This window comes from Melozone crissalis, unplaced genomic scaffold (assembly GCF_028551555.1).
Source record: "Melozone crissalis strain CALT ecotype California unplaced genomic scaffold, PUWL_Pcris_2 ptg000129l_1, whole genome shotgun sequence".
NCBI classification, from domain to species: Eukaryota; Metazoa; Chordata; class Aves; order Passeriformes; family Passerellidae; genus Melozone; species Melozone crissalis.
The window spans coordinates 489,024-709,593 of NW_026535903.1; the positions used below are offsets into that span (position 1 = coordinate 489,024).

General features: G+C 57.9%; 6 protein-coding genes across 15 annotated transcripts in view; 3 read left to right on the forward strand and 3 right to left on the reverse strand.

The window, feature by feature from the left end:
• The window catches only part of CEP131 (centrosomal protein 131), a 12,276-nt gene extending 7,807 nt beyond the window's left edge, over positions 1-4,469 (forward strand). For 4 of the 6 annotated variants that reach the window (XM_054293070.1, XM_054293069.1, XM_054293066.1 and 1 more), the window contains 11 exons: positions 852-881; positions 1,283-1,385; positions 1,606-1,807; positions 2,049-2,156; positions 2,268-2,385; positions 2,509-2,583; positions 2,667-2,809; positions 3,092-3,269; positions 3,358-3,500; positions 4,160-4,220; positions 4,305-4,469. In XM_054293070.1, coding sequence (XP_054149045.1) covers positions 852-881; positions 1,283-1,385; positions 1,606-1,807; positions 2,049-2,156; positions 2,268-2,385; positions 2,509-2,583; positions 2,667-2,809; positions 3,092-3,269; positions 3,358-3,500; positions 4,160-4,220; positions 4,305-4,373 — 1,230 coding nt within the window. In that variant the 3' untranslated portion in view covers positions 4,374-4,469. The remainder of the gene's footprint in view (positions 1-851; positions 882-1,282; positions 1,386-1,605; positions 1,808-2,048; positions 2,157-2,267; positions 2,386-2,508; positions 2,584-2,666; positions 2,810-3,091; positions 3,270-3,357; positions 3,501-4,159; positions 4,221-4,304) is intronic. The other 2 variants (XM_054293068.1, XM_054293071.1) reach the window with 1 other exon arrangement.
• Positions 4,470-8,383: 3,914 nt separating this feature from the next.
• Positions 8,384-27,512, forward strand: AATK (apoptosis associated tyrosine kinase). Its single transcript, XM_054293061.1, has 14 exons — positions 8,384-8,490; positions 17,917-18,050; positions 19,132-19,273; positions 20,091-20,170; positions 20,279-20,397; positions 20,966-21,053; positions 21,128-21,261; positions 21,852-21,936; positions 22,571-22,692; positions 22,860-23,009; positions 23,089-26,167; positions 26,286-26,454; positions 26,645-26,863; positions 27,014-27,512. Exons 1-14 carry the CDS (start codon positions 8,406-8,408, stop codon positions 27,040-27,042), a joined length of 4,635 nt encoding a protein of 1,544 aa, XP_054149036.1. The 5' UTR covers positions 8,384-8,405; the 3' UTR covers positions 27,043-27,512.
• Positions 27,513-30,379: 2,867 nt separating this feature from the next.
• Positions 30,380-71,774, reverse strand: BAIAP2 (BAR/IMD domain containing adaptor protein 2). Of its 4 annotated transcripts, XM_054293076.1 has the most exons (15): positions 71,668-71,774; positions 64,065-64,140; positions 61,736-61,822; positions 51,962-52,023; positions 51,708-51,779; positions 51,178-51,315; positions 40,714-40,866; positions 39,043-39,270; positions 37,984-38,185; positions 37,181-37,382; positions 37,032-37,100; positions 36,702-36,864; positions 36,394-36,492; positions 35,038-35,072; positions 30,380-30,914 (listed from the first exon to the last, which is right to left on the reverse strand). In XM_054293076.1, exons 1-15 carry the CDS (start codon positions 71,737-71,739, stop codon positions 30,845-30,847), a joined length of 1,728 nt encoding a protein of 575 aa, XP_054149051.1. In that variant the 5' UTR covers positions 71,740-71,774; the 3' UTR covers positions 30,380-30,844. The 4 variants fall into 4 exon arrangements, with proteins under 4 accessions (XP_054149051.1, XP_054149052.1, XP_054149049.1 ...); XM_054293077.1 differs by lacking the exon at positions 36,394-36,492; XM_054293074.1 differs by lacking the exons at positions 30,380-30,914; positions 36,394-36,492 and adding an exon at positions 33,395-34,601 and having other exon boundaries at positions 37,984-38,065.
• A 12,623-nt stretch (positions 71,775-84,397) lies between these two features.
• On the reverse strand, positions 84,398-89,033 carry CHMP6 (charged multivesicular body protein 6). Its single transcript, XM_054293083.1, has 8 exons — positions 88,950-89,033; positions 88,424-88,533; positions 87,765-87,852; positions 86,666-86,752; positions 86,514-86,579; positions 86,337-86,417; positions 86,003-86,057; positions 84,398-84,791 (listed from the first exon to the last, which is right to left on the reverse strand). Exons 1-8 carry the CDS (start codon positions 89,010-89,012, stop codon positions 84,739-84,741), a joined length of 603 nt encoding a protein of 200 aa, XP_054149058.1. The 5' UTR covers positions 89,013-89,033; the 3' UTR covers positions 84,398-84,738.
• A 2,314-nt stretch (positions 89,034-91,347) lies between these two features.
• Positions 91,348-196,271, reverse strand: RPTOR (regulatory associated protein of MTOR complex 1). 2 transcript variants are annotated; one of them, XM_054293062.1, is made up of 36 exons: positions 196,013-196,271; positions 184,671-184,773; positions 182,673-182,755; positions 167,318-167,476; positions 164,331-164,477; positions 162,014-162,189; positions 157,636-157,695; positions 154,765-154,865; positions 153,730-153,874; positions 146,556-146,631; positions 144,852-144,953; positions 140,553-140,636; positions 139,523-139,633; positions 137,809-137,883; positions 137,298-137,363; positions 136,546-136,737; positions 135,015-135,155; positions 133,632-133,749; positions 131,956-132,096; positions 131,187-131,345; positions 125,538-125,656; positions 125,175-125,243; positions 121,679-121,782; positions 120,734-120,908; positions 119,846-119,956; positions 114,961-115,066; positions 112,755-112,869; positions 112,223-112,347; positions 110,471-110,575; positions 107,420-107,467; positions 99,368-99,474; positions 97,233-97,360; positions 96,545-96,631; positions 94,361-94,477; positions 94,002-94,131; positions 91,348-92,666 (listed from the first exon to the last, which is right to left on the reverse strand). In XM_054293062.1, exons 1-36 carry the CDS (start codon positions 196,172-196,174, stop codon positions 92,598-92,600), a joined length of 4,116 nt encoding a protein of 1,371 aa, XP_054149037.1. In that variant the 5' UTR covers positions 196,175-196,271; the 3' UTR covers positions 91,348-92,597. The 2 variants fall into 2 exon arrangements, with proteins under 2 accessions (XP_054149037.1, XP_054149038.1); XM_054293063.1 differs by lacking the exon at positions 125,175-125,243.
• A 10,980-nt stretch (positions 196,272-207,251) lies between these two features.
• On the forward strand, positions 207,252-209,853 carry NPTX1 (neuronal pentraxin 1). The gene is made up of 5 exons (XM_054293079.1): positions 207,252-207,702; positions 208,051-208,258; positions 208,686-208,930; positions 209,027-209,206; positions 209,283-209,853. The coding sequence occupies exons 1-5, from the start codon at positions 207,274-207,276 to the stop codon at positions 209,502-209,504; spliced, it is 1,284 nt and encodes a 427-aa protein (XP_054149054.1). The 5' UTR covers positions 207,252-207,273; the 3' UTR covers positions 209,505-209,853.
• Positions 209,854-220,570: the final 10,717 nt, after the last annotated feature.

The following is a 220,570-nucleotide window of genomic DNA, read 5'->3' on the forward strand; positions in this document are numbered from 1 at the left end:
TGGGCGGACATATGTGTGCTGATTTTGCTCAAATGGGGCCTCTGCCCGGAGCAGGACAGTCTCTGCCACCTTGGTGGGACCTGGACACTCCAAGGAGCTCTTCCCTGTGCACAGAAGGTCCCTGTCACCACAGAGCTTTGTCCTGGCTCCCCACAAGGCTCCTGTCCTCTGCTGCCCAAGGGCAGGAGCATGGCACTGACCAAGGGACAGTGTGAGCTCCCAGGCTCTGCTTGGAGAGACCCTTCCCACACACCTGGCACAGGTTGCTCCATCCCTGGAAGTGTCCAAGGCCAGGCTGGACATGACTTGGAGCAGCCTGGGATAGTGGAGGGTGTCCCTGCCCATGGCAGGCGTTGGAACTGGATGAGCTGTAAGGTCCTTTCCAACCCAAACCATTCTGTGATTCCATGATCCCGCTGAAGGCAGAGCTGTCCCAGGCTGGGGGTGCCCAGAGTGCAGTGCTGGCACAAACCCTATGCCATGGAGCAATTTTGCTTCTCCTGCAGATGGAGACAGCTCAGCTTGCCCTGTGCCAGGCCTGGCAGGAGGGCAGCACCACTGGGCTCATCCCTGCTCTGCCATCCCAGTCCCTGCTTGTCCTTGACCTTGGAGCTGAGCTCATGCCTGAACAGACCACGGGGGTCCCTTGGTCTCTGGAGCAGGCTCCAACCACACAAGCTCCTCCTGGCCAGTCCTTGGCTTGTCCCTGTCCCTTGTGCTGTCTCCCCTCACCCCCATGGACTCCTGCCCAGCTCTGCCCTGCCCGTGGCTCCCACAGACGCGGCTCTGTGGATTTGCCTGTCTCCCACCATTCCCCTTCTCTCTCCATCCCCTCCTTTCTTTCTCCCCAGGTCTGGCGCACTTTGGGCCCCTTTTGTGAGGTAAATGTGGTCTTTGCTCTCTTTCGTGCCTTGCCCTCTGCTCTCGTGCCCTGGCCTGCTCTGGCCCTGCTCCAGCCCCTGCCAGCGGGTTTTCCATGGCAGGGAGAGGGAAGGCTGGAGAGGAAAGCACCAGCACACAGGGACAGATGGGCTGCCCTGCATGCAGGGACCCTGGGCAGCCCCCAGTTCCCCTTCCCTCTCTGTTGGTGCTCTCATGTCTTGGCAGTGAGCATTTCCCAAGGGGATGGAGGAGAAGGCACTGGGAGAGTGTGTGGCCACTTCTCTGGGCTGGAAGAACACACCTGGCCAGGGCTGTGCAGCTCCACAGCTTCCCAACAGCCCAGCTCCCAGGGCTTTTCTCTCCCAGCTTCTCTGAGCTTTTCCCATTTGCCTCCAAACAGGAGATTAAGAAGCTGAAGGAACTCATGAGCGCAACTGAGAAAGTCCGGCGGGAGAAGTGGATTGAGGAGAAAACCAAAAAGATCAAAGAAATCACCGTGAAAGGTATGGGCAGGTTCCCTCAGCAGCAGCTGGAGCCAGGGCAGTGCCAGGGTGGTGCAGGAGAGGTTGGGGAGAGCTCCTTGGTGCGGGCACTGTTTGCTCCCTATTTTGGTGGAGCCGATCACCCCTCTGTGCTCATGCCCCGTTCCTGGCAGCCCCTTGAGCCGGCTGAGGGTACCTGTGGGATCCAGCCCGAGCCATGCCCATCCTTCCCCCGTGCCAGGGCTGGAGCCGGAGATCCAGAAGCTGCTGGCCAAGCACCGTGAGGACATCCGGCAGCTGAAGCTGCTGCACGAGGCCGAGCTGCTGCAGTCGGACGAGCGGGCGGCGCTGCACTACGGGCGGCAGGCGCAGGAGCTGCGGGGGCTGCTCGAGAGGGAGAAGGAGGAGCAGAGCCAGCGGGAGCGCGAGCGGGCCCGCCAGAGGTGGGTCACCCCGGGTTCAGCGCTGCTTTGGGGCTCTCACATCTGGGGTGCTGTCCAGCACCAGGCTGCTGCTGGGATTATTGTTATATCCCATTATTTGCAGCTCCATGGGGAGCGGCCCTTTTCTCTCCAGCAGCCTCAAGTGGGCGATGCTGCTGAGCTGGGAGCATCCTCTGGCGTTGTGAAGAGGCCGAGTGCTCGAAGGCACGTCCTGCAGTGTGTGTGTGTGTGTGTCCCACAGGTGTGAGCAGCAGCTGGAGCAGGAGGAGCAGGCGCTGGAGCTGCAGCGGCGCCGCCTCTATGCCGAGGTGGCCGAGGAGAAGGAGCGGCTGAGCCAGCAAGCAGCCAGGTGGGCAGCCTGGGGGGCTGGGGGCAGCCCTGAGCTTGGGGCCAGGCTCCCTGGGCAGGATTTCCATGGCAAGAGGGGCTGGTGTGGATGCTGGGAGCTGTGTCTGTGCAGGCAGCGGGCAGAGGCGGAGGAGCTGCGGCGGCAGCTGGAGGCCAACAGCTCAGCCCTGACCCGGGCACTGCGGGACGAGTACGCCAAGGAGAAGGAGGAGCAGGAGAGGCGGCACCAGGTCTGGTCACCTCCAGCCCTTTGGGTGCTGGCACCACCAAGCCTTGGACCCCACAGGGGCAGCCCCAGCAGCTACTCCCAGCTACTCCCAGGGCTGAGCTGTTGTTTTCCCTTCTCCTCACAGGCAGAGCTGAAGGTGCTGAAGGAGCAGCTGGAGCTGGAGAAGCAGGCCTGGGAGGCCAACTACGTGAAGAAGGAGGTAATGGCAAGAGCTGTCCTCCAGAGGTGCCACCCATGGGCTCTAAGAGGAATTTGAGGGCACGTTTGCTGTCTCCATTGCAGGAAGCCTGGCTGCTGTCCCGGGAGCGGGAGCTGCGGGAGGAGATGAGGAAGGAGAGGGACAAAGAGATCGAGCTGGTGATCCAGCGCCTGGAGGCCGACACCTCCTTGGCCAAGGAGGAGTGCGAGAGGGCAGCGGAGAGCAGGTGAGGGGAAAGGGAGGAGGGAGCTCCCAGGTCCTCCAGAGGCTGGTCCCTTCTCCCTGTCCCCTGGGCATCTCTCCAGTGAGCTCTGGAGCAGTGTTAGTGCAGGAAGGAGCAGCTCACAGGGACAGAGTTTACCTCTCACCTGAGGAAACAGCCCCGGGTCTCTTGTGGGGCAGCTCTGCCCTTGCTGCTGTGTCCTGATCCCTCCTGCAGCAGGAGTGGGGCTGGGATGAACCAGGCAGCAGCAGGATGAGCCAGGCTGCCCGTCCTTCCTGCCCACAGGATCAAGAGGATCCGGGACAAGTACGAGGTGGAGCTGCAGGAGCTGGAGCACTCGGAGAGGAAGCTGCAGGAGCGCTGCAACGAGCTCAAGGGGCGGCTGGCCGAGCTGGAGGGGGAGAGCACGCGGCTGCAGGGGCTGCTGAAGCACAAGGAGCAGGAGCTGGAGGAGATGCGCAAGGTGAGCCAGGAGCACGGCCAGGACCCTGCCTGGGTGAGTGGGAGCAGCTGTCCCAGGGCACAGGGGTCTGACTGAGGGGATCTGGCAGGAATTTGCAGACAGGCTGGTGGGGATGGAGGAGGAGAACGCGCGGCTGAAGGCAGAGATGGCGGAGCTGAGGGCCCGGCAGCACCTGGAGCTGGACAGGCTGCTGAGGGAGAAGGACCAGGAGCTGGAGGAGGTGCACAGGAGGTGAGGAGCCCAGGTGGGGTGCAGGAGCTCAGCGCTGCATCCTTGGGAACACTTCCCAAGCTTCCAGCCCTGTCCAGGCAAACCAGGCAGAAGCCAGTTGTCTGAACTGGGTGCTGCTCAGGCACCCTGAATCCTCTGTCCCTTGTCACCGCTGGCCTGCTCTGTGCCATCGTGTCCCCAGGGCTGCTCCTCTGCCTGCATGGAGGACATGAGTGCCAGGAGAGGCCAGTGGAGCACAGCTCTGTGTGCAGGAGCCCTGGCCAGCATCACTGTCACCTCCTGGGGGCTCTCTGTGGCTCACACATGATACCTGTGACTGCAGCCATGTGATTTTCTCCAGAGGGGCAGAGCCCAGGGTTAGGGCACAGAGCCCAGGGTCAGGGCACAGCCACAGAGACTGCTGGGACATCCCCAAAATGCTGTGATAATTAAACCTCAGGAAGCTAATGTGCCTTTTTTCCTGTAGACAAGTCAGTCCACACTACAGAGTGGAATAAAGGTGCTGCCAGTGTGTGATGGCACCTGGAGCCCAGCTGTGGCTGGGGGAGAGGGGCTGAGCTCCCAGGGCTGAGCTCCCAGGGCTGCAGTCCCCCCTGGGGCAGGGCCAGCCCCGTGTTTGGCACTCACCGGGGGATGCTCAGCCCCTGTATCCATATCAGGGTGAAGGCGGCGGTGCTGAGGAAGGAGGAGAGCATGAGCAGCCTGCGCAAGCAGTACGAGGTGAGTGAGGGCTCCTGGCCCTGGCCTGGCTGTGGCTGGGCGGGCACGGCGAGCTCCCTGTGCCCTGTGCTGTGCCCTGTGCAGGCGGCCGTGCAGAGAGCCAGCCTGCTGGAATCGCTGCTGCAGCGGCAGCGGGAGCTGGCAGCCGAGTGACAGTGACACCCTGCGGGCAGGGAGCGGGGCCGGGCCGGGCTCGGGCCCTCCCCTCCCTCCTCCCCTCTTCTCCACAGCCCGATCCCAGTGCCCTGGCCGTGCTGGGACACTCGGTGGCCTTTGGATTGTTGGGAGTTTTGTTGTGATAATAAATCTCTGCTGGTTTCTACAGCTGTTTCTATACTTGTGCACATCAGTGCCAGGGTACGAGTGGCTCTTCCACGAGGTCTGTGTCCACTCCCACCTTCCCAACCCCATTCCTGCATCCCTCCCTTTGCTCTGGGGGTGCCCAGCACCCCAGTCTATGCCTTGGGTCCTAAACTGAACTGTCCAGTAGGATGCAGGGCAGGATGTGATCCCACAGCCTCTGCCACCTGCAGATTCCTCCACACCCCCTGACCGGGCCGGGAAATGCCTGGGCTGGGCCGGTGGCATCTGTTTCCTCTCGGCCGGGCTGTGCAGCCGCTCTGGGCCCGCCCCCGGGCCGGCAGATGTTTTCTCAGCATTCCCTCCCTGGTGTTTCGCACCCGTCCTGGTGCTCCGTGCGCCGGGGCAGGGACACAGAGGGTGCCGGGGTCCTGCCCGGCGGAGCCGTGGCCGTGCCGGTCCCTGTTCCCCTCTCCCCGCTGTGCCAGGCCGGATAGCTCATCCCAGTGTGCCGGGAAGGGCCGGGCACGGCGCTTGTTCCGCTCGTGTTCCATTTCCAAGGAGTTTCCTGAGCGCCGCTTCCGAGCCCGGCCCTGCCCAGCCCGAGCCGGCGGCTCCGGGAACCGGCGGTGGGAGAAGGGGGCTCAGCCCACCCACAGCCCGGCCAGGGGTGCTGTGCCCGTGCCCAGCCCCGTGGCACCGGTGTCGCACCCCGGGCATCGCCGCTGTGGGCCGGACACCGACCCACTGTGCCCGGGGTGTGCCCGGCCCCGCTCCCGCCGCTCCCGGGGCTTCCGGCATCGTCCCGGCCCCTCCCCGCCATCGCCCGGGCTAATTTCTAGGCCAGTGCCCGGTTCAGGCATGAATAAATCAGCGCCGTTGCATAACGGGGATGCGGATTTTCCCCGGCTGGCTGCCCGTGCCTCCGCCCGCGCCCCCCGCCCGCAGCCCGGGGGTCCCGCGGGACCGGCACCAGCGTGTCCCTGTCCCCGTCCTTGTCCCCATCCCCGTCCCTGTCGAGCCGCTCGGCCACGCTGCGGGCTCTGCCAACGCCCCCGGTGAAGGAGGAGCCCCCCGTGCCCCGGGATCAGCGGCGAGCGGATCCCGGTGGCCCGGAGGGAGCTCAGGAGCAGCACCGGGGGCTTTTGGCAGCCGAGCGGCAATCGCGGCTCAATCTGGTGTCTGCCCGGCAGGGGATTAGCTGCGGCCCCAGACAAATCAGCCGGGAAGCCGGAGCGAGTGGCAGGATCCGAGCAGGGTAATCTCCCCTCGGCAAGGATCTGTAATCTCCCCGGCTAATTGGGGCGGCGGCAGCGGCGCTGCCCTGGCCGGGCGGGGATGTCGGGGGAGCGGAGCCACCCTGAGCCTCTGCCGGGGCTGGACCTGGGCATGGACCGGAGCCACCCTGAGCCTCTGCCGGGGCTGGACCGGAGCCACCCTGAGCCTCTGCCGGGGATGGACCGGAGCCACCCTGTGCCTCTGCCGGGGCTGAGCCAGCGCTGCCACAGCCCCGATCTCAGAGCTGCACCTGTGAGGGGCTCCCTGAGCTGTGGGCCTCGATTCTCCTGTGGGTTTTTCCCTTTTACAACCAGGCTGGAAATCTGGTGGGAAGCAGGACAAGTGGCAGGGGCACAGGGCAGGTGGTGGGTTTGGGTGGCCATGAGAGTTCAATCCTCCTCCTGGCTGTGTCACACGGGGCTATGGGGGTGGCACGGAGGGTATGGGGCAGGGGGTGAGTGCTTGGTGTCCCAGCTGAGCTGGGGATTCCAGCTCTTCCCAAGGAGGGCAGGGTGGCACAGCAGGGCTGGGCAGGCACACACTCCTTTCCCACCCATCCCTATCCCAGTGTCATCCCCAGTCCATCTCTGTCCTTGTCTTCTTTCCTATCTTATCCTCAATTCCATCCCCTCCATCCTAATTCTCATCCTCATCCTCATTTTCCTCCCCATCCCACCCCCTCCCAGACACAGGAGGGAAGGGACACTGGGCACTGGGGCTGCCACCCCAACACACCATTGGGTGAATTTATCCCCTCTCACTCACCAAAACCCCCCTGCCTGTTCCCAGTGCCAGGGAGGCCTCCGCTCGTCCTTGTCCCACCCACCCTGGGACCAGCTGAGTGTGCTGGGGGTGGCTGGGCCTGCTGGGTGCCCAGTGTGGGTGGATGCCTGCTGTGGGTGCCCAGTGTGAGTGGATGGGTGCCCTGTGTGGGTTCAGCACAGCCGCCCACCCCATCCCACCTGGCTGTGACTCAGCCAGTGCCAGCTCAGCCACACAGGGAATGGGGCTGGCCCTGAAAACCACCCCAGGGGCAAGTGGCCACCCGCTCGCACGGGACCATGGCTGTCCAGAGGGCACCAATGGCACCAAAGCCCCGAGAGACTCCAAATGCTTCTGCACCAGGTGAATGTGGCTGTACCAGGTCAGTGCCACCTTTGTTCAGCTGCTCTGAGGCCCAGGAAGGCTCATGATGGAGCTCAGGGTGTCCCACATGTGGGTCAAGGCCATTTGCACATCCAGAAAGGACCAGGGACCCAGTGGGGGGGGGACAATGGGAATAATGGGGTGCCCATGAGCTGCACCCCAGCGGGGGTCTCCAAAATGAGTGATGGGGCATCAGCCTGCTAACCCTGGCAGGAGGACTGGGGCGTCCTGTGGGACAGAGCTGCTCCAGAGCAGAGAAATGTGGAGGCAGGGGAGAAGGGAGAAACTGGCTCCAACGTGTTTATTCTCCCAGCAGCCGGTAATTTTTCCAGGCCTGTATCTATTTGTGGCAACGTGACATGTGCAGCGTGGTGCTGTTCTGTGCAGGCTTGAAGGCTTGTAAAAAATTAATCGTGTACGCAAAATTCGGCTTTAAATATTCAAACTGGCGGTGGGGATGTATGAGCCCCGTGCTCGGAGCTGAGCCCAGCCAGGGCTGGGACAAGGGGGTGTCCAGGAATGGGATGGGACAGGATGGGACAGGATGGGACAGGATGGGACAGGACGGTCCTGCCATGGCCTGAAGGAAAGCCCAGCCTGGTTCCCAGTGGAACCCTAGTTCCCACTCCTACCACCCAGTGGGTTTGGTGACCAGTGGCACCCAGAGCTTTGCCAGGGCCCGGCTGGGAGCTGCCCAGGGGTGTGGGTGAAGCCGTGGGATGTTCCCTGCCCAGGAATTGGGGCTGTTGGTGTTTGGAGCACCCCGTGTTTGGGGGGCACGCTCCCACGTGCCGGGGCTGTAGTGCTGAGCACACGAGGCCGAGCCATGGCCCCACATGGGGCAGCCCCCAGCCCAGGGGGGACCCCAAACCAAGGAGCTGCCTGGGGCTGCTGGGGGGCTCTGCAGGGTGGGGCTGTGCTGGGCTGCAGGGGCAGGGATGGGGTGCAGGGGGTTGAGGGGCTGGCTGGGAGCAGAGCTGCCCATCCCGTCCCTGTTCCCCATCCCTGGTCGCGGGAAGCCGGCGGTGCCCGGGATGGGTCAGCGCCAGGGCAGTTCCTCACTTGAGGGGTGCCAGCCCCGTTCCCGGGGGATCCTGCGATCCTGTCTCTGCTCAGGGGGTCCCGCTCCCGCTCCCGGGGAGCCGCTGCCCCTCGGGGGTCCCGTCCCCGTCCGGGGGTCCCCCATCCCTCCCGGCGGGACCGCGCGGGGGCGGCGGCGGCTCATCCCGGGGGGGAGGACGCGGGTCCCGGTGCGGTCCCGGGGCTGCGGCTCCGCCACCTGCCGCCCCCGCCCGCCCGGTCCCGCCGCTCGGCGGCGGCGCGGCCCCTCCCCGGGGCACGGGGCGCGGGGCCGCGGGGCCGCCATGGAGGAGGAGCCGCCGCCGCCGCCGCCGCCGCCGCCGTGCCCAGCGCGGGGCCAGCGGCAGCCGGCGGCCGTGGGGCTCCCGCCGCCGCCGCGCCATGGGCCGCTTCCCCGCCGCCGCCGCTGCCATGGCGGCCGCCTTCCTCAGCCCCAGCCTCGCCTTCAGCTCCCACTTCGACCCCGGTAAGTGCCGCAGCCCCGGGGCGGCCGGACCCGCGCCCCGAGCCTCCCCCGGTGCTCCGCCGTGTGCCCGGCTCGGCCCCGCGCCGCTGCCCTCCCGGTGCACCGGGAACGGCATCCCCGCGCCGCGCTGCACCGCCAGCGGAGCATCCCCGCGCCCTCATCGCCGGGAATGTCACTGTGCGGGCTCTGACAGCCGGAGCCGAGCCGGTGTGGCCGTGTGACATCCGGGATGGCGGTGGGACACCCCGGTGTGGCGGTGGGACATCCTGGTGTGGCCATGTTACATCCCAATGTGGCGGGGGGACACCCCGGTGTGACAGTCGGACATCCCTGTGTGGCGGGGGGACACCTCTGTGTGGCCGTGTGACACCCTGGTGTGGCCGTGTGACATCCCGGTGTGGCGGGTGTCCCCCGGTGTGGCGGGTGTCCCCCGGTGTGGCGGTGCGGTGGGGTCGCTGCCGCAGCCGGGCGGCATTTTGTTCGGCGGGCTGGAGCGCGGAGGAATCCCGGGGCTGCGCTGCCTCTGAAGGCATCTCCGGGCTTGGAACGGAATAATAACAACAGGGAGGATGGTGATGGTGAGAGGGAGGAAGACGGAGCCGGGGCTGAGCCCCGCGGCGCCGGGAGCGGGGGCTGAGGGTCCCCGCGGGGCTCGGGGGGTGCCGGGGCTCGGGGGGCAGCGGCGTTTCGGGGCGCTGCCGTTATGTAAGCGCCGTGTTCCGGCCGCGGCGCAGCTGCAGGAAGATGCTGCAGCCGCGGAGCAGCGCGGGGCTGGCGACTGCGGTGCTGTTCGGGGCTGCGGCCGCCGCAGCCGCCCCTCGCCGCCGCCCCCGCCGCCGCCCCGTGTGCTCCCGGCGCGGGGCTGGCACCGCGCGGGCACCGGGACCCCGAGCGGGAGCGTCCGGCGGGCGCTCGGCTCCGGCCCTTTGTTCGCCCGCCCGGGACACCGCGGGTCGGTGCCGGGCGAGGGCGGCGGAGCGGTGCCCGTGCCGGGCGCGGTGCTGCCCGAGGCTCCGCTGTCGGTGCCGGCTCCCGCATCCCTCCCCGCCGCCTTCCCGCTCCCTCCTTCCTCCGCCGCTCCGCGCACGGTCGGGATCCGTGGGGGGATTTGGAAATGAGCCGCCCCAGGACTCCCCGAGCGGGGACTTTGTCCCCAGCCGCTCGTTATTTGCCTCTGAAATCTCATTATTTCCATCCAAACTGCGGCAGTGCCGGCACGGAGCCTTTTGCCGGGCTCTCCTCTCCTTCTGGAGATTTTGCTCTGGTTTTTGGTGCGGCCCCGCTCCACTCGAATCCTGCCGGTTTGGTTTCAAAAAGGTTTGGTTTCAAAAGCTCCATCCCTGTTTGCATCGCTGCTGTGCTGTGCTGCCGGGCCCAGGGCTCGGCGCTGCCGTGCAGCTGCCACCCACCCGCACCGCGAGAGGAATTAAAGGGGGAACAAACCACATTCTGCATTTCACGGCTTTGTGGATTTGCTCCATGTGGCAGCAGCTCCTGCCCGTGTGCCAGCCTGGCTCCCTGGGGGTGCCTCGTGCCAGCGAGGGGCTGGGGGCAGCAGTTTGTGGGGTGCCTTGGCACCTCAGCTGGGGCAGGACAGGAGAGGCCCGGGGGCTCTGGAGCTGCTGAGGGAGCATCTCCTTCCTCCTGGTCCTGCATTCCCTGGACATGCACGGTTGGAGGCTGGGCCATGGGTGGCCTGGTGGCACGGGACAGTGGCAGCAGTGTCACCTGGGGTGGAGGTGCCACAGGATGTGCCAGCGCGGCTGCTCCTGTGCCAGCCTCACCTGCTGGATTTGGCTTGTCCCAACATCTGTGTCAGGGATGTCAGCATCAGCTCTGCCAGGGATTCATTCCCTTCCAGACTCTGGGGGCTCTGGGGGCTCTGGGGGCTCTGGGGGCTCTGGGGGCTCTGGGGGCTCTGGGGGAGGGTCCCAGCCCTGCAGCCTTGTGGTTCCCATCTCTGTTCACCCATTCCCAGGCCAGGCCTGGAGATGCTCCTGCACGGAGCACTGGAGCCACCAGTGGGGCACAGCCCAGCCCTGCCTGCCCCAGCGTGTCCCCCACATCTCCCGGGCTTCCAGGGGGAATGGGTGCCCACTCCCTGCCCTGGGGAGTTGAGGAAAAGGGAGGGCAGGAGCTCCCCCCAGCCCTGTGGTTTTGGGTCCACCTGGCACCTGCTGCCATGCGGCGACACTCGGTGCCAGCAGCATGGTGAGTGTTGGTGCTCGTGTCCGGTGCCTCCGGCTGCTCCTGGCACAAGGATGGGAAAGGACCTGGGGGACCATGGTGGCAAAGGGGACACAGCAGGCAGAAGGACCCTGGCAACCCAAACCAGGGCCAGGCATGCTCTGGCACCCACCGGGCCATACAGGGGAAGGTGCTGTTGGGACTGGACACACCGAGGGGATTTGGGGCAGGGCAGCAGCAGCTTCTCGGCTGGGAGGTGGCAGTGGTGGCAGCACCGTGCCCAATGTCCTGTCTTGCCACATGCTTCCCACTGGGGGATGGCACTCCGGGCTGGAGGGCAGCAGGAGCTGGGCACACAGCCAGGAGGTGACTCCCAGTGCCCACAGGGATGCCGGGGGCAGGCGGAGTGGGGTGGCATGTGGCAAACCCCCTGTCCTGGCACAGGGAATGGCACCGGCACAGCACAACAGGGCAGCCAGGCCCCACCTGGCTCGGTGAGAGGACAGGGCCAGGATCCCGTTCCCTGCGGGTGCCACTTTGCTCCCCTTTCTCCCCTCCCTCCCTCCTGCCCCACGCACACGGGCGGGCTCTCTGGAACGCTGGCACCCATCGCTGTCAGGGCCAATTAGCAGAAATTAATACGCCGGGGTTGAAAGGGCCCCGGGGGCAGCGGGGCTGTGACTCACGGGCTCCCTGCCCGGCTGGCACTCCCAGCCCTGCCGGGACACCCTGTGCCAGGCCAGCCCGTGGCTCTGCCCTCCCTGGCACCATCCCCCCGGCCATGGCAGGGCTGCGGTGCCCCCGAGCCGAGCCCTGGCACCCCGGGGGCAGCAGCGCGTGTGGGGCAGCGGTGGCACTGCCAGCCTGGTGCCGGGGGGGGTTCACACCCATCCGGGCTCTGTGTTCAGTGCTCGGTGCCCGTAGCCAGGCAGCATCCTCGGTGTGACGTCACCTCCTCGCCATCCCACCGCTGGGCTGGAAAATCCCAGATTTGGGTCAGAGGGGCACTCGGGCTGCTCCGGTGCCATGGCTGAGCCTGCTCCCACCCTGTGCTGCTGCACCGATCCGGCAAGTGAACCGGGCCGGGGGCACTGCCAGGGTGGTGGCATGGAGGGATCCAGGGGTGGTGGCACGGAGGGATCCAGGGGTGGTGGCATGGAGGGATCCAGGGGTGGTGGCACTGTGGGATCCAGGGATGGTGGCACGGAGGGATCCAGGGGTGGTGGCACAGTAGCATGGTGAGATCCAGGGATGGCGGCATGGAGGGATCCAGGGATGGTGGCACGGAGGGATCCAGGGATGGTGGCACTGTGGGATCCAGGGATGGTGGCATGGAGGGATCCAGGGGTGGTGGCACTGTGGGATCCAGGGATGGTGGCACAGAGGGATCCAGGGATGGTGGCATAGTGGCATGGTGGGATGCAGGGATGGTGGCATAGTGGCATGGTGGGATCCAGGGGTGATGGGATGCAGGATAATGGCCCTGGCCATGCACTGCTGCCACTCCAGGGCTCCAGATGTTCTCCTGCCCCAGCAAGTGGCCCCTCAATCCCCAGTGGGAATTTGCTCCCAGAGGGACCCCACGGGGCCATGTCACAGGGCTGGAGGGTGACAGGGCTGGCCCGAGAGGAGCTGCTCAGTGCTGACTCAGCGTGCCCACTGGCAGGAAAATCAATGTCCTGGGGGCATTAATCTCCCTGAGAGCCCGGGAAGCACCATCAGAGCACGGCACAGCCATCTCAGGGCTGCCACTGCCATCGTTGGCATCGGCCAAGCTCCGAGGGCCGGCCCAGGCCCTGATGACCAGGGACACTGAGGGGACACGGAGCACGCTGGGATGCTCCAGAGCTGGCACCGGGCTCCTGGTGGAGCTCAGGACGGGCCAAGGGACAGTGAGTACGTGGGGATCGTGGGTTCGGGAGGGCTGAGCACTGGAGGAATGGGAATTTCCCAGGAGTTCCGGCAGAGCCGCTGTCCCACAGCCCAGACTGTTGGGGGGATCCTGTTCCCTACCCCTTCCCCTGTGCCAGCCGTGCCCACGTCCTCCCTGCAGCCCGGTGCCAGCAGCGGGGTTAGCGCCGTTTGTTTTAATTACTGGAGCGAAGGAAAATTCCAGTGTGGGCAAACGCTGCAAGTGGAACAGCTCTGCCCTGGCTGGCAGGGCACCCACCAGCTGCCAGGCTCCTGCCCCAGCTGTGCCAGGGTGTCCTGCTGCCCGGCCACCATAGCAGCCACCGTTTTCACCTTTCCAAAATAGCTCAGTGGTTGTCGGCTACCCACCCTCTGCCATCCCTGTGGGGAAGGAGGGATTTTCCACCGCCCTGCTCTGTGTGTTCCCGTGCCTGACGGTGATTTGGGCACCACGGACTGACCCGAGGGTGGACGTGGGGCAGGGAGGTGCCAGGCCCTGCCCAGCTCCGTGTCCTGAGCATCCTCGATGCCGAGCCCCGCTCAGGGTTGGGCAGTGGGGTCTGGGCCATGCTGGGGGGCAGAGCCAGACCCCGAGCCCGGGCTCCTTCCAGTGCCAGGGGACACCCTCACCCCGCGGCCTCCCCCTGCTCGGGCCGTGCTCGGGAGCCGGAGCTGCTCGTTTCATAACGAGCGTTTGGGATATAAATAGGGCGCCCCTCTCGCGCTGCCGCTCCCGCTGTTACGTAAAGGCCCCGGGCTCTGCGAGCCTCGGTGGGCCGGGGCCATGTGCCCGGTACTGCCCCCGGTACTGCCCCGGTACTGCCCTGGCACTGCCCTGGTACTACCCCGGTATTGCCCCGGTACTGCCCCGGTACTGCCCCTGGTACTGCCCCCGGTACTGCCCCGGTACTGCCCTGGCACTGCCCCGGTACTGCCCCGGTACTGCCCCGGTACTGCCCTGGTACTACCCCGGTATTGCCCCGGTACTGCCCCGGTACTGCCCCGGTACTGCCCCTGGTACTGCTCCTGGTACTGCCCCGGTACTGCCCTGGCACTGCCCCGGTACTGCCCTGGCACTGCCCTGGTACTACCCCGGTATTGCCCCGGTACTGCCCCGGTACTGCCCCTGGTACTGCCCCCGGTACTGCCCCGGTACTGCCCTGGCACTGCCCCGGTACTGCCCCGGTACTGCCCCGGCACTGCCCCTGGTACTGCCCCTGGCACGGGGATCCCGGGCTCCATGGTGTGGGATGGGCTGCACAGCGCTCACTGAGAACAAGCTCAGTTTAAATAATCAATTTGAGCTTGCTCTGCATGCCTTTTATAATACTCTTTTTTTATTTCAATATATTATTATAATACTAATAATTCTATAATCCGTATAGACTATATAATTATATATAGAAATACAATATATGTGTAATTCCATGTATAATTCTATATACAATTCCATACACAATTATAATATCCTATATAATAATAATAATATATTATTACTATATATTATTATTATAGACATTATTATTACCATATATTATTATTATAGTATTATTAGAATTACATTATAATAATTATATTATTATAATAATATTAGTATTATTTTCTGTGGAAGCAGAGGGAATTGTTGGCTCTGCATCAGGGCAGGCTTTGATGGAGGAACTTGATTTTTTGTCCCTAATCAGGCTGACACGCGTGGAGTGTGCGCAGCAACGCCAGAGCCCGGCCTGTCCCTAGCACAATCCTTGTTTTTATTTCGTTGCTTCAGGAAACGATGGATGATTTTCTGTTATTTTCCACCTATTTATTTTTTGCTGCTGTTTCAGGCCTAGATGGTAAAACCAGAATGAAAGGGCAGAATCAATCCTTTTGGTGAAATACGCCACGCTAAGAGATACAGAAGGAGAAGGGATTAGCCAGGCGTGCCTGGAATTCACAATTAACTGATCTATTAATCACCAGAGAGGCTGCTCCAGTGGCTCTGGCTCTTCCTGGTGGGAAAAGGTCTCCAGCAATGGGATGAAGGGTGCTGCTCCCTGCTCCTGCTTTTGGTGAGGGGATGCCTGGATCCTGCAGCAGCCCAGCGGAGCAGGCTCTGGGTACCACTGAGGGGTGCCAGGATCCCGAGGGATCCCAGGGGAGGATGCTGTGGGTGCCAGCTCCGTGCCAGGCTCCTGGCTGGCACCGTGGCTACTGCCAGCCCCGTGGCTGCTCCCATGGCAGGGGCTTCCAGGCTCAGGGGCACAGCTCAGGGTGGTTCCTGCGGGTGCCTCAGTTTCCCCCGGAGCTGCTCAGCCCCCAGGCCCAGCCCGTGCTCACACCCCAAAGGGCAGCGGGGATGTGCAGAGCGTGTCCTGTGGGCTGTGAAATTGCTTCCCTGGAAGCTGCCCATGGGCACGGGGATTAGTGAGTGATGCCAGGGAGAGTGGATGGGGCTGGGATGGGAGCGAGCAGCCCGTGGCCAGAGGGGCTGAGGGACGTGAGTGTTTGATCCTGCCCAAATCCCAATCCTGCCCCAGTCCTGCCCTGCTCCCTGCCTGAATCCCACCCCAATCCTGCCCGAGTCCTGCCCTGCTCCCTGTCCAAATCCTGCCCCAATCTTGCCCAAATCCTGCCCCAATCTTGCCTTGCTTCCTACCCATACCCTGCCCTTCTCCCTGCCCAAACCCAACCCTGCCCAGCAGGATCTGGCATCTTTCCAGCCTGGAATCCGCGGTGGGCAGCCAGAGGGAAGGGGGGATGTATGGCCCATGCTCCCAAGGCGCCAGAGCATCCATCCCTGGATGAGCCAGCGAGCCCTTCCAGGGCAGCTGGGAACCGCCAGTGGGGAAACTGAGGCACAGCGGTAGGTGCTGCAGCGGGGCCCCGGTGGGAGCGGGGTCGGGGGGTGCCGTGCCCGGAGTCCGGGGCAGTGCCGTGCCCGGCCCGGAGCCCCGAGCTGCCGCCGGCCCTGCGGGAGCCCCGGCTCGGCCCTTCCGCACACGTCAGCCCCGCTGGCCGGGCGGGCTCCGCCGGCAGGGCCGGGATCGCCGGGCGGCCGCAGCATCGCCCCCGGCCGCCGGAGGAGCGGGGCCCGGCCGGGCCGTGAGTCAGCAGCGGCGGCGGGAGGGACACCCCGGGCTCGGCCCGGCCCCGCTCGGAGCCGCGACCTGCGCTGGGTGGGCGATGCAACAGGCGGGGAACGGCGCGGGCGGGGCTGTGCCGGCCGCGGGTGCGCCGTGCCTTCCGTGGGGTGGGAGGGCGGCTGCTGCACCTCAACGCACCTCACTGCACCCTGCTGCACCCCGCTGTAGCTCACTGCATCCCAATGTACCCTGCTGCATCCCACTGCACCCCATTGTAGCTCACTGCATCCCAACGCACCCCGCTGAATCCCACTGCACCCTACTGCACCCCACTGCATCCCATTGTACCCCGCTGCACCCTGCTACATCCCACTGCATCCCATTACACCCTGCTGCACCCCATTGCATCCCACTGCACCCCACAGCACCTCACTGCATCCCATTGTACCCTGCTGCACCTCACTGCACCCCACTGCACCCCATTGCATCCCATTACATCCCGTTACACCCCACTGCACCTCACGGCATCCAGCATCCCCCCCTTTCCCTGTGTCCCTTCTGCTCCCGTTTGCCAGGGCTGGGGGTGAGGCTGGGCAGGTGTCCCTGGAGCTGTGGCCTGTCTGCTGCCACCAGCCCCAGCAGCCCCCAGCAGCCCCCAGCAGCCCCAGCAGTCCCCAGCTGTCCCCAGCTGTCCCCTGCCGTGGGGCTGGCCCGGTGAGGGTGGGTGATCCCTGGCTCTGGGGTCGCTGGGTGAGGGGCTGTGAGTGACCCCGCAGTTCTGGGGGATGCACAGAGCACCCCTGTGGTGAGGAAGGCCAGGGCAGGGCATGGCTTTGGTGCCAGGGAACCTCACTCCTGCTGGCAGAGTGGGAGGCAGAGCCTGGCAATGGAGGGCGGGACGTGCTGGGGGCCCTGGTTTCTCTTGAGGGTCCTGGGGTACTTCAGGCTGCACTCACTGTGCCCCAGTGTCCCTGGTGTCCCTGCTGTCCTGGTGTCCCTCGTGTCCTGGTGCTCCCTGCACTCCAGCAGCTGCTGCTGCAGGCGCACCTGACCTGGATCTGGGATAATTTGCCATCTGAGATGATGCCACACTTCCCATCGCCGTTGCTGTGGGTACAGGGAGGGAGGGTGCCAGTGGGCCATGGCAGTGGTGGTGCCGCTGCCCGGTCTGGGCTGGTCACGGCTCCCAGGTCTCTGGCTGTGCAGGTGGGGAAACTGAGGCAGGCCCAGCTGGATCTCCCTGGCCTGTTGTGCTCTCTGGGAACCTCCAGTTCCCGAGCTCGGGCAGCCCAGCTGACGGTGCCCTCGGACGGGCTCCCGTCCCCGTGCTCTGCTCCCGTTGCCGTTCAAAGGCTCTTTTCAGTGAGTCATTTTCTCTCTCGCTGTCCCACTATCCAGGGAAAATGGTGACGTTGGCGGCACAAAGTGTGTTCACCATGGAAACCAGCTGGAAGGGGGGGCACGCCGCCCCCCGCTCCTCCCAGGTTCGGCTCTGCATCCCGAGCCTCAGAAGATGGCTCTGGAGCTCCTTCCCTGCTCCCTGGCATGGCTGGGCCGTGCCAAGGCCTGTGGGGCCATGCCGGGAGCCAGGGTGCCCTGTGCCCACCCTGCGTGGCGCCGGGCAGTGCCTGGGGGCAGCGGGTGCTGCTGGTGCCCATGAGGGCAGCAGATCCTTCCCCAGCCCTGGTGCCCTTCAGGCGCCAGTCTCAAGGACACAGGGGAGCCCGAGCTGGAGCTGTGGAGCAGGGCAGCGTGGCCAGGGCACAGGGACAGGGACACTCCGTGGGCCACATGCTGGAGCCACGTGTGTGCCACGAGCATCCCCGGCAGGGGCTTGGTGACCAGGGAGGGAGCATGGCACCAGCGGGGTCTGTGCCAGGCTCCTGGCTGGGCACAGGGCACTGTCCCAGCCGGGTACCACGGGGCTCTGGGGGTCTCTGCTGGCAGTGCCACGACCTTCCGGCTGCTCCCACCACAAGGGCGCCGGTTGTTTGGGCAGGCTCCGGACAGAATAGTAATGTGGCAGCTGCAGCTGGCAGCGGGGCCTGCTGGGGATGGGCAGCTGTGACACGGCCACCTCCGCTGCTACCGTGTGCCCTGCCACCCCACGGGACACCGCACAGCTGGAGTGGGGGGGCAGGTGCTGGGATTTGGGGTGTGCTGGTGCCCAGAGGGTGCAGTGCCCAGCCAGTGCAGCCGTGTCCCTTCCCCATGCCCTGTGACCCCTCCCTGGTACCCCAGCCCTGACCACCTCGTGTCCCCACAGACGGCACCCCCCTTAGTGAGCTCTCCTGGTCCTCCTCGCTGGCTGTTGTGGCCGTTTCCTTCTCGGGGCTCTTCACCTTCATCTTCCTCATGTTGGCCTGTCTGTGCTGCAAGAAGGGGGACATTGGCTTCAAGGTGAGCTGAGGGGCCGGGAGGGGTTCCAGGCCGGGGTGGGGGGCTCTAACCAGGGACCCAGCGAGGGATGGAGGTGTCTGGAGGCTCCTGGTGCAGAATTCTCCACGCCAGTGGATGTGTCCTGGCTCAGGAGAGCAGCGCTTGGAGGGAGGGGTTCAGCACACTGGGGTTGGATCCTGGATCCCAGCCCCACAGAGCGTGGGTCTGTGGGATTCAGCATCCTTGGGGTCACATACTGGATCCCAGCTTTACAGAGCGTGGGTCTGTGGGATTCAGCATCCTTGGGGTCACATCCTGGATCCCAGCTTTACAGAGCGTGGGTCTGTGGGATTCAGCATCCTTGGGGTCACACCCTGGATCCCAGCCCCACAGAGCGTGGGTCTGTGGGACTCAGCATCCTTGGGGTCACATCCTGGATCCCAGCTTTACAGAGCGTGGATCTGTGGGATTCAGGACCCTTGGGGTGGCACCCTGACCCATCCGTGCTCCCGGCCAGGCCACGCACGGTTAAGGGCCCGGTCCCACCCGCACGCCCCCGAGGGTGGGAGGCACCGTGACCTCACAGGCACAGAATGTGCCGAGAAAACGCTTTTTCCCTAATTGCTGGGATTTTTGTGGAGGCTTGAGGCGCCCGCGGCGGGAGGGGGTCAGGCCGGGGGGGACACGCCGGGTGTTGTGCACCGTCCCACACCGCCGGAGCACCTCGGCGTGCCGGGGGGGGACAGCGACCCCCCGGTGCCCCCGCACTCGTATTTATGTGCGAGCGGCCGCGCCGTGTGCCACGCGCATGGCCCGCGGTGGCGCATGGCACACGGCGCGGGGCTGGCAGCGCCATGAGGCACGGCCTGGCACGGAGAGATGCTCACCGTGTCCTACCTGCTGGCCCGGGCGGCCTTTGGGAGCCGGGGGCTGCCGGGGCGGCACAGACAGGTAACGGGACGGGCGGGGGGCAGGGCTGTGTGCAGGGAGGGGGGATTTAATGAGCCTGCCGGGGCAGAGGGGTGTGCGGGCACTAGAGCAGTGGGCAGCCCACGGGGCATTGTCTCTGCTCGGTGTGTCACCCCCCTGCACCCCGAACCAGGAGTTTGAGAACGCCGAGGGGGACGACTACGTGACAGAGCTGTCGGCGCAGGGCTCGCCTGCCCCCCAGCATGGCCCCGAGGTCTACGTGCTGCCCCTCACCAAGGTGTCCCTGCCCATGGCCAAGCAGCCGGGCCGCTCAGGTAAGGCAGGCCGGGGCAGGAGCCCTGTATGCCGTGGTTGGGGTCTCTCGTCACTGGGCACGGGTGACGTGGGGATGCTGGGTGTCCCCTGCGGTGGAGGGACAGCTCCAGCAGAGCCCTGGCAAGGGACAGGCAGCCGGGATCCCTGGGGAGCACTGCAGGTCCCCCTGTGCGAGGGTCCCTTGTCCCTCTGGTGTGTCCCAGCCCAGGGGAGCCGCACAGGGTGGGACAGGACACGGCCACCCTGAGCGGTGACATCCACGAGCCCTGGCCCATGTAAACAAGGCCCTGAGTGGGAGAGGAATGTGGGGGGCGCCTGGCTGTGCCCCCTCCCACCCCGTGTCACTCCCTGCCCAAAGAATGGCCGCAGAGGGGAGGGCAGGACGGACCAACAATGGCCCCATTGCTGCCTGCCCTTGGCACGGGCTCCCGAGGGGCCGGGCTGTGCCGGGGGGCTGGGAAGGGGCTAAATGCCAGCGCTGTGCGGGCTCAGCTCTGCACACCCTGCGGAGGAGAGGGGCAGGGAGCAGCTCTGCTGCCATCCCGCCCGGGCACACTGACAGCCCACATCCCCTGGTCGTGGGAGGATGCCTGGGGACGAGCATGCCTGGGATGCAGGATTCCCGGGGAGGGATGCTCCGGGGCATCCTGGGGTGGCACCGGGTGGCACGGTGAGGACAGCAGGGCCCGGCTGGGACTGGTGGGGAGCACAGGCAGGGGGCCAGGGGGATGTGGGGGCAGGGGGCCAGGGGGATGTGCAGGCAGGGGGATGTGCGGGCAGGGGGACACGCGGGCAGCTGGATGGGCTCTGTTACAGTGCAGCTCCTCAAGTCGGCGGACCTGGGGCGGCAGAGCCTGCTGTACCTGAAGGAGATCGGCCATGGCTGGTTCGGCAAGGTGAGCCCAGGGACCCCCGGACCCCCCACCCCAGTGGGACACGGGACCCCGGCTGTGCCAGGGGGGTCTGGGGTGTGGATGGAGGGATGAGCCTGTCCCTCACCCCAGGTGTTCCTGGGGGAGGTGAACTCGGGCATCAGCAGCACCCAGGTGGTGGTGAAGGAGCTGAAGGCGAGTGCCAGCGTGCAGGACCAGATGCAGTTCCTGGAAGAAGCGCAGCCCTACAGGTACCTCTGGGGTCACTCCACAGTGCTGGGAGCGGGGATGCTGTGGCACGGGGGCAGATCCACCCCGTGCCACCTTCAGCTGCCAGGCAGAGCCGTGGCTGCCCCTTGCTCCGTGGGGCCACAGCCATCCATGGGGCAGCAGTGAGGTCATGGGCAGAGCTCATGGGGCCAAGGGGGGGGGCACAGAGCTGCTCCTGCCCCAGCACAGCTGAACAAATGTCCCTTTGTGACACATCCCGGGCGCTGGGACGTGCTGGTACCCGCTCCCAGCAGCCCCTGTGGTGCAGGCAGGACGATGGCTCCTGGGGCACTGCTGCCATGCCCCTGGCACAGGAAGGGCGATGGGCACTGCTGCCATTCGCCTGGCACAGGAAGGGCGATGGGCACTGCTGCCATGCCCCTGGCACAGGAAGGGCAGTGGGCACTGCTGCCATGCCCCTGGCACAGGAAGGGCAGTGGGCACTGCTGCCATCCCCCTGGCACAGGAAGGGCGATGGGCACTGCTGCCATGCCCCTGGCACAGGAAGGGCAGTGGCGCACAAACCCCCCCGTTGCTGTGCCCACGCAGAGCCCTCCAGCACACCAACCTGCTGCAGTGCCTGGCCCAGTGCGCCGAGGTCACGCCGTACCTGCTGGTGATGGAGTTCTGCCCGCTGGTGAGTCCCTGTGCCCGCTGCCCGCGGTGCCCCCGGGTGCCAGGCACGGGGGGTGACAGTGGCACTGCCCGCAGGGTGACCTGAAGGGGTACCTGCGGAGCTGCCGGGGGGCCGAGGCCATGACCCCGGACCTGCTGACCCTGCAGAGGATGGCGTGTGAGGTGGCCTGCGGTGTGCTGCACCTGCACAGGAACAACTACATCCACAGGTACGCCGGGCTGCCTGCTGGGGAGCAGGGAGGGTCTGCACGGGGGTCCCAAGGTGCCAGCGCTCCTGCCCCACCGCTGCTCCTCCTGCCCAACAATATCCTGGTGCTGAGTGAGTTGCACACGGAGACTCCAGCATCAGTGATTTTGTTGAGGAGGGGGCGCGCTGCCGTCAGGGGCCACCGGAGCGTCCCCAGCCGAGCCTGGCTCTGCAGGTGGGTCCCCACGAGGGTGCTGGAGCTGTGGGAGGGGGACGCGGGGCTCCCAGCTGTGCTGGAGAGGGACTCCCTTCGGGCAGCCCAGCCTCGGTGGTCCTGTCTGTGCCCGCCCAGTGCCGGAGCAGCCGCCCGGCTGCCCGGCCCCGTGCCAGGGCTCACGTTGCCCGGGAACAGGCGCCTTCTGCTTGGCTCGGCGTGTGACGGATGGACGGACGGACAGCCGCGCAGGCATTCCTGCCGTGCACTGAGAGCCGCGTTAGGGCACGCCCGGAGCGGGCGGGACCGGCCCCGCCGCCGCTCGGCCGCCCCAGCCGGGTCCCGGTGGTGCCCGCCGAGCTCTCGGGGCCGGTGACAGCTCCGGCTTTGCTTGGCAGCGACCTGGCCCTGCGGAACTGCCTCCTGACCGCCGACCTCACCGTGAAGATCGGGGACTACGGGCTCTCGCACTGCAAGTACAAAGTAAGGCTGGTTGGAGGGAGGAGGGGGCTGGGGCTGGGATCCCCCCCTGTACCCACCCTGGCACAGACCCGATGAGCTTTACCCCCCCACCCCACACATCCCCTTGCCCAGCGGTGTCGGGGCACCCCTGTGTTTGCGGGGGGCAGGGGGGTTCAGATCACCCTGAGAGGGACCCTTAGTGCCACCCGGTGTGCCCTGGCACCCTCCCAGTGGGCTGGCCCAGACGTGCCCCTCTGCCAGGCACAGGACCCTGCAGGCAGCTGCAGGGTGGGGTTGTCCATTTGTGTCTCTGCCCTGCTCCAGTTTGCCCACAGCTCCTGCAGAGCTGGGATTGCCGAACTGGGGGTCTGGAGGGGCTCAGGTGGGGGAGCAGAGGGGGCGAGGAGGGGAGGCAACAGGGGACAGTAGGTGCCAGGAGCAGAGCAGGACAGGCTGGGGGCAGCGTGGGGGAACAAGGGGCACAAGGGGCAGTGTGGGGGAACAAGGGGCACGGGGGGCAGAGTGGGGGGACAAGGAGCACGGGGGGCAGCAGTGAAAGCTGGGGAGGCAGGGGAGGGAGGGGGTGGCAGCGTGGCCGGTCCCTGACGCCATGGATTGACGTTCTCTTCTCGTACTGACCCTGCACACTTGGCAGGACGACTACTTCGTGACGGCCGACCAGCTGTGGGTGCCGCTGCGCTGGATCGCGCCCGAGCTCATCGATGAGGTGCACGGCAACCTGCTCGTGGTGGACCAGACCAAGGCCAGCAACGTCTGGTGAGCGGCTCTGGGGGGCTCGGGGGGCTGCAGCCTCATCTCTGGGGTGCATGGGGGTGGTTTTGGGGCTCTGCAGCCTCACGGGGTGCGTCGGGGTGGTTTTGGGGCTGGCAGAGGGGGTGGGATGGGGCTCTCCCTGCAGCCCCAGCACGGTGCCATGCCCGCAGGTCGCTGGGCGTCACCATCTGGGAGCTGTTTGAGTTGGGCGGCCAGCCCTACGACCACTACTCCGACCGCCAAGTGCTGGCCTACGCCATCAAGGAGCAGCAGCTGAAGCTGCCCAAGCCCCAGCTGAAGCTGTCGCTGTCGGAGCGCTGGTGAGGAGCCCGAGGTGCCCCTTCCCCTGCCCCGCGGCACGGGCGGGGGCCGGGCTGACGCTGCCGCTCCCCACGGCAGGTACGAGGTGATGCAGTTCTGCTGGCTGCAGCCCGAGCAGCGCCCCACGGCCGAGGAGGTGCACCTGCTGCTGTCCTACCTGTGCGCCAAGGGCGCCACGGAGGCCGAGGAGGACTTCGAGAAGCGCTGGAATTCCATGAAGCCCAACGGCAGCGCCAGCGGCAGCCACCACGGCCCCGAGCTCTCGTCCTTCCCGCTGCTGGAGCAGTTCTCGGCCGACGGCTTCCCCTCGGACGGGGACGACATCCTCACCGTCATGGAGACCAGCCACGGCCTCAACTTCGAGTACAAGTGGGAGCACACCAAGACCGAGCACTTCCAGGCCCCGCTGGGGTCCCTGAGCCCCAGCAGCGCCGCCCGCTACCACGACCTCTATTACCCGGCCACCACGGCGGGGCTCAGCCTGGGGGTGTCCCCGTCCTGCTACGAGTGCAAGGCGTCGGGCTGCCCCGGGGTGCCGGCGCCCGGCGTGGTGCCCATCCTGGGCGCGCACAGCCCCTCTCTGGGCAGCGAGTACTACATCCGCATCGAGGGCCCCGGCGAGGGCAGCGCCGAGCTGGACTACGCCATGTGCACCTACAGCCCGGCGGGCGAGCGGGGCGGCCCGCGGGGCCCGGCCTGCTGGAGAGCGCAGGGCGGCCGCGGCGGCGGCGCCTACGACTCGGACTCGGGCAGCCCCACGGTGTCCCTGAGCATGGAGCCGCTGCTGGGCCACGCTCCCGCGGCCGAGGGCTCCTGGGAGTGCGCAGAGTACTACCCGTACCCGTGCCCCGGGCCGGAGCCGCGGGGATACGAGCCGTCCCCCAGCCGCGGGGCCGAGGGGTACCTGCTGGAGGAGGAGCCCCCCCAGCCGGGCGGCCAGGACTGGCCCGTGCCCGCCTTCCAGCCCGGTGCGTTTGCCGACCCGCTGGGCGTCTCGCCGTCGGGGAACTGCGCCTACAGCCCGCCGGGGTACGGGGGCACGGCGGGCCCGAGCGGGGCCCCTCCGGACTGCGTGGCGCTGGAGCTGGGCGAGGAGAGCCCCCCCAGCGCCCCCGAGGCGGCCGGTGCCAGCCCCTCGCCTCGGCGGCACCCGTGGGCCTCCAACAGCTCCTCCAACAACAACATCGGCGGCGGCAGCCCCCGCGAGCCCCCGGCCGGCGACAGCTGGTGCTACCGCCGCATGATCACCTTCCGCGGGCTCATGGCCAAGCCGCTGGGCACGGTGCCCCGCGGGCAGCCCCAGCTCGGGGGGTCCCCGCCGGGACGCGACTTCCTCCGCCCGCGGCAGGATCAGCCCCCCGCCATGGCCGGCGGCTCCTCCTCCCCGTGCCGCTCGCCCTCCCCGCGGCGGCAGGCCTGGCACGGCCGTGACTCATCACCCTGCGGCCCCGCGCAGCCCGGCACGCTGGCGGAGAGCCCCGCCGCGCCCTGGGGCCCCGCCGCGGCCCCGCCACCTGCGCCGGGGGCCCCGCGCGATGCCCGCCCTGAGGAGAGCCCGGCCGGGGGAAGCCCTGCCCGCAGCCCGCCGCCCCCCGCCGCCGCCGCCGCGGGCCCGGGCGAGGCCGCCCCCCCCCCGGCTGGCACGGCCGCCCCGAGCCCCGGCCCCCCCGGGCAGCCCGGCGCGGACGGCGCCCAGCCCGCAGCGGAGCCCGCCCCGGCGCCCGCCGAGGCCGTGGCCGAGAGCGGCGCCTGTGCCGCCGGCGACGCCGACCGGACGCCCGACAAGACCTTCTCGAGCAGCAGCTTCCCCAGCGCGGACGAGGGCAGCGACGAGGACACGGCCGAGCTGACCTCCGGCGTCTTCACCGACTTCTCCGGGGAGTACACGGAGCGGGCGGAGGCGGCCCCGGCGCTCAGGTCCCTGCAGAAGCAGGTGGGCACGCCGGACTCGCTGGAGTCGCTGGACATCCCCTCCACCGGCAGCTCCTGCGAGGTGCTCAGCCCCGGCGCCTTCGTGCCCGCCGGCCAGGCCCGCGCCCTCGACAGCGGCTACGACACCGAGAACAACGAGTCCCCCGAGTTCGTGCTCAAGGAGCCCCACGAGCCCCGAGAGCCCGAGGCCTTCGGCCAGCTGGGGAAGCCGCCCCCGGGGCTGCCGGGGGCCGAGGGCGAGGCTGCGGCCCCCGAGACGCGGCTGCCCAGCGGCCCGGGGCCCGAGGTGCCCGGCCTGGCCGAGAAGAGCCCGTACCGCGACTCTGCCTATTTCTCCGACTGCGACGCCGAGGCCGAGCGCGGCCACAAGGACGAGGGGGACAGCGATGGCTCCCGCACCCCGGAGGCGGAGGAGGGTCCCCGCTCCCCTTTGCAGGACACGGGGCGAGGAGAGGACCCGCTGCACCCGCCGGGGGCACCCGGCAGCCCCCCGGCCGCGCCTGGCGTCGCGGTGGCGGTGCCCACGCCGGCGGCCGTGGCTTTGGAGGGGGACTGGGTGGCCGCAGGGGCCGGGAGCTCCCCGGAGCAGGTGCCTGGCACCGAGCAGAGCCCCGCTGGCACGGGGCTGGTGCCGGGCAGCCCCCCGCGCCCCGACACAGACACCTGTCCCCCGGGCTCCGTGACCCCCAAGACTTTCCTCTTGACCCCGGTGCCTGTGAGCCCTGGGGAGCCATCAGCGGTTGGAGGGACCTGCGTGTCCGAGGGCGTCCCTGGACTTGGGGGGGCCACAGTGGGGGACAAACAGACTGTGACCCCCGCGCTGGGGCCTGGGGAGCGGGGGCTGCCCCTGGAGGGGCCCGGGGTGGGCGATGCGCCGGGGGGACCCAGCACGCTGCTCCCCGGGGCAGAATCACCGCCCGGTCTCTCCCCGGCCCCGGCTGCCCCCGAGCGCCGAGAGGAGCCAGAGGAGGAGGAGGAGGACACGGAAGACAGCGACGAGTCGGATGAGGAGCTGCGCTGCTACAACATCCAGGAGCAGAGCGAGGAGAGCGAGGAGGAGCCGGCGGCCGTGCCCATCGTGGTGGCCGAGAGCCAGAGCGGCCGGAACCTGCGCAGCCTCCTCAAGATGCCCAGCCTGCTGTCCGAGTCCTTCTGCGAGGACCTGGAGCGCAAGAAAAAGGCCGTCTCCTTCTACGACGATGTGACCATCTACCTCTTCGACCAGGTGGGTGCCCTGGGGACAGAGCCACGTGCTGGGCACGGCTCCGTGCCATTTTGGTGGTGGGAGCCATCCCCAGCCGAGCCCCCAGTGATGTTCCTCCCTGCTGTTTCCCCATCCTCAGGAAAGCCCCACGCGGGAGCTGGCTGAGCAGAGCTTCCCGGAGCCCACCCTGCCTTCGGGGCAGCCCCCCTCGCCTTCGGGGCAGCCCCCTGCCAGTGGCAGCCCCCCCAGCCCCACGGACAGGCTCGGGGCCTCCGACGACTCTTCGGACGGCAACGCCTCGGAAGAGAGTGAGAGACCAGGAGCTCATGGGGCTGGTGATGGTGGGGTGGTGAGAGGGCAGCAGTTACGGGATCATGGGGAGGCAGTTATAGGGTCATGGGGACAGCGGTTATGGGATGATGGAGGGACGTTTATGGGGCATGGGGTTAGAGGTTATGGGGCTCACGGTAGGCTCAGCCCCCTCACTTTGTGTCCCAGGCGGTGGCTTCGAGTGGGACGACGACTTCCCGCTGATGCCAGTGAAGCAGTCCCTGGTGGCCTCGCTGCCGGGGACGCCGGCGGAGCCCCCCGCGGCCGTGGTGCCGCCGCAGAAACAGGTGCTGCCCATCCAGTTCTCCCGGTTCACGGTGTCACCTGCCCCGGTGTCCCGGTTCTCCATCACCCACGTCTCCGACTCGGACATGGACTCCATAGGAGGTGAGTCCCCCTCGGGATGCTGCTCCGTGGGTACCCAGAGCAGCCGTGCCCCAGTGCCATCCACACTGTGAGCCCTGTCCCTGCACCCTGCAGGGCCGGATGTCCCACGGGGGTCCGGGACCCTCTCACGGCTCTCTCTGCTCGTTGCAGGCAGCAGCGAAGACGGTGACCGGGAGTGAGCCGGCCGGGACGCAGTCGGCATTGCCCTGGCACCGGGGCGGCGCGGGGGCCGCCCGTGGGCTCCCAGACCCCGCTGGGCGGTTCGGTTTTTAGGCAGATTTTGTCACAAGGAACTCGTTTGCTGCTTCGAGTGGGAGCGGGGCCGGCGCGGCCCCCGCGGGGCCTGGCGGTGGGTGACGGTGACGCCGAGCGCGCGCGCGGGCGGCTGTGAGCGTGCGTGTAAAATAGACACTTATATATATATATATATACATATATATATATAAATTATAGCGTTCCGAGGGTAGTGCCCTGACCTTGCTAACATTTGCCCAGTGTCCTCCCCAGTGAAGTTCCCCCTTGGCTTCTTGCCCACGTGTGCTCCCCGAGGCAGTTTGTCCCCCACACCCCTTCTCCCCCGGGCCGTCCCCTCCCTGTGCCCCGTGCTCAGTCTTGCACCTTGTGGCAGCTTGGCTGTCCCACGGCTGCCCCACGGCTGCCCCAGAGGCACCCCACGGCATTCCTGACCGAGGGCCGCTGGCTGCTGCCACTCTGGATGTCACTCCCCGTGCCAGGGGTGCCACCGGCTGCCCAGAGCGACCCCCATGATTTGGAGCTCCCCTCCCTTGGTTTGCGGGGATCAGTCCCAGCTGGGGACCCTGAGGACTGCTGGGACCCTTGCCCATTGTAGTGAGGAGCAACACCTGGAGGGCTGGTTGTGGAGGGAGTGTCCCCCACCGGGACCCGCCAACCCGGCTATTTTTGTATTTAAACAAAATTATTAAAAACCCCTAACCCCAACCCCACCCCAAAACCAAAACTTGCTGTTGACTGAACCCACATTGACGCGATTTTAAGTTATTGCTGCCAAAGAGACTTATTGGGGAGGGGGGGAGGGGGGCGCGCTCGTGGTTCTTTGTTCTGTTTCGGGTTTTTTGTTTGTTCGTTTCTTTCTTTGTTTTGGTTTTTTTTTTTTTTTTTATTCATTCGAGGCTTAGGATAATTGTGCAATTCCAGCTTCCGGAAGGAAATAGAAGTAAGCGGAGCTGAGCGAAACCTTGAATTCAGGGCTGGTTCCTTTTGGGGTCTATAGACCAAACCCTGAGGTGAGAAATGTCCCCCCGAGCCCCTGCCCCTGTCCTGGCTCCTGTGTAGGGGGATGAGGGCACACGGGTGTCCCCGTGCAGGGACACTGCACACGCAGCACCCATGTGGGATGGGGCTGGTGCCAGGGGCTCCATGCCACAGGGTGGTCCCACCCTGGGCTGGACACAGCTCTGGCACCCGCGGGATGTGCCCATCCCCAGCCTGGCACCGGTGCTGGCAGAGGTGTCCCATCCCCACCCACCCTTCTCCCACCGTCTCCCATGGCCAGCCCAGCTGTGTCCCAGCTGGAGTGCCCTCGGTGCTCAGGAGGCTCCTGTGGGGGTCAGGGGCTGTTCCCCAGCCCAGGACCCTGGGGGACCCCAATTCAGCCCCAGGGTGACCATGCCACCCCATACCCCCACTAAGCAATGAGTGCTCATTTAAGTGTTTTATTTAAGCCCCCACCTGGCCTGTCACCCCGTCACCCAAATTCTCCCAAGCTTTTTCCTCATCCTTTCCAGCAGGAGCCCACCCCCTTCCCTGACCAGGGTGCAGCACCCAGAGCTGCTCCCCACGCAGGACTGGGGTGCTCCTGGGATTCCCTTCCCTCAGCACCTACCCCTGAACCCCATTCCCTGCACCCCCCAGCCCTGGGGGGTTTGCCCAGCCCCTGGCACCCAGGGGTGCTGGCCCAGCCCCACCCCACACCCCGGGTTTGGTCTATGGCGCCGCAGGTCCAGGATGAGGACAGAGCTGTGGCTTGGGTAACTTTTTTAATAGAAAGGCTCTTCTTACATGGTCTATTTTCTCAATACGGGTCATAATTGCTGTATTTTTTATCAGTGCTGATTTCCATACAGCTCCTAGCATGTGTGTCAAATCTCATCGGGCCAATAATAAAGTTTTTAAAATATCTTAAGCCGTTTCCTGCCCCGATCATTGCCCAGCACCCAGGATGGAGCCAGCTCGGGCGGGTCCCAGCCGCGCTCCAGGGCCAGGCAGGAGCCTCTGGCCAGGGAAACGCTGCAGGAGGGAGGGCTGGGGGAGGCCGAATTGCTCATAAATTACGTTTTCTCATAAAAAATCATTTCAGGTTACGTCTTGCAGGTGCCACCGAGCCAGGAGGTGCAGCGAAGCCCCCGGGGGCTGGCTGGAGCCAGGGGGGCAGCTTGGGGGGCCCGGGGGACAGCCCCTGGCACGGGGGTGGAAGAGGACACCGCAGTGGGACCCCAGGCCTGTCCCCACCCCGGGCTGTGGCCACCAGCCCTCTCCCACCCACTGCCCCAGCCCTTTCCCTCACCCTGCCCCTGTGCCCCCCACCCATCTGCTCCAGCCCTGGGAGAGGAAGAGGAGGCACATCATGGAGCTGGGAGCCCTCGTGCAGAGCTGGAGCCTGGGCAGTCACGGGTGAAGCTGTTTTCCTGCAGTGGAGCCGGAAAATCCATCAGAGGGGACACGGGAGAGATGGATGAGCCACCACGTCCGACTGGGACCGAGCCCCCGGGCTGGGGATGCTCTGTGCCCTGCCCAGTGCCCAGCCAAGCGGGCACTGCCCGGGCTGTGGGCACCGGGACATGCTGCACCAGTGATCAGAAAGTGCAAAAGGAGAAATACAACGGAAAAAGCAAAAACTCTGTTGGGGTTCCAGCCCTCCCCCATGAGAGACACAGCTCCTGCCTGGAAACCTCTCCTCCCTGTCTGTGGAGCAAGGATGTGACCCTGGTCACTCAGGAGCTGCGGGAAGGGCTGTGGGAGCCACCTCGCTCGTGGGCACCCCCAGCAGTAAGCTCAGCAAGTGTGTGTGTATATATTGATATATATTTATCTCTATCTATCTCTCTCTCTCATGCAGCCCTAGGAATAGAGGAAGAGCAAAGAGCCAAGCAAGAGGTCCGGATGGGAGCTCCCGTCTGCAGGGAGAGCAGGGGCACCCCAAGGAGCTCCCGTCTGCAGGGAGAGCAGGGGCACCCCAAGGCTCGCTCCCACACTGCCCTGCCTCCACCAGTGGTTTTTTCCTAGCTTATATTTTACAGCAGTACCGTAAATCCCTGCAGCACCCCGAGCCCTGGCACGGCAGGAGCTCTGGGAGCGGAGCTGGCACCCCCTGCCCTGTCCCAGCCCGGGGCATGGCGTGGGCACCGGGGTCTGGTGGGAGCCTGGGAGCTGCCTGTGCCACCCTCAGTGCCTTGGCTTGCCCGGGGTGTCCTGCCTGGCCTGGGACTGTCCCCATGTCCTGCCTGGCCTGGGGGGTGTCCCCATGTCCTGCCTGCCTGGCCTGGGAGTGTCCCAGTGTCCCGTCTGGCCTGGGGGTCCCTCTCATCTGGGCACGGGGACCGTGCCCTCTCTGCCTGGCTGCCCCCTGGAGCACTGTGAGCCAACCATGGAGAGTTGCTCTCCATCTGAGCCCCTTTCCCCACCCACAGCAAGCTGCTGCTGGGCCTGGGAGGCCCCCCAGCTCTGGGACACGCTGCCCTGACTCCGGGAAATGCCACCACACTCAGCACAGGCAGGGGACAGGTGACACGGCGGCGCTGTGACCCCCTGCCACCGAGGGAGTCTAGAGAAGAGAGAACTAGGGCACTAGCTTGAGCCTTTGGCTTTCAAAGCAGCAGGATTAATAAGTTCCGCCTAGGAATGGAGTCCTGGGAAGCTGGACATGCAGCAGCGAGGAGGAGGAGGATGAGGAAGATGAGGATGAGGAGGTGGCGGGTGCCACGCGGTGCCAGCGCTCCCGGATCAGCTGATGAGCGGGGCCGAGCGGTCGTTTGTCACCGTTGGCTTCAGCTGGACGTTGGCAAAGGGGTTCCTGTGGAGGAAGAGGAAGAGGAAGGAAGAGTTAACAGGGTGTGTGTGGAGGCCTGGAGAGCACAGGGCACCGGCACAGCGAGCGAGAGTGGCGAGAGCCCGGGACCAGCAGCGTTTGGGGAGGTTTAAACTGGAAAAGCTCTGCCTTGTGGAGCCCCCAGCCCAGCTGCCCCACTCCTGAGCTGCCCCCAAACTCTGCTCCTGTCCCAGCTAAGCCGTGGTGGGTCAGAGACGAGCCGAGCCCAGCTGCAGGGGGATGTTCTCCTACCTGGCTAGCCTACCAGCCTAAAGCAGGAGATGCCAGGGGTGCCAGGGCTGATGAAGCTGCTGCAGCCTCCTCCAGGGCTGGACTCCAGCAGTTCCCACAGGTGGAGCACTGTGGCATCACCCAGGCCTGGACAGGGGGTTATGGCTTCACTCCTGGCCAGGGCAGAGCTGGCAGCTGGCAGAGCCCTTGTGCTGCCTCTGGGGAAGTTAATGTCCAAGAGGAAGAGTGTGGGAGACTAAGGACAGCTGGATGAGCTTGTCAGAGTGCAGGGCCCAGCCTGGCTGACCTTGGGTTTCACCTACCTGGGGCGTCCCCAGCACCCTCCTGCTGCCATCGTCACCTGGCCAGGACAGGGTGCAAGATTCCCTTGGCACGGGGATCATCCTTACCCCTTCTCCAGGAGGTCCCCTCTGTCCTCTCCCTGCAGGAGTTCATTCCCAGGGGGTGTGGGCAGCTCTGGGGGTCCCTCTGGCTGCCTGGGGAGCCACCAAGCACCCCCTGCCCTCCCTGCAGCCCCTCTGTCTCGCGTGCCCACTGGCCCCAGCCCTCCCCAGGAGCCACACAATCCTCCTGTCCCCAGTGGGAGCAATGGCCACAGCCCCCCATGCCAGCTCCCACAGCTGGGCCTCAGCTGGTCACTCACTGTGGGGGCACAGCCCTGCTACCCCTGACGTGGGTTCAGGTAAAGTGCTGTGGTTACCATGTGCACCTGCACTGAGCAGCTTTGGGATGTCCCCAGAAGCTCTGGGATGTCCCCAGCAATCTCCCAGAGCAGAAGGAAGATGCTGGGACCTGCACCCCCTCTGGGACAGGGTCTCACTGTCAGCCCCAGGCCCCATCTCTGCCATCCCTCACCTCTCCACGTTCGCTTTTTCTTTCCTTAAAAGATAAATGACTTTTGCTTAAAAATAGGGTAATTAATTTCACACCTAATTAATGCAGCTGCTTAGATCACTTTCCCTCCCAAGATGCCAAAATAGATTCTCAGGACTGGAGGGAGAGGAAAAGTTGCTTTGATGAGTCACCCGGGGCTCATTTAACTCCTTCTGTACTGGCAGAGAAGAGCCACCGGGATGGAGCCCGCAGCTCCAGGGAAAGCAGCTCATGGATCAAAGAGAAACGGGCGAGGAGCTCTCCAGGCTCTGCAGCGCCAGCGAGGAGCAGGGTCTGGACTCCTGGGGAGGCTCCTGCATCCCATCCCCGGGGCCAGCACCACGAGGCTCCTGGGATGAATCTACAACAAAAAGAGCTGCTCAAAAAACCTGCGGTCAGTGCGGGCAGGGCCGGGCCGGCGCACACCTACAACCAAAGAGCCGGTTACGGGCAGAGGGGGCAGAGCGGCTCAGCATCCCGGCAAGCGCAGCCACGGCAGCGGGGCGAGCAGCACAGGCAGCCGGGGAGCCCCGGCGCTCGGGGACAAGCGGCGGCGACGCGGGCAGGGGACGGCGAGGCGCGAAGCAGAGCGGTGGCACCGTGCCCGCGCGGCCCCGCGGCCTCACCCGCTGCCCAGCGCACCCAGGGCTCGGCCCCGCGACACCGTCACTTACTAACGACGGGCAGGGCCACCTCAAAACCTGGCCACTTCAACATCGGGGCTGCAAGGGAAACAGAAGGCAGGTTGGAGCACGCCGGGACGCTCGATGGGAACACAAGGTCGTGGTTAAGGAGAGACTTAAGGCCACGAGCCGGCCCGAGAGCCCGCCGGCCACCCCGCACGCAGCGCCGGCAGGCAGAGGAAACAGGAGGAAAAAAGAAGAAAAAGGAGGAAAAGTGGTGTTTATTGAGTCGCTGGTGCTGTGAGGAGGGGAAGGAAGGGCACGGCCAGCCGGGAGCTGTGGGAGTGCAGCGGCCGGGCACGGCGGGGGCTGCGGAAGGGAGGGGGCGGCTTCCTTCCCCTTGTGCCGGCCACTGCTGCTTTCCCAGCGCTGGGAAAACACAGCCGGAGCCCGGGCATGCGGGAGCAGGGGCAGCATCACCCCTCGGATGCTCAGCGAGGAGCAGCAGGGGCAGCATCACTCCTCGGATGCTCAGCGAGGAGGAGCTGGTCCTAAAGCAGCTGTCGCTGCTCAGCGAAGCTGTTTAGTGCAGCGTCCCCGGGGACGGAGCAGGGAACAAAAACACGGCCTGGGAATGCCTGGGAATGCGCGGAGGGCGATGCAGGCAGTGAGGGCAGCACGCAGGCACGGCAGCCGAAAAAGACACCGAGGCCCAGCTCAATGCAATAAATAAAACTTTTATTCAAACAATAACTCAGTACAGGGCACAATTCTCTCTGGCTTTTAAAAAAAGGTTTTTCAGCACTTTACAATCTCCACACAGGCTTTGCTAGGCTGGGTTTGTGTTTTATGTGGTTTTTTTTTTTTTCCCCCTCTACAGTCAGTCATTCACTGTGAAATATCCTGGGTTAAAAATCCTTAGCAAAATTCGGACATCGATGCAGGAGGGGCTCAGAACAGTGTGCCCGGAGGCGAGGAGATAACCCAAAAACTGGTCCGGGGTGGGGGGGGGGGTCGGGGGTCTATTGCCAGCAATGTCCCAGTAAACAGGCAATGTCAGAGGTCTTAAAAATCACATCAGAAAAAAGCGTGAACAGCTTTGCAGTGGAGACGGCCACGGGCACTGGGAGGGCTACGGCCGGGCGAGTGCGGAGCGGGACCCCCAGGGTGGGCTGGGAGCCCCCCGGGCACTGCCGGGGCTGCCTCGCTCCAGCCTGGCTTTGGGCAGCCCCCGGAGCCCCAGCCTTAGCGTGAGGTAACAATACCTTGCTACAAAAAATATATATATATATATTTATAAAACAACCAGGAGTAACCCTTGGGGGGGTGCCCGCGGGCGGCGGGACCCCAGCCCAGAAGCAGCCCTTTGCCCGGGGCGGGAGCGCTGTGCCATCCGCTTCTCCCGAGGGACGGAAGCGGATCGGGCCCGGGGAAGGCGCGGGGACACTGCCCCCCCCCCCAGGAACGGCATCCCGGGCGCGGGCATCCCGGATGCTCAGTAACAGTACGGACACCAGAGGCCATGCATATGTGATCCAGTCTGGGAGTTTGGTCCAGGCTCGTGCGGGGCGGCCGGCGCGGCCCCTGGGGGGACAGTGCATCGCTAACATCACACGGGAGGACAAACACCGGGTCCCACTAAGTGACAACTGCGCCCGGGCTGCGAGCACAGACCTGGCGGCAGTTTCTGCTCCAAAAAGGCTTCAGAAACAAGGGCACTGTGAACACCGGGGAGGGGTGAGAAGCACCATGGTTTCCTTGAAGATCACAAGAGTTTCAAATCCAAAAGAAGTAGAGAAAGAGAAACGAAAGGGAAGGAAAAAAAAAGGGGGGGGAAAAAAGAAGCAGAAAGCTCTTCCAAGCAGCAAGGGGCCGCCGCGAGCCCAGGTGTCCTCACACCGTTGATACCAAACTGCCACTGCCGCTGCGGAACAAAGCACAGAGATGCCAGAGTGGCCGCGGGGCAGCACCGAGCTCGGGCACCGCGGGCAGGGCGGGACCCTGCACGGCCACGGGCTCCACCCGGCCCCGGGAGCCGGACGGGGCAGCTCCGAGGCTCAGGGGATGGATGGATGGATGGATGGATGGATGGATGGATGGATGGAGAAGGTGCCGGGGAAAGGCCCAGGAGCGCGGGCTCTCCCCTATCCAGGCGTGAGGTTGGGAGACGCGACTCTGGAGGAGCACAGCTTGGGGACACCAGGCTGGCCCTGGGACCTGCCCTCCCTGGGTCCCCCCATCTCACAGATGAGAGCCGGCCCCATCCCAGTCCCCGGGGAGCCCATGCAGGGACCCCTGTGGGGACACAGCCTGTAACACCAAGAGCTCGCAGGGAATGTGACAGCAAGGCGACATCTTACCTGTTGACGGACCTCGTCCCGTAGTCATCGAGACCCTGTGGGGAGGAGAGGAGGGAGCACAGTGAGGGATGTGTGGGCTGTTTGCTCAGGTGCCACCGGAGGCTCACACGGACAAACCAAAGTGCATCAGGACCCAGGGCCGAGAGCTGATGCATTTGGAGAGGAGAAGGAGGTATGGAGATGATTGGAGTGGGATTCAGACAGCAGGGAGTGAAGTTCCACCACTCCCTGTCGGATTTATCTGGCCAGACATGGAAAAGCGACTGCTGGGAGAGCCCTGCTCTGCTCTGCCCAGCCCCTGTGAGGAACAGAGCTCTGGCTGCTGCTGACACTGTTGGGAAGGGGCTGCACGACTGAGACACCAGTGAAATGTTCTGTGGAAAGAGGGGTTGCCTGTATTCACTCCCACCAGAAACCCACAGGGTTTTGGACCATTTTCTCCTTTAGCCGGTGCTGAGCAGGCTGTGCGGGGAGGGACTGAGGGGCAGCTGGGGATCAGAACATCCCTCCAGGAGATCCCTCCTTGAGCAAGGGCCTGCCCTGGGATACGACTGCAGCAGCTCTGCTCTCCATGACAAACGTGGAGAAAGCTCCAGGAAAGAGGGAGAGTCCCTGGCCTCTGAGCTGGCCATGCACCAGCAACCAGAGACCCACATTCCCACCTTCCCAGGAATGCTCCCAGTCCCAAAACACCAACCCCAGCAGCAAATCCTGCTGGAAAACCCCAGCAAAACAGCAAGAAGTGGGGCTGTGCTTCCAGCCCACTCCCTGCAGAGAAGAGCAGATCCCAGCTGACCTGCCCTGTGCTAGGGTTGGTTCTGACGGCCCTTCTCTCTCCCTCCTCATCCTCTCCCCTCTGCCAGCACGTGATGCCAGCGTGGCTCATCCCACTGTGCTCATTGTGGTGGGAGAGCTGCCCTACACCATCAGCTCCTGGCTTAAACCGATCCCATCTGCTGTGCATCCTCCCTGGCTTGTTATCCAAGAAGCCCTGGGCTTGCTTTGGGCACTCTGGAATCCTGTCCAGGGTCTGCCCCAGTGTCCCCACGGGACTGTCACCGGCTTGATGTGGCACATGCCAGAGAAAACACCTCCAGCTGCCTGTGAGCAGCCTGTTTCTGGTGGGAGACTCCATGGCGTCGGCAAGTGTTGTCCTTTGGGGGTTTACGGGGCCATTTTGTGCCACTGCCCCCCGTGCCTTGCCCGTTCCTCCCCATCCACGGGCTCCCTGCATCCCTTCAGCCCATGCAGAGGAGCTCGGCGGGGGCAGGTCCAGGCAAGGCACGCGGATCACCAGGCACAAAGCAGCCAAACTTCCATAAATCCCAAGGGAAACATTGCAAGCGTCGGACTTACAGCTGTCGACCTAGTGTAAGGCTTGTAGTGAGCGGAGGGTGCTTGGCAGAGGCCACTGGCATAGTCTTTAATTGCACACCCATAGGGCATTAGGTAGTCCTAAAACAACGAACAGAGGTTGGAGAGCTGCCCTGGCACCCCCAGGCATCCCGGGGCCGGGCACGCTCCCGCTCATCCCATCCCATCCCGAGGGACAGGGAGCTGAGACCCCCGGCCAGAGCAGCAGGGACAGTGCCCAGGGGTCTGTCCAGCATCCCCCAGTGCTCCAAAGCCCCCCAGAGTGGGAGAAGGTGGAGGGAGAGGCTCACCTGGGAGAAGGCGGGCACGGCCACGCTGTAGGGCCGCTGCTTGAAGGTGTTGCTGCCCTGTGCTGGGAAGGCCTGCGAGGCCATGCCATAGTCTGGCGGTGGGATGGAGATGTCATCCTTGTCCAGCAGGTTGCCAGTGCTGCTGCTCTTCCCTTGCTGCAGGCTGGGGGGCCCAGAGCAGAGGCGTCAGCTCCGTGCAGGGACCCCCAGGCCACCCATCCGCTCATGGCATCCACCCAGAGCCAGCGACCACCCCACCGTGCTGTTATTCCTAAGGAATTCCTAACTCCCACCCCAGGGACACCCTGTCACCCCACACAATGCTCCTACCTGGTGTGCACCCGCTCGCTGCCATCGTTGTCAAGGACCCGTGTGTAGGAGAAAGGAAACCAGCCCCTCCTGAAAGGCAAAGGGGGGATGAAGCCAAACCCAGGTGTGTCCCAGACGCAGCTGCTCCCCAGGCCGCCCAGCCCACTCACATTTTGGTTTTCTCGCTCTCTCCGTAGTGCCAGCCGTCGCGGGCCTCGGGCACCAGCAGGGTGATGAGGTCTCCCTCCTTGAAGCTCAGGAGGGTGCTGTTATCCCCGGCAGCGTGCGAGAAAATCGCCTGCACCCTCGTCCGGCCGTTCCTCTCGAGCCCGGCGGCCATGGAGCTGGAGCGTGGCAGGGTCTTGTTTTCAGCTGGGGGGACAGACACCAGTGGGTGCCCCGAGTCCTGCACCCCCTCATCCCCAGGCACAGGACAGGTCCCCAGCCCTCCTTGCTCCAGCCCAGGCTGTGGTTGTACTACAGCCCTCGGTGTCACTCACACCTTCCCCCTCACCCAGCAGGATCAGGCTCCCAGCATCACCCACCAGCCATGGCAAAGGGAGCAGCAGGCTCCCTGTGCCACATTCCACAAGGTTTTCCTTCTGGAAATCCTGTGAAACGCCAGGGCAGAGCCCAGCTCCAGCATCTCCTTTCCCTGTGCCACATTCCACGAGATTTTCCTTCTGGGAATCCTGTGAAACGCCAGGGCAGAGCCCAGCTCCAGCATCTCCTTTCCCTGTGCCACATTCCACAAAAATTCCTTCTGGAAATCCTGTGAAACCCCAGGGCAGAGCCCAGCTCCAGCATCTCCTAATGACATATCAGGAGGCACGAGCAGCACTTGACACCAAAGGGACGCTGTGGTCACTGTCCCCCACCAGCAGCACCCCCAAAACCATCCCCAAGCAGCCCCCTGTGGGCACTGGGTGCAGCAGGGGCAGCTCCAGGGCCCCTGGCGTGGCTGGGGCCTCACCTGAGGCGTAGCTGTTTTTCGGTGCCACGTTTTTGCGAACTGGGAGTGTATTGGAGTAAGAGTCACTCAGCTGCTTCTGAGGCTGGGGAGGAGATAAAGATTTGGGCTGTGCTGGCTTCATCTCAGACCAGTGGTTGTACCCGTCGCTGTCAGAGCCCGAGACTCCGTTCATCACCGGCAGGGCCTCCTGTGCCGACATGCGCTGCGAGACAGGAGGGGAGGGGGACACGGAGGCTTCATTAGGGCATCCTGCAGCTCCAGGAACATCCCACTGCAGCTCCAGGGACATCCCTGCAGCTCCAGGAACATCCCTGCAGCTCAGGGACATCCCTGCAGCTCCAGGAACATCCCACTGCAGCTTCAGAACATCCCTGCAGCTCTGGGAATATCCCACTGCAGCTCCAGGGCAATCCCAGAACATCCCTGCCATTCCCCAGTGGGACACAGCTCCAGGCACAGAGGCAAATCAGAGCTTTGTCCTGCTGGGTTTAGTCCCAGCCAAACCAAACTGCTCTGGGGGGAGCAGTGGGGTCTCCTCTGTGGTATCTTACTGCTCTGAGCTCCCTTAACCTGACAATTCCCTGCTGAGCTCTGTGCTCAGCTCGTGTCCTCACATCAGTGGGACACCCTCTTCTGAAGGGTCCTTCATCCCAAGGCTCATTCCAGACCTTTCTCCTCCAGTTATATTTGGGTACTTGGGTTCAGTCCCACAGCTTGGGGACCAGTCTGGACAGGCAGGTCCAGCTCCTGGGTTCCCCAAAGGTGCCTGGGAGCCCCTGCTCTGCCAGAGCTCAGTGGGATGGGGTGGGACAGGCAGGTCCAGCACCTGGGATCTCTGCTCTCCCAGAACTCATGACTCTGGTGGGATGGGGTGGGACAGGCTGCCCGTGCCCAGGCCAGGCTCCTCCCCACACCCCAGGATGGCCCAGAGCTGCCATCGCTGCCACCAGTGCCAGCCCATCCAAGGACAACTTGCCGAGGACAGCGGTGACACCGGCCCGGGCTCGTCCCTCCGCCTTTGCTCAAAGGGCAGGGCAGCTCCAGCACAGGGATACTTACTCCTACAAAAGGTGCCAGCTCCGGGGGGACAGGGAGAGGTTTGGCACCAGGGATGGGATCAGAGATGATGAGGTTGGACTTGGATGTGGACAGAGGGCTGGGCATGATGGTGCCATTGCTGCTGGCAGCCATCTGCTGCATCAGCTGGATGGCGCGCTCCGGGATCTTGTTGGGGTCCGAGCAGGACTGCTGCCACAGCGGCAGCTTCTGCGTCAGCATCTCCTTCCCCTGCAAGAGCAAACCAGGTGTGAGGGCACGGGGGTGCAGCTGCTGTGCCCCCCTCCCCTGGGCAGCACCACAGGCAGCCAGGGCTGAGCTGGGACTGATCAATGGCTCTGTGCATGGCACAGGGGAGGTAACACCCAGAGACACCCTGCTCCAGGCTCTGACGGCACCAGAGCCAGGCAGGAATCATGAAAAATGGCAATGAGGGAAGGGAAAGGTAAGCCAATCTCTGCCCATCAAGATATCCTGTGTGCAGCATCTCCAGGCTGCAGGGAGCTGGGCCCCACGTGGAGCAGAGAAATAAATAAAATAAATAAAACCAGGCTGAAAGCCTGGCAGGGCACAGCCCGTGCTCCAGGCTGTCCCCACGTCCCCAGGGATGAGCTGCTTCCTTGGGGGGCTCAGCCCCAGCAGCCTGCAGGCCCCTGTGCTGCATCCAGCCCCACTGCTCCCTGCCTGCAGCACCATGCTCCAAGGGGCAAACACATGGAGCCAAGCTTGTCCTTATCCACCCAGAATGTACCAGCACAGCCCCCTGTGTGACCCAGAGGGGGAACATGTCCCAGCCCCCTCAAGGGCACTCCCAAGGGTGACCCGATGTCTCTGCTCTGCCTCACCTGGAGACACAATGTGGCTCTGCATATCAAAATCCCCCTCTAAATCCAATTTCAAAGTCGCTGCATATTTCCCCAACACCAGCCAGCAGGTCCAGCCTCATGACCCTGTGGAGCACCCTGCAGGAGCCAGGGGCAGCAGCAGGATGGAGTTTTGAGCAGGACACACACCACGCTCTGGACAAGCCACCAGCAAAGTCCCCCCTGCAAAATCAGCCTGTGGGTGCTGCTGCAGCAGGGTTTGGTTGGTTCCTGCTGACCACCAGCCCTGGGGGGGCTTTTCCTGCACTCTGCCCGCCAATCCAAGCGTGGATCCGCGCTGTGGATGTGCCAGGACAGAGCTGACTAATGCCAGCTCCCTCTCCCGCTCCAGTGCCAAGCGTGGTGGTGACAGATGGCTGCTGTGAGCCACGCAGGGCGGCGCTGGGGAACAACCAGAAGGGAGCACGAGGCTGCGGGAGCAGCACCAGATCCTGGGGGGATCCTGTGCACACCCATGCAGCTGCTGCAGCTCCCCAGGCGGGCAGGGGCAGCTCCAGCCCTGCTGCAGGGGGCAGCCTGGGCAGCAGGGATGTGGGGTCACCATGGGCAAGAGGGATTTGGGGAGGATCTTCCCTGGAGTCACCTGCTGGTCACCACCCCCTCGGTTCCTGAGTATTTCCCTGTGTGTGTGTCTGTGCGTCTGTCCCTGTGTGTCTGTCCCTGTGTGTGTGTGGGGCTGCACCAGCTGTGGTTTTTGGGATCTCAGGCTGTTCTATGGGGTACAGCTCGAGCTGAGAGTACCCACCCCGTGCCAGGGCAGCCAGGCAGGCTCAGGGGGTGCCACACTCACCTTGGCATGGTAGGTGATGGCGCTCTTGGCCACCGCACACTGCTTCTCCACCAGGAAGCAGAAGCGTCGCCTCTCCTCCGTCAGAGCTGTCTTGTAGCCATCAGACACGTAGTTCTCCAGCTCCCCTTGCTTGTTGCTGATGGCCTCGATGTACTGCAGGAGAGAGAGAGGAGGGAAGGGGCTGCAGGCAGTGCCACGGGGCAGGAGGTGCTGCAGAGAGGGGCGGGAGGGGCCCTGGCATGGGACAGGGACAGACACAGGGACAGGGACAGGCACAGGGACACACACACACACAGGGACAGGCACAGGGACACACACACAGACACACACAGGGACAGGGACAGACACAGGGACACACACACACACAGGGACAGCCACAGGGACACACACACACAGAGGGACAGGCACAGGGACACACACACACACACAGGGACAGGGACAGACACAGGGACACACACACACAGAGGGACAGACACAGGGACACACACACACACAGGGACAGGCACAGGGACACACACACACACACAGGGACAGGGACAGACACAGGGACACACACACACACAGGGACAGGCACAGGGACACACACACAGACACACACAGGGACAGGGACAGCCACAGGGACACACACACACAGGGACAGGCACAGGGACACACACACACAGAGGGACAGGCACAGGGACACACACACACACAGGGACAGGCACAGGGACACACACACACACACAGGGACAGGGACAGACACAGGGACACACACACACACAGGGACACACACAGGGACACACACACAGACACACACAGGGACAGGGACAGCCACAGGGACACACACACACAGGGACAGGCACAGGGAGAGGGACAGACACAGGGACACACACACACACAGGGACAGGCACAGGGACACACACACACACACAGGGACAGGGACAGACACAGGGACACACACACACACAGGGACACACACAGGGACACACACACAGACACACACAGGGACAGGGACAGCCACAGGGACACACACGTGTGCCTGCACACCCCCCAGCCCCTTACTCACGGCACCCCCACGCGGAGCTGACTCAGCCGTGGGTGCCCGGCACGAGCTGTACCCGCAGCCCCCGCTCAGCGCCGGGCACGGGGGCGCTGCCAGGGCTGCCCTGGCACCCGGCAGGGGCTGCCACAGCCCCCGGCTCAGCCTGGCACAAACCAGGGCAGGTCCTGGCCTGCTATGGCAGCTATGGCATCGCCCGAGATGTGCTGGGTCCCTGCCTGCTGCTGAGGATGGCACAAGGACCCTGGCACACACAGGGATGGCACAGGGACCCTGCCAAACACAGGGGTGGCACAGGGACCCTGCCACACACAGGGGTGCCAAGGGAACCCTGCCACACACAGGGATGGCACGTTGACCCTGCCACACACAGGGGTGCAGGGGATGGCACGGGGACCCTGCCACACACAGGGCCACCAGTGCCTGTGAACCTGCCAGCAGTGCCTTCAGCCTGCATTTACCACAGGGACACAGCGGTGCTGCTGGGCAGTGCCCCACGCTGGCACAGGACGCCCTGGTGCCACCCCTGGGCTGGCAGACACGGTGGCCCTGCCAGGCTGGCACAGCTGGAGGCTCCTCTGCTGCCTCCTGCTCTCCCGATGTGATGGTGCCAGGCCGGCTGTGCCACGCTGGGCTCCGCCAGCACCACACCTGGCACGGCAGCAGCAGCACACAGGGGAACCGCCAGCTGCCTTGCCCTGTGTGATGGAAAGGTGGCACAGGGCACTCCAGGGGCAGCACCAGCCTCACTGAACACACGAGGTGCCCCCAGCTCCCTGACCTGGCCACTCTGCCCTCCCTCCATCCCTGTGGATGCTCCCAGCTGCCACCTGCCAGGGGAGAGCTCTGAGAGCAGCACCTGGTGCCCATCACTGTCACACACTGTGACACCTCCCTGCCACCACCCCTGCCCTGGGACAGTGGCACCGCGACACGTGAAAGCCACAACACCCCCAGCCCGGGCAGGGCTGGACCTGCTGCAGGCAGCCCAAGCTTCTCTGAGCTGGGAATTAAACTGGAAATTCAGGGCCCAGAGCAGCTCTGCTGCCACTTCACGGCTATCAGTTATTTTTAGCGTGCTACAATATTTATTAAGAGATGCACAAAATGGAGCAAACCAACAAAAGCAGCAAGATTCGGTGACATGCCAGACTTCAAAGGGGGATTATTCTGGGGCTGGACCTGCTCGTGGCTCCCAGCCTGCTCTGAGCACCCCTGAGAGCAAAACCCGGTGCAGGGCTCGTGCCAGGGCCAGCAGCTTTTGGGTCTCCCCACACTGCACCAACCCGGCCGAGGGAAAGAGCACCAGTGAGAAATGGATTAAAAACCCGCTTTGCAACCAACAACCCCCTTTCACAGAGAATTTTTCCCTCCAAAATGAGGAAATCCAGGGCGAACGCCCGTGGCCATGAGGAGGAATGAGCGGAGGGAGCTGAGCACACACTGGGCACACACAGGGGGAAGGGATGGAGGGCTGGGCATCACCCCAAAGCAGAGGCACGGGGCATGGCACTGGGAATGCCAGGCTCTGCCAGCACAGAGGCACAGGAGGAGGCAGCAGCAGCCTGGGCACACAGAGGAGGAGGAGGAGGAGGAGGAGGCGCTGGGGAAGGCTCCTGCAGCAGCGGGCTCAGGACGGCAGCAGCCGCCTCCTCCCGGGTATTATTAGCCTGGAACAGCACAGGGACAGAGCCCAGAGCAGCAGCCTGGCACTGGTGATGGGAGCTGGGGAGTGCCAGCCCCGGTGCCAGCCCGCAGAGCCCCCAGCCCCAGTGCCAGCCCCAGTGCCAGCCCGCAGAGCCCCCAGCCCCAGTGCCAGTCCCGGTGCCAGCCTGCAGAGCCCCCAGCCCCAGTGCCAGCCCCAGTGCCAGCCCGCAGAGCCCCCAGCCCCAGTGCCAGTCCCGGTGCCAGCCGCAGAGCCCCCAGCCCCAGTGCCAGCCCCGGTGCCAGCCGCAGAGCCCCCAGCCCCAGTGCCAGCCCGCAGAGCCCCCAGCCCCAGTGCCAGTCCCGGTGCCAGCCGCAGAGCCCCCAGCCCCTCCAGCTCAGCCCTGCTGTGCCTGGGACTGACCAAGCCCTGCTGCCCCCACTCACCCACACCATGGGCAGCCCCACAAGAGGTTCTGCCCCAGGGGAAGGGCAGGAGAGCTCCCCGTCCTGCACAGCCCCATTTCTGGGAGGAAAGCACAGCCCTGACAGCACCCGAAATGGCAGGAGCGCACACAGACCCTGATCGCCGTTAATTAATTAATTTAATTTTCCCCCACCATCCTGCCTAATTTACTAACTGGGCCAGCAAGGAGGAGAAGGTGAGGAGTGAGGAGAGCTCGGCTGCAGCTCATTTGGCTCAGGCTCCCTGCAGGACCCCCGTGCCTGGGCCAGGCTCCAGCCCAGACACCACACACAGAACAGGGAGGGACAAACCCTGATCCTGGCAGCGTGAGGGCTCCAGCAGCACTGAAACCCACAGGCCCCAGCCTTATTTCCACCCCAGGCTGGTTCTGCAGGGCTGCTGCTGACTGCTGAGCCTGTCTCAGCCCGTCGGAACACGCCGCTCCGCAGAGCCCACGCTCCAAACCGGGTGCTCAGAGCTTTATATACCTCATGGAAATGTGCTCTGTGCCATTGATTTACCCACAGCCTGGTTTTACACGCTGTTCCAGCACAAAATGGCGAGCCACGCTCCCTGCTCACGGGGTGCTTTCAGTTTGGGTTCGCTCAGAGTGACAGTGGGATTGCAGATAACGCCCAGGAAGGCAGATTTAAATCAAAATCCTGTTAAATGTGCCAGATGCACGGGGGGAAGAGTAACACACAAAGCACAGCGTGAGATCTCAGGGCTGCGCTCCAAGGAGAGGCTCTGCCTGGCCCAGGAGTGAGGCTTCACTGCAGCCAGGTGCCCACAGGACCCCAGGGCAGGACGGAGACCTGTTCTCATCTCCATTCCCCAGAAATGGGGAAATCTCAGCCACCCCTCGCTGAACCACAGCCAAACACAGCCTGGCATAGCATCCCTGATCCCTGAAAGGGCTGGGGGAAGGGGCTTCCCCGCCAGGCTCAGCAGCTTCTCCACTGACAAGCACAAAGCACTGCAAACTGAGACCTTGACTGATTGAGGTTGTCAGCTCCAAACTCAAACACGTTAAGGATCATCTAAATAAAATCCCCGGTTTGAAGGAGGAGAGAGAAACCCCGCTTGCGATGCGAGCAGGGCTGGTGGCTGTGCCCAAAGCCAGAGCGCACCCCAGAGCCACCCAGGAGCTCTGAAAACCTTTTCTGGGTTTCTAGGTTGGAGAGGCCTCAAATAACTCCCCCGTGCCGCGGCCCCCCTCCCGCAAACACTTCCAATGCAGCGGGAGCCGCTGACCTAATTAGCAGTGTCAGCACGTGGGGCACAGCCCTGGGCACTGGGAGCCTGCCAGGACGTGCCACGGGGCCAGGCTGGCACAGCCAGGGCTCCTGGGCACCCCTGGCACAGAGGGGCTCAGCCAGGGACCCCCATGGTGGGCACAGGAGCGGGGATGGAGCCACAGAGGGCAGTGACAGTGCCAAAGCCATCCCTGCCATAGTGGGCAGTGACTGTCCCAAAGCCATCCTGCCATAGTGGGCAGTGACTGTCCCAAAGCCATCCTGCCATGGAGGGCAGCGCCAAAGCCACCCTGCCATGGTGAGCAGTGGCAAAGCCAAACCCATTCCTGCCATGGAAGGCAGTGCCAGTGCCACCCTGCACAGAAAGGCAGGGAGGGCACAGAAAGGCAGGGAGGGCACACAAAAAGGCAGAGAGGGCACAGAGCCCTGCCAGGGAGGACACTCAGCCCTGCCACCTCCCCAAGGCCAGCACGGTGACAGCTCAGTGATGGAGATCAAGGAGCAGTGAGAAATGCTGAGCCCTGAGCTGCAGGAGCTGCAGGAGCACACAGTGCTGTCAGTGCAGGTGCAGCAGCTCCAGCCCAGCCTGGCTGGGAATTGAGTTCAGAGCTCCCATCCCAGCCAGGAACGTGCAGACACGGGGAACACGAGCCAAGGGCTGAGCTCCACACAGAAACCATCACTCCACACCACTCCTGGTGTGTTGGGCACCCACCAGGCTGAGCCAAGCACCAGCCCCAGGACAGGAGGGGACCCTGAGCAGGCAGGAGCTGCCCTGGGGTCACCAGCACAGCCCAGCCCTGAATTTTGGGGCCAGAAAGCCAAGGGGAGCACATGGCAGGCACGATTCCACCCTGCATCAGGAGGGGCTGTGCCCACTGCAGCTCCCATGCCAAGGAAGGGCTGGGCAGGAGCAGTGAGAAAAGAGAAAGGAAAGGTCAGGGAAGGGAGAGGGCGGTGCTGGATCGATGCAGCAGCCTGAAATACCTGGGAGGAGCAAACACAGAGAGAAGGGAGGGTTTGCTTAGGCAGCCACGGGGGAGAAGAGCTAGAAATGGGATAGGGTAAAATAGAAGTTGGGTTGATGAGCAGGGGAAGGGCATCTGAGCAGGCAAAGCTGCTGAAACCCCAGCACACACAGAGGCAAAGTGAGGGATCCTTTTCCTCATTCCCAAAATGAGGAAAACTCACAAATTCCGCAGAGCTTTTCCCCATTCCCAAACTGCTGCTTGTGGGGCAGCTGGCAGGGCCTGGAGCAGCCTCGGGGGTGGCACTGTCCCCTCCTGCAGCCCCCCAGCCCCGTGTGCCACCAGGCAGGCTGGGTGTGTGTCCAGCCAGGGACGGCAGTGCTGGATCCCACTCTGGGGCTCTCCCAGCCTCTTCCACTGCCAGGAACGAGAGCAGAGCTGGGGATGAGCCCTGAGCCAGCCTCTCCCGCGCTGTGGCACATAAAACAACAGCCCCACAGCAGGGAACGGCCACACACAGCCCAAACACATCTCCCTGCCTTCTGTGGGGTACTGACCCTGCAGGAGCCCCCAAAACCACAGCAGAGCCTGCAGGTTTCCCAGGAAGCCCTGATGTGCTCCCCACCACTGAGGGCAGCCCTGATGTGCTCCCCAACATTGAGGGGAGCCCCTGATGTGCTCCCCAACATTGAGGGGAGCCCCTGATGTGCTCCCCATCACTGAGGGCAGCCCTGATGTGCTCCCCAACATTGAGGGCAGCCCTGATGTGCTCCCCACCACTGAGGGCAGCCCTGATGTGCTCCCCACCACTGAGGGCAGCCCTGATGTGCTCCCCAACATTGAGGGCAGCCCTGATGTGCTCCCCACCACTGAGGGCAGCCCTGATGTGCTCCCCACCACTGAGGGCAGCCCTGATGTGCTCCCCAACATTGAGGGCAGCCCTGATGTGCTCCCCACCACTGAGGGCAGCCCTGATGTGCTCCCCATCACTGAGGGCAGCCCTGATGTGCTCCCCACCACCGAGGGCAGCCCTGATGTGCTCCCCAACATTGAGGGCAGCCCTGATGTGCTCCCCAACATTGAGGGGAGCCCTGATGTGCTCCCCACCAGCCTCCCCTGCTCAGCTCCATGGGATCAGAGCTGGCCAGGGCTGCTGATGGATATCCAGGGTGATGGCAAAGGCAGAGCAGGGAGCCAGGGGAGGGAGGCAGCCCCAGAGCTGGGCACGCCAGGCTGCCCCCTCCCCTGGGCAGGGCTGTCTGCCCTGGTTTGTCACATCTGCAGCAGCCCCAGCCCCGCACACACGGGCTGTTACATAAAACCCTGAGAGCAGAGCAGCAGGGGAACGCTGGCTCCATCAGCCTCACCTTTTCTTACCCAAACCCTCCCCCAGTGCAGGGACAGCCTGAGCAGCAGCTCAGTCTGCTCAGATCTGGTGCCAAGGGCTCATGGCACAGCCCTGAGCTGCACAGAACATCCCCTGGCTCCAGGGGCAGCCACAGCTCCTCTGGCACCCTCTGCCAGGGCCTCACCCTGACAGGAATGGGAATTTCTGCCAATATCCCATCCAGCCCTGCCCTCTGGACAGCCATTCCCATGTCCTGTCACTCCAGGCCTTGTCCTAGAGTCCCTGTCTTGGAGCCTCCTTAGATACTGGAAGGGGCTCGGCTCTTCTCTTCTCTTCTCTTCTCTTCTCTTTTCTCTTCTCTTCTCTTTTCTCTTCTCTTTTCTCTTCTCTTCTCTTCTCTTCTCTTCTCTTCTCTTCTCTTCTCTTCTCTTTTCTCTTCTCTGTTCTCCCTCAGCCTCAATCCCAGCCAAACCTGGTCAGGGTCCCCTGGAGCTGCTGAGCTCGGAGTCCTTCCCCATTTGACTTTCACACCAACCTCATAACCTGGTTTGTGCAGACTCTGCCATTCCCAGCTGCCTGACCTACACCTAAAATTATTTCTCCTGATGGGAATACCCAAATGAGGTTTCAATGACAAAAGCTGATAAAACCCCACAGGTTATTCGGCACAGTGGTGTTTAATGTTTAAAACACTCCCATCTGGAGCAGGGCTGGGTGAAGGCAGGGGCTGAGCTCGGCCCCAGTGCCCACCCAGGGTCACCCAGTGCCACCCGGGCCAGGCAGAGCCTTTCAGGACAAACAGCCAGCCCCAGCTCTGCTGTTGAAGCTGAATTACAGCCAGTTTAGCCTCAGCCCCACACAGAAATCCAATTGCTCACAGTGCTAATATGATTTGATAAATACTTTGAACCAACATAACTTCATTGCTGAGCTGCTGATTCAATCCAGGTCCCAAACCCATCATGACCTTGATTTCATGGCCTGATCACAACCAGCCCTTAATGAAATTACAGCACTTGAGCTTCCTTGGCCATTGTTGAATCTTAATATTGTCCTCATTCCTCTTCATCAGAGCTGTGAAGTGAGTGGGGTTGGCTTGTTCTGGTTTTCAGCAGGGTCAAGCCCCATCTCAGTCACTCAGTGAGGAAGATGAGGCACGTGAGGCTCCCAGTCCTCACTCCTGGTGTGGAACAGCAGCTCAGGGCTGATTCCCAAGGAATAAAAGCCTGGTTTAATGTGACACTGAGCAGGAATAACCCTCAATCCCAGCACTGCTGCTGCCCTGGGAGCTGGGACAGCTCCTGCAGCCCTCGGAGCCGGCTCTGAGCTGCTCAGTGAGCCTGGGCTGCAGACCAGGGCTGCAACACTCATTGGGAAAACTCCCCAAAAGCAGCAGGAGACAGGGCCAGGTGATGTGGGACGTGCAGAGCAGCCTGGACCAGCCCTGTGTGGGCAATGAGGGGATGGTGCAGCTCAGGAGCAGCCTCCTGCAAGAACCTGTGAGCATCTCACCCCCTCCAGCCCTGCTCCAAAGCCTCTGCTCCCCGTGTGCAGCCCCTGCTGGACCCCAGGGTTTATTTCTGTTTATAAAGGGGAGCAGCTGAATGGGGCAGGTGAGATGGAACAGCTGAATGGGGCAGGTGAGATGGAACAGCTGAATGGGGCAGGTGAGATGGAGCAGGTGAGATGGAACAGATGAATGGGACAGGTGAGATGGAGCAGGTGAGGATGGAACAGCTGAATGGGACAGGTGAGATGGAGCAGGTGAGGATGGAGCAGCTGAATGGGGCAGGTGAGGATGGAGCAGCTGAGTGGGGCAGGTGAGGATGGAACAGCTGAGTGGGACAGGTGAGATGGAGCAGCTGAGTGGGACAGGTGAGATGGAGCAGGTGAGGATGGAGCAGCTGAATGGGGCAGGTGAGGATGGAGCAGCTGAGTGGGACAGGTGAGATGGAGCAGGTGAGGATGGAGCAGCTGAATGGGGCAGGTGAGGATGGAGCAGCTGAGTGGGACAGGTGAGATGGAGCAGGTGAGGATGGAGCAGCTGAGTGGGACAGGTGAGGATGGAACAGCTGAGTGGGACAGGTGAGATGGAGCAGGTGAGATGTCTGTGCTCCTGCTCTGGGCTCTCTGATCCATCCAGCAGGGTGGGAGCACAGCCCAGGGCTGTTCCCTCAGCCAAAAGCGGGGCCAGGGTGGCCCCAGAGCTGCTCTGACTCTGGCACACATTACATAAAGCCCGGGGTCCCTGCAGGACAGCCCTGGCACTGTCACCACGTGTCCCCTCTCCCCGGCAGGTGGTGACAGGCTGTGGTCACTCCACAGGTGGTGCAGAGGCAGAGAGGAGCCAGCCCTGCTTCCTGCAGCATTAAACATGAATGGAGATGATGACAGAGCACCAGACTCCTGGCTGGCAGCTGCTCCAGCAGCTTCACAGCACCAGCCTCCAGAAGAGCAAGATGTGACTGCTGCCTCCAAGGAGGTGACACTTCCCTCAGCAGCAGCTTCTCCCACGAGGAGAAGGAACCAGGGCATGGGGAGACTGCAGCAGCCCTGGCTGGTGGGGCTGGGCTCCCCTGGCACAGCATCAGCACCCCAAACCCATCAGCACCCCAAACCCATCAGCACAGCATCAGCACCCCAAACCCATCAGCACCCCAAACCATCCCCAGGGGCTGCAGCAGCCCCCAGGACACCACCAGGGCTTGGGAAGGGGCCACAGGGGTGGCTTGGGGCCAGCTCAATACACCTGGCAATGAACCAGTTTGTGCCACTCCCCCAGCACAAACATCACTCTGCCAGAGACTAAATGCCACCAAATGCCCCCAAATTCACCCCCAGGAGCACCCCCAGCGTCCAGGTGCCCCTCAGCAGACCCAGATCTCTGACATGTGAGGAACAGCCGCTGGTGCCAACATCACACACGCCCTGCCCTGGGCACAGGGCCAAACCATTCCTGGCTGCAGGAATTCACCTTCCCTGTCCCAGCACCCCTGGTGCCACCGTGGTTCTGTGCCAGCCTGGGCACCCTGGGGCATCAGGAACCCCTGGGGATCCCAGGATGGGGCCGAGCCCACAGGGAGGAGGGCACAGCGGGCACGGCACAGGGCACAAACGCCTATTCTGGATCCCACGAGTGGCACAGCCCCTGGGCACTGCCAGGAGGTGCCCGGGGTGCCCCTCAGTGAGAGCCAAGCCTGGCTCCCCCTCCGTGGGAGCTGTGCCACCCCCCGTGCCCACCCCCAGCACACATCACACTGCTCTGATTCACCACTGCCACCCCCGCAGGAGGGGGCACGGGCACAGAAAACGCACAGGAAAACACCAGAAACCACCAAAACCACCAGAAAACAACAAAACCCACCCTCCTGGGCACCATGGAGCGGGCACAGCAGGAATTGATGCTCCTGGGGCCATTCCTGGGGTGACAGCAGTGGCACAGGAGGCTGCAGCAGGGGCGGGCAGCTCCAGCCCCACTGTGCCCTGTGCCCATGGGAACAGCCTGTGCCAGGGCTGGCTGCCACCCCCTGCCACCCACACCGTCCCCAGGGCTTTGGCACAGCCCCACCAGCCCCAGGGGTGTCCCCCAGTGTCCCCAACCCTGCCTGCAGCTCCTTGTCCCTCTGGTGTCCCCCAGGTGTCCCCAGCCCTACCTGCAGTTCTCATTGTCCCTCTGGTGTCCCCAGGTGCCCCCAGCCGTACCTGATGTCCCCAGGTGTCCCCAGGTGTGTCCCCAGCCGTACCTGCAGCTCCTTGTCCGAGTATTTCTGGGGGTTCTTGCTGCCCTGGCTCTTCTTGCGCAGCTTCTTCAGCTCAGCCTGGCACTTGTCCAGCGAGTCCCCCTTGCTCCTCTGCTCCGTCTGGTACTTCTTCAGGGCAGCCTGGAACCACAGGGGACACCTCTGAGCCCTGCCAGAGCCAGGGGGGACAGGGACAGAGCCCCAGAGCCCAGGGGACACTGTCCTGGGTGTGTGACAGCAGTGACACCCAGCTGTGAGCAGGGGGACCCCCACAACCATGGGGACACAGGGGACACTGTCCTGGGTGTGGGGACACCAGTGACACCCAGATCTGGGACAGGGGCACCCCCAAAGCCCAGGGGACACACAGGGGACACACAGGGGACACTGTCCTGGGCGTGGTGCCGCCCAGCTGTGGGCAGCGACAGGAGCTGTGGCTCGCCGTGCCACAGGAAGCAGTGCCAGGGCAGCCCCAGGGCAGTGCCAGACTGACGGACACACAGACTGACAGACACACGGACACACAGACTCACACTCAGGTACCGGGAGTCCAGCTCCACCTTCTGCTCCAGCTGCGTCAGGAGCTCGTTGTGGAAGGACTTGAGCTGCAGGAGAGAGGAAACGCACAGGGGTTGCTTGGGGGGCACTGGGGGCACTGGGACAGGGCACAAAGAGGATGCCCAAGCACCGCAGAGCCTCTGGAGCTCAGCAAAGCCGTGCCGGAGGGGCTGGTGGCATCTGGACAAGGCATTTCCCAGTGCCCTGGCACGCCAGGCTGGGCACTCACCATCTCCTCCAGCTGGTTCTGGATCTGCCTGTGCACCTCGGCCATCTGGAACAGCACGTCCCCTGCAAGACAGCACAGGGAGGGCTTGGGGCACCGAGCACAGGGGCACCCAGGGCTGGGGCAGCAGCCAGGAGGGCTCCCAGACACACCTGGGGGTACCCCTGTGCCCACCTGGGGAGCTGCAATGAGCTCACCTGGGACACTGGGACAGACTGACAAACCTTGGGAGGCAGGGGGGAACCAGGAGCAGGACCCCAAATGCAGGGGCAGCCCTTGCCCCCCTGCCCAGCACAGGGACAGGCACAGCCCTGGCACTCAGAGCAGGGCACAGGGCACCGGGCTAAGATCCCCCCTGCACCCACGGGATCCCAGCTCTGTTCTCCAGCCGGGCACTCCCAGCTCTGTCCTGCACCCATGGGATCCCAGCTCTGTTCTCCAGCCGGGCACTCCCAGCTCTGTCCTGCACCCACGGGATCCCAGCTCTGTCCTGCACCCATGGGATCCCAGCTCTGTTCTCCAGCCGGGCACTCCCAGCTCTGTCCTGCACCCATGGGATCCCAGCTCTGTTCTCCAGCCGGGCACTCCCAGCTCTGCCCTGCACCCATGGGATCCCAGCTCTGTTCTCCAGCCGGGCACTCCCAGCTCTGCCCTGCACCCACGGGATCCCAGCTCTGTCCTGCACCCATGGGATCCCAGTTCTGCCCTGCACCCACGGGATCCCAGCTCTGTCCTGCACCCATGGGATCCCAGCTCTGCCCTGCACCCACGGGATCCCAGCTCTGTCCTGCACCCACGGGATCCCAGCTCTGTCCTGCACCCATGGGATCCCAGCTCTGTTCTCCAGCCGGGCACTCCCAGCTCTGTCCTGCACCCATGGGATCCCAGCTCTGTCCTGCACCCACGGGATCCCAGCTCTGTCCTGCACCCATGGGATCCCAGCTCTGTCCTGCACCCACGGGATCCCAGCTCTGTCCTGCACCCATGGGATCCCAGCTCTGTCCTGCACCCACGGGATCCCAGCTCTGTTCTCCAGCCGGGCACTCCCAGCTCTGCCCTGCACCCACGGGATCCCAGCTCTGCCCTGCACCCACGGGATCCCAGCTCTGTTCTCCAGCCGGGCACTCCCAGCTCTGTTCTGTCACTTCCTCTCATTTTCCTGGTTTTCCCCGCGCTGCAGCCCACGCCCAGCGCTGTTCCTGCAGGAAGGGCTGTGTCCTGCCTCGGCAGCAGCCCAGGCACACTCAGAGCATCCCCCAGGAGCAGAGCCAGCACCAGGAGCGCTGTGTGTGGGTCAGAGGGACAGCCCAGCTCTGTCAGCTCCTCTCAGGGCTGCCTCTGTCAGCTTTTCCTCCCAGCAGGGCAGGCTGCAGCTTCCCAGGAGGCTCCCGGCCCCTGTGGGGCTGTTTGTACATGAAGGCAGCATCTCCCTGGGGTGAGGAGTGAGGGGGAGCCTCCTCCAGCACAGCAGGGCCAGCCCCAGCCTGTCCCCAATGCCCCGCAGTGTCCCTGGGCACATGGGCCATGTCCCAGCTGAGTGTCAGCACCGCCAGGAACAACCTCCCTGTGCCCTCCTGCCTGCAGCAATCCCCGCTCTGCACCACGCTCTGCGTCCCAAACCCTTCTGCAAACACTGAAATCCCATCCTGGGCAGGCTCTGCCCCCTCTGCTGCAGTGCCAGGCCCGGCTGTGCCACTGCCTGTGCCAGGGCCGCTGTCCCCTGTGCCCCCTGAGCTGCAGCAGTGCCCAGGGTGCGCCACCAACAAAGGGAGGGGTGCCCAGGGTGCCCCACAAAAGGAACTGCACGCTGCGAGCTGCTTCACAAAACCCTACAGAGCAGGGGAGACTGAACATCTCACCCCAAACCCAGAGCTGCAGGGATGAACTAAAACTGTGACTGAGCAGCAGGATTTGAACTAAACACAGTGCGAATTCCCACACAGCACCTCTGCCACCCCATAACTGCACAAAACCTTACAGACCATGGCAGACTGAACATCTCACCCCAAACCCTGTGACTAAGGGACACCAGGGCAGCTGGGAAGCCTCAAAGAGCCCAAAATCCAACCTTGGACAGGAGCCTGTGGCACTGTGCCAGGCTGAAATTGTGGGGGAGCACCCCAGGGTGGCAGGGCTGGGCTTGGGGCTGTGTCCCAGCCCTGGCAGCAGCAGAGCCACCCACGGCAGGGCCGTTCCCATCAGGGATTTGGGGATTAACCCCTGAACTGCCCTGGGTGCAGGACAGAGCCAGAACTCACATCCTGCAGGGGGGGAACCCAGGGAACCACTCAGGGCACACAGAGAGCCCGGCATGGGGAGGAGTGTCACACACATCTTTTCATTAAAAACCTTTCTTTACGATTTTTCCTTCTGAGAAGCCTCAGAAACAAAACGTAAACAATGGTTATTTGCTACTTTAGAACGCAACAAGTAGATCTGTGATTGGCCTCGTGTAAATGTTTAAAATTAATGGCCAATCACGGCAGAGCTGGCTTTCTCTCTGTCTGAGCCACAGACCTTTGTTGGTTTCTTCTTTTTTATTCTTAGCTTAGCCTTCTGAGGAGAAGTATGTCTATTTTTTGAGTGTAGTTTTAATGCAATATATATCTCAGAACAATAAATCAAGCCTTCTGAAGCATGGAGTCAGACCCTCAGACCCCTGTGAGCACGGCCACAGAGGAGGAGCTGCGCTCAGGCTGACTCACGGTATCACCCTGGAGAGGAAGCACAGCACTGCCGAGGGCCCTGCCCTTCCACACCCACCCACGGCGGGCAAACAGGTTGTTCCACATCCCTGCTGGCACCAGGACAGGCAGCTTTGCCCCTGCACAGGGTGCAGCAGTGGCAGCCCAGCTCCCCATGGTTTGCTCTGCAGCCCTCAGAGACCCAGGGTTATTTTCTGACCCCCCTGTAAAACAGGATGTGGGCCATTTGTAATGGAAACACCAAGGATGCATTAATCACGGAGTAAACTGCTCAGAGACAGAAGGCGGGCAGAGCTGGCTGTCCTGCAAGGGTGGCAGGAGATGGTGCCCAGTGCCAGGGGAACATCTCCCACCAGCAGCAGCAGCACCATGGGGACCCCAGGATCAGGGCCAGGACTTGGGCACGTCCCCCAAACACCAGCCAGCACTGACCCTGCTCACACAGCACCTCAGTGCTGAGGATCTGATGCAGCCAAATTTAAAGCAAAACCCAGCACAGGCGGGGGTGGCACCTGGGGCACGGGGTAAAGGTGGCCTTGGTGACCCTGAGGGCTTTTCCAGCCTGAGCAATCCCTCTGGGAACCCCTGCAGGGTGTTTTAGTGACCCTGAGGGCTCTTCCAGCCCGAGCAATCCCTCTGAGAGCTCCTGCAGGGTGTTTGTGTTCCCCCAGAGCAGCACAGCGTGCCCCAGGCTCAGAGCAGCCCCTTCCAGCCCAGGCCAGGCCCTGAGCTGCAGGATCTGTGTGCAGGGGGAAGGAGACGGCGCGGGGAAACCATCAGCGTGGGGGAACAGTTAGTGTGGGGAAACCATCGGCTTGGGGGAACCATGAGTGTGAGGGAACAACATTCAGCTTGGGGGAACCATCAGCGTGGGGGAACAACCAGCTTGGGGAGACAATGAGAGTTGGGGAACCATCGGCTTGGGGAAACAACAATCAGCTTGGGGGAACAACCAGCTTGGGGAACCGTCAGCATGGGGAAACAATCAGTGTGGGGGAACCATCAGCTTGGGGGAACAACAATCAGTTTGGGGACACAACCAGCGTGAGGAAACCATGAGTGTGGGGGAACAACAATCAGCTTGGGGGAACGAACCATCAGCTTGGGGGAACAGTCAGTGTGGGGGAACCATCGGCTTGGGGAAACAGTCAGTGTGGGGGAACCATCAACGTGGGGGAACAACAATCAGCTTGGGGACACATTCAACGTGTGGGAACAATGAGCTCGGGGAAACAACAATCAGCTTGGGGGAACCAAACAATCAGCTTCTCCTGTGCAGCTGACTCATCCCTTTCCTCCCCACCAGGGTTTCACTTCTGCCAGCCCCAGCACCGGGCCATGTGTTGATAACTCACCAGCCCCGCCTGGCACTGCCCGGGGCGATTTTCCTTTGTTTATAACACACCAGGTAAAGGGAGCAGCAGCACAGCTTCCCAAGGCAGCCTGGCTGGGGCTCCCAGCTCATGGTAACTGGTCCCCATTCCCCATCGGGCTGGGCAGTGGCCACGGAGCCTTCCAGCAGGGAGACAGCACTGGGTGCACCCCTGGGATGTTGTGTGCCCCCCACAGCCCCCCTGGATGGGGCCAGGGCTGGGGCTGTGCCAGGATGCACAGCCCAGTGAGTGCCCAGGAGTGTACTGGTGGCACTGGTTAATTCAGAGCTGTACTGGTGGCACTGGTTAATTCAATGCTGTACTGGTGGCACTGGTTAATTCAGGGCTGTACTGGTTAATTCAGAGCTGTACTGGTGGCACTGGTTAATTCAGGGCTGTACTGGTTAATTCAATGCTGTACTGGTGGCACTGGTTAATTCAGGGCTGTACTGGTTAATTCAGAGCTGTACTGGTGGCACTGGTTGATTCAGGTGCCCCCCAGCATCCCTGCAGGACCCCCCAGTCCAGGCCCAGGCCAGGTGGGGACCCTGGGAGCTGTCACCGTCACAGGGAAGGTGACACCCAGACTCTGCACACCTCTGCCACACGCTGGCAGCCCCAGCCAGGCCGCACGGGCCTCGCAGATGCTCAGTCACAACCCTCCTCCTCCTACCAACACAGGTGGTGAGAGAGAACCAGCCGGGGCTGTCTGCTCCTCATGGCAGGGATGGAGGCAGCAGAAAAACCCCATCAAAGGCAGCAGAAGGCTGGAAAAGCCCTTGCCAAGGCAGCAGAGTTTTTCAGAGGTGTCTCTGCACCCTCATTCCTGCAGCTCCCCTTCCTCCAGCAGCACAAGCTGTCACCCACAAGGTGTCGGGTGCCTTGTTAAGCCCAAATTTAAAGGATCCCCAAAAGGAGCTCCTCTCCAGAGCAGGGACACTGCCACAAACCACAGGAAAATATTTCCTGGAGCTCTGTGTCCCCCTGGGCACTGCCCTGACTGGGTGCCAGTGGGCACCAAACCCAGCCCCAGCAGTCCCTGAGCCCCTTGGGGCCGCAGGGGGACCTTGGGCACCTGTGGGGTCCATCTCCACCCCTGTGCACACCTGTGGGATCCATCTCCACACCTGTGGGATCCATCTCCACCCCTGTGCACACCTGTGGGATCCATCTCCACCCCTGTGCACACCTGTGGGATCCATATCCACACCTGTGGGGTCCATATCCACCCCTGTGCACACCTGTGGGATCCATATCCACACCTGTGGGGTCCATATCCACCCCTGTGCACACCTGTGGGATCCATCTCCACCCCTGTGCACACCTGTGGGATCCATCTCCACCCCATCCACACTCTGCAGGGCAGGGAGCACCTGCCCAAACCATCCCCAAACCCAATTCCAGGTTAATCCCTGCTCCTAGAGGATCTGTGCAGCACAAACCCCCTGAACTGCCAGAGCCGGGAGCCAGGGATGGCCCTGGACCCACGGCAATGTCCCAGAGAGGGCTTGGAGCACCCAGGACAGTGAAGGTGTCCCTGCCATGGCAGGGGTGGGGCTGGATGAGCTGTGAAATCTCACCCAGGCCATTCAGGTGCCACATCCCGATTTTAGGGTGGAAATAAAAAGCCCCGATGTGCCAGGGGCTCCTTTCAGCTGCACAATGGCTCGGTAATCGCTGCCCTTTCACAGCCCGTGTGTCACCCAGGGCAGCTTTACCCTCCCCAGGCACCTCCAGACAGCAATGCTGAGCAAAATGCACCTCCCAAAAGGCACCTCCCAAAATGAACCAAATGCACCCCCCAAAATGCACCCCCAGCCCTGCAGGAGCTGCTCAGCCCCACATCCCGGGGGACACGCTCCAGCTCTGCTCTGCAGCACAACAAAACCCCTCCCCATGACTTCGCCACGGCCCAGTTTTGGAGAAGGACGAAAGAAATGACATTTTGAGCAGCATCCAAGGGAGCCATGAGGAGCTGGGCAAGGGCCAAAGTCACCTGAGGACTCGAGCAGGAGCCGGAGCTGTTGGAAGGGGCTGCAAACCTTCCCTGGGCAGACACAGGCTCCTCATTTCAGATTATCTGGGCAGACACAGGGCTCCTCGTTTCAGATCATCTTCCCCAAAATTATTTTCCCCAAATTATTTATTATTTATAGAATTATTCCCCAATTATTTTCCCTAAAACCACCACATCCAAGGGGCGAAGAACAGCCCAGGGAGCCTCTCAAGGGCACAGAGACCATCCCAAACACCAGGGACCTGCACAGGGCAGAGTGACTTCTGCTGCCCTGGGACAATGACAGCTCCATGCGGTTGGGGACACCCCAAAACTCCAGTTCTGCCCACCCAAAAGCTCAGCCAGCCCCAGCAGACACTGCACCTGGAGCTGAGCCCCCAGAGCCGATTAGAGCTGCAGGGCATTACTGCTGTTCCTGCTGCCACCCTTCCTTTCCCACACAGGATTATCCTGTCTGCACACAGCTCCCAAAATCCCACGGGGAATTCAGGAAATGCCCCGTGCTGGGCAGGAGCTGAGCTCCAGAGGGCTCTGTGTCCCAGGAGGGAAAGCTGCAGGTGTCCCCTGCCCTGGGACAAACCCTGGGCCAGAAGGGACAGCAGGGACGAGCACCCAGCTCAGCAAAGAAAGGGGTTTGCAGGGAAAACAATCACCTCAGCTTTTCCCCATGCAGGAACATGAGCTGCAGTCCTGACAGAGCATCCCAGTCCTGCTGACACCTTCACACAACCACAGGATAATGAGGTTCAAAGAGACCTCTGAGATCACCTGTGCCCTGACACCTCAGCTGGATTACAGCACCCAGTGCCATGGCCAGGCTTTTTTTAAACACATGTGTGAGCACAGAAAGGCAAAAATCCTCAGCATCCAGAGCTCCAACATCTGCAATTTGGGCCACCCCAAATTCAGTCCCCCCCTTCTCCCTCCAGCCCTATCCTTGCCTTTCTGCCTGCTGGATTTTGGCAGAAAAGTGATATTGCACACTTCTAATCAGCTGCACAGCCATAATCTCAGTGCTATCTATCCATTTTAGGAGCCTTTTCCACGGCCTCAGGTCAAAATGCAGTGCTCTCCTGGGAGTCAGAGTGTGGCACAGAATCACAGAATCAATCACACAATCACAGAATAAGGAGGTTGGGAGAGACCTCTAAGATCGAGTCCAACCCATGCCCTAACACCTCACCCAGACTCTAGCACCCAGTGCCATGCCCAGTGTTTATTTCAACACATCCAGAGATGGTGATTCCACCACCTCCCTGGGAAGAGCATTCCAGGGAGGTGGTAGAAATCCATTATTATTCTTTTGGTGAAAAATGTCTTCCTAATATCCAACCTATACCTTCCCTGCCTGAAGCGGCTTTCCCTAAAAACTCATGGAAAAAAATCCCTCTCGGGGAGGGAGCTGGGGACACACCACCAATGGAAGCAGCAATGGAGAGAATTCCTATTTATTGCTCTAAAATGATTTCCCCACATCCCTGGCAGTGCCCAAGGCCAGGCTGGAGCACCTGGGACAGTGGGGGTGTCCCTGCCATGGCAGGGGTGGCACTGGAGGGGCTTTAAGGTCCCTTCCATTGGAAGGAACAATTACGAGGATTCCTATTTTGGAATGGAAGCAGCAATGAAGAGAATTCCTATTTATTGCTCTAAAATGAATTCCCCGTCCCTGGCAGTGCCCAAGGCCAGGCTGGATGGGGCTTGGAGCACCCTGGCCCAGAGCAGCCGCAGCCCTGCTGACACTGCCAGCCCTGCTGGGAGGGAGCTCTGCCCCAGCTGCTCTCAGCTGCACCGAGCTGCAGCCACCAGTGTTATCTGGGCTCTCTCCTGCCCGGGGCAGCTGCCACATCACAGCAAACATCAGCAGCATCAGCAGAGGAACAGCCAGGAGCCTCCCTGGGATGTGCCCAGGCCAGCAGGGGAAGGAGCAGCGATGTGGGAACACCTCACAGCCCAAAATCCTCCAGCCACACACGGGGAGAGGGCACCAAGGACAGCAAAGCCCTGTTCTGGGTGAGGAAGCAGGGCCAGGAGTGCCCAAAGCCAGGTGTGAAGGGTGAGCAGAACACCAAATCCTTGTCCTTGGGTGAAGAAACACGGCCAGAGGTGCCCAAAGCCAGGATGGGGCTGCCCAGGCTCCTGCCCCTGCTCAGGCTGCCCCAAGCAGCACCTCAAAGCAAAATCCTCCAGCCACATACAGGGAGATGGCACCAAGGACACCAAATCCCTGTCCTTGGGTGAGGAAAAAAAGCCAGAAGTGCCCAAATCCAGGTGTGAGCAGACCTGGCACTGCCCAGGCTCCTGCCCCTGCCCTGGCTGCCCCAGGCTCCCTGGCAGGAGAGGAGGGCAGAGCTGGCTGTGCCCAGCCCCAGAGAGCAGCAGGGGCAGCTCCTCCAGGCTCTGCAGCACACAGGGCTCTTTGTTTTATTTATTAAACAGCAGCAGATTGCTGCAGGCAGCTCTAATCCAGCCTCGGTTTCCATAGACACCCTCGGCTTCCCCAGCGCAGTTCCCAGGCAGCAGCAGCGGGGCTGGGGGAGCAGCTCTGACACCAAAGCCGAGCCCAGGGGCTGCTGCAGCCTTCAGAGCCCTTCCAGCTCCAGCTCTGCTAATTGCCTGCCCCGGAGAGACCAGAGAGACGCTTTAATGAGGCTTGGCCAGAGCTGCGGGAGGCAGAGGAGGGGAGGGGGAGGAGGAGGAGGAGGAGGAGGAGGAGGGGCTCACCTGGGACTGCACACACACCAGACCAAGGCCCAGTTCATTCCATGAGAGCCTTAACAAGGTGCAGCATCCCAGGGGGAGCTGGGACAGTCACCTCAGAGCATGGGGGCACCTTGGAGAGTCACCCCAAACCATAGGGGGAGCTGGGAGAGGCACCTCAAAGCATGAGGGGAGCAGGGAGAGTGATCCCAAACTACGGGGGGAGCTGGGAGGGTCCCCTCAAACTGAGGGGGGACCTTGGAGGGTCCCCTCAAACCATGGGCTGAGATGGGAGGGTCAACTTAGACCATGGGGGGACCTGGGAGAGTCACCCCAAAACCATGGGGAGACCTTGGAGGGTCACCCCAAACCATGGGGGGACCTTGGAGGGTCCCCTCAGACCCCTGGAGGGTCCCCCCAGAGCAGGGCAGTAAGGAGGGAGGACACAGGAGGATGCCTGGGCAACAGGGAGGCTGGAAAAGCAGCTGCCCTTTAAAGGATTTCCTGAGCAATGAGGGTGAGAAAGGGGAAGGAGGCAGCAGCAGCCACAGCTCGTGGTGTTTGCCATGGACTGGGCAAACACAAACCCTGGCAGCGGGCACGGGGAGGCTCCAGCAGGGCAGAGCTGCTGCAGGCAGGGCACAGTCCCAGCCCCACAGCACTGGGGGACCCCCAGGACCCCCATGCGTGCCCCTTTTCCTCTCCCCTGCCCTTTCAGAGGGGCAGCTCAGCCCCAGCTCCCCGGCCAAAATCCGCTGCTTCCCCTTCTCCGAATGAGAACAAACCACCACAAAACCGCCCCGAGGCACAGCCCTGACACTCGGGGTACCAGGGGCTTTCCGGGCTGCATTATCAGTAAATCCACAGACACTGAGACACAGCAGGGCCAGCTCCACGCTGAGCTCCGCTCCCCAGCAGCACCAAAGATCGGCTTCACCCCTGGGAATCTCCAGCAATCTCCATTCAGCAGCAAACGGGGACTTACCCAACTCCTTTGATCCTTGGCTTTCACTGGCCAGCTCCCCCATCTTCACCAGAGCATCAAAGTACCCCTTGGCTGCATATGTCATGCCTAAAAAGCACCAAAAAACGAGGTTATGCTCTCCTTAAAGGCTGTTGGAACTTCTGGGGCACTGAGGAGGCTCTGGACACTAAAATAGGCTAAATTGCCTCCAAGGGCCCAACCCCACGGGGAGGGAGCACACAACAAACAGAGCAAAGGCAGCACAGGGAGCCGCAGCTGTGAGATTACAGGGTAATTCAGGATTTAAAAAGGTGCACGCAGGACTGTGGTGGTTTCCATTGCAGCGCAAGCACGGGGCTGCTGGGAGAACTCACTGCAGAATAATTGAATATCAGAGACTTTCATTACAGCTCAGCCTTGTTTGTTGACATTCCAGCTCCACACTCGACTCTAATCAGATAAGCAGGGGGTTTCCTCTAATCACAGAACGCGCTGTGCAGCCCCAGCTCCAGCTTCCAGCGCTGCCTGGGCTCTGCCCCCTGGGCTCTGCCCTTCCTCCAGCTGCCCCAGCTCAGAGCAGGGCAGGGATGAGCCAGGCCAAGTTAAAAATTACAGGAAGATTCCCTGGCTGCACAGCGGGGATGTGGGAAAGGCACAGAGGCAGTGATCCCAGCGCTCATCCCAGAGTGGTGGGACAGGGCAGCACAAACAGCTCCACCTCCCCCAGGTGGTTAAACATCAGGAGAATCAATAAAAACCACAGTCCCAAGGGTCAGCAGCTCTTCCCCTGTCAGACCTGACTGTGCTGCCAGGAGGGAACCAGCAGGGAAAGGCAGTGCCAAAAACCAGGAACCCCGTTCTGCTGGGATGCCCTGGGATTTGGGGAAAGCTGCTGCCAGGGGAAAGGGGCCCTGAGCCCCTGGAATTTATGGAAAGAGATGCCCTGTGCCCCTGGGATTTCTGTGTCCCTGGAATTTGGGGAAAGAGGGTGCCCTGTTCACCTGGAATGTCTTGAAAGAAGGTGCCCTGTGCCCCTGGAATTTCTGGAAAGAGATGCCCTGTGCCCCTGGGATTTTGGGAAAGCTGTTGCCTGTGGAAAGGGTGCCCTGTGCCCCAGGAATTTCAGGAAAGAGGGTGCCCTGTGCCCCTGGAATATCTGTGCCCCTGGAATTTCTGTGCCCCCGGAATGTCTGGGCATCTGCTGCCTGCGTGGACGTGCCCTGTGCCCCTGGAATTTCTAATTTCTATGCCCCTGGAATTTCTGTGCCCCTGCTGCCTGTGGTGAGGGTGCCCTGTGCCCCCTCGCCGGGGCTCACAGGGCCCTGGGCAGTGGAGCTGGACGGGCACTGCCCCGTCACGCTGGGTGAGCCATTAAACCCCAGCTCAAAGCAGTGCCCAGCTGGCAGGACGCTGTGTCCCGTGTCTGCACCTGGGGACAGGGGGAGGGCTCAAAAACCCTCCTGGGAACGGCCAGGAGCTCACCTGAGCTGGGGGAAAGGGAAGGGAAAGGAAGGGAAGGGAAAGGTGCGCAGGCAGGGAGCAGGATGCTCCCCAAAGGTCAGGTCCCAACCCTGACACTTCAGGCACCAAAAGGATTTTCCCCCCCTGGCTGAAGGTGATGACAGGCTCTGCCCCACGAGCATTTTCACTGGGATTATTCCAAAATAAAACCCAACAGACACGTGCGGCTCTGAAGGGAGCGGAGCCCTCCCTGGAAAAACACAGCTCTGGGTGGAGCAAAGCTTAAAGCTCCTTGAAACCCAGCTGGGGAGGCTGGGCCCAGGCAGTGCACAAAGCCAGTTTAAGTCAAAATAGCCCATTTTGGGGTTTAATCAATTCCTAGCTTCCTTTTGATCACTTAAATCCACACCTCCCTAATGGCTCCCGATAGGATCCCGCATTCCCAATCCAGAGCTGCCATCAACACTTTGGGGCTTTTCCCTTCTCTTCATTCTTCTGGGCAATTTAAACATTTCAACAGCACCTCTTTAAACAGGGCTTAAAACCTCCATTCTCAATACTTTAAACAAACATTTAAAGAACTGTTTGCAGATGTGTTTTGTTATCCTGCTGCCTCCCAGCATTTTTCTGCCTGGAATCCCTCCTGCATCCGTGGCCTTGCACATCACCACCCTCACAGTTCCTTCCCCATGGGAACAAGGAACTTTTCCACAAAAAAAAACCCAAAGATTTTCAACAAAACCCCCAAAGATTTCCAACAAAAACCCCAAAAGATTTTCCACAAAAACCCCAAAATATTTTCCACAAAAAACCCAAAAGATTTTCAACAAAAACCCCAAGATTTTGCAGCTTTCCCCCTCCCCAGCCTGGCAGCCCCAAAGTCACTTACTTGCTAAGGCTTTTTCATAGGTCTTCCCCATAGAAATGAAATTCCTGAGGCTGGGGTTGAACTGCTCCATGATGGTCTGAAGGGGAGAGAACATGGGGTTAGCAGGGGTGATGGTGATGGGTGAGCAGCTCTGTCCTGATAAATACAAAAAGAGAACAACAACAAAAAAATCCTGCCATCTCCCTACTAGAGGCCCCCAGATCCTCCACTGAGGAAGACCATGGTGGTTCTGAGCACAGGAGGGACAGGAACAAGGAACAAGGGGGTTCTGCAGTGCCCCAGCACCAGGTGCTTCCCCAGGAGAGGAAAGTGAATGCCCAACCAGAGAATTACCAGATATATCAAAAATAACCGTAATAACAACTCTTAGTGGCTGTTTGGGGCAGCAGCAGCCTCAGACCAGCCAGGGAGGTGACCCAAGAGCTGGGGATGGTGGCAGGTGATGTCCCAACCCCAGGATGGCCACAGAGAACAGAATCCCAAATGTGCAGCCAGGCTGGGGCAGGGCAGAGCCCCAAGCACCCCCAGAGGTGTGCCAGGGATGGCACCAGGATGGCACCAGGGTCCCTTGGCACTGCCCAGGATGGGGTGAGCATGGGCAGCACTCCCTGAGCTGTGCCAGGGATGGCACCAGGATCCCTTGGCACTGCCCAGGATGGGGTGAGCATGGGCAGCACTCCCTGAGCTGTGCCAGGGATGGCACCAGGATCCCTTGGCACTGCCCAGGATGAGCTGAGCGTGGGCAGCGCAGCCTAAGCTGTGCCAGGGATGGCACCAGGATGGCACCAGGGTCCCTTGGCACTGCCCAGGGTGAGGGTGAGCTCTGCCTGAGCTCTCCTGGCTGGCCCCAGGGCCCTCAGCTCGGATGGGGGAAGGAATAATCGGCTCAGGAGAACAAGGAGGGCTCTGTGTGCGCACAGCCCTGCCTGGCAGGGCCCTCAGCCCACCCCAAAATCCCAGATCCCCATTCCCTCCTGCATCCTCTGCACCCAGCCCAGCCCCAGAGCTGGGCCTGAGCCCCTGCCCCACCTCGGGGACACCCTCCTGCCAAGGTGCCACCAGAAAATGGAGCTCAGAGTGCCCCTGAGGGGGGAGGCACGACGGGCATTGCTGCTGGGAATGGGGGCAATTCCTGCTGGGGCATTGCTGCTGGGAATGGGGGCAATTCCTGCCGGTAATGGGGCAATTCCTGCTGGGGCATTTCTGCTGGGAATGGGAGGCAATTCCTGCTGGGAATGGGGGGCAATTCCTGCCGGGAATGGGGCTCTGCACCCCCAGGCTGCTGGCAGAGCCCCAGCCCAGGCTGGGCAGGGAGGGAAGGCAGGCAGACACTTAGAGGGAATAAGCTGATTAAGCATCTGTCACCTCATCTCAGGCCGCCCCAACACTATAAAGCTCATTTTCTGCCCGAGGCATTTTTATCCCAGTCAGTCCCTGCTGCCTGGGCCTTGCTCCGAAGGCTGAATTGTCTCCCCACAGCTGAATGGTCTCCCCACGAGTGCAGGGCTCAGCCAGAGCCCTTTTGGGGCTCCTGCGGGCAGGATCTGTGTGGGGCACAGCCAGAGGGGTGGCATCACCCCAGTGCTGCTGTTCCAGGGGGAATCCGCTCGTCCTGCCGGGCTGGGATGTGCCCACAGCACCAGCCGCCGCTGCAAAGGGCAGGAGATGATTGACGAGGCTAATGAGGAGCTGCCCCGCTAATTAAGGCTGCAGGCCAACACCAGCGCCCCTGGAAGCCGTTTTGGGGCAGCTCAGAGCACTTTGGTGGATGTGCTGAGCCTGAGAGGAGAGAAACGAACCTGTAGCAACAAGCCAGGCGTTCTCCAGCGTGCAGGAGACAATTGCACAGCAGTTAATTAGCACTGGAGGATTGCTCCATCCTGCCCACATCATGGTTAACTCCAGTCCAAAATGCTCCTGGGCTGTCCCATGGATCAGCCAGAGGCTGGGATCAGCGCCCATGGCAGGGACAGGGACAATCCCCTGCCCACAGCAGGGACGGGGACACAGCCCCAGCCCCACACTCAGGCTCAGCCCGAGCTCTCTGAGGCTGAGCAAGAGTTAAGCAGCAGAAATGTTGGCAGAATTTCTGCAGGGAGGAGATTTTTGGGCGGCTCGCAGGTTCAGAGCAGTGTTTGTGTACGAGGACGTGCACGGGGATATGTAAATAGTGTGATTTTCTCAGCAGTGCCCGTGTAAACACATCGTCCGGAGCATGAAACCCGGGGAATTAATGATGGAGCAGCCTCCCCAGGCAAAGCACCGGCCAAAATCCAGCACAGCTCGCCCAAAGCAGGGGGAATCAAAGCACAGCCCAGCCCTGGCACTGCTCGGGGCAGGTCCTGCTCCCCACGGATCCACAGGAGACGTTTTAAAGCAAGAAATAAAGAGATAAAATCCCCCAGAGGGGCTCGTGGGGCGGCTGAAGGAGCGGGAAGGTGACTCTGAGCTGGCCAAATAAAACCCACCAGCCCCCAGGAGGAAGTTTGCTGAAAGTGAATGTTTTTAAAACATTGTCTGGAGCCTCCAACAAAAACAGCCTGGCAGGATGAGAGCGGTGACAAGGGCTCCTCACCCCAGAGATGAAAGTAAAAATAAAAAACAGCCCTTTGCAAGCCCTGCTCTCTCTCCAGGGTGGGAAGGGAAGGTGACTCCAGAGCCTTCTCACCCTGCTCCAGGTGAGAGGCCTGGCAAGGAGAAACTGGGAAATGAGCAGGTTTGTGCCGTGGGATGGCTCAGCAGCATCACCCCCATGGCAAGGAGGAGCCGTGGGGAATGAACAGGGACAATTTGTGCCATGGGATGGCTCAGCAGCATCACCCTCACACCAGGGATGTGCTGGAGCTGCTCCCCTGCCAGCACAGGGCTCATCCCCTCCCTGGGGGCACCAGGGGCTCTGTCCCCCTCAGGAGAGGTGAATCCAGGCTTGCAGGACACCAGCAGCAAAGCAAATATCCAGTAGCACTGTGGCAATGAAAGCAAATCCCATTCTCCCCAGATTTTTGCCCCCTCAGCAGCACCCACAAGTTGTTTGCCTTCCACGGGCTGCCTGGGCAGAGTTCAGAAAAACACAGACACAAAACCTGGCAGCCAAGGGTTGAAAGGGCTTTGCTTTGTTCCACTGAGCTGAATTCCCCGGGTAATACCACTCAGCTCCCCGGGACTGGCACGGCTTTGTTCAGCTGCCAGAAATGAAACTAATGCAAAGCACAAGGTCTCCAGGACACGGCCCTGCTCCCTGGGCTGGGGGAAGAGGCAGCACAAACAAGGTCCCTTTCTGCCCTCTGAGCACACTCCAGCTGCAGCCAGGATGCTCCAAGCCCTACATTATCCCATGAGGAAAAGTTTAGGATCAGGGGAAAGAGTACAACACCCTGAGCTGGAAGGAGCCCGCAAGGATCACGGAATTCCAGCTCCTCAATCCTGAATTTAAGCTGGAAGTGGCTCAGACAAGTCCTGCTCAACAGCTGAAGGGCAGCATTCCCAAACCATCCCTGGAAGGGCTCCAAAGCCACGTGGATGTGGCACCTGGGGACGTGGCTCCAGCACTGAGGGAATGGTTGGATCTGATGGGCTCAGAGGGGTTTTCCAACATTTTTAAGGATTTTGTGGTTCCCTGCAGGGCTGACCCTGCACAGGGCCCAGCCAGGGATTCCCTGGGTGACCATGAGGATTCCCTGGGTAATCCCCATCCCTGGGTGACCATGATGATTCCCTGGGTGTCACCCATCCCTGGGTGACCATGATGATTCCCTGGGTGTCACCCATCCCTGGGTGACAATGATGATTCCCTGTGTAATCCCCATCCCTGGGTGACACTGAGGATTCCCTGGGTGACCATGAGGAGCAGGCTGGGGGGACAGGACAGCACCAGGGGACTCTCCCTGCCACTGCCACACTGCAGGAACAGCTCAGCCCCCAGGAAGTTTTGTGCCTAAATGGGTCAGCCCCGCTCCAGGAGCACTTTCATCATTTCGCCATCAATATTTAATGCCCAGCAAAGCCCAGTGCTGCCTCCTCCATCACAGCTTGTCCTGCCTGGCACCATCAGGAACAGCCCTGGGGGTTTCAAGAGCCAAGTTTCTGTCAAGAAGGAGCCCAGGGAAAATCAGGGGGGAAAGTCAGGGAAAAATCCAGTCCCCATCTAAAGGCATTGAGTTCCTCCTGGCTGTCATGCCAGAGGACGAGGGCACCCAAGACTCAGGGAAAGAGCTCTGGATGAGCTGTGTTGGGGTCTGGGCTTGAGGAGAGCTGGGATGAGGATCCACAGGGGGCTCAGAGCCCCCAGCACTGTGGGAACACCCTCAGCACCCACCCCTGCAAGGCTGGGCCACCCTCAAGTCCTGCAAGGCTGGCATCTCCCCCAGGAGGGTGCCCAGAGAGGTGGCACGAGGGGCTTTGCCCAGGGGAGCTGTGTGCCCTGTGCCCTGCCCTGCAACACGAGCAGCCACGCTGAAACCTTACCCAGGGCAGGCTCAGCACCACGGGCGTGAGGGCACAGCAGCACCGGGGCATCAGTACCAGGGGAGGGGAGCAGCACCCTGGGGACACCCAGGGGAGCAGCACCCAGCTCCAGCAGTGTGGGACACCCTGGGCAGGCAGGAGCTGCTGCTCCCCAACACCTCACTGCCCGCCTGCCTGCAGGTGTCCCACCTCCAGGGAGGCCAGGAGGGCTCTCCCAGCCTGGCATGGATGGATGGATGGATGGATGGAGCAGCATTCCCAGCTCAGAGCCCTGGCAGTGCCAGTGCCCAGCTCACCACAGAGCCCTGGGGTGCTCCCCACAGATTTCCCAAGGCTGCAGGAAGCCCCAAGGCAGGGAGAACAGGGCATGGATGGAATTTAGGGTGCCACAGGCTGGCTCCTTCCTCGTGTGCCACACTCATCATCCCTGCACTCCAAACACACCAAAGCAGCCACGGTTTCCCTCCTGAGCCCCTTGAGGAGGAATCACTCCCATCCCTCAGGACATGAGGAGAGGCTGTGATGCCACAGTAACATCCATTAGAGCTGATGGGGAGCTAAGGACCCTCAGCAATCCTGTCCACACCTTTCTGGACAATTGATTACGGCTGATGGGGAGCTAAGGACCCTCAGCAATCCTGTCCACACCTTCCTGCACCACAATTCAGCCTGGAGTTGGGGGTGCTGTTAGGCAAACACCTCTTCAAAGGCAGAGCCACTCGCACAGCACCACTGCAAACCCATCTCCCGCACGGAAAAATGGCTTTAAAATGAAATGGAGGTTGGGCTGTAAACGGCAATAATCTCATCTGGCAGGAGGAGACAGATCTGTCTTCGGGGGAAGGAAGATTTGCCAGTCCCCGCTTTCTGCAAAAAGACAATCCCGAGCAGGGGCTGGGCGGGGAGGGAGCTGCCCATCCTCATCCTCACCCCGGGGGCTCGGGGCAGAGCCCGGCCCAGCGGTGCCGCTGTCGGGGCCGTGGCAGTGAATCAGCAGCGCCCAAGGTGGGATCACGTTGGCGGAAGGTGCCAGCAGCCTCCGTCTCCCTCTGTAATTACTCCCCGCGTGTAGGCAGCTGCCTGTAGTGGCAGCATCGGCTCGGGGGCGGCTGACAGCTCCTGCACCAGCTCATTAGCACGCTCACTGCCAGGGCGAGCGCTGCTTCTGCACAACCATGACAATGGGCTGGCTCCCGGCACCGCGCCTCGGGGGAGACGGAGCCGGGCATGGGCACGGGGATGGGCATGGGCGGCTGCTGCTCCTGCCAACCCAAAGCAAACCCGTCGGGATGGGCAGGGGGCACGGCAAGGATCGGGCATCCCGGGACTGGCACCGTGGGATGGGCAGAGGGCACGGGAAGGCTCGGGCAGTGGGCATGGCAAGGATCGGGGTGCCCCAGGATGGGCAGGGGGCACGGCAAGGCTCGGGCACCCAGCCTGGTCCCCGCAGGATGGGGGCTCGGTGGCATCGCCCCCCTCCCTGGGGTTGTCTCCTCCTGCCCATGGAAACGTTCAGGCTCCTGCACAGGCCAAAAAACCACCTGGGGAACGGGGATTGAGGGACTGGGATTGAAGCACCGGGACTGGTTTTGGAGACAGACTCCAAAGCCCAAGGAGGTCCAGAAGACCCCAGCCCCAGGTGGCGCCAGGAGTGGCCGAAGTCCTCAATGGAACCGGGACACGCCAGGCTCCTGCAGGCACCACATGGCGCACACACACATCTCCGGAGGCCAGGAAAGCACTGCTGGCTTCAGAGCGGCCTCTGCCCACCACAGGAACACAACCGGAGCCAGGACCACCCTCCTGCAGCTCCCAGCACCCAGACACTGATTCTGGGGGAACCCACGAGATCTCCAGCAGCTCCATCTCCTGCATGTGGCTGCTCCCACCGGCATCCCGGGGAGCCGAGGAGTTCCCCGGTGATGGAGAGCGCATGGAGAGCCCCAGCCCCGGCTGTTGGCACCCCGGGCACCCCCTGCCCCGGCACAGCCGGGCAGCAGCGGCCCCTCAGCCCCGGATGGGCTCCACACGTGCCGGGACAGACGGACAGCCCTGGGCCGGGCCCGGGGTGACGGTGACCCGCACCCCAACCCTGCCATTATCCCCGCGCTTCGAGGGCTCCACACCTCAAACAACAACTGAGTCACGGCCGGGGCTGCTCCCAGCCCCTGTTTGCCCAGGCGGTGCCAGCAGTGCCAGGGCACAGCGCGGGGTGCCAGCTCTGCCCCAAGGACAGCGGGCACGGGGCATGTCCGGGCACAGCAGCTGCTGCCAGGCTGCGAGGGAGCCCCAGGGACCACAGCAAAACGCCACCAAGATTTCGGGTGCCATAGCTCGGGCCGAACCGCTGTTACACCCCAGAATCTCCAAAACCAACACTTCACAACTTCACCGCCTCGGTACTTTCTGTACTACATTCTTCTTTTTTTTTTTTCTTTTTTTTTCTTTTTTCTTTCCCTGCTCTGTGCTCCCAGGTAACTCAATCCAAGCCCTTAAATCACAGGAAATCGTGCAAGCTTCCCAGTTTAACAAACGACATCCTGCGTTCAACGTTCGGCCACAGCAGTTTGATTACTCCTGCTCTCAGACCCAGCAGAGCACAAACCGCTTCCTTCGGGGGGAACTCGAACCACACAAATTGAATTGTTGCGTTTTCTCAGGACACGGGCAGCAAGCAGAGGGGAAAAACTGAGAATTCCCGAACTCCAGAGGACGGGGAGGGCTCTGGTTTGGGGCAGAGCAGAGCGCCAGGGGCTGCCCCGCTGCGGGGTGATGCGGGGACAGCGCTGCCCACCGGGGCTCGGGCATCCCCACGGGGGTACCGGGGACCGCGGGTGCCCCGGTAAGGCTGAGAGTGCCCGGGTAGGGCCCGGGGGTGCCCGGGGGTACCCGGGGAAGGCTCGGGGTACCCGGGGGTACCCGGGGAAGGCTCGGGGTGCCCGGGGGTACCCGGGGAAGGCTCGGGGTGCCCCAGCGGCCCCGCCGAGCGGTTCCGGGCACATCCCAGGGCCGGCCCCGGCGGCGCCTCCGCCCGCGCTGCCCCCGCGCGTCCCGGGGAGGAGGAACGCGATAATTCAACGATAATTCCAATAACTCGAATGCAGCAAAGCAGGCAGGCGGGCACCTGTTGCGGACTCACCTTGTAGACATTCTCGGTGAGGCGGTGCACCTCCTCGGAGCGGGCCATGCCGGGCGGGCCGGGCAGCACCATGGGCGGCTGCGGGCGGGCGGGGCCGGGCGGGCAGAGCGCGGGCAGAGCGCGGAGCGGCGGCGGCCGAGCCTTTTATCGGCTCCCGGAGCCGTGCCCGCCCCGCGCCGCCCCGGCCAGCCCCGCGGGGAGGAGCCGCGCTGTTCCGGGCCGGGCCGGGCTGGGAGTAACGACGGGAGTACGAGCGGCGCGGGGGAGGGAGGCAGGGAGGGAGGGATGCACCGCGCCGGGCCCAGCGGGCGGGATCACATGCCCGTTCCCCATGCCCATCACCCATGCCCATTCCCCATCCCTATTCCCATTCCCCATCCCCATCCCCATTCTCCATTCCATGCCCGTTCCCCATCCCCATTCTCCATTCCCCGTTCCCCATTCTCATTCCCCATCCTCATTCCCCATTCCCCATTCTCATTCCCTCCCCATTCCCCATCCCCATTCCCCATGCTGCACCCCATTCCGTTCACACTCCATGTCCCTCCTCCACCCCACTGCCCATCCCACACCCCATAACCTACCCTACACTCCTGCCGAGCCTCACCCCACAGCCCACAACCCCACGACCCCACACCATCCCCCTGCTTTACCCCTCCCCGTGGCTCTCGCTGTGCCCCACATCCCTGAGCTGTCCCCCCCTCCATCCGTTGCTGTACCCCCTCTCTGGGGCTGTGCTCCGTCCCCAGCTGAGCCCTGGGCAGGGGATGAGAAGGAAGAGCTGCCCGTGCTTTGTGGGTGAGGAGGGTGCACATTGTGCAGGGAGCCAGGAGAGCAGGGTGGGATGAGCCATCACCACGACTACAGCTGGGGATGCTCAGCCCAAGGGAAACCCGCCCCTGCCTCCCTCCTTGCTGTCCCCAGGCTGTCCCACCACCTGGCCAGCCAGGAGAGCCAGGATTCCCAAGGGAGGCTCCTGCCAGAGCTCCCTCAGGTCCCTGTGGGACACCCAAGCCATGCATCCTGTCCTTCCCATGCCTCGGGCCAACGACAGTGGATTTTGGCCAGGTGCTGAGGGACACCAGGGGCCCTAGAGCCAGTGTCCCCACCCCTGTGCCCTGCTGAGGGACACCAGGGGCAGGCCCGTGCCCTAGGGCCAGTGTCCCCATCCCTGGGCACGGCCGCTCTCCGCAGGGTGAGCGTGGTTAAAGGGAGCCCCAGGGCCAGGCTGTGCCCCTGGGCCGAGCCTTCCTCTCGCTGCTCTCTGCTGTGAGAAGCAGTGAAAGAGTTAAGCTGCTGAGTGCGTTATTTTCCCTCACATCCATCAGTTCCCAGAACAAGGAGCCCAGGTCGATACCTTGGTCCCAAACCTCCCGCGTCTGCTCCCCTTCCCGCTCTCCCTCCCAGCCCTGGCAAGGCCCAGGAGGGGCAGCTGCTCCCTCTGGCTGCCTTTGGGTCCCATTTTGGCTTCTGCCTCGGAGGTTCCACACTCCAGAGCACAGCGAGGAATTTACAGCCCCTCAGAAGGATTTTTCTCACGTTTCTGGAGTGCCCAGTTAACCCTTTCCCGCCGGGGCTGAGGAAAGGGAGCAGCTGTGGCACTGGAGGTGTCCCCAGAGGAATCCCTGGCTGCCTGTGTGGCTGCTGGGACACCACGGTGCCACTTTCCCTCCCATCCCACGTGGCCAGACACAGTCAGCTCCCTCAGCCAGACACCAGCACCTCGCTGGCTCTCCAGTGAAGGATTCAGCATCAAGCAGCCAGGAGTAGAGTGCCTCTCCCTGCATCTCCATCACCTTATTTTTAGTTACGTTATGTAAGTTCTTCGCTACGTCATGGATGTGGGGGGTTCTTGCATCTAATTCCAGTGTGACAGCCCAGCAATTCAAACAAGCTGTTCCTCTGGTGAGGAAGATAAAAGGATTTGTAATTTCTGATAATAAAAGAGGCCTTTTGGGACGGCCCTCAGAGAATCTCTTCCATCTAGGCCTGCTCGCAGACAGCCGCTCCACTTTCTACCCGTGCTCTGCTTCTCCTTATCTCCTGGAATCTGAGTGCTGAAAACCTTTCTCCCTCAGATCCCCCTGGAAGCAGCCAGGGAGTTCATTTCCCCACAGTCAGAGCCACATGGAGCGAATTATCCTTGTCCCTGGCCCTTGCCATGTCCCAGTCCTGGCTGGCAGTGCCCAGGGCTGCCCATGCTGGAGCGGTGCCCAAGCCCACGGTGGCATTGCCACCCTGCAGCACCCTGGGAGCTCTCAGCAGGAAAAACCTGCCTCTGCCTCGTGCCTCAGCCTTTGCTTTGATTGCCTTTGATTTATTTTTTTTAATTTTTTTTTCCTGGTTGCTGCTCGCTGCCTCTCTGTCAGGGTGATTCACTCGGCGGGGCTCGGCGGCAGCTGGAGCGTGCCCAGGGTAACCATGGTGCCAGAGCCCCGTGGGTTACCTGCACCCCCTGCTCCATGTGCCCGTGTGAGGGCGGGCCCATCCCGCACGGGCCGTGGGTGCAGCGTGGGGAGCACCACGGCAGGCTGGGAACAGCAGTGGGACGAGCAGGCAGCAGCGCCGGGGCTGGCAGGGGCCCGTCCGTCCATCCATCTGTCCGTCCGTCCATCCATCTGTCCGTCCGTCCGTCCGTCCATCCATCCATCATCCATCCGTCCGTCCATCCATCCATCCGTCCGTCTGTCCATCCATCCATCCATCCGTCCGTCCATCCATCCGTCCGTCTGTCCATCCATCCATCCGTCCATCCATCCATCCGTCCGTCCCTCCCGGTGGCACCGGCCACCTCCAGCCCCGGGTGGAGCGGGGTTGCTGTGGCAACAATCACTTATGTAATCCACCCCGCTCGGCTGCAGGTGTGGGGAGGAAATTGTGCTATTTTCGAAGTTTCATTAGGTTCCTTCTTAATTACCAGCGTGGCACCGTGCCAGCGCTCCCGGACGGGGCATGTGCCTGGCACAGGGACCGAGGGTGGGGACGGGGCAGCGATGGCCGCGACACTGGTGGCTGTGACAGTGACAACCAGGGCAGTGATGGCCAGGGCAGTGACAACTAACAGCAGTGACGGCCAGGGCAGTGACGGCCAGGACTGTGACAACCGATGGCAGCAGTGGCTGGAGCAGTGATGTCCGAGGGCAGTGACAGCAGCTGCACCAAGGGACAGCTCCCTGTCTGTTCCCAGCCTGGGGACACTGTCCCTGCTCCCAAAATGCCACCCCGGTGCCTGCCAGGGAGGGACACGGCAGGGAGGTGCTGCAGGGCAGCATTACTGCCCAGGGAGGGGAACGTGGCACTGCAGGGTCACCGAGAGCTGCCACATCCTCAGCGACTTGGGAAGCCTCTGGTGACATGGACAGAGGAGAGTGAAGGTGGGCTGGAATCCCTGGGGCATTTGAGAGGGATGTGGCACTGGCCAGCACAGACAGGAGGAAGCAGAGGGGACAGCGCTGACTTTTGTCACAGTCCCCGAGGAAATGCTCGGAGTTTCCCAAGGAAGATCAAGCCCCAGCTGCTCCAGGTGGTCACTGGATTCTCCTGGCACTGCCAGAGCAGGAGAGACCAGGCACGGAACAGGACCAGGATAAAAAGTCATCTCCATCCCCATCCCCATCCCCATCCCCATCCCCATCTCCTCTCCCACTCAGTCCCGCTGGCTCTGGGGCAGCCCCTGGCTCTCTGCTCCCCTTTTCAGGGTGTGCTGAGGGAAGGCTGAGCCCAGCCAGCCCCGGGTGCCCAGCACAGCCCGAGCAGGGCAGGTGTGTGCAGAGTGTCACCGTGCTAATGACATTCCCAGGAAATGCCTGTCCTGTGGCACGGGGCAGATGGCTTCTCCATCGGAGCCCTGACATCACTGCGAGCCCTCCCTGTGCTGTGTCAGGAAGTTTTTATTTCTAGAATAAACCAAACGTGATTTTTCTGACATCTGGGGGTCACTGAGGAGTCAGCCAGGTGGGTTTGAGCCAAACCAGCCCCTGTGAGCACAGGTTGTGTTTTCCCTGAACACCTCCCTCAGTTCTGCCCCCTGCCCTCCTCGGGGGCCCCTCCTCAACCCCAGGCTGTGCCCCCATTCCTTTGGGGCGCCTCATTGAGGAGCTGGACCAGCAAACCCCACACAGCTCCAGGTCCTGGAGCATCCTCCCAAACTCACCTCTCCCACGCAGGGCAGTCATTGCTCACCAGGATTCCAGCAGGTGCCTCCAGCTGACAGGTTTGGGTTAAATATTGGAATAAATTCCGCCCTGTGAAGGTGGGCAGGCCCTGGCACAGCTTTCCCAGAGGAGCTGTGGCTGCCCCATCCCTGGAAGTGCTCCAGGCCAGGTTGGACAGGGCTTGGAGCAGCCTGGGATAGCAGAGTGTCCCATGAGCTTTAAGGTCCCTCCCAGCTGTGTGGGTTTGAAAATCCAGGTGTCTGCTGAGGAGGGCAGGAGCCTCCTGTGAAATGGAAAATGGAAACCCCCTTCTCTGAATTATAATAGTTTCATTTTGAAACTAAGGGGCTCTCAGGCAAAGATGTGGGAGCAGGAACAACAGTTCTGTGCTAGGAAAATTAAAATGTAAATGCAATAGTACAAACAAATACAAAGCACTGATAGAGAGAGAACACAACCTGTGTGTCCCAGCCCCATCCCATGGGGGCTCAGCCCTCCTGCAGTGCCAGCTGTGGCTCTGCTGCAGCAGGGATCCTGCACAAGGGGGGAGTTTTCCTCTGCAGCTCCAGGGCTGCTGCAGATGGGCCTGGGCTCCCTCTGGCCATGCGGGGCAGCAGAAAGCTGCTCCTCTGGCAATGCAGGGGGCAAAGGCTGCTGGGGTGTCCCAAAGCTCAGATTGGATCCAGGTAGGAATGCTTGGCTCCTCCCCTGGGCGGAGCATCTCCCCATGGGATGGTGGGATTGGATCAGCCATGCAGGGACACTCACTGGCCATGGACAGAAGATAATTAGTAATTAATGGCCCATTAACAGAAGATAATTAATGATAAATGGCCATTAACAGAAGAGATCTCCTGGAGGGAGGACTGGCTGTGGAAAAGATAAAGAAAACTGCCCAATTAACAGAAGATAACTGCCCCACCTCTGACAGATGGTGATAGAATTCACACCCAGCTACACCTGAGACCCAGCCCAGCCCATTCCATGATCCTGTCACTGCTGGTGCGGGTGGGAGCTGCTCCCTGAGCCGTCCAATGCTCAGACTCAGGAGAGTCTGGGTTGGAGCTGTCCCTGGGTTGGAGACATCCTGTGTGTGCCAGCAGCCCTCAGCAGTTAAATCCTGCTGAGCAAACCCAGCAAAGCCATTTACTGGGGATTAGCCAAGGATGAGCAATGCAGGCCCTTCTTCTGCAGGCTGGACCCAGCCATCCCAGCTCCCACCTCTGGGGTGGGCTGGGCTGATTGCACCCAGGGGAAACTGAGGCACGGCACAGAACCTGGCCTCTCATCATCGCAGGGCTCCCCTACTCCTGTTGGGAGCAGCAGCTGAGCAGACTCCCAGCAGTGCAAGTGCTGTGCCCAGGGATCTGGGGACAGTTCTGCTCCCTGGTGTGTGTGACACCCGTGTCACTCTGTGCCTCCGAGCACCTGGCCCTGCCCATGGCGGGGGTCAGAGGGACTGGGTGCCACCCCTGGGGCACTGTTGGCAGCCCCAGAGCTGTCCCCCATGGCCGTGGGCTGCAGGCAGCCGGGCAGGGCTGGGACACTCCTGGCGCCAGCAGCGTCCCCCTGGCCGCGGGGACAGCCCTGCCCCGTGTCCCCTGCGTGTCCCCCTGCCCTGGCAGGGCCGGAGCAGCCTCGGCTCTCCCCGGGGAGGGCAGGCTCAGGGAGGAGCCGGAGTGACGGAGGAAACACGGAGTGGGTGGGAGAACAAAGCAGTGTGGATGCTGTGCTGGGCCTGGGAAAATGGAGGGAGGGAATGTTAGATGCAGAGAGGGAATGAGGGGTGCAGGGAGGGAATGAGGGGTGCAGGGAGGGAATGAGGGGTGCAGGGAAGCTCTGGCTGCTGGATGAGGGCAAAGGGCAGCAAGGCTGGCACCGGTCATGCCACATCCCTGCTGCCATCCCTGGGGGCTCCGCAGCACACCCAGCCATGCCATGGCCCTGGGGCTGGGGAGCAGGGCACTGTGCTCTGGGGGAGCCCCAAAACGCACCAGGACCCCCTCACTGCCGGGCTGGGCCCTGTCCCTCCTCACCTGCCCCAGCTCCTGTTCCACGAGTGAGTAATGCTGAATTACCGCGCTAAGGAGCTCTCTGGGGATCCTGCCGAATAGCAGGAATAGTTTATGCGATTTGCATAATTGGTATGATGGGATTTGGCATCACGTTGCTGAGCTCGGAGACGCGTCCGGGGCAGAGCCGAGGTGCTGCTGAGGGCTGTGGGCAAACTGGGGGGCTCTGGGCACCTTGGGGGGCTCTGGGCACCTCTGGGGGCTGCCTCCCCCTGCCCAGCCCTGCCTGGGAAGCACCAGGCAGTCACAGAGAGGTGGCAGAAGGGACAGGTTCAGGTTGCGCTGCCATGCCCTGCCCGTGTCCCCCCTTGTGTCCCTCAAGCTGGCACTGGGCTGGTCACAGCCCCCTCGGGCACGTTTGCTGTCCCACGGGCACCCCTGAGGGCTGTGCCTGCCCATCCCAGCTCGGGGAGCAGCCCAAAGCTGCATCCCAGGCCTGAGGGACACAGTGCCCAATGCCCCAGCTCCTGTTCCAGCCCCAAGGCCAAACCCAGCTCCCTGCTCCTCCTGCCTCAGACACAGCCCAGCCCTGGCACTGCTCTCCTCTCGTTTCCTCTCCTGCTAATTAGTGAGGGAGCCAGGCCTGGAGCAGCCTGGCACGGCTCTGCTGGGCTGCCCCAGTGACAGACACGGGCCGGGGATACAGGCTGGGGACATGGACACAGGCTGGGGACACAGGCTGGGGACACAGGCTGGGGACACGGACACGGGCAGGGGACACAGGCTGGGGACATGGACACAGGCTGGGGACACAGGCTGGGGACACGGACACGGGCCGGGGATACAGGCTGGGGACATGGACACAGGCTGGGGACACAGGCTGGGGACACGGGCTGGGGACATGGACACAGGCTGGGGACACAGGCTGGGGACACAGGCTGGGGACACGGACACGGGCAGGGGACACAGGCTGGGGACATGGACACAGGCTGGGGACACAGGCTGGGGACACGGACACGGGCCGGGGATACAGGCTGGGGACATGGACACAGGCTGGGGACACAGGCTGGGGACACGGGCTGGGGACATGGACACAGGCTGGGGACACAGGCTGGGGACACAGGCTGGGGACACGGACACGGGCAGGGGACACAGGCTGGGGACATGGACACAGGCTGGGGACATGGACACAGGCTGGGGACACAGGCTGGGGACACGGGCTGGGGACACAGGTTGGGGACACGGGCAGGGGACACAGGCTGGGGACACGGGCTGGGGACACAGGCTGGGGACACAGGCTGGGGACACGGACACGGGCAGGGGACACGGGCTGGGGACACGGGCTGGGGACACAGGCTGGGGACACGGACACGGGCAGGGGACACGGGCTGGGGACACGGGCTGGGGACACAGGTTGGGGACACGGACATGGGCAGGGGACACGGGCTGGGGACACGGGCTGGGGACACAGGTTGGGGACACAGGTTGGGGACACGGACACGGGCAGGGGACACAGGCTGGGGACACAGGCTGGGGACACAGGTTGGGGACACGGACACGGGCAGGGGACACGGGCTGGGGACACGGGCTGGGGACACAGGTTGGGGACACAGGCTGGGGACACAGGTTGGGGACACGGGCTGGGGACACGGGCTGGGGACACAGGTTGGGGACACAGGCTGGGGACACGGACACGGGCAGGGGACACAGGCTGGGGACACGGGCTGGGGACACAGGTTGGGGACACAGGCAGGGGACACGGGCTGGGGACACAGGTTGGGGACACAGGCTGGGGACACAGGTTGGGGACACGGACACGGGCAGGGGACACGGGCTGGGGACATGGGCTGGGGACACAGGTTGGGGACACAGGTTGGGGACACGGACACGGGCAGGGGACACAGGCTGGGGACACGGGCTGGGGACACAGGTTGGGGACACGGGCTGGGGACACGGGCTGGGGACACAGGTTGGGGACACAGGTTGGGGACACAGGTTGGGGACACGGACACGGGCAGGGGACACGGGCTGGGGACACGGGCTGGGGACACGGGTTGGGGACACAGGTTGGGGACACCCATCACGTGGCAGCGCTGGCCCTTGGGGACACCCGGCGTGGCCACAGCTTCACCCACGACTTGAGGAGCCACATTCCACAGCAGGGCAGGGCAGGGCAGCAAAAATGGTGACACTGACACGGGGACAATGCCACCTCCCAGTGCCCCTCCCACCCACCGCCAAGGGACCCCCAGGAGGAGGAATTCTGGCTCCTGCATCAGCGCAGGTCCTGCTGAGCCCTGCCAAGGCATTTCAGCTCTGTTCAGGCATTTCAGCCCTGCCAAGGCATTTCAGCCCTGCTCAGGCATCTCAGCTCCAGCCCTGCCGAGGCACCTCAGCCCTGCCAAGCAGTGGCAGCTCCCGTCTGGCACCAGGAGCCAGCAAAGGTCACATTCCCGGCCATGGGGACAGACCTGCTTTGTTCCCAGCGCTGCTCTAATTAGGAAATTACGCTGATTTTTTTTTTTTTTTTTTTTTTTCCCACAGCTGAACTATCAAAACTTGGGCTTGTTCCCTGCCAAAGCCTCCTCTCCTCTGCTGGTGACTCAGCGTGACACCAGGGCACTGGAAACACGGCACAGGGAGAGGGAGGGAGCCAGGGGTGGCACTGCAGGGGTTGGGGGTCTGGGTGCAGAACGCAGCCCCCCAGCAGTGCCCCCACGTGTGGGAAGCACCTGAACCCCACACAGGGCAGGGCAGGCTCAGGGTGTGGGTAATGAAGAGGAGGAGGAGGAGGATGAAAGATCCACGGAACTGTGCCTGGTTCTGAGTCAGGGTTTGCCAGGAGGGTGGGGGACAAGGGACACTGTGAGCTCATTCCCCTGGGTGGGAGCTGGGGGGGGACAGGGAGAGCCCCCAGGGCCTCTGAGCCCCTCGTGCCAAAAACCAGCAGGACCCAGAGGAGAGGATCTGACACCTCTGGGGTTCTCAGCTCTGTTTTGTTTTTCCTTGGGTGTTCCGGGAAACACCAGAGGCAGCAGAGCACGGCAGCCGTGTCAGGGTGCCGCTGTTTTGGGGGGCAGTTCTTTTGGGGGGGTGCAGCTGTTTTGGGGCTGTGCAGCTGTTCTGGGGCTGTGCAGCTGTTCTGGGGTGTGCTGGCAGCGCTGCCATCCAGCTGTGTTGGCATAGAAACTGCCAGGGCTCTGCCACCACCTCCCGTTACACAATTTTACACAACTCCCTCCAAGCCTGGGAAGAGGCTGCTGAGGAGGGGAGGCAGCTCCAGGCCTGTGCCCCGCACCAGGCTCGTGCCAGCTGCCCGTGGGCACACGGAGGGGTGGGGGTGGCTGGGGAGGGCCCAGCACAGCCCCAGGGAGCAGGGCTGGCTGGTGCCCAGCTGGACAGCAGGGAACAGGAGTCTATTTAAAGGCACTGCTGCTTGCATAAGGCTGGCTGGAATTCCTGCCCCATCTCAGACCTCGCTGGGGTGTGGGATGAAGGCTCTGCAGACACGTCCCATGGGATGGGGCAGTGTCCCCATGGATCAGGGACTGTCCCTGAGGGGACAGCAGGGAATGGGCAGCAGCATCTCCCAGCAGAGCTCCTCGTTTCCCCTTCCCCTGCACGGCAATCCCACAGTGCTGGGAATCCCAATCCCACAGCAGTGCTGGGAACGGCACCGAGATCCAGGAGGAGCGGCTGCTCCCGGGAATGCTGCTGGAATTCCCTGGCACTGCCACATTCCCTGTCACTGTCACTGTGCTGTGCCCGCTCTGGGCATTGCCCAGTGGCCAGAACCTCCCCAGAGGGGCCAGGGCCGTGCCAGGGCCGTGCCAGTCCCTGTGCCAGGGCCGTGCCAGGGCTGGGGGCTGCAGGGAGGGCTCAGCCGAGGCAGGAGCTGAGGTCGGTTCCTCCTCTCCAGGGTTTAATTACCCACGAGCAGCGCGGCCCCCACGCTCAACATCTGGCCAAGTCAAACAGCTGGAAGAGCTCTGCGTGCAGCCCCCTGGGGACAGCTGGCTCCCACCCCGCTGCCACGGCTGAGGGGCACGGGCAGCGCTGATCAAACACTCCAAACTCGGCACAGCTGCGTTCCCAGGGCCCGGCTGGGGGGGCTGGGGGCATCCCGAGGCTCCCTGCGGCAGGGGAGATGGAAATGCAGAGTGACGAGGGAGCAGCTGCTGCCCCAGCACGGCCGCAGGCTCAGGGACAGCCCAGGTGGGGCCTCACCTGCACTGGGGGGAGCGTGGGGGGTCCCCAGCCCCTGTGCCCATTGCACACAGGGACAGTCACAGGGGGTCCCATCCCCAGCCCCTGTGCCCACTGCACACAGGGACAGTCACAGGGGGTCCCATCCCCAGCCCCTGTGCCCATTGCAGGGACAGTCACACACAGGGGCAGGGGATGGACGCACAATGCCCTACAGAGGGAGCTGAAATGGGATGGGAGGGAGGCACACGTCCATGTGAGCCCTGAGTCTGGGCACGGAGTGCTCGAGGATCACTCTGACAATTCCACAGTAATTCTTACAAATCCCTAATTTGGCCTTGCTGTAAACCCAGTGCAGAGGCTCTCAAAAATCCCATCCACACCAGGGCTGTGCCAGGACTGTCCCAGCACTGTCACCTCCCAGGGCTATCCAGGCAAACAGGGCCAACCAGGGCCAAACAAACAGGGCCAACCAGGGCCCAACAGGGCCAACCAGGGCTGTCTGTGTCACACACGGAGCCTGCTCCGAAATCCCCTGCCCACATCTCTCCCAGGAGCAGGGAGGAGCGAGGCAGCTCCTGCTCATCCACGACACTCCCTGTGCAAACACGAGGCTGGAGAGGAGTCACTGGAGCCACTGGAGGCAGTTTATTGTCACAGCCCAGCCCGTCCCTTCCTCCAGGAGACCCAGGAGCTGCGGGGACAGCGATTGGCACAGGGAGCTGTGGCCCGTCTGCTCCAAACCCTCCTGCTGGATCACTCAATGGCCTCTCCACTGTGGCAACAAGCAATGGAGGGAGCTGCATTAACCCCTTCAGCACCAGCCCTGCTTCCTCCTCATACCCAGGAGGAGTGCAGCCACCAGGACCCGGCCTGGCCTTGGCACAGCATCCCTGGGAGGGCTGGATCATCTCTCCTGCTGCCGGGACATTCACCAGAGACAAAACCAGAGCAGGGGGATGCAGCACACCCTCCTCAGGCCTCTCCTGTGGCCATGCCAACCCCAGGGAACAGGGATTCCCCAAAGCACCAGCAGTGGAAGTCATGATCCCTGCATGTGAACCAGGGCCACCTTGGACAGCCCAGCACCCGCTGAAGGAGCCCTGGAGGAGCAGAACTGCTCCTGGTGAAGCCAAGGCTCTGGAGGAGCAGAACTGCTCCTGGCAGCAGGGCTCTGCTGAAGCCAAGGCTCTCTCTGCTGGGAATGGGCTGCGTTGCAGCTCAGCCCGGACTGAGCAGAGAACGAACTCCGGCAGCAGAGCAGGACCTGCCCTGCCCTGCCCTGGCAGGGCTGGCTGCGCCCACAGGGCTGGGGTGAGCAGGGACACGGCCCTGGGATGATCCAATGCAGCTCCAGAGGCTCTGCCAGCACCGTGCTGGTGTCAGACCCAGGCCCAGGGACTGGGGGCTGCTATGGAACATTAGTGGGGACACAGCAGTGGGAGTGGGGGGGCTCCAAGGGGACACACGAGGAGGATGAGGATGCCCTGGCCAGCCTGTGGAACACAACAGAGAGAACATGGAGAGCACAGCTCCACCCAGAGCTGCTGCTGGCCCAGTCCCTGGGGTCACTTTTTGTCTAGCACCAGATCCCACAACCCCAATAACAGCCCCACAAAGTCTCCAAGGACCCTCTGGTCCTTCTGCTGTCACAGAAATGCAGATGAAGGGTTGTGGCTTCAAGAACATCATTAATAAAGATCTGCAGTGTCCTGAAGAGCATCTGCAAGCTGGCAGGTGAGCTCGTTCCAAGAGCAGCCAGATCTGCCACCAGCTGGCTGCCAGCAGAGTTCCAGAGCCTTCAGCGTCCCCTGGGTCCTCAGAGGGTTGGGGCTCCCTGCAGGGCTCCCAGGGCACTCTGGAGTGGTGATTCCTGCAGCTCCAGCGTCCACAGCAGCACAAGGAAACGTGTCCAGTCCCCGAGGAACCATCAGCAGGAGCAGCAGAGTCTGTGGATCCATCGCCCATCCTGCCAAAGCTGCACTCTGGCGCTGCAGCAGGGCCCACCAGGGAGGAGTCCTGGCTCCTGACGGCTCCCGGCACTGGCAGGAGCTCCATGCTGGCACCGGGGGAGATTTCTGCCCCCCAGGGCTGCCCAGCTCCGTGCCCAGGGCTGAGCCCTGCCCGGGTCACAGCCGCCGCAGCAGGAGCAGGGCTGAGCACCCAGGCTGGGCCCAAAGCAAAGCCCAGCCTGGGGCTGGTTCTGTGAGAGCCAGGGGGTCCAGCCCAGAGCTCCAGCACTGCCCAGGGGCAGCAGGACAGGGCCGGGGCCAGCCCTGCACAGATGGACACAGGACAGAGCAGGGACAGAGGGACACGGACACCACGCAGGCTCGCGCTCACCCAGCCCACGGCCACTCTGATTTCCTGGGGTTTGGCCACAGCAAAGGCAGACTGACCACCAGAACCAAACCTACAGAGAAAAATTTGGCTTTGGATGATTCAGAGTGGCTGTTTAATCCCGAGACAGCGCAGCTGAGTGAGTCTGGAGTTTAAGTTACAAAAAAAGAAAGCACTAGAAAATAATCTTGATACAAGAGCGATAATCAGCTGAGGTTCCCCACCCCGCGCAGGGAATCCTGCTCCACAATCCGCCCAGCACAGCTGGGATGCTGCCAAGGCATTGCCCGCTCCCAGCACGCTCTGGGAGGGCAAACTGTCCAGGGGAGAGTCTGGAGGGGGATCCCCAGCACTGGGAGTTAAGATGCTGCCACCAGCTCTGCCTTTGGCCTGTTCTCCACGGGTGACACTTCTGCGGAAGGAAAAGAAACTCGTTACAGAGGCAGGGGATGCAGATATCCTGCAGCCATCTCCTGGGGGGGATCCAGGGCTCACAGTCCCCTGTGCACAGCACCTGGGCTGAGAGAAATTGGTTAGAAATAATCCCACATTCCCACGTGCAAATGCCCCTTTTTCACTGCAGACTCTCAGAGCAAGCCCAGCCCAGGGACAGATCCTGGGCAGGAGCAGGAGCAGGGCCAGCCCTGCCCTCAGCCCTGGGCTGTTTTGTTTGGCCTCAGCGCTGACATCTGAGCCCTGTTTAGGAGTAAACAAGCTCCAAGGAAACCAGCCCCATTCCCCTCATGCCAGATTGCTCCTGGGCAGATTCCACAGAGGGGAATGGCTCCTTCCAGCTCCTCTTTGCACCAGCAGGGAGGTCCAGCTCCTGTGAGTGACCTCTCAGGGCTCTGCTGTCCCAGGAGAAGAGTCTTCCCTGAGTTTCAGCTCCTCAGCACAGACACCTGGTGAATCCCAGTGGGCTCCTTCCCTGCCAGGCAGGGCCACCAGGGCCTGTTTGGTGACTTTCTTAGCGAGCTCTCCCATTTCCCAGCTTCGTTCCCACACAAATCCACCCACTGAGGCTTCAGGTTGTTCAGGAACACTCAGGGACCGCCAGCTGCGAGCTCTGTCAATCCTGGAACTGTGGGACCCCAGTGATCCTCATCCAGCTGCTTCCACAGCACTGGGAAGGGAGGTGGGAAGAGCTCCAAGGGAAATGCAGAGTTGTGCAGGGTGAGCCCAGCACCCACAAATACCCTGAGCTGCACGATGGGACCAGCCTGGGGCTGTGGGAGGAAGCCTTGGCTGGCTCAGGGAAGGAAGGATTCCTGATGGAGCTCCTGGTGGAATGAGGTGTCTCAGGGCAGGTGCAGGATGTGACAGGGACAGCAGTGTCACCCAGGGAGCTCCCCAAGGCCATGCCAGATGGTGATGGGACAGGGAGTGCAGCCTGGGGTGCTCCTGCAGTGAGGGCTCAGCTGGGCCTGTCCCACCCCAGGAGCTGCTGTGCCACCCCAGGAGCTGCTGTGCCACCCCAGGAGCTGCTGTGCCACCCCAGGAGCTGCTGTGCCACCCCAGGAGCTGCTGTGCCACCCCAGGAGCTGCTGTCCCCTCCCTTTCCCAACACACTGACACTGCAGGGACAGGAGCACCTGAGGCCACAGCTGTGCAAGGAGAACATACCTGGGATCTTCTCTGGGAGTGGCTCTGAAGGAACTTCTGGGAGCTCCAACTGTTCCTGCAGGGACATTACAGACAATGCGTCACACATGTCACAGCTGTGGGCAAGCAGGGGGGACAATGGCCCACATTCCCCCCAGATCAGCTCTGAGAGTAGCAAAAAGGGGGGACAATGTCCCCATTCCCCCAGACTGAGCTCTGAGAGCAGCAAAAAGGGGGGACAATGGCCCACATTCCCCCCAGACTGAGCTCTGAGAGCAGCAAAAAGGAACTTTAACTGCTGCTAAAAGCAGCTTCCTGGAAACGGGGATTTTAACCACAGAAACATCAACCCCACCTGAGTAATGGCATTTAATTCTTCTAGAATGGCATCTTCATCCTCCTCAGTCAGGCTGCCAGCCAGGAGCTCGTCTATTTGCTGTGGGGACAGGGAGGGACATCAGTGCCAGCCTGGGGGGGCAGTGCCCAGCCCAGCAGCTCTGAGCACAGGCTGCTCCCAGCCCCCTGCACTCACCCTCTGGTACTCCACAGCGTCCTGGGTCTCTCCTATTATCCTCTCCACCTCCTCTATGGACATCACCTGGAGGGCAGAGCCAGAGCGCAGGTGAGGGGGGCCCAGCAGGGGGGCAGCCCCAGCCAGCCCCCCTGAAGTGCCCCAGCCTGTACCTGGTGCATTTTGTTCAGACACTCGTTGCCTATCTTCAGGCCCTCGATGACCTTCATCTCAATCTGGGTGAACTCAATGTCCTGGACCTGCAGTGGGGAGGAGGAAGGGAAGAGGAGCCTGGCACACCTTGGCATGGCATGGCACGGCACAGGCTGCCCTGTGAGCCCTGCAGGGATTAACAGACATGGTGTGATGGTGTTCACAGGGGTTTGGGGACGAGGGAAGAGGATCTGACTCCATGTTTCAGAAGGCTTGATTTATTATTCCATGATATATTAAAACTATACTAAAGGAATAGAAGAAAGGATTTCATCAGAAGGCTGGCTAAGAATAGAAAAAGAAGGAATGATAACAAATGTTTGTGGCTCAGCTCTCTGTCCGAGCCAGCTGACTGTGATTGGCCATTAATTAGAAACAACCACATGAGACCAATCCCAGATGCACCTGTTGCATTCCACAGCAGCAGATAATCAATGTTTGCATTTTGTTCCTGAGCCCTCTCAGCTTCTCAGAAGGAAACATCCCAAGGAAAGGATTTTCCATAAAGGATGTCTGTGACACCACGGGGATGTGCAGCTGGGGACAGAGGTGGCCCTGGCAGAGCTGGGCACTGACTGGGCTCAGGGGGCTCTTCCACCTAAATGATGCCATGGCTGCCACTCTTGGGCACACACAGGCTGCCAGGAGGAATCAGGGGAGCCCTTCCAGCGCTGTCAGTGGCACCAGCAGCAGGAAACACCCACACCAGCAGGTCCAACAGCCCTTGAGGTGATTTCACCGGATTTTCCAGCTGCCAGCCCCAGCTGAGACCTCCCCAAACCCAAACACATGCAGCTCTGAAATGACAGGGCTGACACAAGGCAGGAAGGCCCCAGTGCAGCCATCCCCCCGTGAGTAACGTTCCAGCAATCTCCAAACCTCACATTCAGCAGGGCACCTGCAGTTTTGAACACACCACTCTGTGTCTCCAGGGAAAATCGTGGCTCACATACAATTCTGGAGACATTTGCCCTTGGACAGAGGCTGGACCCCTGCCAGCTGCAATGGAATGGAATTCCAGGGGATCCCCACCCCAGGAGAGCCCCAGGGCAGCCTCACCATCCGCTCCAGGTTGCTGATCTGGTTCTCTGTTTTGTCCAGCAGCTGCTCCTGGTACCGTTTCTTCTTCAGCAGGAGCATGGCCTTCCTGAGGGACACAGAGGGGTGAAGCAACTGGAGCCCAAAGGAGCCCACCACAGCCACCAATCTCGTTCTGGGCTTCTGCCAAAAGGGGACAACCTGTGTGCAGCTCAACTGGGCAGCCTGCACCTGCTCCTGTGAGCAGCAAGGATGAGCAGACTGGGTATGGGGAATAAATCCTGCCCTGGGAGGGTGGGCAGGCCCTGGCACAGGGGCACGGAGCAGCTCCTGGATCCCTGGCAGTGCCCAAGGCCAGGCTGGATGGGGGTGGGAACACCCTGGGACAGTGAAGGTGTCCCTGCCATGGCAGAGTGGCACTGGATGGGGTTTAATGTCCCTGCCATGGCAGAGTGGCACTGGATGGGGTTTAATGTCCCTGCCATGGCAGGGTGGCACGGGATGGGCTTTGAGGTCCCTCCCAACCCAAACCCTTCTGCATCCCAATTCCCCCAGCGCAGCGGGAATGGGAATTAAAATATCGGGAATGGGAATTAATGAAAATATCGGGCATGGGGATAAATGTCCCCTCCCCGGCGGTGGCACTGTCCCCCTGTCCCCCCGCTGTCCCTGTCCCTCACTCTTTCTTGCCGTCCCGGAGCAGCTGCCGGGCCAGCGCCCGCTCCCGCTCCAGGCCCAGGCTCAGCCGCTTCTGGTACTGCCGGAGCTTGTCCCGCTGCTGCTTCAGTTGCTGCGGGACAGACGGACAGGGGACGGACAAGGGGACGGGCAAGGGACGGACAGAGAGACGGGCAAGGGACGGACAGGGGGACAGACAAGGGGACGGACAGAGGGACGGACAAGGGACGGACAGGGGTCACAGCTCAGCCCTGACAGCTCCACGCCCCCTCCAGCAGCGCCGCTCCCCTGCCCGGTCTGTCCCCACCGGGTCAGCGACAGCACCGGGGGTCGCTCAGCCCCAGCCGGGCCGGTCCGGTCCATCCCCGCTCCCCCCGGTCCATCCCCTGCTCTCTGGCACGGCCCAGTCCGGTCAGCCCCCCCGTTCCCCAGCACGGCCCGGTCTGTCCCGCTCTCCCCCCATCCCCCGCTCTCCCCGCTCTCCCCAGCCCGGCCCGGTCCGGTCCATCCCGGCCCATGCCCGCTCACCAGCACGGCCCGGTCCTGCTCCGTGACGCGGCTCCGCCGTTTCCGCCCGAACAGGTTCCCCATGGCCGCTCCTGCCCGGCCCGGCGCGGCCCGGCCCCGACGGCGGCCGCGAGGGGCCCGGCCCCGCACAACGCGCAGCGAGAGCGGCAGCGGCGGGAGCGAACCGCTGGGGGGCGCGCTGGGGACGGGAATACCGGGATGGGAATCAAAATAATATCGGGAATAGGAATTTTAAAAATAATATCGGGAATGGGGATAAAATACCGGGAATGGGGATAATGATATTGGGAATGGGAATTATTAAAATAATCTCGGGAATGGGAATTGTTAAAATAATAGCGGGAATGGGAGTAATGATATCGAGAATGGGAATGAAAATAATATCGGGAATGGGAATTATTAAAATAATATCGGGAATGGGAATTATTAAAATATCGGGAATGGGAATAATTAAAATAATATCGGGAATGGGGGTAAAGATATCGGGAATGGGAATTAAAATAATATCAGGAATGAGAATTATTAAAATAATATCGGGAATGGGAATTAAATATCGGGAGTGGGGATAAAAATATCGGGAATGAGTATAATAATATCAGTAATAATAACAACAACAACAACAATAATAATAATAATATTGGGAATGAGGATAATAATACAGGGAGTGGGATGTAGGGAATAGGATCTAGGGGATGGGAGGTATGGAGGGAGGCTGTAGGGATGGGATTACAGGGATAACACTGATTCATTCCCAAGTGATGGAATTGTTTGGGGCAGAAGAGACCCCGAGCCCATTGAGCCCACGGTGTCCCTGGCAGTGCCAGGATCCACGGATCCCTCGGGCTGCAGCCAGTGCCCAGAGCTGCACTGGCACCCTGGCACTGCCATTGCTGCTGCTGCACCAGGCTGGCACACCCATCTGTCACCAACACACCCCTGGGACAGCCAGACCCCGAGCCCTGCACCCCAAATCCCACCTGGCTCCTCCCGGGCCTCCCCCGGCCCCACAGAAGGATCCTCACACCTGGAAGTGTTTCTGCATTTATTTTTTATTAACCATTTATTTGTCTGTAATCGTTTTTACTCTCACATTACAATCGTGTGGGGGTTTTTATATATTTTTTTTTAAACTTTATTTTTGTAAAATAAATAGAGATAAGTGAACTTTTAAGGTAGGACGCTCTCCAGACCCTTGGTTAAACTCTGTGATCCCATGATTGAATCTCTGCATCAGACCTGTGGAAGCACAGCCCACACACGCTCAGGTAAAAGCCCAAAAATCCCTTAAAATTCCCCGTCCTGGGCGTGGGGCTGCAGCAGAGCCAGGCAGGAGCAGCAGCTCCCGCTGCCAGGAATGTCCTGTTCCTTTCACAAACACACTGATACGAGTTAAAAATCCATTTTTTCTGAAGCTGTGAGTGTTAAGGGTTAGGTGAGATCCCAAACTCCGCTCCCACCCCCGCGGGCAGCCCGGGACGAGGCACAGCTCTGTTAGACCATAATTAACTCTGGGTAACTTACAGGGGGGGGTTAGGTAGTTTTGGGGTTTAAAGCCTTTGATTGGTTATCCTGGGATGTGACCCCTGGCGGGGATGGTGCTGGGGCACCCCAACTGTGCTTGGGGACCTCTCCGGGCAGGGTCCCCTGGGCCTGGGGGCACACAGGGCACACAGGGGCACACAGGGGCACGGTGCCAGGCCAGCAGCAGCACGGGGGGGCACGGGGCAGGCATGGCCAGCGCAGGGACAGAGGGCTCTGAGCCCTTCTCTCAATGCATTCCCCCTGCACAGGGACAGAGGGTTCTGAGCCTTCCATCACTGCATTCCCTCAGCACAGCTGGCAGAAAGTTCTGAGCCTTCCATCACTGCATTCCCTCAGCACAGCTGGCAGTGCAGAAAGTTCTGAGCCTTCCATCACTGCATTCCCCCTGCACAGCTGGCAGAAAGTTCTGAGCCTTCCATCACTGCATTCCCTCAGCACAGCTGGCAGAAAGTTCTGAGCCTTCCATCACTGCATTCCCTCTGCACAGCTGGCAGTGCAGAGGGTTCTGAGCCTTCCATCACTGCATTCCCCCTGCACAGCTGGCAGAAAGTTCTGAGCCCTTCCTTCACTGCATCCTCTCAGCTCACTGACAGAAGGTTCTGAGCCTTCCCTCACTGCATTTCTCCTGCACAGCTGGCAGTTTGCTGGCAGTTCCGAGGGGTTCTGAGCCTTTCCCTCGCTGCATTCCCTCAGTTCACTCACAGAAAATTCTGAGCCCTTCCCTCACTGCATCATCCCCTCTGCACAGCTGGCAGCAAGTTCTGGGCCTTCCCTCATTGTGTCCCCCTCAGTTCACTCACAGAAGGTTCTGAGCCTTCCCTCACTGCGTTCTCTCACCACAGCTGCAGTTCAGAGGGTTCTGAGCCCTGCCCTCACTGCATCCCCTCAGTTCACTGACACAGGGGATCTGAGCCCTTCCCTGACCCTGCTGGAGCCTGCAGCTCCCGTGGCACCGCTGGGGGAACACTGGCAATTCCCTCAGTGAGTTCTGCCCCTCGGGAAGGAAACCTGTCCCCTGGCTGTGCTCTGCCTTCCCACACCATGCCCAGCCCCAGAAGGGATCCCAGGGCACAAAACATTCATTATTCACACGTGGAAGGTGCAGACGTGGAGCAGGCCTTGCCTGGACAGCTGGGACGAGGGAGCTCGGAGCTGCCTTCCTCCTCCTCCTCCTCACCATTCTCCATGCCCAGGTGCTCCCATTCCTGCTCCCACAGGGCCAGGTGAGCCCCAGCCGTGGTGAGCAGCTCCAGGGGCCCAGTCCTGGCCTCTCCTGGTGCCCACAGCCCTGGGGAGCACACAGAGCCCAGGATGGGCACGGTGGCTGTGCAGGTGGCACAGGGACAGTGGCAGCAGAGCCCCAGGTGCCCCCAGCTCCCCACGGGCACCCTGGGCCTGGTGGAAGTTGGTGACACCACTGATGTGCTCCAGGCTCGTCGGGACGTTGCAGATCTTCGCTCCCTTTCTGCCCTCCTCTTCCTCACATGCAGCTTTAGGGTGTGGGACATCCTGCCCTGCTCCTGCCACCTCCCTGAGCCCCCTCCTGCAGGACCCCTGCCTGCCCAGGCCACCAGGCCCCCTCTGTCCTTGCATTCTGTGGGAGCAGGGGCAGGCAGGGAGGAGGAGGAGGAGGAGGAGGCTCATGCTGCCCTGCCTCCCTGGCAGCTCATCCCACGCTGGGGTGGCTGCCCTGGCCCAGCAGTGGGTTTGGCACAGGGCTGGCAGCAGCTGGAGGGTCCTGTGGAGCTGCAGTGAGTCCTGACAGTCCTTGAAGAACCCACACTGCAGCCAAACAAGGAACAGAGACTAAAACGAGACCCTTCTCAAGGGCATTGCCTCATCCGAGTCCTCTGGAGCTCAGGAGCCGTGTTCTGACAGAGCAGCCGACCTCTGGAAACAAAAATAAATGTTCCTTTTCTGTAGCTTTGAGAGGATATAGCTGGGAAACAAAACAAAACCAAACCAGGAGATTGTCTCTTCCCCTTGTCAAACCCATCAGTAGCTAAGTCAGAAGAACAAATGTTCAAGTTATGGGGTGCAGCAGCAGCCAACACGAAACATTCAAGTCGATGATTTCTCTATGTACAGGAGCCCCCCCTGGGGCCGTCATCTGATCCTCTTCTCCACCGAGTACACCGAGATGTAGAAGTCATTGCTGCCGACGGCCAGGTGGGGCTGCGGAGAGACGGACACACGGACACGGTCAGCTGGGACAGACTGACACGGTCACAGCCGGGACAGAGGGACAGACGGACACGGTCAGCTGGGACAGACGGACACGGTCACAGCCGGGACAGAGGGACAGACGGACACGGTCACACCCTGCCCAGAGGGACACGGTCACAGCCGGGACAGAGGGACAGACGGACACGGTCAGCTGGGACAGACGGACACGGTCACAGCCGGGACAGAGGGACAGACGGACACGGTCACAGCTCGCCCGGGCTGGGAGAGCCCGATGGGATCACCCACAGTGACCTGCCCAGGACACCCATCCTGTGCTGGGTGCCACATCCCCACCCTGGGTGTGCTGGGGCACCTGCAGGGACGGGCACTGCAACCTCCCTGGGCAGTGCCAACGATGGCAACCCTCCCTGGGCAGTGCCAATGATCCCCTTTCCATGGGCAGTGCCAACGATGGCAACCCTCCCTGGGCAGTGCCAATGATCCCCTTTCCATGGGCAGTGCCAACGATGCCAACCCTCCCTGGGCAGTGCCAGTGATGCCAACCCTCCCTGGGCATCTCCAATGATCCCAACCCTCCCTGGGCAGTTCCCTGAGCCCCTTTCCTGGTGAAATCCCTCCTGGTGCCCACCCTGAGCTGCCCTGGCCCAGCCTGAGCTGTTCCCTCTGCTCCTGTCCCTGTTCCCTGGAGCAGAGCCCGACCTGGGGCTGTCCCCTCCTGGCAGGAGCTGTGCAGAGCCACAAGGTCCCCCCTGAGCCTCCTTTGCTCCAGGCTGAGCCCCTTCCCAGCTCCCTCAGCCCCTCCTGTGCTCCATTCCCTTCCCAGCTCCCTCCTGTGACCCACTCCAAGGTCCAGGTGTGAGCAGTGCCAGGCACAGGTGACAGTGACCCGGCTGCTCCACAGCTCTGCAGGAGTTATGGGCCCATTTCAGCCACAGGGAGAAATTATGGGCACTGTTAGTTGCCAACTGCCAACATAATTTCTCTAAATGATTGCAAATGTGCTCGTTAGGAGCCGTGGCTGGGCTGAAAATGAGAATTTCCTGCAGTGAGGGGACCTGGCCCCTCCGGACAGGGCTTTGCTTTGCTTGTTTAAAGAGCAAACTGCTCTTCCCTTTACATATTAAATATTTGTGAGCTGATCTGCGGCTTTCTAAAATAACTCTTGTTATTTAAACGGATGTTTTCCCATCCATTCGTTGTTTTCCCAGGTTTTCCAGCTCCCTCAGCCCAGAGCTGCTGGAACCTGCAGGGCTGGGCTGGGACAGCTCCCCTCACCCCAGAGGGGTCCCTGTGCCACCCCCCATGGCAGCAGCAGGTACAGACCCAGTGAGGGTGGAAGGCCAGGCAGCTGATGGCTCCCACTCTCTGGCCCATGAAGCCATCGTAGTACTTGATGTTGTTGATGAGCTCCCCGTTGCCGTTGTAGATGGCAGTGAACTGGTTCATGGAGCCGCTGGAAGGGAAGGGACACAACTGGAGTCACTGGGAGTGCTGGGAGGGGACAAAACTGCTGCTGCAGAACGGCTGAGCTGTGGGCCAGGCCACGTCCCCGACTGGGAGAGCACTGACTGCTGGCCAGAACCACAGTGGGCACCTGGGGCAGGAAAACACAACTCCCTCGCTGTGACCACCCTGGGCTCCCTCAGGGCTCCCCGAGCTGCAGGGCTGGCAGCAGCACTCACCAAGCAAACAGGTTGGCCTGGGGGTGGATGTCCAGCGCCGTGAGCCCCTTGACAATCTGCAGCACCTTCATGGACTCGGGCATGCGGGGGTCGAAGAAACGCACGTCCCCATTGACACTGCAACACACAGGGAGACGGGATGGAACAGGGCCACAGAGACCCAGAGACCCCAGAGACCCCAGAGACCCCAGAGCCAGGATGGGACAGGGCCACAGAGACCCAGAGACCCCAGAGCCAGGATGGGACAGGGCCACAGAGACCCAGAGACCCCAGAGACCCCAGAGCCAGGATGGGACAGGGCCACAGAGACCCAGAGACCCCAGAGCCAGGATGGGACAGGGCCACAGAGACCCCAGAGACCCCAGAGCCAGGATGGGACAGGGCCACAGAGACCCCAGAGACCCCAGAGACCCCAGAGCCAGGATGGGACAGGGCCACAGAGACCCAGAGACCCCAGAGACCCCAGAGCCAGGATGGGACAGGGCCACAGAGACCCAGAGACCCCAGAGACCCCAGAGCCAGGATGGGACAGGGCCACAGAGACCCCAGAGCCCCAGGGAATGCAGCTGTGGGGCTGCCCATGGGCCAAACTCTACATGGGGCACTGGGACAGGGATCAGACAGGGCTGGGTTCCACCAGGGCCAGGATCTGATCCCACCCACGGCACGTTCTGTGCTGAGGGAACAGCTGGGAGTGACCCCAAACTGCTCATCCCAAACTGCAGATCAATCACTGCTGATCAATCACTGCTGATCACACAGCGCTGATCAATCATTGCTAATCCCACACTGCTGATCCCTCACTGCTGATCCCAAATTGCTGATCCCAAATTCCTGATCCCACACTGTTGATCCCACACTGCTGATCCAAAATTCCTGATCCCTCACTGCTGATCCCACAGTGCTGACCCCACACTGATCCCTCGCTGCCTCTCTCAGTCCCGGCCCACTGCTGAGTGTGCCCTCCCTGCCCTGGCACACCCAGCACACCCAGGCCCAAATTCTTGCTGCTTTGCCCAGCAGGAAATTGCCTTGGGCAGCTGCAAGCAGAGGGGATGCGCTGGTGCCTCCCTTCACCCAGAAGTGTCTGGACACCAGGATCTCACCAGGTCCTGCCATTTTTCCCTGGGATTTTGCTGCTAGCTGAAGCAGGGGGAACTGGCAGGAACTGGGAGGAACTGGGAGGAGGCTCAGCCCCACAGCCTGAGCTCCTGTGACCTTTTGGAGCCCAGCATTCCCTCCCAGCTCTGCAGCCCCAGGAGCAGCTCCCAGGCTGGAAGGGCTCTGGGGAGAGGGCACTGCCAGCCCTGGGCACAGGGACTGACCCTGGAGCTGCTGCAGGAGCTTATGGAGAGGGAGATTAAAAACTCCAATATGGGAGCTCGACAAATCTGGCAGCTGCATCACATAATCCCCTGTTTGAAAATCTTAATACATTTTTGCTGGTCCATCCCCCCGCCTCAGGAATGTTCTGAAGCCCAGAAAATTATGTTTTGTTTCCATTTTCTAATCAAGAGAAAGAGGCTCTTTGTGTGCAAACGGCGGCTTTGTGACAATAAATTCTGTTCTGCTGCTCCTTAATGGCCAAATCAGTACCTGCTGCTCTGGCTGCAGTATTTACCAGGCAGCAGGGATGGATTTGGGGAATTGCACAGGAATCCTGCCCAGGAATGTGCCTGTCTCACGCACCATTCACCTCGTTCTCTCCCAGATGTCCCCACGGAGATTTGGCAGTGAAGCCCCCTCACCACAAGATATTCACACCCAGCTCCTGCTCCCTCCCTTCCCCATCACTCCCCTGGCGATTCCAGCTCCTGTTCACCCCCAAACCCCCCCAGCAGAGCCCCACATCCCTCCTGCCTCCCCCCACCCAGTCTGGAGCAGGAGGTGATCGCTGGGGCACGAGTCAGAGCCCAGAGCTTCACCCTGCCAGCTGCTGGGCACCAGGGCCAGAACTGAGGGGAAAATCAGACCGTGAGGGTGGGAAAGAGCCCCAGGAGAAACCAAACTGTGAGTGTGGCAGGAGAAAACCAAACTGTGAGTGTGGAAAAGCAACCCCAGGAGAAAACGAAAAAACCAAACCGTATGGCAAAGAGCCCCAGGAGAAAACCAAGCTGTGAATGTGAGCCCCAGGAGAAACCAAACTGTGAGGGTGGGAAAGAGCCCCAGGAGAGCTCCCTGTACCTGACACTCATGATGTTGCCCTCGGGGTGCTTCTGCAGGTAAGCCTTCACCACCCAGGCTGTGTGCTCACGGTATGTCATGACACGGCTGGGGACAAAGGGACACGTGAGAGGGGAGAGGGAAAAAAGGGGAAAAGGAAAAGGGGAAAGGGAAAGGGAGAAGGAAAAAGAGGAAAGGAAAAAGGGGGAAGGAAAAAGAGGAAAGGAAAAAGAGGAAAGGAAAGGAAAGGAAAGGAAAGGAAAGGAAAGGAAAGGAAAGGAAAGGAAAGGAAAGGAAATTTCAAGGAAAGGAAAAGGGGAAAGGAAAAAGGGGAAAGGAAATTTCAAGGAAAGGAAAGGAAATTTCAAGGAAAGGAAATTTCAAGTAAATGAAACTTCAAGGAAAGGAAATTTCAAGTAAATGAAACTTCAAGTAAATTTCAAGGAAAGGAAACTTCAAGTAAATTTGAAGGAAAGGAAACTTCAAGGAAAGGAAATTTCAAGGAAAGGAAAGGAAATTTCAAGGAAAGGAAATTTCAAGTAAATTTGAAGGAAAGGAAACTTCAAGGAAATTTCAAGGAAAGGAAATTTCAAGTAAAGGAAACTTCAAGGAAAGGAAATTTCAAGGAAAGGAAATTTCAAGGAAAGGAAAAGGAAAGCAGAGGAGCCCAGGGAGGCCCCGGGCCCGGGCAGGAAGGGGTTACCGGTACCATTCGCTCAGGGCCATCCTCCGGTCGAACACTCGGATGGAGCCGTCGCCCAGCCCAGCCACGATCAGCGAGCGGTGCGAGTCACAGGACAGGCTGGTGACACAGCTGTCAGCGCCCGTGGGGATGTCCTGCACAGACAGACACACAGACACACCACGGTGTCGGTCACACAGCTGGGCACGGGGATGCCGTGGGACAGACAAACAGCAAAGCGGCTCTGGGAACTCTCAGGGAGCTGTAAGGATGGGATCACTCGTTAAGTACAAACAATCTGCTGGGGTGATTTTCTGCTTTGTCTCTCTGTTCGTCTCAAGGACGGTGTGTGAGGAAGGTGGTTTTGTTACCAACCAATCAAACAGAATGTGTGGTGTCACTCTATATAAACCACGCGGTTCTCTTGAATAAAGCCTTTGCTCTTTCTACAATCCTGCCTCCTGCCTTCTCCTGTGTGTCAGGAGTGACATGGGCACACTGAGCTTAGGTGACAGGGACAGCTCTGCTGGGAGCACCCACGCTGCCACTTCCCCCCTTTTCACTTCTGGAGGCCAAAGAACTGCTCAGAATAACCCCCGTGCCTGTTGGGAGGGAAAACACTTTGTTAAAACCAGCAAAAAACGCTGAGCAGCACTGAGAAAGCAGGAATGAGAACGATGGAATGGGCTGGGTTGGAAGGGACAGGTTGGGAGGGACCCTAAAGCCCTTCAGCACTGCAAAAGCAGAAATGACAGCGATGGAATGGGCTGGCTTGGGAGGAACCCTAAAGCCCCTCTCACCCCAGCCCTGCCAGGGCACAGCTTCCTCAGCCCAGGCTGCTCCAGGAGCTGCAGGAGCTCATCCCAAACCTCACTCCTGGTTCTGCCTTTGTGCAGGTTCACCCCTGGGGCCGCATCTCCATCCCGGGAGAGGCACCAGGGCCGGGGCTGCTGCAGCCTCTGCGCACCCCCAGCTCCCCCTTTGAAGCAGCAGAAGTGCAAATGAAGCGCTTGTTCCTCCAGAGGTGTGGGTTTGTGTAGTTCAAAGAGGGAGGCGCCTTTATCTGCCTCGATTATCGCTGCTCTTTGTGCTGATTCGCACTTTCCCAGGCACTGAGTCAGGAAGTTCCAATCGCTCCAATTTCAACACCCGATCTTTGCAATTAAAAAAAGAAACAACGTGGTTTTTGTAGACACTTTCGGCGCAATCATTAATCATCATCATTTAAAAGATTTTCGCCTCCTGGATTCTGCCGCTCCCTAATTTGCATAGAGAAAAATAATATGTGAAAGTAATTAAGATGAACAGAGGCTTAATTATCCTGCATCGCAGGGTCAAAGTGTCGCAATTAATGTTCATCCAAGGGTAATTAATTTCGAGAAGCTTTGAAAACTCCACTTCCCTTTCATTGCAGCATGGTGCCTCCGTTCTCACCGACCACCTGCTTCTCCTCGGGGTTTCTGAGAAACTCCCACGTGTGGTGGCTGCCAGGGGCTCTGCAGGGCCTTTCCCCGTTCTGTGGCACGGGGGTGTGTGTGTGTGTGCCTTCACAGAGTGCTACACTACTGCAGTTACCTGTTATGTGAAATCCAACTGCATCCCCGAGGCTGCTTCTGCATCCCAGAGCCTGATTTCACATCCCAGAGGCTGGTTCTGCACCCCAGAGCCCTCCTCTGCACCTGAAATCCCTCCTCTGCATTCCAGAGCCTGATTCTGCATCCCAGAGCCCTTCTCTGCATCCCAGAGCCCTTCTCTGCATCCCAGAGTCTGATTTCACATCCCAAATTCCTCCTCTGCATCCCAGAGCCTGTCTTCACATTCCAGAGCCCTTCTGTGCATCCCAGAGCCCTTCTGTGCATCCCAGAGCCCTTCTCTGCATCCCAGAGCCTGCCCTCACATCCCAGAGCCCTCCTGTGCATTGCAGAGCCTCAGCTTTCCCCAGGCACTGCTGCCCACCCAGAAGAGCAGAGCAGCTTGCAGGAGAGCCCTGACACAGTCCCTGAGCATCTGTGGGGTTTTATCGACCTGGGAACGTGAGCTGGGGCAGGGAAACAGGGAAACAGGGAGGCAGGGGCTCCAGGAGCTCCTCACAGAGCAGCCCCAGGTGCCCACGGCCGGGCCCTGGCAGGGCAGGGCTGCACACGCAGGCAGGTGCGCGTTACCTGCACTTTCATCTCGCGGTCCGTGTCCCAGATGCGGATGATCCTCACGTCCCCAGAGGTCATCAGCAGCCCGGTCTCCTGCTCCCAGTCCACCACCATCCCTGCTCCTGGCACACAGCAAGGCAGGGGCACTCAGTGCCAGCACGGGCACAGCTGCGGCCCTGCAGGGCACCAGGGTGTGCCGGGCACTGCCAGCGCCAGAGGAATGCACAATTGCACACACATAGGCACACACACACAGAATTACACACACACACATACAGAATTACACACACACCTCACACACACACACAGACACAATTACACACACACCACAAAGACACAGACAGACACACAGAGACACAGACACACACACACACCTCACACACGCAGAATTACACACACACACCTCACACACACAGAGACAGAATTACACACACACCACAAAGACACAGACACAGACACACACCTCACACACACACATACACACAGACACACACACCCCCCACACAAAGAATTACACACACACAGAATTACACACACACCCCACACAGAATTACACACACACACACCCCACACAGCTCCAGCTGAGACTCAGTCAGCTGCTCCTGTGTCACAGACATCTTTTTATGAAAATCCTTCCCTTAGGATTTTTTCCTCCTGAGAAGCTGAGAGGCCTCAGGAACAAAATGCTCAGCACCAGGTCCCATTCACACCGCGTCAGAAACACAAACAAAACCCCGGGAGCACCACAGGAGGGAACCAGAGAGGAACTCCAGGACTGGTGCCTGTCTCCAGCCCCTGGGAGGCAGAATTCCTGCCTCACACAACAGCACCGTCCCAGCCTCATACAGAATCATTCCTGTCCCTCAGAGCATCATTCCTGCCTTTCAGAGCAGAATTCTTGCCTCAGAGCATCATTTCTTCTTCTCAGAGCAGCATTCCTGCTTCTCAAAGCAGAATTTCTGTCTCCTGGAGGAGCATTCCAGCTTCTCAGAGCAGAATTCCTGCCTCAGAGCATCATCCCAGTGTCTCAGAACAGCATCCCTGCCCCTCAGAGCAGCCTCCCAGCCTCCCCTCGATGCCAGCCCTGGTCTGTGGTGCTGAGCAGCGTTTCATAAGCACTCAGAGCTGGAGGCAGAGCCCTCTGCAATGCAGGGCTGCAGCTCCTGCCCCAGCACCCTCATGCCTCCATCCCTGTGCCTCACCCCACAGTGAGCTGTTCCACGAGGTACAAACGTGCTTTGTCTGGCTCTGCTGCAGGAACCGTCCCCACAGGACACCAGGCTGCCCCAAGGGGCTCCTTTGTCACCACGGGGCCGCCACCAGTGCCTTGTGCCAGAACATCCAGAGCACAAAGGGAACAGCAGCTCACCCTCTGAACACCCAGCTCTGCTCCAGGTGATGCACTGACCTCGTTCTGCAGCTGCACAGAAACACTGCCCCTGTCTCCTCCCTGAACACCACATCTGGGTGGATTCCTGCTCCTGCCCCTTCCAGGGGGTCACTGATGGATGCTGGCAGGGGGTTATTTACAGACATGAATGGGATGGGGCTGCTGCAAGTGCCTTGAGCTGTTTGATTTTCCAGCATCACTCTCATTACATGGGTATGACAATGGGAAGATGCCAGCAGCTCACATCCCAGGCAGCAGACCAAAAAACTTCATGTTCCAACTCACTTTATAAGCTTCTTGCCCAACCACACAAAGCAAAAGCACATTGACAGCAGTTCTATCAACCACTATAAGCACAGGTACCTTTGGTTAAACAATGCTTGCTTATTTCAAATACAATACCTGCTTGTGAGCCTTAAACACAATGCACAGACCTCCATTATCAAGCTTCAACCTTCCTAATATCTTGCTAGATAAACTTAAAAAAAATAGCTTAGAGAGCTATTCAGACAAGTGCTAATACACAGACCATTTGCCTTTGCTTTTTCTACACCTTAAATAATTTTTCTGCTGACCAATCTCATGGCTGCTGCTTAGCTCTAACCACAGTTCTGCTGTATCTGAGGGCCTGCTTTTTGCAGCTTTCCCCAAAACCCTCTGATTTTCCCTCTAATTTTGTGGATTCCCACAAGTGATGTTCACTGGGAGCCCCTCACCTCACTGCAGGGATCTGGGCTGACCTGGGAGCCTGGGCCTTTATCCCAGCCCCACGGATTGTTCTGGGAGCCTGGGCTTTTATCCCAGCCCCACGGATTGTTCTGGGGGCCTACACCTCTATCCCAGCCCCACGGATTGTTCTGGGAGCCTACACCTCTATCCCAGCCCCATGGATTGTTCTGGAAGCCTACACCTCTATCCCAGCCCCATGGATTGTTCTGGAAGCCTGCACCTCTATCCCAGCCCCACGGATTGTGCTGGAAGCCTACACCTCTATCCCAGCCCCACGGATTGTTCTGAGAGCCTGGGCCTCTATCCCAGCCCCATGGATTGTTCTGGAAGCCTGGGCCTCTATCCCAGCCCCATGGATTGTTCTGGAAGCCTGCACCTCTATCCCAGCCCCAAGGATTGTTCTGGAAGCCTGCACCTCTATCCCAGCCCCACGGATTGTTCTGGGAGCCTACACCTCTATCCCAGCCCCACGGATTGTGCTGGCAGCTGGCAGGGCTGCAGAGGCAGCAGAACAGGCAGTGCTGGGGATGATGAACACCCTGAAGGGTTTGCATTTGTCACCTGCTCAGGGCCCGTGTGACAGCAGAAACGTGGAGCTGAGATGGATCTGGCCATGCCCATCCCTGGGGAGCTGTGGAGCTCCCAGGAAAATTTCCCAGCTTGAGGAAAAGCTTTCCTTGTGAGCAGCACCAGGTCCTGCCCAGCTGTGCTGCCAGGGGCTGCTCTGGGCAGGGGCACAGGGAAGGGGAGCAGAGTTGGCATTTCTGGGTGCAGAATTGCCATTTTTGGGGGCAGAATTGCCATTTTCGGGGGCAGAGCTGCCATCTCTGGTGCCTCTCTCGCTGTGCCTGTCAGGAGTTTGTCCCTGAGGATATCCAGCAAGGAAGGACACACAGATGGGCAGGGAAGGTCTCACTGAGGGAAGAGGCTCCACAGGGATTACACCAAGGTTGCCATGAGAGACAAGCAGATGGAAAGGACAAGGCTGGAATAAAAGGAGGGAGATGATGAAGGAATCCTGGAATGGTTTGGGCTGGAAGGGACCTTTACAACCACCTCAATCCACCTCATACCATGGCACCACTTCCCCAGGGTGCTCCAACCTGGCCTGGGACACTTCAGGGACGGTTCTGGTTATGGTGTGCCTGGAGACCCTGCATTTCCTGCCTTCCTTATTAAAACTTAAACAGTTCAGCTCAGTTTGTGCTCCCTGGAAGAGGCAGGAGCAGGATTTGGATCACCCCAAAGCAAGGATGGAGGTGGTGGGTGCTGGCCTGGGCTGGGGGCTCTGCTCCTGCTGCTCCCCAGTGTGCCCTGGCCAAAAGGGATGAACTGGGAGTGCTGAAGCACAACTCCAGGCTGTGTGAGGAGCAGAAAAGCCCTCGCACAGAAATGTCAGTCACTTGGAAGTGTGTGAGGGGAAGGAAAGCTTCCTCTGACTGTGAAATGTTCCATCCAGAGCTGGCACTCACAGTATGGAGTGGGACAGAAATAGCTGAACTATTTCTATGTACAAGCATGGCAGAGATGATCCAGGATTGGCTCATGTTTCCATGCTCAATTCAGAGCACTTTGGGATGAGGAGGGAACGTGGGATTGAATACTAATGATCATTTCCTTTTTAATTAACAGAGGTCCGACTCCAGGATGCTACAACTGAGCCTGCGGCCCACCCACAGGGCTCTGGCTGCTGGGCTTGGCACCTGAGCTGCTCCTGAGCTCCTCCTGCACCTGAGCACCTGAACTGCTCCTCACTGAGATGCTGCTGTATCCCTGAGCACCTGAGCTGCTCCTCACTGAGCTCCTCCTGCACCTGAGCACCTGAACTGCTCCTCACTGAGCTCCTCCTGCACCTGAGCACCTGAGCTGCTCCTCACTGAGATGCTGCTGTATCCCTGAGCACCTGAACTGCTCCTCACTGAGCTCCTCCTGCACCTGAGCACCTGAGCTGCTCCTCACTGAGATGCTGCTGTATCCCTGAGCACCTGAACTGCTCCTCACTGAGCTCCTCCTGCACCTGAGCACCTGAGCTGCTCCTCACTGAGATGCTCCTGTATCCCTGAGCACCTGAACTGCTCCTCACTGAGCTCCTCCTGCACCTGAGCACCTGAGCTGCTCCTCACTGAGATGCTGCTGTATCCCTGAGCACCTGAGCTGCTCCTCACTGAGCTTCTCCTGCACCTGAGCACCTGAGCTGCTCCTCACTGACATCCTCCTGCACCTGAGCTGCTCCTCACTGAGCTGCTGCTCACTGAGCATCTCCTGCACCTGAGCTGCTCCTCACTGAGATCCTCCTGTATCTGAACACCTGAACTGCTCCTCACTGAGATGCTGCTGTATCCCTGAGCACCTGAGCTGCTCTTCACTGAGATCCTCCTGCACCTGCCCAGCCCCAGATCTGGCTCTGCCTGCCCTGCCACTGTCCCAGCTGCTGAGAGCAGCACACAGGGCAGAGCTGGCACAGGGCAGAGCTGGCACAGCCCTGGCACAGCCCTGGCACAGCCCCTGGCACGGGACAGTGCTGCTGGAATGCTGCTGCTCCCAGCCCTGCACTGCTGCAATGCATCAGCAGCTCAGAGCACAGCTTTCCCCTAAGGGATATTTTGTTCTTAGATAATGAGCAGCAAATCCTCCACAGCTCAGGGAAAGGAGTTTTTAAATGGCTGTGCTGGAGGTGCTGGTGTTTTTTGGTTTGGGTTTTTGTTTGTTTGTTTGTTTGTTTGTTTTTGAGCCTTTTAAAGGCAGTTTTGTATGGCTGAGTTTATCCACACCAGAAGCTGCTCCTGCAGGTAGAACTGCCCTTGGCTGTAAATGCAGGTAGAACTGCCCAAGGATGTAAATGCAGGTAGAACTGCCCATGGCTGTAAATGCAGGTAGAACTGCCCAAGGATGTAAATGCAGGTAGAACTGCCCAAGGATGTAAATGCAGGTAGAACTGCCCAAGGCTGTAAATGCAGGTAGAACTGCCCAAGGATGTAAATGCAGGTAGAACTGCCCATGGCTGTAAATGCAGGTAGAACTGCCCAAGGATGTAAATGCAGGTAGAACTGCCCATGGCTGTAAATGCAGGTAGAACTGCCCATGGCTGTAAATGCAGGTAGAACTGCCCAAGGATGTAAATGCAGGTAGAACTGCCCATGGCTGTAAATGCAGGTAGAACTGCCCAAGGATGTAAATGCAGGTAGAACTGCCCTTGGCTGTAAATGCAGGTAGAACTGCCCAAGGATGTAAATGCAGGTAGAACTGCCCATGGCTGTAAATGCAGGTAGAACTGCCCTTGGCTGTAAATGCAGGTAGAACTGCCCATGGCTGTAAATGCAGGTAGAACTGCCCTTGGCTGTAAATGCAGGTAGAACTGCCCATGGCTGTAAATGCAGGTAGAACTGCCCAAGGATGTAAATGCAGGTAGAACTGCCCATGGCTGTAAATGCAGGTAGAACTGCCCAAGGATGTAAATGCAGGTAGAACTGCCCAAGGATGTAAATGCAGGTAGAACTGCCCATGGCTGTAAATGCAGGTAGAACTGCCCATGGCTGTAAATGCAGGTAGAACTGCCCAAGGATGTAAATGCAGGTAGAACTGCCCAAGGATGTAAATGCAGGTAGAACTGCCCAAGGAGGTAAATGCAGGTAGAACTGCCCAAGGATGTAAATGCAGGTAGAACTGCCCAAGGAGGTAAATGCAGGTAGAGCTGCCCTTGGCTGCTCCTGAAGCCTTCTCCTGAAGACAGAACTGCCCTTGGCTGCTCCCTCAGCATTGTCCCTGAGCCAGGGATGTTTGCCTGGACGGGACAATTCCATGGATAACCTCCAGTACCATGTGGTGAGACCAGCTGCATTCCCAACATCTGCACTGCCCTGAATGCCAGGGAGCGTGGCCAGGCTGCCCTTGGCATTTCAGAGGAGTCAGGAATATCCATGGAACACCACACAAAGCATCCTGGGCTCCGAGTGATCATTTTTAATCGCGGGCCCTCCTGGCTGAGCAGTGAAGCACATCCCTGCTTCAATTTCCAGGAAGCAGTGGGAGGCTTGGATGACCTCACTCCTCATTAATTTCTACAACATCCTCTCAAAAAGTGTCCCCCTCCTCCTGCCAAGGCCTCTGCAGCGAGGGACAGCAGGAGCTGGGATGCTGGGAATTCAATTAAGAGAACACAAACCCCTGGAGCTGCCATTTCTCCAGGGAATTCATTGCCATCAAACAATCTGAGCAGAGCTGTGCCAGCCCTCCCTGCTGGTGGGGGCTCCTGCTGCTCCCTCTGCCCCTTGCTCAAAGGACGAGCCTGAGCCTGATCCTTGACCAGCTCCTGGAGCACAATGGAGCTGTCCCCCTGTCCTTCCTGTCCTTCCTGTCCCTCTGTCCCCCACCCAGCCCGGCCTGGGGCACTTCCAGGGCTGGGGCAGGACCCAAGCATTGCTGATGCTGCCAGGAGAGCACCAATTCCACACACTTTTATTACTTTGCTGCCAGGAGAGCACCAGCTCCACACATTTTCACAGCTCTCCAGAGGGAAGGGGGAATGCTGCGGCTGCCCTTGTCACCAGGAGAAGGATTTCATGGCCCTGCCCTGCCCTGGGCAGGGGCTGCCCTGGCCCTGCAGCAGCTGCATCCATTGCTCTGGGATTCCCTGAACCTGCCCAGGGATTCCTGAACCTGCTCCTGCTCTGGAATTCCCTGCTCCTGCTCCTGCTCCTGCCCAGGGATTCCCTGCAGCCAAGCCCTGCTAATTTTAGCCTTGGCTGGGCGATTCCAGCGCCAGGCACAGCAGCAGCAGCAGCCACACATCAGCCCTGCCCCAGCCCCCAGAGCACAGGGGTGTGCTGAAGTGCACTGAGGAGCTCTGAATCAGCCCCTGGCAGGGCCTGGCTGATGAATCAGCGCAGACACAGCCAGCCCCGATCAGCCAGCAAAGATCAATCATTGATGAGCATCCTGAGGTGACACCCCCGGCACCAGGGATGCCCTGACACATCCACCATCTGCTGCCCACCCCCGTGGGACCCCGCCAGCATCCAGAGCCTCACAGAGCCTGCAGATCCTGTGGGACAAGGCTGGGGGCTCCCCCACCTTCCCTCCGTGCGGCAGAGTGGGGTTTGTGACATTTGTCACAGTCCCAGAAGGATTGGGGTTGGGCACAGCCCATCAGTGCCACCCCTGCCATGGCAGGGACACCCCCTCAGGCTGCTCCAGCCTGGCCTTGGGCACTGCCAGGGATCCAGGGGCTGCTCTGGGCCCCCTGTGATAAACCCCAGCCAGCCTTTCCACAGGATCCTCACAAGTAAACCCCAGCACCTCCCTTCCACAGGATCCTCACAAGTAAACCCCAGCACCTCCCTTCCACAGGATCCTCACAAGTGAACCCCAGCACCTCCTTTCCACAGGATCCTCACAAGTAAACCCCAGCACCTCCCTTCCACAGGATCCTCACAAGTAAACCCCAGCACCTCCTTTCCACAGGATCCTCACAAGTAAACCCCAGCATCTCCTTTCCACGGGATCCTCACAAGTAAACCCCAGCACCTCCCTTCCACAGGATCCTCACAAACAAACCCCAGCATCTCCTTTCCACAGGACCTTCACAAACAAACCCCAGCCAGCCCCACAGCAGCTTCATTTGGAGCCTCCCTCCCAAACCCTTCTGCCCAGGGATGTTTGCAATGTCCCTGGAGAAGAGAGATTCCCACATCCCCCCCACCTCCTGTGGCTGAGGGGGCTCAGAGAGGCTGACAGGACTCTGAGGAAGGTTCCCCTGCCCCAGCAGGGCTGTGCCGGCCCTGGGAGCACAGATCCTGCATCCCCATGGGCACAGACACAGGGCAGGGCACGGCACAGGTGGCACCAAAGCCACAGGAACCCAGAGACCCCTCCAAGCACAGCAAATCCCAACCTGCCACCCCAGAGAGCTCCTGGCCACCCCCCTGAGCACAGGAAACAGCAGCACTCACCTCCCTGCTTGCTTCTGTCCAGGTAGATGGACACCCTGCGGGCCAGACCTGTGGGAGACAGACAGACAGACAGACAGACAGACAGGGTCAGGGGTGCTGCTCAGGGCCAGCCAGAGCAGAGCCCAGCCTCAGACAGGGACCAGGAACAGCAGCTCCAATGGAGGAACGGGAAAGAGAAGCAGCAGCAGCAGCCAGAGCAGCCCATGGCTCCCTCCCTCCCTGCAGCACAGCAATTCTGGGAGGGCAGCAGGAGCACACAGCAAGGAGCCCTGCTGGGGCTGGGGCTGCTCCCAGCACGGCCGGGACAGACAGACAGACAGACAGACAGGGAGGGAGATCCTGGGAGCTCGGGGCTGCTCCCAGCACGGCCGGGACAGACAGACAGACAGACGGACCGGGAGGGAGATCCTGGGAGCTCGGGGCTGCTCCCAGCACGGCCAGGACAGACAGACAGACAGACAGACAGGGAGGGAGATCCTGGGAGCTCGGGGCTGCTCCCAGCACGGCCGGGACAGACAGACAGACAGACGGACCGGGAGGGAGATCCTGGGAGCTCGGGGCTGCTCCCAGCACGGCCGGGACAGACAGACAGACAGACAGACAGGGAGGGAGATCCTGGGAGCTCGGGGCTGCTCCCAGCACGGCCGGGACAGACAGACAGACAGACAGACAGACAGGGAGGGAGATCCTGGGAGCTCGGGGCTGCTCCCAGCACGGCCGGGACAGACAGACAGACAGACAGACAGGGAGGGAGATCCTGGGAGCTCGGGGCTGCTCCCAGCACGGCCGGGACAGACAGACAGACAGACGGACCGGGAGGGAGATCCTGGGAGCTCGGGGCTGCTCCCAGCACGGCCGGGACAGACAGACAGACAGACAGACAGACAGGGAGGGAGATCCTGGGAGCTCGGGGCTGCTCCCAGCACGGCCAGGACAGACAGACAGACAGACAGACAGGGAGGGAGATCCTGGGAGCTCGGGGCTGCTCCCAGCACGGCCGGGACAGACAGACAGACAGACAGACAGACAGGGAGGGAGATCCTGGGAGCTCGGGGCTGCTCCCAGCACGGCCGGGACAGACAGACAGACAGACAGACAGACAGGGAGGGAGATCCTGGGAGCTCGGGGCTGCTGCCACGGCTCAGGGTTTGTGTGCCCACAGCGGGGAGGGCAGCAGGGAAGCAGCTGTGCCAGCCCAGCTCTGCCCTCCCAGAGGAGATGGATGTGCCAGTTCTGTGTCTGGATGTGCCAGTTCTGTGTCTGGATGTGCCAGTTCTGTGTCAGTTCTGTGCCAGTTCTGTGTCTGGATGTGCCAGTTCTGTGTCTGGATGTGCCAGTTCTGTGCCTGTGTGTGCCAGTTCTGTGCCAGTTCTGTGTCTGGATGTGCCAGCTGTGTGCCTGGATGTGCCTGGATGTGCCAGCTGTGTGCCTGCCTGTGCCAGTTCTGTGCCAGTTCTGTGCCAGTTCTGTGCCAGTGCTGTGTCTGGATGTGCCAGTTCTGTGCCTGCCTGTGCCAGTTCTGTGCCAGTTCTGTGCCAGTGCTGTGCCAGCTCTGTGCCTGCCCTGGGCTGCTGCCCCTCCCAGAAGATGAATTCAGGTATTACACATTCCCCTCTCCCTCTCTGAGTGGAAATGGCCCCAAAGTGCAGTTCTGGCTGTTCCAAAGTGCAGCTCAGAGGTCAGTGTGACATTGTGGCACAGGGGAGAAGCTGGGAGAGGAGGAAGGAAATCAACAGTGGAGCAAACAAACTCCAGTAAAACTCCTGAGCTGTGCAGCTCCAAAATGCATCCTCAGTTCTGTGAGCAGGGCTGGACCAGCTGTGGGCTTGGCACAGATGGCTCTGAGGGCTCTCATCCATCTCCACAGGGACCTGCTCCACTTTAGCTCTTTTCAAGTGCCTACATTTATTTCTCTCTCCACAAACAGCTCTGTCCCGCTCTGCTGCCCAGTGTGCTGGGAAGGGGCAAGGCAAAGAAAACAGGCCCCAGACTGCTTCAGTGCACAAGGGAAAGAAAAGCCAAGGGGAAAAACCCAACCCTAAAGAGAAGAGATGGAAAAGTTTCCCCAGTCCTGTTCTGGCAGATGGAAGCAGGCAGCTCCCAGAGAAATGCACTGAAGAGCTGGAAGGGCTGGGTCAGGCTCCTGGCATGAACACATCAGCTCAGAAATGAGAACTGTCAGCGTTTAAGGTCAGGATGAATGATGGTGGTCATCCCATGCGACCTCCTGCACAGCACGGGCCTCCTCAGCACCTCCTCATCAATCCCTGATTGAGCCACAGCACAGCCAGGGAGAGCTGCAGCCTTGATTAGAAATGCTCAGGTGACAGAGAATTGCAGCATTAGCACCTGGTGGGGTCTGGCAAGGAGGAACACCCGCTCCTGGAATGCTGCAAAACCTCCTTTAATGTCCTAAAATCTCCTTTAATATCCCAAAACCTCCTTTAATATCCTAAACCTCCCTTAATATCCCAAAACCTCCTGTAACATCCTGAAACCTCCTTTAATATCCCAAAACCTCCTTTAACATCCTAAAACCTCCTGTAATGTCCTAAAATCTCATTTAATATCCCAAAACATCCTTTAACGTCTTAAAACTTCCCTTAATGTCCCAAAACCTTCTTTAATATCCTAAAACCTCCTGAAATGTCCCAAAGCCTCCTTTAACATCCTAAAACCTCCTCTATCGTCCTACAGCCTCCTGTAATGTCCTAAAACCTCCCATAACGTCCTAAAACAGATTTCAGGGTTACACCAACTGTTTTCCTGGCTCCATCCCACGTGTGGCTGGATGCCAGTGCTCCTTTTTACACCCTTTTCTGCCCAGCTTTCCTGGCACTCCAAGCAGGCCAATGTCTCACTGTGCTGTCCTTCTGCACGTGCCAGATTTAGAGCACATGTCCCTCTGCCCCCTCCTGACCCACAATAACCAGGGGAGAACAGGAGCCAGGATGGGAGCTGGGGCTAAGGGAGGTCACAGGTGCCACCCACGAAGCTGCACCAAGGCTGATTTTCAGCTTTTCCCCCCTAAAAAAGCTCAGTGGCACCCACCTCGTGTGGTTGGCAGCATGTCTGACAGCCCCTGCCAGGCTGTCACCATCTCTGGGTTCTTCTCCAGGTCTGCAAAGTTCTTCCACACCCGGATGGCACCATCGTCTGGGGGAGCACAGGGGAGGAAAGAGCACAAAGCAAAGTCACTGCTGGTGCTGCAGCCCCTTGTGCCCCAGGAAGGAGAGGAGAAGCAGAGCTGAAGTCACACAGACCCCAAAGCCCAGAGTGTCACTTGAACACTTTCTGCTGGGGTTGTTTTCCCTCTCTAATTTACATCCACAGAGCCCAAGGCTTTGTTCTCCTGGAGCTGTTCTGGAAGAGCTTTTCTCCTCCCTTGAACAACACCTGACATTCAGTGTCTCTCCATTTCCTTGACATTCATTTTCTGCAGGATTCATCTCTGGATTGGCGCCGAGGGCCACACAAGTACCCACTCAACACAGAACAGCCCCACAGAGGCAGCAGCATCAAAGCCCAGCCCATCAGCAGCAAATCTTTCAAGAACATTGTGTATTTTTTTCAATTTGCTCCCCATCTGTGAAACTTTTGTGCTAAGAATCAATAAATTGAAAGAAATATGTCCTGAAGGCTCTCTCGGCTCCCCTTCCCCCTCCCTTAATTCCACCCAACCTGTGCAGCTGAGCAGGAGGAGCTGCTGAAAACACTCTGAGTGCCAGGTTGGAATGGTTCCTTGGGAGAGGAGCAGATCTGACTCAGCTCTGCAGAGCCTCTGGGCAAGATCTCCTCCTGCAGCCCCTGCCCAGGTGAGACAGGGACAGGAGGGAAACCCAGAACCACCTGGGGGCTTTGGTGCTGAGGCTGAGCCCTGCCTGCTCAAGGAGCAGAACTGCAGCTCCTGTGCTTTGCTGCTGCATTTTCAGCTCTGGGCAGCAGCTTTACCCAGTGAAATCACCTTTGTCCAGTGAAGCCACCTTTATCCAGCTGAAATCACCTTTCCCCCAGCTGAAATCACCTTTCCCCAGCTGAAATCACCTTTCCCCAGCTGGAATCACCTTTCCCCAGGTGTGCCACAGGAAGGGGTAACCACAATGCAATGACAGGCAGAGATTCAGAGACTGGGAATGGCTTCAGCAGGTGTTGGACTGGTCAGTCCTTGGAAACTCTGCTTGAGAGGTTTCAGCACTGCCAGGAATCTGCAAGTGTGAGCCTGGAAATCCTCCTGAGCTGAGAGCAGGAGGTCAGTGCAGGGCTGTCACTGTGATATCCTCTGAAAAATCCGTTCACCAGGATTCCTTCTCCTGGGAAGCTGGGAAGCTTCAGCTTCTCCATTTTTGTCCCTCTGGAATGTGCTTTGGAGGGTGCTTACCAACAAGTGCATCTTTGATTAGTTCAATGTCAATTGTTTTTACTTAATGACCAATCCCAGTCCAGCTGTCTCAGACTCTCTGGTCAGTCATGAGATTTTATTATCATTCTTTTCTAGCCTTCTGATGGGGCTCCTTTCTCTTTCTTTAGCATAGTTTTAGTAGATCATTTTCATAGAATAGAATAGAATAGAATAGAATAGAATAGAATATCATAATATAATAAATCAGCCTTCTAAGAACTTGGAGTCAATTCTCCTCTCTCACCTTGTCCTGGAGACCCACAACAATTAACAACCACACAGGGGGGAGGATTGGGCTGGGAGCAGATTGGAGGGGACAGAACGGGGTCCAGAGCAGCTCAGCTGGGCTGGCAGTGTCCCCAGCCCCCCGTGGGACACAGTGTGCTGTACAGAGTGTCCCTCACCTGTGGCAGTGAGCAGCAGGGAGCAGTCCTGCCCGTTCAGGTACTCCATGGCCGTGATCCGCGTGTACCGGGGGTTCCCGTTGTGGAAGTAATCCAGCTTCTCCCCTTTCTCCCAGTCCCAGAAGCTGTGGGAGGAACAAACACTGAGCTTCCAGCTCTCTGTGCCAGCTGCAGAGACTCCTTACCCAGCCTGGGATCTCTCCTTTGCAGTTTGGCACGGTTGGATTAATAACACATGGCAGAATCATGGAATGGTTTGGATTGGAATGACCTCCAAGCCCACCCAGTGCCACCCCTGCCACGGCAGGGACACCCCAACTGTCCCAGGGTGTCCAATCCCCAATGTCCAGCCTGGCCTTGGGCACTGCCAGGGATCCAGGGGCAGCTCTGGGCACCTGTGCCAGGGCCTGCCCCCCCTGCCAGGGCAGGATCTCAACACCTGCACCTCTGAGAGAGCCAGGACAGGGGCACAGCTGTCCCTGCTGTGACCCCCAGCCCTCAGCAGCTGCTGTCCCACGTCCCCAGCCCTCACCAGATGCTGTCCTTGTCAGCCACAGCGATGCAGGGGGTGAAGGGGTGGAATTTCACCACGGAGGGCACGCCTGGGTTCCTGTTGAGGAAGATCTGATCGTCCAGCCGGGAGATGCCTGGGGGATAGCAGCAGCTCAGCTCACACCAGGAAAGGTCTGCACAGCCCCCGCTCCCAGAGCCACCAGGAACCCACCCCAGGTCCCACCAGAACCCTCCCCAGCCCTCCCAGGGGTTTCTCAGACCCCCCAATTGTCTCAGCTCTTGAGGCATAAACCAAGAACTGTGGTGACAAACCCTTCATCCTTCAAAGAGGGCTTGTCACACACTGCAAGCAAAGAGAACAAGCCCAGCCACACCCGGGGAAATGCCAGTTTGTGTTGAGGGGAAAACCAACACCATTTACCTAAAATACAAACTAAATGACTTTTTTTTTTTTCAGTTTAAGATACAGCATTTCACTGTAGCTTGTGGATTATTTATTTAACCTTCCATTTGAGTCCCCTTAAATTTTAGGTTAATTTGCAAATGAAAAATGTATTTTCCATGGAGACCTTAAAATGATGGGTAAAGACTTTTCCCATCTTGTCCTCAGAGCAGTTTGCTATTCACAAACAGTGCTGGGACCCCAGCACTGCTGGGTTCTGGCACTCTCTGAATTCATCACACAAACCCCTAAGCCCAGGAGACATCCATTCAACCCGAGTTTGTTTTAGAATGCATCCATTGAATCTAATTTTCATTAAAAGCTTGTAAGTCTATTTTAATTCTTTTTAATATTTCACGTTTTCATTATTTTTTTAATGAATAGTGGCATTTCAGTCACTCAGGTCAAGCAACCAAATATGAACACTGTCTAGAAAGAGATTTAACTTCTCCAGGCAAGCATGAAAAATCCCCTTCTTTGTATTCCATCAGATCTCCCAGGCCATCTCCTGGGCTCCGGGATCATTGCTGCATTTCTCTGGCTGATGATATTCTGCAGTTTCCTGGTGTGAAGCTCCACACTGCACTCACAGGAGCAGCCTCCCAGTGACAGGGCTGAGCCCTGGGCCCTTTTCCTTGAGCTCGCTGGGGTTTGCAGCCCTGTGTGCCTCCAGGAGCATCCCTGGGAGGAGCAGCCCCCAGCCCTGCTCTGGGAATGCCCTGGGGAGGCACCAGGAGCTGCTGGAACCGAGGCTCCCCAGCCGCTGCTGCTCAGGGCAGGCAAAATCTGAGCAATGCAAATTCCTCAGGAAGCCTCATTAGGCTCCACTTTACTCGAATAAATTCCTGTGCTGAGAGGATTCCAGGCCAAAGCCGCCTCAGAGAGCCCCAGAGATTCAGCCCCAGGCTCCTGGGGAGCCCCTGCTGATGCAGCACAGACCCGGGGCACGCTGGGAGCAGCACACACACAAACACCCCAAATAAAATGGGGTGCAAGGAGTAAACCAGCACTCACAGAGCCCAGCAGAGCAGGGAAGGTGAGAGACATCCCTGAGGTGTCTCCTGACCACGTCTGTCCCACAAACCCTGAGCCTGCAGCTCTGGATTTGACCCTCCAGCATTGCCCCCTCCATCCCCTTAAAGGCAGAGGCTGAGCTGGTGAGACCACAGGCAGCAGCTGAGAGCAGAGAGGTGGGGCAGCAGCTGGGAACACCTGCAGCAGCAGGGAACACCTGCAAGAGCAGGGAACACCTGCAGCAGCAGGGAACACCTGCAGGAGATGGGAACACCTGCAGGAGATGGGGAACATCTGCAATAGGTGGAAAACACCTGCAACAGTTGGGAAACACCTGCAGGAGATGGGGAACACCTACAGGAGATGGGGAACACCTGCAGCAGCAGCAGCTGGGAAACACCTGCAGGAACACCAGGGAAACACCTGGAGCACCAGGGAAACACCTGAAGGAGCAGGGAACACTGCAGCGCAGCAGGAAACACCTGCAGGAGCAGGGAACACTGCAGCAGCAGCAGGAAACACCTGCAGGAGCAGCAGGGAAACAACTGGAGCACCAGGGAAACACCTGCAGGAGCAGGGAACACTGCAGCAGCAGCAGCAGGAAACACCTGCAGGAGCAGGGAACACTGCAGCAGCAGCAGGGAACACCTGCAGCAGGTAAGAAACACCTGCAGCAGCAGCAGCACCTGCTCTCACCAGCTGAGGGGCTGCAGGGGGCCATCCCTAATTGGGCCCAGGGCTAATTGGGGCCCCCAGCCCCAGCACTCACCCTTCTGGATGATCTTCTGCGCCTGTTTCCTGACGCGCGCGTTGCGCAGGAAGCGCCACTCGCGCTCCTTGCGGATCTGGCTCTCCAGGTCGTGCTCCTCGGGGATCTGCAGCACAGGACACACACACACACAGGAGCTGTGACCCCCAGGAGCTGGCTGGGTGATGCCACAGTCCCTCCTGTCCCCTCTGAGCGCTGCGGGTCTGGGTACAGCACAGATTCCTCTCCCTGCTCTCCTCAGCATCACGCAGCAAGCCGAGATCAGAGAGGGAGCCCAGCCCTGTGCAGCCAGCTCAGAACACACTGAAACCTTTCTTTTCCTGCTCATCAAGGGCTGCTGGCCGAGCAGGGCACGGCCACACTCCCAAATCCCCGGGATGTTCAGGTTCCCACCACCATTTGCCAGGAACAGCCCTGTTCTGGTTCCCTGGTCTGAAAACGATGCCCCTGTGTCACCTGGCTTTGGTTATACACAAAATTCCCCCTGAAACTGGAGAGTGGCCCTGCAGGCACAGCCATCCTGAGCCATTTGATGATATTTACTCACACCCACAGCTCCAGTTTCAGCACTCCATGGCTCCCCTACAAAACCTGTGCTCCAGGCACGGGGCCAGCCCCAGTGCTGCTCCCACCATGGCAATTCCCACCTTATTCAGGAACAAACTCCTGAGATCTCACCCCAAACCACGGCAGGAGCTATGTATGAGGTGTTTTTCATACTTCAAAAATTATCCAAACCTCCCCTGCTCCAGAACCATCCTTGGATCAATTAAGGAGCTGAGCCACAGGGTTCTGATCCAGCTTCCTTTGGTGCTGGTTGCTCCAAAGGAGTAACTCTTGGAGAAGGAAGACAAATTCCCTACAAAAACCCCTGTAAGAAAGTCCTTAAATCATCTGTCACTGTTACAAACACTGCCTTCAAACAATGTTATCCTTTGGAAAACTGCTGCTACTGAGTTGGACTTCTGCTTCTGTAAAATAAATAAAAAATAAAAGCCCCCCCTCCACCTTTCCTCCTGGCAAAGAAAAAAGCACTTCATTTCAGCACAACACCTATTAGACAAGCAATGACAAACGACCCCTAATGAAAAGCAATAAACAAACCTGAGCTAAAATACATCAAAGGAATTTGAGAGGGGAGAGATGACACCTACACCTTAATGAAAACCCAGCTTCTCTGGGAATAAATTAGAGCAAGCCCAAGGAAGAGCCCTTGGCCCAGCAGGGCAGGGTCAGAGCAGGCAGGTGAGGGCTGTCCTGGCCCCCACACCCACCCACCCACCCACCTGTGTGGCTCTGGGGACAATGCTGCCAGGAGGGAGGGAGGATCCATGGGAGCACCAAGGCCAGCTCTGGCCACGCTCCAGCCGCAGGATGGGGACCAAGACAGACCCTTCCCCCAGGCAGGGAGCAGCAGCTGAACCCTCCCAGCAGAGTTTTCCCTCTCTGAGCTCAGTGGGAGCCAGGAGGGGAGCAGGGAGCCCTTGGCACGAGCCCCAGAGGTCAATCCAGCTCTCCCTGGCTCCCATCCCTGCAGCAGTGCAGGATCCCCCTCCTCTCCCAGCACGCAGGGCCAAGGCAGAGCGCAGCAGCCCCGGCAGGACCGAGCAGGGAGGGCTGCTTATGTAATTCTCACCTTCCAGGATCCTTCCCAGCTCCTGCCTGCATGTTCTGCCAGCCCTGCAAACAACAGATGCTGGCTCTGCTCTCCCTGCCTCGGGACTTCCTGACAGCTGGCACCGAGGCTTTCCTGCACCCCGTGGCTCCCAGCACAGCCCCGAGCCACCAGGGGCTGCAGGAAGAGCAAAAGCTTCCGCAGAGCCCAGGGCTGGGCAGGGACCTGCTCCTCCTGGCACAGGGAGCATTTCCAGTGCAGCTTTTCCTCTCCCCGTTCATTTGATTAGATAATCAATAAATCAAACCCGGAGTGATGGCTTGAAACAGAGCCCCTGATTTACACTGGAAATTAATCCCTCAGTCTTTCCAGTGAGAGCATTCTCAGGGCAAGGTCCATGAAGCAAAACTAAATTCATCAATTAAATATGACTAAGATGCACTCACAGTCATTTTATGTTTATTCATTACAGGAACAGTTGTCTTGTCTTTCCCTGTTTATGAAGGCAGGCAGCAGCTCCAAAGGAACGGCTGGAATGAAGCATCAATGTCATTTCTCCATCAGCACTTGGTGCTCTTCACTCTCTGCCTTTTTCCTGAGGCTGAAGCTCCCAAAAGGCAGCAGCCACCAGGCAGGACTGTTCCCTGTTGCTGCAGGAACAGGGACTCCATGGAAACTCAGGCACACCCGAGCTGTCACTCCTGACTTCCAGCCAAGAAACCCCAGGGAAAGTTCTCAGAGAGAAAGTCTGCAGTGCCTGCACACGGAGCAGCCAGCCCAGCCCCAGAGTCAGCTACAATCCCCTGCCAGGGCAGGGAACAGCTGCAGGAACTGCAGGGTAACACCTGCAGGAGACTCCCTCTCCTTGGCCTTCCAACACTGTAGAAGTAACAGGGAGATCAATGCTCTCCCTTGTGTCATTAGAAAACACAGATTTTGTGCTGGTCAAGCTTCACCCAGAACTCACCAGCTGGAATTCCCAGCTCAGGAGCTCCTCCAGAGCCAGGACTGTGCCCTGCTCCTCTCCCTGGGACACACAGAGCAGAAATTCCCCTTCCCATGCCTCTCCTCTCCCTGGCTGCTGTGAATTAGTACAGGAATCCTTATTGCCTCCCCTGAAGCAATTTAGTCTATTTTATGTGCAGGAAGCAGTAGTAAAGCCACTCCTCCACAGAGCTCCCCATGTCCCCACTGCCCCTGCCCGTGCCTGGCTGCCTAATCTGATTTATTCTATTAATAAAGACCCCCCCCTCTTCCCCGGGAAGAGTTTTCTTAGGGAGCAGACAAATGATTTTAATAAGAACTAAGAGCTCAGACATCATCTTCCTCCTCCCGTGCCCTGGTCTGGGTTGAATCAAGGCTCTGAAGCTCATCCTGGGGAGAAGAAGCCCAGGTGGAAGCTTGGCCAGGCCAGGCCCACAGCCCAGATGTGCCCTGAGGAATCACCGGGTGGTTTCACAGAGAGGGAATTTCAGAACTGGGAATTTCAGAATTGGGAATTTCAGAATTTCCCAGCAGCTCAGCAAGTGTCAGGCAATGCTTCCCTGGCGATTCCCTCTGGAAATCCAGAGCCTGCCCTGCTCCGATAGCCCTAAACCCGGGCAATTATCCCAGCCCAGCACCTGAAGCCCCGCGGGGACGGCTCAGCCCCTCGGAGCAGGCAGCACTAAAACCATTTCCTCGTTATCTCTGCAGCACTGCCGGGACACAAACACTCTGGGAGGGCACTGATGGAGCCTGGCACCGTCCCTGCCCATGGCAACCCCTCCATGCCAGAGATGCAGCTCCCAGCCCTGACACCTCTGGGCTCCCTGGGACTCCCAGAGCACCTGCAAGCTGCCTTTAATGAGGGAGATTTACTGCTCCTTCTGTTTCACACTTGAACCTGAAACCTGAGCCCTGGCTGAATGAAACATTCTGGGAATTTAGCAGCTAAAACATTCTGGGAATTTAACAGCTTCCCCTTCCAGTCACTGATATCTTTGCCCATCTCTTAAGAGCTCTGGTTTGAGTTTTTCCTGGAACAAGGTTTCAGTTTCTCTCCCACTTCACACAGAGACAATTCAGTTACCCAAACAAATCACTTCTGAAGAGACCTGAATGTAAATTTGTCATTACCACCCTTATTCTTTGCTTTAACACAAATTCTTACATTTTTTTAGACTTGAAACCCCAACAATAATGCTCTCCAAGCCTCCCCAGGCACTTTGGGCATGCAGCCACCCTCACTTTCCCCTCTGTGAGTTAAAGGTGTCAATGTTGGAGCAGAGCACAGCTCCCAAACCCCACCCGAGGGGGGCACAGGCTCTGTCCTGCCCCAGGGCAGCCTCCCCAGCACTGCTCTGCCTCTTCTACCACAGCCAGCTCAGACAGAAAACAGCATCTCTCACTCTCCAGCCTCCCACTGCCCTTTCTGGGAAATAGGGCCTTCATTATTCCATTTATGTACTTTAAAAACCAATTCATTTTAGCTATAATGCAATTTCCATATGCAGAAAAGCACATCTGAGACGGAACGACTCTGCAGTGCAACCAGGCAAAGCTGGGGGGTCTGACACAGAACCCCTCCTCATTCCTTTGGTTTTTGTGGGCTGTGCTCCATGGGCAGCTGAGCTTTCCCCCCCTGGGCTCCGCCTGTCCCACCCTCAGCGACCCTTGTGCTCCCTCTTGAGAGGAATGGCAGATTTCTCTTTCCAAACATAGATAAAACCAGCACTGGGAGATAAAGGAAACAATGGGAAGGATTGCACTGATTGATGGATGGAAAAAGATATTTGCTTGTACAAATAAACTTTAGGTTTGCTGATAAAGGAAATTGGACATTGAAAGATGAAAGAAACAACGGGGAAGAAAAACCCCTGAATTCCACAAGAATTAAAAGTTAAAAGGGAAGGTTGTGCATTAGAGAGGAATCTTTGGTGTGAGGTGTTTTGGGAAGTCTGAACCTCTCAAGTACCTCAGAAATGGAAAAAGAGAGAAGGGAAATGTGGATGGGAAATTGGGATAAAAAGGAGGCTGCGTCCTCCAAAAATTTGAGAGATCACAGGGGAATGCCCCATGGCCTATCCCTTTATTGGAATAAAGTTGAAGGACTCCTCTGCCTCCTTTTTGGACATAAACCTCTGGTGTTTGTGGATCAACTTTCCTGACACTCTGCTCACTGTCACTGACAGGAGCAGCAGGATGGAAGGAGATCCATTCCTCTGCCTCGCAGGAAGGGAAGGGAGGCAGGGCAGGGCTGGCAGGCTCAGCCCAGCCCAGCAGGGTTACCTTCATCACAGGCTGGGCGAAGTACTTGGCGCTCCAGTCGCAGAACCCGGTCTGCACCGCGGCCGAGATGAAGCTCTTGTGTCCCACGGCATCATCAGCATCCTCAGCTGTCTGTGGGGAGGGGACAGGGCTCAGCCCCTGCAGGGACACCCCAGGGACACCCCCTGCCCCAGCCAGGCACCAACCCCTCAAACACAGTGCCCAGGACAGGGAACTCTGCACACCCAGCGCTGGGATCGGGGTTATGGTCACTCTGCACATCTGGTCAGGGTTATGGTCACTCCTTGGAAAGATGAACACTCCCGCAGCTGCAGGCTTGGGCTGGAGCAGCCCCAAGGCACCTCAGGCAGGTCCCAGCAGCAGTTCTGTCCCAGGGATGGGGTGTGGGAAGCAGCGAGGATGACTCAGGATCCAGACACAGCTGGTGCCAAGGTGGATGAGTGTCTGTCTCACAGCACAGGACACCCCAAGGGAAAAGGGACAAGCTGCTCCTCTCCCTCAGGTTTCAGCTTTCAGAAATACGATCCTGGTGCTGCCAAACCCCAGAGAAGGAAGGTGTTGCTGCTGCTGGGGCTGGAGAGCCCTGAGGGTCAGGGATCTGCCTCTGGGGTGTCACTCAGGCACGCAAATGTTTACAGAGCACTAAGCCATGGACTCTGATTAGACACACTGCTTAGTGGCAGAAGTGAATAATGCCCTATCAAAAGCTGTAAAACACAATTTATCCTGAAGAAAATAAATTAATCAATTTTTATTTGGCTGCTTAGAGGCAGCCAACCTGGATTAGCAGCAGCTGGAAGCAAACGAGGGATGCACAGAAATAAACCACAACCCGCAGAAAGTGGGACAAACCCCAGTGGGGAGAGGCTGTCAGAGCAGCCTCCTTACCTGCTCTGGGCCTTTGTCGAACATTTTCCTTGTCCTGGGGAACTGGTGGGAGTGGGGGGTGTACTGGACGCCCACGTTGGTGACGCTGGGGCGCTGCAGCTCCCGGCTCACCGCTGGCTTGGGCACCTCGTTGGTCAGGCTGGAGCTGCTGGTGCTCGTGGTGGGAGGGGACCCTCTGAGGACAGAGCAGGGACAGGCTTTGGGTATCGCTGCACATGAGATTTGCTGTGCATTGTGTCCTTTTCACTTTGTTTCCTCCTCACAAGGTTTGTGTTCCGCTGTGGTGCCTCCTCTGCAGACACATCACAGCTCCAAAGGCCAAACCCACCCCAAACCAAGAGAGAACTCTGTGCCAACTCCAGAGGATGAACCTCAACGTTCTGAGAATCTGTGATGCCTGACCTAAGTCACCCTGACCAGAGACTGAAGCTTCAAAACCATTTGAATGTAAGCTGGGCCCTCTGTTGGGATCTCACTGGTGCACATCGGGTATGGAACCAGCAGATCTAACGTGTGCTGTTTTCTCTTGGAGAGTTGTTTTGGGCAATATTCCCATTCTCAGCCCCCACTTTGCCCCCAGCAGTCTCTGTTTCCCTGCAGCTCAGGCAGGTGATTTGTCCACCAGTTAACCCCAGCTTTTATCAGCTCCAAGTGCAGCAGGCACAGCTCAGACGTCACTGGGAATTTGGGCACCACAGCTCAGGGAAGGTAAAAGCAGCCAAGCAGCAGCTCCTCCTTTCAGTTCAGCTGATACCCAGAGAGCTTGTTACTTTCTGCCCTAAAGGAAAACAGGCAGAAACTCCCCCTTTTCCCAGAGCTTTCCCTCCTGGACACCTCACCCCCATTCCCTGTCCCTGGGCAGCTCCCGGGATGGGGCAGGGCAGGGAGCACCCAGCCCACCCCCAGAAGGTGCTGGAAGGTGCTGGAAGGCCGGGCTGCACTTACCCCACTTGGTGGATGTGCATCCCCTTGTTGGTGGGGCTGGCAGGGGCCGACTGGGTCAGCGAGGAGGTGTCCAGGATGCGCTGGGGGCGAGCGTTCACCGTGGCCTGGGGAGAACACAGGGGGCTGAGCAGCTGGCACGGCCTGGCACGGCCTGGCACGGCCCAGCATGGCCCTGGCATGGCCAGCCAGGGCAGGGAGGGAGCTCCCTGTGCCCGGGGGGCAGACAAAGCCCCCAGGCTGCCCCCAGCCCCAGCTGCTCCCACTGCTGGCTCGGGCAGGAGCATTACCCCAGAGCGCCTGTGGCTGCAGCCAGGACCCGCCCTGCACCCCAAACACAGGGCAGGGGCACAGCCTGGGCCCCCTCAGCGCCCCCACAGCCACCAGGCTGGCCCTCACACCATGACCATAAATCATAAAGCACGTTCTGAGCCTGCAGGAAAGGAGGCTCAGGGGGATCTGGCTCTGCACAACCCCCTGACAGGAGGGGGCAGCTGGGCTCTGCTCCCAGGGGACAACAGGACAAGAGGAAATGGCCTCAGGTTGTGCCAGGGGAGGGTCAGGTTGGATATTGCAGAAAATGCCTTCCCTGGAAGGGCTGTCAGGCATTGGCACAGCTGCCCAGGGCAGTGGTGGAGTCCCCAGCCCTGGAGGGATTTAACAGGGATGTGGCACTTGGGGACATGGTCATGGTGGCCCTGGCAGTGCTGGGGGAATGGCCGGACTGGATGGGCTCAGAGGGCTTTTCCAACCCAACAATTCTGTGATTCAGCCTCAAACCTTCCATTAAAAACACCTGGACAGAGCAGCCTGGGCTGAAGCAAACCTTCCTCTTAAGCCTTTTTGATTTCAGCAAGTCTCTAGAGGCCCACACTGAGCCCTGGGCCCTTGCTGTTTGTGTTGGTGCTCACGAAAAGCAGGGCTGGGCGTTTTCCAAGGCTCAGGCCGGGCAGGAGAACTGCTCCATTCCCACGTGCACCATCACCACCAAAGGCAGGGCAGCACAGGCTGGGAGAGGCCCAGCAGTGCCTAATGAGGCCGGGGAACAGAGCAGCAGCAGCTCCCGCAGGAAGGCTGCACGCCTGGGCTGCCCACACACCGGCTGCTCACACCCAGCACAGCCCCGAGCCCTTCTGGAGGAACAGACCCACAGCCCTGGCTGCAGGAAAACCCTGAGCAGGACACGCTGCTCTCCTTGGAGAACTGCAATCACACAATCACAGAACCCTGGGCCTGGGAGGGACTCTGCACATCACCCAGGTCACCCTGGCCAGGGCAGGGCCACCCGGAGCAGGTGACACAGCAAAGCGTCACTTTGGAATGTCTCCAGAGGGGCTGGGATGGGACAGGCAGGAGAAATTCTGTCCTGGGAGGGTGGGCAGGCCCTGGCACAGGTGCCCAGAGCAGCTGGGGCTGCCCCTGGATCCCTGGCAGTGCCCAAGGCCAGGCTGGGCAGGGCTTGGAGCACCTGGGACAGTGGGGGTGTCCCTGCCATGGGATGGGCTTTAAGGTCCCTTCCCACCCAAACCATTGCATGGTTCTGCAGTCTTTAGTCCCCCAGCACTCTCCAGATGTGGAACCCCATGGAGAGTTTGCCACTGAAGCCCCCAGCCCCAGCCAGGCCCCCCAGACCCAGAGCTGGGTTCTGCTCAGCTCTGCCAATGGAAGAAAACCTCAGCTGGCCCAGCTCCAAAATAAACCCTCTCCTTCCCTGAATTTTACAGTAATTAATCCAAAATATGAAACCCCTGGAGCATTCAAGTGTTTTACATCACCTGAGGCAGTATTTTTGTTTAAGCAAGGAAAACAATTTTTGTTTGCATTCCCTGGTAAAATTCAGCCCGTGAGTGGGCAGCGATGCACACACCGGGGAGGAGCAGTGCCCACGTCCAGAGCTCCCTTCCACATCCAGCAAGCTCCAGCAGCACGAAGGAGAGGTCTCAGGACACCCTTAGCAAGGATTTAATTGTCACTGATTTGCATCGGACACTGGCCAGCTCCTGCCTGAGCTCCCACAGAGCCTCGAGCTCTCGTGGTCCCGCAGCACTGCTCATGGCACGGCCAGAATGGGACTGGGAACAGCCAGGGCAGGGTCTGAGCCTCACAGACCCCTGTGCTGGGCAGCTCACAGCCTGTTTGCTGTGTTTGGGGGTTTGGTTTCATCACAAAGCCTCGTTAGAAGCTCCCACAGAGCCTCGAGCTCTCGTGGTCCTGCAGCACTGCTCACAGCACAGAACAGCACCAGGAATGGCCAGGGCAGGGTCTGAGCCTCACAGCCCCCTGTGCTGTGGATGCTCACAGCCTGTTTGCTGTATTTTGGGGGTTTGGTTCCATCAAAGCCTCATCAGAAGCCACCCAAGACAGGTGGTGCTGGCCAAAGCAAAGCCCCCACATGCGCAGCACGACCCAGGAGCGACGCTGTCCTTGGGGCACTCGGGGCTAAGGCAAAGGAGAACAAACACTTTTGTTCCCTGAAGCATCCCCAGATCCAGCCCTTGTCAGTGGGAATGCTTCCTGTTTTCCAAGGCTGCTGGAAGAGGCGTTGCCTTAGGACGCAGGGGCAGAGCAGCTGGCCCAGCCGTGCAGGGTGAGATGCAGAGTCCCAGAGCTCTGGGTTTGGGTCAGCACAGCACAGCCAGGCCCTGGCTCGTTATAGACAGCACCGAACCCCCATCTGCCCTCCCCAGGGATGTGACAGCACAATGGTCACAGCTCCTGCTGGCACAGCAGTGTGGACACCAGTGCTGGTACTGACCCACCCCTCCACTGGCCAGGGAGCACCTCCTGAGAACACATTTGGGTCAGGAAAAGCAGATCTGCTTCCTCTTTATGTCCCTTTTAACAGCAGGAGCAACATCTCATATTGCAAAGAGCCTTCCAAACACAGAGCTGAAATAGCTTCATGCATCTGGACCAGAGAGAGGGAAATTTTCCACCTTTTCCTTTCCTTTTTGCCCTGTTTGGCACCTCCAGCCTGTCAGTTGTTGTACCCCTGTCTCTCTAGGGAAGGGCTGAGCTTGCTGCCCCCACTGCCAAGAGAATCCTGTCCCAAACCCAGCCCTTACCACTCACTGGCACGAACAAACCAGAGTTTAGTCAGTAACTATTGTCTCAAGAGACAAAGTGGTTTCCAAGCAGAGATCTCTGAGGCATTAGGATGGCAGTGCACAATGCTGGCATCTCTTACTGCAGCCCTGGGCTGAGGATCTGGGCTCATTCCCTGGAAAGGCCCAGTAAGAGAGCTCCCATTGCAATGGCTCATGGTCTGGATGCTTGAGAGGCCAGAAGGGTCCCACAGAGCTTTCTGTGCCCAGCCAGGGGAGGCACAGGGTGAGAGGATGTCCTGGGGCGGCCTGGCCCGGGCAGGGAGCAGCTCTGCCCCAGGGTGGCACCTCCAGGACATCTTGGCACCCCCAGGATGAGATGGGATGAGGATGGAGGTTTAGGCACCCAGGCTGGGCTGGGGTGAGGAGGGGCAGGGGTCTGCATGCTGACTCACATGTACTAGTTCACCTGGGTTGGAGAGCCGTTGTGGCTTCAGTCTGCAGGCCAGTCCCACTTGCATTATCTAAATCAGTTTGCAAAGGGATAATTTAATGAAGGATACTTGAGGTTTATCCCAGGGACTGATCTAGACCTCATTTATACCCTAAAACAAGCCCGGGCCCTCCCCCATTTGTTCATTTTACCTGATCGGAGTTCAGAGCAGAGTTTATCAGGGTGAAGCATTAAAAGCTCCTTCTGCAAAAGGCAGAGCCCTCCAACAGACCCATCCAGGTCAGTCTGCCTAAGCCTTGCCCGAGCATGAGAAAATCCACATCCAAAGAGCGGGCAGGCACAGGTGAGCAGGGCAGGCACTCACCTTGTAGGCAATGCTGTTGAGAACCTTCATGGCCAGGTCGGACACGTCGGGATAGGGGTCAGCAGCCAGGTGAAGCAGCACTCTCCAAATTTGGGTATAAACACTGTTGAAACTCACACCTAGGAAAACAAAAACCACAACAAACCCCAAAGCCCTGCAGCACATGACAATCCATCAACTCCAGTTCTTTGATCTGATGTGAGAAAATTCATTAGAACTCCGAACAACCTGATGGCATCTCGGGGAACATCAAGAGAGGAGCTCACAAACATCCCACATGGGCATTCTGCCTCCCTTTTGCCTGGCTGTGAACTCTGCAAGGGCTTGTGAAATCAAAGTGGGAGGAAGCAAAATAAATTAAAGACTCCCTAAATCATCTCAAACTCCTGCTTTTCCAGGCTCCTGAAGCAAAGCACCTGGAAAGGCCAAGTGGGTAATGTCTGAAATACTGAATGGGGTAAACCCACAGTTACTGCCCTATACTGTGGCGGGTGTTTTATTGAATTCTCCAGGGGTTTGCACACTCTACAAGTTTAGTAAATGTTTAAAGCAAAGCTTTAGGAGTGGAGCCCTCAGGAAGCAGCGAGTCCAGCTCAGCCTTTCCCATTGACATTTGTATCAATTCCTCCAATTTGTTATTTAATGAGCCCATCAGCTGTTCGGTATTTCGGCAGAAGGGACTGACAGATTCAAAGTACAAATCAAATTAATAAGCACTTGCAGCAACTGACAAATTCCTGTGAACATTTTATTTTGCTGCTTTTGGGGGAGAATTTGTTGTTCTGCCTCCGACCCTGCCGGCGCCTGATCGTGCAACGCCCCGGCTGGGAGTGCAGCCATTTGGACAATGTTAAAGTGGTTGCACTAACAACAAAAAAGAGCTAAAATAGAGATTTCAGATGAGTCACAATCAGTGCTAAATGACAGATCAAGCTGTTACTGCTTTTCCTCCCGTGTTTCTGGAGGCATCTATAAATATAAAGTTGGGAGGAGAGGGCCCCTTGGTCACCAGGCAGCTCCTCACCTGGCACAGCCACACCTGGTCCCTGCAGCAGCACAGCAGGCTGGGGCACAGCAGGTCTGGGCTCCAGGGGGCTGCAGGCTGCCCTTGGGCTGAAGGGGGAACCTTGCTCTGCCCCAGGTGCCCAGAGTGGGACAGATCACTGCAAAGGGCCAAGGCAGCCCCCAGACCCAGCTCCTCCCTCCCACCCCCCTGCAGAGGGGCTGTGTCCCACCCAAAGGATGCTCCAAGTGATGTCTGCTGACATTTGCACCTGGGAATCTCACAAGGGAGCACCTGGACCGCGCTGTTTGTGTGCTGGGGGTGACCATGCAGAGCCTGCAGCTGATCCCAGCCCTCCCAGGGAAGGGCAGGGACAAACCAGGAGACAATCCCAGGACACTGCCAGGGATCCAGGGGCAGCCACAGCTTCTCTGGGCACCCTCCCAGGGAAGGATTCCTCCCCAATACCCCATGTAACCCTTCCCTCTGGCCATGGAAACCATTCCCCCTTGTCCTGGCACTCCAGGCCCTTGTGGAAATCCCCTCCCCAGCTCTCCTGGAGCCCCTTCGGGCGCTGGCAAGGCTGCAAAACCTCTGACAATGTAAATTCCTATAAGGCTGTAAATTGTAAGGGCCATAAACATATATTTATGTAATATTGTATAATATTTATATAATACAGTAAAATTGCAAAGGCTGTAAATGTATAACAATGTTAAATCCTGGAAGCTTCTATTACCAAGCAAAGAAAAACTGGAGGGGGAAGGATGAAGCACAAGGAGGGAGAGAGGCAAAGTGCTACAAGGTGTGGGAGGAAGAAAGGCTCAGCTCGTGAAGCAGCAGCCAGGTAATGTCTGAGGTGTGCCCAGAGCTGTGCCCAGAGCTCTGCCTCCCACACTCCAGCCTCTTACATAAGGGCCACTGGGAAATCTGGATGCCTTCAATTCTTTAAAGCCCTTGAAAAGGGAGTAAAAGCAAAGGGAGAGGGGGAAGAGTGAGGGGGGCACCCAGCTGATTTCCCAGGGGCCCTGGTAAGCACCTCGATCACAGAGCGAGAAACCCGGCGGCATTTTTTGTACATCTAAGTGTCAGGGAAAAACCAGACTTTCAGCAGAACTGTGCCAGTGCAGTTCCCCCTTCACCTGGCAGCCTTTGAGGAGAACACAGGGAATTTCTCCAAAGGCACCCGGGGCTCAGGGCTGCTGCTCTTTCCTGCTGCCACCACCCCACTGCCAGAGCAGGAGTGACACTTGTGACACTGCTCCCTGACAGAGCAGGAGTGACACCTCTGGCACTGCTCCCTGCCAGATCCTGAGCTCCAGTCCCTGGGAAGGGGAGCAGCAGGAGCAACAGCAGCTCCATCTCACCTTTAGGGCCCCAGTGCCCAAAGTGTCCCCGAGATGCAAACCAGGAGCTGAGCAGGGCTGGCACTGATGGAAGCAGACAGCTCTGCAATTAGTCACCGACTCCCAGCCAGCTCAGTGCACCTTGCAGGTGGACTCGTGTTTACAAAACCATCCTTCTCTGCTAAGAATGGCAAAAATAAACTGCCTGCCTTTCCCTGAGCTGGATTTTCCCTGCACACGTGGGGTCCAGCTCGCCCATGAGCCCTGAGGCCAGGCTGGGCTCCAGCAGCTCCAGGGAGAGCGCAGTGCCTGCAAACCCCACTGCTTTACTGTGCCTTTATTTATTCCCTTTGCTTTGCCAGCCTGGGACAGAGCTTCTTTCCAACCCCCTGTACAAATCTCTGCAGTGGTTTGAAGCCCCACAGATGGGGCAGCAAAACCAGACCAAGGCTGCTCCCCTGGCCCCAGCTCAGCTCCTGGGCAGGGACCAGAATGAAACCCTCACACAGCACACAGGCAATGGGAAATGCAGCTGAAATATCCCAGGCTGAGCAGCCCTGAGGGTGTGGGGAGCCGCTTCTCCTCGGTGCCAACCACAGGTGCTCAGTGTGCATGCCATGAACCCTCCTCCAGGAGGGACCCTGGGTGAAGGGGACGCCCCAAATCCCCCCAGCTCTGCTCCCTGCAGGCACAGCCCAGCCCCTGAGCCCTCCTGAGCTCAGCCTGACCCTGGGCAGAGCTGCAGCTCCCCGTGCTCCTCAGGAGCAGCTCAGCAGAAGGAACTCCCCACGGCAGGCACCACCAGCAGGGACACAGCCCCCTCTGAGCAGCCCCAAACTGAGCAGCAGTTCCCATTCCCAAACCTCACCCAAACCCCTGGGTTTTGCTGCTGTGCCTGTTCCCAGCTGCACACACTGCTGGCTGACCAGCTCCTCTCATTAACACAGAGCAGGAGGCTGCCCTGCCCCAGTTCTCTGCTTCCTGCACCTCAGTGTCCACCTCCCCCTCTGCCCTCCTCATCCTCATCCTCATCCTCGCTGCAGCCACCTCCGCCCTCACTGAGGCACACCCTGGCAAGTGGCAAACAGCTCTCCACCCCCAGCCTCTGCTGCTGGAGCAGACAACAATTCCCCAGCATTTCATGGCTCCCAGATTTATTTTCCTCCTTCTTTGATCACTCCTTAAGATAATCTTTCCAGCCAAGCTCTGTGTGGGACAAAGGCTTTCATGGAGCAGTTTGGATATGAATAATCAGCCTCGAGGTATGCAAACCCCCATCTTAATTCCATCCCTTTTCCTATCCTAAAGCTGAACATTTCCAGGACACCAAGATTAATGAGTGGCTGTGTGGAAAAGCAGCAAGGCTCAGCTTCCCTTCCAAAATGATGTCTTTGTTGACTAACCACAAACTGCCTCTTGCCAGCTGGAAAAGTGGGCCAGAAATAAATGTCTCTCCTGGTGCTGGCCTGTCTGGCCAAGGAGCAGCTGCCAGAGAACACAGAGCTCGGCTCAGAGCCTGTGTGGTGGCATTTGGGGAGCCACAATGGGCACATTTGGCCCACAGCTAGCCAAGGAGCTGCTCGTAAATTGGGACAAGGAGGAATGGAGAGGTTCTCCTCAAGTTTTGGGGAAGAAGTCCATTGGATTGTGCCTCAGTGCCAGTGCAGAGGCTGATCCAGAACAATCTCTCACATGCCAAGCTCCTAAAGCTGCCAGAGAGGAGCAAAGGAGGTTGTGGCTGCTCCTGGATCTTGGAAGGGTCCAAGAACAGCCTGGACAGGGCTTGGAGCACAGGGGAAGGTGTCCCTGCCATGGCAGGGGTGGCACTGGGTGGGCTTTCGGGTCCCTCCCAACCCAAACCATTCTGGAATTCTGGGATCAGTGAATCAGCCTAGGACAGGAATGCAGAGCACAGAACACAAACTGGGGCTGAAAATTTCTCCTTTCCCTCTTGCACACCAGATTCCTGCTCCACTTGGAGTCTCCCCACATGCCCCAAACACCTCTTCCATTGCTCTGGCCATCTCAGACGCCTTGCTGCAGAGCCAGAGCCCCAAATCCTCTCTCAGAAGGCAAGAGCAGAGCACAGCACTCCCAGGCAGAGGCATTTCTGCAGAGCCAGAGCCCCATTTTCTCTCTCAGGAGACAAGAGCAGAGCACTGCACTCCCTGGCAGAGGCATTTCTGCAGAGCCAGAGCCCCATTTCCCCTCTCAGAGGACAAGAGCAGAGCACTGCACTCCCTCAGCCCAGGTCTCTGCTCCCTGCAGCAGCCCAAGGCACATTAAGGAGCAGGGTTAGCCCGGGCTGCAGAGCTGAGGGGGTGGCTGGGGCTGGTGGCACCTCTCCTGGGGGAGCAGGAGACAGGGCTGGAGGATGGTGATGCCTCAGAAGGAATGAGAAAAGCCTGGCTTGCAGCAGGCAAATGGGGAGGTAATGGGATTCTGTGCGAGTCATGAATTTTAAACACTTCTCCAAGCTCCAGCTGGGCCTGAGCTCTTTGATGGATCAGGAATGAGGGAGGCCTTGGAGAGCTGCTCTCTCTTCCCAAAGTTCCCCTCACCACCTCCAGCTCCCCTCCAGAGCCCTTTCCAGCTGTGCTGCACAGCTCTGGTGAGACACACACCAGCCATCACTGGAAATGGGAAAACTCCAGTCCTAGCTCAAGATGGAGAGAAATTTCCTGACATCCCTGCCATGCTTCAGAAGATCCAATGTCATTACTGATAATCAAAAGCAAATTAACTGATCAAGTTCCTAATGAACTCATGATTTTAAACTGCCACAGGGGCTCAGTAATTACAATCCCTGAATCTTTCAGCTGGGGAGAGCCAAATCACCATTAATTCTCCCAGAAAACAGAGCAGGGAAAATGTTTCTTTGGTCATGGCAAAGGTGATTTCTCCCTGAGTTACTCTCTTTGCACTGATTTGTGAAATATGGGCCCATTTAGTGATTAGAGAGGGAACACAGAGCCTTCCCCCAGCATTTCCCCGTGCATGCTGCTTTCCCTGGAAGGAGGCCATTCCAAAAGCCAGGTCCTTCTGCATGGTGCCTGTGATGCCGTGCCAGAACGGCTCAGACTGTTTGAAAAGCTACAGGTGCTTCAAAGCCAAGCTGTTGTGGCCCCCACGCTTTTGTGCCTGAATTCCCAAGGGGATTTCAGAGCAGCTCAGACCTGGAGCCAGCAGCTGCCAGTGCCACCCCTGTGCTGGGTGACCCGGGCACACCGGGCAGGGAGGGCAGTGTGCTGGAGCCCCAGGGCAGGGCAGGGCAGGACAGGGCAGGGAGGATTTGCTCACCGATGAGGGAGTTGAGGGACGAGTAGGAGCTGACTCTTCTCATCTTGTCGATGGTCTCGAAGGACAGGATGTACTCCTCGTTCTCGGGGCTGCCCAGCGTGCTGCTGGCGCTGCTGCTCGTGCTCAGGTTCCCAGGGGAAAAGGCCACGGAGCTCCCAGCTGCCAGGACACAACAGCAGGTGCTGCAACCAGGACTGGCAGGAGAACCATTCTCACCCAGACAAAACAGCCCTTCCCTAAATCCTGCCACGCTCAGGGAAGGAAACCCCTCACCCAGGGGGCAAAGCCACAATTCCCCCTTTTCACACTGAAGGATTAAACACAGAACGGGCGAAAAATTGAGTTAAAAACCCACTTATGCTCAGAAGCCAGAAGGCACATTTTCAGTCCTCAAACACTGAGAAAATCAATGCTAATGACCAGAAAATTGCAACTAATTATGAGTGGGCTCCTCATCCAGGTCCTGGGAGCTGGACAGTTTGGGATGAAGCGCCAGCTGCAGCCTGGGCTGTGCACGGGGGCAGGGGAGATTCCCTGGCTGGCACAGGGGGCACAGGGCAGGTTCCCTGGCTGGCACAGGGGGCACAGGGCAGGTTCCCTGGCTGGCACAGGGGCAGGGCAGGTTCCCTGGCTGGCACAGGGGGCACAGGGCAGGTTCCCTGGCTGGCACAGGGGGCACAGGGCAGGTTCCCTGGCTGGCACAGGGGACATTCCCTGGCTGGCACAGGACATTCCCTGGCTGGCCCAGGGGCCCAGGGAGCTGCCTTACTCTCCTCGGTGAGGCTGAGGTTCTGCAGGCTCTTGTTGAGGCTCCTGGCGCTGGTGACGGCGCGGATGTTGCCGTAGGAGCTGACGGAGCGCAGCCGCGGCGTGCAGGGCCCGTCCCGCACCGGGGTCAGGCTCCCGCCCTCTGCAAGGCAAGGCAGGAGCAGCGGTGATGCTGAGCTGGCCTCAGAGCCCCCGTGCCACGTGTGAGTGACACCCAGCCCCTGAGGAAATGGCTTTGTGGCTTTGTTTCCCCTGGGAAATGGCCACTCGCCCTGGTTGGGGTAACCAACCTGAAAATTTCAAACTTTGCTGGGTTTTTCCAAGACTGAAATGCCAGGACCCTGCAAGGCCATGGCTGGCACCAAAGCCAGCCCCAAAGCTGGGTCAGTGCCCCACTAACCTCCCTGCCCTATGGGAGGTGTCCTGCCTAGGACAGCAGGGCTTGGAATGAGCTGAGCTTTAGGGTCCCTTCCAGCCCAAACCACCCTGGGGTTCTGTGGCTGATTCTGAGTCTGTCAGACTGATGCAAATGGGTCATTAAAACAGCCCTGATGTGCACAGAGTTTGGCATTCTCTGTCAGGCTAAAAGGGAACACGCTATGGCCATGGATCCAGCATGGATCCCACATCTGCTGTCCAGGAGGGCAGTTTGGGACATCCAACAAGGCCAGGTGAGCCCAGCCCTGCCAGGGCCTCCCAGGGGCCCTGGTGACTCCTCTCTGCCACTGCCCAGCCCCTGTGGCAGGACAGCCTGAGGCAGCCTTGGCCAGCTCCTCTCTGCTGCTGCTCATCAAACCCCCCTGCATTTGCTCATCATCAGGAGCTATGAAAATTCTGGTTTCCTGACCAAATTTCAGGCCTGATTTAAATCATATTAAAGTCCCGTGGGCTCAGAGGAGCTGCTCTGTTTCCCTGCAGAGTGGCTGCTCTGTGGTGGGGGCCCAGTGCTCCCAGAGTGTCCCACTTCAGGATTGTTTTGGATCAGGAAAAGCCCTGTGGAAAGCCCTGTAAACATGCAGTGTTTATCTCCTGCAGCAAATGGGGAGGAGCTCATTTTCCAATACGATTCAGTTATGCACAGGACAGGGAGAGCAAACCACTCTGTGCAGACAGCACACAGCCTGGTCTCCAACATCCTCCTGTTATCCTTCAAGATTCCCACTGCAGTTTACATCTAAAGGAAAGGTGAGGTCAGAGACAACTTCACCAGGACATCTCACTCCTCACACAAAGCCTCAGACACAACAAAAGGGATGGGGCCACAGGCTCAGAGCTCTTCCCCTCCTTGCCTGGCCCTCCCAGCAGCAGGGCTGGTTCAGGGTGTGCTGGAGCTCTCAGCAGGTCACTGTGACGCTGAACGTTCACGTGTGGCTCCAGAGGGGAGAGAGAAGATGAGCCTGTGCTGCCTTGAGCAGCCTCTCTCTGCATGGGCAGGGGCTCCTGGTGAGCTGCAGCCAAGGCTGAGGTGGGGACTCAGTGCAGGATGGATTTCTCCAGTGTAACATCTCACAGGGCTCAACAGACACCAGGTTTCCCCTCCTTGTCACCCATCATGACACAACAGGGCTCTTTAATAAACCCCCACCCACAAGAAGCTCACTGTGATGGGAAACTCCTTAAATAATCCCCAAGTACTTCCAGCCCTGGATCTCCTGGCCAGCCAAAGCCCAGCCCCACCTGGAGCAGCTGGAGAAGGGAGAGGGTAATTCTTCTCCTCCTCTATGAACTGCAAGGCCACGGTGCAGAAGTTGCTCTCGTACTGAACCACCAGGTGACTCAGGGCCACCACCAGCTCCTGGGGAAAGAGCACAAGAAACATCTCATGAGAAACAGGGGACTGAGGGCAAACACTGACCCACACTGCTGGTGTGACTGCAGGGAAATTCTCCCTCAGGGTGGAAATTCTCCCTCAATTCAAGGGCTGAGCTGCAGAAAGGCAGAGGGCTGTGTCTCACACCTGATTCCTCACAGCCTTTCCTACCCGGCTCCCTCCCTTTGGAGCAGCTGCCCTAGGGGAGCTGTCCCTGCCCAGGACAGCAGGGCTTGGCATGAGGGGAGCTTTAGGGTCCCTTCCAGCCCAAACCACCCTGGGGTTTGTGGCTGATTCTGTCAGACCGATAAAATGCCACTGGCCTGGCCCAGCCCACGGGGTGTGTGTGCCTCCCTCAGAGCCAGGGCTGTGCCAGGGCTGGGGGCACTGAGCCCCCATGGCACGGCTGGACCCTCCAGGAGGCCCCTGGGAACAGCAGGCAGGAGACAGAGCTGCCTTTGGCTGCTGTCTCTGCTCAGGGACTGATCTCCCAAGGAGAGATTTATGAATCTCCCAGAGCATTCCGTGTGACACGCAGCTCCCTCCTGAATTAAACTGATTAAATGCTGGAACGAGACAACAGAAATGAATCTTTGCAATGCTGCTGACAACTGCCAGGGTGTTGATGTTCCACTAAAGTAAACACAAACATTAGGACACTTCAGAACAGCCCTCAAAAACAATCCAGAATGTCAAAAACCATTTAATGTACTATTGATGTACGATGGTGCCTCAGAAACTGTAGCTCTCCCAAAGCTGGGGAGGGTGGCAGCAGCTCTCTGGCCACAGAGAGCAGGCACAGACTTTCCCACAAAAATCCTGGGAAGCTGGGTAGAAGCTGTGAGAAACTTGGAGGAAAAGAATTCAAACAATTATTATCTCTCTTTGTGCAACCACTGTTTATAGATATGGTTCTCTAGAGTGTGTTATTGATGGCCACCAATAGCGTGTGAAAAATTTTCACTTTGAGACCAACCAGGTCTTAGTTCCACCACTGTTTCTAGAAGAACTGTAGATTTCTAACAATAAAGCATCTTACATTCCTTCTGGATGATGGAGTCAATAATTATTACCTGGCTGGGGTTTGCTACCACAGGAGAGCCCCTGCGAGGGGTTTAAAGGCAGGGAGGCTTTTCCCTGGCCAGAGCTCCCTCATTCCCCGCACAGGCCGTGCCTCAGGGAGCAGGGGCAGCCCCAGGGCTCAGCCCCAGCACGGTTCCCAGCTGAAGGAGAGCCGCAGATGCCCTCACCTTGCGCACCATGGGGCTGCCATCGTTGATGAGCTGGGCCAGCATCATGGCCACGTTGTGGTCGATGGTGGTCGAGTGGTCCGTGCGCTCCGCAGAGTTCCCCACGAAGGTGCCCAGGGCAAAAACAGCAGCACAGCGAACCTGGGGGCACAAAGAACAGCCCTGCCTGTCCCTCTGGGTCTCAGTTATCCCCACACACAGCAGCACTGCACACCTGGGCTGCTGGGTCAGTGCTGCAAACCTGAGTGTCACCGACACGTTTTATGAAAAATCCTTTCTTTAAGATTTCTTCTCGTGAGGAGCTGAGAGGCCTCAGGAACAAAACGTAAACAGTGATTGTCTGCTGCTGTGGAATGCAACGGGTGCATCTGTGATTGGTCTCATGTGGTTGTTTCTAATTAATGGCCAATCACAGCCCAGCTGTCTGGACTGTCTCGGTCAGTCACAAGCCTCTGTTATTCATTCCTTTTCTATTCTTATCTAGCCTTCTGATGAAATCCTTTCTTCTATTCTTTTAGTATAGTTTGAATATAATATATATCACAAAATAATAAATCAGCCTTCTGAAACATGGAGTCCGATCCTCATCTCTTCCCTCATCCTGGGACCCCTGTGAGCACTGTCACACCTGAGCTGCTGGGCCAGGGGAGCCCCTGGGGAGCAGCAGCCCCAGCAGCCTCAGCAAACTCAGTTTTAAGCATCCACAGATGCAGGATATGGTTAATTTCCCAGAGTACTCAGTGACCTTCCCATGGGTGGCTCTTCCAGTTGGTGCTGCCTTGAATACCAATTAACAGGAATAAGGTACACACAGCTCCTGTTGGGATGTGGATCTTTTACAGGAGTGCTGACTACAGTCTTCAGTTATGGGCTTAGATGATGGAAAAATGGAGAAAAATCAGGGAGAGCTTTGGAAAGCCACCTCACCTGTGCAGAAACACTGCTCTGAAAGTGGGGAGGACGGGGCCAGGGACAAGAAGAGGAGGATGCAGGATGTGGAGGGGATCTCATCCCCAATCCCTGCACGTTATCAGAGCTGTCTATCTCAGCTCCCTTCTCCCAGGGTGTGCTGGGTGTGCGGGGCTCTGTCAGTCACTGCCAGGCCCTGCACAATCCCTCCTCTCCTGGGAGTGCCACAGAGGTAAACCACAGCCAATTAAAGATGCATTTCCACAACGAGCAGGGGAGAAGAGTTTTCTTACTGGGACAGAAAGACTAGAGGGATTTTTGCAAAACACAGTGAGTTCGGGGACCACATTTTTAACAGCTTCTGTTAGCAAGGAAGCAAAAACCATGGCACTGCAGTGCCCAGGTCCCAGGGCTTTGGGGCTCTGTGAACTCCCTCTGCATTTCCTCTCCTAGGGAGATAAATTTTGATTTCTGGGCTTGTTTGATTTACATGACCTTGCAGAAACAGCAGCAAGCTCCTTCTCTGAACCAGACACACAACCCCAAAGCCCAGAGTGCCCTGCTCTGCAGAACTCCAGCCCTGCCAGCTCCAGTGGGGCTCACGGGAGAGCTGGAGTTTTACCTCTGGGATTGGGTCCGACAGGAGGCTGTAGAGCTTCTCATGGGCGCTGTCTCTCACTCCACACCACCGGGCTGAGTCGAAGTTCTGCCAGATCCTGCCCAGACAAATGGCCACCCACTGCCTGAGGAGCGGGTGGGGATCGTTCAGCTGCTCCAGGCAGATCGCTATCAGGTTCCCCTGCAGGCACGCCTCCTGCAACACAAACCGAGCTTTTGTTTGGGATGACAGCTTCCCACCCCGTCCCCGCACAACCAGACTGTTTCTGAAGGAGTCAGGAAGCCAAGAGAAAATAATCGTTCCGTGGTTCCAGACTGATTTTGTTACAGACACCAGCAGCACGAAGGGAAAGGCAGCTAGAGCTGATGAGATAGTTGAGCATTACAATGCTTTCTGCAATGCATAAAGCTGGGTTTTTCCTCTTTGGAAACGTTCCTTGCACCTGTGAGAGCCCCGGGGTTTATGGCTCAATGCACAGAGCATTCCCAGCCATCAGGACAGCACCAGAACCCTTCCTGTGCCAGGGGCCGTGCAGGGACCCTGTCCTTGTCCCCCACTGCCAGGTGCTGGCTACAGAATGCCTGTCACATCTCCAGGCCAGTTCTTCTCTTCATCCACACAGAAATAACAAAAACCAACGTCCCGGTTCTGTTTCCAAGCTCAGGTTTAGTGCAAGCCAGGACAGCTGCAAAAAGCCAGGGCAGGAGGCACAGAGAGGTGGCAGAGGATGATGAGGGAAGGGCTCTGGGACTCACCTGCCCCGTGTTGTAGTTGTTGACAATCACAGCCAGGATGAACGCTGTCATGGTCCTGTGCTCAGCCTGAAAACAGCACAGACTGAGCTGAGCTGGGGGCAGAACAGCCACAGCCCACCCTCCAACAGGGCATCACCCCCAGAGCAGGCTGTGCCATGGGAAAGAGTGAGAAAATCCCAGCTTTCCTTCCCCTTTCTTGGCCCTGCTACACCCCAGCATGCTCCCAGCCAGCTCTGGGGAGACCCCAAACACCCTTATGGGAACCCAGCTGCTGCAGAGGGAATTGCCAGAGCTGTGGGGCTGTTCCCTGCCCCAGCTGCACCCCCAGGGACCCTGTTTTGAGAACCCCAAGGAGTTTGTACAGCCCTGGCTGGGTGGTGCCCGTGCCCACAGCCCAGCTCTGGGTGCCACTGCAGGGGAGGCAGCCCCACATGGCACCAGAACTGCAGCACACCAGCTAAAACAGGCAAGGAAATGCCCAAGAGCCTGAATAAATGTGACTGGTCCTTACTGGCATGTAGGGATCTGCCAGGACTGAGAGGAAATACTTGTGCCCATTGTCCTTCACCAGGTCAGCCTGGCACGACTGAAAGGGAGACAAGAAAAGCACAGTGAGAACCACAACACACACATTCCTTCCTCCAATAATGCACAAACCTTTCATTTCTCATTTTTCTCCCACCTTGTTTCCATTTGAGAAGCCAGATGAAGCTCAAGCCCTTCCTGGGGGCTGCACCAGACAAGGGGCAGGGCAGGGAAGCCTCTGGCACTGCCAGAGTGCCACAGACAGCAGGAAATGGGAGCCCTGTGTGGGCAGGAGCCAGAGCAGCCACCTCTGTGCCCCACTGAAGCTCCCCAGGAATTTGTGTGTGCCACCAGAGGCAGCCCAGGCTGCAGAGCAGCCCCTGGGAGCACAGGGGAACTCAGGGCTGGGCTGACACAGCTCAGGCCCCACTCCTGGGGTCACTCTGAGAGGATCCACGTGGAGAAAGTGAAAATGGAAGGAGGAAACCCTGACTTGGCACAGCTCCCTGTGGCACGGGACAGGATCATGCATTTTTCATCGGGAGGAGAAGGGGAAGGAGGGAACCGACTGCTGAAAGGGGAAGGGGGGGCAAGGCAGAGATGCAAGGGAATATTTTAGTGCTGAGGAGAGGGAAGCTGCTGGTTTGGCAGAGCCAGGAGCAGAGGGCCTGGAGTGCTGCCAGGCTGCAGCTACAGGAGAGGCCTCCCCGAGCCCTGCTCAGCCCAGGCTGCTCTCAGAGCCTGCCAGGGTCAGCACCGCGTGTTCCTCACACAGAAACAGCCCCTGGACAGCAGCACAGGGAGCTGCCCTGCCCCTGCTGCCCAGCCCCTGGGGCTCAGGAGGGAGCAGGAACACACCTGAGCCCCTCTGTGCTGGGAACACAGGGCAGCCCAGCAGCACTGACACCTCCTCCCGCTCCTGAGGGAACAAACAGCTCCTGTGGCAGCGGCAGCACAGCCTGACCCAGCCAAGCCCAGACTCACAGCACATATTCTGTTTGCAGGGAGCTGCTGCCTGTGCCCCCCCAGCAGCATCCTCAGCACCTCCCCCTGCTCCCTCCCACTCCCACCATGTGCTGCTGGAATGGGGGAGTGAAACTGCACAAAGAAACCCAAACCCACCCCTTCAGAGTGCTGGTTTTGTGTGTTTTGCTGTAAAGCTCAGCCTGCAAACAAGTGAGGCAGTGCCAGAGCATGGGAGGGAAGGTGTGAGGGGCAGGACAGCACATGGGAATCACACCTGAGCCCTGCACACACCTGGGGCTGAGGCACCACGAATGAGCTTTCCACAAGAGCTCTGAGATGAATAGTTCTCATTTTCTTTGCTTTCCCAAATCCTCTTAGGATGTTAATGGAAATACTGTTATAAAACTAAACCTGACAATGCTGGATCAACAGCAGGAAAACCTTCATGAATTCAGTGCTGTGCTCCATACTGAAGTGCAGGAGAGACACAAAAACAACCCCCAAAGAGGAGAGATCCAACATCCACAGCAGTTCAGACATTCTACATGGGCTTCCAATTGTGCCTGAATGAATGTGAGCACCTCTCCTAACAACTGTGCAGTGCTCCACTAACTGCACCCCCAAACCACTGACTCAGAGACAGCACCCCACAAATTCCCCTGCAGTCACCCACCAGCTGCACTGTTCGTGTGCAAGCCCAGCAGCAGGGCTGTGCCTGGGGCAGGAATACTCACACTGTCCACCGCCAGGATCTTGGCCCAGATGAACACCAGGAGAGGCCTCAGCTCACGGGCTGAGCTCTGCAGCAGCTTCAGCACATAGGGGAAGATGCCAACAGAGAGGGCCTGGAGAGAGAGAGCAAATCCCTGTCAGTAAAACCCAAACCACCCGGCAGGGCCCAGGGTGCAGCATTGTTACAGACACAGCTGAGAAATCTGGGAGGAAATAATTCCCCAAAAAGAGGGGATCCCCAGTGTTTGTCTGTTGTTCTTTTCACCCTGAATGGCACCAGGTACTTCCAGACTCGTTTGGTCCATGGAGACCCTGAGTTAACCCAGCCCAGCCTCCTCTCCTCACACCTGGGCTGTTTTGTGCTCCTCATCCTCACCTCCCTCAGCCCTGCTGCCTCTCCCAGCTCAACACAGAGTTCAGGAATCCCAGCCTTCCCTCTGGGAATTACCAGGGCTCTCCAGGAGGAAGTAAAGCCCAGCACTACAAAGTGCCATCACTGAGCTGCTCCAGGACCAGCTGCTGCTCCATCTTCATCCCTTTTATCATCAAACAGCTCCATTTATGGGAGTGCTTTAAACTGCTCCTGTTTAATTCTTATTTATGCTCCACACTGTGCTGCCACTTTGCAAACTGCAGAATGCAGCTGCTGCCTGCTCACAAGAGCTTGTAAAACCCAGACACCAAACAGATCAAGGGGGAGAAGAAAATGATGCAGCCAGTAAGCCGAAAGAACACATAATAAACACGCGTGCTTTTTTTGGCTATTTATTTTATATATTTCCTCCTGGTTTGTCCCTGGCGTTCTTTCCCACTCAGCTGCTCCCTGGGAGCTGCACTGGGCAGGAGCAGGGGCAGGGTGTGATGAACAAGCCCCAAGTGTGACACTGCGACGCCTCTCCCTTTCCCAGCACGCGGCTGGCTCACTGTCGGGGCTGTGCTGTGCTGCCCAGCTCCCTCCCTCAGGCAGCATGCACCCATCACCCTGCAGGGCACAGGGAGGAGGGACGGAGCCCACGGGCAGCCCCCACGCACCAGACTGACAGCCCAGGGCCCCAGGTCCAGGAACCTGCCCAGCAGATCCAGCGCTCGCAGCCGGTGCACCTGGCTCAGCAGCACCTGCAGGGACAGCAAGGGACAGGGGTCACTGCCTGGGGGACAGGAAATATGATATAATAACCATGACTGCAAAAGGTTTTGGGAATATGAAACTGTAAGAGAGATTGAAATGAAAGCAAGCTGTGAGATCCCTCAGTTACTGAACAACTGGAAAGCAATGGTGTGGCCGGCTGAAGGTGATCCCCTTTGGATGGAACAACACCCTCTGCTCGCAGACAGGCCCAAGGGTCAGAGCAGACCCTGCAGCTTGGCAGAAGGGGCCAAAGAGGAGTTTTTAGGGTTTAAAATGTAACACAGCGTGGTAATGTAATGATTCTTATTGGCTGGATGGAAATGCTGTAGGATTTGTATTTTGTATTAGATTGGTTAGAGAGAATCAGAATATTCAGCACAGAAGATTTACTGTAACAGGAAACCCCCATTCTCTCTTTTACTCTTTCGTCTTCTCTCTTACTCCTTTACTTTTCCTCTCATCCTTTTTACCACGTTCTTGCCCTCTCTCTCTTTACCACTCTCTTTACTTCTCTTGGGCCTCTGACAGAGATGGCACCCAGCAATGCCCCTGTGCAGGGTCTCTGGCACCCTGGCACCCAGCAATGCCCCTGTGCAGGGTCTCTGACACCCAGCAATGCCCCTGTGCAGGGTCTCTGGCACCCAGCAATGCCCCTGTGCAGGGTCTCTGGCACCCTGGCACCCAGCAATGCCCCTGTGCAGGGTCTCTGACACCCTGGCACCCTGCAATGCCCCTGTGCAGGGTCTCTGGCACCCTGGCACCCTGCAATGCCCCTGTGCAGGGTCTCTGGTACCCTGGCACCCAGCAATGCCCCTGTGCAGGGTCTCTGACACCCAGCAATGCCCCTGTGCAGGGTCTCTGGCACCCTGGCACCCTGCAATGCCCCTGTGCAGGGTCTCTGGTACCCTGGCACCCAGCAATGCCCATGTGCAGGGTCTCTGACACCCTGCAACGCCCCTGTGCAGGGTCTCTGGCACCCAGCAATGCCCCTGTGCAGGGTCTCTGACACCCAGCAATGCCCCTGTGCAGGGTCTCTGGTACCCTGGCACCCAGCAATGCCCATGTGCAGGGTCTCTGGCACCCTGCAATGCCCCTGTGCAGGGTCTCTGGCACCCTGGCACCCATGTGCAGGGTCTCTGGCACCCAGCAATGCCCCTGTGCAGGGTCTCTGGCACCCTGGCACCCATGTGCAGGGTCTCTGGCACCCTGGCACCCAGCACTGTCCCTGGTACAGCAATCCCTGAGGGTCCCAGCTGCCTTTCCCTGGGTGGTCCCTGCAGCAGGAGCCAAGGGACAGCTCAGCCCAGGCTCCCTCTGCTCCCCAGGCTCAGGAGCACAGGGAGAGGCTTTGCTTTCCTTGCCAAATCAATAGCACAGACTTAAGAGGGAGCAAAAGGTCATGTTGGTCGTTAATAAAAATCTCATTAAAATGGAGTCTGACAACGCTAATGAGGTGGTGCTTTGCTGGCTTATACCTACCCTGGTGTGAAATATTAACAGATAGACTTGCAGTTCTTAATCTCCTTAACAGATGTAAAATATTGGAATGCAACGTTTAATCCTCAGTTTAAATTGAGGAACATCCTTCAGCATGGATCTCAGGGAAAGAGGCTCCTTGATTTACCTCCCCAATTCCACCCCCTCCTCAGTGTGTTTGCATGCTGCATATTGAAATGAGATTATTTTTCATGTTTAATACTGAAGAATAACTAAATTGCTTGGCTCACATCTCACACTCCGGGTGACTGGTACTGGGCACTGAGGTGGTGCAGGAAAAGTCCAGAAGAGAGCAGGGGGATGTGGTAACTGCTGCTGTGGGCTCACTCTGAGTATCAGAGCTCAGATCCCAGGACAGGTGACAGGAGAGAGGATTTCGGCCATCCTGCCCTGGTTGGCACCAGCCTATCCCATCAGGCAGCCCAGCAATAAGAGGGGCAGCACTGGGGATTGCAGCAGGAGCAGAGAGCAGGGGAGGCTGGAACAGGGCTGGGGCAGGGGGCACAGGTGTGGCACAGCTGGCACCCTGCAGCCTGCAGCGAAACCAAGGGACCCAAACTCTGTCAGGAAAGGGAACCGACTGCAGAGGGTGCCTGGGGGAACCCCCAGCTCCACACTCTGCCCTCTCAGCACAGCCCCCCAGAGCCCTCTGGGGCTGACTGGAAAGGCTCTGGGACTCACTGGGAAAGCTCTGGGGCTGGAAAGGCTCTGGGGCTGACTGGGAAAGCTCTGGTTTGCCATTGTCACCCCAACAAAGCCCTGGGCCTCACAGGATTTCCCATTCCCAGCTCCCCACAACACCCTGAGCCCAGGCTGAGACATTGCAGAGCCTGGGGGGAGGATGGGGGACATCTCTTTAATTCCATTATTCCTTCTGGGGGATGCTGGAGGTGCTGCTGTGCCACCCCCCACACCAGCCCTGCATCACCAGGAAGAAATGGGGAGTTAATTCCATCCAACACCCAAATTGGGGACCAGCCAGGACACAGGGGCTCAGGGCCATGGCACAGGCTGTGTTTTAGCAGGCAGCTCCTCACAGAGGCAGGATGGAGTCAGGCCTGCAGTGTCTGTGCACAGGAGGTCCCACAGAGTGAATCCCACAGGGATCAAGGCTGGCCAGGCTGTGTGTGCTGCTGCTGCTCCCTGGGGTCTGAAACTCCCTCCCTTCCTGCCCTGGATCAGCTGGGTTTGGGTTCTCAGGATGCTCAGACCTGTTACCAGCCCATCTCATTGCACTGTACAATTAATGTGCTATAATTATAACAACAATTACACTGTCCCAGCTGAGATTGCTCCAGGCAGGAACACAGGTTCCTCTGCCAGGTGACCTCTCAGTTCCACTGCAGTCACGCTCCTGCAGAGCCTGCTGGTGCCAAACAATCCCTTGGAAAGCAGCAAAGTTGGAGCTGGAGCACAATCCTGCCTGCCTCCGTGGCAGTGACAGAGACAAACCACACATCTGCTTATCCACCTCATCTCCCAAGGCCTGGGAGACTCAGGAAATTAAAATCTGGTCCTGCAGAGATGGATGGTGCTGTCAGTCACGGGCCCAGCTGACAGGGAAGGGGAGTCTCCTCCCAGATCCCTGGACAAGGAACATTCCTTTAAGAGAAAAGCTTTAAATTGTGCAGCCCACAGGTGCCTGGCTGGGGTCTGTATTTGTGTATTTCTGTCAGCACAAACTGCAGGGGAGGGGAGGCCAGAGCAGGCTGCAGATGACAGCTGCAATCCTGGCCCTGCCATGGAACATCACCTGAAACACTGAGATCTGCTTCCCCTGGATTTCCTCTCCTTCCAACAGGAGAGCTCTGAGCCATGGAACATCACCTGAAACACTGAGATCTGCTTCCCCTGGATTTCCTCTCCTTCCAACAGGAGAGCTCTGAGCCATGGAACATCACCTGAAACACTGAGATCTGCTTCCCCTGGATTTCCTCTCCTTCCAACAGGAGAGCTCTGCCTTGTCTGAGCAGTGTCCCCCACCCTGCAGGTGTGCAGAGCTGGGTGCTCCTGCAGCAGGGCTCCAGCCCCACAGCAAAGGGAGCTCCAGCCCCACAGCAGAGCCCAGGCTGGGTGCTCCTGCAGCAGGGCTCCAGCCCCACATTAAAGGGAGCACTCCCCAGGCTGTACCAGAGGGATAAAAGACATTTCCAAACGATTTATGCTGCAGTAACTTCCACTTTCTGCAAATGGCAAGATAAAAGTCTCTGCTTGACAGAGCTGGGACACAGAGGAGGTGCCAGAGGAGGGACAAGGAAGATGTGCTGCTCTCAGAGAGGCAGCAGAGCCAGACATGGAGAGAGGTAGGGACACCCCTGGGACAGGCAGGGACACCCCTGGGACATGAAGGGAGTGACAGGGACACCCCTGGCATGGGCAGGGAGTGACAGGGACACCCTTGGGACAGGCAGGGACACCTCTGGGACAGACAGGGACACCCCTGGCATGGACAGGAATACCCTTGGCATGGACAGGGAGAGGCAGGGATCCCTCTGGCATGGGCAGGGAGTGACAGGGACACCCCTGGTACGGACAGGGAAAGGCAGGGACACCCGTGCCATGGGCAGGGACCCCCATGGCATAGCAGGGACCCCCCTGGGACAGACAGGGAGAGGCAGGGACGCCCCTGGGATGGACAAGGAGTGACAGGGACACTCCTGGCATGGACAGGGACAGGCAGGGACCCCCCCAGCCCCAGCACTGACCTGCAGCACGATGGGCAGCTGCTCCGGGGGGTTGCGGTTCTCCACGCCCATGGTCAGCCACACCTGGAACGCCGTGAGCTGCTCGGCGAAGAAGGGGCTGTGCTGGGGGAGCAGACAGGGACAGCAGCCTGGGTTAAACACCAGGGAGGGCACGCAGGAGCCCTGACACCCCTGGCCCTCGCTGTTTCCTAGGTTTGTGCTTCGGAACTGAGCCGTGTTTGCTCGGGGTTTCTAAAGGCACAAAACCTCCCCAAAGACTGAGCAGACACACGTCCCTTAAATGTGGTGGGGAGAAGGAAGGAAGGGGAGAGAAAGGGGAACAGTGAGCACAAAGGTGCTGGGGAAGCTGGTGCTGCTGCCCAAAGTGAGCACAAAGGTGCTGGGGAAGCTGGCTGCTCTCCCCAGAGCAGCAGATGGAGCAGCAGAGGATTTATCTGCTCTGCAGAGGCCGTTTCACTCCTGCAGCAGCACTCAGAGCTGCCTCTGCCCCAGCCAGGGTGGCACAGCCCAGGTGCAATGAGAACAAATTCCTCACCCATCCATCACCCTGAGGGTGTGCTGCAAACTAAGGGTTTGCACTGACCAAAGCACTCAGCGGGAACCCGCAGAGAAACAGGAATCAGTGGGGAAGGAGGGAGGGCAGAGATGGAGGAGGGAGAGAAAGCAAGCCCAGACCATCCCTGTGGGAGCACTGGGAGCCCCCAGGCCCTTCCCCACCAGGTTTTTGTGTTTGCCAGGCCTGAGCAGGCAGGAACAGCCTGGAACAGCCAGGAGAGGTTTGAGATGTGCTGCTGATGCACCCCAGCCCCGAGGCTGTGCCCAGGGCTGTGCCCAGGGCTGTGCCAGGCCAGGCTGCACTGGCAGCCCCCAGCAGGGCCCTGTGCCTCACCCAGCTCTGCCCAGCCCTGCCAGTGGCCACAGTGACCACGGGCACTGTCCCTTCCCTGCTCCTGGCCACCCCCGCCCAGGCTGGACCCGGCTGCTCTCTGAGGCTGAGCCTGCCCCCACTCCAGCCCAAACCCACACCAAACCCCATTTGTCAGGCCTGAAAAGCAGCCTGGAAACTGCTCCCAGCCCGCCCTGAATCGATGTCCAGCTGAGAATGGCCACTCTTGTCCGTGACCTCCTGCCTGATCCCAGCCAGTTTGTGCCTCTTCCCACCCCAGAACACTCAGAAATCTCCTGAATTTCAGCTCGCTTGACAGAGAATGCCCAGCTGAGGGTTAACACTAATAAAAAAGCCTCCAATGGCATTGTTAGAGACTGAAAGTAAAAATGAACGTAAGCCAGGAGAGGAAAAATAGTATTTTTTACGTTGTAAAGCAGAGCACTGAGTGAGGAAGGAAGGGTGGGAGGATAAAGGCCTCAGGGCATCCTCATCAGCCCCCAGCCTGGCAGGAGCCCACAGTTCTCCTGCTGCAATTACAGCCAGAAAACCTGGGGAAGTTCGGGAATATAAATAAACTGCAAAAATGCTGCTGAAAATTAGAGAGACATCAGGGTGGAGCAGGGACCTGAGCTTGGACAGCAATTATTACTTGAAGTTTCACTTCATGGAATGTCAAAGGAGTATCAGGAAAAATCCATTCTGAATAAAGGAATTTAAACTAAATAGAATATAAAATTTTTTTGTTTTCTGAGATTAAATAAAGCAGAAAAACCCCAGTGACTCCTGCTAACAACCCTGGGACAGTGGCCACTCACCCTGAAGGCAGTTCCCTCCTCGATGATGGTGGGCAGCTGGGAGAGGCAAATGTCCACAGCAAGGTCCCAGGCTTGCCTGCAGGGAGAGAGGGAATCACAGGTTATCCTCAGGAACAGCAAGGGAAACTGGAATTGTGGCCATCCAGGAATGTGGGCAGTGCTGGCTGGCTCAGGACTGCTCAATATTCCCTGTTTCCAGGGAGAAATGGGGAAAACACCTGAAGGAGTTTCTGCAGCACTGGAGAGTGTCAGCCCACAGGGCCTTTGAGGTGTTTTACTATGCAGGAGAATGGCTCAGAAAGCAGAGACAACTGCTCCGATTTTGGCTGCCCACAGACGGATTCTGAGGGTCACTCACTGCAGCAGCACATGAAGATGCTGAGCTCCTCACAGTAATTTTAGGTAAGCAGCACTAATACTGCTGCAGAAATGCCCAAAGCAGCCCTGTGAGGTCAGATCTCAAAGGCTTTAAGTGTTATCAGAAAGAACGAACAAAAAATTTGAAAAGAGATTGGAGTAGATTAAAATGAAATCTCTTTTTGATGCTTCTAAAATCAGGCTGCTGGAAAGAGCCACAGAGCCAACACCGCCCAAACCACCCAAACCTCTGCCAACCTTCCCAAACAATAACCACAAGGTGAAACCTCAACCCTCCTGCTCTCCACAACCAAGGGCTGTTGATTAATGGCAGCTGTGGAAGAGGCTCTGCTCAAGCCAAATGCTTCTCCAGCCATCCCAGAGCAGCCCTGAAATGGTTCTCCAGCCCTTCCAAACCACCCAAAGTGCTGCTCCTGTTCTGTCTGTGCAAAACACAAATCCTCCCAGCCCACGGGACACCAGCAGCCAAAGTAAAACTTCTCTGCTTCCAACCAGTGCAACAGCTGCTCCCTGCTCAGAGCCTCAGCGTTACACACAGGTTACACACAGGTTACTCACTGTGCTGGCTGCACAGACAATGCCATTAAACTCCTGTTACAATAATTACAGGATTCAAAGCAAGCCACGAACGAATGGGAAAGGGATAAACCCTGGAGGGTGGGGAGAACTCTGGCACAGGGCTGGGGACAGGGATGGCTGGGAGGAAGAGGAGGAGGAGGAGGAGGATGAGGAGCAGTGTTTGGCAGCTTTAATATCCCAGAGGGAACAGGAAAGGGGGGCACGCCTGGATGTGCTGCCCAAATCCCATCACACAAACAAGAGATAAATTTGGGAGCACAGGGACCCGGGATGGGAGGAGCTGCATCCCACCCGCGATTTATGAAAGGCAGAGATCACAGCACCCCCTCGCAGAGATGCTGCCTGCAAAGGGCTCTGCAAGATTTGTTCTCACTGCAGTTGGGACACAAAGGGCTCAACATCTTCCTTTGCTCCCTCCTCACTGCTCTCCCCAGTAACTCCAGGCCCTCCACCCTGACAGTGACACTGATGGATCCATGGGGTGACAACCCTGTAAACACCCAGGCCTTCCACTGAGTTATGCTATCAAAGAAGGTGTTAAAGAGGATTTTTTTTAATATTACCTTGCAGTAATTGCACAAAGTTGAAAGCTCTCCTTAGCAGGAAGATTGACTCAGCTAAAAAAATGGACTTTGCTTATCCCAAAGCCAAGGCAGCACCACAGCAGGAATGGTGTGTGCAGGGACCCCACCTCAGCCCAGCACCCTTTCACTGCACCAGGACTGGCTGAATGTTCAATAATTTACCACAAACTCATCAGCTGCCTCCTTGTTTCCCAGAGCTGCTGCAAAGTTTAGAATTAAGTCCCAGCCCTGCTCAGGGACTGTTCACTGCCCAAACCCATGAACTGCCAGGCAGGGGAACCCCAGGAGCACTGGGGATGTGAGATGTCTGAGAGCAGAGTCCCAGCCCAGGCAGAGCTGTCTGGCTGCACCCACGGGTACCCATTAGCTGGCAGCTCCTGGGGGCTGATTTTCTTACACTCAAATTTTCGGGCTGACTCAATGTCTAATGCTTTTAACTCTGCTGTTTTTTTTTAATAATGTATTCTTGACGTCTTTTAACGCTCCCTTTCCCCCTGGGAGTGGTGGGTATTACCTGGCACCACACAGGTACCAGGAACAGGAGGTTCCCTGCCTGGAGGGAGGCTGAAGCCACCCCTCAGCCCTGGGGCAGCTCCTCCTTCTGAGCCCCATTTCTGGAGCCATTAAATATTTCCCAGCCCACTGGGTCTGTTGGGCAAGACATTCCTCATCAGTTCTGGAGCCCAGTGCCAGCCGTGCCCTGCGACACAGCCCAGCTCACCTGTGTGCCAGCCACCCTGTCACCTCCCTAAGCTGCTTCAGGGCACAGCTGGAAGCTGCTCAGACACAGCTATTTTTATAAACTGGTTACTGCTGTGAATATCTGGCACAATCTGAAATCCTTTTCTTCCCCCAGCACATCCCCCTGCTCCAGCCACGACTTAGGGCACAGGCTTTGCTATTTCTGTGCCACAGCAAAGTGTCCTAGTCTGATAATGGGGCTTGGAGACGGTAAGGCTAACGCAGAGACACAAAAAATATCAGGTTGCAGTGTAATCTGAACTAATCTAATCCTTCAAACAGCTCCAAACGCCTCTCCCAACAATCACCTTCCTCCTGCAGAGCCCTGAGTGCTTGGGTGCAGCTCCAGCTCCTCATTTCCCTGAGGGATGGCTGGGCAGCCCTGATCCATCCTGCTCCACCTGCAATTGCCTTGCTGCATTATGGTTTTGTTTCCAGCCCCAATCTCCAGCTCCCTGGATTTGCAGTACATTATGGCTCCTTTCAACCCAAATTTCATGGCCTGCAAACACACCACGGTGTTTCTATTAGGGATGGGTTGTAGCTCTTCCAAAGCATAATTAAGGCACTTGGGGTTTAATATATGACCTGTGTTAGGAAATATTTCCAAACACATTATTAGGTCTTTTCAGAGGCCGTGAATAAAAGCAGCTGGCAGCAGCAGTAATGCACAAAGCCTCATCCATCACAGCACAGATCAAGGTGCTGACAGAGCTCTGTGCTCAGGCACCACAGACAGAGCCACTCTCAGCTGCACAGCACAGCCAATCAATGGATATTAATATTCATGTTAATATTAATCCTGCATTAGGGCCCTGCAGTGAGGGCAGCGCACAGACACAGCCTCAGGGGAAGGGGCTGAGAGGCACAACTCAAGCCAAGAAAAAGCAGGAAAACCAGAAATAACGTGCCAGATTGTGTCCAAGGGGCACAGCCACAGAGATCAGCTCTCCTGACCCAAAGCACCCTGCCCTGCTTGGTGAAGGCAGCAGACTGACAGCTCCTGGGTCAAACATGCCCTCAAAAAAGGGAAATTCTCACTTCTCCTCAAGTTCCAGCTCAAAAGGGTACTGTGGACACAAATGAATTGGCCAGAACCAACTTGAAGGGCTGGGTTTTGAAACGGCAGAGCAGCTCCCAGCTCCAGCAGCTGTGTCACAGCTGTGCCAGATGCCAGCTCAGAGCCAGCCCAGGGCACCTGGGGAACCCTGCACAGCACAGATGGGCTAAGCAAAGGAGGCAGAGCACAAAGGTTCATTTTGGGCCCCAGAAGGGGCAGGGGAATCATCCAGGAGGTGAAAATTGAAGCTCAACTGGTGTTTGCAGAGCTGCTTCCACCACGTGCAGATCTTATCACAGCAGCCAGACTTGCTCCCCAAAATAATACCTGGGGATTGAAAATCTGGGGAAAGTCTGGATAAAACACCCATCAGAAAACTCTGCTGGATCAGAGCCACAGACCTTGGTTCCACACAACCCCCTGGCTGGAGTTTCATCCTTTCCAGCACCTGTGGCCAACTCCCCTGCCCTCCTCCATCACCCAGCTCATCCCATCTGTAAAATGGGGCTGCAGCTTTCAGATCAGGCATCCATTACAAATTCCTGAGTGAAAGGTGATAGACAAGTAATTATTTTTAGAAAACATTTCAACGAGCCCTAAATTAGTTTCTAAATCTGTCCTTACTAAAAGTTCCTAATAACCACTGAGCCACCTCGGCCAAAAGTGGAATTTTCCCCTTTGCTGGATTTGCTGCAAACTGCACGTTTTTTGGAGGGCACTGAATAAAGTGTGCCAGTTCCCTGTTCCCTTGCTCTCTACCTCACCAGTGTTCAGGACTCACGTGGAAAAGAGCTCTTTGTGTCCTGTTCTTATGGAATTTCTTCTGGTAAATCCTAAAAAGCAGCAGTAAAGGTGATGTGCTCTGAGGGGCTTCACAAAGGGGTCCCCAGCACCATCCAGCAGCTTCCCAAAGGAATTTCCAGCTCCACTCTGCTCCAGAACCACGCCATGAGCCAAGAAAATGTGTTTGCAGACCCCACCGTGCTGCCATGTGAGTCTGAGAGAGATGAAAGTGGGATCCAGGAGCTCCCAGTTTCATTCCTGTGGCTCGTGGATGGCAACACCAACTCAAGTCAAGCCATATTCCCACAGGAAACCAGAAACACAGGCTTTTAATAGGCTGGCAATAAGAATGAATTATGTCCCTATAAGGAGCAGAAAATATAGATTTTTAATATGCTGGCAAAAAAAGCAAGCCGTAAATAACTCCAGAAATTTACTGGTTTAATTTTGAAACTCCTGCAACAGCGAGTCCTACCCTGCTGCACTTGCAGAGCGCAGCTGATGGCTGGAGCCCTGCCACGTCCAGCAGCAGCTCAGGGTCCCCAGGGTGGCTCTTCCTGCCCTGTCCCAGCCCTGGTGACAATGACAGAACAGCCCATGCCAGTCACAAGTGCCCAAAGCAGTTTCGCCCAGGAGCTGCTGACCCAAAGCACTCAGGGTTCATTGTCTGCACGTCCCAGCACTCAGAATGTTCAGCTCCAGCCAAGGCTCCCCAGCTTCCTCCAGGATTTTAATATTTAAAGCAGCTCTGTGGGACCTGCAAATGCCTCCTCAGTGTTTGCTGCACCTGCACAGGCTCCTGGGGCTCCCTGCTGCCAGCCTGGCCCCATTCCCTGCAGGAATCATGGAATGTCTGGGTTGGAAGGGACCTGAAGGCTCAGCTGCCACTGTCCCAGCTGCCCTGAGGGTCTGAGCTCCTCAGAGCTGCTGTCAGTGCTGCACTCATGCATCACCACCCTCTGTGCTCACCTTCCTGCACGTTTGTATGGAGCAAAGCCATGAAAAAGCTCCTGGAAGTGCTGAGCCCCCTCAGTGCCTTTACCTGTCACTTTGGCAAGGCTCTGCTCTGTCCCCCAGGAGCCCCTCAGTGCCACTGCCCCCCTCTGCACCTGGCCCTGTTTGGTGCTGCTCTATTAATCACAGTGAGCAAGAAAATAAAAGCCAGAATTTTGGTTATTACCGTTATTATTATTATTTTCACTGTAATTGTTGTGGGACATTGGTTTGATGGGCAGAACTGCATTTAAGAGCTTTCTGATAACTGTACCACCTCCATTTCCATTAATCACCTTAAAAGCAACAGTAAAAGCACAGGAACTCTAGAGCAGGAATTTCTCCTACTGCAGCAAAGGATCTGCCCACCCCACACAATCCCTGGGGAAACAAAGGCAGAGGATGCGCCATTTCTGGGGGGCAGCTCCTGCAGCACAGAATTGCAGGATCACTGTGCAGAATTACAGCATCCCAGGGCAGGAGCAGCTTTGGGAAGGGGCTTCAGCTGCCAAAGCTGTTCCACCCTGATCCACTGGCTGACCTGTCACATCCACATTTTCTGTGGATTTTGCCCAGGATTTTTCTCCTGGGAAGCTGAGAAGCCGCAGAGAAAAATGAAAACAATAATTATCTCATTTGCTTCTGCTGTGTTTTGCTGGTCTGGAATGTGTTTCGAGATTATTTACCTACAGGGGATTGTTCCATTGGATTCTGCTGTGAGCTGTTGTCACTCTTTGGCCAATCAGGGCCAAGCTGTGTTGGGACTCTGGAGAGACTCAGGAGTTTTCATTATTATCTTTTTAGCCTTCTGTCTGTATCCTTTCTGTATTCTTTAGTACAGTTTATTTTATTTTATCTATAATTTTATGATACTATATTATATTAAAGAATAGTATTCTTTAACGTAATATAGTATATTATATTAAAGAATAGTATTCTTTAATATGGTACAGTATCATAAAATAATATGATTCTTTAATATAATATAGTATCATTACATATATAGTATATATATTATTCTTTAATATAATATAGTATCATAAAATATTATGATTCTTTAAATAATATAGTATCATTCTATATATAGTATATATATGTTATTCTTTAATATAATATAGCATAATAAAATAATATGATTCTTTCATATAATAGTATCATTTTATACATAGTATGCATATGGTATTCTTTAATATAATATAGTACCATTATATATATAGTATATATATATTATTCTTTAATATAATATAGTATCATTATATATATAGTGTGTATATGTATATATATATATGTGTGTGTGTATATATATATATATATATATATGTGTATATATATATGTATGGTATTCTTTAATATAATATAGTATAATAAAATAACAAATGAGCCTTCTGAGCACATGGAGTCAGACTCACCATTCCTTCCTTGGTCAGGGTGGAACCCAAACACAACCCTGCCCCAGGGAAGCCCTGCACAGACCCAGGTGGAACCTTGGCATGCTGTGGGCAGGAGGGGACCCTGGAGTGCCACCACCCACCATGGGCAGGGACGCCTGCCAGCACCCCAGGGACACCTGCCAGCACCCCAGGGTGCTCCTGCAGGGACACCTGCCACCACCCACCATGGGCAGGGACGCCTGCCAGCACCCCAGGGACACCTGCCAGCACCCCAGGGTGCTCCTGCAGGGACACCTGCCACCACCCACCATGGGCAGGGACACCTGCCAGCACCCCAGGGACACCTGCCAGCACCCCAGGGTGCTCCTGCAGGGACACCTGCCACCACCCACCATGGGCAGGGACACCTGCCAGCACCCCAGGGTGCTCCTGCAGGGACACCTGCCACCACCCACCATGGGCAGGACACCCACCAGCACCCCAGGGACACCTGCCAGCACCCCAGGGTGCTCCTGCAGGGACACCTGCCACCACCCACCATGGGCAGGACACCCACCAGCACCCCAGGGTGCTCCTGCAGGGACACCTGCCACCACCCACCATGGGCAGGACACCCGCCAGCACCCCAGGGTGCTCCTGCAGGCCCATGGAAGCCCAGCACTCACCACATGGCGTGCATGTAGGTGGGGGGCAGCCTGGGGCTGCTGACGGGCGTGCAGTTGTAGGACCTCATGATCCTCTCTGCCAGCAGAAAGTTCCGGAACAAGCTGGCCACCAGCAGGTCCTGCCGGAAGAGCTTCTGGAAGAGATCTGAGAGAGATGCAGGGTCAGCACAGGCACCTGTCAGCACCTCAGGTATCGTGTTAAAAGGGTTCAGGACACAAAACCACATTAATACTTTGCTCCAGCAAGGAGGAACCCCCAGCAGCTCTGCAGGGATGAGATGACAACCAGGAAAGGGAAATTGTGCCTGCAGAGCTCCCTCAGACACCTCACATCCATCCTCCACTAACTCAGTCAAACACTTCCCACCATGGGCTCTTTTTGCCTTTTCTGGATCAAATTCCCATTTTGGTGTCTCATCTCAGCTCATCCTGACTAAGTTTTTGGAAAATTACTGAGGGAGAACAGGACCTCTGTGTACTGTTTAATCAAGAACTATCCATCTGTTAACTGGCAGTGTGATGTGCTCATGAGAAGCCAAAATGAATCCTAAAAGATAGCAAATGTGCTCTCTTCTACAGGGCAGAGAAGAATTGATGCTGTGTGAGCATTAGGAAGAGCAGGGTTGGAGAAGTGTTTACAAATTTGGCTGCTTGTGCTCCAGAAGTACCAATTCAGAGCACAACAGGGGTGGAGAAATGAGGGATGAAGTTACTCATGGGAAACAAAACTGCCTTACCGGCAAAGAGGGGGAAAAAAGCCTTTATTCATGCTATTAACCAAGGCTGGAAGAAAACAGATTGCTCTGTACAAATTCAGTAAGAAAGAGAATTATTCAAGCTACAACAATTGTGTTAGCACAGAAAAACCCTTTCTGGGTTCTAATCATTAGGTCTCTGCAATGCTGTGGTAAAAAGAGCAAATAAAAAACAAACTAGCTTTCAGCTCCACCCTGATCTGCTCTTCCAGTTTCATTTTCTGCTCATTTCAGCCCCTCATGGATGTGACTCCTCACCCCCCTCCCTGGCCAGCCTCACCTCGGGGCAGCACGTTCCAGGCAATGGTGTCAGTGATGGCTGTGAAGATCCAGTTCAGCTCCCCCAGGGGGGTTCTCCTGTCGTTCAGCCTCCCAGGAATCCTAAAGTGGGGAATAAAACCCTTCATGAGGCCCCTGTTACTGTGCCTTTCTCCTCATGAGGAGGTACCAGCAACAGGATGAGGAAGTTTCAGAAACGTGCAGCAACCTGCAGAGACATCCGTGGATTTATTCCTAATTTAACCCAATTACCTTTTTGTTATTCCTATTTTAACCCAATTGCCTTTTTGTTATTCCTGATTTAACCCAATTCCCTTTGTGTGCCAGCTTTTAAGTATCAGAAGTGTCAGCACCAACACAGGAACCCTCTCTGTGGCCACTCACTCCTCTGGCACACGCAGCAGCACCATCCCCATGTACAAACACAGTTCTAAACCAGCCAGAAATTACCATCTTATGAAAAATTCCTGTCTGTGTGGGTAGCAGAGGAGCAGCACAGACCTGTGTGCAGTGTTTGCTGATGGAGCCCCTGCAGCGAGCACGGGGAACACGAGGCCACAGAGGCTCTGCTGAGGATTCCCTGTCAATATTTGCATTGCAGAACAGCCTCTGCAGCAGAGCTCAGCTCCCCGGGCCAGGGGGGCTTCCCTGGGTCCAAGGGGGTCCCTGCTGAACTGAGCCCCCCTGGGATCCCTGGGACACAGAAACCACCCCTGGGGGACAGAAACCCCCTCTGACACCTTCCACTGAGATCTCCACAAGGGGCTGGAACTGCCAAAGCCAGGTGGCAAAGGCAAACCATGAATTATCACCTTCCACTATAAATAATAAACAGACATTAAAACGCGAGCAATTTCCAGCCCCTGACACTTGATAATACTTCAAGTGGAGGCAAACATTAATTTCAGTCTCACGTTTGTTATTTGTGGTGACTTTCATGGATGGGGTGCTGGTGCACACAGCCTGGAGCAGGCTCGGCCACAGCAGCACCTTCCCCACGTGGTGACATCCCCAGGGCCCTTTGTCACCAGCCCCAGCACAAGGGACCCAGCTGCTCTGCAGGGACAGGGACCTGAGCTGGGGCCCAGCACAGCCACAGACTCTCCTGAGCAGCCCCACAGAAGGTGGGCAGAAGGTTTTCCTGGCAGAAACCTTTATTGAAAGAGGATTTAAGCTCCAAGTGCTCTGTGAGGCTGAGTCAGAGCTGCCTCAGCCCTCCAGTGACCTCACCACGTCTCTGATTAGAGACTCTTGTAGCAATTGGAAATTCATTAACATACCCCAGCCATTGTTTGCTTTCCCCTTCTTGGGGGATTTCTGTTTAGAATTCCCTCCTTCTGCACAATGGACCCAAGCTGAAAATCCCACGAGTGCCACAGACCATTCCTGGTGCCCTGGGAGGGGATTTGGGGAGAGGGAGCCCCGTGCAGCAACAGAGATTAAAGCATCTCGTAATCCTTGGCACCCAGTTCTGGATTCCTATTACCAGGGATTTATTCCCACAACCATTCCTTAGGTTTCTCCCAAACTTTCTGAAAGCAGCACAAAGCCCAGCTCACGTCACTCAGCAGCCACACCTCCAGCACAGATGATCTGAGGCCTTGGGATCAGAGAGAAAAGTGCCCCCAAGGCAGGGGGAACATGGACAGAGATGCTGCCAACAAAAGTCTCATCAGGTGGCAGCCACAAGTTCCCAAATTCCCAACACTCCACCAAAATTCCTTTGTATTCTGCTGTCTGGCTCCAGCAAAGATCTTTATTTCTAAGCTGAGGCATTGTTTGGCTTCATCTCAGAAGATGTGTGATGGAAATGCACATCAGGACCCACCCCACGTTCCCTCATCAGGACATGGGCTGAGCCTGGATAATTGGAAATTGGAGCCCTTCAGAGAAGGTGCAGCTTCATTTAGCCTCAAAGTCTGCAGCTTAATTGCAATATCAACTCCTTCCCCAGCTTTAAAGACAAGTGAATTATAAATTACAATATACACATAGGCAATCCAGGAATTATTCCAGCTCTGTCTCCAGACTGCAATAAAAATCTGTGTTTTCCATAACTGATACAAGGAGCAGAGGAAGATGATGAGGTTTAAATATTTGATATCCACAGGAAGCTGCTGCTGGCACACACGTGTGCTGTGGCACAGACAGACCGAGAGCCTGAACAAAAACCCATTTCTGCCAGGAAACCTTTATTGAAAGAGGATTTAAGCTCCAAGTGCTCTGTGAGGCTGAGTCAGAGCTGCCTCAGCCCTCCAGTGACCTCACCACGTCTCTGATTAGAGACTCTTGTAGCAATTGGAAATTCATTAACTTACCACAGCCATTGTTTTTGCAGTGGCCTGAGGTGGCCTGAGCCTCCTCCTCACCCCCAAAGCTGTGCACCCCTCTGGCACTCAGCCCCAGGGAGGTTTCATTCCTGCTTTCCATCTCCTCGAGGCCATGAGAAACCCAAACCCAGCACGTTTTCCCCAGAGCTTTCAGAGGCAGCAACACCCAAGAATGGTGAATCCTTTCCCTGAAAATCTCTCTGACACCTCCTCTGAGAGACAGGGTTTGTCTCTGCTCTGTCAGTTGTAAAATGTATTTTTATTTTGGCCCAATGAGTGTCCCTGAAATGCAGCTTTATACAGATAAAGCTGAGAGGAGACAATAAATTTTTCCCATGAAAAATTAACACAATTAAAAGCCAAAATGGCTGAGGGAATGGGAGCTGCTGTGATCTCACCCCATTACTGCTCAGGACCCTTGGCAGCTCCACTCCCCACACTGAGCACCTGGGAGCTCTGTTCAGAATTTACACTTCTTACACCCAGATTTCTGCTCTCCTGACCCCTCCAGGACACAGCAGTACAGTTAAAGCTTGACTTACTTCTCTATTAAATCCAGCGTGACTCCTGGCACCAGCCTGACACTCTTCTGCATGCAGAACCTGGGGAGAGACAGTAAAACAGAGCTCACTAATTGAGTGCTTAATGACCGGGCTCTGTGGGGAGGAGGCAGGAGGAGGGCTCTTCACTGCCCTGCTCCTGCCTTTAAAATGCTCTTTGGGCAGGGAACTTCAGCAGGGTGTGATCAGAGCCAAGCCAGGCCCTCAGTTTGTCACCCATTTGTCACCCTGGTGCTTCTGGGGCCGTTTCCATCGGTGTCACAGCTGGGCCACTGCAGCTGTCAGGGTGACAAGTGTTCCAGCACACCAGGGAGGGGGAAAAGGGCTCACAGCATCCAGCACAGCCTCTGGGAGAGCAGGACAGAGCAGGGAGGGCTGTGCTGCTGGGATGATGCTCAGCCTTGCCTGGGCTTCCCTGGATTAGGGCACGATGGGCAGGGGATGGACAGGAGGAACACGCCAGGTTCAGACACCTCTTTATTTCATTAAAAAAACCTGCTGACTCCATTTGCTCAGCCTTACAAGTCCCACTACTCCAGGAACAGCAGCCCTGGAAATGCAGCCCTGTCAGCAGCGCCTGGAAAATCCCCAGAGCTGCTCCAGCAGAGTGTGTGGGCAGGGGGGAGCTGCCCCCTCCTGCAGCCCCTCTGGGAGCACAGGGCAGCAGTGGGAACGCAGCTCCAGGGTGGAATTCCTGCAATTCCAGCTTGGAATGGCTTCCCTGACAGCTCCAGGATGGAAATCCTGCAATTCCAGCTTGGAATGGCTGCCCCTGACAGCTCCAGGGTGGAAACCCAGCAATTCCAGCTTGGAATGGCTTCCCTGACAGCTCCAGGGTGGAAACCCAGCAATTCCAGCTTGGAATGGCTTCCCTGACAGCTCCAGGGTGGAAATCCTGCAATTCCAGCTTGGAATGGCTTCCCTGACAGCTCCAGGATGGAATTCCTGCAATTCCAGCTTGGAATGGCTTCCCTCACAGCTCCAGGATGGAAATCCTGCAATTCCAGCTTGGAATGGCTTCCCTCACAGCTCCAGGATGGAATTCCTGCAATTCCAGCTTGGAATGGCTTCCCTGACAGCTCCAGGGTGGAATTCCTGCAATTCCAGCTTGGAATGGCTGCCCCTGACAGCTCCAGGGTGGAATTCCTGCAATTCCAGCTTGGAATGGCTTCCCTGACAGCCCCACATCCCCAGCCCAGTGCCCCAGCCCCTCAGGAACCCCCTCACTGCTCTTTGAGGAGGAATTTGCCCCTCTGTGTATCTCATTTCCCCCACTCTGGGGACACCAAGGGCTCAGCTGCCCAGCAGTCCCATCTCCCCCGTCTCACCAGAGCCACATTATCCATGTCCAAAGGGTTTCTCCCCAGATCACAAGGAGAACAATTACTTATTAAAAACAGGACATGCAGAGCTCATTTCTGAGATCCCGAGCACCACTCCAGTTTCCCTGTGGCATCCCCTGCCTGAGGGGGCATCCGCTGGAGCCCAGGCTCTGGAAGCTCACGGTCCCCAGGCTGTTCTCCTGATGTGTGTGTCATCCAGCACAAAGAGAAGCCATAAAGATCCCAGGAACCTGCACTGGGGTCCCTGTGCAATCTGCTGAAATATAAAATTCTTATGACAGTGCATTACAGAGCCATGCAGGAAAATTCCCTCCCAAACAGCCCCAGGCAGACTCAGGCTGGCAGAGCCAGGTCTCTGGATGAGGCTGGAGAGTTTAACCCTTCTGGGGGTGCCTGGAAGGACCAGGAGAGCAGCCCAGCTCTGCAGGGTGACATCTGCTGCCCCCAAAGCAGGGTGGTGGCCCTGGAGTGCCCCAGGCCAGCTTGGACAGAGCTTGGAGCAGCCTGGGACAGTGGAAGGTGCTAACAGTCCCAGATTAGAGAAGATAAACCTCAAACTCCAGGTTGGACAGACTTGGACACACTGGGACAGTGGGAAGTGTCCCTGCCTGTGGCAGGGGGTGGCACTGGATGGGTTTTCAGGTCCCTCCCAGCCCAAACCCAGAAATGCAGGAAATGGTGCTCAGTATCACGGGAATAGTTTGAAACCCAGTGTAGTTTGTCTAAACCAATGTGGGACACAGGATTGGCTGAATTAACCCCAAAACCTCAAGCAGAAAAGCACAATAAATACATTAGGGAAAACCCCCCAAAACACCTTAAACAGAGCAGCAGCAGGCACAGCTCTGGTCCTTTCCCACTCCCTTCCCATGCTGGCTGTGCCTTCTGCAGGACCCAGTGCCCATCTCCACCTCCCCAGGGCTCTGCTCTTTGGGGCTTTTCCAGCCCTTTGCAGGATCCCACCCCTCAGTATGGACGGGATCTCACAGCCCCCAGGCCCTGAGGGCACCGAGTGTGTGGCTCAGCTGCCGTCACCTTCCAGGAGCGCTGGCACATGAGTCAGCCCTGAGCTGTGCCTGCAGGGGAGCTGCGCAAAGCAGAGCTGCACAGCCAGATCCGTCAGGATTAACGAGCCCTGCACTAAAGCAGAGCTCCACGGCTGCTCAGCAGCCCTGCCTGCCTCAGGATTAACAATCCCTGCAGCTTAGCCCCCAGCCTGCCTCACCCACAGCTTTATATAGCTGCAGATCTGCGTGCACCGCGTCAGCAGCCAGCACACACACAAGGACAGCGGGCATCCCCACGGGCAGGGCACCCTCCAGGCTCCTGGAGCTGCAGCTGGCACCGGTGCAGCTCCCTGCCCCACATGCCAGGGCCTGGCTGGCCTGTGCTCCTCCTCCCAGCAGCAGCTTCACCTCCTGGAATCACATAGGAGTGGCTGCAGCCCCAGCTGATGAGGGATTCTGTCCTTCAGTGACTTTGCTACAGAGAACAACACGGGATGGATAAACGTTTATCCGAGCTTCCACTTGCCCATAAACTCCCTGTGTGAAACCTCATTAGAGGGCCAGTCTGGAGCTGCACAAATGTTGTGTTTCAAAAGCATTTCCACAGGGTTCTGGGTCAGCTTCAGGACAAGGGCTGAGATGAAGGAAAAGGGAAGTTTTAATGGCAAAGGTCTCTGTGTTGATTTTTGGTTAACCACAGCTCGGCTTTTGCATTTGCTGTGTTTAACATCAGTAAAAACCGATGATCCACAGCAGCACTTATTATTTACAGGATTGCATGGATAAAACCCACCTGCAACAATGCCAATCACCTGGGAGCACAAAGGAGCATAACCTTCATCAGGGAATGAAATTCCTGAGAGTGCAGTGAACACCACACAACCACTGCATTGGAAATGGGAGGAAATTCCTCACTACCCATGAGCTCCCTTGGCACCTTCCAGCTGAGGCTGAGCTGTTTAAACCCTTCCCTGAGCAGTTTTACAAACACCTTTCCTGTCAAACACAGCTCAGAGGGTCTCCCATGCAGGTGTGGCCTGTGCAGAACCTGCCCTGCTCAGCCACGTTCCCATGGAGATGAGGAACAGGAAATTCCTGAGCAGATCACAGCATCCCAAAAAAACCTTTCTCAGCATAGCTAACAAGCAAAACCCACCAGAAAACCTCTCCTGCAGAACTTCACACACCCAAACCTGAGCCTGGCCACAGGAACTCGCTCGGCTTGCTGCTGATGTGAAACAGAATTGTGATTAATTACAAATATCCCCAAAGGGCAGTGAGTAACTCTTGGAGCTGTGGTGACAATTCCTCACCACCACCTGCAGTGTCTGTGGGATTCTGCCTGTTCAAACCTCATCCAGCAAATGCCCTGACGTTTTTCCAGTCTGGACCAGGCACAAACTTGAGAGGAGCAGCTGGAAGGGCCTTTGGGAATGGAGCCTCTGGGAATGGAGCTCTGAGCTCAGGTCCCTGGTGCTGGGTGAGCTCTGCTCTTGGAAAGCTCCTGCCCTCTGGAGCAGCCTTTTCTAACTAATTAACTTGGGCTGTCATTCCAGAACATCTTTCCCTGGTTTATCACTCCCTTCCTCTCACTCCAGCACTGTTTAGAGCTACTGCATTATTTACAGCAACTGCAATATTTGGAATGTGATTTGTGCAAAGGACAGTTTGCAGAGAGCTGTATTGCACTGTGTACCATCCCTGCTCTCTGAGGAAGCAGATATTTAATTCCCAAATCAGTAACCCCCTCAATCTGAGCAAACCTAGATATTGAGCTGGAAACTAAAACACAATAACTAGAAGATAACAATATTTTCACCTTTCTAGCTCTCATTAATAAGCCTCCGTCCCCAGTGCCCTGTTCAAACCCTGCTGTTTAATATTGCAGGGTTGCTCTGGGTCAGGAGCAGCTTTTGTACCCCAGGCAGGGGCAGGGGGAGCTTTTAGGAGCAGATTTGGGGCTCCCCAAGCCCAGGCAGGGGACAGGGGGGTCGGGGGGTCCCCACTCACCAGCGCAGAGCAATCTTGATGGGGGTGGTGAGGCAGGAGGTGAACAGGTCTGCAGGCAGGTCTGGGATCATGGGCAGCAGCTCGTTGGCCTCACAGGCTGCCAGCTGGATGCAGTTCTTCATGGAGGGGGGCAGAGGCATCTGGGCAAGGGGGTGGTTGGGGTTGATGGCAGCCACCTGTGGAGAACAAGGCAATGCCCCAGGGGGAGTCAGGGAGAGGTGCCAGCGTGGCTGCACCAGCACAGCTTTAACTCACATCTCATTAACAGCACTCAGAGTCCAAAGTCAGTCCAGAAATACCCCATAGACCAAACCTCAGTCTATAAAAATGCCCTACAGACCAGCATTCCCATTCTCCAAAAGCACAGGGATTCTCCTGTTTAAGATTTTGACTAAGAATAAGATCTTTGAGACAAATAATTATTATTGAGACTAATAATTATTATTGAGACTAATAATTCAGGGTGAGAAAACATCAATAATCTTCCCAGCACCTTTGTGAACCAGGTAAACAAAGTGAACTTCAGCCACCAAAGTTTCTTTCCAACATTTTGCATTTCTTTCATTAGGGCAAGATGCGGAATCAGGAGGTGAGAATCCCTCTGGCAGATTAAAGGAAGAGCAAACTCCTCTGATCTGCTTGCAGGGAAATGGGGAACAATTATCCTGATCACTCTGGCAGCCCCTCTGGAGCACGAGTTGCAGCTTTGCTTCACTCTTCATGAATTTGAACAATTGGATAATTTATAATTTTCCAAATGAATTCCCCTGCACGCTCTCGTGCCGCTGTGAGCGGGGCTCTGCTCCCTGTTCCCCACCAGCAGCAGCCCCAGTCAGGCACCAGGAGTTAATGAAAGCTAAGGACAGAATGAAAAGCAGACACATAACCCTGGAAGTATTTTCATCACCAGATTAACTGGCAGTGTTAACCTGTGCTGCAGCACTAAAGCAGCTGCCCCATGGAGCCTCGCAGCATGATAAATCCCAGGGAGGATGGAATGGAATGTTTGTTGGAACAAAGACTTTGTCACTCGTGCTCATCCTCCTCCCCTGGCTGGATTTGCAGAGGTTTCCCTGCACAAACTCCACCTGAGCCCTGGATCTGCCTCTCAGAGGGGTCCCTGGGGCTGCTGCCCCCTCAGGAGCCTCCAAGGCCTCTGGAGCTCAGCACCAGCCCAGGGCAAAAGGAACTTGGTGAAGAGAGCAGGGAAAGGGAGGGTGAAGTCAGACCTGCTCAGCCTGCTGGGGAACAGAATGAGAAACCAACCCCACAGTGCTGGAGAGAGCATTGTATCCACAAAGGAGAAAGGCCCCAAAATATCCCAGTGCAGCCCCAGGCTGATGGGGAAACCCGGGGAAGGACATTCAGACCCCCTTCTCTGACTCCTGCTCCAATTCTATTGTTCCTGTCTGGCAGTTCCATGTTCTTCCCAAGCCACAGACCATGGGAAGTTTCCCATTGTTACAAAATATGGAATTGTTTTATGGAAGAGAAGGAATAATGAAATGATCTGCATATACCAGGCTATCAGGTGTCTTCTTCAGTACATTGGAATTTCCACCTGCCAAAAAGCCCCCACTAAAGCATCTCCAAATCTGGAATTCCAAAGGAAAGGACTGACAGGCAGGGACACCTAACAGCTGTTTGGAGGTTGTATTTGTGGCACTCAGTTGCCTGATTAATTAATATTCCTTCCTTGAAGCTTTGGGGTTTCTAATCCAGTGTCCTGGAAGTGTGAGAAGTGAATCTTTACAAATGGGAGCTACAGGCAGCAGGGGGGAGGCTGCACAGAACATTCCAACTTCTTCCCTTCCACTCTGCATTTCAGATTTGCTTCAGTAAATTTATTACTAATTCCATTTGCAATCAAAGACAGCTTTTCATTGGGAACACATTCCACACTCTGCAGAACTGGAACCACCAGGACAATCCCTGTGTGGATCAGGTTTTTGTTCTTCCACATTTTTGCATTCACTTCAACAGCACAAAACCACAACTGCATCAAAATACAGCCCCAGATCCCAGAGTTTTGCAACCAAAAAAATGATGTCTTGTTCACCTTGGCATTCATCTCAGCAGAAAAGACCATTAGGGCCCAAATTGATTCTATTAACATTAACATTTAATTAGTGCTTGTATTAAAAATCATTCCAAATTTAATGGGATAGCAAACTGAACCAGAAAGATCAGAGTGGCAAAGCTATTTGCAAATTAATTTGCCTTCCAACACGGTTTTAAACACATTTTTCAGCGTACACAGCAAAGCAAGCTTGAACTCCATTTGTGCTCGGTGAAGGGCAGCGGGCTGAGCTCTCACCTCCAGCTCCTGCTCTCTCTGTAGTGCAAACTGCTTGAAGGACTTGACAATGAGGCCGGCGTTGGAGCAGTCGTAGACGAAGATGGAAGGGCTCCCCATCCAGGTCTGCAGGTCGTAGATGGACAGGGGGATGTACTGGGTGTAGTTCTGCAGGGGGAGAGCAGAGGAAAGCACCACTGCCGTCACCAGGGAAGGAGCAGGGCCCGCACTGGGTCCACACAACCCAACTCTGAAAGCCCTAAATAAATCCTAGATTGGAATTATTGATGAATACAAACCTCAGTCAGGATCTGCCAATAGTGAGGATGTGAGCCCAAAACACAAGCAACAAGCAGATTTTATTGTGGCATTATTTGAAACAACCAACTCTTACAAAAAAAAAAAAAAAAAAAAAGCCCAAAACTTTGCCAAGAATTTTCAGTATCAGATATTTAGAGCTCTGATATGTGCTAACAACTCCAAACAGCATTTAATAGTCCAATTTTATCCCAAATTTCTGCAACACTGATAAAGGATGCAAACCAGCTGTCTTTAATTTAACATCAAACATCTTAAACTGAAAACCCCATCAATAAATCAGGATGGCTAATTAAGCCCCTGCAGCCCATCAGCACTACCCCGCCTGAGCCTAACGAGATGCTTCATAATTTTATTACAGCTTTAGCTTCTGTGCAACTTTCCAAATTATCCATTAAAACTAAAACCAACAAAGCTGCCTTCAACAGAGTGAGGTGCCCACAGTTCCCTTTCTGGAAATAAGGAGGATCTTGTTCCTTGTCTTCCATCTTAATGAACGCCCCCAAATAACTGGAGGCAAGAGGATAAAAATCAGCCACTTAAAACCAGTTCTGAGGAGCCAATCCTGGACCAAGTGAGCTGAAAATATAAACCACAGATTCCTGCCTGCAAAGAGTCAGCACCAAACAGCTAGTAGCTGCCAGCAGGATCCTTTTCAGCTGCAGGCAGAGAGTAACCTGGTGTTCCTCCAAGCCTGAGCTCAGCCCAAAATCCTCAGGAAAAGCTGTGATGTTCCTATTAACATCAGCAGGATGATGGATGGGATCATAACTCTCATTTAAATTCAAGAGACTTAAAATAGCTGTAATAAAAGCAGTAAACTTTTTACAAAAATCAAATTTTCAAGGGCACGTATCAGCGTCGATAAAGACAGGAGGTACCATAAACCATGCGTTATGCAAGGCAGGGAGGGGAAAGGCATTTCCAAACCCCAGCTTTGCCCATATATAACAGTTTGGGCTGGTTCATTAACATGAATAGGGAAATTTGTTGATAAAAGCTGAAGTTTTAGGGAGCTGGAGCTCTGCAAATCACTGTGGGGTGGGATGAGGAATGAACTGCCTGTCCTCAGCACAGCCTTTCTTAAGGTCACCCCTCACGTGCAGCACACGCCAAGCCCAGGAAGTTCCACGTAAAAACCTGCTCTGACACATCCCATCAAGGACATTTTATGGGCAGGCATTGTTTTACCTTTACATTTCCAAGGCATCTTGCTCCAGCTATGATCAGATTATAGCTCTGATTAATACTGTGGTATTTCCAAGCAGAAGAATTTTATGTTCCAACTCCACTGTGGGGGTCACATAAACCATCAAATTTGCTAATGATATGTAAATGAGGCTGTTTGAAGCAAGAAGGGGTGTTAAAGCAGAGCGGAGGGGTGATGCTTTGGTGCTGCTGCCACCCTGGGCTGGACACACAGTTTGTTCCCTAGAGGAGAAGCCCCTGCTCCAGCACTGCCCCACCATCCCTCTGTGCCCCTTCCCACAACCACAGCCCAACTGGAAACTGCTGATGAACAGATTTCATCCCCAGTTGTTTAGTGAACAATCAGAGATATTGAAAATTTGCAGAGAAGCTCCTCAAAATGTCAGAATAAACATAACTGAAGTAGGGGCAGGTTGATTTTTCTCCTTTTGAAGCCATGTTGAGATGTGCACAGGAGACAGCAACTAAACTAGAACATTGCTCCTTACTGATACAACTACACCTGCAAAACCAAGAAATCTGTCCCATAAGAATCTGTGAAGAAAATATGTAAACACATCTAGAAAGAGAAAATTTTATAGACATATACAATAGCCCTTACCAACCAATAAACTGAGTTTCACTGTACTGCTCACCAATGAAGTTTAACAGGGTACCTTCTAAAATTTCCTATAAATTAATTACAGCTTTAGCTTCTGTGCAACTTTTCAAATGATCCATTAAAATGAAAACCAAGGAAGCTGCCTTCAACAGAGTGAGGTGCCCACAGCTCCCCTTTCTGAAAATAAGAAGGGAACCGTCTTATTTACAGATGGAACCATTGTTCCATGTGTTGCTCCATCTTAACGAACACCCTCAAATAACTTATATTTATAAATATAAACAATGTAAATACAGAATGGGCTTTTCCTTCATGAAGAAGCTGAGTCCTGTCTGGTTATTATACAAGTGAGGGTGGGCAGTGCCCAAGGCCAGGTTGGACATTGTGGCTTGGACACCCTGGGACACTGGGAGGTGGCACTGGGCAGACTTTAGGCTCCCCCCATCCCACAGCAGTGCGGGTGCAGGAGTCCCAGGCAGCTGTGCCCTATGCAGGCCGCAGGGCTGGCACACCCACCTTGCTGAAGGCCCAGGTGTCCCCGGGCAGGCCGCAGGGCTGGCACACCCACCTTGCTGAAGGCCCAGGTGTCCCCGGGCAGGCCGCAGGGCTGGCACACCCACCTTGCTGAAGGCCCAGGTGTCCCCGGGCAGGCCGCAGGGCTGGCACACCCACCTTGCTGAAGGCCCAGGTGTCCCCGGGCAGGCCGCAGGGCTGGCACACCCACCTTGCTGAAGGCCCAGGTGTCCCCGGGCAGGCCGCAGGGCTGGCACACCCACCTTGCTGAAGGCCCAGGTGTCTCTGGGCAGGCCGCAGGGCTGGCACACCCACCTTGTTGAAGACCCAGGTGTCCCCGGGCAGGCCGCAGGGCTGGCACACCCACCTTGTTGAAGACCCAGATCTCGCCGTTGACGGTGGGCCGGGGCACGCCGTGCCCGTTGTAGTGGAACAGCACGCGCTCCTCCTTGGCGTTGCGCCGCAGCGACGTGCACAGCTTCTTCACCTCGTCCACCGTGGGGTCCAGGCTCTGCTTGTACCTGGCCTGGGACAGCAGGGACACGGTCACTGCTCACAGCCCCTGCCAATGGTGGCTGCAGTTTGAGCTGTTGTATTCCCAGAGCCTGCACTGCATTGGTAAATAACTCTGAATTTCACGTAAAGTGTCAGCAGTTCTCCTCACAGCTCAGTCACTCAAACCAATCCTTTTCCAGCCCCAGAACCAAGGACACCGCTGCAGCTTCAGTACAAAAAGTGTAAACAACAAAAAGCCTCAAAATGCCCAAAAAGTGTAAACAACAGAGAATTGAAGAGACCAAACTGAGAGGGTGGGACTGCAAAACCTGGAGCTGTAATGGGACAATGAATGTCCCAGTATGGACATGGAGCAAAACTTATAAAAGTGTGAAAACTCATGACCCATCATCCATCTTGGGTATAGCCCTGGCCAGGCTCTTGTGCTGCCCAAGGTGGATCCTTTGAGGCATTTCAATAAATCCCTGCTTCATTCTTTAACTCTGTCCAGCCTCTGCTGCAGGTACCCCCTCCAGGCATCAGCAGCAGTGTGGACAGGAACTGGCTGCTTTGGGAAAGCAAACAGTTTTGAATGTTTGAAATTGGCAGTGGGGCTGGATAAACAAAGTGTGTCTGCTGCTGTGGGACCCACACACACCAACAGCACGGGCTGGAGTGAGCTGAGCACAGCTCCCAATCCCACCCAGCTCACTCACTTTTCAATTATTAACATTCAGAAAGCTGTAGGAAGGGGAAAGCTGTTTCAGCATTAGCCAGTCTCACAAGTAACCCCTGACCTAATCCTCCAATTCAGACCCTCTGCACCTCCCACTGAACAAATTCCCTCTTGGAGAGAGAAAATTGTATAGGTTGGCACCATCCTTGAGACAAAAGGACACAAAAGGCCCAGGAATTTGACATTCACACAGTCGGGTAAGAAGGGAGAAAAGCGATGAAGAGCCCTTGGAAACTGCCCTTTGCCTTGGGAAAAACTGCTGTGTCCCCCCAGCTGTGCCTGTGGACACCCTGTTACTGCTCCTGTGAGCACTGAACTCAGGGCACTTTGGAGGATGGAGGGAAAATCAAACTGGCAAAAACCCAAATGCTTCAAACCCCTCTTAGCTTGGCTCAGTTCAAGACACCCAGGTAGGAGCTGGTTTGTCACGCTCAAAAGTGCATTTTTTTGAAGTAAGGCCAAATAATAACAGAAAGTCTTTCAACTGTCCTTTGAAAGACAAAAACCTGGCTCTTTCTATCTTCTTTCAGTCTCTGCAGAGACTGAAACCCCAGAATCACAATAAAAACCTTCCATCTGATGTAGTGAAATAAAGACCCAAGTTTAAGAGCAGGACAAACACACCTCTCCAAGAGCTGCCATTGGGAACCTGTTTATAAACCAAAGCTGCAGAAATTTGGGCTTTTTAGGTTTTTCTCTGCGACAGCCAAAGATGAGAAAATGTTAAAATGTCACAGGAAAAGAGGATGAAGGACTTGAATTGTTTATCTGAGAAGCCTGAAGAGCAGATACAGCGCTGCTCAATTAACAGTCAGAGTCCCCAGCCAGCAGGGGAGAGGGAACAATGAATGGCAGCATTTAATGATGGCAACACCCAAGAAAAGCAAGCAAAAGGAGGAAAAATATGAAGCAAGAAGCAGTGATGTGACACCCTCATCCTTTCTGGGAACCTCAGCACTCAGGAAAGCCCAGAGGCTGCATTAATCTTCCCACCTCCTCCTCTCCGCACTCAGAGCAGTGATGGAGACACTGATTTGCAAAAATGTGCCCCTTAAATCCCAGCCTGGCTGCTGGCAGCTTCGGCAGGCACCCAGAGCGGAGTGCTGGGGAATTTCAGCTTTTTCCCCTCAGGAGAACAGGCTCATTCCATCCCTCCTCACGTCCCTGGAGCATCAATATTAAACACAGCTCGCAGTTAATGGAGGTGGATTCAGACTCCAAAACTAAAGTCTGTAGATCTCAATTTCCACACCGCAAACAGATCATTTGGGCCTGGAGAAACACGAGGAGGAGGGAATGGAAAGGAGGGAGGGAGCTGTGAATAAGCACAGTCTGAGCCCTGGTGCCAGCTCAGGACTCAGGTGGGAGTTTTAGTTACGACAAGAACCAGGTATGTGAGTAACACACCAGCCCAGGTGCTGCCTTTTTTGGCTTTTTCTTTCTCCCATCATTATTCCTCTTCCTTCCCTGCCAAGGTGCTGATTCCTTCCCCTCCAGCTCCCAGCAGGAGCTTTCCAGCACTAATGAGGGCAAAAGGTAACAGAGCCCAACCAGAACCCAAGAGCTCTGTGGGGCTTCACCCCAGCAGCTCCTGCAGGTGCCACAGCCCAAACTTGGGGCTGTTTTGCCCTATTTTCATGATCCAATGCCCTGAACAGCAGGCTGCCCTCGTGCCACCCTCAGGTGCTGCTGACAGGTATTTGCTGCAGCTTGGCAAGGAGCTCCCTGGTGCCATTACAGACAGGACACTGCCCTCCTCACCCTCACCTGGAGCAGCAGAGCTGTCCAGAGCGCCCTGGTGGGGATGGCAGCTGCTCCTCTGTGGGACTGTGAGCTCCTCATCACCTCCTGCCCCACTGGAGAGCTCCTGTCCGAGGCAATGAGCTGGTGGCCTGATTAGGAGATTCTCATTATTCTGCTCACACAGCAAAGTCAAAAGTTCTGCTTGTGTATTGTCACATTTCTGTGCAACACTCACTGGTTTATCCAGCCTTGTCCCTGTTAACTTGTGACAGTTAGGATGTTGGTTTTTAAGACATTTCACCTCTCAGTGTTGGAACTGCAGGACTGATAACTGCACTGATTTGCAGGAAATGGGAGGAGGTTCAAGAGAAAGGAGTCCTGGCACCCAAACCAGGAAAAGAAACCAGTCTGGGCGTTTCTTTTCCTGGTTTGGGTGCCAAAACTCCCAAGTGGTTCTCCTGTGGACATTTCCCATGTGTAATGCTGAAATGGGAAGGGAGATGGTGACACTCTGAAGCACGGTGTCAATCATCCCCTGACGTCCCCACAGAATGACCTCCCAAATTACTGCCTGTTTGTTTCACAAGGGAGTTACTCCTTTCAAAGGGAAAACAAACCAGCCAGGTGTTAGTGCCTAGCAGGGCACAGCAGTGACCTCTCCAACACAGAGGGGAAAATCCCCTTCAGTGGATCCATCAACTCCTGCCCCACTGGAATGTCAGGATGCTAAACTTCCCACAGCCCTCTGCATTTTGAGCTTAAATTACTGGTTCTGCTTTGGAAACTTCACCTAATGACAGGTTTGCCTTTAATTTTCAATGGGGCCAAGACACCGAGGAGGAGCCCCAGGCAGAGCCCCCTTTCCTGAGAGCCAGGGCTGTGCCAAAGGGCTTGGCTGTCACCTGAGCCACCAGAAGTGGCTCCTCAGCACCTCCCCAGCCCAGCTCTGCTCGCCCTGCCAGCTGCTGAGGCCAGGGACAGCTCAGGATCAGCTCCCCGAGGAGGAAGGGATGCAGAGTGCCAGAGGTGACACAACAGGGGACTGAAGCTGCTGATGTTGCTCAAGTCTCAGCGGCAGTGGAAAGTTCTGGCAGCCAGGCCAGGCTCCATCACCTCTGGCACTGCCCAGCCCAGCAGGCACTGCTGGAGCCCCACGGCTCTGTCAGCAGGGAGATGGACATTTTCTGCTTAAGAAAACACGAGATAAACCTATTTTCTCATCAAAGCTATAAAATTCAAGTTTCCCCTTTCATTCTCCTGCAGCCCAAGAGCTCAGTCTTTGTTGCAGAAGGGCTCAGACCACAGCCTGTGTGTGATCCCACGCCAAAACCCCAACCCTGGCCCAGCAGACACAAAGTGTATGAAAAATGCATGACAAATGTCTCTGCTGGCATCCAGAGCCTCTGCTCTTCACAAGCTCTAACATCATCCATCCTCTTCTCATTCAGCAGAACAAATCCTGAAGTCACTCCCCTTTTATCCCCAAGATACCTTACTGAATGTGCTCCAAATTTATCCACAGAAGCAACTACTCCAACATTCAGTATTTTATACTGAAACTGCCTTTTACACCTCCTTGCAGAAGAAGGATGCTCCTACCCAGAATCCATAATGAGATATAAAAGCTTTATTTGGCTGGAGATGGGTTTTTTTTAAACAGCTTCTGGGTGACAAAGAATCCCAAATGCAAGTGGCACACACAAGGCACTGCATGTGGTGAGTGAAAGAAATAAAGCAGAGGCAGTTCAGCTGCAGGGTTTGAGGTTCCAAGGCTCCTCCTGAACTGCTGCTCTGGGGGGTCTGTAGGGTCCCCTCCAAGGCAGTTCCATGATTCCACACCTGCAGGACATGGACAACCCTGGGATGGAAGGTTTCCTTTCCTGCTGGGTGGGATTTCCTGGGGGAACCAGTCCCAGTTACCCCAGTGCAGAACCCTGCACATCACCTGCCAGCAAAGCCTCCCCAGGGTGGATCCCACACTCTGAGATGGGATTTCCTGGAGGAACCAGTCCCAGTTACTCCAGTGCAGAACCCTGCACATCACCTGTCAGCAAAGCCTCCCCAGGGTGGATCCCACACTCTGAGATGGGATTTCCTGGAGGAACCAGTCCCAGTTACCCCAGTGCAGAACCCTGCACATCACCTGCCAGCAAAGCCTCCCCAGGGTGGATCCCAAACTCTGAGATGCAGCTTTCCCTCATCCTCAGCAGTGCTTCCTCCCAATCCAGATCCCCAGGAGCAGCCCAGGGTGCAGCTGCCTCTTGGAGCAGATCTGCAGCCCAGTTTCCAAAGGCAGAGAAGACATTAAACCTGTGACTCTGCCATGCACACAGCCAGCCTACTCCACATGATTTAATTAAAAGGAATCAAAGCAAGCTGATTATTCCAAGAGAGGGCTTTTGGAACAATGCCCAACTTGGAAAAACTCCACTATAGGAAGCCTCCCAAAGAAGTAAGAGACTGAAACCCAAGAGGAATGGCACCAGCAGCTTCCAGGGCAAGGTGGGCAGGTTGCACACAGCTCTCCTGGCTGAGTTGCTAACCCGTCCCTGCTGCTCAGGGCTCCATCCTGGATCAGCATCCCTGCTCTTCCCTGGGAATTCAGCCACACTAAGGCAAATATCTCACTCTAAGGCAAAGGATAAAACACCCCAGACAGAGATGCTTGAAGACCTGTCAAAGATGAACACTAAAAATCCTGGATTAAGTTTTCTTTTAAGTGAAGAGCATAAAATTGAATTAATTCATACTCCACTTTGCATGAGGCAGCTGCCAGTTTGATGCAACGTGTTCCTGAGAGTGTCTGGAACAAAGTGGGGCTCAGACACATAAAACAGGCACATATATGTCAGAAATTCACAGCCAGGATGAACATGTGGTGCACACAGCAGAGCAGCACCATTATATTTTACTTTTGAAATCTCCTGGACACAATGGAGCATCTAAGCCATGAACAGGAACATGACCAAAAAGACAAAAAGGAAAATCCAAGATAGACCAGACAATTCCAGCAAGCTGAGAAGCCCAGAGCTGGTGCAGCCATCCCCAGCCACTGTGGGTGACACAGTGAGACCCCCCAGATCCAACACCCCCATCCATCTCCAGGAACCAAAAAGTATAAACTGAGTTATCTCAAGTATTGAATTACTGAGCATCTCCTGGAGATGGTAAAATCCCCCTGAAAGCACCTGGGTACAGCAAAGAGGAAAGCAGGAAGAATGACATCAGTTTCCAAAGGATTCCAGAGGAAATCCAGACTGAGCCCTGTGCTGGGCACGTTGGTGGAATAATAATAAATAAACAGAGCCATGAACAAACACTTTGGGGAAGAGCCCATTCAGCATCTCTAATGAGAAGCCAGACTTTCCAAATCAAACTCTTATCTTGTAGAGTCTCCTGAAGAAATCAAAGAGCACGGAGATGAGAGGAAGCATCTTTTTGATATAAACCCATTTGGATTCCCAGAGGATATTTAACAAGATCTCAACACAGATTTGGAGGAAAGTCCATATATAAAGCCTTGCTGATAAAACAGGCAGGTGGGGGAGAATCCCTAATTTTGTCAGTGGAGGGAAGGCTCTGGGAAGCTCCAAGATGTGTTTGTAGGCTGACTCATGCAGCACAGCCCCAGCCATGCCTGGCAGGGAGCAGTGCCTGCTATGGGCAGGGCTCAGCAGGGCTGTGCAGGAGGGTTTGCACTGCCACTGGTGCTGCACTCACCCATTTCCCTTCCAGCTGTGCTGCACTCACCCATTTCCCTTCCAACTGTGCTGCACTCACCCATTTCCCTTCTAACTGTGCTGCATTCACCCATTTCCCTTCTAACTGTGCTGCACTCACCCATTTCCCTTCTAACTGTGCTGCACTCACCCATTTCCCTTCTAACTGGTGCTGCACTCACCCATTTCCCTTCCAACTGTGCTGCACTCACCCATTTCCCTTCCAACTGTGCTGCACTCACCCATTTCCCTTCTAACTGGTGCTGCACTCACCCATTTCCCTTCTAACTGTGCTGCACTCACCCATTTCCCTTCCAACTGTGCTGCACTCACCCATTTCCCTTCTAACTGGTGCTGCACTCACCCATTTCCCTTCCAACTGTGCTGCACTCACCCATTTCCCTTCCAACTGTGCTGCACTCACCCATTTCCCTTCTAACTGGTGCTGCACTCACCCATTTCCCTTCCAGCTGTGCTGCACTCACCCATTTCCCTTCCAACTGTGCTGCACTCACCCATTTCCCTTCTAACTGTGCTGCACTCACCCATTTCCCTTCTAACTGTGCTGCACTCAGCCATTTCCCTTCTAACTGTGCTGCACTCACCCATTTCCCTTCCAACTAACTGTGCTGCACTCACCCATTTCCCTTCTAACTGTGCTGCACTCAGCCATTTCCCTTCCAACTGTGCTGCACTCACCCATTTCCCTTCCAGCTGTGCTGCACTCACCCATTTCCCTTCCAACTGTGCTGCACTCACCCATTTCCCTTCCAACTGTGCTGCACTCACCCATTTCCCTTCTAACTGTGCTGCACTCACCCATTTCCCTTCCAACTGTGCTGCACTCACCCATTTCCCTTCTAACTGGTGCTGCACTCACCCATTTCCCTTCTAACTGTGCTGCACTCACCCATTTCCCTTCTAACTGGTGCTGCACTCACCCATTTCCCTTCCAACTGTGCTGCACTCACCCATTTCCCTTCCAACTGTGCTGCACTCACCCATTTCCCTTCCAACTGTGCTGCACTCACCCATTTCCCTTCTAACTGTGCTGCACTCACCCATTTCCCTTCTAACTGTGCTGCACTCACCCATTTCCCTTCCAACTGTGCTGCACTCACCCATTTCCCTTCTAACTGGTGCTGCACTCACCCATTTCCCTTCTAACTGGTGCTGCACTCACCCATTTCCCTTCTAACTGTGCTGCACTCACCCATTTCCCTTCCAACTGTGCTGCACTCACCCATTTCCCTTCCAGCTCCATCACTCCAGGCTTTGTCTCCATGTGCTGCCAGGCTGGCCTGCTGCCAGGCCTGCTGAGGGGGAAGCTGTTCTAGTGAAAAACTACAGGCTCCACTCCCAAACAAAAATACTTTGTTCTTTGGTTCATCCAGAATGGTGATTAACAAGCCAGCCCTGCACCTCCCCCTGATCTCACTTCAGTGCTGGCTGAAGCACAGCTCTTCTGCATCAAAGCAAGGCTTGGGATCCTGCATTTACACTGCCTCTGGAGACACAGCACAGGACAGACGAATTTACAGCTGCTCATGAACACTTTTGGGTTTGCAGTTCCACAATAAACATCCCAGAGCAGGACCCCAGGGCAGGACCCCAGCCCAGCCTGCAGAGCCCAGGGAGCAGACACACCCCGAGCCTGCTGTGTGATAAGCTCAGAGATAACTCAGCCCTGTAAGAAGTGACTGCAGCTCATCCCCACTGCCCATCAATCACAAACCCAATCACCTCAAGCCCACGCTGATATGGCCACAATAACTCCTGGGTTGGACACATCATGCAAATGCAAATTGTTCTGAACCGTATCCACTGACTCCAAGCTTCTTAATTTTATATTAAAAAAAAAAAAATCAAAACCACCACCTCCTTCAAGGTGTTTTAATTTTAGGCTGTGGGCACATAAAATTACCCTGATGCAAATTCATGAGGATTAGGCCAAGATAATAAAAACTGCATATTTAAGTACAAGGGAGTGTGCTGGAAATCCCAAATTGACGTTACAGGCAGCAGCTTAACCTGGTTAACACAGGCCAGGAGAAAACACTACTGATAAAATTATTAGTCATTGCTAACTTGAAAAATATTCATTACAGCGAGGACAAACTATAACTTTGAGATGCTTTAATTTAAATACTGAACTAAGGCATAGGGAGACTCCTGCCAGTCTGAGGCAATCCTCTGCAGATATCTGGGGGCATTTCAAGCCCCTCTCCATCTCCCCTGTGCTGACTCCCCTACAGCAGCTGGTGCCAGCACAGGAAGGTGGCAGGAGCCAGCTCTGAGCCTGGCACGTCCCCTCCTGTGCCTGCAGCCAGCAGTGGGGACTTTACCTTCCCTCTGCAGTCTCTGACCTTGCTTTCAAGTCCAATGTGAAATGAATTCCAAAGTACCTAATCCTCACTGAGCAGCTCAGGATCCAATAACACTTCCAAAAAAAACGCCTCGGAGCAGTTTGTTCATGAGAACTGATGTTGACAGGGAAGACAAAAATCAGGACAACCAACCTTGAGTTGCTGCTACAATACATCCACAAGACAGGTGTGTTCCTCAGCAGTTACAAGCTGCTTCACACTGCAGGTTTGTGCCAAAGTTCACAGAAATTCCACCCACCAGCCTCCTGTGTTTGGTACAAATCCTTCCCTCTCTGCTCAAATAACCATTCTGAGAGGGCTCTGTAAATAATTGCTTGCTTTTAAACAGAGGGGATGGTAAAAGAACTCAAATTTGCTTCTCATTTGGCAGATCTGCTCCCTCAGCCTGGTCACAGCTCGATGGGTCACATCACAGGGTGCCCTAACTGGATTTTAGGAACACCCCAGGTCACATCTTCCAAACCTGCTTAGTCAAACAACCTAACTCCTAAGCAGCAGCGTCAGCTCCATTCCTTCTCTAGAACCTCAGTTTTATGAACTCTTTAAAGGCTCTGCAGCTTCCTGTTTGTTAAACAGAAACCTGGACCTTACTGGGAGCCCAGTTCAGGCTGCAGGAGCACAAACTGGTAACCAGTTTGGTTCTGGACCAGTGCAAACTGGTAAATTCTCACACTGGCTGTCCTTACACCCTGGCCTGAGCGCATTGTGTTCCAGGGAGGAACTGCAAGGCTGGGACCCTGCAGGGCAAGAACTTCATCTTCTCAATCCTAAATAATTGTTTGGTAATTTCAGTGCTCCTCTGATTGCAAAGTAATTGCTTAATGAAGCAATTTTCTGATTAAAAACACCTTAATGAGTCAGGAGAAGGAAAGCCAATCATTCCAAGGCTTATGCCTTGTTAATCTCCACAGGAAAGCAGTTCAAACCAAAGCACCTCAGGATTTCCTCATTCTGCCTTAGAGAGGAGCAGCAATATAAATAAAAATGTGAATAGTTTCCTCTTTATCTCTGAGTTCTGCACAGAGCTGGTGGTGTTTGTTAGCAGGGAGCTCCCAGTGCCTGTGCCAGTGTCCAGCCCTGCATCCTGCCCAGGGGATCCAGGTGCATTTAGTGGGCACAGAGCCCCAGGGTGCTGCCAGGGGATCTGCAGGGGGCTCCTCCTCCCTGTCCCCCATCCCTGGCATTCTGCACTCCCCCCAGCACAAAGCCAAGGTGCTTTTAAATAGGTCACCCAGAGCCGGGTGGTAATTACAGAAACACGTTAATCAGCTTTGCCAGAGCTGCTTTGCTCTCCAAGAGCCTTTTCCTGTCAGCTCTTTCTTCCCATCTCTGACAAGCTGACATCAATGGTCACAGAAAGCACCCTCAAAAGCACAAACCTTCCTCCCTGCCAATTCTGGCCCCATTCTGATGGCAGAGCACAAACCAAAACAGACAAGAAGGATGAAACGTGGGAAGTGAAGTTATCGCCAGAGGTGTGGAGGGGAAGGCAAGGGCTTTGAGCGGAGTTCAGATGCTGGGTGATCTCCTCCTTCCAGCACATCCTGCCCACAGAGCTCCAGCCTGCAGCAGGTGCAGAGACCCACAGGATTTCAGATTTCCCACTGAAGCGACTCTGCAGGTTTGCTGACTTGGCTCCAGAGTGGCTGCAGTGCATGGCCAGCTCAGCTCCCAGCACAGCCACTGCCACTGCCTGCTCTCTGCAGCTTCTGAGCACATTCCCCACAGCACTCCCTGCCTCCAACTACTTTTTTTCCTTTTCGTGACTCATTTTTCCAGGAGAATCTCTGAAAAAATCAGTATTAAGTACACCACTGCTGCAAATTCACAGTTTCCACTTTCAGTGGTGTGTTAAAGATTTATCAGTTTGGGGGTTTTTTTTCTCACTATCAAAAGCATTCAAACATGAGCTGTAGCCAGGGCTGCAGCAGGGAGCTCCTCCCTGGCACAGCCAATTCCCAAATCCCGTTATCCCTGCTCCAGGGGCCCTGCCAGGTACAGCTGCTCCCAGAGCAGGCAGGAGGAGCCCCAGGTGAGGACCCATTCCTCCTCATTTTCTCCATATTCCCAAGGCATTAAAGAGTAAGTTCATCACTTGGAACCTGAAATCTGTGCTTTCCTGGCCCAGTGCTTCCAGAGGGGTTTCCAGCGATGCAGTGACACTCTGACCACGACAGGTTTTCAGACAGAAGGACAGCAATAATTGGGTTTCACAATTAGACAATTAGACTTGTTGACTCCACTTCTGTGGCAGACTATTTTTTTTCCCTGAAAAAAAGCCCTGCTGGTTTGTGCTGAAGACAGTTGATCTTTAACAAGACAGCAAAGGATTGATACAGCAGAATTTTGCAGAGCCTGAAATAGCTGCCAAATTCAAGAGGCTGTTGGGAAATAAAAACCAACAAACATAGTCCTCTAAGGAAAACCTGGTTTTGTTAAACAAGGTCACACTGTCTTTTTGGTTTTTTCCTTCCTATTCATTTTCCTCTTGCATGTTCCTACATCTGCAGATATCTCCTACTGGAGACCAAGCACCAGTTTTTCCATGCTCCCCTTTGGAATTCCACAGTATTTCTTCTGCAGGAGCAATTAGTATTTGCTGTTGTTTTAAAAGAAAAACTCTACAGAAATAAAGGAAAAGTATGACTCACTGAGAGACCAATAATTAGGTCATGTGTTCAATTAGTTTTCATGCTTAAGTAGTTACTCTTTAGGAAATGCTCCCCCTTTGATGTGCAGCAGCAACTTCCCAATTAATTAGGCAGAAAAAAGCAATGAAGGAATGAAACCTCAGACACCGAATCAAAGCCCAGAGATCTCTAATGAGGGGAACAACAGCATCAACAACAGACAACATGCACTAAAAGGTAGAGCCTTTCAATGATCCACTTCAAGTATCTCGGCTGTACTTCCTTTGAAATGAAGAGAAAACTGTTGGGAAGCAGACTAGAAGAGAGGGAGAAGCAGCCTGTTTGATCAGAAAATCACTGTTTCCTTGAAGGCCTGCCACAAAAGAGATAATTTATCCATATTGTGGGAGATGTGCCCCCAGAGACCAGCACTCCCTGGAGCAGACAGGAGGCAGCACACAACGGGTGAGACTGGATCAGACAGGAAAGGGAAAGCCCTTTCCTCACAAGCTGCCCAAGGAGCCACGTTCCAGCTGCAGGCATTCCCAAACACCAGCTCTTGCTTTCAACCACCCTTCCCAAAGGCTCCCTAAAAGTTTATTTAATCTTGTCTTCTAGATTTCCCCAGTCCCTTCCCCACGCAGGATTTCCATCCCCCTTCATGGCTCAGAGATCTCCCTCACCCCAGGGATGCCCATTCAGGTATAATCCATTCAGCTCTAATGAAATCAGCTCCTTCCAGGAGAGAATTAACACAGCCCCAACGACTCTCTTAGAGAAAAAGGAGGAAATTGAGAGAAGGAAAAAGGGAGGCAGAACCGTAGCACTCGAATTAAAAAATCAATACTGTAATTGACTTTGTTTTATGCAGGCAAGCGGGTGTAAGGGGGATGTGGAGGCTCAGTCCCTTGGCCTCGCTGGTGCGGGTTGGTGCAGAGGGAGTGCTGATGGCAAATCGCTGCTTTGGGGGCAATCTCGCAGAGCTACAGACCCCTCACAGTCCATTCAGCTGCTTCTCAGAGGATGGAAAACCCCTCATGGCACAGGAGAGGTGCCCTGCAGCTGGAGGTCTCTGCACAGAAGATCCCAGGGCAGCAGCTGTGCATGAGCCATGCAGGAGCCATGCAGTGTCTGCATCCTCTCACCTCTCCCAGGAATGTTATGAACTGCAGATTTTGGCCTGGCTGGCAGCGCTGGGAGAGCTCAGCAGAGATTAAAGGAGAAAAGCAGCTGGTGCAGGAGTGCCACTGGGATCTATGCACCACTGAAATCCCAACAGAAGCAGCAAAATGATGGAGTGAAGGAGGAAAAACTCCTGTGAGTGCTCTGGTCAGTGTGGAGTTAAAGGGAGAACCTGGCCAAAAGCCAGACCTAACCAAGAGAGAAAAAAAAAAATCTATAATTTCATGCAAATTTAATAAGCATATGGTCCAGACTACTTCATAGCAGGTCCTGAATTATGTAAACTGTGCCTCATCCAAGCCCAGCCTTTGGCTGCATGCACACCCACAGGGACGGAGGCACAGGGCCCTGGGCTGGCTGGGCAGGAGATGGGCAGCAGGGGACCAGGGGAGCAGAGCCAGGCAGCAAATCCATGCCTGGCTCAGGGACCAGGGCACACAGGGGCCTCACACACAGCCTGGAGGGTGCAGGAACTCAGTGCCACAGCCAGCAGAACCCCCTGATGCTCCCCAGCCAGCCCTGCAGGGCCCAGCCCCACTGCCAGACTGGAGCTTGCAGAGCAGTAATTCCTGCTCATAAAAATCCCCACCAGCTCCTGCATGCCATAAACCATCCCACTGCAGCAGCACTGGCAGCTCGCAGCCCAGTTTGCAAAGGCTCTTGACTCTTGAGCTAAAGCAAGTCCCTGCTTTGCAGTGGCACAAGGTGCAGTGCTGCCAAGAAATCTGAATTTACACCCCAACAACAGGGAGATATTTGCTGCTCCCTGCCAGCACAGCAAAGCTGGGCCCTGGCTGGGCACCTGCTCCAGGGCTGCACCTCACACAGGCAGGGGTACTGAAGGGGGTCAGCAACTGAGAAATCCAATTTCAACACGATTACCTAAATATTTTAAATACCCCTGCCTAACACAGGGGTTCTGCAGGGACACTGAATGGGGCCAGCACCAGATAAATCCCATTTCAACACGATCAATTCCTTACCTAAATATTTTAAATACAGGGTACACCTCCCACAGGCAGGGTTCTGCAGGAGTACTGAATGGGGTCAGCAGCTGAAATCTGATTTCAACATGATCAATTCCTTATTTAAATATTTTAAATACAGGGCTACACCTCTCACAGGCACGGTTCTGCAGAGGGTCAGCACCAGATAAACCCCATTCCAACACGATCAATTCCTTACCTGAATATTTCAAGCACAGAGCATGTGAGCAGCATCCCACAGAAACTCCAGTTATTTTATTCTGGGCAGTTCTGTCTCCTTTCCTGGTGCTGCCAGCCGCAGCCCCAGCTCCTGCAGCCCTTCACTCGCTCCCTCCCCAGTGCCTGCAGGTCCCAGGGAAGGTTTCCCCTCTCCCAGGCATTACCAGCCCTGTGCTCTTCACTTTCACTCCCTTCTCTCCCTCCATCCTCAGCTGCTTAAGCAGCCCCTTTGATCCCTGTAATTGAGCCTCTTTCCAGATTACCCTCAGCTTTAACCCCTCCCTGCCCAGTAGAGCTTAAGCCCCAAGCCCAAGGGGGTGTTAGTGTAGAGTTGTCTCAGTTTTCCTTCCACTTTTTCACCAGCACCTCAATTAAATCTGCACTGAATTGCAAGAACTCTGTGCTTGTTCAGGGAAGCCTTTATCAAGACAGATCGAGCCCACAGCTCTGTCATCTCCTACCCTCTCCCCCAGTACAGTCTTCATTTGAGAACTGCATGAAATGACTGAATATTGCTTAACTGCAGGATTTTGCAGAGGAAACAACAGCTGAAGTGGTTTCTACTCCCGCAGCACACAAATTTATGTAGCTACACAACAATAAAGCAAAGTCTTAAATTTAATCAGAACAAATACTTCAAGCAATGGCAAGCTGATAAATTATTTAGAAAGGGGCTCAATAAGACCTGGAAGGAAATATCCATCAGCTGTGCAGCCTGGGAGCTTCCAGAAACAAGGAATTTTCATGTTTTACCCCTCGTGCAGATTTCTTACAGAAAAGCTGTTTGCACTGAGCAAAAAGGGGATGTTTGAACAGAAGGACTGGCTGGCAGCAGTGCCACAGGACTGGTCACACAGTGGTCACCAGTGCCACCATCCATGCCAGCAATCAGCACCCCTTGTGCATTCCCAACAAGGAGCTGATGGCAGCAGCTCCAGCTGGGAATAGCAGCTGTTTCAGAAGATTGTTATGATTTGCTCTTTTCTCCAGACTGCCTGGTTTCCCCCAAACTGTCTTCCTTCCATCCACTCCTCAACCATTCCAAGCCCCCAAGAAACAGACCAAAGTGGATGCATTAGTATTTATATGAAAGCTCTAGGAAATTCAATAATGCTGCTATTGTTTTATTGCAGATGGCACACCAACTTCTCTTTATTACTGCAGAAAGCTCCAGAGCCCTGTGGAGTGCAATAAAGCAGGACGTGTTTGGCTTTGCAATGTGTCAGGGCTGTGCCTTCCTGCAGGAACCAGGAACCAGCCCAGCTCTGGGACTGCCTCCACCAGGCCCACGCAGGGAGCCTGCTGCTCCTGAGCTGGCCTCCTCCCCAGCCAGAACACACAAAACACGGCTTGTTTGCACCTCTGCTCCAACATGCTTTTCCTCCTCTTTGATTCCAGGCGCTTTTTGAGTTTTCTGCTAAATTCTCGGGCTGTTGGGATTTGAAAATTGTCAATGTGCCACGAGGAAAAACACAAAAAGGAAATTCTCTTGTCTTAACTGTACACGAATATCTGCCCCTAAAAGCTCCAAGACACAAATACCCTTGGAAACCCTTGGAAACAAGGGTGGAGGAGAGGCCCAAGCCCCGGAGCAGAGAGAAGCCCCAGGAGCAGCCCACACTCACCCTGGGCTGCCAGTTCTCATACTGCTTCTGCAGGTTGGCCCCGATGGTCTCCAGAGCTTTCTGAGGCCCCATGGACAGAGGATCTGGGAACAGAACACACAGCAGCAGCTTCAGCCCAGTGCAGCACTCAGGGATGTTCCCATGCAGGTTCCTTTCACCATCAAACTCACTAACACCTTGCTCCTCCTGGAATTTACTCCCAAAAATTGTCCCCAAACTCCTCAGTCCAACAAAAATCCAGCTCCATTACAAACTGTCAGATGTGGAAGATTTCTCTCACTGAGGTGCTGAACACAATTTTGTTTTGAAAGACAGGAGAGGCACTGCATTTGTTTCTTTTAATAATGAAATAAGGTTTCTATTGTAAATAATGACAAGAGCTCAAATTGGTTAAATATTTGATGACAAACATTTTCTGTTGATGAATGCAAAATCCTGCTTCATTTACTTCCTCTGCTTCCTTTGCAGAGATTGTGTGCCATTTGTAATATTTAAGAAGTTAATTTTATTGCTAGATAATTACCACAATCCATACATAGCAATACAATTCCAGGCCATGTGCTTTATTCAAACACCATGGACATATAATTAAACAATTAACAAGTTTTCTTAAAAAAAAAAAAACCCTACAAGCTAATATTTTCCCATTTAATACCAATTATTTTAAAAGCACTAAACCAGATCAGTGAAGGGTTTTTTTCCCAGTTTTTGCAAACATACTTTTGTTAGAAACAAAATGTAATAGAGCAGGATGAAGGCAGGATTTTGAGTTATTTTTCTTTGCTGAATAAAAGCTGCACATGGAAGGAGCAGCAGGAGCTGCACGTGGCTCTGCTCAGAGGCCATTTGTCACCAGGGGTGACCCCAGCCCAGGTGTGAACAGCAGCAACTGCACCCCAGAGAGCTCCCAGCCCCTGCACATGTGGCACAGACACCTCTGCACCTCCCTGCTCCTCGGACTGACGGCACAAAAACATCAGATATTTCCCCAATTACCTTTTTCAGAGATTTCAAGTTGGCTGGAAGTGGAAGGAGCACTTGTGTACATAAACAAACTGAAAATTTAATTACAAAACTGCGTTCAAAATTCTCTTTGCTAATGATAGGCACTAATGACTTTATTTAAATGCCTCTGCAATGCTCCTCTGCTCGTGTATCAATGAGACATCGGGGCTGTGCTCTGCTCTCAGGCACCTGCTTGTGCCTGCTCAGGGCTTCCAGCAGCATTTCAGGTGAAAAACCTGAGGTGCTGCGATTCACAAGGCAGGTAAGAAAGGGCGGAAAACCTGCTGGAAGTTTGTAAAGAGGTTCTGTTTGTGCAGTGATCACTTTGCCCCTGGGGCTGTCAGAGTCGTGCTGGAGGCTGAGCATTCCCAACTCCTACAGAAAACCCAAACCTGAGAAAGCTGCTGTACACAAGATATTTCCTTCTAATATTACTTCAGAATTGTCTCATCTTGATAATTAGACTTTTTTCTCCAAAACCAAGGGAACTTTTATTTTCTTCACAAAAAACCTAGGAATTGAGTGCAATGCTGCATGAAAGCAGCAAACCCAGGTGTTGGAACTGCTGGCAAAACATCCTTGGGAACAATTCCAGGTCTCCTGAATGATTCCAATTAAAACAGGCCCAGAGCAGCCACCTCAAGGTGTTTCACAGAGCTCACTGCTCTGCGGGCTGAGGCAGGGAAGGGGCACTGAAAGCTCTGCAGATCCCAGCACTCAGAGATTCCCTTCAGGTTTTTATAAATCCGAAACAATTACAAGCAAGCAAAGCAGCTCATTAACAGCTGTTTTCCTCCATGGTGCCTCATTTCAGAGCACAGCAGGAGAGATGACCCACGGCAGCAGGTGGAGCTGGACTCTTCGTTAACCCAGAGGAAAATCACATCCCCCATTTCCCTCTGCTCAGCCCAGTTTCAAGGCCTGGCAATGCAGGATTCTGGGCTGGATCCTGTGTCTGGGGGAGCAGGGGAGCCCGGGGCTCTGGGCACTCACCAATCCAGCACTCCAGGCGGGCACAGGGAGTTGTTTTCACCACGTCTGGGGGGTCCACGCCCACGTTGAGGCACAGAACTAAGGCAACACTGACAGTCTTCATCTGCAAAGACAAGAGCACACACAGCCTTAGAGCAGAGCAGCAGCCCCGGGCTCCAAACTTCACCCTCCCACAACTTCTGCAGGGCTTCAGCCAACCTCTCCTACCTGCTCCGGCACATGGACTATTTAAAGCAAGGCCTGACTGGTGAGATTTTTCATTTTTCTATTAGAACAGTACTTAGACTCCATGTTACTATTTTTGTTGTTATTTCCAGAGCCCATTCTTCTCTTTCTGAGCGTGGAAATGGATCCCAGTGAACTTCTGCTACTCATCTTAAATTAGCCATTGTCCAGCTGAAACGCATTATTAAAACATGAGGCAGTGCTATTCAGGGCCCCTGACCAATATTATAATGCAGTGTGTGATCTCTAATACTGAAACTAAAAGAATTACAATGGAAAAACCCCAAGTGACAAACAAAACCGTGAAAAAAATTAAACAAACAAACCAAAACAAATGTATTTGGTGCATTTTTTATTTTGTTTTCTTCACGTGTTGGGTTTTCTTGGAGAGCCCTGTAAGGAGAATCCTGGCTCCAGCTGCTGCTCCACATGGGCTTATCCTACCCAGGCACCCCAAATGTACCAACCCAAACCCACCCAGCCCCAGCTGGGACCCAAAACCTGCATTAAACCAATGACAAACCACCTTGGCCAGCTAAAAATACTAAAATACTGCCTGGAAATTATCACTCCACATCTTTATGGGCTTTTCCTAGACTCCCTCATGCCAACACCCAAGCCAGAGGAGGAAAGCAGAAGCAGTGCCGAGGCTCTCAGTGATTCCAGGCATTCAGGGCTTGCCTGCAGCAAGGCCACCCACATCCCCACCTCCCCTGGGTGCTCCGTGCAATCCTCAACAGCAGGGGAAGAAAATCCCAAATTTCACACTCAGGGAAAACCCTGGAGCCACATAAATGAGTAATTTATCCAGAAACTGGAGCAGCCAGACACCATTCACAGGCTCTAGACCGGGACAGAAATCCTGCAGCGTTTCCTCACTCCCATGGCCGTGATGGGAACGTGGAATAAAAAAGCAGCAAGAACTGTGGTTTGTGGCTTCATCCCAAGCCCTGCTCTGGCTAACAAACCCTGCAGTCCTGTAGGAGCTCCTCGTGCCAGGAATCACCCAGCACTCTGCAGCAAGGGTTGGAAACGGGAATTCCCTGATCAGGATGTGCCCACGGATGGGGTGGGAGCCCAGAGCTGCAGCTCAGCACTCAGGACATGGAAACAGGAGCCTGGGCAGGAATTCTCTCATCAAGATGTGCCCACGGATGGGTGGAAGCCCAGAGCAGCAGTTCAGCACTCAGGACACGTGCCTTAGAGCACTTTGTCACCATTAGGGACACCCCAGAAAAAGCAGAGCCAGGAGCAGCTGCAAGGAGCAGCCCAGCCCTGCAGACCCTGAGCAGCTCAGAGTGCCCTGGAGCACCCACAACCAGCACCCGAACCCCCCGGGCACTGCACAGCCCCCAGGGAAGCCAGGGAGCTGCAGGGTGGCAGGGCATGGACGCTGCCAGGCCATCCACGCTGCCACACGCACACTCAGCACCCCAGGGAAACACAGAACACTACACACAAAATGACTTATTAGACCTGGAAACACATAAATCACTCCTGCAAGAGAAAGTATCCTGCCAAGCCATCTTCTCCATCTCATTTATTTATTGTTTCCCATTTGCACTCTAATACTGACTTATTTTTCAGTATTTTGCTGGTAACGTCTGATTGGTGGCTGATGCTGAACAGGCTGGCATTTATTTTCCATTCCCAGGTTCGGGCTTTTAAATAAGTGTTTCTCCTGGAAAACTGACAGCAGAGCCATGAGAGGAACAGGCATTGATCCCAGAGACAAATGGGGTGATTTCCCCTCTGCCCTGAAGGATGGAGAGCCTTGCACTGCACAGCGTGTGCTGTGCTGGCAGGAGCTCACCTGAGAGCACAGCCCATCCCTCTGCCTCTCAGCACTCCTCACAGGGAGCATTTCATCCTCAATACCCCACCCAGCCCTGCCCTCTGGCAGTGGGAGGCCATTCCCTCTGTCCTGGCACTCCATCCCTGGGAAATTGTGCCTCTCTGCATTTCTTGTCATCTCCCTGCAAGGCCACACTGAGCTCAGCCCAAAGCCTCTCCTGCCCAGGTGGGCAATGCCAGCTGTGCCAGCTGTGCCAGCCTCTCTGAGGCCACACTGAGCTCAGCCCAAAGCCTCTCCTGCCCAGGTGGGCAATGCCAGCTGTGCCAGCTGTGCCAGCCTCTCTGAGGCCACACTGAGCTCACCCCAAAGCTCCTGCCCAGGTGGGCAATGCCAGCTGTGCCAGCTGTGCCAGCCTCTCTGAGGCCACACTGAGCTCAGCCCAAAGCCTCTCCTGCCCAGGTGGGCAATGCCAGCTGTGCCAGCTGTGCCAGCCTCTCTGAGGCCACACTGAGCTCACCCCAAAGCTCCTGCCCAGGTGAACAATGCCAGCTGTGCCAGCTGTGCCAGCCTCTCTGAGGCCACACTGAGCTCACCCCAAAGCTCCTGCCCAGGTGGGCAATGCCAGCTGTGCCAGCCTCTCCTCCCAGCAGAGCTGCTCCATCCCTGGCACCATCCTGGAGCCTCCCCTGGGCTCTGCAGCAGCTCCAGCTCTGCAGGTGGGGTCTCACCTGAGGGGCACAGGGGACAATCCCTGTCCTGCTGCCCACGCTGGGCTCAGCCCAGGCTCAGCAGGGTTTGGGGGGACAATGCAGGTGACTGATCAAAAAAAACCCCAGTAATGCTTTTCCCATTTCTGAACTCTTTTGGAACACACCAGACACTTCACTGCATATTTAAAGGTTCCTAATGCAAGCAGCACGAGGACATTCTCATCTGTCATTAAGACAGTGGAAATTTTCTTTCCCCCGTTTCAGGAGTACATCCATCAGAATACATTTCCATGGATTTTTGTTGGAATTAAAAAATGAAGCAGGAGAACATTTGGTGAGTTTGTAAGAAAACCAATATCCAAAATGCCTTGTCAGCAAAGGCTCAAGCTCAAACCACAGCAGCTCTTACTGAGGGCTCTGCACTTTGGAGTGTCATTTGTATGTTAAAAAATGGGCTACAACTCCCCAGCTTGTACTGCATCCCATTTGCCGTGATTTAATAACGCTGGGTCACAACCTGCAATCCTGAAATGGCCAAATCCACTCGGGCAAAATGCTCTTCCTGAGGAGTGATGGCAGAGAATTCATCCCAATCCATCAGAAATGGGATGGGGGAGCAGAGGGAGTTCTGTGTCTGCTCAGGGAGAAGCTGCTTATTAAAGCATTTGACACTAAAATTTACATCTTACGCTAAAGACCTTCTAAAATATTCCTAATTCACCTCTTATTTCATTTAGAGGCCAAACAGATCTGCAGGTGATACAGTGCAATACCTGCAGGTATTTTCAGCTGGGAAAAAACCATTATGTTCTTCTGGGTTTGATTGAAAAGGTGCAGGTTTATCATCCCAGGGAGCCCACCTGACCCACTGGAGCATCCCTGGCGTGGCTCCAGGCCAGGCTGGAACCAAGGCACACACTGATTCCAGCCTGGGTGAGACCGGGTCTGGAACTCAGAGCCACAGAACTGCTTCATCTCCTAGTTCAAGTAATACCAAGAAGAAGTCGGTGCATTTATGAGAAACTCTGCATTTTGTGGCACATCTCAGACTGGACGTTTTAGACCCCATTAATATTTGATTTTCACACGGCAATTTGCAAGCTGAAAACTTTCTGCTTAAACATTACCCAGACGAACACTCAAGTGTTAGAAACCTGCCTGGGTTTATGCCAGTGAGTTCAAATTGCTTCTGGGAGTTAATACAAACACAAGATTAAGTCAGCATTAAACTGAAATATATGAGGCTACGTTATTTTACAGAGTTGAGGATGAACTTATCAGCCTTAAACACAGACCCTGAGACAAATTTCCAAATTCCAAATCCTGGTGTGAGTCTCATTTGAAAACCCTCCCTGGCCAGGAGGATGTTTCCTGCTTGTGCAGGAAATTCATTCCCTCCTTGAAGCCTTTTTTTCACATTTTTCTCTACCCACATTTACAGATTTAACACAAATCTCTTCCCCACCAGCGAGGAGTTCCTCAGGTAACTCCTGACTGTGGGCTCCTTTGGAGAGCTGCCATGAAATGTTCCATCAAGGAGGTCTCCAGAGAGAGCAGAACAGCAACATTTAACAGGAGGAAACATTGTTCTCCCTTGGGCTCAGTTCCCTCCGCAACACCAGAGATTCCTGTTTGCTCTTTGCCAAACTTCCCTTTTTTGGGCTCCCAGCTGAGAGGTGACAAGTGGTGACATCTGTCCTGCATCGTCCCCAGGGCTCTGGCACCACCTTCCACTGAGGAACAGTGGAAATCAGCCAGAAATCAGCCTGAAAGCAGAAAAGGCTGAAGGTTCTGAAATCAGTCTGAAATCAGAAAGGGCTGAGGGTTCTGAAATCAGAAAGGGCTGAGGGTTCTGAAATCAGTCTGAAATCAGAAAAGGCTGAAAGTTCTGAAATCAGAAAAGGCTGAGGGTTCTGAAATCAGTCTGAAATCAGAAAAGGCTGAAAGTTCTGAAATCAGAAAGGGCTGAGGGTTCTGAAATCAGAAAGGGCTGAGGGTTCTGAAATCAGTCTGAAATCAGAAAAGGCTGAAAGTTCTGAAATCAGAAAAGGCTGAGGGTTCTGAAATCAGCCTGAAATCAGAAAAGGCTGAAAGTTCTGAAATCAGAAAAGGCTGAGGGTTCTGAAATCAGCCTGAAATCAGAAAAGGCTGCAGGTATTGAACAGGCAGACCAAGCCTTGCCCTTGCACTCCCTCACAGCTGCACAGAACCAGTGCCAGGCTCCTGAAGGAATGGTTCTCACCACATCCCACCTGGACAGGACTTTCCCCCAGCCAGGGGAACAGAGCTCCCTGCAGCCCCTTCAGCTCCTGCACCCCTTGCAAGGTAAAGCACCTTAAAAGAAGAGCTTTCAGTTTCAAGGAATTTTTTTTTAATGTAAAGTTTAAGATAAATAAATTGTTAAGGAAAAAATAAAATCTCCGTGCGCTTCTCCACAGCAAGAGAAGCAGCAGAATGCAAAGAACTCCTTCAAGCTGGCATTAATAATTCAAGAGCTCTGCAGGTTGTCTCCAGCCATCTGCAGCCCAGAGTGGGTTCCTGGTGTGCCAGCCTGCTCCACATTCCTCGATCACCTCCTCCTGAGGGTTGGTTTCCTCCTCTCACCTCGGAACTCGGCACTGCCACTCTGAACTCTCTTCAGGGCTTTGTTGTGCCCAGCAAAGGCAGCTCCTGCCACAGCTGCAGTCCTCACTGACAGGACAAAGCTCACTCTGAGCTGCTGCCCTGAGTGCCCTGAAGCACTTCCCAGGCTCGTGGCTGAGTCCTGCTGGCACTCACTGCCCAGGTACCCACGGGCACTCCCCAGTGCAGCTGCTCTGTGGGACACCAGTGACATCCAGGGCACCCTGTGCCCCAGGGCCCCCAGAGCTCCAAGGATCCCCACTGTGGTTACTCAGAGCTCCAAGGATCCCCACTGTGGTTACTCAGAGCTCCAAGGATCCCCACTGTGGTTACTCAGAGCTCCAAGGATCCCCACTGTGGTTACTCAGAGCTCCAAGGATCCCCACTGTGGTTACTCAGAGCTCCAAGGTTCCCCACTCTGGTTACTCAGAGCTCCAAGGATCCCCACTGTGGTTACTCAGAGCTCCCAGGTTCCCCACTGTGCTCCAGGTTAAATCTCCAGACTGCAGCAGGCTGGTCCTGGCTGCCACAGCACAGCAGCCAACACTGCTTTCCAACCACTCTGGGATGCTTGGAGCCAAAGTGGGCTTTCCTTCCCTGCCAATCATTTCTTAAAGACAATAAAAATAATAGAAAGCAAACACTTTGCTCCCATGATCTTTGCTTTCTCCACACAACCTGCAAAGAACCAACAAGAGGCGTGTCCCAGGTGTCACTCCCCATCTATCTGTGACAGGGTTTGCTCCTCATCTGTGCTCTGCATTCCTGCAGGCTTCTCCTCCTGGCTGCAGGGCATTCCCGCTCCTGGCTGCCACTGCCTTTAGGAGGTGCCTGTCTGCCCAGGCACGGCTGATGCTGCTCCAGATCTTCCCTGCAATGTTCCTTCCAACCGCTCCTGGCTGGCCCCTCAGACCTCTGGGAGTCACTGCCTGGGGATGCACTGGGGCTCGGATCAGGAGCAATCCCCCTTGGATCAGGAGCTCACATGCAAACACCTTCCTGCACCAGAGCCTCCCCAGCTGCCAGGAGAGCAGGAGCAGCACCAGGAGCAGCCCAGCAGTTCCCCTGCAGGGTCAGGCTGGGCTGAAGGGCACAGAACATGGCACAGAACATGGCACAGAACATGGCACAGAACGCTGCCCTGCCTGGCCAGGCTCAGCCCCTCCATCCCTCTGAGCTCTCAGCTTTTTTCTGTGGCTGTGCCTGGGACAGGAGGGCACAAAGCTCACTGTGCCTGGGACAGGAGGGCACAAACCTCATTGTGCCTGGGACAGGAGGGCACAAAGCTCACTGTGCCTGGGACAGGAGGGCACAAAGCTCACTGTGCCTGGGACAGGAGGGCACAAAGCTCACTGTGCCTGGGACAGGAGGGCACAAAGCTGGCTGCAGCCTGAGTGAGCTCCTGCTGCAGGAAACCCAGCACACCAGCCCAGAGCTCCATCCACAGCTGCAGAGTGCTGGCCTGACCCACCCCTGGCTGCTCCCACAGCCTCCTCCCCTGGCACTGCCCCTGCTCTGCCCTCTGCACAGCACTGCACTAATTACACTCATTACTCCCTGCTCCATCCCTGCCCAGCAAGAGCAGGAGGTCACCCTGTCCCAGTTCACAAGGATGGGTCAATAAATGCAAACACTGATAAAAGCACTGGTGAGGGTGCTGCTGGCACAGCCTGTGGCACGAGGAGGGCAGAAGGAACCCCTCAGACCCCACTAACACAAACCTGGCACTGAGTAACCCATCAGCCAATCCACTCAAAGAGGCCAGAGAAGAGCAGAGGAACAAGACAAACACCAAAGGGACCAAGGGGCTGATCAGATCTGGCAGCAGCAGCAAAGCTGCAGCCCCAGAGGGATCAGTGACCCTGGGGCTGGCACCTCCCTGGTGCCCTGTGAAACCAGGTAAACTCTGCTCATCTGAATCAAGCATATCTGTATGCAGTCCTGCTTAAATCTGCATTTCCAGAGAAACCTAATTGTGGATTCCTCCTCTCATAAAAACAGGATTTAATTCTCACTCAGCGAGTTATGAGGCAGCAGGAAAAAAAAATGTTGAGGTGAGACTATTACAATCAGCTTTGTTGCTCTCTGCTTATCTTAGAAATCAATATAAATACAGCAAATCTTAATTTAAATATTCTCAATTTAATAGCAACTTGTCAGTAAAACCTGGTGTACTTGGAGTCTTTTTCTTTAAATCAACTTACATGCTTTGGTTGCTACAGAGGCTGGGAGATTTAATTCAATACACAAAGCATAATTCCAACCCTCTTGTGTTAAAAATATTCTTTAAATAAATAATAGATCAAAGCAGTGTCACTTTGATGGCATATGCAGTCCAGGCAAGGGGGAGAGGAAGGATTAAATGTTTTCAGAGCAGCCCTCCTGGAGGAAGGGGCGGGGGACACCAGTGAATTCTCACTTATTTTCTCTACATTTACCACTCATTACTCTGCTGATTTGATTCTCCCCTTATCAGAGCTCTGCCTTCTAAAGAACCTTCAACTCCACATAAACTCCAGGGTTTGTAGAGCAACAAAGCAAGATGAAAAGAGGAGTCACTGCACTCCCAGATCTGTGAATCACTTCCTCTAACTGTAGTAGAGCTCTGCTCACTCCCCGTGACTCCTCCATGAATAAGGCAAAATCTGCTTGGGGCTTCCATGATTCACTGGGGAAATGGGAATTCATGGGGGAAATGGGAATTCACAGGGGGGAAATGGGAATTCACTGGGGGAAATGGGAATTCATGAGGGGAAATGGGAATTCACAGGGGGGAAATGGGAATTCACAGGGGGGAAATGGGAATTCATGGGGGAAATGGGAATTCACTGGGGGAAATGGGAATTCACAGGGGGGAAATGGGAATTCATGGGGGGAAATGGGAATTCATGAGGGAAATGGGAATTCACAGGGGGGAAATGGGAATTCACAGGGGGGAAATGGGAATTCATGAGGGAAATGGGAATTCACAGGGGGGAAATGGGAATTCACAGGGGGGAAATGGGAATTCATGGGGGGAAATGGGAATTCACAAGGGGGAAATGGGAATTCACAGGGGGGAAATGGGAATTCACAGGAGGGAAATGGGAATTCACAGACGAAATGGGAATTCACAGGGGGGAAATGGGAATTCACAGGGGGGAAATGGGAATTCACAGACGAAATGGGAATTCACAGGGGGGAAATGGGAATTCACAGGGGGAAATGGGAACTCACAGGGGAAATGGCACAGCTTTACCTGCCCTGGGAGTGCAGAGCCTTGTCTGGGCTCGCCTTTGAGCACCTCCCCATTCAGGGACTGGCTGGGGTGTTTAATGGCAGGGAATGGCCCCAGCCTGGGCTGTGAGGAGCTCATGGATCACCCTGAAGGTTCTGGAATGTTCCCACACTCAGCCCACAGGCAGAGGCACATCCCCTGCAGCAGCAGCAGCAGCAGCAGCCCAGAGAGAGGAGCACACCTCAGCTCCATCAGCCCTGGCTCGTGGGAAAGGCAGCCAAGAGACAAAAGGAGCTGCTGGAATTGCGGATGGGGACAGAGGCTCCCCCTGGGCCTGCAGGGAAGGAAGGGGCTGAGCCATGGGCTGGGCTGGAAGGACACAGGGACACCAGGGGCTGTGGGCACTGACAGGGCTGCAGGGCACTGGGGACAGTGCTGCAAGGAGAGGGAAGAGAATAAACTTCCTGAAGACAGCTAAAAGTGGAAGTAATGAATTCAAAATGCCAGCCAGCAAAACCAAGCAGTTCAGGAACAAAAAGAGGGAAATCTACAGCCCATCAGCTTCACCCTGATGGCACAGGCTGCCCTCACACACCACTGCTCACAGGAAAACCCCACAACACCGAGCTCCTGGGGTTTCTGCAGGTGCTCCATTCCCTGGACAAACCTGTCCCATGGGAAAACAGCAGCAGGAGTGGCTGCCCTCCCTCCACCTCCTGCTCATGGACACGAGGTCAGACCTGACCAGATTCTGTGAGCTGTTTGCAGGGTTAGCCAAACTCGAGCTCACTGGGTGGAAATATTCACCCCAGCAATCCCCCTGCAGCACTGCAAACCCCATCCTCATCCCCTTCCCTCCCCAGCTGAGGCTCTGCCCTTGTCACCTCACACTCAGCACTCAGGAGACAGCCAGTGACAGCTGAAAAAGGGGCACAAAATACAAGACATGACAAACAGCTGCTGAGATCTAAAGGTAATGAGGTTGAGCATTCTCAAATCAGCTGCTCTTGCTCTCTCAGGTGTCTTTACCTGCTTTTGGTATCTTCCTAGGCACCTGTTCTTAAACAAAAAGTAATTAAACACAACAGCAAGTTTGTCCAGAGGATCCCTGATGCAGACACAAACAATGCCTGAGCTGCACCACTGCCCTGGTGTGGAGTCATTTGGTGTACTGGTGTTTGAGGTTATCTCCAGCTGGCAGAGAAAGCAGAAGGACTAAACTGAAAATTTGAGATTTGCTTCTATTTTCTTCTTTCACAAGAGTCAGATTCAGCTTCTTGGAGAGCGAGCAGGGCCCAGCCCCACTGAGCTCATCCCCAGAGAGCAGCACAGCAACAGCCACGAGGTTCATGGCACAGAGAGTCCCAGAGCAGGAACTGCAGCTCCACAGGGCCAGGCAGCAGGAGCTGGGCTGGGCTGGCCACTGATGGCAGCAGGCACCTGAAACATTTCACAGCAGCCACAGAGAAGCCCTGAGCACCCCCTGATCTGTGCTGCTGCACAACCTATTGATCAGCACAAGCAGGGCAAAGTCACTCCTGAATTAGAAACAGGCAACTCTGCAGATCAGGGATGGAGGAACAGGAAGGCTCCCAGGAAGGACCTAAAATAGCCCAGCAAGCTCATCACACCTCCACAGTCTAGTGGAGAAAGTCTCCTGTGTGCCAGAAGCCTTTGGAGCAGAGCACCAGCGTGGTGTCTGTGCTGCCTTCACACCACACCCCAAGGCTCAGCTCCAGCAGGGAGCTGCCAAGTCCCACCTTCAGATCATGGTTCAGAACTTCTGAGCAATGCAATTCCACTCTGGGAACACTGAGACTCAGGCACAGCCTGGGCACAGAAATTACAGCTTGCATTTCAATGAGTTCTTCCATCCTTTACAAGAGGAGCGTGAACATGACAGAAATCTGGTCACCAGAAAAACCCAGAAACTCCTACAAACACAAAGTTATGGGTGCAAGAACTGGGAGAGCCAGCAAGGCTGGAACCTAAGCAGATCCCAAGGGCAGGATGAGTGCAGATGATGTCCAGGACATTTCCCAGGTGCTTGCTTTACTCTTTACTGAGCCATTGAAGTGTCCCACAGAGGCAGCAGAGGATCCCACGCTCCCAGCTGGGACATGTCTGTGTCACCCCCAGTGCTGTCAGTGACACACAGCAGGTCCCCAGACACCCCAGGAGCTCCTGGAACACACCAGAGTTCCATCTGAAAACCTGCCTCCAAAATCTCACAACATCTCACAGCCTGTCAGTGCACAGGACAGCCTCAGTGTCCCCTGCACCCAGCACTGCTGGCACAGCAAACCCACGCAGCTCCAGTGCAGCTGCACCCCCAGAGAGCTGCAATTCCTGCACCTGCAGCTCCTCCTGACTCGGGCACTCCACAGCCCTGTCCAGAACACACCAAGCTGCAGGTAAAGAGCCCAAGTGATGGAGCTGCTCCATGAGCCAGTGCCATGAGCACCACACCAGTGCCTCTGGGGCAGCTGCAGCTTTGCTGCCCTAAGCCCTCACCAGGACACAAACCAGGGGATCCACAGCCAGCTTCACCTGGCCACAGCTCAGCACCCCTCACCACTGAGACACAAACCAGCTCAGCACCCCTCACCAGGACACAAACCAGCTCAGCACCCCTCACCACTGAGACACAAACCACATTATCCACAGCCAGCGTTTCACCTGGCTACAGCTCAGCACCCCTTGAGCTCCGACTCCTGCTCCACCTGTCCCCCGAGTGCTCCTGTGCAAACCCCACGGTGCCCTGGAGCATTACCCGGTCCTTCATCCTCCAGCTCTGAGCCAAAGACTTGGAGCCCTCGATCTTCTCGCAGTGCCTCTTCTTCATGAAGGCCAGGGGCAAGTTCCAGTCCGTCAGGTCGGACTCATCCTCCTCCCCGAGCCCCAGGAGAGGGGACTGCAGCATCTCAGACTCCATGGGCGGCGGAGCTCCGGGCACCGGCTGGGCAGCGCTGTCCAGCCCGGCACCCAGCGGGGCCGGGGGTCCCTCCGGCCGGAGGGGCACGACGGGCCAAGGGCGGCGGGGCGGCGCTGCTGGGTGCGCGGGCAAGGACGGAGCCGGGGCACGCGGCGCCTTCACCTGGCGCGGGCAGCGGCCCCGGCCGGGCTCGGTGGCGCGGCCCGGGGAGCACCGAGGGACCGGCGAGGGCCCGGGCCCGGGGCCTCCCTCGCACCTCTACCCCCGCGGGCCCCGCGCTCCCTGCGGCGGGCACGGCGCCCGGCCCATCGCGGCTCCCTGGCACACCGGCGGGCCGAGGGCGGCTCGGCGAGCAGCGCTCCGCGGGCGGGCGGCGGCGGACGGGACGCGCGTCCCGGGGCGCCGGCGAGCGCGGCTGGGCTCAGCACCGCGGCACGGGGGCGGCCATCTTGCCCGGCCCACAATGCCCCGCGGTACGGGCCGCCGTGCGGGACATGCCGCGCCGCGCGCTCCGCCGCCGGGACGGCGCGTTGCCATGGGGACGGCGCGTTGCCGTGGGGAAGGCCAGAATCCCCAAATCCCTGAGGTTGGAAAAGCCCTCGCAGCCCGTGGAGCTGTGCCCCATCCCCACCCTGTCCCCAGCGCAGACTCTGAGTACCACAGCCAGGAATCCCTTGGATGCTCCGGGATGGGGGCTCCAACCCTCCCTGGGCAGCCCCTGCTGAGGCCTGGTCACCCTTTCCATGGGGAAATGGCTCCTGGTGTCCCTCTGTGGCAGCCCCTGCTGAGGCCTGGTCACCCTTTCCATGGGGAAATCGCTCCTGGTGTCCCCCTGTGGCATCGCTTTCCCTGTCCCTGTCCCTGTTCCCGTCCCTGTCCCTGGAGCAGCCCCCTGCACCTGCAGACCTGAGGTGAGGTTTGAGATTCGGCTCAAATTCAGCTGAAAACCAACCCCTGGTGTGGAGCTGCTGGCTGGGAGCAGTGCCAGCCTCACCCTGGTGTGAGCTGCTGCTCCAAACACACCCAGGCACAGCTGCCACCCCAGCCTGGCCTTTCCTGGAGTTCCCTTTTATTGTGTGCTCGTTTATTCTGGGGTAAAACAGCCCAGGAGAGGGGTGGGACTGGACACAGCCCCCAGCAGATGTGTCTGATGCATTTGTGTCCTTCCACACACCAGGAAAGGCAGGTGAAGGATTCCAGGCACAGATCCTCCTTGCTGTTGCACTGAAGGTTAATGGAAATCAAACATTGCTGCTGAGGAGGTTCCTCAGTGTTTACTCCTGGCAGCAATCGAGCCCCTCCACGTTCACATTTGGAATACTTGAACGTGTAGAAATCATTTCGAAGCAGAAAGGAAAGGATACGTGTGTAATTTGATTTACAGCACCATTAATTTCCATAAATACTCTCGGTGTGTTTACACTCGTGGAGTGTTTCCAAGGCAAGGACCTTTCTCTGCAAGAGGCTGGGAGATGGGCAGGGGATGTTTCTGGGGTGCCAAGGTTTGCTTTTCTCCTCGCCTTTCCTGATTCAGTGCCTCGCGGTGCCCTGTGCTGATGGCTGCTGATGGCTGCATGATTGTGATCAGAACGAGCTGCAGAAAACGCTTATGGCCGTGTTTCTGCTGGCCCTTAATGAATTCCTCAACAGCAGCTGCACAAAACCACAGAATTACTGAATTCTTTGGGTGGAAAGGGACCTTAAAGATCTTTATTCCCAACCCCCTGCCATGACCTCCTGCCCCACAGAATAACAGATTAAATCCCCCCCTGTTCCCAGGGAATCCCAGGAGTGGGAGCACCGTGCCAGGTAAGGCTCAGTGAGTGATGCCCCAAACCCAAAACGCAGGATTATCTCCCACAAACACGTTTGGACACATTCTCCCACCTGTCACTCTCTTTAATGAAAAATCCTCTCCTATCTCAGGCTCTGTCAATGTCCTTTGTTTTGCCTCATTCAGCCATGTAATTCTAATTCCACTTTTGGGCAGGAAGAAACGCAGATATGGAAAGGAGAATGTTGCTCATAAATATCACCAGAGATCCTATCTTTCGATTTCATTACTCAGCTCACAGGTCACCCAGTGAGTCAGATGGATGCAAAGCTCCGTTCTCGGAGCCAAAAGGCCACCAGGGCACCTTGCCTGGGGCAGGTGTTGGTGTGCAGGTGGGCTCCTGCCTTCCCCAGGGCACCCCTCCATTGCTGGGGTTGTTTTGGGGCATTTTGGGCCATTTAGGGGCCAACAACGAGGTTTGTTCCAACATTTCAGCCGGGGCAGCTTTGCAGCCTGAAGACAGCGGGTAAAATATTGATCAGGATTAGATCTGTGTTGAAGCGAGGCTGATTTCAGCGCTGTCATTTGTGCACGTGCAGCCCAGGCTGCCTCCTGTTCCTGCAGGTGTGAGCCGGGATGGGGCTGTACCTGCTGCCACAGGTGTGAGCCGGGATGGGGCTGTACCTGCTCCCACAGGTGTGAGCCGGGATGGGGCTGTACCTGCTCCCACAGGTGCTCCTGGAGCCCCAAACCTGCAAGGGGGAATTTGTGCTGTACCTGCTCCCCACAGGTGCCCCCAGAGCTGCCAGGGGGGTTTGGTTCTGGGGAGGGGTCTGATGCTGTACCTGCCCCCACAGGTGCCCCAGAGCAGGGCAGCAGCTGCTGCTGTGGTTTTCCAGCACAGGCATCGGGGCAGGGATGGGAAACTGAGGCTTTCCCTGCCCAGTCAGAACCACAGAGTCTCCTGGGTTGGAAAAGCCCTCAGAGACCACCAGGTCCAACCATTCCCCAGCACTGACCGTGTCCCTAGGTGCCTTAAATCCCCCCAAGGATGAGGATTCCACCCTGGGCAGCTGTGCCAGGGCTGGAGAACCCCTTTGGAGTAAGAAATTTCCCCAATACCCAACTGAACCTCTCCTGGCACAGCCCGAGGCCATTTCCTGACCCTTCCAGCTGCCCCATCCTGCCAGGGAGCTTTAGGGAGTGAGGAGGTGCCTCCTGAGCCTCTTCCCGTGCCAGGTGCTCTGCAGTGCCCCAGCCCCTGGTGTGATGCCTCAGAAATACGGGGGGCATAAAAACTGCCTCAGAAATACGGGGGGCATTTTAAAAAGGGTGCAAAGTGGCGTCTTATTCAGCAGCACCTGCTGGGAATGTGACAGGGATTCATGCTCTCCTCTCACGCTGAAAAGGCCACAATAAATACTGGGTGAGAAATCTCCCCGTGCTCTCTCAGTGGAACAAACATTTTGGCACCAGGGTAAATTTTTCACCCGGGAAGAAGAGAGGGGGAGAAAGGGAAGGTGATGCGGCTTTTGGAAGCAGAAAATTGGGGAGTTTTAATCCGCTGGCTTTGCCTCCCCTGAGCTACAGCAGGGCGAGTTTCCGGATGAATCAGAGGCTGGGGAGTTGGGTTAATGGGAGCATTTGACATCCTCGGGCTCCAGGTAGCACACGGGCTGGAAGTCATTCGGAGCGTGAAGCAGGAGCCGCGTTTGACCCCAGAGGCGGTTTCAGAGTAAAGATTTCTGCGCTCCCGGCGGGCAGGGAGACTCGGGTGACCCCTGCACACCGACAGCGATCGGCTGCTCAACGATTTCCTCACCCACACCGAGCGGCTGCGCTCGATACCGGGATGCGATGGACCCGAGCGTGTGCAGGAGCTGTTAATGGAGTTCCGCAGCCCCGTCCATCTCCGAGCGCTCATCCCTCATCGTTCCCCGCCTTCGTCTGCTCGCAGGCCGGGCAGTCTGCGGGGTGACCGGGCTGTGCGTGTTTAACAGGGGTGATGAATGGCACCTCGGCTGATATTCTCTGCTTTCCTCATTAGAAGTGCAGAAATGTTTCCTTAAACACCGTGTAAATCGGTATCGGCTCTGACAGAGCCGGGGAGCTCCTCCCGGGCCCGGCTAAAACCCTCAGCCCCAAATTCCTGCCTTCTTTTTGCTGCAGGACCTGACGTTTCCCTTTGTTCGATAAGAAATAATTCAGTGTTTTACAGGGATTTCTCATCCTGCCTTCACTTGGGGCTTGGGAATCACTTGGGGCTTGGGAATCTGCACAGCAGCCAAAGCGTCCCCAGCTCCTCTCAGAGCCTGGGGCAGCTCCTGGGCCTTTCCAGTCACCCCCAGTCTCTGCAGCTGCTGGAACCTCCACCTTGCACAGGAATCGATGCTCCCAGCCCTAATGCAGCCTCTCTGCAGAGACTCAGCATCCTGAGAGCCTTTCCCTGCTAAAAGCTGCCCTCGAGCTCGGGGTCAGCAAGCTCAGGGAATCCCTGCTGCCTTGGAGTGGTTTTCTCCATCCTGGCTTTGAAACCTTCTGTGTTTTAACCCCAAATCCTGCGCCATGAATTGGCTCTGGCCCATCAGATCCCCCAGCCAGCACCCAGGATCTGAGCTCTGGGCAGCTGTGCCCCTCCAAACCTCCCTGTCCCTGCTCCAGCTGCTCCCTGTCTGGGGGCAGAGCCAGCTCAGACCCCTGATCCCTGATCCCTGTGCTTGCACTCCCACCTGTCCAACCCTGGCTGGGATCTGTGTGCCCCATGTGCACCCAGAACTCCTTCCAGGCTTGTCCTGCTGCACATCCATCCATTCACCCACAACATCCATCCATCCATCCATGGATTCCATCCATCATCCATCCATCCATCCATCATCCATGGATTCCATCCATCCATCCATCCATCCATCCATCCATCCATCCATCCATGGATTCCATCCCTCCCTCCATCCATCCATCCATCATCCATCCATGGATTCCATCCCTCCATCCATCCATCCATCCATCCATCCATCCATGGATTCCATCCCTCCATCCATCCATCCATCCATCCATCCATGGATTCCATCCCTCCCTCCATCCATCGATCCATCCATCATCCATCCATGCATCCATCCATCATCCATCCATCCATCCATCCATCCATCCAATTTAGCTTTTATTTCTCATTATCCTGCTCTGATTTGATTGGTAACAAGCTAATTTCCCGGAGTCCAGCCCGCTTGCCCATGCTGGTGATTGCTGAGGGGTTTCTCCCTGCCCTTATCCTGTCCCATGAGCCTTTTGCTCTATTTTCTCTCCCCCTCAGCTGAGGACAGAGCTCTGGGGACACCAGATCTGCAGCCTGGGTCACCCAGCACAGCACAGTAACAGAACACAACACAGGGAGTGGGAGAAAGGGAGCAAGAGACTGCAAAATAATAAATAATCATGGAAAAAACTAGGGCACAGCAGTGTCACCAGCTTTTGATGTTTCCCTCTCATCCTGCCCTGCCTCCTCTCCCACGAAAAGGGAACACTGCAAGGTGGGAAGGAGCTCCCGAGCAACAGGGACACCGAGCTGTGTCTGTTCAGAGGCGCCAGAAGGATTACAGATAAATATTGAAGCTATCAAAGAAGCTTAAGGGATTTGGGAACCCACTCCCCATTATTATCCTCACTGGGGGAGGGGAAGTGATCTCTGCGGCCCTGCAGCAAACCCCAGAACCGTGCTAAATTCTGAAAGCCCCTGCCCTGGCCGTGAATTCCCCCCGGTTCGCTGGGCTGGGGGAGAAATGGTGAGTGTGGGGTGTGAAGGACACAGGGGCACCGTTTGTCACTGGAGCTCGGTGACACCCCAGAGCAGAGCGGGGGCAGCAGGGCCGGTGCCACAGCCCGGCCGGGCAGCGCTGGGAGTGCTGGGAGCGCTGGGCTGGCATCCATCCATCCATCCATCCATCCATCCATCCATCCACCCATCCATCCATCCATCCATCCATCCATCCATCCATCCATCCACCCATCCATCCATCCATCCATCCATCCATCCATCCATCCATCCACCCATCCATCCACCCATCCACCCATCCATCCATCCACCCATCCCACCTCGCCTCTCTCGCTGCGGGGAAACCCAGGCAGCGCTGAAAAACGAGCGGAGCGATGGGCTGGGAGGGAGGGAGGGAGGGAGGGAGAGCTGGCGGCTGCCGTGACGTGCGTGAGTGCAGACAGGGGGGAATTCCTGCTCAGATCAATGCCGGGCCGGCTGCGGGCAGCGGCTCCGTGCTCCGTTCAGCTCCGCTGCCCAGGCGGCGCCGCCGAGCTCATCACCCGCACCGGCACGGCCCCAGGAGGGTGGCACTACAGGGACAGGGACAGGGACAGGGACAGGGACAGGGATGTGTGCCAGGGGCACAGCAGCGTCCTGCTCCCAGCCCTGGCACCCACCCTGCTCCATTCCTGGCCGGGAGGGTGGCACTGACAGGGACAGGGACAGGGATGTGTGCCCGGGGCACAGCAGCGTCCTGCTCCCAGCCCTGGCACTGACCCTGCTCCGTTCCCGGCCAGGAGGGTGACAGGGACAGGGACAGGGACAGGGACAGGGATGTGTGCCAGGGGCACAGCAGCGCCCTGCTCCCAGCCCTGGCAGCCATCCTGCTCCTTTCCTGCCCCTCTGGCATCGCCCTCCTGGCCCAAAAGCCACCCCAGGTGGGCACAGCCGCTCTGGGCACAGGTTAAAGCTTCAGTCTCTGCTCAAAGCTTCAGTCCCTGCTCAAAGCTTCAATCCCTACTTAAAGCTTCACTCCCTGCTCTAAAAGGGGGCAGGAACCCAGCGGGACCCGGCCCAGCTCCCCCTGCTCCATTCCTGCGCTGGGACCATCACACCCAGCCCAGGCCCCTCTGCAGCTCTCCCCTCTGCAATTTTGGCCACGGCCAGCTCGGTCCTGCAGCACCCAGAATGGCTTCTCTGCCACACTTTTAAGGGGATGCTGCAGTTTTAAACCACAAATTAAATTTTTAATGAAACTTCATAACTGTTGTACCCAAATGTAATGTAATATTGATAGGAACTGTGCATCCAGCTAGCATGAGACTGCCCTAGAAAGCTTTTTAGGATGTTATGCAATATAGAGCTAAATTAATTATTTGTAATGAAAGGATCTGTGTCCCTATAGCATCACAGAGACCTACTGGTACAGAGACCACACTCCCGAGCCTCACTGAGTGTAAATGTCAGGCAATTTAGGAGCAGACTGGCTGGTGAGATGGGAGCAATGAAAGCAGGGGAAGGGAAAAAAGAAAGAGAGTGAATGTGTGAGAGAGGGAGAGAGAGGCAGAGAAACAGAGAGGGAGAGCTCTGCAAAGAAAGACTGCAGCAAAATGCAGCAAAATCCCCAACTCCTGTCCAGAGTGTGTCTGTCACAGAAGGGAATCCTCCATCTCACACACGGCGTGTGCACTGCCTGCACCCCGTGCCTGAGCTGCTCTGGTGACAGCTGCACCCCTTAAAGGCACCAAAATCCCCATTTTGCATCTACAGCATTCTCAACAGAACCACGGAGCAGCTGGGGGCTGCTTCCCTGGCCCAGCTGCAGCAGGAAAAGGCTTTGGAGGTGATCTTGTCCCCCCACATCTGGGCTCTGCACCCTGTCCTTGCTGCAGTTTCCCCAAGAACAAGCACTTCTATTTAAAAAAAGACAAAACAACGTGGCAGCGTCAGCCCTGTCCTGCTTTGAGCCTGCTGGGGATGGGGATGAGGATGTGGGGATGGGGATGTGGGGATGGGGATGTGGGGATGTGGGGATGGGGATGGAGATGTGGGGATGGGGATATGTGGATGTGGGGATGGGGATGTGGGGATGGGGATGGGGATGTGGGGATGGGGATGTGGGGATGGGGATGGGGATGTGGGGATGGGGATGGAGATGGAGATGTGGGGATGGGGATATGTGGATGTGGGGATGGGGATGTGGGGATGGGGATGTGGGGATGGGGATGGGGATGTGGGGATGGGGATGGGGATGGGGATGTGGGGATGGGAATGGGGATGTGGGGATGGGGATGGGGATGGGGATGTGGGGATGGGAATGGGGATGTGGGGATGGGGATGGGGATGGGGATGGGGATGTGGGGATGGGGATGGGGATGTGGGGATGGGGATGGGGATGGAGATGTGGGGATGGGGATGTGGGGATGGGGATATGTGGATGTGGCTGCAGGGCACAGTCCCTCAGCAGCCTCAGTGACAACAGGGGCACAACCAGCAGCTCCACGGCCAGACAAAGGGATCTGAGCTCCTGCAAGTGCAGCCATTGCTGTTTCCCATCTCAGGCTGCCTCCATCCCGTAATGGATCTCACCGTTCCACTCCGCAGAGGAGGCTTCACTGCGGAACCAGCATCACCCCACAGGAGATGCTTTATGTACAGCAGGCTGCACAAGCAGGAGAGAAAGCTTCCACTGCTCCCTGGGGCTCCAGCTCCTGGGATTAGAGAGATTTGTCCGCTTTAGAAAGCTGTCCTCTGTGCGCTGGGGGCCGTGCTGCTCGCACACAGAGCAGACAGACCGACAGCCCTCACCCCTGCCAGAGGCCACGGGGCTGGCAGCGCCCTGGGCTGCCCAAACCCACCCTGTCCATCTCAGCACGAATGTGCCTGCTGGCTCCTGCTCAGGGCTAAATCACCTGCCAGGGTCCTTGGGAGCTGCGCTCAGCTCTTTCCAGCCCCAGAGCCATAAATCAGCCGAGCGCTGGGGAGGAGGCAAGGGAAGGGTTAAAAACAGGGGCTCCGTTACTCCATTCCAGCCACACGGCTCCTAAATCTACAGAAGCAATAACAGATCCTCCCGCATGATTCAGTGATTCTGGGAAAGCTGAAATCCTGATCATGTTTTCCGCTCCTTTCTTTGCATTAGGAGCCACGGGGGTTATTTTGCTTATCTCTTGTAGCACGGCTTTGTTGTTTTTTCCCATCCAGGCATTTCCTGGTCTCCATCACCATAGCATCCGAGTGTTTATTTTATTGCATTTGTCACCTTGGGCTCATCTCCGCATAATGTGCTGGGGATGACAAAAGATTGCGAGGGAAATTGGTTCAGTGACACGCTCGGCTCTGTCAGGGCTGTGCAGATGTGAGCAGGACCGGGACCTGGCTCTCTCGCACTGCTTCACACTGCTCTCGTTCTGCTGCCTGCAGTAACATCATTTTTGGGTGGTGTGGCAGGATTAGACCTGCAGTCTCTTCAGCTTCTCCTTTTGCCAAAAACCCCAAACCCAGCCAGCACAGAAGGGATTGCTCTGCCCAGCAAAGCCCACGGGGTCTGACCCCTCCTCATCCCCCTCCCTCCCTCCCTGCTCTGCTGCTCTGAGCACTGCTCAGCACAGAGCCAGCAGCAGGGACAGTAACCAGGGCGATGGAGCCACAGGGAACAGCCTGCTGGAAATGCAGATTTCCCCCAAATTTCCTGCACACAACACCCCAGAGAGGAGCAGTGGCAGAGGTGTGGGCACCCTGCACGTGAGCAGCACCACAGGTGGCTCTGAGCTGCAAGGCAGGACCAGCAGTGAGACCCAGGAAGGCTCCAAAGGACACCCAGGTCTCATGAGCACCGGGACAGGTTGGATGGATGCTGATGAGAGCACCACAGGATGCCCATGAAGGTGCCCACAGGTGCTGAGCAGCGTGGCACAGCTGCTGAGCTCTCAGCCACTTTGTCAGCCCTGCCCTGGGTCCCCAGGCTGGCATGAATGGGCAGCAGAGCATCAGAGGTTTGCCAGGCTGCCATCCCTGCTCCTGCTGAGAGCCCCAGGCCCTGGGCTTGGCCATCCAATGCTGCTTTTACTGTTCCACAGCAGGGCTGGATGGGGACAGAGGCTCCCGGGGCAGCTGAGCTGCCTTTGGGGAGGAAGCACTCCCTGCCACATCCGTGTGCCACAAACCTCCGGGGCTGGATAAAAACCTGCTCCAGGAGAGGCACCAAAGCAGCTCCAGGTACCGAGAGCAGCTCAGGGAGCTCCAGCCCCAGCCAGGGCTCCTCAGGCCTGCCCCAGGCACGTCAGAGGGGAAAGGACCACGGAGCCCCTGTGTTTTATATTCTGCAAACCCGTGAACTGAAAACCTTTGTGTTTTATTGACCCACTTCGCTAATCAAAATTAATTACTTCATATTTCACAGGATAACTTGGCATTATGCAAATGCTCCAGCCATATGTGCTGCTGCAGTGCCGAGCTGAGCTGAGCTGAGCTGAGCTGAGCTGAGGGGCCAGAGCCCCCCACCAGCCCTGCAGGCTGCAGGGATTTCCCACCCCAACACAACACACCAGCCCAGAGAGGAGCAGGATAAAGCCAACAGGGGGCTGGGACAGCTCCGTTCCTGCTCGGGCGGCCTGGCCAAGGACGTGGGGAACAAGGGCAGGGGACACTGCTGGCTGAACGAGAATCGGCCTCGGCTGAAGAGCTGAAGATGAGAGAAGTGACAGCTCCAACAGCCACGAGCTCTTCCCACCAAGGACAGATCCAGACATTATATGCAAGGTTCTTTCGCTGATTAATAAAGAAGCAAAAAACGGTTCCCGTGCACCCAGCGTGGGGCTGGGCACGGGCACCGGCGGGAGCAGCTGCCCCTGCAGTGACCGGGCCTGTCCGTGCTCCAGGGGCTCCCCCCGGGGCCCATCTGTGCTCCCCCCGGGCCGGCAGCCCCGCACTCACCCTTGTTCTGCCCGGACATCCCGGGGCTCCCCCTGCTCCACGGGCACCGAGCCCGGGGCTGCCCCGGCCGCTGCTCCCGCACCGCACCCGGGGCACCCACAGCCCCCGGAGCCGGGCACGGACACCCGGGGGGCACGCACGGCCCCGCACCGGCAGCCGCACACACCCCGCACACACCGGTGCGTGCAGAGCCCGCACACGGCCGCGTGTGCACCACAGCCTGCACAAACACGCACACCCCGCACACTCATCCCCCGCACACACACCCATCTCCGCACAGTCTCCCCTGCCCACGCACCGCCCACGCGCGCTCCCGCCCACGGACACAGGGACACACGGACATAGGTGGACAGACGGACACAGAGGGACACACGGGCACAGACGGACACACGGACACACACACGGACACACGGACACACGGACGCACGGGCGCGCTGTCACGCCCGCAGCCCCAGCCCCGCACGCTCCCGCTCCCGCTCCCGCTCTCGCTCCCGCTCCCGCCGCGCTCCCACGCGGTTCCCCCGCCCGGGCCGGGATTCCGCGCTCCGTGACGCCCCGCGCCGCCCCGCCCGGCCGCCATAAAAGCGGCGGCGCCGCAGCGGAGCCGGAGCGGGCCCGGAGCGAGCGGAGCCGAGCGGAGCCATGGCCGCGGGGCCGCCCGGCAGCCGCCTCCTGCCGCTGCTGCTGCTGCTGGGGCCGGCGCTCGGCCAGGGCCTGGGGCAGACGCGCTTCATCTGCACCTCGGTGCCGCTGGACGGGGACGTGTGCGCCGCCTCGGCGCTGGGCACCGGCTCGGCCGAGGAGCTGAAGGGCACCGTGCTGCAGCTGCGGGAGACGGTGCTGCAGCAGAAGGAAACCATCATGAACCAGAAGGAGACGATCCGCGAGCTCACGGCCAAGCTGGGCCGCTGCGAGAGCCAGAGCGTGCTGGAGCAGCCCGGCGAGGGAAAGGGCAGGAAGGGCTTCTCCAAGAACACCATGGGCGACCTGTCGCGGCCGGCCGCCGCCGAGACCCTCAGCCAGCTGGGGCAGACGCTGCAGTCGCTGAAAACCCGGCTGGAGAACCTGGAGGTACGCGAGGAGAGCCGGGGAGCCGCACAGCCGGGCACCGGGAGACGCGGGGAGCCGGGGCAGCCGCGCATCCCAGCGCGGGGAGCGCGGAGCCGGGCACCGGGCATCCCTCGGAGCTGGGCATCGGGCAGCTCCCAGAGCCAGGGCACCGGGCATCCCTCGGAGCTGGGCACCGGGCAGCTCCCAGAGCCAGGGCACCGGGCATCCCTCGGAGCTGGGCACCGGGCAGCTCCCAGAGCCGGGCACCGGGAAGCTCCCAGATCCGGGGCACCGGGCAGCCCGCGGAGCCGGGCACGGGGAGCCGCCTCCCGGTAATAACATCCCGGCTCCTCTGCTCGCCCCTTGCAGCAGTTCAGCAGGATGAACTCCTCCAGCCAGACCAACAACCTGAAGGACATCCTGCAGAACAAGATCGATGACCTGGAGAAGCAGGTGCTGTCGCGGGTGAACAGCCTGGAGGAGGGCAAGCTCAGCCCCCGCAACGAGTCCGAGGAACGCGGCAAGATCGAGAGCACCCTCACCTCGCTGCACCAGCGCATCAGCGACCTGGAGAAAGGTACCGGGCGCTGCCCACCCCCGGGACCCCCGGAGCTGCCCCGCCGCCGGGACCGGGCGCTGCCGCCGATGCGGAGCCGCTCCCGCGGGCGGATCTGCCGAGCCGGTCCCGTCCCCTCCCCAGGAGCGCTCCCTGTCCCCCAGCTTGGCTGTCCCCGTGGCAGGGTCGGGACCGGCCGATCGCTGAGCTCCCTCCCTGCCCAAACCCTCGCTCGGTGGCCCCCGGGGCCGCCGGTGCCCGCGGGCTCGGTACCGGGGACGCTCCGGGCGCTGCCCGCCCCGGGGATTAGGGAGCCGCGCGGCGCCGGAGGGATTTGCTCCTCGCTGCCATCTCAAGGCCCGTTACATAACGGGGTGGGGAGGGGGGGAACCCCCAAAGGGGCGGAAAGGGGGCCCGGCAGGAGCCCACCGCCCCCGCGCTCCCGCAGGCCAGAAGGACAACCGGCCCCCGGACAGGTTCCAGCTCACCTTCCACCTGCGCACCAACTACATGTACGCCAAGGTGAAGAAGAGCCTGCCCGAGATGTACGCCTTCAGCATCTGCATGTGGATCAAATCCAGCGCCTCCCCCGGCATGGGCACCCCCTTCTCCTACGCCGTGCCCGGGCAGGCCAACGAGCTGGTGCTCATCGAGTGGGGCAACAACCCCATGGAGATCCTCATCAACGACAAGGTAGGGCCCGGGGCCGCGGGGAGGGCTCTGCTGGGCCGGGGGGGCGGCGTGGGGGGACCCCCGAGCGACCACCCCGAGCCCGCCGCCCGCCCGCAGGTGGCCAAGCTGCCCTTCGCCATCAACGACGGCAAGTGGCACCACATCTGCGTCACCTGGACCACGCGGGACGGCGTGTGGGAAGCGTACCAGGACGGCACGCAGACGGGCAGCGGCGAGAACCTGGCCCCCTACCACCCCATCAAGCCGCAGGGCGTGCTGGTGCTGGGCCAGGAGCAGGTAAGCGCCGGTGCCCCGGGGGGACGCGGGCGGCGCCGCCGGTGCCGGTGCCCCGCTGACCGCGGCCCCTCCGCAGGACACGCTGGGCGGCGGCTTCGACGCCACGCAGGCGTTCGTGGGGGAGCTGGCCCACTTCAACGTGTGGGACCGCCGGCTGAGCCCGGGGGAGGTGTACGGCCTGGCCACCTGCAGCTCCAAGGCGATCGCGGGCAACGTCATCGCCTGGGCCGAGGCCAACATCGACATCTACGGCGGGGCCACCAAGTGGACTTTCGAGGCCTGCCGCCAGCTCAACTAGGGCCACGGACGAGCGAGAGAAACCTCCTCGGCGGGTTCTTTTATTTATTTGTTTGTTTCCTCCTTGTTTTGCGCAAAAACGACCGAGAACGAAGCCACCCGACTCGTCCCGGCGGCGGGGATGCCCCGGCGGCGGGGCGCCCGCCCCCGGAGCCCCACGACCCTCCGGTTTCTGTCTTGCCAACGTCCTTCGACGCCTGCGTGCCTTGGCCTGGCGCGGCTGCGCCCCCCCCGCCGCCCCCCGGCCCGGCCCCCGCTTCGCCGCCGCTTCCCTCGGGCACCGGCGCCTGAAAAGGCCGCGGGGCCCGGCCCGGAGCCCGCCCGGGGCTCCTCTCTCTGCCCGGCCTGACCCCCGGGACGCCGCTGCCCCCGGAGCTGGGGAGAGCTCTGACATCCCCCCCGCCCAGCTGCGCTCCGACCGGGACCCGAGGAGGGGCGACCCCTCCGCCGAACCCCCTGAGGAGCCGCCCCTGCCCCGGAGCCCCTCCCGGGCACCACAGCCATAGCCCCGGGCTGCGGCGGGCACCTGGGGACCCCCGGCCCCGCTCCCCGACCTGCCGCACTCAGGTACCCCCGGCCCCGCCGCCTGCAGCCCCCCGAGGCTCCTTAGCTGGTGACAAATAGCCTTTACCGTCCCCTCCAGCCCAGCTCCCGCTGACAGGTCTGAAGCCTTTCTGCTTTTGATAATACACTCTCTTGTTTCTCTTACTGTAAAGGGAAGTTTATTACCAATAATAAAAAAGGGTATTTTTATGAAGATAAAAAAAATATATATATATAGAATTATCAGCGCTCCCTGAGGAAAAAAAAAAAAAGTGCTTTGAGATTCTGCAGGATAAAAAGAGATAAAGAAGCGTATTTTGAGATAACAGATGCATTTTGTATGGTTTCCTTTTCTAAACTCCTGGTTTGTACTACAGATTGCAGAAATCACTCCCCAGCCCCCCTCCTGCCCGCCCTGGGCGGCAGCGGAGGAGGAGGCAGAGAATTCACCCGGGGCTCCAGAGCCTCACGACCAACTCCAAAGATGCGGCAAAGACACGGGCGGAGCGGCGGGCCCGGGAGCTGCCCCGGCCGGGCTCGGAGCTCGGGGCTCGGGGCTCGGAGCTGCCCCGGCACCCCCGAGCCAGACCCCGCGCACGGCTCAGGGCAGCGGAGCCTCGGCCGTGCTCTTGGTGCGAGAAAATAAACCCCGAACCATCGAGAGTTAATTTAAGTTCCTCCCAAGCCCCCGTCCACATCGGCGAGCACAGGCACAACCTGCTGAGAACAACAGCGAGACCACGGCACGGGTGTAACTCCAGCCCCAGGTGCGTTGGATTTGCCAAAAAACCACGAAAGGGTGTGATGTCAACGCGTGTACATAGTGTACAGTAGGGGAGAGAATCGATGTATCTTAATTTGTCATTATTTTGCTAACCAAAGCTGTACATTTTTCCTACTCCCGGCTCTGTCTCCTTTGGGATTTGAAGGGGTTCTGACACCCCGTGCATCCGGCCCGCATCGGCAGTTCTGACAATGCACTGTTTCTACGGATTCTCATGCTTTTTCCATTTTATTGCTGGGATTACATGAATTGTTGACTTTATTTTTACACAATAAAGCGTGAAGAAAGACACCGGCCTCTCTCACGTGTGTCTGTTCCCTGAGCAGGCAGTGCTCAGCAGCTTGTCTTTTTCCACAGGAAGGTTCTGTGCCCGCACGAAGCGGAGATTTCTGCCCAGTTCCTCTCGGAGCTGGCTCGGGCACTCCCTGAGCCTCTGTGCCAGGCTGTCTCCCTCTCCCGTTCCCTCTTTCCCTGCTTTATGTAACACGCCACGCTAACTGATGTGTTTTTCCCTCGAGCCGTGTCTGGAGCTCCCTGTGGGTCCTGCCAGACGGGGACAGGCCAGCGCAGTGTCCCCAGCGCTCCCAGGGGAATTTCAGCTGGGGCTGAGGCCACCCGTGTGCCACAGACGGGGCCAGGCCAGCGCAGTGTCCCCAGGGAATCCGAGCTGGGGCTCACAGGGTGATGGGGCTGGAGGCCACCCGTGTGCCACAGACAGGGACAGGCCAGCGCAGTGTCCCCAGCGCTGTTCCCGAGAGCTGCAGCCTCCCCTTGACCCACAGGAATCGCATCGAAGGTACAGGGAGGAAAATCAACATTTGTTTGTGTAGCCAGCCCAAAGGATCTCCCACACAGCGCCCCTAAAACGCCCCCATCCCGCTGCAGATGGGGACCGGAATGGGGTGGATCCAGCCCGGGACACGGGGACAGTGGCAGGGACATGGGGGCAGCAGCAGGGACACAGGGACAGCGGTGGGGACACGGGGACAGCCCCGAGGGACGCAGCTGGGGGAGCTCAGCAGAGCCCTCGCTGCTGCCACGGCTGGGGACAGCGACCCTCAGCTCCCTGGGCTGGGGTGGCCACAGGGTGGGTCACAGGAATGGCCACAGGGAGGGTCACAGGAATGACCACAGGGTCACAGCAGTGACCACAGGGTGGGTCACAGGAATGGCCACAGGGAGGGTCACAGGAACGACCACAGGGTACAGCAGTGACCACAGGGTGGGTCACAGGAATGGCCACAGGGAGGGTCACAGCAGTGGCCATGGGAAATGTCACAGCAGTGACCACGGGAAGGGTCACTTTCACACCAAAGGCCACAGACAGGAGCAGAGTGACAAGGGCTGGGCACCCTGGGGAGGGGACAGTCAGCACCAGGAATCTGCTGGGGGCGAGAGGAAAGGTGGGACACAGGGGAAAGGTGGGACACCAGAGCTGTTTCAGGACACTTCACTGAGCCCACGGGCACAGCCGAGGGTGATGTGCAACATCCCACACTCGGGGATGGGATGGGATGATGATGATGGGATGGGAGGGGATGGGATGGGGGCTGAGGGAGCCGCAGGAACTCCCACACTCAGCAGGTAACAAACCCTGCCCATTGCCTCTGGGCTTCCCGGGCTGCGAGCGACCCTCGAGCTGCTCTTGGTCCCCCAAACCCTGCGGGTATCGATGGGAGCGCTCAGCTCGGGCAGAGAAGAGGCAGAGCAGCCCCGGGCAGGGCCATCCCCGTCCCTGTCCCTGCCGCAGCTCCAGGCACGGCCCCAGCGGTGCCAGCTCCTGCGGGAGGGAGGGAAGGAGGGGAGGAGGATCCTGGCAGCGTGAGGAGCAGCCCGGCCCATCAATCTCACACCGTCCAGGCACCCCCGCAGCACCGGGAGCGCGGCTCGGGTTTGGTGGCAGCAGCTCTGCGGTGACAGCCAGCCCCGAGCTGGGAGCAGGGAGCGCTGCCCGCCCCGAGCACTGAATGCAGCAGCTTTCAGAGCAGATGGAGATCTTGGGCTGCGTGAGGACAGGCCCGGGAGCCGGGAGATGGCTCACAAACAGCGCCGGGGGCCAGGGCCGGTCCCTAAGGGCAGGAGCAGCAGGGATTTCCAGCTCTGATCCGGCTGCTCTGCAGGCACACGGCAGGGAGCGCCGGGCCGGGCTCCCTCCATCCTCCTCTGCATCCACTGCCTGCTCTGCTCCCGCAGCTCCTCTGGGGCTCCCAGGGGTAGCAGGACGTGATGGGGAGAGCAAAACTGAAACACGCTGCGTTTTACAGCGAAACAGCCCCGAAAAACGGAGCCAGCGTGTCCTGGAACGGCCTTTCCCCCTCCCTGCGAGCGGAGCTGCCTGCGGCAGCGGGACCGGCAGCGTCCCACAGCATCATCACCACCATCACCACCATCCCCACCAGCACCGCGCAGCCCGCGGCGGGCCAGGCGCTTCATCAATGCCGGTGCCGGATTAATTAGCGGGGAACGTGTCACGGCGCGGCGGCTGCGGGAGCACATGGCTGCGGGACCCCCGGATTAAAAATGCATGAGGCGGGGAACGAGGGACAGCCCCGACAGCCAGGGGGGCTCCGCTCCCCGCGTGGGCACGGCGGGGCCGGGGAAACCACAGCAACGGCGGGCACGGGGCTGCGGAAAGCGCCGGGCCTGCGCTCCCAGCGGGGCTCGGGGGGGTGGAGATCCCCTCCGCCCTAGCGCGGAGCTGGGAGGGGCAGGACATCCCCTCCTCCCTAGCGGGGCTGATGGGGGGTATGAGGGGTTCTACATCCCCTCCTGCCCAGCACAGCGCTGATGGGGGGTCAGGCATCCCCTCCTGCCCAGCACGGAGCCGGGAGCAGCAGCATCCCAGGGGGATCCCGGCCCTGGGGCTCACAGCGGCTCCAGCCTGAGCTCCCCTAGCGGGGCCGAGGGGCTCTGGGCACCACCGGGAGGGTCCAGAGAGCACCCGAGGCTCCCCGGGGACACCGAGGGGCTCCAAGAGCCGCCCTCAGGCTGGCACGGGAGGAGGAGGAGGGCAGGGAGGAGGGCAGCGAACACTGCAGCCGGGCAGGGCTGGGGACATCCCGGTCGGGGAGGATGAGGATGGGATGGGATGGATCCCTGTGTGAGAGGGCGGGGGAACAGGGCCGAGCCGTGCCAGGGCCGAGCCCGGGGCACCGCGGGCAGCTGGACACGGCCCCGGGCACCGAGTCAAGGCCGACAGAGCGTTCCGGTCACGGCCGTGAGTCACGGGCTGCGACCGCGGCCCTCAAATGCCACTCGGGAGCCTTGGCTGGCACAGCACCGGTTCCTACAGCCGAGGCACGGCCCGGGCATCCCGGCCAGCGCGGAGCCCCCCTCCCTGCGGGGATCACAGCCAGAACCGGCCGGGGCCGCACGGAACCGGCAATCCCGGAGCCGGCGCTGCCGTTCGCACCCTGCAGCCTCTGCCCGGTGCTGCTCCCCCAGCCGGGCGGGCACCGGACACCCCATCCCTGCCCAGCGCAGGAACGCGGGGCTGCCCCCGGCTCTGCCTTCTCGGAACCTTGTCACAGCCTTGCCCCGGCTCCTCCTCCTGCGATTTTCCAGCTGCTGTCACACACACGTCACCTTGGCAGCTGCTGCCTCCATCCTTCCCACCCATCCCGGCGGATTACGGAGGCGCTGGGATCCCAGACTCCGCCGAGGGGCTCTGGGCGGGTCCTCCTCCGGCTGGGGGTCCCGCGAGGGGTCCCGAGCCCATCCTGGGGGCGCAGAGGGGAATAACAGCCCGTGTCCCACCGGAGGGTCCCCAGCCAGCCCCGCTCCGCCCTGGGACAGCCCGCGGGTGTGCACGGAGCAGAGGCAGACTGTCTTCCAAAGCCGATTAAAAATAGATGCAGCATCAAACTAATTATGGAGATTAATTAGCATTTGTGGAGCAGAGCGAGCACAGGAGGGGGCACAGGGGAGGAGAGGGGGGTGCAGCGGGGTCAGAGCCCGCCCTGTGCTGCCCTGGCACCCCCAGCGCTCCCCAGGACTGGGGGTACCGGGGCAGCACATTTGGGGGGTCCCCAGGCCCCCACTTCCCTCCGTGTCAGCAACAGATGCCGAACCCCACGGCGCTGCTGGAATGAGGTCAGCGATGGCCTGAGGCGCGTTGGAGCATCGCTCACCCTGCCAGGGCTGGGGGCGAGGTGCCCAGGGCAGCCCCGGGCCGGGGGCAGCCGGGACAGGAGGGATGGAGAGCCCTGGAGCAGCCCGGAGGGGCGAGCAGGGCTGCTGGATTGGTGCTTGTGGAAGCTGGGAATGGCAGCACCCGGGCCCCCCACACTGGAACCTGCCCCCCAATACCTGATGGGGCCGGACAGCCCCACAGGGACGCGGCGGCGCTGATTTATTCCTTCTGGAAAGCGGAGCAGGACCCCAGGTGCCCCCAGTGCTGGTGCCCACCCCCTGCTCACACCTCTCCAGCCCCACAAAGCCTCCCCTCTCGGGAGGTTTCGGGCACCGATGCTGGATTTGGGATGCAGCTCTGCTGCAGCTCTGCTGCCCTTTCCAACCCGGCCTCGGGAGCTGCTCCCTCCCGGCGCATTTGGCAGAGCCCGGGCAGGAGGATGGGAAAGGAAAGGGAAAGGGAAAAGGGAAAGGGAAAAGGAAAAAGGGAAAAGGAAAAGGAGCCTCTTTGCAGCAATGGATGGAATGTGGAATTTATCCACCTGCAGTGAGGAGGCTCGGGGGGACCGCACAGCCCTGCCTGACCGAGGGGCTTCGGAGGGGGACTCAGATCAGAGGTGGCACCAGGAGGGGCCGGGATGCTGCCCCCGAGGGACGGGGATGCCCCCGGCTCCGGTGGTGCCCCTCGGGTGTGGCAGAGCCCGGCTGTTGCCCTGCCCTGCCCCGGCAGTTCAGGCACGAGCAAGAGCCACATCGAGCTAATTGGATCCCAGTTTACCGCAAACAAAGAGAAGGCAGGTGACATTTACCTAGCGGAGTAATTGATATCCGAGTAATTTGTTGGAGTAACCTCATTACACGCCAGCTGGATTTCCACACCCTCCCAATCCCACTCATTACAAACAAGGTTTGTGTGTTAATCAGAGCGCTTTAATCGCGGCGCTGCCCACCATCCCTCCGGCAAGTTACAAAGTCGCCAGATTTATCACAGACTCCAAACACCCTCCCAAGATCGCTGGGGATTTTAGAGCAGGCAGCGCTGCTCCTCGGGAGAACGGCGGATATTTGTCCCTGAAGCGATGCACGGGGCAGAGCCGGCTGCGGCACCTCCTCCCCTCCCTTCCCGCGGGCTGTCCCTCCATCCCCGGCCCGGCTGATCGCCGCCTCCTCCTCCTCCCCGCACAGGCGGGAGCCGCTCCCTCGCCAGACACGCGGCTGCAGCCACAACACGAGCCGGGAGCCGCGGGTGGAGCCTCCCACGCGGGGAGCGGGCGCTGCCGGGGCCCACGAACCGAGGGAGCCCCACGAACACAGCCCCGGCTCCGAGCTGGAGCTGCGGGCTCGGAGCACAGCGCCACGAACCGAGAGAGCCCCAGCCCCGGGCTGGAGCTGCGGGCATCCCCACGAACACAGCCCCGGCTCCGAGCTGGAGCTGCGGGTTCGGAGCACAGCGCCACGAACCGAGGGAGCCCCACGAACACAGCCCCGGCTCCGAGATGGAGCTGGGGGCAGCCCGGGGGGTCTCGGATCCCAGCAGGATTTTGGAGCGCAGCCCCACGAACCGAGCCCCCCGAACCGAGCCCCCGAACACAGCCCCGGCTCCGAGATGGAGCGGTGGGCTCGGAGCACAGCCCCCCGAACCGAGCCCCCCGAACACAGCCCCGGCTCCGAGATGGAGCTGTGGGCTCGGAGCACAGCCCCCCGAACCGAGCCCCCGAACACAGCCCCGGCTCCGAGACGGAGCCGCGGGCAGCCCAGCGCTCCCGGAGCTCTCGGAGCAGCGGTCTGAACTGCTGCTAGCATGGTGCAGGGTAAGGAAGCAAAGAGGATCTCAGCACAGCAACTAGAGATGTTTCATTCGGCCGCACATGACACAGAGGGTCTCGCTTTCTCTCTGCGGGGCCTGGGGGCTGACCCTGCTCTCGGGGCCGAGCAGGGAGCAGGGAAGGGGCGGCTCAGGGACAGACACAGGGACAGGGGAAGGAGCCGGCGGGGTCTCACAGCTGTTTGAGGGAAGCCCCTCGTGTCTGCCCAGAGCAGGGAATGCCCCAGGTCTCTCCACAGCCCCACGAGCAGAGCCCCGAGCTCCGGGCAGTGCCCGGCCGGGCTCCGCGGGCACGGGCACGCCGTGCCAAGGACAGCAGGGAAAGAAAAGCGCGTTCCTAAGGAAGCATCCTGCACCGAGCCCCCGGGGCTCAGGAATCCACCACGGGCTGCTCCCACAGCCTCGCTTCGTGGTTCCAAAGCTGATGCGGGGTGCGGACAAGGCGCTCCCGGCGTGTCCCCATGGACGGACCCGGCTCCTGGGGACCCCCAGAGCACCCATGGGTGCACCCCCGAGAGCAGCCACCCCCTGCACCCCTGCTCTGCGCCCTCCCCCTGCAGCCCCTGAGGAGTCTCGGGGTTCTGCTCAGCATCAGCGGCTCCTGGGCTACCAAAGGGAAGGGAAGGGAAGGGAGCAGCTCCAGCCCCCAACAGGGGAGATCTGCTGCCTCTCGGATTTGCTGCCTTGCTTGGGGCTGAGCCCTGCACAAGCTGCTCCATCACCCTAATGACACAGCTCATAATCATCTCATTTGCTATTAATTTGCTTGTCAAGAGAAATTCCACTCATTTGCTTTTAATTAATGGGACCTTAAAATAAAGCCGGGGGGGCTGGCGGGGCACTGGTGAGAGGATCAGGGAGGATCAATCAACACCAACAACGGGAAGAGCAGTTGGGGGGAGAACTATTTATAGGACAAAAGGAGGGGGAATATTAAAAAAAAAAAGGACAAAAGGACAAAAAAAAAAAAGGAACCAAAAGCCCTGCAAGGGAGCAATGACGTTTCCCAGCTCCCTCTGCACACCCGGCTCTGCCCAGGAGCCACCACATCCAAGAGGCCTCAGCTGCCACGGGAGGGAGGCAGCAGCACTAAAGACGCCCATTGAGAGCCCAAAGCTGGGAATGCTCCGAGGTCCAGGGGACACAGCTGTCCCTGCCAGCCCCACAAACACCAAAGGCTCCGGGAATGGGGGGAGGAAGGGGCTCAGCTGCTGGGCCCAGCTCCACAGCCAGGGCGAGCACCCAGAGCCGCAGCTGGACCTGGTTTGGGGAGCCAGGAGGGAAAGAGCCCCTCCCGAACCCTCCCAAACACACCAAAGGGAACAGGAATGAGAACAGGGGCCAGGGAGGGGGGAAACCCCAGTGAAACGCTTCCCCCGTGCTCACAGGAGCGTCCCAAAATACAAACCCTGAGTCACAGGAGCTCAGACTGCACAGGCAGCACCTACACTGCCACAGGCTCCAGACACGGAGGTGGGAGCTCATCCCACCCAGCCTCAGGCACCTGGCACGGAGCTGCTCAGCCAGGCCGCCTCAGACACCAGGGAACAAACAGAACTGCATCCCAGAGCAGCTCCTCTCCCTCTCCTGGGACCAGGATAAACAAGGCAGGCGCAGGGATCCGCCTTCCTGCTCTCCAGGACACAACAGGGGCAGCAGATCCAGAGAACCTGCAGCAGAGCCATTGGGCACCTGGGAGTCAGGAACCCAAGGCCAAAGCAATTCTGCCCCGTTTGTCACCCAGGAGCCGTCCTGGGGCAGCCCCATCCCTGCCCCAGCCCCGCAGCTCATCCCCAGCACCTCCACCCAGCCAGCCCCAGGTGGAAATGCTGAGAGAAACCCCCCGGTGATAACAGGAGGATTCACAACCAGTCAGCAATAATTATTCTCTGATTCCAACAAGTTACACCCAGAAAAGCCAATTCCCAGCAAACACAGAGTTAAAATAGACAAGCCATGTATGAGTTTATTTCGAAGGACACTCAAGCTCCAGTCTCTGGGTTTCTGTTAAGAGGTTTCGAGCATTACCAAGCGATTTTCCCTTCCCAGGGTTATAAACTAATTAGATAAAGACCAAGTTAATCCCTTATTGTGTCCAAAGAGCCACAGGCAGACACCAAACACAGAGATTAGTCCCTTCCTTTAGGAAGGGCTGAACTGCCACGTTTGGGCAGCTGGGAGAGCATCCCGAAGGCACAGAGCCCCAGCAGGGCTCACAGGGCACTGCAGCACCATCCCCTCCCCAGGTGACTCATCCAGAGCCACCTGAGCTCACCTGGGCTCGGGAGGAGGTCAGGGCCTCACGCAGAGGGAAGCCGGGGCAGTGATGCAGAGCTGGTTTTTATGCTGTTTTTATTTTTCACCTGATTTTCCCTCACCCACGGGCAGAGGCAGCTGGGGGGGCTCAGGCCAGCAGAGTCCCCTGCAGTGTCCCCAGCCCTGGGTCCCTCGCAGGCTGAGCACACGGACCCTCCATGGATCCAAACACCCAGATCCCAGCAGGGGCACCCAGAGACAGACCCTGAGCAGCCACAGCCTCACATTCCTGTCTGAGCTGGGGTGGATTCCTCCAGCTTCCACCCAAATCCCAGCTCTGGCTGCAGAGCCTGCCCTGACCAGCCCACCCCAAATCCCCCATTGGCAAATACCAACCAGAAACACACAAAAATGTCACCAACGGATCAGGGATTAAAACCACAGGCATTAAACGTGAGATGAAAGCCAGACACTCACCAGGGCAGGAGGAGCCACAGTCCCACACTCTGAAGGTTCCTCTGCTCTGCCAGGGCCAGCCTGGAGGAGCTGCTCCCCTCAGAGCCAAACGAGGAGCCTCATTCTGCACACCTGGGGTTAAACTGCACCCACAATGAGGAGCCTCATTCAGCACACCTGGGGTTAAACTGCACCCACAATGAGGAGCCCCATTCCGCACACCTGGGGTCAATCTGCACCCACAATGAGGAGCCTCATTCAGCACACCTGGGGTCAATCTGCACCCACAATGAGGAGCCCCATTCCGCACACCTGGGGTCAATCTGCACCCACAATGAGGAGCCTCATTCAGCACACCTGGGGTCAAACTGCACCCACAATGAGGAGCCTCATTCAGCACACCTGGGGTTAAACTGCACCCACAATGAGGAGCCCCATTCCGCACACCTGGGGTTAAACTGCACCCACAATGAGGAGCCTCATTCAGCACACCTGGGGTCAATCTGCACCCACAATGAGGAGCCCCATTCCGCACACCTGGGGTTAAACTGCACCCACAATGAGGAGCCTCATTCTGCACACCTGGGGTTAAACTGCACCCACAATGAGGAGCCCCATTCAGCACACCTGGGGTCAATCTGCACCCACAATGAGGAGCCTCATTCAGCACACCTGGGCTGAACCAATGGTGTCACCCAGAATTTGGGATGGGCCAGGGATGACCCTCCCAGCACAGGCCAAATCAGAAGCCCAGGTGATTCCCTGGTGTTCTGCCATGAGCTCTGGGAAGGAGCTGTCCCTGCCCACCCTGTCACTGGTGCCTGAATCTGTGCCAGGCTTTAGGACACTGTCCCATGGCCAGAGAAGTCGCTGTGTGTGTGGGGCTGGAATGAGGAATGAACTGATCCCTGCTGCCTGTGGCTGTCCCACCCTGCTCCCTCAGGCCATGGCAGAGGAGGTTCTGTGTCCTTGCAGGGAGGGGACAGGGCTGTCCCTGTCTCCCCTGTCCCCAGCAGTGCCACGACAGCCCCAGCCCTGCCCTGCTGGCCCCAGGATTTGTCACTTCCCCCCT

What these genes read in the sequence shown, in the direction of transcription:
- AATK (XM_054293061.1), top strand. Translation starts at nt 8,406, where the DNA reads ATGGGCCGCTTCCCCGCCGCCGCCGCTGCCATGGCGGCCGCCTTCCTC. An exon ending in CAAGCAGCCGGGCCGCTCAG is followed by an intron (nt 19,274 to 20,090) that starts GTAAGGCAGGCC and finishes GCTCTGTTACAG; the next exon opens with TGCAGCTCCTCAAGTCGGCG. An exon ending in GGACATGGACTCCATAGGAG is followed by an intron (nt 26,864 to 27,013) that starts GTGAGTCCCCCT and finishes TGCTCGTTGCAG; the next exon opens with GCAGCAGCGAAGACGGTGAC.
- BAIAP2 (XM_054293076.1), bottom strand. Translation starts at nt 71,739, where the DNA reads ATGGTGCTGCCCGGCCCGCCCGGCATGGCCCGCTCCGAGGAGGTGCAC. An exon ending in TGGACTCCCGGTACCTGAGT is followed by an intron (nt 51,316 to 51,707) that starts GTGAGTCTGTGT and finishes CTGTGGTTCCAG; the next exon opens with GCTGCCCTGAAGAAGTACCA. An exon ending in GGGACGAGGTCCGTCAACAG is followed by an intron (nt 30,915 to 35,037) that starts GTAAGATGTCGC and finishes CTTCCTCCACAG; the next exon opens with GAACCCCTTTGCCAACGTCC.
- CHMP6 (XM_054293083.1), bottom strand. Translation starts at nt 89,012, where the DNA reads ATGGGGAACCTGTTCGGGCGGAAACGGCGGAGCCGCGTCACGGAGCAG. An exon ending in TCAGCAACCTGGAGCGGATG is followed by an intron (nt 86,753 to 87,764) that starts GTGAGGCTGCCC and finishes TCCCCACTGCAG; the next exon opens with GTCCAGGACATTGAGTTCAC. An exon ending in GTCTGAACAAAATGCACCAG is followed by an intron (nt 86,580 to 86,665) that starts GTACAGGCTGGG and finishes TCTGCCCTCCAG; the next exon opens with GTGATGTCCATAGAGGAGGT.
- RPTOR (XM_054293062.1), bottom strand. Translation starts at nt 196,174, where the DNA reads ATGGAGTCTGAGATGCTGCAGTCCCCTCTCCTGGGGCTCGGGGAGGAG. An exon ending in GGCCCTGGGCTGTCAGTCTG is followed by an intron (nt 139,634 to 140,552) that starts GTGCGTGGGGGC and finishes CTCTCTCTCCAG; the next exon opens with GCCCTCTCTGTTGGCATCTT. An exon ending in ACCGCGAGATGAAAGTGCAG is followed by an intron (nt 97,361 to 99,367) that starts GTAACGCGCACC and finishes CTGTCTGTGCAG; the next exon opens with GACATCCCCACGGGCGCTGA.
- NPTX1 (XM_054293079.1), top strand. Translation starts at nt 207,274, where the DNA reads ATGGCCGCGGGGCCGCCCGGCAGCCGCCTCCTGCCGCTGCTGCTGCTG. An exon ending in AGATCCTCATCAACGACAAG is followed by an intron (nt 208,931 to 209,026) that starts GTAGGGCCCGGG and finishes GCCCGCCCGCAG; the next exon opens with GTGGCCAAGCTGCCCTTCGC. An exon ending in TGGTGCTGGGCCAGGAGCAG is followed by an intron (nt 209,207 to 209,282) that starts GTAAGCGCCGGT and finishes GCCCCTCCGCAG; the next exon opens with GACACGCTGGGCGGCGGCTT.